The 288,358-nt window shown below is 37.5% G+C and overlaps 1 protein-coding gene across 1 annotated transcript; it reads right to left on the bottom strand.

Moving 5' to 3' along the window:
- Nucleotides 1–122,200: 122,200 nt before the first annotated feature.
- On the bottom strand, nt 122,201–240,288 carry ARAP2 (ArfGAP with RhoGAP domain, ankyrin repeat and PH domain 2). Its single transcript, XM_064712425.1, has 35 exons — nt 240,215–240,288; nt 237,938–238,142; nt 236,285–236,350; nt 230,439–231,472; nt 224,180–224,250; nt 223,173–223,252; nt 218,542–218,624; nt 217,398–217,754; nt 214,379–214,448; nt 208,422–208,542; nt 205,598–205,779; nt 179,540–179,655; nt 178,146–178,345; nt 177,307–177,392; nt 176,435–176,617; nt 174,570–174,744; nt 173,023–173,157; nt 169,300–169,444; nt 166,937–167,039; nt 166,094–166,292; nt 164,056–164,119; nt 156,350–156,513; nt 154,686–154,898; nt 152,984–153,089; nt 150,986–151,133; nt 150,213–150,281; nt 147,896–147,970; nt 146,763–146,880; nt 142,179–142,307; nt 136,703–136,842; nt 132,253–132,335; nt 130,831–130,866; nt 130,287–130,350; nt 125,612–125,743; nt 122,201–122,721 (listed from the first exon to the last, which is right to left on the bottom strand). Exons 4-35 carry the CDS (start codon nt 231,353–231,355, stop codon nt 122,371–122,373), a joined length of 5,115 nt encoding a protein of 1,704 aa, XP_064568495.1. The 5' UTR covers nt 231,356–231,472; nt 236,285–236,350; nt 237,938–238,142; nt 240,215–240,288; the 3' UTR covers nt 122,201–122,370.
- Between the last annotated feature and the right edge of the window lie 48,070 nt (nt 240,289–288,358).

The raw sequence follows: 288,358 nt of genomic DNA on the forward strand, positions 1-288,358 counted from the left end.
CGTCCTGATCCACACCTTCAGCCAAGATTAAGTCTGAAATAAAGAATTTATTGATAGTTTTAGTTATGGCCTTATCAACTGGCAAATACACTTTACACCAAGCATCCTCACCAATTCCCTATGTGGTTTCCTGCTTTTGATGTATTAAAAGTACTGTTTTGATGTCAATTTGATGATGCTTTGCAAAGTTTTAGTTCTGGCCTTTCTGGTTTAGGTCTCTAAGTCACCTCTTTACATTTGACCTGTTGTTTTTATATGTATTTATCTTTTCCCTCCTTGACCAAGCTCTCCAACTTTTTACAGGTCAAGCTATTACCTGCAACAGCCTCCTTAACCTTCCCAGGAAGATGTGCAATGAAGTTTTGGACCACTTTGGCTTCTTTTTGAATTATGGCACACAGTCTAACTGGTCTTGTAACAGGCTTATAGCAGCCTTCATGTTGCATGCAGGCATTTTGAACAACTTCATTCTGTCTTTGAAAATTTATCATTCTTTATAGCTTCATTTCTTGAAATCAAGTATCAATTTGTGTGATTTATCTCTCTCCCATTGCACTTTTAAAAATAATTGCACTGTGGTTTTATTAGAGACCAGCTCTCCCTCTGATTCTACTTGGCTCAGATCCTTTGCATCTCTCAGGTAAAAAATTCCAGATAGTCTTTTTTTTCTGTGAGCTCTAAGAATTGCTGTTGCAGTAATCATTTATTGAGTCTGATTTTTTAATCTCTGCATCACACCCTCATAATGCATAGATTGAGTCTTCTGAAATGGCTGCAGCCATCAGGACAAAGCACATCCATACAACCTCCACTAGTGGCTACTACCTGAGCAGGGTTATGGGAAATAAAGCTCCAGTTGCAGAGAAGGGCGCACTGTGTCAATCACTAGCATTTGGAAAAAAACCCAAATCAAATGTAAGTATAAAGAATTTTGTAAGCACTATAAAGTAAAATATAACAGTATACATTATGTGGATGAAAGGAACATGCAGGAACTTGTGAAGAACACTGCACATTCCAAAATTCTGCTGGAAGAATAAACTCTCAAATCAGAAAGTCAGTTTGTAAAATTTTCTCAGGAAGCATCAATAATTTCTGTAAGGTACTATCATTAACACTAACCTGATATTACAATAAAGTGAAATACTTTCAAAAGTGCTAAAAGACTTATCAGTAGCTATAAATTTGGTAAATTTTTCAATGCAATGAGATGTATTTTTAAGAAAATGTACACTCAGACCAATCCAGAAGTGGATTACATCCATATTTTTAAGATAATGTATATACATTAAAGGCAGATAGATGGGATAAGAATAGTGTTCACAGTCATATGCAGCTTGACCATTGCTGAGTTTTTCTCTTCTAATAGGTGAAGACATGCTTAATTATTAAAAGTAATGATTTTTAAGAAAATAAAAACTATAAAGATAATTTTTCAAGGTGTCTGGAAAAGTTTTGTCTTTTTTAAAGTCTGGATCAATATTGCCCTTCTCTTGTTGCCAACTTTATTACTCTTTTTCACTTTATAACTTCTATTTATACTGAGTCCTTTGGGTCCTAAACTTCTTTTTCTGCATGTCTAGCTGCTTGTTATAAAACCTTTCTCTTTCAGTACTTTGACAGCACATCAACCAACAAATCTCACTTGTGACAAACTCTAATGATTGAAGCCCATATCTTGATTCCTCTCAGTACCTCAACACATTTCTGATTCAATACAGACTTTACTGTTATTAGCTCATCTTGCCTTTTACTGTCTCTTTTCATCCATCAAGCATAAAATACGTGTCACTTCTACAATCATCAGATTGGAAAAGGTGGAGAGGAGGGTGCATGGGGCAAGAAGAGCAATGTTATCTTTAGTTTCTATCCTACCTTTTCAATATGCTGGCCAAGAAAGTAGTTTTTTTTTAAATTGGTCAGTCTTTCACCAGAAAATCTTTATGCTAATATTATTATTACTTGTGAAAACTATGAAATGAAAATTCTCTTGTAAAATGACCTACCATTAGACCTGTGTTTTAACCAAATATTGGAACAGCTAGCATAGCAATTCTGTACTGAGTGTCCTTATACACCTTTTCTGGTAGATTTTACAGCTGATTGGGGTCAGCATTTCTTTTACAGTACAGTTGCATCAAACATGACAGTTACAACAGCCCCAGCTTTAAAGAAGGTCATAAGCAGAATGATTTCAGTGCAAGCAATTACACTGGACATTTAGCCATTTTATTATTGGTTGGGGTTTTTTTCTTCTCTGTTTTAATATTATATTGACACTGAACTATATGCAGCCATGCCACTTCTGTTCTGTTCCTGCATATAAGCACTGAACTAACACTGAACATGATTTGAAGGGGCAGAATATTTCCATATGAATGTTTCAAGGAAGGAAGAGATGCTGAAGGATGTTTGACAGTTTAATCTTTTAATAGCTATTCTCAATGTCTATTTGATAGGAAGAGTTGAGCTGGACAAAAGTCCATGAGTCTACCAGGACAAACACAACAAACTATAAATATTTGTGTTAAAAACTGAAACCAAGAGAAAGAACAAAAGGCAAGGGACACATCATTCAGAGTTTTTGACTTAAAGACCAAGTGAGGACTGGATAGATGGTTGGAAACCATGATACACATCCCCAATTATATTAAAAAACTAATGAAGTTTGTACACTCATTCTCTGTAGATCAATTATTCACAGAAAATCCAAACTGAAAAATATGGATGTAATATCTAGAAACAAATAATTTCATTAAACTAGTTAAAAATTAACTTTGTCTTCTTCTATTTTTTTTTCAAAGTTAAAAAAATACAGTCTTCATTTGCACTTATAAATTTTGTCAACTATAGTGACTTTTTTTAACAGTATGGCCTTGTGGCAAAGAAGACCAACAGCCTCCCAGACTTCATCAGGAAAAGCAATGCCAGCTGGTGTTCCTGCCAGAAAGGTGGTCCTTCCCTCTAGTCAGCATTGCTGACACACAAGACTGAGCTAACAAAGCTGGAATTGTTTCATCTAGACAAGAGAAGGTTCAGGAGGATCTTCTCCTTGTTTATAAACAACTGAGCAAGCTGTCCTACCTGACGTGACTTCAAAGAGAAATGTTGGACTAAGTGATATCCAGGGATCCTCCCCAAACCCAACCATTGTATAGATATTATCTTCCAAATACAGTTGTTGAGTTAAAAATATATGTGCAATTGCTTTATATTGTGGACTTTAAGAAAGTTTTCTGTATACAGTGAGATGATAGTGAACATCCCAGAAATCTTTGAATATATTTCCCAAGAGACACAAAATATATTAATTGTATTTATGTGTATACATATATATATATGTGTGTGTGTGTGCAGATGTGTGTATGTGATTATAGATATGCAACTGGATGAGTAGAAAACAAAATATCAGCAGTGTTATTTGTCACCAGACCTCCTGTGTACAAAACAAATGGGCAGTCAGACAATGTTATTACCATTAAGCTTCACATTCAAAAGAAAAGCAAATTAAATAACATATTTTTAAGGCAGAGCAGGTCACTAAGACACCACAGATTAATTTTATTTTTTGCTTGCAAAGTTCAAGATCAACATCATAATTTATTTGTTTGACATCCCAATAGAGTTTTTGTTGGAGGAATTCTTCAAGATAATGCATTATGTGCACTCTAAAGCAATGTCTACAATACAGTTTTCTGAGACAGACCTTTGTATTCTTCAAAGTAATAATAATCCATTAACATCATGCAGAGTTCTACACTGAAGAATGAAATACTGGACTAGTGCTATGAGATTTCTTCAGTTTTTAGAGAAGACCCTGTGTATTTTGAATGTGGCCAATTTAATCTACTCTTCTGGAGACTAAAAACAACTTTAAGGATTTTTGGAGGAAAAAATATCTAAATCTTACTCTAAAACAGAAAGATATAGGGGAAATTTCTTTAATGAAACACTTAACTTATCTGATTGCAGAAGAATATAATCAACCCCAAATGCAGAAGTTCAGACTTCCTAAACATGGTAACTCTTGTTAAAAGTGGACTAAGCATCTTTATTTAGACTTTCTCTTTCTCTCTATTTATAAGCTAGTAGCAGATTAATCCTGTCTTGTGCATGTGCATGCTTTCTTTTATTTTATCATCTTTTATCATTGTGCCCCACATTAGCCTGCAAGCTGGGACTGGACCAGGGTGGTGGCATGAAATAATTTACAGATTCTTCCTAAGGTTTGGATACCTACTCTGAAAACCAAGTAGCTTATCCCATAAGACATTTTGTGTATTAAAAAGATATAATTTCTTTATCATCAGTGTATTGTTTTTATACACCATCATAGCCACGAATAAATTGCCAATAAATTAATGAAACTCATAAATTAACATAAATCAACATAAATTAATTTATGTTGACAAAAAAAAAAAAAGAAGAATACTCAGGAACAATATTGAATTAATTTCAAAACCAATACTCACACAATTTCTGCTTGGTAAAAGCCCATCAGTCAAATTTCTAATACAGTTGATACTTGCTAGAAATTTATCCTATTGTCTCCAGTTTATGTGTTTACAAGGTGTCTAGCTGCAAAAAGCTGCATTTCAAACTGGCTTCCACATTAGTTATAGCTAATTTGAAAAAACAGTTTTGGTCCCTTCAGGGTGAAGCTGCAACTTAATAAGTTTTTGGGGTTTTTTGGGTTTTAAGGTTTTTTTCCTGTTTATGACAACAGACCTTTGGGATTTGTAATTTAATATTCATTTAACAAAGTGTGTTAATGTATATTTCCCAAAGAGATTTGAATAATGTTGAAAAAGTTCCTACATTAAAATGTTCCAACATCTCAGGTATATATACATCTTAAAGCATTCCACTGAAGATTTACAAATTGCCTGTGAAAGGAGATTTGGAAGTATTGTATTTAAGTAAGATGAAAATTCTATCTCACACTGGAAAAACTAAAGATTGAGCTATGCTGCATGTCTAACTTATGTTGTAGAATAGATCTTTTGTTATTTTTTAATTATTCAAACTATGGATTAAGTATAATTTATTTTAAATGGCTTTTACTGATTCATACCCAAACCCTTAAAGCTGTTCATACATTTATAATACATGTGCAGAAGATTAGAAAGAGTTTAGAGCTTAGGTCCATGGGCTTTGTTGAATTAAAGAAGGAGAACATTTTATCTGTAACAAAATGGCAGTATACAGCAGTTTTAATTATTGCATTCTGCTTCAATGAACAAAAAAGTATTGATCTGCCTGGAAACAAACCACTGCTTCTTCTGCAGTTCACCTCTGACAGAACTGCCCAGCATTCAAATAGTCTTATTTTTTAATAATCAGTTTATCAAGGATCAGGCTGAAAACACATATAAAACACATATAAAAAAGCATGCATAATTTTTTTGTATCTACACCATGGAATGAATACTTTAGGACTAATGTTTCCTTCACATGGGAGGTTGACTGTCGAGAGCAAGCTTGGAGCAGAGCATGTTGTAAAAGAGGATTGAAATATGTCTGCAGTGAAGTTGCTCAAAATCTCCATCAAAATCAGAAAATTTCGAGGTTTGTGACATGAAATCGGTGCTTCCCAAGAGAAAGTAATGGACAAAGGCAAAAAGCAGATTAAGTTTACTCAGGAAGAAGCACATTGAGAAAGCCATTTCCACCGAGTCGCTGTGCATCCAAAAGCCACGTGCCAGAACACAGAGCCAAACATCAGCTGTGCAAAAAAGGGCCAGGAAAAATAATCTGTAATTAGTTCCCAAACACAATGCAGATCATAGTTAACCACTCCTGAAATCAACTGACTGTTCCACACTATTGCAAAAGGATTTTTGATGAAGATCTGAAACAAAAAAGACACAGACAGGTAGAAAGAAAGATTCTGATCTGTGGTAGCAGCTTGTATCATGAAGGTTATCTTAAACTGTAACAGAAAGTGGGACTTTGTCCTTTTTATTTGTTGCCCTGGATGCATTCGTCCCTGAGGGAAACAGGAAGACATTCATGCCAAATCTGAAGGCAAAGCATGCTTGTGCATAAAACATGAGCCAAACAATTCAACAAGAGGACAACCTTTTTGCCAGCTTTTTCAAGTCATGTTGGCAAGGTCAAGATCTGCAGAATGTAAGTTATTGCTTTTATTTTACTTTGTATTATTAATCTGTGAGTAGATTTAAAATATATACTTTCTCATATGTTTCATGCAAACAATTTTAAATTTAAAAAATGCACGAGTCTATTTTATTTGTGGTATCAACATTGTCATCTTTATCTTATTTTCTTTCCAATATAAATATAAGCTGTAAAAAGAAGTAGTTTTATTTTTTACATATCTACTGCTTGTGTTCTAATGCATCTCTCTGAGGCTTTTGTGCATAAGCTCTGAAATCATCAGAGAATACATAGATGTATCATTTAAAGAAATTTGCTCAAGAAGTAAGTTTGGTGAGGTGCTGGAGAGCAACAGAGGAGATTAATAATTTATTTTTATGCTATGAGATAATTTATTTTTATCATAGGGACATGTAGGTTTTCTTCAGTTTCCTGTAAATGATAACATTTTAAACAACATCTATATAGCTAAAACCTTTCATTATAAATAGAAAAGAAAGTGTTTATGTGTGTATTTATGTATGAATACATGGAAGAAAGATAGCTCATGCTTCTACTGAACTAAATGGAAATCAGTATGATCACCATGTCCCTTATTCACATAGGAAGCTTAATGATCTTGGAGCGTGCACCTTTACTAGATAAGAGGGAAAGAATGATCATATTGCTGCTGTTGTTTGCGTGGCTGTTTCAATGCATGGCCTAGAGCTCATTTGTTAATGACCATGCAAATATGCAGCACAATTGTAAAGAATTAAATTATTTTTCCTCATGCATATTTATGAATGAATGTGTATTTTGGAACTCATTAAAGCAGTTTACAAAAGATTCTGTAACAAGCATACCACTTTCAGCATTGTCCTGGAAATACATTTGGTAAGGGCAAAATTCAGGAATACTTCTACATTCCTGGCTTTAAACATCTAAACAATCACTTTCATTTCCCATCACACACCTGGAATAACATCCTCAAAATCAGACTTGGATTTAGGTGCATTTCTGGGTTCTTGCACAGAGAGAACCAAGTTCTACCACTTCATAAAACTGAAGCTTCATATTACAAAAATGAAGATAAAGCATTATGAGTTAACTCTTAGCTAAGCACCCACACTGCTGCTCACTCAACCACCACAACCCCAGTGGGATGGAGGACAAAACAAGAAGAGCAATCACAAAAAAAGTTTAGTTGAGACAAAAACAGATTAATAAGTGAAGGAGAGAGAAAAAAACCAAGTGATGCAAAGGCAAGCACTCACCACCTCATGCAGACTAATACCCTGCCAATCTCTGAAAAAGGGCCACCTTGGAAGCCAGAACTCCTCCGTCCTTATTCCTCTGTCCATTCTTGTTGCTGGTATATGTACACAGGGTGTGGTATATTCCTTCACCCAGCAGGAGTCAGCTGTCCCAGCTGTGTGTGTTCCCGGCTTCCTGCCTATCCCCAGCCTACTCACAATGGGGAAAATAGTGTGCAGAGGGGGAAAATGACACACATTAGTGCTGTCAACACTGCTCAGCCACAAACCCGAAGCAGAGCACCATGTAGGGCTACTGTGAAGATGATTAACTCCACTCCAGCCACAGCTAGTACTGAGAGTAACTGTCCGCATTTTACTTCTAAAAAAAGTTGGAGTATAAAAAACAATATCTGCATGCATTACTGTGAAAGAATTACTCATAAATACAGTGACAAACAGCTTGTGTGGGAAAGTATTTTACTTTCTCTGGTAAATTACTTCCTCTGAAAACAAGATTTTTCTGAGCTTTCTGAACCTTTTCACAGTAAAACCACCATTTTCTTGACTTACTTTACTCAGAAATAGGATAGAGTGGGTGGAACTTTTCATTTTTTATATCACTCACTCTGTAGTGAGTCTAGTGTAGTGAGCGTAGTGGTTGAAAAAACTGATGTCAAATGGAAAACAATAATGTAGGAGAAAATCAATTAGGAAATATTCCTGATATATAAACTAAATATGTAGTCCTTCCATGTCAGTTGTTTGAAGAGAGTAATATATTATTATATATTAATATATTATATATAATTATATCATATATATTAAGACATCACTATGAAATTCAGTGGGAACACAGCTCATGCTTCTGCAGAGTCTTCAGGCTAAGCTGGTGCTGTGAGACATCAGAGAGCTTTGCAGTTCATGTGTGTGTATCTGCTTGGCAATATCGTGTTACAGTGATGTACAAAAGATGGTTTCCACTAACTGCCAAGGAACAAAAAATACATTGTTTCCCCCAGCATGTTCCATCAGGTAAGTAAAATCCAATGCAGAAAGGAATTTCTTAGGTATTCTGTTAAAAAAAAATAATAAACTGAGTACAGAAGGAACTGCACCTATCCCATACTGCAGGAAAGAGTAAGCCATTGGGACATATCTGTCTCTTTTTTCTTTTCACAGACATTTTATAAAGTCAAGCATCTCATACAAAAGTGACAAGGAATTCAACAAGGGCAGGACAGTAACAAAGTGTGTGAAAGAGAAAGGATGTTGTTGGCACTGGAAAAATGGATGAAAGGTGGAGAAGAAAGTTGTGAAGATACCATCTGTTATTTTTTTAGCATAAGAAGCACTTTAGGGTATTCTCAATAGTTATAGCTCCTTCTCTGGGAACATAAAAAGGGTTGTTTTTTGTTTTTTGGAGGTTTTTTATTTTATTATTTGTTTTGTTTGTTTGTTTGTTTCCCTCCCCTCACCCCCACCATTCTTCTTCTGAAAAAATTAGTGGGAAATGAGTTCTCTGAAACTACCTCTGCTTCCCATCACTACATTTTTTAAATTCCATGTTAATGGTTTAATCAATCTGGACAAAGATCTTTTTCCATTATTCCAGTTCTTCAAATATATATTTAATATCTATTAATATATCAAATATCTATTTCTGAGACATATAGAATTTCTGAATAGCAGTCTCTGTCTTTATAAAAATACAATATAAAATAAGGGAGCAACATATATTCATAGTTACAATATCTGTAACATATATTCAGATTTAGAAAAGAAATATTAACATTAATTCTGCTATTATTCTTATTTGCGATTTAATCTTTCACAGTTATTGAATGTAGTATTAGTCAGGGTTGATGGAACACATAAAGGAAATTGTGAAATGCAAGAAATATTGAAGATGAAAAGTATTTTGGTATTTAGGCCTATATTCCTTTATGTGAATACAGAAGAATATTGTGGTCATAGATGAAAATTCCTAGTTTGGTATCTTAAAGGAAAGAAAAAGAGAAAAAAAATGAGAAAGTCTTGAGAAGAGCTGAAGAGAAAAGAAAGGCAAGAGAAATTATATAAAGTAATAGCTGAGAGGACTAAGATGCGTATAAAAATTCACTCCTTAAGAAACAAGCAACTTAAAAGCAAAGGATGCTAATGCAAACTGAGGAATGAAATGAGATATGAAATTTACATTGGGCAATGTCTCAGACACTGAATAGTGCTATGGAAGACCACATGACTAGCTCAAAAAATAAAGTGCTATGCTGCATGATCCACAGGCTAGTGATAAATTGCACATAAAAGACAGCACAGAAGAATTTAGTGCATTTCAAAGGTCAGCTTTCAGCACTATTCTCTACAAAGCCTTGCTAAAATACAGAAACATTTGCAGAGCAAGCTGTGTGATTTCCAGCAGCCTTAGGAAGAAATTCACACCGACCTTACATTTTATTCACAAAATATTTCAGAACCAAGGAATATCTACTAAAGCTGGATATCTGACACAGGGTCTCACAGAATCCACAGTAATACAATACTGTGAATACAGTTGAATCTCAACCCTTTTTCCAAAATGTTTTGTAAAAATTATAAAGTCTTAAGATGAATTACCTTTTGGTTCCTCAAATATGTAGTCCTTCACAGTAATTTTTGCAAAGATATTAACTGAAATTGTTTTTCACAAATTATGAATTAGAATGCCATTAGTGATGAGTTATAATGGTGCCTCAGCCACATGCTGATCAAAATATTTTCTTCTATTCTTTCCAAATCACCACCTGATTTAGAGCAGACATTTGTATTATTTTTGGTATAATGTAATACTTTATTTTCTATACTAATAATATTTGATTTCACTTATTTCTGTATAATATTCTTGCACATTAGTAGGACACCACACATTTTTGTGTCATCAACAGATTCATTGCCACATTCCTGCTTTTAATACAAATGTCACAATAGAAGGATTAATTCTCCACAGACGTTAAAATTTTATGGTGAATATTACATCCTACTTATTACTACTCTTTGTTTCTCATTTGCGATTCACTCTAGGTGTTTTTATCGATAGCATACAAAATCTTCTAAAAAATCATAATTCACTAAAGTCATCTAGTTATGCCATATTTATTTAAATGATGCTTTGTTACTACAAGTTTAAATAACTTTTAAAAAAGTATCTCTGCTACATTGCTTTTGAGACTTTCAAATTAATTTTGAAGATTAAAATAATATTTTGCATCATTATAAAAATTGAATTATGGGTTAAATGTTTCTCATTAGTCTAAATATTCTGAAAGGTTATTTCTAATGAAGTAATGTTAAAACATAAGAATGAAGAAAAAATGTTAATAGAAATAGCTAGGCTCTCTTAAGTTAGTGATAAATTCAAAAGAAACAAAAATACTTCTAATTGGTATTCAACTACTATTTAAGAAAAAAGCCAAATTGTGGTACAGCTAGTCTCTAAGGAGCAGCCTAACTTTCTTGCATTAATGCAGCTCTTTCACAAAAAGAAATGAAGTGAAATCAGCCTTTGTTGTTAACTTAGACAACTTCTTCCCTCAGCCTATTTAAATAAAAGTAATATACACAAAGAGAAAGATAATTAAGATAAACTACTCTAAAGTTAACAACACCATCCAGATATTTAAAACTTTCGATTACCTTTGAAACAAACAAGTTCATCGATCAGATCCTTTAGAACCTCCCTAATTTAAAGACTCTCATCAAATCTTACATATTCCCATTAACACTCATAGTAGCAAAGGGACCAGATAAAATATCACAGAATCACAGAGTGACGCAATGAGTCAGGTGCCATGCCAGAGCCCACGGCAAAGGATTGTGTCCAGATGGTTCTGGAATATCTCCAATGAGGGAGACTCCACGGCCTCTCTGCTCCAGTGCTTGGTCACCTGCACATTTAGGTAGCACTTCCTGTGCATCAGTTTCTGCCCATTGCCTCTCATCCTACTGCTTTGGTGCCCCTGAGCAGAGCCTGGCTCCAGCCTCCTGGCACCTCCCCTTCAGATACTGACAGGCATGGGACTTCCAGAGAAGTCCCCTTCCCCTTCCATGCCTTCCTGAGACTGAGCAGACTCACTTTTAATCTTTAAAGTTGTATTTTTATTTTGAAATGCCTTGTTATATTTCTTTCCTTTTCAACTCAGTTGGAAACATGGTTCAAAAACTACTGCAAAATTGAAGTACTGAATTTCTCTTTATAACAACAGATATGATAAAAGTGCCAAAATCATAAATGCACCACACTTCTCAGTAGTCTCACATTCAGTGTCAGTGTGATTGTGTTTTGTCTGACAGAAAGAAAGGCAGCTCAAATCTCATGTAATCTTCACTCTCCCAAATATCCCATGCTGAGCATCACTTCATTCAAGGCAAGCGCTGTTCCCTTAGATCAGTATTGCTCCTCTTGTTGACTTCTTGCTTCAGTTTATGCCTGTTGTGTTTCACCCTGACAACATTCACCAACATGAAGTGTCTTGCCTGAACTTGATGTAGTTCATAAGAATTTGCCATCTGTCAAAGGACCTAAAATAGATCCTTGTCACTAGATGAAGTTTTACTGAAGGCAAGGAACATTCGTTTCTCTGGACCTCCTACATGTGCTCCTGTTTTTACACATCAGGAGGTTGTTGGCCTGCTTTGCTGCCATGACAAGATGCTGTCTTATGCCCAGCTTGGCATCTACCAGCAGCCCTAAGTTCTTCTCAGCAGAGATGCCCCCCTCCCAGTCAGGGACCAGTCTGTCATTTGTAGAAATGTTTCAGTGCTGTGACCACATGCAGACCTCTAATTCTTGCTGTTTGTTTCCCAGGTGTGAAAGACTGGAGAAAATTATTACTGGCTCAAAACAGCAGAAGTGAGGGTTAGGGGTTGTGAGGGAAGGCAGTGCAGGTTCTGTGAGAAGTGGGATGTGCTCCACTCCCTGGAGCCTCCAGTGCAGCCAGGAATGGCTGTCACTCACTGGCACACCTGAAGCCCCACCTGGAGGGGAGGACCCGGGACACCAAAGCAGATAAAAGCAGTTGCACAAAGACACGCATGGTCATGGCCCATTGCTTTGGATTTTATAGGAGCTGAGAACAGGCTGGATTTCAAACAGGAGATAATAATTTTTGTCTGTATCTGCTGTGGTCAGTGCCAGGAGCCCTGCCCTGTGCCATATCACTTTCAGGGTTGAGCACCCTGCCTTTATCAGGGTTTCCAACCCTCTCCAGGCACCTGTTCTCCAGGCCTGTGCCTTTCTAACCTGCTCCCTACCACCAGCTCCCAGCCACTAGCAGGCATGAGCTGAAAGCAAAAGTTTGAAGCACCCTTTTTTCAGGAGTAGCTGAAAGTTGTCATTCAAAACTAGAATTTTAGAGAAGGAAAAGCCTGTGATATCTTCCCTTCTGCAGCAGCAGCAGGCAGCCCCCCTTACCCCCAAGTTTCCTACAAGAGCCATTCCCTATGTGCCTTGCCCTTGTGCAGGTTATATTGCTATGTGATTTTTTTTTTTAGGTGAATTTTTTCTTTTGCCCAGGTTTTAGGGTCTAAATACAGATTCTCTGATCTTTGCTTCTCTTTACTTGAAAGGAAACCTGCTGGGTGACAAAAACACTCACTGTAAAACAGAGTACAGTCCATCTGTGGTTAACATAGCCCCAGCAGGAATTTCACCACCAGAAATCTCACTGCACATGGTTTTGATGTGACTTTCACTGCAAACTGACATTTCCTATGAAAATAAATGCTTTTTTCTGATTGAATTAAGAAGTATAAATAAAAAAATACAATTATGCCAATTCTGTAGAAAATCAATACTTAAAAGACACCAAAAAATTACACTTAAGTCACATAGTAGTTTATTGAGGGGAAAAACAAAGTGACAGAGGTTCTTACCAAAACATTGCAACAGTACAATGCGTGGAGACTTTCACCAAAGAATCCCTAAACCTGTCTAGTCCTGTCTGTTTCATCATTTTGTAAACAAAAATCTGAACGATGTGGGGGAATTAGGCAGGAGGCCTCAGTGAAGCATAAATTACAGATTCCTTCCTAAATAGGAAGATCTAATTCCATTAAGTAACAGCACAGTTTTACATACTATCAGTGACCTGAAATGTGAGGTAGCACTTCATTTTGGGAAAGGCACTTCACAGAAATGTGTGCAATTGCAGGCAAGCAAAATATCAGGAACAACTATAAAACTGGGCAAAACAAAGGGTTTCAATGGAAAAATTAAACGCTCCACCAGAAGGGACTTAAAACTGTAAGAAACCACTGCAGAATACATTTACCTTATCAGAGTCTGAAAAATAAATGTAAGTTAATGAAGATACAAATTTTCACTATCTAACTAAGGAAAAAAATCAAAATTAATCAGCCATTGTGATAAGAAGTAATGCTTGAAATAATATAACAAGGACAATAAATATTAATTACTGTAATTCCAGAGAAAAGTGACTATAGAGAGATTTAAACCAAAATTAAATACCTAAGCTAAGACTGTCAGCCAACACACCATCAGAGGTATTCAGAAATACTCTGATAAAATCATGCATATTCTTTAAGATTGATACATTTGAGACTGGAAACTATGTTAGTCACACCAGGAAACTTTTATTTCTGATTAATTCAACACAGACACTGAGAAAACAAAATGCTAAATAAATAATTTATATTGTTGGTATAAGACTGGGATATGAAAGTCGTTAACAGATCCAAGAAAATTAAGAAAAAACAAAGTGTGTTCACATTTCTTTTCAGTAGTGCTCTATAGGCCTGTTTTGAAAAGAAATGCAATAAATATATCAGATAATATGCCCCATATCTGAAGACAGATATAAGCTTTGGATCCTAAAAAAATTAGGATGAAAGTTAAATTAAAGTCAAGGGAGTTTCTTTTCAACTAATTTAAGGATTTTTCAACTTATTTAAAGCCCTGATGTGATCTGCAGGGGATAAAAATATGCAAAGTTTCATTAAAAAGTATTCAGAACCTCATCAATAAAATAGTATAACATGATATAACAGGCAAAAATACATATTTTGGTATTAAAAAAGGAACTTAAAAAGTTCCAGTAGGCTATTCTCTTTCAAGAGTATTCCTCAGGAAATAGTTTTAGGGTATCATGCAGCTACACCACTTTTCAGAACAAATATTTAGGTAAAATCTAGTGGAAAAAATACACTTTATACTCATGGTCAGAATGTATTGAAGTTGCTGAGTGCATATACAAAACATTTGAGAAATAATGATCTTGATAAACACTTTTTTTTGCAAAATCTCAGTGGAACTAATTTTCAAAAGTAAATTTACTAAAATAAAATTTTCTCTAATTATTAAACCAAGCATTTATTTTCACCCATTCTATGATATTTTATTGAGAAAGTCAGAAGTGCTTAGTCATGATTACCCAGTATGAATTTTATACCTTATTTCTTTTTTAACTTATAATAATTTTAATAATGACTTCTAATAATGACTTATGCAGAAAAGTGCATGGTCCATTTATTGTATGAAATACTTCATTGCAGAGCAAGAAACAATGCCATAAAAGGAAATTTAAAAATACAATAAGAGCAGCAATTCAGAGAGGCTGGAATTGCAGTTTTACTTTTCAGTGTTCTTGATATAAGTCAATGGTTTTTTAAAGCATTTTTTTCCCCATGTCTTGAAGCAAGATTTTATGAGAAACCAAGCTTTATAAACAGCACATAACAGTGAGAATACATTTATTTCAGAGGATTATGGAATCATAATACTAACAACTTTTTAAGAAGACTTTTATTTAATGTTCTTGACTCTAATCAGTATTAAGTAATGAAATATTTTCAACATGGTACTGAAGCGTGTGTCCAGCTGAGTTGAACTCAAAAAACTTCACAGGGGTTCAGAAGTTCGTAAATCAAAATGTTGAGAAACTGATATTTAAATAGATTTGATTTTAATTTAGACTCATGGGAAAACTTTCAGTTTTGGCCAGCACAAAATCCAGGATAGAAGACATAAAGTGTAAGGTCTGGGACAATTTGTACTCACAATATTTCTCAGAGTTAAATCAGTGAAAAAAAATAATTATATGTATGTCTTCAAAAACAACAGGGTTTTTCCTCGTGAGAGACTCTTACAAGATAATGGTTTACTCAGAGTTTCATGAAGTTACACCTACACATTCAAACGGAAATGGAATCTAGGCTTAATAGATTGTATCTAGATTAAAGTTATTTCTTCCTTCTTTTTCAAAAAACGTTTTCTAATGTCTATAAACAAGAAGAAAAAAAATTCAAGTCATACAAATGAGGGAAAAGGTTCATGTATTTAATCATCTAAATTCAGTGTTTATCTAAACTTGGTATCTTTCCCTGTTCAAAAACCCTTGGGATAGAAAAGGAAAAATTACAATATCCTTTTAGCCAGATACCCAGCATATATATATTTACAGCACCATATTTATACTGTGTGCACATATTAGCAATCAGAAAAATAGTTCAATAATTGCAATGTATGGATTATTTTGCATAATAGCTGCATCATGACTATCTTGTTGTCCTCTTTTTTAAAAATCTGGTATTATAATTCATCATTAAGCTGAAAAATTCTTACTGTCTCAGGTTATATCTGGATATTTAAAAATGCCTTAAGCAGGTACTTTTTTATCCATTCTTATACCTGCACACAATTAAAAATAGGAATTTTCATCCTAATTCCACCCTGGAAGTGATAGCTGCCATTTGAGTTCAAATGTATATTTCAAAAAAACATCAAAAGGGTCTTGTTGCATTCTCATTCTCTAAAAGTAAGGGAAGCTTTGGGAGGTGCCTCTAAGGAAAAAAAAATGCTCTTCTTTTTTGTAGTTTAACCCTATTAAATAAATCCTCTGATGGTGACTTACTTTTATTCATGTTAGAATAAATCTAGTGTCACCTCAATTAAGTTGAACTGATATATACTAAATTTTTAAATGGATAAAAAGTAGGTTTTCACTTCTAGCATATCTAAAATAATAGTAGGTCTTTGTCTCCTATCTATTGAAGGTTTTCAATGAAATTATGTTCAAAACAGGTTTTCTCTATCAGGTTTAGTGTAGTTGTTAACTTAACTGAATTCAGTGTGGGATTAAAAATCAAGTGAAAATTAAGAATGTGAGTACATGCTTTGTAGGACAGAATTCAAATGGGGAATGATTAAATTCCCATGTGATTAAGCACTTTTTTCTTAAAAATAAGTAGAAAGTGTCAATAACCCCACCCATGCAGAATTATCTAGCCAAACTTGAAACTTTCAGTTCTGACCTTACAGTAAAGTCACTTCATTTGACAAAACTACAGATTTTAGAGGACCAAAGGCTTTCTTTTTCATGTTTAAAATACATGACCTTTTCACAAGACTCTACAGAGACATCACTAATTCCCTAAATGTTTTTATGACTCCTCAGGGCACAGGGGTGACTGGCAGATCCTAAAATCTGAAATATTATTATTAAAAATATTTTTTAAAACACCCTGATAATTAAAAAGACAAATTCATTTTTGTGAAAGAAATAGATTATTTGAGCTATGTCATCATTTTTCGTACAGCAGATACCTAAGAAAAAAATTGCAGTGACAGACAGCAGATATGTTGTATATTGCTCCTTCTTTGCTGTAAGACAGAAGAACCCCAGAAATAAAATTCCTGAAATATAGCACAGAACTTTGTCATTGTATCCATCAGAGGATAATTAATTCCCTAAAGGAGTCTGCCAAGTTTCCTAACAAAAATATCCATACAATTTATGCTTCAATCACGGCCAAATTCTTTCAATTATATGAAGACTAACTGGAACATCAGCAGCCTCTCCAGTGGGCTATTCCAATTTCATTACTTCTATGCCAGTAGATGACAGCTTGTTGTTGAAATTGATCTCTTTTATAAGGTTCATAACATACTCTTCAAATTACTGTGCATCTTCAGATGTTCTTCTTTTCTCAAAGGTCTTAAGAAAGGTTAATAACATCAACAATACAGTCTTGGTTAAAGTAGCACTGCTTAAAAGAATAGCTTTCCCTAAATTATGGTTTTGGTCTTATGCTATCAACTGGCAAGGTCAGATTCTGTCATCTTACGTTTCTGCTTATTTACCTACATGATCAGTGATTCCAATTATCTTTTAGGAACAACTCAAAAAACAAGATATTCCTTAGTTGTAAATAAGCCTGGCAAAACTCTGAACACCTGCATATCTAAATGGTCAGAACTTCTCAAGGTCTATCTGGTGCTGTGCTTGAACTGCTCTTGGTCCTTCAATTTCAGCCAATGATTAGTCCTTCAGCTAACAGACTTTAAATCTAATAAGGATTTTTCTACACTATAGCTGCAGTCACTAAAGATATACATCAAACATCTTAAAGTTCCTTTAAAATACACATACATATGCTTTCAAATGAAATCTGTTGGTTTATAAAACCTTGCTTAATATCTTGAGTGAATAGAATTTTTAAATGAAAAAAAACTGAATAATATAAACATAAATATAAACAATAAAGTTTCTGAAAAGCAGAATTCCCATCAGTACCATCTGGAAGCAAGCTAGTAGTCAAATTTATTTAGAATTCTTTTAAAGCTGCTTCAAACATTGCCAACTTTTGGCATTTGTGCTGGAATTTTTCATGATTGGTGTTGGCTTTGGGTGTGTGTTTTGGGAAAACTTCAGCGGAAATTGTTCAACTATCTTTGACATGTGAGTTAAGAAAAAAGGCATAATTTGGTCAATGTAATAAAGCTGGCAATCTTTTCCTTGTAAAACTTCAATGCCTCCAATATTCGGAGCAGAAGCTGATATTTGGAATGGTAGTTTCTATACTATTTATCTTTCTTCTTTTGTCTTCATGAACCTGACCAAACTATGGCCAAATTATAAGAAGCCAAACTACTAAAGACTGCACAGTCATGAGTTATTTCGTTGAATTTTTCTACTGTTGTGCGTACATGATCATTTAATATGTCCAAGCTTCTCACAGGTCACAGCACTGACTAAAATGTCATTTACTATACTGTTCCTCTACTTCCTTCAGAAGCCATTGGACATGCTCCAGCTCTAAACTGAGAGTACTAAGAATCTGAATTTGTTAAAGAGAACTTTAAATGCTCTGGCTTGGCACAAGGTCTGAGTCTGACACAAGGTCTGACACCTAATTAGTTTCTCTTCTTAATGAAGCAAAAGAAATTTCATAGTGACGCAGAGGAGTCAGACAGACATGAGGAACAAATTTTGGAGTGCATCAGCTAAGAGAGAATATGACAGTGAGAAACAAGATCCGTGTAAAGTAAGAAGATAGGATTAGGGAAACAAATGGGGACATGTTGGACAAGAAAAAAGAATTATGATCTGCTGGGATAAAGAGCACGAGCTAAGAAAAGCACTAAATCCAGACATAGATCAGCACAAGGCCTGTTTAAGAATGGCTGGGAAAAGGGAGAGGAACTATGAATACACTAAAAACACATTTATGATAACATCTGAATTTTCAACTGAGATGTAGAATGTAATCTTGTGTTAGTTCATATAATATGTAGGGATCTGAACACTTGCTTTTAAAGCCACAAATTTATATTTATCATTCTATTCTATTATTTTTTTTAATTAAAGTGGCCCTTTATCAACAAGTTATCTTATATGTAAGTGATTTCCAATCACACCAGCTTGGAAGAAGTTAATACAGATTTGCTGCCTTCATGGTTGCATCCTCTACTTTAGAGATCATGAAGTTATCCTTTGGCTAATTGCAGAATACCTTTGATGTTTTGCAGTTTCCTGTATTTGTTACCCAACAGATGTCCAGCTCATTGTAGTCACCCTTGAGCAAATTATCTTGTTGTCCTGAGTTTTAATACTTGCCCAGTAGTGTTTTTGTTTGTTTTCCTGTTGCTCTCTTCAGTCCTCAGGGTCTGCAGCAGATGCTTATTATAGTTTCTCTTTTGTCTTCACTATTATTCTGTCTGTATGTGAAATATTTTGCTGACATTTCACACTTTTGAAACTTTTGAAGAATTGTGGATGAAAAACATTAGGAAAAGAGATCTGGGAAAAAGTGGTCATTAACATCGGCACAGCTAGTGAAGATTAGAAAAGACACACAAACTGCCCTGAAGAGAAAGAATGTACTATTTCCTTCAGCTCAGAAGGCATCACTGGCACACTTTCCTCACCAGCCACTTTCTCTTTATTGTGGAATAATAGCCAATTCTTTAGAGTTTATTTTATACCTGATTCTTTTGTGTTTATACTTATCAACTACTAAAAAATAGCAGCATGCCCATAGTGACTATTAATCTATGGGGATGGTATCTGTGAAACTGCACACCTGCTGCTCAATAAATGAAAAGGTCTCACAAATAATACTCTTGAATATATCAAAACTCACCTGCAGTTTGAATAACTATAATGATAGGACAAGACTTTCCCTCTTGGGTCATTTTCAGTCCTTGGAAATGAGTTTTCCCTAATCTAGTTCCTGAAAAAAATCTAATTGTATTTATAACAATTTTATTGACCAACTTAACCAAGTAATGAGATGCTTCATTCTCCTAATGCTTAGTGTAACACATATCCTAGGAGACAACTCTTTCCATAATGAATCTTGTAACAGAAAAGGAGCCAAGCACAGCAGTAACTTCTCTTTCTCCCTGTTTTTGTGGGCATCCACTACCCAAAACTAATACAGACTTACTGCAGTCTCCCAGGTTTTATCTGAGAAAGGACAGATTGATCTTTTGGTATCAATAATAGGGAGCATGAATACAACATTCTTGTGTAGGTCTTCTGGCACTCTTAAACCCAGATCTCAGCAGGGATTTGCAAAAGAATGGAATAATGCTGAGCACATATATTGGACTAAATACTTTTGTTCATTTCTCAGTCCATACATCCCTTCATCAAAGAGATGAAGACAATATTCTAAATCTTGCAATTAAGTGAGAATACAGGTTGACAATGCTTTAATTTCTTCCTCAATCAAGGAACCTTAGTCGTCACACAAAGATCTTCTTGTACTACAAATGTAAAATATGCTTTCAGTCTGTCAGTGAAGATATGTAGTATAAAATGGTGCCAATTCAAAGTGCAATCCTCATTTCAGAATTATACATCTAGACTTCAGAATACCTTAGACATTTCATAATAGTGCAGAGGAGTGCAATATATTCTTTGCACATCCAGGTAGCTATGCTGGCCAGAAAACATGTGGTCATCATCTCATTATCTTTAATTTTTCTAAACCTCTCAAAACTGTTTCTCTTCAAAGAAGGAAGAGAGGCATGTCTGATAAAATAATTTAGTAATCTGCCTTATATTTAGAGGGGGCATAGATAAAGTAGTAAAAAAATCCTTAGTTCATCATGTTGGTGAACTATTAAGAAACTAAAATCTATTTACACCACCAGCTTCTCCTCAATATTTTGCCTTATTTTAATTTTTTTTTAAGTGGAAAGTTAAACTGCACCTTGAGGAATGATGCAAGCATTTTGGTCAAAGCAAATTTGACACAGCAGAACTGAAGAAGGTCCAGAAGTGGCCAAAAAACCATTGAACTGAGCTGGCAAGGTCACCCGCAGTGTTGACCATATAGCAAAGTTTATTCAGTATTAGTATTTCACACGCAGAAATTGTGGTTGTTCCTACACCCACAGCTTATATATGTTTTTACAAATCACAGAGCATTCAGTAACATTTGGGCTTTTCAGTACAGGGCTCAACTATGAGAACATGCCTTTGATTTCTGAATCACTAATGGGGGATTTATAGCATGTAACTTTAGCTATTTAGGAGTAAGACCTTTCACTTAGAGATGCAAAACTCAGCAGCAGGGAGACAGGCATGTCACAATGTAAATTAATTCCATTTATCAATCTTTTTCAAGATGGGTGATTACATAGTTGCCTGTTTCTCTTGACTTGTCATGAGATGACAATTTACTCTAGTCATCTACCTTCTAAATGGCTGGTTAGGATAAAAGCATCATCCCATCATCATAAGATTTCATAAACCCTATTTAAAACCTAAAATGTAACACACAGACTGTACATACTGGGAAATAGCTAGGCATGGTAGTATCTACACTTATTTTTTTTCTTAAACTCGGCTTTTTGAATGGTATCTCTTTTTACTCTCCTAGGAAAAACTATGCAAAGAAACTACTGTAAATACTGGTTTTGATGAACAAGCTTTTCCACTACAAAGACAAAAAAAGTAGGACCATATTTCACTCCTTGAAAAGGTTAGCAAACTCTTTCGTAAAGTGGTTTCCTTGGGGCTCTCCAAAACAACTGGGCCAGTTCTATGCAGAAACAATGCACAGAAGATATAAGGAGACTGGAATCTTTTGAACCAGCAGCTGTGCTACCTGCGGCTCTCCATAACAAGCCAACCAATTCCATGTGGAAACAGAATGAGCACAAGATATAAAAAGATCAAAATTGTTTGAACCAGCAGCTGTGCTACCTGCAGCAGTTAATCTTTTCTGGCAATCTGTTAGAGACACACATTCCTCAGGCTAAGAGGACTAAGAGGCTTTTGCTGACTGCTGTTCCTCTGAGAGAAGCTAAGTCCAATTTTCCCTTCGTATTACTGGAACAGTTAAATAGTGGACTCATATATGTATTAGGGGGAAAAAAGTCACTTTCATTTCCTTTCTTGGAAAGGACATTTTTGCTCAGTTGCTTTGAATAAGCAACTTTGAACTGGCAGCTCATTTCTTAAACCAATTTTACTTGAACTAAATGGTAAAATCTTTTCCTATGAAGAAGCTAAAATCATATAAGTTGAAAGGTATTTAATAATAGTCAGGCATGGGCAAAAGAATATGCTCTCTGTAGACCTAATATCTGCAGTGAAAACAAAATTCATTTTTGTACTATTACATATAAATTAAACCTTAAGTTTATCTGCCCTTTAAAATACTGTGATGTTCTTGGGCTTTTTTTCTTTTTTTCTTTTACTGTTAAGTACTGTCTCTCTTTAATTCTCATTGGATAAATAATTTAAATAAAACAGCCTTATGGCCCTACTATACTTGCCCTCTTTTATTCTAAGACTCTTATTGCTCCTATATATATAACATATTCTCTTATAAAGTTTAAGATGCATCTTTTTTCATTATGGATAATGATATAATGCTTCAGAATAGTTTCCACTTCTAGCTTTTCTTTATCACAGTTACATAATTTTATCAAACATTTTGTTGATTAGAAGAGGAATATTTTATTTTTGATTTACATTCCAGACATAATTTTTTTCTGTCGGGCCACATTTCTTTCAACAACTTTTGAAAAATAGAATAAGGGAAAAGAGACCCTTTCCTCCTAATGCTTAAAAAAAAAAATTGCATTTTTAATTTTCCAAACACAGACAAAAAAATCCAGACCTAGGGCTTTGGGAGCGAGCATAGAGTTAATTAACCTTATGATACATTTCTAGGCTTTCAATCTTCAGTCAGCCCTCAACTACTCTGGGAAAATATGCTGCTGCTTTCCTTTAATACTCCTCCCAAAAGAAGGGGAGTAAATGAGTCACAAAATAGTGTAACAGTAAGCAATGCATTTTTGTGTGTGCAAATTAAACATCCTGCCCATGTTTTGCACCTACCTTTATGCCTGATTCTGAACAACAGTAAGAACATAGAGATGTATTCATGCATCAGAAAGCCCATGTAAGATGTATTTTCAACTGCCTTATCAGGTTTCCTGTACTTTGGTCAGGCAGGAAGGCAAAAACAAAGATAAGGTTTTTGTTCTTCTTGCTTGATATTTCAAAATATGTGGAAGCTGTTCTGGAAAGGTAATGCTCAGGAAGAATGAAAAGGAGCAGCATATCCTATTCTAATCATTCTATGATTATGGCATATTAATTTACTTTCAGATTCAAAATCAGTTTTCTAAGAAACACATAGTTCTTCTTAAAAAGAATGACCTCCCTGCTCCTGCTGGCCACACTGTTCCTGACACAGGCCAGGATGCCCTTGGCCTTCTTGGCCCCCAGGGCTCCCTGCTGGCTCATGTTCAGCTGGCTGTCACCAGCACCCCCAGGGCCCTTTCTGCCTGAGCACTGTCCAGCCACACTGTCCCCAGCCTAGAGAACTGCAGGGGGTTGTTGTGGTCAAAATGCAGGACTGGGCACTTGGACTTATTAAACTTCATCTTATTGGACTCTGCCCATCCATCCAACCATTCCAGGTCTCTCTGCAGAGCCCTCCTACCTTCCAACAGATCAACACACACTCCCAGCTTAGTGCCATCTGCAAATTTACAATGAAAGACTCAGTCCTCTCATCCATGTAGTCAATAAAAATATTGAACTGAGCTGGCCCCAGCACAGACCCCTGAGGGACACTCCTGGTGGCTGGCCCCAGCTGGATGCAGCACCATTCACCACCACCCTCTGGGCCCGGCCATTCAGCCAGTTCCTAACTCTGTGTGTGTGTGAGTGCTCCTGTCCGAGCCATGGGCTGCAGCTTTTCCAGGAGTGTGCTGTGGGAGACAGTGTCAAAGGCCTTACTGAAATCCAGGTACATAACCCCCACAGCCTTTCCTGCATCCACCAGCCAGGTCACCTGGTCATAAAAGGAGATCAGGTTGTTCAAACACGGCCTACCCCTCCTAAACCCGTGCTGGCTGGGTCTGATACCCTGGCCATCCTGTAAGTGTTGTGTGATGACACTCAGTATAAACTGTTCCATTAACAGAGATCAGGCTAATGGGACTATAATCACCAGGATTCTCCTTCCCACCCTTTTTGTGAATGGGCATCACATTGGCCTGTTTCCAGTCATCTGAAACCTCACCAGTGAGCCAGGACTGTTGGCAAATAATGGAGGGCATGGGTTGGACTCAATGATCTTGAAGGTCTCTTCCAAGAAAGTGATTCTGTGTGTGACTCTTTGCAAGCTGATAGAAATAATTTGAGATATATATATATATATATAATTTTCTAAATACTTAAGTGAAGAAAACACTGAAGTTATAAGATAAAAGCCTGTCTAAACTTTGTTCAAGGAAGGTACATCATTAATGAATCCAAAGATTTCAGCCCTTTCAATCCAATAAAATCTGTGTCCATTTTGTCTTGACAGTGCTCTAAATTATGCTAGCCTAAATTAAACTATTACACAGCCTGTTTTTCCTGGAGCATGAAGCTCAGACATGCTCTATATACTGAATAAAGCCAGAAGAAATACTAGGGGGCTGTGCCATATGGAAGTATACCAAAGGCTGTTTCAGGTAATTTTTCTCTCTTGTGTTGAAAATAGAGATCTATATTTGGTATTTAGAAGTCAAGTTCTAGATGGATAATAACTTTCTCATTGAAGGACTTTTGGAATATTTTCACTGAGGCGGATTAAGGATAAAAATGGAAAAAAAGTTATTGGTAGGATTTGAAGAAACAATACATATTTTCAATTACCATCCAGTTCTCAAGAATTCAGATGAATCCTCACATCTTATGAAACATAGTAAAATTATCGCAGAATCTGAATCTTTTTCCAGAAGATCAAGTGCCCCATTTCTCAGTGCACATTAACATTCTCCTCAAATACACTAAGTCCACAGTAATTACATGTAGGGAAACCCAATCCTTCTCAAGACTAACAAACTAATATGTACCAAACTAATAGGGTATAATTCCTGTTTCAAATCAGTTGGCTAGTAAACATAGTTATTCTTCACTGAGAAGAAACAGACATTTTTATATCCAAGAACTTGGTTTAAAGCTCAAAAATAGCACTGTTTCTTGAAGAAACAAGCCATGAATGAAGATGTCCTAAATGTATTATTTATTCTGGACTTGAATAATGCTCTGAGCAATCTGATCAAGTTGAAGATGCCCCTTCAGGACAAGGGTGTTGGAATAGGTGATCTTTAAAAAGTTCTTTCTAACTCATACTATTATATGTCTTTATATTGCATTGTTTTATATTCTGTACAGGGGAAGGTTGAGTAATAATGTAGGATTCTTGAGTCTAAAGAGATGACTGGGACTTTAGGAGAGAGTGAGAAACATCTCTAAAATATAAACAGTTAAAACCTGACTCATTTGCTGTCTCATCAGTTTAAAAAGATATCCTGAATGAAATATGGCAGATTCAAAACAAAAACAACCAATAAGTAAAGTGACTCATACAGCTTCTAGCTCTATGCTTATGCTATCCACTCACAGCATACTGTGGATGATAAAACTTCAAATGCATTCAAAGCAAGACTAGTGGAAGGGAAATTCATTGAAGGTTACTAAACCTACAGGAAAACTAGAACACCAAGTTGTCTTGCTAAGAAATGGTTTCAGTCTTGAACAATGTATTTCTCAAAAATCCCCACCTCTAATAGCATCCTCAAACTGGTAAATTTTTAGTTTAACATAGAAGTGACTTTTTGGAAAGTCCTAGTTGTAACATTCAGTTTCTAGGGAAAAGTTCAGAATTCTTGTAAAAATATCAGAGTACAGGGTTGTAGAAGACGTGACAAAAATATTCAGTAGCACTGCTGTTCAGTACAGCTTGTGCTGTGCTCCCAACACAATTAGAACAAAAAGGCCCTGGGTATTCTAGAGGCTGAACATAAGCCAGCTGTGGGGTGTGGCAGAGGACAAAAAGCATTCTGGATGCATTAGGTAGAGCATTGTCAGCAGTTTAAAGAAGGTGACCCTTCATCTCTACTGAGCCCTGGTGAGACACATTTGGAGTACTGGGTCCAGACCTGGGGGCCCCAAGAAAGTGAGACATGGATTTACTAGAATAAGATCAGCAAAGTGCCATGATTAAGGAACTACAGAATCTGTCATATGAGGAGAGGCTGTGAGTGCTGGGAATGCTCAGTCTAGAGAAGAGAAAACACAGGAAGATCTGATTAATGGAAGGAGGCAAGGAAGATGAACTCAGAATTTTCTCAGTGGCTCCACTACAGAACAAGAGGAAATTGTCAAATTTTGAAACAGAGCCAATGGCTTCTGAACACAGGAAAGCACTGTTTTTACTGTGAACATGGTCAAGTTTTGTGAGACGTTGTTTGAAGTGGTTGTAAAATCTCAATCCCCATACATATTCAAATCACAGACAAAGACATGAGCAGATCTTGATCTGAGCACTGGGTTTGGACTAAACAATCTCCAGAGATCCCTTCCAAGCTCAACCATTCTGTGAATCTAGGACTGCAATCTATTAGTAAAAGCAAATCAGTTCTTAAGGAATTTCATTAACACACAGACACAAAATTCAAAAATATAGAATGAAAACATTAACAATCCTGTTGATTAATTGTTTTTTTTTTCTTTCTAATGATTTTACTGGTGCGATATGTACCACAATTTAGATACTATTTTGGTTCCTATAGAACAGAGGAAACAAATTAAGCCATCTGACACCAGACAATACATCTGGAAAGAAAGTCAACAACATGTGGGATAAATTATGATGATAATGCTGAGCTATTTTTTTCCTCCTTAGTGAAAAAAGATTACACAAGACTTACCTATGCAAACCAAATAAAAGTGAGAGAAATGACAAAAATATACAGATATATTTTGCAGACAAAAATTTATACACATCTTATGAGCATGCAAGACTGTTATATCTTGTATTTAATAAAAAGGTGTTGTATTAGGATAAAAAAATATCCAAACATTTGCAATTTTCCAGGTAAGTCTGACTGAAATTATTATTAAAAATTCATAGATCTAATCAAGTTCATTATTTCAGAGGAAAGATCAAACCTTAGTTCTGTCCACACACAACAAAAGGATGGTACTCACTCTGACAGATTTTTCCAGTCACATATTTTTTTCTGTTTCCCAAATGCCAAGAATGCTCAATATGCTCCTAACATGATATTTTGCCAATTTACAAGGCTCTGATCTTTGTGTTTTGGATCAGACATCAAACCAGCATTTAGATGAAACATTAGCCATTTTCTTAAGAAATCATAAGCATTTATTTTTTGTACTCACTGTCCTGGGTATGGAGACTGGTCTGTTTTGGAGTCAATTTTTGGTTTATATCAATGCAGCTTTGCAAGTTTAGCATGCTAAAAGAGCATGCTGTTATTTCTTTACAACAAAGTTAGCACCAATACTCCAGAGGAAGCTCAAAGTGAGAGTGTTCACTGAGCTCAGTGTTCTGTTCTATTTAATTAGAGAGTAACAGAATCACAGAATTGCTAAGGTAGGCACCTATGTAGGTCACCTCGCCCAACTGGCCTGCACAAGCAGGACCATGTAGAGCTGGTCACTCAGCACCAAATCCAGATGGCTTTTGAACACCTTCAAAGATGGAGACTCCATAACCTTCCTGAACAATCTGTTTCTGTGCTTTACTGCCCTAGAAGTAATTTCTTTCTTTAACTGAAATTTTATGCAATTCACTGGAATATCTTTACTACCACCCATCAGATATTTAAATACATTGAAAAATTCCCCTCAGCCTTCTCTTTTCCAGTATAAACAAGTCCAGCTCGCTCAGCCTATTCCCGTATGCTTCAAATCCATATCTGAAGTGTGAGAGATTTGCTCTACATTTATACCTACTAAGCTGAAACAATTGAAACAATTTTGCTCATGTTACCACATACCAAAATAATTAATGTAGGAATCAAAGATAGTGTGCTCTCACTGCCACCACTATCACTGAACACGTTACAAAGGCTGAGAGAGCTTTCTCCTCTGTTTGAAATAAGAGATAGACTCATCTACTCTGAGGAGATAATTTCAGGGCATTTTTCTGAGGCTGGCCAGGTAATTTCATCTAGATGAGAATTGTTTATCTAAGCATAAAGGGGCTTGAAATTTCAGGCAGACTTCTTTTTTAGGGTTTCTGGTGTTTAGTTCTTCATAGTCTGAAGAGCTAAATACTCACTCTACTCACACACTACAAGGAATACAATTTCTGCCATAAGAATTTGAATTCTGCTTTAGGGTTGAGACATCCAGAAGTTAAATACTGAATTAACCACTTAACAAATAATTAAGTCCTGAGCCTTCTAATATCATTACAGTCTAAAATATCTGAAGAAAAACGTGAAGTCACCATTTTACTGAAAAGATACACAATTGACCAGTAGATGAATTTGCAGAAAATAAGCAAGTATATTTACAATACTCCATGTTTAAAAGAAAACAAACACAACCCCTCACACCATGAAAGAGTTAAATGACATGTTATTACCTATAAATATTGACTGAAATAATAAATTTCATTTTTATTTGGGATAAATAAGATTGAATTTTCTTTACAGCCCATATGCAATATTTTCAGTGAAAAAATACATTTTTATGCAAGTTCTTTATCAATCTATATTCCTTTATACTAGGGGAGTATTTTATTAATCTGTTCGCAAAAGTCAGTCATTGCAATAGGAAGAATATATTAAGTTCAAAAGAATAAGCTTTCTTTAGTATGAGAAAAAAGCCTTCATCCTCACAGACTTAGAGATACTCACTAGAGATACATGCATTTGCTTCAGCATTTTGTTTGACAAAATCATGCTTCATCATTTGCATTAGATTCACTTAAAACTTTCAACACACTTCTCCTTTATCTTTCAGCTACTTTTATGTTTCCATTAGCTTTATATGCTATTATTTGGGATGGAGAATGGGAAGCAAAACACTTATGGGATGACACTCAGCAATCAGCTAAGCTGGGTCTTACATTTTTTCAGATAATCTCTTTATCTCTCACATACAGCAGCTACACTAAACTCTGCTTCTGCTTTTACCTTGTGCTGAACAAGATGCTGAAAGTTTTGAGACACAATGGAACTTGCTGTGAAAGAGGAGGGACGGGTTTTTACAGAAAATGTTCAAGGTTTTCTGTAAAAAAATGGAAAATCGAAAATTACTTTGAGGAAAAACTGAACCCCAGTACTTAGAAAAAGCTATTAAAAATATTTGTTTCAAAAAATTAACTTTATTTTCCCTTATTTCTTACTTCTAACTGTGATTAAAGGTGAAAGAGCAGAATTACATACAGTAACCAGTATGATTTTGACAATTTGAATAAAATAAATAGGTACTAAAATTACTATTGTTAAATTTAACTTCGTAAATATTTGTGGTGGTTTAACACCAACTATTAATTAAACTCCTGGTAAACTAAGCTCTGCCCCTTCCTGCAACAAGGACATTAGCCACCCCTTATATTTTACTATTTATATCATGCCCAGATCCTATACCTTTCAACTACTCACGTGCATATGGACACAGAGGTGTATGTGAGGCGCAGGGTGCAACTCCAATCACCCAGGGCTTGTTTCCACCACTACAAGCAAACAGCACTTGCCTTTGCAGGTTGGCAGCAGTGTGATGTAATGAATCTGCCAGGCCTCCCCATATTTATATTTCAGCCATTGCTCCCCATAACACAGCGACTTTGCCCACTTGTCCCTGCTTCTCATGGCACATGTTTCACGACCGTGGATAAGCATATATTCCTCTAGATAGTCCAAATCCACCAAAGCAAGTCATCTTCTATGATTCTATATGAATGACTGAACCTCTTCACTACCTTGGTTTATTGCTACCTTGCTCTCTCTTTCCTAAGAGATACTTTATTGTACACGAGGCAGTATTATAACTTTTGGAAAAAAATTGACAATTCAGTAGAAGAAAGGAATCAAACTGAAGTTCAGTGAAACTCAGACTCCATGGAGAAGAAAAGTCAGAGTGCAACGGATTATAAAGGCTTGAGTTATTACTTTGAGCAATTTAATTTCTGAAAGGCACTGCAGTGTTTTAAGAATCACTTAAAATCCTTTTAAAAAGGATTTAAGAATTACCCCATCGTTTATTTTGATTAATATTCATAACTTCCTTAGATGCTATCACTGAATTGCAACCATTAGTATTGAACTAAAACCTGGAATAATATATTTCATTTTATTATAATAAAATTATAACATTACTATTTCAAGAATGGAGCATTTTACTTTAGTTTTTAAAAATACTCATGTGGTTATGCTCATGCAGATTAAAAAAAATTATTTAATTTATACATAATTTCTTACACACAAAAACACTCCAGAAAACACAGTTACTTCTGTTTTACCAAATTTCTTTTTTCTAGTCCACAGTGCTACAAGATGAAACTGGAAAATATGCTAGGTTCTTTCAAATGTTTAGAGATATAGATATCTTATTTAAATCAGTGAAATTGGACATTTAAGTCACCTTCAGTTTTGGAATTCATAGTGCTACATAACCCATTTCTCATTTTCTACATAATTTTACCATAAGCAAATCCCATAGAAATGGATAGTTTTCATTATGGAAGCTCTCAGGCTGGGCCTACACTCGAAATCCAGTAACTGTGTGCATGGTGGGCAATTGCTGAGTTAAAGCAGAGGCATTCACTGGGGGAGGGAGCTATTTTACATCATCATTTAGAGTCACTTGAATGAAATTATGCCCTACCATTATCTCATCAGTAAAACCACGCCAACCTTTCAGATATTCTCACATTATAACTTTTAACTTTGCAGAGTTTTGAAATTGTATCTGTGACCAATAATGTGTGTTACAGAAGTAGCACAAATAAAAAATACAAAAGTAACGCAAGTAAGAAATACAAAACATATTTTCATAACAATAATTTAAGTGATAGCTTAAATATATTTACAGTGTTCTCTCTTTACTAATCAACTTCCAAATAAGGAATTAGCCATGCTTCTCTTGGCATTAACCAATTTTTGACTGAAACAGTAAAAATCTAATGCAACAGAAATTCTAGCCAGTAGTTTAAAATATATGTGCACAAAATAAGGAAAATAATAAAAAAAAATGTGTAAATAAAACTTAACTCATTTCCTGTAAATCTGAGACATAACGATGTACTCCTCAGCTTTGAGATATAATTATTCATATATAGATTTTTAGAGAAAAAACCTTTGGCCCATAACTTCAGTAGCCTCTCTTTTAGCTTTAAAATGTGCATTCTTTCATTTTGTTCTGTTTCACCTTCATGTGGCTGACAGCATGTATCAATGGGACACATCTGCAGTGATAAAAGCCCATTAGCCACAAGAAGAGGCAGATGGAATAGATACAATTATTATTAATGATATAAATGCCACCTAGAATTTCTAAGCATTGTTCACTTTCTAAATTAACAGTTTGAATTAATCTCTAGCTTATTAAAATATTGAATTTTTCTCTGAGCTGTCAATTTATCCCTGATTTTTCAATTAATCATGCTAATATGTAGCCTTCTCTAGATTTCTACAAGAAAAGGGGAGTGGGCAGGAAGACAGCTGAAGTTTCCAAAACCAGTTCAAAGTTGTTTGGTTGATGCTATTAGGAGTTTTTTTGCTTTTGGATTATTTTTTCTGTGCCATCGAATGTCATCAAGAGGCTTCTTAGGGTAGAATAAAACTATGTTCATTCTCATGTGAAAAAATACACAAGTACTGTACTAAAACACCAGTGTATTATGCTTTCTTTTTGACATGGTGAGACACGAAATAGTTGAGAGCATTAACCTCAGCAATGAGGCAAAGAATAAACTAAAGGACAACTGAGGGAAAAAAGTCCAAGGAAACAACAAAGGAAATTAAGGCATCTGTGCGGAGAAAAGAACACATACACTGTGAATGAAAAGTTCATTTTTGAAGGTAATTATCTAATTATCATATGGCATGTGGCAGGAGTTTAAAGTTGAGCAAGAGCACAAAGTATGTGTTATGAGATTGTCACTACCTATTATGTACCGTGGCATAACACATATAACATTCAATATAAAGGAAATGTTCATATGGTAAAACCATTTAAGTGTGAGCTGTTGCCTTTGTCACCACATAAAAGGATCAAATTTTTTTTGTTGTTTTGATTACAAAAAAGTAATTTTCCTTATGATTGAGGATGTGTTTCGTCTGTATTTCATTACAATTATCAGCCCAGAATAATCCAAACAGAAATAAAATAACAACCTTGATGTCGCAGCTATTGACATAGTAACTGTTTACAATTGAACCGCAGTAGAAGCAGAGAACAATGGCCAAAATTCAGAAAAACAGATGGCTTGTAAGAATTTTGCCATGCTCATAAGTATATTCAGAGACACAGCAACAGGAATCCATCTTATGACCAAATAAAGTGCCATTTATCGTATCCCTGGAACAGCAACACTGGTGGTTCCTTTTCTCTTTTCAGAAATTCCACAGTTATCTAAATCACTAGCAATCAATTTGCTACAAGCACATTACTAACAAAACTAGCATCTAACCTCTTTCTTTACCCAATGATTTAGGTATCTTAATTTTCTTTATTTTGCAAGCCATTATTTTCACAAATCACTTCTCGCAGCTGGCAATGACTGATTTGTAAGGTATTATTTAAACTGGAATAACATACTTTTGTCATATTCTGAAATATTTATTAATAAATTTATAAAACATGTAATAGCTCATCATCAGTAGCTTTCTGTTTTTCTCTTTGCTATATAAACCTAGAGGGGAGGATTTAATAGCAGGATCTGTTCATAAATTGTGCACTCCCATGTCCTAATATATCCTAAAATCAAGTCCAAATATCTACAAAACCTAGACAGGTTCTTCAGATCTGATCCAACTTTTACAGAACAGCTTCCTAAAAATTCAATGTGTAAACAGATATTCTACCTGGATCTTTTTATACATCTAGCACTATGTACAGAAGTGTCTGCAGAAGGTGACTGCAATGGTGGGCAGATGATTTCAGCTGACCTATCCTTATGAGAAAAACAAGTTAAAATGGATGATAGCTATCTACTGTTAAGCTCATTTTTCAGGCTGGCAGTCATCCTGTCCTGTTAAGAAAGATAAATTTTATTGCCTTTTTTCGAGATTATACCTGAAAAATATGATGACTGGTTTTGGTTCATTGAATTGTTTTAGACTCTGAAATCTCTTTTTGGTCATTTTATGTCACATACCTTGGTATTTACCTACACTTTTTTTATTACTGAAATACTTAAATAATCTAAATATTGTAAGTCCCATTATTGCAGGTACTGCACAAATATACTAAAAACCTGCCTTCCAAATTTCTGACACATGAAAAAAACATTAGGAGTCCTGAACATGCAGGGTAGGAGGAAGTAAAAAAAGATATGACAACAGACATAATGTTATAAACCTGAGGCAGAAACGAGTGGAAGTTTTTACCACATATTTTTTACATTAAAACATGTTAAACCTAGAATTGCCATCAGAACAAGATAGATTTAGGCCAATACAGAAACTCAGTAATTTTTATTTGGAAAAAATGGAATTAAAATTATAATCATTAAGCATTTCTGTAATATTTCAATGCAAAAGACATTTAAAAAATGACAGTTTTCCAAATAGCATTGCTCAGTACCAGTGGCCACAGTTCATTTTGTGCATGTAAGTGATTTGGCTGATTTTTCTGCATTTCATAATTGAAAAGCTGTCTGAAGCAGAAGAAGGTTGTCACAAGGATAAGGTATTAAAGATAAAGAAACCCAGGATAAGACTAAGGTCAGTTTCATTTACCAGAATGGTTCACAGAAATGTCCTTTCTGTATGATTGTATGATTGGATGAAAAGGGTACAGGTCAAATGTGTATGGCTCTGAAAGTAAAAAAAATAGTTATGGAATGGATGTCCTTAGTGTCAATTGTCTATTTTTCACTGTGTAAATAGGCAGGCAGCACAGTTCAATATAGAAAGCGATTTTGGCGCTTCCTTTTTTAACACAACACTTTTATACAATGTAGACAGTTTTAGACAAAAGGAAAAGACATACTGTCTGTTACTACTGCCACTGTATTTTGAAGTCACAGTCATAGTCTGAAAATTAAAAAAAATAGAGAGCAGCTGAGTCAATATTTACTTTCATCATTTTGTACTTTTAAAAATTTAATTAAGAGATCACATGTCTAAAAGTTATGTGACACTTTGAAAGCCTTCTTGGTTGTTTATAATTTTTATAGTCATGTAACTTAAATAATCAGGTAGAACCAGTTCTGTCTTGAAGGATCATAGAAATTTCCGATTAAAAATATCTAACAGAAAAAGGAGATAAAAGACAAGAAAAAATGTTTAGAATATGAGGAGCAACTGAGGGATCTGGGGCTGTTTAGTGGGGAGAAGGAGGCTCAGCGAACACCTGATCACTCCCTAAAACTACATGAAAGGAGGCTCTAGCCAGGGGGAGTCATCCTCTCCTCCCAGACAAGTGGGAGGGTGAGAAGACAGAGCCTCAAGCTGCACTCAGGGAAGTTCAGGCTAAACATCAGAAATTTCCTCATGGAAAGTTTTGTTAAACACTGGAATGGACTGCCCAAGGAGGTGATGCAGTTGCCATCCATAGAGGTGCTCAAGAAACAACTGGATGTGGGCCTTAGTTGCCAAGGTGGTGATCAGTCAAAAGTCGGACTTGACGTCAGAAATCTTTCACAAATTAAATGATTCTGTGATTCTGTGCTTCTTCTTGGTAGCTACAGACAGAAAAACCTTCAGAGAGAGAGTATCAGAAATAATAAAAAAAAAAGGAACTAAAAAAATAAAGCCAAGACAATCCTAAAAAATTACTAAAGGCAAATTTTTCTTTATTTAAAAGTAGCTTAAATATGACCATCTGAATCCTTACTAGCTGCAATATAAAAATAAGATCTATGAAGCCATAAAACTATGCCATCTCAAAAAGCAGAGAACAAGAGAGAAATTTTCTTCATTTATTTCCATTTGCAATGGACCAACTGCCAGACTTTCCAACTGCTACATTCCCTGAACTAGGAAAATAGTATCAGTGGAAATTATTGAATAGTGAAAATTCCAGAGGATCAAGAAAGACATCATGGTGCATACTTAGGAAAGAGAAAGCCCTAAAAATATATCACTACTTTCCTACACTATAGATTAAATCTAGGCTCATGTTAAAGCTTATCAAAGGTGAAATCAAGGAAAATAATGATTTCAAACAGTTTGAGAAATTGGTAAAAATGAAGTAAGTGGAGTTAGAATACTTATAATGTCCAACTGGCAAAAGAGAGTCTGACAGGGGGCTGTCACGCCATCTCTTGTCCAGTACAATCTCTTTCAACAATTCAACACAGAATTTGTCTTATTCTTGTCTCCAACACTATTATCCAAAGAAATTGAGTGTCATGAAAAATTCTAGTACAATGTCAGTGTCCCAAAAAAGGAAGCCATTAATAGCTCTTTAAGGAATTTCCAAAAATCATTCTAGTACAGAAACAATCAGGTATTTCAGATTACCATACAGAGGATGCAACTATTCTTAGATCTTCATAAGATGAATAAAACAGTCCACTTGGACACCTGAAAATTTCCTCCTAAATCAGTGGTGATGATGTTTAAAAGAGCTATCCCAAACCCTTATCTTACTAGACAGTTATAGAAACCTGTATGAACTTTTTATGCCTTCAACATTTAACCCTGAAAGAACATGGAGGAACACAACATCTTGCTAACAAAAATAGTAGCATAATAGAATTTTGTTCATACTGAAACAATTAAGAACCCTTTTTCCTACAGTATCACTGTGGCAGTATCTGACTTCTCTGATTAGGGATAAAACACTTTATCTAAATTATAAGAAAAATTATTTTAATATTCAATTTTAGTATTCATAACCACCTTATATCTATTCCTTCATGTATCAGCATTGCCCTTTGAGTCATTTATTTTGATAAAAACTGGAATGATATTGATACATGAATATTCTCTTTTCATTACTTCTAGGCATTTTGTAGAAGATTTGATCTGTGCTTATTCTGAATGCTAAAAAACCTCCCAAAACCTTGAATCCTATGATCTGTCATACTACCAAACTAACCTTCTTGTACTAAAACATTTTATTTTCCTGACTGTATGATCAAAAAGCCTTGAGGTGTGCCTCGCATGCCATCTTCCTTACAGAAAATTTCTTGGTAAATGAAACACAGAGTTCTTAGTTTCACTTGTGGTGTAATTTTTTCTTAAATCATGTAACATAAATTTATACTTGGTTTCTTTTCTCAATCAGTCAATCAATGTCATCAGTTATAAGGAGAGCTGTAGCGAATTCTATTTAGCAAAGTCTCTTTGAAGTTCAGATAAATTTTCTTATTGTATAAATGTAAATAATTAGTAAGAAAAAGGAAAGAAATCTATATAAGAATTCTTTTTGCTCAATTATCTTTTGGTGGATAATACCAAATACAGATATTTATTCCTCTGTGTTTTCATATGCAGACAAAAGAACTTCTAAGGGAAATATAAGACATGAGAAAGATGAATGAAACATTTTAAAAGCCCTCTCTTCTCACTGAAATAATTTAAAATATTGGCAAGTTTGAACACGAAGACTATAAAAATAGATGAGCAACATTTTTAACTTCAGAATATAAAACATAATGCAACATCTAGGTTGAACTATTAAGTTAGAACTTCTCTAATACAGAAGAGTACTTGGAAACACACAAAATAGAACACTTGCAAACACATTTCAAGTAGAAATATACAATATTTCACAACACAAATGTGCTGGAAATTCAAAGTTCATCTACAAATGCATTAAAGAAAATCTTCCATTAACGTCAGCCCAATAAATTCCATGAACAGCTAAGAATTGCTTAAGATACTGATTTGTGACAGGAATTGCAGAGTTCCTAAGGAAGAAAGAAATAATTCCAAAATCATCCTTGCTTTAGGGTTGTTTCTTTTATGTAAACTATATTCCTTAATAGACTCATGAATATAATTTATTTTAATACATAAAATTCAATCCAACATGCTTTATTAGTAGCAACAATAATTTACATAACACCACTTACATTATGAAATATATACATATAAAATAAAATTAAACACCATTCATTACAAAGTGAAAAGGTAACAAAATTTTAACAAGTTAATATTGTCCAATGTTTAATTGGCAAATCTCACCATTAATAATTGAATTGTTAGAGCTGTTTTCAGCATCCAACTGAAAATTACCTTAGTACTTATACATCTTATCAAAATACTTTAAAAATACTTTAAAATCAAGTTTATAGAAATTATGCGATGAAAAAGTGATTTTGAGGTTGTTTTCACTTTTTGTGATTATTCTGATAAAAATACAGACAATAGAAATCGTATATCCTTTTGATTGTATGCTATAGCACCACTCCATTAGGAGTTAAATTCAATACAATAGTTTGTTACAAAATTTCCAGGGCAAACTTCTCTATCTGACTGTATGCTTCACTTTTTTTCCCTATGCACTTGCTGTCTTATTTCACATCACTTCTTTCAATGTTTAAAGCTTAAATGATGAAAGTTAAAGAACACAGGAACTAGAGGAACACATTTGAAACCTAGAATGTTGCTTCATGCTTTCAAAGATCCCCATAACTGCAACTCTAGAAACCCAATGGAAAAAAACCACCCATGCCTAAAATTTTTCTACCAACAGAAATTATCTGAAATGTTATTATTGTCTTCTTAGGGTTTCAAAATCAAAGTACTTCAAAGGAAATAAAAAGAGAAAGAAGATTTAAACAGGCCATTGTTGCAGGAAAATAAATTAGAAATAAATAATCGTCATTTGTCTATTGAGGTTTTGTAAAAGAAATATAGTTTCACAGACATGAGTGTTGACAATTATGTCTTTGTATATGTCTTCTGTCTTTTGATAAAAACTAATTTTTGAAAAGCTATGAAAATAAAATTCTGATTCAAGCATTTGGGGAAATGTCATCCTAAGTAATAACTTTTTCTCTTTTTTTTAAGCGCAAAGTAGATGAAAAAGTGAGGTGAAACATTGAGTGAGCCTGTGATGGATGGAGAGCTGATGTGTAATTTTGTCTGTGAGACGCTTGTTGCACAAATTATTGAGCTAGTCTGAATAAAAACCCTAAGGAAAAATACACATGGAAAAAAGAGTCATGTGAGAGAACTCTTAGAAAATTTTTAATGTATGCTAAATGACAAATAGTCTTCCTGTAACAAAGTAGGTGAAGGGTCTGGAGCACAAGGCTTATGAGGAGTGGATGAGGAACATAAAGTTGTTTAATCTGGAGAAAAGGAGACTGAGCTGAGAACCTTATCCCTCTCTACAACTACCTGAAAGGAGATTGTAGATGGGTGGGAATCAATCTCTTCTCCTTAGTCTCAAGAAACACAATGTGAGGGAACAACCTCTAGTTGCAGCAGGAGATGCTGAGATCAGATATTGGGAAAAATTTCTGCACTGAAAAGACAGACAATTATTGGAACTGGCTGCCTAGGGAAAGTGGGCAGCTTAAAAAGTTTAAAAGATGTGCAGATGTGGTGCTTAGGGAAATGGTTTAGTGGAGGACTTGAGAGTACTGGGTTAACAGATGGACTTGATGACCTTGAAGGTCTTTTCCAGCCTAAGTTACTCCATGATTATGTGAACTTAAAACCTCTAGATACACCATGGAAAAGGCACATGTGCTGTTGTATACACACCAAACCAAAACTCACAAGTCTTGGTGATGTTATGAACAACTTGCAAGCAACGTGAAACAGTGATGTGTAACAGAGAAACAAATTATTACATTGGTCAGAACAACAGAACTACAATAGTATGTCAGCTGACAATTTTAATTCAGGACAAAGGACTGTACTAGATGGCAGCTTGAATTCCTTTCAATGTTGTTAAAAGATGGATCAAGGCCTTCCTGATTATCAATAATTAGAAGGCCCATAAGGCCCTTAGCAGCATATGCATGGGAGGAGAGGGTGGATACTTTGGAGATAGCACTGTATAGGAAATGATGGGGTGGCAAAATTTTATGTGATTATTGCAAAAGTAAAATTCATTTTCATCCTAAGATGTCAGGGCTTTACTCTATATTAGCAGCTAAGGAATCCTTGTAAGAGAAACCCAAAATATTTGAACTCGGATACAGTGAGTGAGGGTGGGAGAACTACAATTAAGCAAATGCCCAAAGCCTAGCAGCTAAATGAGAAAGGAGAAATACAGCAGTAGTGGGATGCAAATGAAAAAATTAAGATTAGATTTCATAATATAGATGGAATTCTGTTCCAAATGTTATAGAAAAGGAGTTCCATGGCTGAGACAGGAGAATGACAGCTACCTAATGGAAGTCAGTCGTGGGAAGATCTGGAAATATGAAGGACAACACAGGAAAAAGAGAAGAAAAAGGAGCTTGGATTTAACTATCAAGAAAAGCAATTATTCATAAGATTGAAAAATAAATAAAAAATGGGGTAAAAACAACTAATGGTAGCTGTGTGATAATTTTAGAGGTTAGCTTTTATACTGGTTGGAGGACAGATTAGGAATGCTACCAGACAGCTGTGAAGGAGACCTGTGTTATGCCTAGAGCAGCACAAAAGCATTGCCGGTTCACCAAGGCAGAAAAAAACATCTTCTGAAATTCTTTAAAGGAATAATCAGCAGTTTTCCAGCAGTGAAGATGTACAACAAATACAGACTCAGAGATAAAGAGAACTTGGAAAAAGGAGTATAAGAAAGACAGCACCTACACACAATAACTGGGATTGTAATAAAAAAAATTGCATACAACCTTATCTTTGAATTATAATATCACATTTATTTGCTTTCTCTCAGGTTCAGTGACTCTGTGGCACATATTTCTTATCTGAATAAGAGTTGAAATTCCCCAGGTTATTTCAAATACCTCTTACTACAATGGTGATATAGAATCAAAATTTATACCTCAAAATACCACAGCTATCAGGGTATGGTTTTTAAGTAATATTTTTCCTCTACAGGAAAACAGTGAGACCCATGTGTCACTTAAATTAAGAATTTATTACCTGATCTTCTCAAACTTACCACGGAGGGATTCTATACATATTTTCAGTTATGTTGAATTATGATGCCAAACAAATATCACTTCTTCACTGTTTGGACCCTTCAGATCCAAGGCTGGACAACTTTAGGGTCATCATAAGTTGTATGCAACAGCATCCATGCAAAGACCTGTGATTTTGTTTATTCCTCTTATCTTACTCACTTTAGAACTGGCCTTTTGAACCAAATGTTTATTGTTGCATGTGTAGAAGGATAAAGAGGTTGTGGAGGCACCAGAAACACAGAGCTTCTGCAAAAATTTTTTGTCTAAAATTTTATTTTAGATCTGATCTTCTCAAAGTGAAATTGCTAAACAAAAGACTTCTTCCTAATTCTCAGTTTCCAAGTGCTGCTTTCTATTAATAATGATTTTATCCCATTTACAAGCCTCACCTTTGTAAAGGATTTTGAAAGACAATATACCAGATTCCTGTTTTAAACTTTGTCCTATATATAGAACTGGATATGCTCAGTCATTTAAAAACTATGAAAACATAGGGACAAAAATTAACTATGCCAGGCTGCATTTAGGATTTTACACTCTTTACAGCAATAGTAAGTACAAGAAACTCTTGATTTACAGGTTTTTTGCATGAAATAGATAAACCATGATGACTGAAACTCTGTGAATAACATTTCTCCCTAACACATGCCAGTCACTGGAATGGATACAGTGAGGTGGATTTTAAAGGATTCACAGATCCAATTTGTAATCCTATGAAAATATGCTTCTGCTTTGCCACAGTTACACAGTTTACTCTTCATTTACAAATCTTAGATCTTCTTAAGTCTCCAAACCAATTTTACAAGCCAGGCCTAAGGGCAGAGTTCTCAGTACATTCATTAAGGTGATCCAGTAAAACTGGATGCTTTTGGAGATATTTGGTAAGTCTGTGACCAGATGAAACAATCCTCTTAAAGTGATTTTAGCAGTAAGAGCAGCATATTTGCTACAGGTTTTAAAATTATAAAGCATTCCATATATCTCTATCGTACTTCAGTGCTTAATCTCTGCTGATACTGATGTTGAAACAGCAGACCAGACCTCAGCCTCTTTCTCTTCAGCAATACACTCCTTTCACTTCTGATAATATTATTCTCAGTGGTTCTTTAACCTCCTATGTTCAAGAACCTTCTCCTATCCTTACTTACTCTTAAATCACAACTGTTTTCTGAATGTTTATTTATCAGTTTAGAACACTTTTTCTGAATGCTTCCTATTAAACTTGCAACTTATTCACATGGTATAACCTCTCAGTCATCAGATAAATTAATATTACAAATCCACTACAGACTACTTGATAAGCCAGTTTTTAAACATTGCAATTAAACTCAATAAAAATTGCAATTTTTCAATCCTGCATTAGTACTAAAAAATATTGTGGTGCAATAAATCCTAACACTCAAACAATAAGTGTTCAATTTTGAAATAAGAAAGACCAAGGGCACAGAACATCACTTAAACAGAGACACTCTGGGTTTCTGGATGTGTAGTCTTCTTTTTCCTGTTGTTTGTCTTCTTATTTGGAAACAATCCAACGTTAACTGCTACCTTTGTGGCTAAAATAGCACTTTCCCTTGATAAATTTTTGAACTAATCACATTAGCTCTTTTTCCTTGCCAATGTTTCTGGAATTATACTGCATAAGGGGGAAAGCTTCAATAGACAACACTGAATATAATCCCCCAAACCAGTCCTCACTAAATCATAGTTTAACTCTGAGAACATTTTTCTGTCTTCCCTATTCACTCACAAGTCTAGGGCTACAGGTTTGAATTCATGCTAGGAGAGCAGGGAACTAAAATTCAGTATAGGAAAAAGCTATATACTGTAGGCTATCACAGCAGAAATGTTGAAAGATAATTTAATGTGTTTTTAAGAAAAATTGCCTTTAATGAATTTCTGCTAGATAGAAATCAGGTCTTGTTGACCAAGATGGTTTCCAAATTACAGAAAGAGGAAAGTAGCCATAGTTCAGAGTGCTGACTAAAGCACCTAGGTAGCTAAGAAATAATAAAAAAAAAATAAGATACTATTCATTCTCAGTTTAGTTATTGGTTTAACAAAATACTGGTGGGACTGGCACATGACAGCATCAAAAGCAAACACAGGAGGATCGCATTTATGCAAAAATTCACCATTTCCTTAGCTACTGACACAACAAATATTACTGAAATGGATAGAAATATTTTTATCAAATTGCTACGCTATTGCATATCTGGAAATCAGCTGATCAACATTTTCCTTGCACCCAAAACTTGTTACAGGCTCCAGAAGTGATCTCACAGGTACAGTAAAGAGGAGGATAATGACTTTCCTGGATCTTTTAGTGCTGACCTGGATGTTCTTGGTCTTTTGTGCCAGGGCACACAGCGGGCTGATTCCCAGCTTTCCATCTATCAGCATCTCCCCAAGTTCTTCCCAGCAGTGCTGCTGAAAAGCCCCAGCCTACACCATTGCAGGAGTCCCTTCCTTCACAAGTGAAAGGCTTGGTATTTATCCTTGCTGAATTCCAGGAGGCTCCTGCTGGTCCATTTGCCCAGCCTCCTATGCCCTTCAGAATAGTTGCTATTGAGTGGTCCTTCCACTTTGGTGTCACCTGCAAACGTGATGAGAGTACACCCCATAAGCTGCTTCAGCTTCCTGCAGTCTGAGTTGAGGTGCCTTATTCCCTTCCCTGACCAAGCCAGACACTTAGATGATAAAGTTAAATATTTACAGTGAATAAACATTAGTTTATTTGTTGCTTATAGGACCTTTTGGGAGATGTTGCTTTGTTTTTTCTCTTCTTTAAAAACAGCCAAAAAACCAAACAAGAAGCCAAATCCGAGGGTGACCTTTCAATTAAGTACAAAATCTCCGTTTCTTATTATTTTCCAGTTTCTACCAGCAGCAGCAATACTCCTATTGTCATTTTAAATAGCAAAGAAGCCATCTGCTCTCCAAATGCACACAAACAAAGTAAACCCCAAGTTTTTTAAAAGTATAAATGGAGCAACAGAGATAATAATTGTTCTGCAGGTTTATAATGGTAATGAGCATAATCCATCAGATTTTAGAACACCTCTTCTTATACAAAGCAGAAAAAATAATATTATGAAGGGACTGTCCTTCTGTTACATTTCAAGGAGATTGTATTCACTTATTAAACTCAAAATTTTCCAAGTTTAAAATTATCCTGAAAACTCTTTTCACCCTGTTCCTGTTTAATCAAACCAGTTACTTTTAAAATATACCAATATATGCATATTTTAAAAAATCTATTGAGGGAGGGGGCAATAATTTGAGATTCCTTTTAATAAAGCATTTGTCAGGTTTGTGTCATGGTTCTGATAATGGCTAACCGATCTACTGAGCGCATGATAAACTCATATATATCCACCCACAATTTAACATTATTCAGACTACAATAATTGCAAATCAGTTCAAACAGCAGTAGTTACTTTTTGCATGAGACATAACCAACCACATGATCTAAAGCTTTAATCCATATTTGACCAACCACCTTAAGTCTCCTTAATTGTAACAACACTGCCTTGCCAACCATGCACCATAATTTACATAAACTAAGCATTGTTGCATGAAGCATAAGCACTTTCATTGGGTTGATTCTTCTGTTCTTGAAAGCCATGGCAAAACAATTAACTCAAATGAGAGTCTCAGTCCTTGATTATGAGTCTGAATACAATTCCAGTTTAATACATTCCTTGAGGTGTAGATCTGTTAATCTACCCTGGTTGCTTTACTGCATCGGACTAGTTATGAGAATAACTAAACAGAGAATTTATATCCAGATGTACAAACAAAGAGAACATCCCTGCATCACTGTTATACAACATTGCTATGGTCAGATAATTTTGAAATGTTTGTTACCTAAGATGAAGTGTGATAAGCCACAGTCTGCCTAATAAATTCTGACTCAGCAGTCTTGGTTTGAGATTCTTAGAATTCCTGCAGTAGTCCTATCAGAATTTAAAAACAAAACTAAAAAAAAGTCAAAAACAACCCCCAAAAAACAACAAAAAACCCCCCACAAACAAACAAACAAAAAAACAAAAACAAAAATCACAAAAAACTCACCAAAAAAACCTCCAAAGAAACCAAAACCAATACATAAAAAAATTACAAAACAAACAACCAAACAAAACTTCTTGGAAAATTAGTAGACATTTATATTCACAGAGGGCATAATATCTATTAGAAAAAAATGCATTCATTGCAATCTTTTATAATTTTCCAAAGAGGTGATAGAATCCTTAGCCTCTAGTCTTCCCTGTGTCCTTGATCTACTTTTAACATGGTTATGATTTTTCTGGAGTAGAGCTTGCTATGTCAATTTACTGGAGCAATTTACTGGTCCTTCTGTTTCCCTGTGAGATTTCTATACCTCAAAGCAATTTGTCCCCCAACTTATTGGGAAATCTCTCATTTTTCTACTACATTGTCATTGATTTGAGTTTCACGTTTCATGAAGAACCATTTGCTTTTTCTTGTAGGAGCTTATGTCTTTAGAGTTCTTTTGTACCTTTACTCTCCTGTCACATAGTTTAAAGTGTTTTCTTCTTCTCAAAGATAGAGTAGAAGAAATTCAGGTCCTCAGCTGATAAGATTTGGACAATCATCACATAACTACTTAAACTTCCCTACTGATGGTGTTCTGCTGAATCAGTATTTTACCTTATGTCTTACATCATCCTGAAATGCATTTATTTCAGAATTTGAAACCATGCTGTCTCTCTACTTTACTCAAAGTGATCATTAGATTGTTATTAGAATACACATACTTTCAAAATTTTAATTTTTTATATACCAGAAATTGAGACAATAACTACCTTAATCAATGGTGCCCAAATATGAATTACCATATCCCTAACAAAGTCTAAAATACTTCATTTTCATAGTCTTAGTTTTGCAGAATCAGGGATTGGGATTTTCAGTCATGGACAGCAATAAAAATATCATTTTCTCTACTTAGTTAAGTATCTAATAAAGGCATTTCAAATCAGTTTAAGAATGGGCAAAGTTTTTAGTTGTTCCCACTAGATCAGCTGAATATTTTTCCTAATTTTTAATTTCCTTTACTAAAAATGTAAGTTTCATGCCGCTTGTGAACCACTCATGAGAATCTTTTCTTTCACAAGTGACCCTTGAGCTGTCTTCAGCTGAGATCAGGAAGCAATTGCAGTTATGGTTTGTGATATTGAATGCCAAGTGAGATTACTGAATAGGCAACCAATTGGCCTTTGGGTCCTAGTCAGGGTGGTAGAAACTGAGGGAAGCAGATAAACAGTGGTGAGAATGGGAGCAGAGGAGGGGATCTCACTCACCAATCAACAGAAACGAGGTTAGATCCTCACCCCCAGTGCAGCTTTCCCAGCTTAAAAACAACATCCACCACCTTTTCAAGACAATTTCAGATTCTGTAAGCACAGTTTAGACAGAAAAAAATTGAAGATGGACACTGCTCTGATCCCACTATCATGATCGTTTAAATTTTATAGAAGAAAGGAGTTCTGAAAGCCAAAGCCCAAAGTCACAATGAAGCCAATAGTATTTCAGGCTTAGAGGAGAACAATGAATGGCTTTCTACAATTTACATTTTGCAAATGCCATGTAGCACTTGGGTAAAGTCAGCGGCAGTAACATCATAGCAAAGAGGAATTTTTAATGGGAAAATACTGCAAAAGATTATGAAATTCCTGTTAGCCTAAATGCAAATGGCACACAGCTTAATTTTCACTGGAGAAATGCTATTGTAGCAATATTTCTACTGAATATTACAAAATAATACAAGGCCAGAATTTGGAAGGTAAACAATTAAAATGCAGATCTGACTACAGACAGTGAATCTGTACTCAAAGACAGGGCATGTCTGGATACATCTAAGCTAGTGACAGACACTACTGAGGCACTTAAGTTGGATATACAGCTGTCCAAGTATTCTCTGTGGCTGCTGGGGAGATGTAAACATCCTCAGAGGGCACTTAGAAACTCCTGAGATTTAACTTTCAGAAAGGAAAGTTCCATTTCTTTGCAATGGAAATAGAAACAGCCTTTGGCAAAACAGCTCGTAATTTCATCATCATGATTGTCTGCCTAAAATAAGGAGATCCGTAATCAGTCAAAGACTGTATTTGTTAAAAAAATTCTGATGTAACTTGGGGGGAAAAAAAGCAATTTATACTACATTTTGTTAGGCACAGTCTTCTATTCCTGAGTGGTGTCTTGAGGAGAAAATAATCCAAATAATTGAGGAAGGAAGCAAAAAATGCTTTCTATGTGATGGAGTTATTCTTAACAATATGGTAAGAACCTCTTCTGCAGTGAAAGTGTAAGTTAAATAAACTTATATCAATCTGAGGAAAAAACAGGATGCCTACAATATTAGGTCTAAAATAAAAAAGTCTGATTTTCAACTTACATGAAAAGTATCCAAATCACATCAACAAAACCAAGTTTTTCCAAGTCTTAAAAAGGGAACATCTTTAGGTGATTGATAGACAGAAAAAAAACCTGTGTTCAATATATTTGTAAATACGAAAATTCTTAGAAAAATGGAGCAGATTTTTTTTTTTACATTTGTAGCATCAGTGTGTTTATTGTGCTGTGTTCAGTAATTCCAATAAAAATGGAAGAATATAAATTTGTTTTGAAACTGTGGAGGAGGAGTGTCAAAACTTCTTGAAGTGTATAAAGCAGGTCCTCACATTTCTTTGGCCACTGGACTTATGGAATTGGAGGTGTGGTGAATTTTACTCCCTGCAATCGTTTCCCTCAAAACAACTGACAAAGTCTGCAAACTGACACAGAGAGTGCTAAGATCTAATATCTATAGAGAAGTGATTTTGATCTACTGAAAGGCACTGGGATTATAACAGAGCTTCACAGAACAACAGCAGGTGGAAGGCATCCCTGGAGGTCATCAGGTCCAACCCACCCTGTTCATGCAGGGTCTCAGGGATTCAGTTGCTCAGGATCACAGATCATATCCAGACAGATTTTGAATATCTCTAAGGATGGAGACCAAAAACTCCTTGGGCAATTTCGTTAGTGCTTGGTCACCCTCAGAGTCAAAACTCTTTTCCTGATGGTCAGACAGAACCTCCACAGTTTAGTTTGTACCTATTATCTCTTGTTGCAGGTACAAACTCTCAAACATTAAACAAAAATCAGCAAGGTGAAGTCCACACACACCCACACCCACATATATATATGTATAGGCAAATTAGATTTAGTATTGTATTAATATTAGAAAGATAGAGAAAAGTAAAACTAGGTAAGGCTGTTAGTGAACTAGTAGAACTACTCCAGTGCAGTATTTCTGACTTAATACAAATGTTATCAAACCAAGTATTGCTTAAATCAATTAGAGGGTGATAAAGATTCACAGAAATATGTTTTAAAAGTAGTATTTAATTTATGGAATAAAAATAAAAAAGAACAACCCAGATATTTTAAATCCTTACCCAAAGTGGACAGTATCACTTTGAAATCTGAAACATAGTTTATCCCACGTCAGAAATGCAGACCAAATGAAGCACAAAAAACACACACGGAAGAGAGAACATTGTACCTTAGAGAATAGACCTCAGAGACAAAAAAATTGTTCCTCTTGGCTGGGAAAAAAATAATTGATAAAGCCTAGACTAGAATTTTCACTTCCTTAAACTAGCCTTTCTATAAAATAGTAAGATTTGTGTGTAATCTGTGCTGTCAAATCCATTTTCACCAGATATGGCATAACCATCAAGATAACATTTGACAGTAGAATGTAATTTCCTGCCCATTAGTTGTAAGAGTTGCGTTTTAAACACAACATAGATAGTGACAGAACACCAATCTCCTCAACCACTGTGTGGATAAAAACATCAAAGAGAAGGGCAGATTTGAAAAGGAGCAAAGCATAACTCTGATGCATATTTAAGATTACAACATTGTGAAAGAGCTCAGATAAAAAATGAGTTGCCACCTTCTGAAAATGTGTTTGCTGCAAATTAAACAATACTATCCTTTTAGAAAGGATGGACAGAGATGTAGATCCCTGCTTCACTGATTAGGGTATGTGGATATTACCACAAACACCTGAAATTATATAAATGTTTGCAATGGAAAGTTACAGATCCAGATAGGAGATTAGAATCATAGAATATTATGGGTCGGAGAAGATTTTTAAATGTCCAGACCCTGGGCCATGAACACAGACATCTTCCACAAGACAAAGTTGCTCAAAGCTCTGTCCATCTTGACCTTAAACATTTCCAGGAATGTTGGCATCTACAAATCATCTGGGCAACTTCTTCCAGTGTCTCACTGTGGGATTCACATTCTCTGAACAGAGAGACAATTCTCTCTCTCAGGTTCTTTCCTGGAAAAGCAGAGAAAAGAATGATCAAAACAATTCTTATCTCATTTGCTGCTCCTTTGTTTGTGCACAAGTGGAATACATTATGGAAGATTGTTTACCTGAAGGGATTTGGTATTGGATTCTGGTGTGTTTTGCTTTCTTGGCCAATCTCTGTAAGCTGTGTCCTGACAGTCGGTCAGGAGACAGTCAAGAGATTTTGTTCAGTTGAGTTCTTGCTCAGTTTTCAGTTTAGATGTAGGGTAATATAGTGTAATATAGTATAGAATAATATAGTATAATAAAGTAATTAATTAGCCTTCTGATATCATGGAGTCCTGCTCATCATTCTTCCGCCCATGGCACAAAAATTACACCTATATCTCCCCACACTCAATGTGTTCTTATATAAAAGAGAAATCTACTCTCTTTTAGTCTAAAACCATTACCTCTTGTTCTCTCAATACAGGCCATGAAAGTCTTCTTCTTTCCTTTAAATTCCATTTATTTATTGAAAGACTGCTGTAAGATCTGCTGTCCATAATCACCTCACTGTTTTTCATATGTCTCAGCATGTCTTTCTGAGGATCTGCTCCATGATTTTACCATGAAGAGACGTAAGACTGACTCTGGTTTCAAATGTTATGCCTTTTATAGAAGATCGCTTTGTTCTCACATGTGGCAACAGTTAATGTAAATAGCTCTGTGAAATAGTTCTGTAAAAATTCTGTAAAAGACCATGCAAGCTACTTACACTGAAAATAAAAACTCAGAAATCTCTGTAAAACATGGAGGGATTTCACTGAAAGATTTATCCTTCATCTGTTTCCTCGTAATATTAATTTGTAGTTTTACCTGGATTCTATATTCTGTGAAAGCATAGTCATTCTCTATTTGTAGAAGACTTGTAATGTCTAGGTGCAGAAGAAATTAAACAAAAAGTTGCTACACTAAAGTATAATTGTGGAATGGATGGTCTTTTTTGGCAGCTTTGGGAATGCTCTAAAAGTTTATTTATTCCATATGATTCAGAGTCTTGAGTGATGGCTTCTGTTTTGTGCTTCATCAATGCTTGGCTGAACTTAACAGTTTCAGAATGTTCAGTGCAACATTCAAAAGTAGCTTTGATGCAGTTTTGGGTAAGAAGTTTTGATGCTTGACTGTCAGGAGAAGATTCTCTCAAAGTTAAGTCATTATCATAAAACTTCACTAGAAAACCTTTAACAAAAAAAATTTAAAACTTTATATATATATATATAAAATTTACTATTTTTTATGATATATATATATGTGCACATTCTAGTGAATGATTTTTTTTCTTGATACAAAGAAACCATATATAACAAATAAATATGGATATAGAGAGGAACATACACACACATATCCATATATGCATGTGTGAATCAGAATTTGGGTCTACATGGAGAATGTTAACAGAGCTGAAGTGAAAATATTCATCAATGTACAATACGATTGAAATTATCATAAATAAATTTTGTCTCAATCTTACCTCTTGAGAAAAATAGTTATTCATACTCTTTGGCATAGTGAGGTTTGTAAGTACATAATGTTAACAAACTAACTCTATTCATAATTCAGTTTTGATATTTTTGATGATTTTATTTACGAAAATATCATTTCAAATAATGCAGTGTTTCTGTCATTGAGATTATTCTGGAATTCTCTTCATTATATTGATGCTTGAATGACAGGACCAAGTAGCATTCCTGCCAAAATAAATGGCCAATTTGGAGAATATACAAAGAGTTGGAAACTGTAGTCATACTCTAAAGTATAAATGAAGAAACTGAGGGAAGATTCCCTGAGTGAACTGTTACATTTAATGGCTAGTATTGTGCCTAAGTACCTTGCATTTCATAGCTGGCATCCTCTTAGCAATCCCGAGCCCATCAAATTCAATTACAGATTATTGAGCTCCAGTTAGTTTATATCTACACATATTTAAAGTGGATCTGGGGTGAGCAGGTAAAAGCACAAATGCAACAGATAATTTGGGGCAAAATCTGTTAAAATGTATACATGTTTCAGATAGCTCTAATTAGTGCAACATCATGGAGCATAAAATAAAGTATAATATTGCAAAGGGAAATTATTCCTGGCAAAAAACAAGGCATCAACTCTTATTTAATTGTGATCAAGGTATTATAAAAAAAGTTACTCTGATTAAAGAACAACAGAAAAAGAGGCAATGAAGAAATTATATTTTGGAATTAGTATGATATTTAGGCTGTAATTATCAGGTATAACAAATTTTCTAGTCTATCTCCTAAAAGCACAACCGAGCATTTAGTACAGAGAGTGACTGCAAGTGCAATAAAAGTAATCAAATCCCACTATTGCAAGTATTTAAAAAAACCAAACCAAACTAAAAAAAACAAAAGACAAAAGAACCCCAAAAATTAACATAAAAGGTTGCTATTGGAAGACCCATTAATGTCTTTAAATGCACATTTTCAATACCCCCTGTACCATAAGGCCCAACACCATATCCAGCTGTAATATGCTTCTTTTTACCCAGTGCTTCTAAAAAATCTAATTCATAAATCCAATTTGATTTGTGAAACAGTATCTGTTCATTTTTAAATATTTGTTTTCTGACAGTAGTGAAATAATTATATCATTCTAATTTGTGAGGGAGGATCATTGAACTGTTCTTTATGGTCAGCTATCATTTTTCCATGAATTTGTCATTCATTGTTCACAAATCAGTCTGTAAACTCTTCACCACCTGTAAAATGAATCTTCATTACACTGCTTTCTGGTCTCTCCAGATTATTTTAAGGTAAATCTGCTCCTGATAGTGTCCTTGAATGGTTCTGCCTTTAATCCTGTATTTTCACGGATGTTATGTTTGCTGTCCACCAAGTGAGTAAGTCTGTACCCACACTGGTTGTCTCACCTACCTGAAAGTATAGAAAACTCTCACTGTTGATGTTTTTGTGAAATGTTGATTATGTCTGTCTTTCCATTCACAAAGAGTGTCTCCATAATTGCGCACTCCGTACAATCTCTCCCAAATCTTGGTTGTTCCAGCTAATGACAACTTCTTTGGTTGCTTGGCAGACACCTATTTACTCACAATGCTTACCAACACTTCATCACATTTTAGTACATGTCTTCTCATCAAAAGTTGCAATGTTAGTTTTGAAACAAGAACAGCTACTGCAATGCATTTGTAACTGTGTCCCATGGACAAGAACCAAAGCTCGTGCTAAAAGCTGAGTTTTCAAAGTATTCCTTAACATAAGCCTTTTAATATGAGAGGCTTTCTCTGCTAATTAGTGATTAATAATTATTTGCTCATCTGAGATACAATGGAGGAATTTCTAATTCAACAAACTTCTGAGTACTGAGTTGAATTAGAAGAATTTCTAATTCAACAAACTTCTGTTACTTCTGAGTAAGGCATTAATCTCTTGCTCTTGCTGAAACATACACTGGTTTCATGTTGTGCCAGAATGCCAGTGAGAATTATTTTTTTGATGATTTCTAAAAAAAAACCTGTCTGATAATGCTTTGTTTGAGCCAGAAAAGCAAAAGCAAATTTAGAAAAATCCTTAATATATCAATATCTTTTAGGTAGCTATATAGCTGGATTTGATTTTTACCTTCCAATGAGTATTTTATCAAAAGAATAAATTATAATTAGGTTTGAAAAAAAATGTGGTTGGGAAACACGCTGCTACATCTTATCTGTAAAGGATATCACCTTATATCTTCAAACACTTCAAATACTTTTGCGTATATGATGCTTGTATGTCATTTCAAATATTGATTCTGTGCCATTATCTGACCCAGTAGATGAATCCTAGAGTACCCTGGATTAAAAACAGAAGTTTTTCAGGGGCCAAGCCTTTTATGTTGGTCTAGGACACACATAAAAAGCCTACTATTATTTTGATAAGTCTTCAGATATTCAATTTTCCAAATTATTTAGTAGTACTGTCTAATGAAAAACTTATACTATTTGACCTTTTATAATAAATTTATTTATTTTATAGAGAATTTTTAGACAACATGAACATGTTTATTAAATTCTGAAAGGCAGCTCTAAAAATCTTACTATGTGTACCATTCAAGTATTAATTTCAAAAGTTTTCCTGGAAAATTGGTGTACCATTTTTGTCTAAACCTTATCTCCCTAAAATAATGTACTAATTTATAAATTAGTATTAAACGTAGTTTAAGCTTCACATACTGTACTAAAATTGAATTATCCGTAGAGGACAATTTTTTAATAATTTACTAAACTAGAATATAGTAAGGTTTATTCAAAGCACATAAGATTTTCAGTAAATGACAGCCAATTAAAAAAATTTGGATGCATCAAAATGCAATAGTTTTCCTGTTGTCTGTAGGGAAAATTATTCCTACCAAAATTTTAGTTTTTTATGAATGGTACGTGTGGAATCTGCCAAATATGAATCAACTTTAGTTCCTCCAGCTTTTAATAGAATAAATAAACTGACCATTCCAACTCAAAGAAATTGAGAGACATTGGAATTGGGACCACAAGAATGGAAGAATTTGACATGACTCTTGTCCTTATCATGGTCTATTCCTTGATAATGGTATAGTATAATTATAGGACAATTCCCAACAACTTTTAACTTCATTTAACTTCATTAAATACTAATGCCTTCAGAGGCATTAGTATTTAATAATACCTCTGAAGGAGATTGGGTCAGATCACACATATCTATTCTTTTTAAATCCTTGAAACATATCCTGCCAAAACTCTAATTTCTGAAACATTCAGAGGACAATCCAAGTGCAATGTTTCAGGGCAAAGCAAACAAAAATTCTCAAAGGAAGTAAAACATATTTGTCACCCACAAGCAATATCAGAATGCCTAATGCATAATTTCACAATGTTTAATTCATGTTATGAATTTAATTTAGCATTATAAAGAAATAACTCCAGAACATTCTGTATAGGAAAAAAAAAACAACAACCAAAAAAAAAAAAACCACCAGAGAAAAGCTCTATTAGCTTAAAAGAAAGAAAAAAGAAAGAATGGCAGAGTTTTGTGATGAATCTAGAACCGACATTACTTCATAGGAAAATAGAAATGAGATTTTTTTCAAGAAAATTGAAGTGTTGATGTGGTCAAATACAGCTTATGTCTCTAGAAGGATCAGAAGGATCAGTTTCTAACTAGATAGGGTGGAAGTGCAAAACTTTCTTGTTATTCGTGAGAATATTGTCTGCTATGACCAGACGTACTTTTCTTATTCAAAATCATAAGTGCTTATAAAGCATATGCAAAATGTGGGTTTCTCAAATTAGAAGAATGAATCAGAATACAAAAAAAGTTGATGCTGCCCTCTGCAGACACACAGGCTTAGAAAATTCACAGAAAGTTCCATTTCCTGAGAAAACTGGAGTTTGGGGGTTTTTGTTTGGTTTTTCTTTAATTTTTGTTGTGTGGGTGGTTTGCGGATGGACCCTGGCTGGTTTGGGACTGTTAAGAGGCCTGAAATGACAAAGCACACAAACAAGCATCAGTATTAAAATGGAGCTGGTAACATAAAAAGAAACAGGAATAAATTGCCTTGAATGCACTGAACTGAAAAGAACTGTTGAGACACAATGTCATGGGAGTATACAAAAGCAAACTCATTTTCAGATAACAAATACAAACAAAATGCATTTTGCTATGAAGACCAGAGGCTAAAAATAACAAAGAGTGGGGTAAGTGCAGCGACGCCCCAATGGCAGTTAGCCCCATCAGGTGCATTGTCACTACATGGCCTTGGACCGTGACCCAGAGCACACAGACACGCTTGGGAGGCTTCTCATTCAAGGGTACAAAGAAGAGCTTCAGTCCACACAAAGGGCCAATAGGTCAGGAACAGATGCCCAGCAGAAAGTTGCTCAGCCAGAGAGGGAGAGGGGCACATAGCCTTGGGAAGTCTCTGGGAGCCATCCCAGACCCAAGCAGAGGCTTCTTGTCACAGACCCACTGCTCTGAAGACGACCACACAAAGGAGAGAGGGGACAGGGTGGTGTGCTCCTGCCACACCCAATGGCATGTCTATTCTGAAACACTTAACTATATCCTCAGCTTATAATTTATATTCTTAAATATATCTAAGACTCATTGTGTACAACCGGAAGTATTTTTTTTAGAGTTAAGGATATGCTCAAGTGTTTTGCTGAACTGAGGCCTAAAGAAGCAGAAAACTTTATTTTCCATGTTAATCCATATAACTAAAGGGAGAGAATACCTGCTGGGTGGAATTAATAACAGTAAATCTAACCCCATTTTTCCTTTGATGTTCTTGTGTCCAGAGTTTATTGTTCTGGGCACAAGCAAGAAATCCTTTCAGAAAGACCATTACCCGTTTTAACAAACTCCTATTGCAGTATTACATTCCCATCTGTTTCACTTTCTGTCCCCAGTAATTCCTTCCAGACACTCATTCTTTCATGTTGCCAATAGTTCTGATTTTCTCAAGTCTACCACTGTCCCCGTAAATCAATGCCTTAGCCAATTTTTCAGGACTGTATGGCAATGAGAAGTAGCTTTTTATTTTCATTTAATAACTGTTCTTCCTCAAGTCATCCTTCGAAACTTCCTCTAAATGGAGAGACTCTGGAGCCAGTTTGTGTCAAGACCTGGTAAGGCTGTGCCAAAAAGCCTGATGCTGGAATCACAGGATAGATGTTACATCAACAGTTGTGTTAGAAAGAGTATAATGAAAGCAACATCCTGGAATCGATAAAGAACTGTAGTTACAGAGATGTATGGTGAGAAGAGTTCTTGGGTGAGTCAAGAAGCAGCCTGGGATCAGTAGAAAAAAGAAATCATCAAGGAGAACATTAAAAGGACTTTTCCAGCCAACTGAGGTTGAAGGAGAGAGCAAATGGAAAAAGCAGTGATGGTTAAAAGAGAGAGATTGAGACAAAAAGCAAGTCAAGACAGGAAGGAAAATGCATTTCCAAAAGGTGTTAGGTTTCGGTTTGTGGATTTGGCCTTTTTTGTTGTCTTTTGTTTGTTGTTTAGCTTTGAAGGATCATTGAAATAATTTGTATGCATATAGGTGAATTAGATCTTCGCTCTGATACTTCTCTGAATCATAAAAAATATTACATATAGCCTAAAATCCATCAGCCTTTGTAACAAGAAGCAGTGGAAAAGGTAACCTCCTTTGAACAGATAGAGGCATAAAAGCCTTGTTAAAACATTTGAACTCATACCTCAACCAAAACCTCAGGGAGCCTCTTCTCATGGATGAGAAGGTTCTCTGTTCTTTAGGGAAATTTAAATGCTCTCCTAGAAAAGATTACCATTTCCTAGGTCCAGTCAGTTGCTAGTGTGCAGAATGTTTTATCTTCTGTGGTGAGTGCAGCTGTTGATCTGAAACAACTTTTCAAAGTAAGGAAGGTGGCATGTTGGAATCAAGGAGGTTTTTTTTTGTAGAAGACAAATGGAAAGAGACAGTAAAAGGTTCCTAGTATGAAGCTATAAAGTCTAATTCCTCCCTTTAGCGACTTGTACAAGTAAACAATTTGGAAATAAATTTTGATACAAATTCAAGATTAATTGTGAGACTGTATTGTCAGCATGCATCATTAGTATTTGTTGCTCATTGTGCAACTAAAATCCATCAGACTACATATTTCTGCAGTTTTTGCAAATCATTATCATACATTGGCTTTTTTTTTTAAATGGAGAAATCATGTAGTTTGAAGGGTTTCAAAGATAGTTCAGCTGTGAAAGTTACATACTTCACCTTAAACCAAATATTTTAAACTTTTATAATACAAGCTCTTAAGCAGAACAAGAGTCAAATAATAAATAGCATTAGTCAGATTTAGTGTGGATTGTAGTTCAGAGTGGCTATGCAGCTCATTATATAGTAAATAAGTTCTCTGCCCTATACACCTCTTAGAGACTTAATTTATCATTAAAGTTCCAAAATAAAACAAAGAGACAAACAAAAAGGAGAAAAAAAAAAAAAACAGAGAGAAACATACAAACCTAGAATAATTTACACAGTATTTGTCTGAAATATTGTACACATGACTTCTGGTTTTATCCTTTCATTTAAAGACATAAAGTGCATGCAATTTTGATTTTAAATTCCTGTAATGATCTTGCAGAAGAAGCATAAATATTTAACAGAAATTTCAGATTTTTCTGTGGCTCTGTTTGAAAAATTTAAGCAATGAAACAATGCCTACAAGCAATTCAAGGGTGTTATCTGCTGTATCCTACCTATGCTTTTGAGGACTGTCAATGAATAAATGTGGAGGAGCCCAGCTACTAGGAAAGTTAGCAACTTCTTAGTTACAGATGGTGTATGCTGACACAGTCATGTGAGCACCAGAAAAGAGAAAAATTGCCAAGGAATTATAAATATTGTTTTTCAGTACCACAGTTGCTAACTGCTCTGAATTTACTCTGATACACAGAATATTAACAACCTGTAATTACGAATAATTGTGTAATGCCTTCCATGAGAGGAAGTCATGGAAGATCCTCAAGGTTTTATTGTTCAATTGTTGTATACTTAAGATAGAATTACATGGAATTTTAATTACTGCATTCCTTGTTGAAAGCCCTAATAATGGGATCCAAAATAGTTGATAAACTTACCCATGTTCTGACAAAATTGTAAAGGGTTATTTTAAATTATAAAATATCTTCTAGCATTTTTTCTGCTGCCATCTAATGTGAATACTACAAACACTACCAGTATTCCATTTTCTAGATTAGCTTAATTCACCTGAAGGTATACAATTACACTCAGTTAAAATTCACATTCTTCAGACTATATTAACATGGAATACAGAATTTCAGATAAAATGACAATTTTAATCATTCTTGATGGCAGATTACTCTTGGTATCTTCCTGCTTGGAATCTGATCTATCGTGTTTTAATTCACAGGCTTCTGTGGAGAAGACAGCATATTTACATAGAAAATCCATTGCAGTCCTGAACCTGCCAATATTTCAAGTATCAAAGATTAATTAAGGTATGGTAGTGATTAGAAGCCTGCGTTGGAGATAAACACACATTACTAGAGATACAATTATAAAAAAGGGAGCTCATACTCCCCTACAGATTTCTAATCTTTTATTATGAGAGATCCAGATCAACATGTAGAAAAATATAAAGTGGCTTAATATGGGAAACAGCAGCAATGTATAACTTCCTGAAAATATCTCCAAATGGAGAATCTGGTAGGTTTGTTTGTTCATTTCCACTCCACACCCCCAACCCCCCATCCACTTCCTTTTTTTTTTTTTTTTAAGGATTTGGCACACTTCTCAGACTGTTTCTATTACAGAAGGAGAAATAAATGAAATGGTAGTAGTTACATAGAAGAATAAATGATTTTTAAAGTTTAAGTTAATGAGGGATCTTCAAGACTCAAAACAGAAAGAAAAGGGAGATACTTTAGCTTCAGAAAATAATGCCACATTTTTTAGCACTTTAAGCCAATACCTTCATGATGCCAAGAATAGACCTGGCCCCTGGTGATTTCTAACAATGAGGTACCCTCCCTCTTACTTAACCTTTGCTTTGTCAGAGAAACAGTGTTAAAAAACTGCAACCAAAAGGAACTATAACCTAACTTGTGTTTCCTAAAGTAAGTCCAAGAAACAGCTTGATTGTGATAATACACTTCATCACTTTTTTATTATTATGGAGTGTACATGGCATTTAGATCCCTTTTGCTTTAGCAATAGTTTATGAAGACTTTTAATTAGTCAAACTAAATTAATTTGATACTGATATGATATTTACTACAATAAAAAGATAATCTGAAATACTTTCTGAATGCTGTGCAATATCTTTTAAGTGGAGCCCACTGCTCTAAGTACCAGATTCAGAGGGCTGACTTCAGCCTTTGGGCAATATTCACAACAGGCTCAATAGCAACAAGGAAGGCTTGACCCTTTGTATTCAGTGCCATGAAAGCCAACACTTTTCTAGATTCAGTGTCTCATCAGTATTAGATAAGCATTAAAGAAAAAAAGAAAAATAATTTTTAAAAATTACCTTAGCTGTGTTTCCCTGAACTAACATTAAGGTTGTCAAAAGGGACAAACTCCCCAAAATGGAGATATCTTGAAAGAAATAAAATTGTGAATGAAAAGGGAGTGGGTAATATTTTTCTCTGATAGTCAGAAAAATAGCGATCATGACCCTGACAAAAGATTTCAGAATCATGACCCATTTCTCACTTACTGATATCTAACTGAGCTGCACCTTGATAGCATGTATTGCTCAACCTTTTTCCTGGAGCTGATCTGATACCTGAAACTGTATTGGTACTCATATATGTAGAAACATTTCATTACTGGTAGGCCTGAAACTAAACAATCTTCCAGCTGAATTCTGAGGAAAGTAATCTAGCAAAGGGTCTCAAAGTATGCCGGCCAGTTCCTGATACCTGGAAAACAAATTCCTAGAAAGTGACAAGAAGCTGTTATTCTCTCTGAATGCAGCCTGACAGTATGGGTAATGGGCTTTTTCCATAGTCCTGTGTTTTGTGGAGTCATGTGTGTTGTGGGAGACACAGATTTATCTGCTTTCACAAGGAAGATCAAATCCCTTAGCAGGAAAGAAATATGCTGCTTCTGGAAAGAAAGGAAAACATAGTTTCAACCTCTTCTACTACACATAAAAGAATTCTGAATTAGTTGACAGAGATGAGATTGAGAAGAAACACAGCTGAATGTCTGGAGCAGTTTCTTGGAAGATAAAGCCAACCAAACCATAAAGGACTTGTTTTGAAATGCACAAACAGATGCTAGAAATCCAGTCCTGCTTCTTGCAAAGTTAGCCAAGTTTTAACAATAAACTCAAAAGAGTGATTTCCTGACTGGGTTTTGGAATTTTGTCTTCTTGGTGAGGAAGAACCATGGAGTCAATCCTGACTCAGCAAAATGCCTGAACATTGGAGAAGGCAGACCTAGCTGTTACCTCAGTATTTTCTATTGGCCACAATTAGACAACCTACTTAGCTTTTTCCTTCTACCTTACGAAGACTCTCTGGTTTGATCCCAGTCTTAGGTATCCCAATCTTACCTCCCTATTCACACATTCTGTAGGAGACTCAAAGCATTTTATTTTTGAGATTTCATATGAACTAGCATCATTGCAATTTGATCATTTTATGAATACAAATATTCTGCAGGTTTTGCTTCTGTCTTCCTATTCTTGTTTTAAACAAATTTCAAAACAGTGACATAAAGGTAATTGGGATACACAATGAGATACCACTAAGTGACATAGAAAGCTGGTGTAAAAAGACTTTATTATGATTTCATTGATTATATTTAGGCTTGTGTATGCACTTTCAGCCTATATGTGAAAAAACACATAACCCATTTATTCTGTCCTTCCCAAGCAGATTTAGCAGTGTTTTACACTGCTCAATAGCCTGTGTAGCCCTGCAGCATTTGAACTGACCCAGTTCAGACTATCCCTAGTTATAGTCAGAAGCAATTCCTCGGCTGTGCTTTAGCTGTAGATAACAACCAAACAGTAAAAATATCTGAGAAAAACAGTTTCATTTTTTGTATTAATGCCTTAAATATGTAACAGCTGACAGAACAGGAACACAATCAAATTGTGACCAAATTCCTTCTCTGCCTTAAGGAGAAAATGATAATGAAAGGCCATGTAATAATCTCATAATCAGCGGCTTTACAACTTGATCCTGTCAACATAGGCATGACAAAAGTCATGACATCCCACTCCCCTTTCTACTCTTTTAATATATCCTGTGGAGATAAAAGGTACTTATCAGAATTCTCCTGTAGTGTCAAAGAGAGTGCTGATAACTCTGCAGAGCAAGAGCAACATTCTTAATACATTTTTTTAAATCCAGTATAACAGAAATTTTAAAAATAAACAATGCTTAATAAGCCTGTACTCTGCCTAAGTTAAGCTTATTTCTGGTGTTATGTTGTTTCTATTAACATCTAAACTTAAAATTCATGCAAAGATCAAAGAATTCTTGCCCACTGTTTTGACGCTGGGGACATGTCCACTGTTGATTGCAAGTTGATTATTTTCTCTATAGATACTCTCTAGATGTATCATCCAGCTATTGCAGGCGTTTGCAGGCAGCCTGCAAGTGTCTGTCAAACTATCCCCTCACCCTTCATGCACTTCTAAAGCTCAGTAAATGTCTTCCCTTATCACAGAAAAGAAATTCAATGCCATTGCATGACCTTGCCACAGACTGAATGGCCTTGACTGCTTTCGTGCTAAAAACAGCCTTGTAAGACTAGGTCCCCACATACTCACAGAATTCCTCTTTGTACATACTTGAGCACCTGCTTGTATGCAAGCTGAATTACTCCCAAGCTCACTGCTAGAAAAAGTGCATTGTAAAGGTATGATATAAATCAAGCACCTTCTTTTGGTCATGTCACAAATTGTTTGGAAGGAGGAAGGAAATAATTTTGAAAGTACTCATTCCCTATAGCAAGCTAGCAAATTTTAAAAGAAAATCAGCCAAAAGGAAAACTTACAAATGTCATGCCTTTCTTTTCAAGCTATAAAATCAAGTTTGTTAGTTTACCATTAAATTCTTTCAACCTGGTGAAGCCATGCTTCGTGTTGACTGTTCATATGGGACATAAACAGCCAAATTGTCTTTGCACAATCTTTTATTCTTTAATCCTCTTTATCCCAGCTTTGTCCCAGCTTTATCCCAGCTAAGCAGTCTTTCTTGTATTACTTTCACCAATAATAGCAGCAGCAGTTCCTAGCGAATACTTTCTAATAGAGTTGGAATTGCCAGGAGTCTTAGTCACAGATTCCTCAAGACTCAAAAAAAATCCCTGTTAGATTACATAACTTCATCTGATTATGCAGTGAAATGCTCACTCTGGGACTGCTTTCACCGGTGATGTTCCATCACCAAGCCAATACCAGCAGCCTCACTGCAGTCTACTACCATAACTACATCCCACCACCAAGCAGGCACCCAGTGTCCCGACTGTGGCCTTTTCTGGCAGACAGTGAAGATCTGTGCAACTGAACAATGAGCTTCACTGACAAACATAAGCCAATAAAACTGCATGTAGCCAACCATCTAGGTCAGTGGCTGCGCTCAATTCTGTCAAGTTGCTATCCAAGACAGGTAAAATAAATATAAACGGAGTTATTTGCGACTCAAGTGGAACCTCACTGTTATTTCTTGGTGGAAAAAATATGCTTAATGCATTGAAACTGCCACCTCCTTCTCTACCTGGGATTTTAGTTCAATGATGTTGTATTAAATAAATTACATTATTTTGCACTTCTGGTGTTGCTGCTGTGAAGAGATTTTTGATTGCTTCCAAATGAGTCAGTCTTTTTAAAACTTTCCTCTACCCATATATTCCCCATTTCTCTATATATTACTCACATATTGTGTTAAGTTTTGCATACTCCATGCATAGTTTATTACCATATGATTCAAGTGCATCAACTACTCTCTGTTTTTTTAAAGTAACAAGTTCTTACATTCTGTCTCTCTCTCTATAAACTCTCCCTTTTTACTGAAGTTACTGTTTTTATTTTTATATGGAAGGGCAAAATTTTTTGGCATCAAATTTAAATGGTAAAGTCACAGTACTGAAGAGGTGAAAATACAGTAAATGTTGCAATAACCCTCATAGCTAGATCTTCATGTAAATGAGGCATTTTCAGAAATTGAAGTCAAATTCAAGAGAGTGCCATTTGTTCTAACTTCCATGTTTAGGAACTGGCAAGGAATATATGAGGTTACTGCTTTTAAGCCAGACCATTAAAGACAGCCTAAGAGCTCCTTTCATCATTTCTGCATTTGACCTCTGTCTGGTGTTTCATAAGATCACTGCCAAAATTCAAGCAATATGAGAAGAAATATTTGTTCACAGCAGGAAAATGAGTTAAAGCTTCTCTAGTTAAACAAAATATTATGAAAGAGCAAACATTGAAAATTCATTGCTTTGGGACCCATTCACTAACTACCAGTGATATTTGTTTACAAATATTTATATTTGGAAGAAAAATATAAACATAAAAACCCTTGAAATAAACAAATTATTAACAAAAAAAAGAATTGAAGCACTTACTGCCTCTGGGGATATAATAAGAGGTGATAAGGACATTAGCCCTTCTTATTCTGAGTTTCCTGAACATAGTTCTGATTATTTCTTTTACTACACTGAAAGCTTTTGAAGTACATAACAATGAATTCCAATGAGTTGGAACCTACTGTTTCACCATTTTGTACTTCTTTTTTTCTTGTCTTCTACCACAGGGCCAGTATTTTCTGGCTTTGACAAAATATACAGTGTTCACTCATTTTCTATGACAAAGGCAACATTTCCATTACTTTGCTAATGCCAAAAAGCCACCAGTGAAAAAGAAAATAGTGTATGCACAGGTGCAGCATTAGAGACAAAAAAACCCCAAAACTCAAGCAGTGTGCAGATGTGTTCTGAATGTTAATAAATGGATTTGTTTGTGTGTGTCAAGACATCCATACAACCACTGCTGTTATGCAAATTGACAACTACAGAATGGAGAAAAGCCACTCCTGGTTGTGATTATGCACATCTTCATGTGGGTACACAAGGAAGAAAAATGTTGTTTTGCTTCAACATAAGGATTTTAAAAGTCTAACAGAAGTCTCCATTAAAAAGAAAAGTTAAAAGCAACAATCGTATATTCCAGATGCATTCCATGCAGTTCTCAACAGCCTGTAGCTTTCTTCTTCAAGTTCTTGTCCAAGTAATTGGAGATAGAGCAGAATACAAGACACGTGATATAATTATGTTGGCATTTGCTTCTACTTTGAGGTTTAAGCAACATTAATTTAGACTTGATAACTCAGTCCATGACAGAGCTCTTATTTTCTTACCTTATCTCCTTTTTCCATCTTTATGGTAGGAAATGATGTGTTACCCCTTCCTACAAGGATACTTTGGTATGAGAAGGAACATATTCCTTATGAGGCATTATTGACATGGGATTGCAGCGAAGAAATACTAGGCACACCATGCACCATTAAAATGGAACAGCCTCAGGATCTACTGAGAGTTTGGATTTCTAGAAACTATCATCATCTAAATACAGTATTTATTACCACGATTTTGGAGGATCTAATCTTTAAATGTAAAAACAGTAGCATTAAGAGACTTTAAAAACATTTTCCCAAGCCAAGCCTACTTTTTTGTCAAAATGATGGGATTTATCTCATCTATTGTTACGTGTCTGTATTCAAAGATTATTGTATTAGCCATCCTTTAGGCAAAGATGAATGTAGGCACACTTAGGGCATAAAGTCTCCAGCCTGTATTAGTCAAATAAACTATGCCTTGCAGTGCCTGCAGAAGTCTCCAGGATAAATAAATACAGAACAACTCCATTTCATCAGACAAAAACATCAAATGGGATTAAGCTAAATATAGTACTAGAAGCAGCAGATGCTAAAAAGTCTCTGGAAGGGATCCTATTCAGCTTCAGATTCCATAAGTAATCTGAAAGTTGGTCTCCTAAATTTCAGGATCAGTTCTCTGCTACTTGTTTCTTCCTTCACCTCAGGATTTTTAACTCCACAATTTCATGATTACCATAGCCAATGTTTCTATTATTTATTCTCTCTCTTATCCTTTCTTCCCTGTCTGAGAATAGCAGATCAACATGTGCATTGCCGCTTAGTCTATGCAGTACCTGTGTGGAGAACCTGACATTCACCAGAAATCTTCTGGGGTCCTTATATCTTGCTCTGTTGCCCTTCCATAAGACATCAGAATGAGCAGATGTCCCCTGTCTCCCCCATTCCTCCACCTCCCATTCCCCAAGAGTAAATGATTTCTGAGTTGTTTAAAGACTTCATCTGATTTTTCATTTTGGTCAAGTGGTGTGAAACAAACTTTCAGCACAATGTCAGCATTCATATCTTGACCCAAAAGAGAAGTATGCTTTATTAGGGAAAAGGTACAGCAATAATAATTCCCAACTAATGAGCTCAGCTTTTTGAAAAGGTTTGCTGTGATTTATTAGATGATATACAAGACTACACAGCAAAAAATCTGGACTCTCTGCCCCATTAGCAATTCACTTGCTGTTTGACCTTGAAAAGTTATTTCATGTACCTGTCTTTAACTTCATGATAAGAAGAACAACATTTCCTCTTTCTTTTCAATTTAAAACAGCACTCAGAAAATCTGACTTATTGTATTTGTTGAAATTCTATATGGAAGCAGCAGTCTTTCTGAAAATTTGAAGGAGCTGTGTTCAGTGAACATTTTAAAAGCTGTATTTTTAGAGTACATTTTGTTCTCTCTAAGCCTAAGTGATTACAAAATGTTTGCAAATTTGTGTTCCTGGAGTCTCTTTAGTAAATATACTTACATCTTTTCAGACCATAAAACTCCTTCTGGCTGCTAAATTAGCAGAATCCTAGAAGAGTACAGAAAAATATTTTCTTTCAAAGACTTACCTGGAGTTAATCAAATATACATTTTATTCCTCTGTAGGTGGCAAATTTAACAAATGCCAGTTTACTAACAGGTAGAATAATATGTATGGGAAATAGATGTTTCTTTGTGCTGTTATCTCATTAAATTCTGCATTAGGAAACAAATACAGGTATTTTCTACATATCCTCTTGCATTTACATATAGACATTTGGATCTTCATCATGAGTGAAGGTAAACAACAAAGCCTATGCATTAATGAAAGAAGCTGTAATCTCATTTCAACAATGCAATAGCAAGCAACAGCAAAAGCAAAATTCTACTTAGTACATGAAAAAAGATGAAAAATAAAGATTAGCCAATTTATGGCAGCAACAAGAAATTACAATTATTAAATGCAAATAATAAAGCTTTGTAATATACTGTAAAATGATAAACTATTCTACACACCATGTTACTGAAAAACAATATTTGAAATAATTACCTCTTGATAACCAAATGCCAGTATATGATGAAATTGTCACTTCATTTCCCTTTATTGTTCCTCTGCCCTTTGCACTTTTGTATATTCTCTAAGTTTTTGTGGTTTCTAATGGGTTTAAAGTAAATATCTGATCAGAAACCAAATATTATAATCTCTGATTACCTTTCTCCCTCCATTCAAAATTCTGTCTTGATGGGCTTAGTTCATTAACTTTAGAACCTGACTTCACATTTACTTCATGCATAGAACATATGGAAGAGATCTTTAAAAGTTAGATCTTTAAGTAGTGTGTTATTTGTGGAAGACTGTGAACATATTTTGAAAGATTCCTCTTTCACTCATCTGATAGTTAAAATCACTTTCATAAAGACATTATTAGCTTAGTCTTAAAGTCTCTCCTGAAATGCTGTCATTTTAATGAAGTTTTCTATTTCTCTAGAAAGTACATTAGGACAAAACTAAGTTTAAATACATAAATTTGTTCAGATCTGAGTGCTGAGGGAGCTGGCTGATTACATTGCGAAGTCACTCTTGATTGTTTTTGAAAATTTATGAGTGGGGAGGATCTTGAAGAGAGCAAATGCCCTTCCTATCTTCAAGAATGGCAAGGAGGCAGAACTGGAGAACTACAGACTGGTCAGCCTCGCCACTCTAACTGAGAAGGTGATGGACATAATCGTTCTGCAGCATTTCCAAAACATGAAGGACAAAGTGATCAGGAGTAGTCTTCATAGAATTATGAAGGCAAATCATGTTTAACCAAGACATTAGCCTTCTACAATGAGGTGACTAACTCTGAATGAGAGGAGAGTAGTGGGTGTCATTAACGCTACTAGGGCTTTTAACACTGTTTCACCTAACATTCTGTAGGACAAGGTGCTTCATCATGCCCTTGAGTGCACATGGAGTGATTGACTTTGGCTGAATGACTAAGCCTACTGGATTTTAACCAGTGGCACAAAATCCAGTTGGAAGAAAACTAGCAGCAGTGTACCCCAGGGGTTGATACTGGGGCCAATAATGCTCAGCTTCTTCACTAATGACCTGGGCAGTGGGACTGTGCATATCCTCAACAAGTTTGCAGATGGTTTAAAAAGGGGAAGAATCAGATGACTGTGGTGGATTAGCGTTGGCCAAACACACCCCTCCCCCTTTATTTTCCATGTCCCCAACCCCACCCCCAGTAGCACAGAGAAAGAAAACAGAAAGGAGAGGAACAAGCAAGTTCATGATTCAAGATAAAAACAGTGATTACTTCTTACCTGGAATATTGCATCCAGGCCTGGGGTCCTCAGCACAAGAAAGACTGATCTGTTGGAGAAGGGTTACAAAGATGGTCAGGGGGATGCAGCACCTCTCCAATGAAGACAGACTGAGAAAACTGGGGTGGTTCAACCTGGAGAAGAAAAGGTTGCAGGGAGATCACATTGCGGCCTTCCAGCACTTAAAGGGGACTTATAAAAATGAGGGAGGGATTTTGTACATAGGTGTTGTGATAGACAAAAGAGAATGGTTTTAAACTAAAATTTTAAAAAATTAGATTAGATGTTAGGAGGAAGTTATATACACAGAGGGTAGTGAGGAAGTGGAAAGATTGCCCATCCCTGGAAGTGTTCAAGATCAAGTTGGATGGGGCTCTGAGCAACTTGATCTAGTAGGTAGTGTCCCTGCCCATGGCTAGGGTGGGTTGCATCAAGATGATATTTAAAGTGCCTTCCAACCCAAGCCTTTCGATGATTCTATAATTTGTAGTGTAAAGGTCCCAAATACATACATCTAGACCTTTCTGTGCTACTGCATAAGGGTGCTTTTATGCTCTTTTGTGCACCTCCCATAAATTGTACTTCAATACCAAAACTAAATGGATCAAAATAATTGTTATTTAGCTATTTTCTGATGTCTCTTTTGAAGATCAAGTTGCCAGAATAAGGGTCCATAAGGACAAACTCATTCAGGAGCATGTCTTCACTTAAAAAAAAAAAAAAAATGAGGCCAATTTGTTCTACTCAGCATAAATAAGACCACCATGTATATCTGTATATTGATATTATACTATTCACATATTGTGAGTCCTGAACATAATAAGGCTGTCATCCCATAAAACATAAAACTGTGATAGAACTAATATATAGAACTAATATTCTCCTCTTATAGAAATGCTGGTATGCTGTACACCTATTGAGCTACACTTACAAAAGTAATGTTTCAGAGGTAGCATGTTTAGCCTTCATCTCATTTATATAATGGCCACTATCAAGTAATATTCAAACTATCTACCTCATTGGTCTTTTCTGCTTGATCTGCTTTTATGGTCTTATATATCAAAAAAAGAAAAATGGTAATAATATTGCAGCACTGGTAAACTCTTCCCTAGGTTCATAGTGATTTATTTCTAGAGGGAATGTTGTATTCATCTGGATAAATTACATAAAAATGCAATTTTAGATTCCTAGAATATTGAGAAGTTGTATTTTCAGATTCCTTAACAGCATTGTATTTTAGTTCCTTCATGGCCTGAATTTCATTATTCATTTTCTTACACTCAGTATGTATTGTTTATCTTGGTTTCTTCTGAGTCTTATCCCTTAGTTAATTTTGTTTCTTCATGTTACAAGGACTTTGCAGGGTTCTGAAGCAGTAATAGGTAAAATCAGGAGACTCATTCAGCTGGTAAGCTGTCAGTCTGTCATAACTTGAATATTGATTTTGGGGGGTTGGTGACATTCCCTAGATGTATGTGTCAAGTTTGTTGACAGAGAGCTCTATACTTAATTGAATGTGATGTCTGTATGTGAAGTGATGAAGTATGTCAGTGATGTACATTCTCTTCCTCCCCTTCAGCCTTCCCCCTCCTCCACTTCAGCCCCTTACAATACACTCAATGGAATGTTATGAAATTCCACACTGCTCTTACAAGGCTTTATTTAACTTCATAAATTGAAAAGTTGGGTCTGCTCTAACATGATTTCCTCACAGGTATGCCTTCATTGGCTTGTGAGACAACAAACAAGTCCTGCCCTTTTAAAGTCTCATTCAGTTCTCCTGAATGTTTATGTGAAAGATAAAGGTGACTCTCAGGTGGCATAAAACCCATAGGAAAAAAATGCACTCCTCGGTGTTCCTAAATCACAGATAATCATCTTACAAACCATTCCATACCTTGTCTATTTAAAGTATGAGAAAGGAATGAGAAGCCAGGGGACTTTCTCTCTTCAGGTATCATCATATTTGGTCCTGCAGAGCAATTTAAGTGGTTTTCAACAGTACTTTTTTCTGATTATTATTTTGAATCTTATTCATCTAAGTGGACTGTTGTTCTTAACCATGATAAGCAGGAAGAGAAGAGGATCTCATAAAGCTGGTGGAATATTCTGGCTTGTGTCTAGTCTTTCTTGCCTCAAATAATGAATAAATGCATATGTTTTTAAAACTAGGTTGTCAGGTTTCACTTCATCTTCCTGTTTATCAGAGTTGCCTCTCACAAATTTCAAAGATTAGATTTTTTGCAAAACAAACACTTGATGTCATATTTTAGAAAGCATAAATGTACATCTGCAGGTATATGCAAAGGGAAATTGTGATTCTACAATATCCCATTAAATAAGAGAATATATGTGTCAGAATAATATATCCCTATCTGAAAATGCAGAGTAGGCTCAGCAGGCAAGTGCATCTCATTGCTTTGGACAGCAATTAATATCCTTTCACCAGCCAGGAAAATGCATTCCTGTTCCATCAGAGAGGTGCTAGAAACAAGGAAAAAAGGGAACCAGCTGACTAACAGAGAGCAATGAAGGTAAGGAAAGGAATTATATTCCCATCACGCAAAAGGAGGAACAGGCCCCTGAACTCCAATGCCAGCCTTTTCCCTAGGAAACAAAACTCACCAGTCCAGGTTCCTGGTGTCAGTTTGCTGGAGGCGCTTGGCACTGTCAAAGAAGCCCGAGTTGGCACTGGTGACAGCTTGGGTCTGGGAGGCATGCTGCCCTGTGTGGAACCTCAGCAGGCAGCTGGGCGCTCAGGGCCACAGGTCCCTGAACCCCAATGCCAGCCTTTTCCCTAGGAAACGAAACTCACCAATTCAGGTTCCTCGTGTCAGTTTGCAGGAGGCGCTTTGGACTCTCAAAGCTGCCCAAGTTGGCGGTGGTGGCAGCTTGGGTCTGGGAGGTATCCTGCACCATGCAGAACCTCAGCAGGCAGCCGGGCGCTCAGGGCCACAGGCAAACAGACATCAGGATCCTGGGCTGGTGAGTTTGGTTTCCAAGGGAAAAGGCCGGCATTGGTGTTCAGGGGCCTGTGGCCCTGAGCAGGCTGCCATGGAGAAGGAGCCATGCTGCGGCAGTTCTGTGTTCTCCTTGGCATGGCATTTACACTGCAATGTGCTTGGAGCTCTGGGCTTTGTGGATTTCAGAACCCTAACCCTAGGTAGAGCAGTAAAAGCAGACTTGGGCTAAGGCTGGTTCAAAGGAGAAAGCTGTTGAGCAAACCATGTTGTGGGAGTTTTGTGTTCCCCTTGGGATGCCTTTTGCAGCTGCGGTGGGCCTGGAGCTCTGGGCTTTGTGGTTTTAGGAATCCTAACCCTAGGAGTGAGTGGTTTCACCCTGCTCCAACAGAGACCGTGTCAGCCCGAGTTAAAACTGGTGATTAGCAGCACGGTGAGTGGGGCTAGGAAAAGGAAGAGAATATGAGAACATCTCTAAATTAATAATAAAATTGTACAAGGTAGTGGAGCCACCTGGCTAACAACCTGTATTTCCATTGTCAAAGTACATATAGCTGTAATAGCCCATCAATATATTCATAAGAGAATATTTTATTTTATTGATAAATTTAAATGCGAAAGGACTCTTCCTGAAAAGAGGAAGAATTCACAATGTGGCTGGACCTAGCCAAAATACAGTACAAAAAGTAAAACAATAGCTCTTTAATTCTTTAATAATATTCTGGTATATGAAAGTATGTGTTTAATCCTCAAATCCAAATATCATTCTTTTCTCAAAATCTGCATTTAAGTCTAGGTTTTTTCAGCAAAGAAAGTTTGAGTCAGAGCCATTTTATATTAATGTGTTTTCCTTTTTCTGTCTCTACACTAAAATATTGGTATCTACACTAACATGAGAATTTTTAACTGGATGCTTAATAAACATGTGAATTTAACTTTCTGTGGAAAAACACCCTAACATTTAACATAGTGAGTAAAGAATAAACTTCAAGAATTCTTTATCTGATATGAGTTAGAAAAGACAAATCTTACCTTATTATATCCTTGCTGGCTGAAATTCTAAGGGATTACAACTGACAGGCAATAACACTGGCTGAAATTTCTGTGCTGGAGGCTGCACCAAGTCTCTGAAGAAAATGTACTGTTTAAAAAAAAGATAGTGATTGTACTAGGAATCTGAATAGGTTTTCTAACATCTCTCTGCTTTAAAGAGATTTTGACATTTAAAAATTGAACTCCTTTACAAAGTCACATATTTTCTGATGTGTTTAAGTACTTTATGTGTTCAGTAAATGTCATAATGCCATTAATTCTCTTTGCAGAGACATGCAATATTTTTTCTGTTATCAAGAGGGACCACACTGTTGTGCAACCAGTGGTATGTTTTGCTGAACACTGGAAATCTGGAGTAGATCGGCCTGTAAAAATTCAAAACTAATTGCTTGGAATTTAGGATTCAGTGAACGATTACACCTCACAAATTTTCAGGTTATACAAATCTTTTTACCTTAGTTTTGAAAAGCATATCACCCTTTTAAAAATAATTTTAATGTGGAATTTTTTGGCATCTTGGTATTTTTATCACATGACTAAACCAAGCAGGTTGCTAAGCAACTTTCTGCAGCCAGGGAAAAGCACAGGCAATCTGAACAGAAGATTTATGTTGGTGACTGTAATAATAAGAAAAAAATAACACAACATCTAAAGTCCTCCATCGCTTTTTAATCCTTTGAGCTAACAACCAGTAATTTATTCTTCCCAAATCAAGAGTCATTTGAGAAACTGCTGCAGCCACACAACTTGGTCAAAAACTTTCAGGAAAAATAAATGGCTAAATAATTTTTTATATCATGCTATTGCAGCCTTGAAGTATTTCTGTTCAGTGTTACTATGGTATTTACAGAAGCTGTTGAATATGAGGATCCCTCTCAGTTTAATAAGGGAGTAGGTAGATACCTACTTGCTTCTCCTTGTGGTGATAGCTGGCAAAAAGGAGGATGCGGCAGGGTCACCAGGGCTGCCTGGAGACAGCTGGCACCAGGCACAGCACCCTGTGTGCCCAGGCTGGCTGGGCAGGGAGGGCTGGCTGCAGACCCCGCAGCGCTGACCAGCTCCCAGAGAACAAGGTAACCTGGCACCAGTCCCCTTCTGCTGGCAAACAGCCTCCCTGCACAAACAGCTTCGCGGCAGCAGCTCAAGCATCCAAGCAATGGGATTTGTGACAGGACAAGGTTAGTTTAAATCTCCATTTAAACAGCTGTCCAGATCCATTCTCAAGTCCAAATTTACCCATCATAAACAATGCTAATACGCCACCACATATTCAGATGTGTGTCACTCATGGGCTGGAGCATGCTGGAGTAGGATCACTGGCTCATGGAGGCTGAATACCTTAAACAAACATTCCTGCCAATACAGCATCCAACCCTGGCCTGGAGGCAGGCTTTATCTGAGAACTGCCCTGTGCTTTGAATTAGAGCAGCCTACAAGAATTACTCATGGAAAACACGGCTCATGGGATCCAGGCTCTTTCATATTGCATCATCCACCAGCATACCACAGTGCAGATAACCAGACCCTGTGCAGGCTTGGACAGTGGGCTTCCTAGCACTCTAATAATATATGTTAATAGTAAGACCCTAGGTGGGTAATTAACTGAAATTCAATTTTACAATACTGAGAAAAACAGCAGAAGACAAAAACATTTGACAGTCAGTGAGTGTCGGAGACAGATAAACCAAGCTTGTGAAACAAGCCTGAATAGATTAAAGCCATTTGAAATTTTAAACAAAATAAATTTCTGCTGCTGTTTTTTGATTCTTGCTGTCTACAAAAAATCAAAAACAGGTACATTTTCATTGTACATGTACAGGTTTGCAACATTATTTTGTTATCTTACATGAAATAACTAACACACTACAAATTTTGGCAATGACTCAAAAACATAATCACATCTTGTTAATATTAGGTCTGTAGTTAATCTATGAGATCTATTATTTTTATGTTTCCATTATTTCCTTGAATTTGCATTGTATCTCTATTTGTTCTTAATTTGGTTGGGTTGGAAGGGACCTGAAATATCCGCTAGTTTCAACCTCCCTGTCATGGGTATGGACACATTTCACTAGACCACATTGCTTAGAGCCCCATCCCACCCTGGCCTTGAACACTGCCAGGGATGGCACATCCACAGCTTCTCTGGGAAACCTGTTCCAGGGCCTCACTATATTCACAGAAAAGAACTTTTTCCGAGCATCTAATCTAAACCTACACTCTTTCAGTTTGAAGCCATTATCTCTTGCCCTGTCACTACTTGTCCTTGTAAAAAGATCCTCTCCAACTTTCTAATTGGAAATAAGCCTTTATTTTCAATAATTCCCATTTTTTAAAATAAATTTCTGCAAATCTCTGATATAAATCAGAGTTTACCCAGCTCATGATTACTTTAAAAACAAAGCTGCGTTTCTCAGAAAGAGAGGTTATATTTACTGGGTCAGTTAATTTCTACCTATAACTTCTGAATTAACTTTAGAATACTTTGGATAAATCTGTAAAAGAGTGCTGATGACAAGTGAACCCTTGCCCTGCTTCTCACTTGTACTGCACCTTACCTCACAGGCCAGATTCTCCCATGAAGTACCTCTGCTTTGTGAAAGAGAAAACTACTTTCAATTTCAAGTAGATGAACGCCTAACAAAAGCTAATTAATTTGACCTCAGAAAACCATTGTTTGAGAGAGGAATGCCCCTGGAAGCTTCCACACAAAAAGAATGTGCTACTTTTTCAAGGTTGTTTGCAGAGTTGGTGACAAGGACAAGAGCTGCTACGTCTACATCTCCTGTTACTGCTGTCTCCAAGATCTGTCACTTCTCCTATACACCTCAGTGTTTCAGGCAGAACATGTTCTGTCACAGGTCTACCTGAGGTAACCTAAGAACTAGCAGTTATTTATATAAAGAAATATTATTCCCCTTCCACATGTTGGAGAAATTATTGGGGTGAATTAATTTGCTCAAGTTCACAAACGACCTCAGTGACTGAAAAGGATAAAACAAATTTTCTCTCCCCTTCTGCATCTAAATCCAGTACCCCACTCTCAGCCACAAAGCATAACTTGTTAAAATGGTATCAGATCTCTTCAAGGAAAAATCACCTGGAGGCATACACAGAGGCTTGTTTATAATCATCAGGGACTAGGAGGCAGATCACTAACCCAGCTTTGTACACAGAAACCTGAAAGATAAGAGAGACACAGACATCATATCTGTTCTCAAGGCCACTTGGTTCTTTAGAGACTTCATTTTGCAGACTGACAAGAGGACGTGTTGCAAGCTGGGGTCACTTCAACTTAGCTCCCAGCAGTGTGGTAAATCAGATCCTGTCTATGTACCACAATGCAACTTCTCATTTGGAAGAAAAATCTATGCTTAATAATCTATCAAGGTGAAGAAAACACTGCAGAGAGAAATGCAGGCTGTCGTGCCTGTGAGAGCTGACAGTTCAGCTGGCAGCAGAAGTAGATCTAGGAGTGAAGTACACAAGCCCTGCATTCATCTCCCTGAGTGATAATTCTAAAACCTATTTTGCCACCACTGAGTGTTATTTCTCTGCTGACTTCAGAATCACAGAAAAAAGGACGATACGACTGTAATAATCTGCAACTTGTTTCTTCCTGTAAGAGGCTGTGAGTGAACTTCAAGCAGAGTTTTTAATAATGCTTCCATTCTACTGAGTGAAATCCCAACTGCTCTTGCAACCATGAGTGTTCTTGCTGCTGAATTCAGTGGGGCTAAGATTTCATCCATGATTGTTTAATTGTGACAATGAGCACTAGTATGTGTGTTTTCAAGACTTCAGTTTATAGTGCTGTTTTTTTCTTAAAATATGGCACTTTGCTGCAATGCTTAAGGAGAAATCAACCCTTCAGAAAATATAGCTAAAATGGACCACAAAGTTCAAATTGATAAAAGCCTTCTGGCATTTAGATTTGCAATACATTAGATTAGATTGCAAACTACAGGGTTCAGGAGCTAAAAATGTCAGAGTAAATTCAGTGACAGCTATCTTGTACCCAGGGTCTTATATCTAATTTCTGTAAACAGTAATAAAGCATTAGAGTTTCTTACTTAACAGAGTTGTACATCTACAGGCCAGGGTCAGGATGCTCAATTCCCTGCTGATCTGAAGGGAAGCTGATCTATGCTGATCATCAAGGGAAGGCAATAAGTGTCAGGATTTCTGGCATGCAAAGCAGGGGTTACAATTAAAAAAGCAGCAGCATCAACAAATAATCATAAGTAATGTTCATAAACCTTTTAGGAAAGTTCTACTATGCAATGAATAACTGGTATTAGAAACAGACCCCTTATCTCTGGAAAACACATTTGTTAGGCTTATAAACAAGATATAAATTATGTATACCCTTGCTGCTGTGACAAAATACAACAAATACATTAAAAAAACATTTCATTAAATTTTAAATAAATTGCAGTTTTAACTCATGAGGAGATTGTTTCTTTCAAGAGGGTTTTTTTATATAACTTTGTTTTATTCTTATATGGCAAAAGTTGCTGCCAACTCCTTCAGCAAAAAATATTACCATTAATGCTGTAAAAAAGAAAAAATAATGACTCATATAGCCACCAGGAAAAATATTTTTTTTCCAGTGAACAAGATTAATGGCCCTCTACCCTGCCCATTACATGGTGTTAGAACAGCAAATTACAGTAGCAGTCACCAAAATTTTTGCCCACAAATTTGAAAAAAAGCCCCTACTTCTCAATAGCACACAAAGGCATTTCAGTCACCATGATTTTACAAAGAGGCTAGAAGGTTTTTGTTCCTCCAAAACACTTGATTTTTGCTAATTGCTGCTTTAGCTCTGCTAGCATAAGCACCTTACTTTCTGTGTCATTTCAATCTTATATGACAGGGATATTCAGACTGTATAATTTTTTTTTATTGACCTTTCTGTGCTTTCCCTTTTCTCCTCATGTTTATCACTTCTTTTTATACTCCATATTCTATACCACTCCCTCCAAATCAGACAATATTCTCTTCTCTTCCTCTCTTTTTAGGTAAACAAAGACTTAGGGGAGCATTACAAAAAATAGTAATGGCAAAATTTGCTCTCTAATGACAGTTTTTGCAAAGAAACCCCAGGTAGTATAATCTACAACATTGCTATTAATGTCTCCTACCTACAAAATCTGTTTAATTTAGGAGAAAAGAAGACATGAAGAGTATTTTGCATATTTTGCATGTTGAATCAGTTAATATATTTTCCTGACCACTTCGGTTCATTTGCAAAAGGTCAGAGGTTCAGGATTGCAGCAAACTGAGGCTCTGCTGTTCTGACAGATTCTATAGCAGCTGAAGAAAAGCAGGGTTACTAGTTTTGTTATAAAAAGTATAACTGATCCAAACCATGCTTCAAATACACAGCAGCTTTAGCCATTTAATCTTATTCACTCCAAAACAGAACCTTTTAAAGTAAGAAAAAAAAATGTAGGACCATTCAGTTGAGTCAAATGCTTCCTCTACATCAAAGTATAATAAATGTTTCATGCTTCTTGTTGTTTCAGTGGTCATTTGTACAACTGAGAAAGGCTAAATACAGTGTTTGAAGCAGCTCCTTTGTCACAAAGCTGGATGTATCAGGTGGAATGAAATTCCCTTCAAAAGAGATTTTCAAAGCCGCTAAGCATTGGCCTAACACTTTTTTAGCTGAAGCTAATAGAGACTGCAGCAGAGCTAAGGTGTGTGGTCTCTCTGACAGTTTAGGCTGATAGGCTGAAGAGAAGCCATAGGAGAATTAAGCACTTAGACTGCAGAAAAGTAGTCTCAAGAGATATACCAAAGAAATTCCCAATTAAATCAAATCAAATGCTTATGTGACAGAAGCAGGTCTCAGTACTGTTGATATAGTTAAAAGGAAAAGTTTTGACCAGGACGAGGGTTCCTGTGTGTTCCTATGTGAAAAATATGAGTTATGGCTAAAATAAGGTGTTCCCACAGTAACTGCAGAAATTCCTGGTGAGTTACAGGGAAGGGAGAATGAGACCCATTCTCTAAGATTGAGAGCATTGCCTTGTTTCAGAAATCAGTAAAAAAGTAATCTATTTCTATTTCTCAAAATAAACTTTAATATTGAGCTGAGGTAATTTGATACTTTAGGCATTTGCTTGGGTTTATTAAGAAAGAGGGACTACACTATGTCAATTGTTGAGTTTTAGATACTTCAGTTCAATGCTATTTTACTCTAATATTCAGAATAGCTACTCTAAAAGCTTTACTGCTGAAGGTAAGTGAAGGTTTTCTGGCACTTTTCTTGAAAGTAGAATTAGATTTTATACAAAAGGAAACTATTAATTTTAAGATTTTGAAGGCAGGAACATTTTAGAATTTTAGCACTATCTCTTTTGTAGAATAATAATTCCAACTTTTACTTTCAGCGGTGGTCTAAGAACCCTCATGCTTTAGGCCTTCATTTGTTTCACTTATAGTTAAAGAAAAATCATTTTCTCAGAATGACAAGGAATGTGGAATTCGCACCATTGTTGTCTCTCTAATAAACTGAAGTCCTATGGAACACTGAATGCTCCTTTTAATGTGAAACTCACATGAAAAAAAAAATCATTTTTCTCCTGACCTGAAAAAAAATTATAGAGCAGTTCTAATTTTACAGAGCACTTGAAATTTCTACCTGTGACAGTATTGAGAATGACCTCGCATCCCTCCGACAACCTTCAGGCATTAACAACTCTAACTAGAAAATCTAGTTTGAAATGACATTGTGCAGTTCTTCTACGCTGAAATGCAACACACTGGTTTTCACTGAAGCATTCTTGACTTAGAGTCATAACATGGAACAATGAATATTGCTTAAATTATTTATTTAGGACAAAAACATAAGGAGAAAACAGACTTTATACCAACAGCACAGAAAGAAACACTCAACCAAGTACACAACCAAAACCATAAAATGAGCCTAAAATATCTAAAGTGGATGCTTAGATCTCCTGCAAAGTCTCACGTAGTTTTCCTTGATTTAGAAAATTATAAACTTATTTCTGCATAAATGAGAGAAAGAGAGGGAGAGAGAACTCTCTGGAAACTTCCTTTTTGCTTATCCCTCATCCTCAAGTGTTGAATACTTTTAAAATTTTCTTGATGTAGCAATATTTTAGAAAATATTTTAGTATCATTGGAGTCAAAAAAGCATAATTGAGCAGCCTATATGTTCTTATCTTCAACCACCATGAATCTCTGCACCATGGGTCTTTAGCAGCATAGGCTTTTAACCACCTCAGTTTATAAAAGTTGGATCAATATTTTGTAAGGCATTAATTTTATTTTAAAAATGTGAAAATTTGCAGATTTTTAAGGTGACAACACAGTTAAACAGCAATTTTATATCATTCACAAGGGGAAGTAAAAGCTTCCTACAAAATTTCAGTTGTTATATATCAATTCTATTACCAATACTGTTTTAAGAAGACTCGCAGAAAAATTATTGAGTTGGCTGATTACTAATAGCAGAGCAGACCAGAGCAGAATGTTTACTTCTATTTGGAATGCATTTTAAAGTGACAATCAAGAGACCAACAGTGCACAAATAATTATTCAATGGTCCACTTATTAGTTCCATGTGCATCTCTTCTTTCCAATTAGAAAAATCCACATCTGTGCATAATAAAAACACAGAGAATATCAGTTTTTCAATTTTTTTTTTCCAAAAAGAGAGACTATTGGAATTTTCTAACCATTAGTAACTTGAATTAACTTGCAGAAACAGCAATTTTTCTTCTATTAATGGTGAGAAAAATATGTTTCCAGTGTGTGTTTCTATGTATTATTTTTTCAGATTCTATAAAACCTTCTTTCCTTCACATCAGGTGAGGTACAGACCTCATTTTTCATTAACAGATAATTTTTGGCAGTGGTCAGATTGAAACTGCAGCCTTTACTTATGCCAGAGCTTTTGTCTCTCCCCATTATCAATCTAGTTGCAGTGGTAAAATACTAAAATCTCACTTTGCTTTAAATCTAATTTCTTTCATCTTCTGAGTAATCTGTAGGTATTCAGACAGAACACATTTCTAGTTGTCAATTTTGAGGGTTCTAAAGTTTCTATATTTTTCTTAATTTTGGTTTGCTTCATATATTTTTTCTCAATTCTAGACCTTACCCTGCAATGCAAGTGAAGAGAGACAACTAGAAGAGTTTTGTCTGTCTATTAGACAAATAGAAGAGTATCATTTATCATTTGAAAAGAAGATAACCCAATAATATATTTGAACAGGATTGTCTGCTTGTAATTTTGGTAATTTTTTAGTATTAAGATTTGATTTTTCCTATTTCCAAAACCCTAATCAATTTAATATCTCCCCTAAGACCTTGTTCATGGGCATGAAGCATAAACTAAGAAACCACAAACTAATTAGAATCTCACAATCTCATTGCCAAATTCCAATCCACAGTCCAAACCCTGGTAAATTAGGTTCATATAAGATTCATAAGAATAATATTTCTAGTTATCTGTTATCTCTCTGATATATGAATTTTCCAAGGAGAATAAAACAACATTTCTGCCCATTTTACAGGTTGTTTAATTTCTTAAGAAATTAATTTAATTAGTTTAATTTCCTAAGATAAGGAAAATAGAGTATCATAGGACAGTTTGGTTTGGAAGAGAGCTTTAAAGATCATTTAGTTTCAACCCACTTGCCACAGGCAGGGACACTTTCCACCATACCAGGTTGCTCAAATCTCCATCCAACCTCAACTCAAACACATCAAGGGGTGGGCCATCCACTGCCTTGGGCAAACTCTCTCAGTGCTTGACCACAAAGAATTTCTTCCTAATATCTAATTTAAACCTACCCTTTTCCAGTTTAAAATTGTCACCCTTAGCAATACCTGAAAAAAAACCCCTCTGGATCCTTCCAGCAGGCCCCCTTTAGGTACTGGAAGGCTGCTAGAAAGTGTCTCCAGAGCCTTCTCTTCTCCAGCCCCAGCTCTCTCAGCCAGTCCTCAAAGGAGAGGCACTCCATCCCTCTGGTCATCCTCCTCACCCTCCTCTGGACTGGCTTGGACAGATCCCTGCCCTTCTCAGGGGCAATCCACAGAACTGGATGAAGAATTCCACAGGGATCACACAAGAGCTGGGGAGAGGGGAAGAATCACCTCTCTCAAACTGCTCACCACACTTCTGATGCAGTCCAGGATAGGACTGGCTTCCTGGGCTGCAAGTGCATATTGTGCACATTTCCAGTTCATTTTTAGGTTTTTATCTACCAACATCCCCAAGTCCTTTCTGCAGTGTTGCTTTCAATCCGCTCACTGACCAGCCTCTGTCCAAGTTTGAGCTTGCCCTGACCCAGGTGCAGGACCTTGCCTGAGTTGAACTTCGTGACGTTTGTATGGGCTCACCTCTCTCACCTGTCAATGTCCCTGTGGATGGCATCCCATCTCTACAAACCAGCTGAAAGTGCACTCAATCCCACTGCCTATATCCCTGACAAAGGTGTTAAACAACTCTGGTCCCAGCACTGACCTGTGAGGGAGATGATTATCACTGCTCTCTGCCTGGACATTGAGCCACTGACCACAACACTCTGAGTGTGACCACTCAGCCAATTCCTTATCCACATCTCTCCAGTTTAGAGACAAGGATGCCATACAGGACAGTGTCGAATGCTGGGACAGTGTCAAATGCTGTGCACAAGTCTATTATCCACCAATTCTGTAACCCTGCTGTAAAAGTCCATCAAGATTGCCAGGCATGGTTTGCCCGTTGGTGAAGCCATGTTGTTGTCAACAATCACCTGTCACTTTTCCATGTGCCTTAGCATAGTTTCCAGGAGGATCTTCTCTGTGATCTTGCAAGGAATAGAGGTGAGACTGACTAAACCTGTATTTCCCTGGATGTTCCCTTTTTACCTTTTTAAAATTGGGGGTTATGTTTTCTTTTCCAGTCACTGAGAAGTTCACCAGTCTGTCATGACTTTTTAAATGTGATGGATAGTGGTTTAGCAACTTCATCTATCACAAAAACAATGACAGGTTGTCGTTTGGAGTTCATGACCTGGGTGAATCAAACCACTCCTTTGGTTTCTCTCCTGTGCTGTGTCTATAGAGCAATTGCCATTGTAGACCTTATTAACTTGTTCTGGCAGATGTCAAGACCAGTTATTTAGAAAAGAATATAAAACTATTACACATAATCTAATATGCAATCATCTCATTCAATGAGGTTTCTCTGTGATCACATATTTCAAGATAGAAGAATATTGTTTAACACTTCCTGTTAAATCTTGTGTATCTTCTATATTTTTAACAGGCAGTGACAATGTTTGTGTTATCCTCACACTTATAAATGTATATGAATTACTACAAGCTAAGGGCAAGCCATTAATACTTGGTAATTTGTTCACTAAAAGAATTTCTTGAATTTCAGATATTTTTAATGACTTTAAAAAAGCAAGCTCACCTGTTTCTGGTAATTTTCTCAATCTGTATTGGTTTAAATATACTCTTTGTCTTCAGCCAAACAATACTGCAAGACTCAGTACAAATAATAAATTATATCCTGCAGGAAAATAATTTAATGTGCAATATATTCCACTTTCTGTTATTGTACAACATATAGCCAAAAGATAAAACTATATCTTAATTGCTCTGTGTTATTCATTACTCCACAAAGTTTCTTCTTATCTGAAAAGACACACCTGTGTGTATATTGCCCTCATCACCGAGGTACCTTGTAAATTTTGCAGCCAGAGACACTGAAACATACCAAAGATGAGACCTGCTCCAGTTCTCTCACAATGTTGTGGTACAGAACTTGAAATTCCCAATATAATAAAATTACTCTATAATAAACTTTTCCCTTTCTAGATATTCCTTCATAAATCTGTTTGGTCTTGTCTATTTCAAAAGAAAACTACACAACACATTTAGAAACTGAGGTAGTAATGAGCAAAATTGAGATGCCCTATGGTTTTCGAAGATCTGTAATTTCAGAAATATCCATCTCATATTGACTCAGGTCTCACCAGTAGTACTACACTTCTGTTAAATCACAACTAACTCTGAAATCATAACCTGTTTCCTGGAAATATGAGGCCCTTTTTTGAGTGCTACATTATCATAAATATAATGTCTCTTTGACTTATCAGCAGCAAAATTACATAGCTTCAATATTATTTTTTTTTTGTATTTCCCAAAAATCTGCTTAGTCACAGACAACATAGAGAAAGGACAGCTTCAGTAAAAGTTATCAGTTCATATTCACCTTTCTTTTAGCACGTTGGTACTGACTTCAAATCACTGTATTATTTCAAGCTTTTTCTGTGACAAAAATTCATTCACACCTTCCCAGTAATTTTAGGATTTTTTAATGTTCATATCTCTTTGAATTTTCTCACCAATAAATTAGTCTTCTTTTGAAACACTGTTAAACAAATTTGCTGCTTGAATTTTTTTTTATTTACCACTTTTGTTGTTTACTCTTGACCTTGATATGATATACTGCATTTTCATAGAGGATATATTGTTCATCCAAACAGAAAAAGCTATGCTGTGTACACAAAAATAAGTGCATGTCTTTTTGACACTTCACAAATACCTCTACATTTTTCAAGATATTTAAAAGACACAAAAAAAAAAAAAAAAAAAAAAAGGATCAATGAAAGGAAAAGGAGGCACTGAAGATTTGAACTGAAAGAAAATTTTGGCTACACCCTCGTTATACCCTAGAAATCCCTCTTGGTAATACTCTATACACTAACACTACTGAACAGACAAATCTTCAGTGAAAACCCTGGGGAAAGGTGGTGTTTGTGTGGCTGTGTCACTCTGTTGCACATTTTCTCTGAAAATTAGCTCACAAAAGGGAGGATGACATAGAAGCGGTCTGCCTTAGCTATGTAAGAGCTCACAGTCTCTTGTAAAGGTCTATCTATCATTATTCATTTGAAGTGGATTTGTATTTGATTATGCAGTGCTCGAGATATTATTGAAGGAAAAGAAAGAGATAGAAGGATAATGAAAGAGAGAAAGAGAAAGACCAAAAGAAATAAATGTTTTGGAGCAAAAGTCACATTCTGAATTGAATTAATGTCTTTTAAAAAGGACACAATGTAAAGCAATAATCTGGCATGCAGATCTAGACTAGGAAAAGGGAAAAGAAAAAGGATCCTGTTAGACTGGGAAAACTTGTGTTTCATTATTGTTTCCTCTTAACATTAAGAACGCTGTAAAAGAAATATAAGGGTTCATAAATGCCTTGTCTAGTTTAGTGCACTTTATAGTCCTGAAAGAAACAGAAAATTTATAAACAAATTGCTCCTTCAAAGAATTCATGTATACAGGTTTCTCAGATATTTCCTTTACAACTTTTAAAATATTTAGTAGTTATTTCATAAAAAATTTTCCCCTCTTTCCATATGCTCATAGTGTCTTTTTTAACTGTTTGAGCAAGAAGATAACTTGGTGAAAGCAAGGTAAGGTATAATTTTCTTGAATTGTTCCTAAAAGTCAAATTTGCTGTACAGCTATAGCATTGGTTTATTGACTTTCTAAACATTTGTCTTTCTTCTACTTCCCATGAATTCTGGGCTTATCTGGAAAAGATTGCATTTTGCCTTGGTAAGGATTTGAAATGGAAAGCCCAAAATAGAGTGAATGGCACTGAATATTCAGTTGCTTGCTGTGTATCCTTTTATGAATTTATGACATTTGAATTCCATAACAGAGCACTGAAACACAACCTTCTAGTTCATAGGAATATAAAAATCATTAATGTTTTGAGTTATTCTGAGGAGACAAAGAAAACATTTACTTGAAGAAGAAAACATTTACTTGAAGAAAAATATAATACCCAAACAATAAAAAAAATTCCAAGAAATCTGATTACTTAAAAAACATCAAACTCATTGACCACAGTCAAAATAGGAAGCATTTTGACATCGGCCACTGAAGTAACTTCATAGCATTCATTTTGCTATTTCTTCTGTTCTCAGTCTTATAAGGGAATAACTATAACTACTCATTCTGTTATAAAATCCAGGTGAGAAGGAAGAGTATGTTTCCCAATTTTTACACAGACTTCACAAAAGCAATATTATTTCATATACAGGCAAGTTTCTTATCATTTTCCTGCAATGCTTCTGTACATCTCACTCCAAACAGCAACAGAAAAAAATAAAAATCCTGGTAAAACTTAGCAAACACTCTTAGCATAGAAGTCTGTTTCCTTTATAGCTTTGACTCTACTAGATTTGAAATTCAGCAGATCACAATCCATGCAACCCTTAAACAAAGCATCAAGTAACCCCAGTTTCAACTTAGTTCCAGTTTTATTCTTGTACACATCTTCAGCGAGGCTAACTAATAACAGAGGTGGTGGATAGAGAGAATCTTTGTCAGAAAAATAAGGAGGAAATAAAAAAAAAGAGAAAGAAGAAAGCCTTTTCCTTAATCAGGCCCTCTTCTTCTCTGTAGGGATGTTCAAACAGTTAAGAGAGCACCTGCTGTTCATGGGGGAGAAGCATTTGTTCAGCCAAAGGAAGTATTTTGCATAAAGCCTCGTGGATCAAGAGTGGCACCCAGCGGCTGATGCTTTGCCACAGCAATGCAGTTCCAAAAGCTGCAGTCCCCTGACCTTCTGTCTGATGGGCTTTCTACAAGGAAGAAATAACTCTTAAACCAGTCTGGCTTAATAGGATTAAGCCAAATGATATTTGGTTGGTTTTTTATCTTTTACTAAAGTCTTTTAATATTCCAAACAACATGCAATGCATGATGTTTTCAAATACCAGTTCTATATAGGTTTTAGGCAGACTTTTACTAGTTAGGGCTAAAAATAGCATGCAGACAACGTGAAAGAAGAATGACAAAGTCAAGGTGAAAGAAAAATTTGGCAATTAATAAAAACAAAATGCCATCTTGGCAAAATACAGTGAAAGTCTGTAAGTTAAAGCAGTGATTACATGTAACAAAATTTTATACTAATTTTAATTAATAATATATTATAATAATAATATTAATAATGCATTAAGATTCCATTATCTAAAAGTAAGCACACACATTATTTCTGTAAGGAATTACCTATATGGTTGCACTCACATTGCTGCTTCTTAAGTCCTTATCGTGCCAGTGAATCAACACAAAAGACTGCAAATTCTTCCAGACACAACCTGTGTTTTAAGATTTGCAGGCAGGATTAACTGAAATGGAAGGAAAATAAAAAGGATCTATATTTAAATTTTGTGCTTTTCTCTCAAAGTGCTAAGGTACAGATAACTAAAGGGTGTTCCCTTATTGTTTGTGAGGGAACAAATAATACCAAAATTACTCATCTTTCGGGGTAATCATTATGAGGATTTTTTCCTGCCTGATGCTATGGATAGGAGTATTACTTGGTATGTGACAACACAGCCTATCTATTTCACTGTAGATGATTAATCACTTCTTCACCACAAAACATACAGATACACACACACATACACACACACACACAAATCACCACATAACTACATATATATTTATTATCCAAATAAGATGAACTATCCTGTTCAGACTGCTGAACAGCATTTGTTGAGTTACTGCCCTCATATGAAGCTAGTGTTACACTGATGGTAAAAACTGTAACTGAAAATCAGGACACAAATTTAGAACTTAGAACTTAAGGTGAAAAAACATATAAGACTGCTCCTGGAGGATACAAACTGCAGAGCAGGTGGCCTAATCTTCAGATAAATTAGGTTTCCTAAAAAATACAGGTGCATTTGAAAACTGAAAAAAAAATCCAAAAAAACCCAACCAATAAACAACTCCACTTTTTTTCTTCTAACTATATATTTGTTAATAAGCTGATGCTAAGGAAAGCTTTTCAATAGGTGCTCTAACATTTTCCTACAAAGATTCTCTTCCACTTGTATTTTCAAATTCAACCACACAGTTGTTTATTTGGGGTTTTTTTTTTATTTGGTTGGGTTTTTTTGAGCAAACTGTGTAGTACCCTGTTCTAGATGAAGTTTTCACTAGTTAAGACAACATTGTTTTGAAATGCCAGAAAAATGCTGTCTGCCTCTTGCAGTCTAGGTCTTGTCTCTCTCCAAAACAGCCAGTTTTGGAGGTATCACTGCTTTCTATGAAGCAGATTCCAGCGCTCTGGCTGAGAATCCTACAAAGTAGAGTTGCCTGTGTATTTTGTATTCCTTCTTTTCAGAAGAAGGAACACAAATACAGCTAGGCAGCCTAAAAAAAATCTCCAAATTCTTCCAACCAAAAATTACCTGCAAGAGCTCAAAATTCATTACTGCTTGACAGATGATAAGGACAGAATCCTATGGCATAAATATGAGACTGAATTCTACATGATTTGTTAATAAAAATTGCAAAAGTCTGTATGTATATCTATATATATATGTATTACAAAATAAAAAAAGGCTAGTTGCTTTCATGCTTAAAACTTTAAGAAACAAAAGGGTTTGTGGTGTCATCATTCCAAGGAGACATTCTCCTCCAAGCATTCTCTGCACTGCCCTTCTACCTGCCAAAGACAGTCTGATTAACACTTCCCTCTGGGAATCATTTCTGCTAGACCAACACTCTGCTTTATCAGCTCCTTTGTAGCTTAGTGAAACAGCATCCATGACCTTTTGAAACCTCCTTGACCTTATATTAGAGTTTTCCGTGGCTGAGAAATGTGATCACTTCTTCCAAAAGAATATTTGACAGCTATATTCAGTCACCCCAGAAACACTGTTGTCCCAGTTATCACTGGCAAATAAAAATCAAGCAGCTAGGTGGTATTTGATATAAACAAAGCACTCGCCCACAGCAAATTTCCTCTGCATACTAGAAAGAAGAAGTTTACATTTCAGCTCATAACCACTTACATTAGAAAAATTACACTTTGTACAAATATAAATGACAAACAATGAATGGGGCTCATTATTAGCTTTTAGAAGGAAGAAAGATGTAAAAGTAATAAACAACCACAACAGGATAGTTCAGGATGACTGGACTTATATTATGCTTGCTGTGTTTCAGCAAATGAAGGCCATCAGAGAATATTTGAGGATCAGAAGAAATTATTTTACTCCCTTTGGAAAGATGGTTCTTTACAACAAGGACATTGGGCATTTTAATAAACACTTATTTGTGCTGTGTCTATTACAGGCAAGATTTTAATGAACTGACATAGCTATTGCAATTAACACTGTTCCACACCAGCTACATGGGAGAAACTCACTGCTGGACCAAGGAATTGCATTTCACTGTCTCATTTTACAATCGCGATCAGTTAATGCAATTTTTAGGGAGGCATTATTATATACTGAGAGATCTTGGATTTCCCATCCCTCCCTTGACTAATCTTATTACTCAGAGTCCAGACATTTTACCACTACTATTAAGTATAATTTAACCATTCCAGTTTGATACAGGTGAGCAAATTTTATACCAGAATTAACCTCAGAATGGCATGTATTAAGTAAAAACTTGCCATTTTTAATTGAAAAGTCACATGGATCTTAACCTCACATCCTCTTTCAGTTTTCAACTCAAGTACACAGGTTATTTGTCCACTACCTTTGCTCATGGTAAAGGCAACTTATAGTCCTCGCCCAAAAGTCTCAGATCCTGTTGATTTTTTGCCAGATGACTGAGTCCTTCACAAGACATTATTTGAGTCTCTGCCTTTGAGGTGGTATCCCTGGGAGCAGGCACACTGCTGTTATGCAGAGCTGGGCCCCTTTCCCTGTGACCATCTCTCCCTTTGCCTGCCAGCCATGCAGCAGACCCCACCAGCCTGGTACTTGCATCACTGCAAAACACAGAGTTGTACACTAAACCTTCCTTCTGCACCAAAGGGAAGCAAGCATCAAAAAAGTGACTGCAGAGAACATTTCAGAACTCCAGGAATAACTATGTTTAGAGCAAGCAAATTCTCTCCCAGCTTTTTGGTGAGCCATATTTTTTCTCCAGCCCTCCAGCCAAGTTAATCCACATACGGTAGCTTATTCTATTGAGAAAAAAAAAAAAAAAAAAAAAAAGGTAAATTATGCCTGGAAATGAAGACTTAAATATTGTAAATATTGTTATGACATGCATGATTTTAAGGAAGTATTCAATGCTTGGAATGTGTTGTAATCATCATTAAATTCGAGGTGAGGTGAGATAGAAAAAGCAACACACACAGAATAATGAATTGTTGCTCCTATATAGTAGTCCTCATGCCCTGGTCACAAAACAACAAACTCAGGAGACTGAATGACCACCTGGCAAATCAATGATAACTCACAATTGCATTCTTTTACTCTTATCCCAGAAAACCAGTAGGCTCAATATTTTTCAGCTTTCATTACATTTCAGAATAAATTGGAAGAGAGAAATTTGATATTCTACATGGAACAATAACTTATTCAAGCATTCCAACACTTTGTTTCAACATAGAGCAAACTTTCCACAATAGCTTCTGCTCTGAATTTTTAATTTATATCTTTAATTTAGTTTTCTGTAGGCTCCTTTGCATTGCCACATTGTGATTCAGCTAAGCTCAAGTTCACAGTGTTGAATAAGCCTTCCAAGCAAGCTAAAGAATTTTTATGTCTTAGATCCAGTTGAATAGGTTGCTGCATTAAAACCATTGACGTGTGTGAACTAAACCTTACTCACTGTTAGTGTTGGGATAAAATATTCAAGACCATAAAATCTGCCCCCAGAAATTCTGGAACCTGCTTCAGCATTAAAGGTAGCATCAACACATACCATAAGATAAATGATGCTTGTCTATTATTACAATATATAAGTATACATATATATCACATATCAATTCCTTACTGAAACAAAAAATTACTGTGACAGTCTATATCAGCAACATAAAGGTAAAATCTTTGTTGTATTACCACACCAAATGAATATTTTTAATTGGCACACTGATACAAAAAGATGCTTTTAGAAAAATTGGAATATATATGAAATACCTAGAGCATATCCCAGCTGGTACACAATGTCATACTGTGGTTTCCTTACACTTCAGTAGAAACAATAACATAGAGGAAGTACCTGGCTTTACCAGTAGTAAAGTTTTTGCTTCAACTAATGGCCCGTATGCAGAAGGAAGACAAAAAAAAAAAAATATTTGAGCTCCCACAACAGCACCTTCATTCTCAAGTGTTCTGAAACCTATTCAGCACTGGTCCCAGAGGAGTGGAGAGATGTGCATTTGAAGTGCATGCTTCCCAATTCCCACCTGAGATATTTTGGCTTCATCCTTCTTCTACCACATATCAGAGATCTTCATCTGTATTTTGATGCCAATCAAGACAGCCATGATTCCAAGGACAATTTCAGAAGACAACTAAAATACCCAGGCTGGCAATGGGTCTTCCAGCTTATTTTCCTTCCTTCAGACAGCAAGGAGAAAACTTTGGAAGAGACAGCTGACTTTTCCTTTTCAAGTATTTCCTTTGAAAGATTCCGATTGCTGGGCCTGCTGAGTCTGCAGTTTTGGTTTTCTTACAGCAGGACAGCCATTGAAAGGATCAGAAAACTGTCAATTCCATGTTTTCTCGCTCAGGTGCAAACAGCTGAGCCAAACTGAAATTCTATTATTTGCAGATAAAGTGAAAACTGTGAGACGATCAGGATGTACCTGTCCTACACTGGTTTTTTTTCCCAATATACTTTGAGTTAAATATTAATTTTCAGGGAAAGGTAACCTGCACCATAAAACAGAGCTTAGAAATAAAAAAAAAAAACAAACCAAAAAAAAACAGAAGAAAAAAGGGGAAAAACAAGCTGTTATCAACTGTGACTGTGTGAAACTAAAGATCATGCCAGAGAGCCTAATAGCAGTGCAGTGGTCACAGAAGCCTGGTGTTTAAAAATTAATTTCCAGTTTGAAGCTGTTAGTGCCAGTGCCAAGAGCATACAAAGTACATTTGTTCATCACCAGAGCTAGTTTCAGAGTAGAAAATTCAAGAGAAAGACAATGAGGCCTCTCCAGTTTCTAAAATAGATCTGGGAAATGTTTAAAATCTCCAGGCAATGAAAAATAGATTTCCACAAAAGAATAGCTAAAGGGCAAATTAGAGAAATATCTTGTCACATTTTACATGCCTATAAACTTGTCTACTTCACAAATGATGGCCTCCTATTAATTAGATAAAAAGCTAATCAGATGTAATTTAGTTTTCTCTGAAATAGATATTTAGGGAACATATTCTGCTCTCTCCATTCCCACTTGAAAGAAAAGAGATATTTATTAGACCATTGACTTCCTGAAACAGAAACAAATATTATACCACTTTTCATGCTGTAAGTGAAAAGAGAAACAGATTTGCAAATTCAGTCACTGAGCTGTAAATACATTCCCGCAGCTACTCACAAGCATAGCAGAAAGATTTCATTGTACCCATCCAAGATGTCACCATGTGCACTGAGATCAAACAGTTTGTACTTTCATCTGTGAACACTGAGAACCTAAAATTCCTGAACAAGTCTGAGCACGCCTGACCAGCAGTTCTAATATTTTAAGAAAGGTATTGAGAATGTGTTTTATCTATGCAGGCACCATCACCTGCTCCACTTCCAGCACTTCAGTGAATGAAAGCAGTGACCTAATGAGATAACATTTCACACTGCAGGAGCACCAAAAGCAAGCACATTCTGAAATTACAAAAGCCAAGACTGTTCTAAAGACCAGCTTTTGATGGTTGATAGAATTCTTTCTGTATGAGAAGTGGATGAAAATAATTTTTGTTTTTAGAACAACAGGGAATTATTCACAGTAAACAAAATTTGTATTGAGATCTGTTCAGTAGACAAAGATTATTTATATGAAAATGCTTATTTTTCAGACCTACTAGACAGATAGACAAAAATGTCCTTAAACATTTTGTGGATTCAATTGTTTGCTACTCTCTATTCAGGGCATGTCAGTGGTCATCTAATACTTAGAGTTTGTTTCTCTTCCTTGATTGGTTGGTTAAGTGTTTTTAAATGGAAAAATATATTAATCTCTTTATTGCAGAAATACTTATTTGCATGCAAATACATGTCCCTGTAAGTAGAGTAGCTATTCTCCAAAAATCCATTGGAACAATAAGGCATTCACATGAATATTGTAAATAGTAAATAAAAAAGGGGCAGGAATATGGAGAAGCATGACAGCTGTTCAGAATTTATAGTTATGCTTGCCAGCATCTTGAAAAAAAAATTCAGTTGCTCTGATTACCCACTGCATGTTCTTTGCTGAGCCATGTCCCAGATGAGTGGCTGCAGTGAGTGACATTTCACGTGACTTTACAGCACAGTTAGAAATACCAGCTAAGAGTTTAATCTTAAAGCAGCAACAAAATATGAATGAAAGCAATAATGGAATGATAATGAGCTTTCAGCCTCGCAGCTGGCAATGTAACAAGTCCTATGGCTGGCAGCTGATGTTAGGCAAGCACAGCCTTTTAATCAGGTACGCATTTTTAACTGCGAGGGAAAGTAATTAGAACAGGTTATACAGGTTCCTCTTGGCAACTTAAAAATCAAGACAGTATTTTCTTTCATTGCAGGTGAAAAGTTGAGGATGTTCTACGGCCTATAGTCTGAAACTAAATCATCACACTGAATGTATCTGATCACTTATTCAGAAAGTCCTTCAACGAGATACTGGCTTTGCCATCTGCTAACTACCACAGATACTGAAGTTGTAATGCTACTGGAATTGACACAGCTTAAACAAGAGAAAGCAAGACTTAAAAGGAGACGAGATTTTTCTGAAAAGGTTAAGTGAAAAGGGGAAACAGGACTAAGGAGACAAGCAAGATTAAGGGAACATAAATTATTCTATAGGTTGAAACAGATACAATTCATCCTGGCATAGAGGTTAGGAATAGTCATTCTGTGCTTAATTTATTATGTTATTAATTTTTATTAACATATTTATTATGTTTGAAAGGAAAAAGGAGGTCAGTAACTGTAGAATAGATAAGATTTTGCCAAGAATGAGAAAAACAGAAAAGGAAATTATTCCATAGGTTATATTTCCCCTACTGTGCATGATGAGCACTCTGCAAACACCAAAATCCATTCCAAATGTGTTCTAAGTGTTCAGTAATGCCACAAATAAAGAAAATAAGCATCTTTTCTATTAATTATTTAGAAAGCAGTATCTTTAACTTGGTTCTAGCTGTACAACTTTAATAGAAAGGACAAAGCAGGACAAAGAAGTGCCAATTTTTTCTATACCCACTGCATCAAGGTTTAGTACACGGACTGAGGAGAACACATATACTTATTAAAGATGCTGACAGTGACATAAAAAGTAATTACAGTATTGTGCCTCCCTTTATAACAAACTATACTTCCCTATCTTAGTTTGAGGTGACTCAAAGCCTTAAATTAGCATTCTCAGGGTTTCCCACATAGGCAAACACTGCAGGATTTGAACAAGTGGATATGCTTACTGCTCATATTGCTTACTGCTAACTGTAATTATAGCATTTATGAATTTAAACCTTAATAAAAAAATGCAGTAGCTCCACTGCTTTTGTACTTGAGATGACACTTGTGGTTTTTCCTCAAATGCTGTATTAAAAATGGGGGGACATTCAGAAGGTAAAAGAGAGAATTTTTTTTCCCTTCCCTCTCTCCATTTTTCTCTTTTCAACTCAGGTACTGGGGTTCTTGGAGAGACTTCCATGCAACACACAGGAACCCTGATGCAAACCCTTAAATCTTTCCTGAAAATAAATTAATAAATGAAAACTAATTGCTTGCAGCAATACTTCCAGTCTCAAGATCTGAATGACATTTGAGGAAACCGGTATCTCTGCTAAAGGACAAGAATCTATAACCAAGAAGGGCTAGGAATTTGTGAAGAACAAGACTGTCTTACTAATTTCCTAGCACTCTGTGAGCATGTAATTAAATGCATGGATAAAGAGGATTCAGCGGACATAAAGTACTTGCCTCTTTCAGAAACACTTGAGAAGATTCAACACTAAAAGCTTAGACAGGAACAAAGCTGCCTCAAACATAGTCTTGGAAGGTGGGAAATATTTTATTAGATGAAAGCTGATGTAAAGATAGAAAACAAAGGTTTAAGACTTTCTGTCTGGGATAGAGAAGAACCCCAAGTGATGTCCCATGGGGATGGCTTTGGGGACTGTCTTGGTTGTCTAAGAGCTGAAACATGCAGGCTAGAGGGGTCACTGGTCTGCCTCAGTAGACTGGTGCCCTGTACAGCTCTCTGTCCTCTTCTAGCTGATTGTGTTTTTCCAGTACTTTGGGTTTATGCATTTACTGAAGAACAGAAAATGTGTGAGGAAAAAATTAGAAAGAATTTGCATGAAATGTTACAACAAAAATCCAGGTCTGGACCAACAATCTATCAGACCCCTATCTAAGCATGGGCATATGCTAGTTATGTGGCTTTTCAGAGGGCATGCCATGGTAGAGATAGCTCAGCCTACTTTAATTAGAATATCTCTGAGCAGTTTACAACATTATTCATAATCTCTGTTATTTTAAGTTGTCTAGGCTTTTGCTTTATTCCTAATATTGCATCTTAGAGAGAGGAATATCCATTTTCTGTTGGCTTTATTTTTGTGCTGTTGGCTTTGTTTTAAGCATCATGGCTTATCCACCAGCAGCAGTTTAATAAGACCTATTACATTTTGACAGTCTGAAACGTGTAGCTGTGACAATAAGGTGCTGCTGTAGTGAAAATAGCCATTTCTACCAAAGGAACAGCAGTATACTTGATAGTGAAAATGCAGTACAATAAATTTTTGCCCCTCTTTGGCTTCTGTGAAGGTTATCTCCTTTCTAATTGATTCCTTCTTACTCTTTTCATAATTTCACAGTACTGTAGGTGCCATTGAACAAGGTAACTCAAGCATGTGCATTGACCCTGAGAGCAGCCCCACACAGCAGCGCCATCAGCGAGGGATGACTGGATGAGATGTGGCACTACCTGAGGCAGTCCTCACAGAGGCAGCCTCAGTATTGGGAGCAGCAGATTCCACATGGTTTAGGTAGCTTAGGATCCTTAATGAAAGGATCCCTTGAACAGACTCATTTCCAGTTTGTCTGAGATTGTTACTCCAAGGACTGTACAAGTTCACGTGCTTAAAGTATTCATAAATCTCAGAGCTCTGAATCTCATAAACTTCCTTTATCTCCTATTCTGCTTCATCATTTACTTAGTTTTTTGGGGGGGAGAGAGAGCTTGCTAAACTCCTGTTTAGAAATATAACTAATATAGCTTAGAAATACAGCTTTTTTAATTTCAAAATAAGTACATAATGGTATTAGTATGAAGCAGAATTTTAAGAAGAAATTCTGTGAACATTTTCATTGGTCCTTCTGCAGAATTTCTTTGCCATTTGTTTCCACCTTTCCCTGCTCCATGTTTGCCCAGGTATCAGGGACAACTGTGGTCAGCCACCTTCAGCAGAGGGGACATGCAATGAGACCTTTTCCCTGCACCACTGAGAAATGATGTCCCATCAGAAGACTTCTGCTATTAAAATCAGTGAACACAGCACTGCAACCACAGCCTGAAGTCTGCAATGGATCTGAAGCAGCTCTTTAGAGTGGAGGTTGTCTGCCTGGTGATGTTATAGCCCTTACATAAATGTACTACCAGAAGTTTGGTAGTACTTTGATGGTTCTCACAGGAATATATTATCTGGTATATTCTCCATCTAGAATGAGCCTTTTCAGTTAAAAGAAATCTAAATTCCTAGAGATCTGAGATTGACATCCTAAAGCCCTAAATAGGAGCATCTTTTGTTCCTAAAAGCTCTGAGAAACACAAAGGTTATACACAGGTTATGAAAAATAAATAGAAACCCAGAATATTTATGAATATTTTAGATATATGATTTCTATATACATAATGTTTGAAAGAAAAAAAAATCAGGTATATGATTTATAAAGATAATTTTCCTGCAATTCTTAAAGAATTTTATAACTCTTTGTCTTTGTTTTGCACTTCAATAGATTACTTTTCTTTGTAATGAATATCAATGCATCAAAACTTTTGCTAAAGTATTTTAATTTAAATGGTTGTATTTACAGTTATTATATCATATTAATATTCCAGTAGGCATAAAATTTTCACTAAATAATATTGAATAATTAAGAAGAAATACATTATTGATCAGATAGGAATGGTTTCATACAATATAAAATGCTATTGTGCAAGGCTGTGTTTTTAATATCTTGAAACCTCAAGTTGATATTGGTAAATTACTTTCCACCATATAGACTAAGGAAATTTTAATTGCAAAACTACTATTGTAGAGATACAGAGGGCTTTATCTAGTTTTGTAAATATGGAAATGAATATAAGTCTTGCCTATTCCCCAATCCAAAATAAATAATGGGGGAGGGGTTTCAAGTACCTGAAGATAGTAAAGCTAACTTTTCTAACAATTGTACTTATTAGGAAGTTGTCTAGTTACTGTAGCATCTCACAATTCCCTTTACATGGCTGCCCAAAAGGATACCTTATCAAGTAATCCTTTATGTATAAATGCTCTGTTTTGTTACATGCCTTGTGATATTCTTCAGAAAAAGCCTGAAATAAGTATTATGGGGGACCCTGACAGTGATTACAAAAAGGAGATCATATTCTGAAATTAAAGTAATTGAGACTTTTCTCTGGCAAAAATAGTCTGTTGATGTAGAATTTCACAGTTTGAATTTTCTGTGGAGTCTCCTGGTTTCTCTTCATAAATGTTTAAGGAATAGTCTTTGAAAATGCTCTCACACAGAAACTTTTCAGCCCTACTTTTCTTTTTTGACCCTTTTCTTGACAATAAACCTTACAAATATCAAGCAAAGCTAATACAAAGGTGATGTTCCATCTATGTATTAACCTTGAATCTTCAGGAAATTAACTTCCTGTGATATCATGGTTTCTTTCCTTTCCCTCACGTGTGCAGACATTTTTGATCTTGTTTTCCAGGTCTGGCTCTGTTGACAGGGGAGTCTCAAAGGCTTTCTCTAAACTTGGGGACCTACATGCCTGAGCACAGCCCTGCTGGCCTCTCACTGGCCACAGGGATACAGCTGCACACCTTCCTCTTCCCAAGGGTGAAGGAAAACTCCTGTGTCCTGCTCTGTAAAGAGCAGCAAGTGACTGGTGATTCAGCGGGATGGGCCAAAAAACAGGAGCAGGATCTGGAGATAACAGCAGAGGGAATCAGTAGGGAGGTTAAAGATATTGTGGATCCAGAGAGAGACAGCTATATCATGAGGGGAGATGGAACACCTGCCATAAATGCACAAATAGCACACACGAAATTGATATTTGTACAGATTCTAATTATTCTCAAAATTTCAGCTAACATTCCTAACTGTCATAATCTGTGATGCACTCAAATGACAGAGAATTAGATGCCTGAAATAACATGAATGCCAGAGTCAGTGCAGGGTACTACCAGCAGTCCATCTCTAGGAGAATTCTAGGATCAAATCCCTGAGGTGCATACTAGAAATAGAGAAGCAGGCAGCATAAACCTGCTGAGGTCTCTTGACAAAGAAATAGAATGAAGCTGAGACTGGCAGCAGCTGGGCTTAGGAGATGGGGAATGGTTCTTTCTGCAGCAACATTCTGCCAACCCTTGGATGCTGCCATTGGAATCTAAAGTGGCTATACACATATAAAAAGTACTTCTTAAATTTAAAATGTTAGAAACAGCTGTTCATTGGAAATCCTAATGCTGTGTGTAACTCCAGCACCTCAAGGAAAGCAGCACAAAGGTATCTCAGTTGAGGTCTGGAAGAGTGATGATACAAATAATTTTACTTACCATTCATTTTTGCCTGAAAAGAGGATAATCCAGATTACTCTTCATGGTAGAGGGAGTCAAACCTTCTACCTAAAGGTAAACAACCCTGACAGCAATAACAAAAGTGCAGAGGTAATTATTACTCTGAATAATAATATAATATAATACTGAAAAGCATTTGAGTAAAGGTTTAAAATTGAAAGTGGACTTTGTGTGTTCTGAATTACACTAGTAGTGAGATAATTACTCTCTTGCACTAAAAAAAAAAAGAAAAATTTCATTAAGATGGGAGATGTTTTAGGGCTCCTTGATTTCTCTGCTTTGTAAATGATAGAATTCTATTTAAAATTCTAATTTTTTCTGTAAAGTATTTCATTAAGTATTTTCACACAGAAAATATGTACCTAAACAGCATAGAATAAAACATTCTTTATCTGTACCTCATTCAAAACTTGTTTGTCTTTTTTTTCAAGTCAGTTTAACCCATCATAAAATTCTGTTTTGAGACATACACTTTTACAACATTCTGTTTTGCGACTGCTGTTTAGAGCATAAAACTTCTTTAGCAGGCATTACAAACCTACATTAGGATTTATGTTACAGTATTTTAGCACTTACATTGTTGGATTGTGTCTATAGGGAAAGGGAATGACATTCATGAATATGTTTTTTTGTTTGAGTTGTGTATGTTTTATTCATTTCTCTTTGCTGTTTTACTTGATAGAAACCAGGAGACATTGTTTGTCTTGTATTTAAGGAAATATGAGTCAAATTTCTCAAAGTGGAATCAACGTATGAAAAGTAATTAAAGAATCATGCAAATGCTTGGACTATGATGGAAATAAATCTGATATAAACAATAACAAATGATTCAACTTGAGTTTAAATATCAATTAAATCTATAGATATTTAATTTTCATCTTAATTTTTATATTCATCTTAATTTTTATATGGCCACTGATCCATTAAATAAAACACACATAACCTTTTCAAAAACACAACAGTAGGTGCAAATACAGCAACAATCAAAATAAATATGCTCACTGCTATTGAAAGACATGCTTCTGTCGGTTAAATACAATTGGGAATATTATTTTCTGTCACAGCAAAAATATAATTTTACTTTAATCCCTACAGATACTTTAAAATTTACAGAAAGTCCAGGGCTGTATTGCCATACAAATGGGAATATTCTTGATAGATTGGGTTACAAAGTGTAAAATTGACTGCAGAGAAAATCCTGGAGATTTTTGCAGCAAGTGAGTCCTGGTGCAGGGGTGCGGGGGAATCATGAGAGTGTTTCTAATATGGCATTTGCAGGTGCTGAAATGTTATTACTAAGCTACCAACTGCTCTGAGGAGTCAGATGTGAAAAATTCATTCCTGGTATCAGAGGATCCACCACTGAAACAAGGTAAGAAAGAATTTGTATGCGAGTGGCTTCAGTTTCTGCAGAAATCTTTTGCACATCATGAAACCTGAAAGGCTCCTCATTAGGATTCATTTGTAGATAAATGAACATGCTTTGCATGAAATCCAAACAGAAACTCAAGTGAAAAAGCTGCTTTTTAAAAGCCTGGAAGCAATTTCACAGACATTGCAATGCAGCAGTTTCCAAATAATTTATTTAAATCTCTGACTGTAGGTCCCATTTTTTTCTAATTATGAATTGGAAGCACCAGTTTTCAGCATGTTCTGATAATGCTGTGCTGAACCTGTAAACCGTTCAATATGAAATTATCATGAAACAATAGAATACTGTTTAATACTGAGTAACATCTCAAATCAGTGGGAACAGAATCACCTCAGGTGTTGGAAAAGGGCTCCACAATCTTTCTCAAAGGCTACCTGCACTCAGCCATGTTTGCAACTTGGTGCTTCAGCATCTAGCGAAGGTTTGACGAGGGAACAAACGGTAAGTGCAGGAGGAATCATGCTGGTGAGGGCCATGGCAGCCCTCCTGCTGCTCCTAGCACCATATGGCATTGAGCAACAGGGGAAAAAATGGAGGACCCTATCCAGCAAAATAAATATATTTTAACATTAAATATTCAAGCAGACACAATGAAAAGAGATTACACAAGAATGAACCCTATTAATAAACTTACCTGTATGTTTACCTGTTCAACCTAGGGGCATCAAAGAAATAGAGTTTTGCCATTTCTGCATGTAAGATCAATGGGATACACTGATTTCTTCCAAGGAAGGACATTCTTGCTGGTGGTGGGACCTCAGCCTCGACCACAGGTGTCCATCAGCCTGGGTGAATTCAGCCATGCTTGCCTGGTGCTGGTGTCCAGGCACTGGCAGGAGGAGCTGTGGGATGGCTGGAAACTGCTGGCTCCAGCCAGTTCCAATGGACCCACCACAGGGCTGGTGGGGCTCCTCAACCAACATCTGAGAAAGGGCAAAGATGAATGGCAGCTGTGAGAGAGAGGAGTGACAGGAATCAGAAAGAGCCCTGTAGACACCTGGGTGGAGTCCGTGAAGAAGGAGGGCAAGAGATTCTCAAGGCACAGGAGCAGGGATTCCCCTCGGCCCATGGAGAACATGGATGTTTTATCCACAGGGGAGCAGATATCCTTCTCCATCCCCTGAGGATCCACCACTGGAGCACATGGGCTGCATCTCATGGAAGTGACCCATGCTTGAGCAGTCTGTGAAGAACTTAAGCCCATGGGAAGGAAATTGGAAAGGTTAGTGGAAGACTGCAGCCTGTGGGATGAACCCCATGCTGGAGCAAGGGAACAGCATGAGGCAAAACAAGTAGCAGGGAAAGTTTATTTTAGTTTCTCAGTATAAACCTGTGCTTACCTTGACATTTCCTTTTCTGCTTTGCCACTCTGCAGGAATATATGACACATGAAAAAAAACCTCTCCTTGCTCATAATAATAAAATTTCTAAAAGCAGGTTAGCCCATTTTGAAATCCTGAATTACCTTTATTTCAAATTATCATGTTTTCTTGCTGCTTTGAGGTAATACATGAAAAGATCATGCCCAAAAATCAGCAAGAAAGCAATAAAATTACTTTCTTTCCAATTCAATTTCAATTGTTTCAAATGAAATAAGTTTCAGTAAAAAAAAATTATGTTCTTTTTAAAGCATCTAAATACATATGAAAATATCTTCATATGCATTTTTATTGAATTAAATACAAAATTTCCTTATATTGCTACTCTTGGCCCATATAATCAAGTTTACAGCAGTATTAGTTAAGGACAGGTAATTTTACACATAAATAAAATAATCACGGAATAAAGCTTTGCCACGAACATTATGTTGAAAATTTCATTAATCATACCACAGATGGCGTGAAAATCATGCTGATTCTTAAAGTTAAGCAATATGATTCAAATTCTAGATAAAAAAAAATATATGACCTAGATATCCCAGGAAAGCAAGACAGAAGCTCTGGAATTTTGAACACTAAAAAAATGCTTACAAATTTTATCTCATTAATTATGTGTAAAATTTATTAAAGTAATCATTTTAAATAAAGGAAAAATAATACAATACTTTTTACAAAAAAATATATTGGTTTTATAAATTTATTTATTTTGCATCTGGTTTTGCTTGTGTTCTATACTTAAAGCTAATAATTTGCTTCAGCAATTCTCTTTCTTTACCTCATTCTTTTACAGTATTAAAAATAATATGGAAAGGAGCCAAAAGTCCAAGTAAATAGGCACCTGGTTTTTTGCTGCATGGATTTGAGCACCACTGAAGTCCTCTGTTCATCTTAAGGCCGTGGCATAATATAGCAACATTATCTCCATGCATGGCACATTATAGGAGCATTACCTCCACACAGGGCACCAGAATGGAGCTGGAAAGAAAACCTTGTGCCTCTCCAATGCAGGATCACTCTCAGCTACTTCATTCCCGGCAGATCATGTTAGTCATGTACTCAGAGGCTCCTTTAACTCCTTAGACAACATGCAGTGCCTCATGGGAATCTGTTAAATTTCCCGACCTCTGAACTGAATAATGGGTACCTCAGTTCAGCCCAATTTTTTTATTATTTTTCAGTAGCTGTGTTGGCATTTTGAGACAGTTAATGACTTGCTCTCCTGAAATTAAATAGTGCTTGTATTTTAAAATCTTTCTCACCAAAATGGAAAGTGACTCGACTAAAAACATGCCATAGAAAAGGATGGGGGAAAAACATTAGATCATAATCTTAATATTAAGTCAGTGTCACATTGTGGCAATGTAAAAGGGGGAAACACCATACTGAGATTTACAGTCCTTCCTTCTAGTCTTCACATCGCTCACTTGAAAGAATAATAGTAAATTTCTTTCCCTTTGCTTTCTTGGTCAATGCAATATGCATTTTCATCTCCTTACCAAGTGTATATGCTCAAAATAATTGTCTTGTTTTCAAAACCTGGAGATTAAAAAAGCCCTATATTTCCCTCAGATTAATATTATCCCACTTTAACATGAGTTTAAGAATGACAAAATAAGGAATTTAATTTTAAATTCTTTCATGAGGGGTGTCCTAGCGTGACACCATGCCAACATAACAATGTGCTTTGCTTTACAGAGGTAGCTTTGGCACCATAAGGGATTGTGCTTTCTCCTTGGTTTTGATTTGTTTGTTTGTTTGTGTTGTTGTTGTTGGTTGGTTGGCTTTTTTTTTAGCAGTGTGCACATACATATGTATGCATACCTATATAAATATGTATATATGTATGTATATGCATATACATTATGTAGAGTAAATAATTGCAAATGCATAATTGTGCTAATAAACTTTGAGTTTAATTAATTTTCTCATTATCAAGATTCAGTACTGTTGGCCAACTCCTTTGCTACACTCTTCATGTGGATATTGAAGAGGCTTCAGCAGAGCTTCACACATTCATGTAAATTCTATCTTCATTTTGTGCCATGGCATATCCTGCATTCATTCTTACCCTACTGATTAGTCCTTTCACACTTTCTTTCTACTTGTGGTTTATTCTAACTGTAGGAAATACAGCACACTTCCTGGTGGCACAGATTAAACTGAAACCATTTTTTTTACTCTCACCATATTCCTCCTGGATACAAAGTAGAAGTCAAAATGAGGTCCCTGGTTAGGCCAAGGTGTATACTTCTGCCACCTTCAGGGAAACCAGGGTTTCATGCCAAAGGAGCACATTCAGCCTTCAGTTGCCTTTCATCTCTGAAAACTAGCAAGTACCAAAAAAGGAAATTATTCTTTTTATTTAACTGTTTCTTGAGAGGAATGCAGGCAACACCTATATTTTCTCAGTCAGGTGTTTTGTCTGGACGGTTGATACAACATTGGTTACTACAAATATACAGGTCACACCTTGCAGGAAAACAAAAAATATTCCTAGTTTGCAGTAAATCACTGATTCTCAACCTTTCCACCTTCCCACAAACACCAATGCACTTGCATGGCAGCACAGGTATTCATTTTTTTGAAGCTGTAATTTGAAGGACCAGTTCACACTGCCCACTGACAACAGGGAGACTCAGTGCTAGGAAAGAGCAAGACCAGGCTTGAAAGCAATGATTTTGGAAACCTAAGAAAGCAGTTCCAGTAAGGATCATAATTTAACTCACCAGACTTTATAAAGAAAGTAAAACTACCGGTAAAGAACAACACATACAAAGGATAGGGGTATGTGTGAAATACTGCCTTTCTTGATGCTGATGATTTAAGGCTCAAGGGAAACCTTAAATTCACAGTTTAAAACTCTGTCATGGAGCAAGACATCCCCACTGATCATCACAAAGGAGCAGAAAGGTCTCAGATTTTGCTTTTAAGAAAATGACAAAAGAGGCTGAAGTTTAGATGCATATTCAAAAGGAGTCAGAAAAGAGGCAACAAAAGAGGATGAAATTTTAATGGAAAGTACACGAACAGGCATGAAAACATTTAATGAGAGATTTTAATTAATTTTAATCGCCACAAAAATGGTGGCAATCAAGAATAAAAAGTGAAGGGAGCGAAAGACAAAGCTCAGAAGAAACACATTGTTAGTGAAAAATATTTTAAGGAAAAATACTGGGGTCATAATTCTCTAAATAGCTCAGGAACCTTCTGGAGGTTTTCCTGCATGCAGTGCTTGTGCAAGCAGCACCACAACATGCACACAACCAAGGTTATGGTGCGTGCATATTCTACCAAGCATGACAATTCGGACAGACAGGTGTGCAATTGTTACATATCATTGAAAAAGCAACTGCATTGCAGTAAGAGATAAAAAATGCTGCTATTTGATAAACGTGCTGCTATTTGAGAAAAATATGCACATGTCAGAAAACTGGAAATACAAATTTGTTTTATTTCTGTTGCAGGGGCTAATTGATCTTAGTGGGTTTGGGTTTTTTGTTTGGCTGGGTTTTTAAAAAACAATGAAAAATATCACTTCTTGAATCTCTGATTTTATTTTTGTTTAGACAGTGTGCCATTTTTAGACTGTCTTAATGTCTGATAAGTGTGTTGGTTTCTGCAGATAGAATTTGACAGTGAATAAGCCAGCAGATGAAAATTCCTGATTCTTGTTTAGTTGTTCTGCCTCATCTGAGCTTCTTTGGAGAGCTCAAGGAGATATTTCAGAGTTTTCAGTACAGTTGAAAACTGCCAGGTTTATTTCCACAGATTTTTGCTTTAATTTTGTTTCAGAGATTACTTTATGCTTCTGAAATAGATTCTTCCTCCTTTGTCTCCAGATCCTGTGTTCTATAATTCACTTTTTGGTTGTCATGTTAATCATGTTAATCTTTTTGGTGATATCTGAGTGCTTAGGAAATGATCCATCAGATATTCAGGTTACCTCTGAGCTTGTATACCAGTTAATTTTTCCTAAGTATGATACTACACAAAATCCAGATTATAAAGTAGCCGATGTGTCAATGATTAAGAAAACAAGTGAATCACTATGACACTGTTTACTGTACTTTGTAAAAAATCCAAATTAAGCCCTCCTATATAATTCTAAAGACCTGAAATCTGGAAGAATCTTACACTGATCACAACATCTACCCTTCTACTGCTAAATGTGCCATAGCATATCAGGAAAAAAAAAGAAAAATGTGAGGAAGATATTGTACTCAACTGCATGGTGGAGTTCCTGTACTGCAGCAACGTTCAAAGGTCATACATCTTTCAGACCCTGCTGTCTCCTGTGGATTTAGTAATAAAAGAAGGAAGTTTCTTTGGGTTTACCTGCCAGATATATGATACACACTTATTCTACAGTGGTGGCTTCAGAAGGAATTATTATTTCTAATTCATCTGTCTTGTAGAGACAAGTCAGGAGTTCTAAAATGTAAAGCTCTTTTGTCAGCTGAACAGATGTACTAAACACTTGTCACTTGCATATGTTAAATGAGCAACTATAAAGAGATAATTGCTCCTAATACATGTCAAAGCAGAAGAATTCTTTTATTGTTCAGTAATTTCTTTGTGTGGTTTGATTGCTCTACACCAGGTGTGAACTTCTATCACTTCTCATATATGGAAGAATGACTAATGCATTGCTACACCTTTTTGAATTCCAGGAACCCTTCGCTGTAACACCTTTATTCTATCCTTCTATCAAAATGCAGAGTTTATGACCTCAGAATGGAGAAATACATGATAAAATATTCCTATAAAGTGCAAATGTTGAAGTTCTACCAAACCTTAAGTTAGAATTTCATTCGCTTTAATTTTTCTGAAATGGACATACTTTGCAACAAGAAAACAATTTTCTTCATAGACCATGCTTCTTTCCTTTTTCCAAAGATTTAACAGCCTTTAGAGGTATTGTTGTTATTGATGTTGCATTTTTACAAAAAGTGAAACTGGAAACTTTTCTTCAAAAATAAAGATAATATTTTCCATTTTATTAAAAAAGAAGGAAGATTAGTAGATTGTCACTGTTACCATAAAGAAATTAAATGTTTTCATCCTGTGGAAAAATAACATAAGTGATGATAATAATGTGACAATATAAAAACTATAAAGATATTCAAGAACTATCCTTGAATTTCCATATATAAATGATTCTTTTATTCTATTCTTTTACCTTACATCACCGGCAGGCTATTCTAATTCTTGGAGATGCACGTTACAATGGTGAATCCTGACTTGGCTTTGTTTCTATTGAAATACAGTAAGAAGGAAAACTACATCATGTAAACTAAGATGCCCAAAATATGTGAAGATATTTAAATCCTGAAAATAATAATAGTAGTTTTGCTTGAACAAAGAAACAATGTTGTACATTTTTCAAGCACTCTTCAGAATTCTGGTAGAAAGAGAGGAAGCTTATCAGCCAGAGCTGTTATAAACAAACTGCAGCTCAGGTTAAGACATCCTTCAAGAAGGAGTGCCTAACAAGACATTTCCTAGTGAAGCATTCGGTTAGTTAAAAGAGTGGGCATTAAAATAACTGATATTTTTAAATATTCCCTCTGAGAGTCAAAATTCAATCTCATATCCTGCTATCTTCAAGAAAAAATCAAGCACTGGTAACACAGTTTCAGTGTTCCACAATCTTGCACAGGCTGTCTTCCTTACCTGCTGCAGGCTGATAGTCCCAACTCTCTTCTGGAAAAGTAAGAAACAAAGGTGCCTGTGGATTTATCAAGATCTGTGTAAAAGAACAAAGAAAATATTAACAATGTTGGTGAATAATTAGCATTTGGCGCCCCAAATAAAACTGCAGCCTCTTCATTCCCAGCCTGGGTGAGCAGACCTTCTATCTTCTTATAGCCATTTAAAATATCAAATTAATAATAAATTTTAAAAACAAGTAAAAAGAAAAGTATCCAAATGTTACTTGCCACCTACAGAAAAGAAAAATAAAAAGACATTGAATAGGAAATTATTGCTAATCTCTGGACAAATACTGTAATGCATTATTCTCTTCTATTCCATCAATGAAATACAGTTCCTATAATTTGTATAATGAACTTCTGTCAGATCCATGAAAACAAAACCAAAGCTGTGCAAGCTGTACTTGCAGTGTGACCTCAAACCCCTGTTCCCACACTAATCTGCCCACAGATGTAAATTCCTGTACATGCATTTCTGAAATAAGAGAGGAAGGCTGAAATCACCCGAGGAAAGCTGTGCTGTCTCATTTATTTTTGCAGCATGAGGATTAATCTCTTTTCTGTGTAATGCCAGAAGCTAGCTGATTGCATTGCAGGAGGATTCCCCTCGTTTTCTTGCTCTCCTTCAAGAAAAAACTTCTTATGTAACACTAGAGATTGCCTATATCTGAAGACTGGTCACAATGCATGGTTATGCTGGGGACTTTAGAATTTCTTGGTCATTACTGAAATTTCTTGATAATTTAAAATTTTAGTCTGGTTTTTTTTCCTCTCTCTCAGAAAAAAAAGGATTTTAAAATCTGTCTTGGCCAAACGTGGCGCAATATACCTCCCACAGTCAGCTCAGCATGTGATCCCTTGGTAACACATTTCATTTTCTTTCTCTTCCCTGTTCCCATTATTGTGTACTTTGCTACTTTAGGTTAAGCAGCACTAGTCTTTGCTTTATCATTTAGTGTGGCCAGTGTGGGACCTCTATTGTGAGTGTCAGGGAAGATGAAGATTCTGTTTTGGATTTGGGGTTTTGTTTTGTAGGGTTTTTTTCTCAAGTAATTTTAGGAGGCTGGATACCGTTGCAGCAGGTCCCTTGCAGTTTTACAGCCCTGTGCTGAGGTATTTAAAAATCCCTAAGATTTAACTGGTTTAGGAATAGTAAAATTGCTGCATTTGACTTGAAGAGCACTCCTCCTACTAGAGAGCAACTGTAGCATTACTGTACTGCTGAATTCGCCTTTCAATATACATCATTACTGATTTTTCTGCCACCATCATCACCCCCGCCTCCATGCCATGCACTTCTGCATATTCCAGAACACTAAGACAAATTTCTGGGCAAAGCCACAATGAAAAGAACTCTTAAAAAAAAATATCCACTTCTAAATATAAAGGCTACTCATAGATAAAGTTTCAAAGTTAAACACTGAGTGTAAAAAGCAAATAACTGTGTAGTCCCAATGTCATAAAGTGAAAAGACTTACAGAGCATGGTTGTCTGTCTCAAAACACTATCAAAGCCAGAGAAGTAACTCGCCATAATTAAGCCACCACAGTGAGTACTTGAAATAAGAATAAGAGGAAGGTGCTAATTCCAGGCCTAGCAGAGGTAAGTTCTGGTTAAAACATCCTGGTTACTGCATCTGGACAAAAATCTCCACTTGGCAAACCATGGAAAAGGAAGTAACTGCTTATGCACATGCAACTTGAAATTATAACAAATAATTTGGGGTAGCATGTGTATAAACTACCCCAAATATTTGCAACCACTCTGTGGATCCTTGGAACCTGGATTGTATAAAGGTGATAACTGAAAAGAACTTAAAATCCATATTATTGATTTCAGCATATGGTTTCATTTGCACAATAATTTTAATAGAGACAGGTCTCACTGATCAGATTGTAATATATGGTCAATTGGAATAGATGGGAGAAGATAACCAAATTCTAATTCAAATCAAGTAAGTCAACACTACATTGAAGCATCTAATGCTGAGATGTTCTTTTTACAACCTATACAAAGTAAAACCATACTACTTGGGTACAGTTTTAAATTTATTTTCATTGGGTTTAACAGAATAAAAAGGGACAAATTTAAATATAACAAGTAGACAATCCATAAAGTACACTAGACTCATCAATTATTCACAAAAAATACTGGGAAACAGCCAACTTATTTAACTTTGCAGAAGAGCTGGTCAGCACTCACAATACTCAGAAACATTAATACTATGAATGTCTCACAAAAGCTCAGAATACTTTTATTTGGGTTAAAAGAAAGTAATTTGCAAAAGAAGTTCAGAAAGGAAAGCTGTTCAAAACATCTTTGAGAAGCTTCAACCCAGCTCTGATGGCTATACCTTGATTTCAGTTTTAATCTAATCCTAAATAAGAGAAATTTGTTTACTAGCTAATTTTCGGTGCAAATTCACGAAGTTAGTGTGTTGCTTGAAGTGTACTCCACTGTTAATATCACCATGTCTGCTGTCCCAGATCCATGAAAACAACCTCATCCACAAAGAGAAAACTACAATTCCAATATCACTTTTCTACCACTTTTGCATGTGTGTGTTTTGTCTTTTATGTTTTCCTTCAGTCCATTGTTATGGGATGAGGTTTTAAAAAAGGCTTAGCAGCATAACAAAACCTTGAGCTTTCAGCAGAGCTATAGGCTAAAATCCTTAACACCTCAACCAGCGCAGAGAGTAGGGAACTGGTTGTTGCAGGGTGCTGATAAACTAATTCTTGTATGTAGCAAAAGAGAGCCCTTGGTTCCAGGTTGATTCTGGGAAGGACAAATGGAGTCATTCTGCTTGCAATTCTGTCACTTTGATCAAGACTAGCAGAAGAGATGGGCAGAGCCATGTAAAATTAGCCATTTACACGTGGCAGGAACAGAGAGAAAATGTTACAGCAGATGATCTTGATTCTTCTTGAGCAGAGTCAGAATGTAGAGTGCAAGAAAGGCATTTAGCTGACAATCTGAGCCTGATCTCATGCTGGAGACTGAAAATCTGTGACATTTCTTAATCTTGATGCTGGAAAATACATTTTCCAGTAAAACCTCGAAAGAGTATCTATATATTTTTCTCCAAAGTAACTCAATTCTCTCACTTTTGAAAAAAAAAGAAAGTTCGCATAGTTCATAAAGCATCTATTTCTTCTAATATCTTCATTGGAGTCCATTCCTTCTGACAAACTTATTGTGCTGTTTTGAGAATTTTTCTTCCTTTTATAATTTCAAGGTTTACTGTGTTGTATTTCTATTGAAAGATCTACTTTTCATTCTGTGAAGTTCACCTTCTGTGCTGCCAGACCTCCAAAGGCAATAAAGCATCAGCTGCCACAGGAACTGGCTACCATTTGTGTGGGAAACTCTCATCTGAAGCTGTCAGTCTGCTGTGTAAACATGACTGATTTCTCATCACCAAAACTATGAAATATAAATCTTCACATATCAAGTTTACAAAAAAAGTGTTATCGTTCCTTTAGAAATTCTTTCCTTTTCTTTTTAACCTACTGAGCCAAGACTTCTCCATTTTTTTCTCTCATGCTTTTAAAATTCCTTTTAGGTCTGTTAATGAAGATTTTTTCCTCACTGCTAGCTAAGTAAGTATTAGCTTAGTGGAAAAGTTCACAACTGCATTTTGTAGCTGTTACCTTATTCACTCCAACATCTTCATATGTTGATATATGCTAATATTTTTGTCTTTTTGAGAAAGTGTGTATATAAAATTGAAGTTTATTATCCCTACTACAACACCAAAGACAGTTTGCTGGAATACATATGAATCATTCAATTTCCATATGACTCATCTCATATTTTTCCAAAACAGTGAACCTGAACTTACATTCATGTTCTATCATCTGCAGAATTCCTTCCCTTTTCCCATTGTCTCTGCCACTCAATTCAGAAGTAAACATATATAGCAGAGTGATCAGTGAAGAAAGTCAGGACAATTTTCAAAGACTTCTTTTCCACGACTGCTGGTCCTAAAGAGTTTTAGAGTGATAATATTTTATAAACGTCAAAATCCATATATATACACATACATACATACAGATATATGTATATATATATGGATTTTATATACATATGTTTATATATATACACACATATCTATATATATATTCATATGCATATATAATATATATGTATATATATATAATATATACACACACACACACACACATATATATATATATATATACACACACATATATATATGGATTATTTTCTTAACTCCACAGCACTAGGCAGGAAAAACATGGGCTGCATTCATAATGGACAGTACACTACATGGAAAAACTAGACTTCAATCTGAAATATTTTCTCTAATATCATTAAGTAGCTGGAAGCTGCTGCAGGCAAACTGCTGTCTGCATCCAGGAAATATATCTGGTTTTCTGCTCAGTAAACCTTTTTCTAAAAAAAAATGTTTTTAATTTTTAGCAAACATTAAAAAACAAAAATAGAATACCACATAGTATTGCAGGCTGTCCTGAAAAAAAAAGTGAACATGATTTTGGATTCTTTTGCTAGTCTCAAGGAAGAGCATTCAGCAGAGTCAGTCAATACAACCAAAATGTGCATTTATAAAACTACAAAAAAACTTCCATGTCCATGACAGGAGGTGATTCAACTAGCTGTCTGGCAGTAAAGGTTGTTTACCAGGTTTTGGATTCCTAATTGGGTGCCTAGCTTACTAAGTAGCAGCTGGTCTTTAATTAGTTGAAAAATTATTATCACTAAAAGTTGCCATAAAAAGAAAGAGAACAATATAATTAAAGTGTTAGAATCCATATGGTGGGATATGTATCTTCACTTGTCAATAGCTGTTTTTCCTCTTTTCCACTCAGCACTAATAAGGAAAAACTGTTCATTTGCCAAAAAGTTCTCATTTTCTAATTTGAATTGAAAGCAACATTGAATTGGAAGTGTGCTGAAATTCTGTACATAGTGTAATGTTTCTCTTTGCCTGTGAAGTTATCCAAGAAGCTATTTTCCACAGGGGTGAGCTAGGATTGATGAGTCACCCTTGCCAGCACACCTAATCATGGTAGGACATCATTATCTCGCCTTCATTCATTATTTATAAAGTAAAACTAGATGAAAACCTCTTTGCATGTAAGACTTAGCAAAACACAAATTTCATGCCTGTGATGTATTAAATATGACCATAGCCTGAATGCACATTACAACCTGCAGCTGGAAATTTGCACTATAATTGCCTCAAAATATTTTATACACCACTTTCTCTGGTGGTTTACAGACCTTCTCTGCACTTCAGGATTATATGCCTAATGCATGTGAAACGATGAGACTACATGTGAAGCAATAGGTGGTTACTATAAATAATGTCTAGGCATATTTTTTCCAAAATATTTTAAACATCTGTGCTATCAATTTTAATATTAGAGTATTACACTGTTTTTATACTTACTGTACTTACTGTTTTTGTCAAGGGGGAATGGAGTAGGATAATATTATTTAGTTTTGTAATAGCTGAATCGCCTCCAGTTCAAAACCTGGCAGAATCATCTTGTCCATTAACCATCCATTTTGTGGTGGAGAAATTAGGTAGTGGAGAAAGGTATTTCCTTGTAACAGTGGGGCAGTATTAAAGGAAAAAAAAATTATAAAAACAGAAAAAGAAAAAATACTAACTTTTAGTGTCCAGATTAGCTATGGAAAACAGATAAATTCTACATTGCTCATATTAGCAGTGGATGACCTCCACTTGTCTGCATCTGTTATTTAAATAAGAGCAGAGAAATCTAGGAAATAATCTTCTGCTGTACAGGAGCAGATCACCAGTATTCCAAGTCTACATGATCTTTCTTGGCTGAAGGTAAGATCAGGACATTCAGCATAAAAGAAAGGAATTTTTTGAAAGCTTAAGTTTCCAAGTGACTCAATTATCCTGAACTATCTGTTGAGAAAATATGTTTTAAAATAGCCCTTCACCATAAAATAGATTCCTGGCAGTAACTACATTCAGTGGAAACTGCCTTTTGTAACTTTCCATAAGCCTTTCTTTGAGGTTATGAATTTGCAGACAAAGTAGAAAATATACATCAGATAAGCAGCACAGAGGAACATGCATCAGCTTCAGCCCTCCACTGTAATGCCTTCCAAAAGCCAAGTCATTATTTTTTCCCTGCTGAAGTGGTCTTTTCTGTCTAGATTGCTCCACATTCAGACCTCACTCACATTAGGTCACAGCAAGGCACCACAAGAGGTCAATGTGCTGTAAAGCAACTATAACAGTGTAAAAAAATTGTATCGACATTCCATCTTCAAATACTTATCTCCAGGTCTCCAAATTACACTGCAGGGATTAAGAAAATAGGTTTATCTAGGAATTCCATTCCATTTTTCCCTTGACCTGATTTTAATAGGATGGTAGTAATTTTCTGTAAGTGAAGATACAAATTGGTTGTTTTGTTGAACTTGAATTTAACACTTATATCTATTTTAAAAATGTGATTTCACTTTGGTACATGATGCTGATACTGGACTTCCATTTAGATTAAAGGTTTGATCTGTGCCAATTAAAATATTTGAAGAAAATAGCTTGAAAGTGCAAAGTTTTAGCAAATTACTTACATTTTTTTCATTAAACTTTAAATAATTTATAATTTAATTTATAATTCAAAGACTACTGAAATAATGCTGTGTTCAACTACTGACTACTGATTAATTGTTCTTCTATAATACTTTAAGACAGGACTTAACACTCCTGGAGAATGGAGAAAAAATTTTTTACAATGTTTTGTAAACAATCACTGCTTTTTACAGACAGGGGAATTTGTGTGGGGGTTGTGGTGTTTCAGGTAATATATTTAGCTCCTCTCCACTACTGCATTAATGATGGTAAATCTTTTTTTTCTATCTCGCTGTCACCCACAAATCAACAAAAATCTCTACGGCCTGAAAAACATCAGTTGCATTCTTGACTCATTTTCTGGCAAAGAGCTTCAAGAAACTATAAAGCGAAGGCACTTTTCTCTCATCTCTGCACTGCTGTTTTAAAAACATCACTATTTTTTTGTGTTTGACACCCATAATGCTCCCACCAATGTTTTGGTAACTGAGGTGTGTGACCATTTCTCAGTCTGTGTAGAGCAGAGAGGTCCTAATTTAATCTGACACTAGAAATGTGTCAGTGGGACTGAAGGGAGCTCTCCCCCCATAATTCTAGGAAGCATGGGTAGGAGGAGCCTGAAGAAAGGGAAAAATGGAGCCAGAGTTGCAAAGGTCAGGTTGGCATTCCTGGACAACGCAATCCATTTGGCTTCAACAGCACACCTGCTGTCAGCTTAACCAAAAGGCAACGACAGCAGCTTCAAAATATATTGAATATACACATGCATAGCAACTCACAGCAGCAGAATAGGCATTAGCATTAGAGAAAAAAAAGATGAACTGCAAAGAGAAGTGCATGGCTAAATATTTTCATTCAAAATGTACACGTACAAGCACAAAACTGTATGTGTCCCCAGTCTGCTAAACAACCATTTTCTTCAAGTTTATAGCAGATATTCAATAGTGGACTGCCATTTATTTACAGTTGCAGACAGCTTTGTTGTAGTCAGGACCCTATAAGTTTTCCTCCAATTAAGCTGAATTCATACTTATTTAAGTTATTTTCTACTTTAAAATTCATTTTTATTTGAATCTGTATGGAAAAATGTATCAAAATAAGACATCCTAGCTGCCAGATTGCTGCATGGACCTAGATTCAACCTTCATGTAATTTCCAGGGGCAGGTGATAAATGAAGAGATGAAAAAAGAGAACTGGTACAGAATTCTGATGAGCAAGCCCTTTCTAACTTCAATCACAAAAAATGAAAACTCTATTTGATTTCCATGAAACAGACTGTATATTCTAAGCAGCAGCTGGAAAAGAGCTTATTAAAAACATAACCGTTAAAAGATGACACTTATGGTATCTATTTTCTGTGAGGGCTGAGACTCCCTGACCTGTCTCACTGAAAATTCTTTAAATTCACTAAAGCTTACAAGGGAAGCAGGATTAAATACAAAATAACAGCAGTAAAATAATAAAGTGAGAAAATCTTTATTTCTTTAATCACAGTTATCAAATACAATAATACTAAGCCAGCATTCTGCACTGCAGAGTAGAGACTGGCACAAAAGATTATAAAAAATAAAAAGAAATTTTTGATTCTCTAATCTAAATCAAATCTCTGCCTAGTGAACCTGATATTTAGTTTTCTGAAAAATCAGCCCATACTTAAAATTGGAAAAATAAAAATTCCACTTTGTAGAGTCCCTCAATATAATGTGAACAAGCTATAAAACTTAATGCTTGCACTTCATAATTTCACTAGATATTACAAGTGTGGACAACTTTTCTCTTGGTAAGTAGTCACAAAGACCATCTGCAAGACATTTAGATATTAAGAACATAATCAGTTTTGAGATGTATATTTGTAAAACAGTCTAATACATACCAGTTGAAAATCTTGCAATCTATTTTTCACTAAAATGGTTTAGTGTGGAAAAAGAAACAAAAAAAAAAACCAAAAAGAACCTACTTGATCTCTTTTCTCTGTAGAATATTTTCATTGTTTTTTGAGTTTTATGCTTCAATGACGTGAGATGCCTGGTAGATTTTTCCCTCACAGCTTCAAGTTAATGCAAAGTTGTGAGATCCAGAGACCACAAGGGGCAAAAATAAGCAATCTATAATAGCTTGCTTACATTATTCAGCATGTGGTATATAAGCACACATTATTTACAAGATTCATTTTACATGCACATTAATTATGGAAAATTAGAGACACCAAGAGAGAGTCATTAAGTGTCGATTAGACACTAAGAACAAGAATGCTGGCAGTGCTAGTAATGAGAAACCTAGATTACTTCCAAAGGGAAGGCAGTTCATTAATATCTTGCTTCTCAACAGTTCAATTATACCATGCCTAATGTGCTGGACATTAGCCTTTGGGGGCCTGAATCAAATTGTAGATCAGAGTGAGATCTTACTTGTTTCTTGAAGATGCAGATGCAGCTTCCTGGGGAACTTTTACTGCTGTCAAACCAGCTGATCGATCACCTTACTCTGAACCCTCTTCAAGCAACAAACCTCCTTCACCTGTAAATGTTTAGGGCAACACCAAATAAACTGATGAGAAATACTTCTCTTCTACTGGAAAATGGTGCTCCACAACTTAAAATAAAGTGGAAACAAATATCAGGGAACACAAGAACAAGCATTTGGTCTTAGAAAGGAACATAAAAAGTGGCAACATGTCTCTTTCTTCAGTTGTGTAAAATGTCTGGTGTGCTGAATGGGGGAGGTGTCAGCCTTCATGGGAAAGCTTTCTCATGGTTCAGTTAATTATCCACTAAGCTGAGTTAACTGATTGTGAAACAAATTGAAAAATACTTTTAACATATAAATCCAGTTTGTTTCTAGATATCCATGGCAAAAAGTTCTGACTCAGGGGAAAAAAAACCAGTTTCTAGTCTACATATTAGTTCAAAAGCTGTTACTGAAAGCAGATGGTGATGTGAACTCTAGCTTCTTCATAAATTACAGTTATTGTCTGAAAATGGAATATATAAATAGCAATGTTCATGAGACATTTTTTACTCAGAATAAAGCCTATATAATTTTGCTTGCATTCAGAATTTTTACTCCTGTTGGCCTACTAGACATTTTATCATCTTGATAATAAAAATATAGTGAGAGAAAGTAAGTAATTTTTTCAATCCAAGTAGCAAATAAACTGGCCTTCTGTTTAAGACCTAATCATAAATACAGCTACATTCTTTCACTGTGCAATTTCTTTTCACAGTTCATTAATTGCAAAGAGATAACTTGAATGGTGAGTTTACAATTTTATAATAAGGTCCTGTAAGGCCATGAGGGAAGGATCCACTTTTATGTGTTCATCTCACTAATGACACATTAGGGAATAGCAAAGTGAATATCAAGGGCTAAAGCTGAAAACATTTATAAAAAGAGGCAGTATACACCATACTGTACTTTTGGAAGCAACAGACTTGTCTTTCATTTTACTACTTATTTTTCATCTCCGAACAGCTGAGAACAGGCCAGGATAAAGATTCTCTTTGTAATAACAAGGAGCATGAGCGCACCAGAAAAAAAATTAAAGGTTTTGAAAATGAAGGTGTTAGGGTGAAATAAGGTATATACAACAACATTTCTTATCTATTCATTGCTTTTGCTCAGTGCAATCAGGAAAAAAATGATTGCTGTACCTGCTTAAAAAGCCCAAACAAAAATTTGAAAGTAAAACTTGAATGCATAATGTTAGTTGATTTGTAAAATATCTTTGAATCACTTTTTAAGTAAAATGAAAGCTTTAGTATGAAAACCAAAGTGATGTAAGAGCATCATCAAAAAAGGTTACCAACAGGTAACACATGGCATGATTTAACATTTTTGGGTTTGTTACACACCTTCTAACATACCAGGTTATGTCTACCAGAGATCCAATATCTGGCTGTATGACATGCGTGCTTTGCCAAAAAAACCAAATCACATCAAACCTCCAATACCTGTGAGGATTTAAGGTAAACATTCAAAATGAGATTTCAACACTGTTATAGTTAATGAAAATCTGCACAAAAATCTGGACAAAACACTTTGTCCATTTAAAACATTGCTGCTCATTTCAGAATATATTGAAAAAAAAAAATTAGGTTAGTTCCACAAAAAGATAACTATCTATTTGGCTATAGACTTCATTAGTCTCGCTCAAAAAGTCCAGAGTGACAATAAACCCACAAACTATAAGAAAACTTACTTACTAATACGATATGCTTTTGATATGGCTCGGGAGTGCAAGTCTCAGGAAAATGTTTGAATTTTTTTCATAACTCACATTAAAAAAGATCAATAATCATCACAAGATATGCATTTATCCCAGAAATACTATTCAGAGAGAACTAAACAAGTTAATGCTGCTATGATATAGCTAGCATAAAAGAAAGCAAACCTTTATACAAGGTCATTTTAAAAAATTACCTCTAGTACCTTTTTTGTATCAAGATTTATGTTTTGAAAAACACACTTTCTAAATTAGACTTGGTTACTAATACTGAAAATTCATAGAAAGTTCAAGCTAGTGAGAAATTTTCTCTAAAATCTGGAAGGAAGAAAACAGTGAAAATGCATTTGCTTTTTATTGAGTAAACCCAGAAACTTTCTGAAAGCAATGGTTAGATTTATTGCTATTTTAGAGATGTTTCATATCTGGTTTTCTGTTATCTAGTTCTTAGAACAGATCCTATGCAAATATTTTGAAAACTCATTTACCTGACCAAACTGCACTATATGAAATCATGAAGTGACAAAAGGGAACCAATCCTACTGTCTTCACATTATGGACAAAGTGTACTCTTGTTCTACTCAGTGATTTAACCAAGACTCAAAGACACATACTCCTACATCAAAATTCTGTTATCTCTCACGAAACCTGATTTCCTCTCGTTTCTATAAGGATTCTCACATGAAAAATGTTCTACCTGTAACAGCCTGGGAAGACCACAGAATTATCATATGCAGTTTAAAATATTTATCATCTAATGAGCTTTAACAGTCCCAATATGTAGGATGAATGAGTAAACAGTGGGAAAAAGAGGCAATCTGAAAGCAAATGTAAGTGCTGGACACAATAAACTAAAGGCTAATGGCTACAATCTCTTTGAAGAAATGAAATTTCAATCATGCTGTAATTTAAATAGATATATAAATCCAATATAGTCAAATACAAAGAAATTATTTGCTTTTAAATGAAACATATTTTAAATGTGGATGGGGAGAAAGCAATGTAATGAAACTCATACATAGAGGAAACCTCAACCTATTCTTAAACTGTCTGTAGTACTGGACAAACCAATGTTAATTAAATTCTGAAAGAAAACACTTTATGTAGCCAAAGGTATAACTTGCAAGAAACTATGTTATTACCAGGCACAAGCAATCATTATAGGATCATTAAGGAACTGAACTGAAATAATTTAAAAAGGCAAAGAGAGTACATTTACTCTAGTTTGCCTTCTGATTGGCTGAGGAATACAAATGTAGAAGATTTTCAGAGGCATTTATAGGAATGGGTCACAGAACTTTGAAATACCCATTAGCGAACATCTGAATCTCTTTCTCTCTCAGTTACTTCAGCGAAATCCATTTCTTTATGGTGGCACTGAGAACAGCTCTAACAGAACTTTAAAAAAAGGTTAAGGCAACCTTGACATGATGGTCTTGACCGTAAAGCACATACTATCTGCAAACAGAGGCAAAAAAGATATTCAGAGATGCCATGGGATCTAACCAGAGAGTTTGAACCATACATTAGACCAGAGTGGGAGTGTGTATATAAGATACCTTAAAGATTGGGATATTCCAGAGTCTAAGATGCAGAACAGGGTCTAGAGCAAAAATAGGCAGAGCTCAAGTAAGGTCAGGTAGACAAAGCAAAATTCTGAACTGCGTGAAAGTACAGGTAAGCAGGAAGATACAGTTGTCTGTTTGGCCATTAACATCCACATCCTCCTTCCTCATCAGTACAACAGATCATAATGGATTTGTAGCAAAAAATGAATGGCAAAGCATAATAGGAATATTCTCAAAGAAATTTCACCAAAGACAATAACTAAACCATTAAGTTGCAGCAGTGGTAAGAACTAAAAAAAGAGAGCAGGATTGGTTTTCCCCCTAACTGAGTTGCAGATGGATCCCATTTTCAGCAGAGCCACAAGTAAAGCAGTGTAATCTCCAAACTGACTGTGAATCACTGGTAAAATTTTGCAAGGTTTTCTGCCTTTCTACATAGAACAGTCTAATCTTAAGAAACAGTGAGTTTGACAAATACATCATTTTTTAACAGCACAGAGAATCTCTCTAGCAATTCAGAAGCAGGAATACTGTATTGGAGAATCCTTACTCTTCCCAGGCAATCTTGCCACATCTTCCTCAGTTTTGCAAGATAGTACATATTCTTGCAAACAATTCCTCTTGGAATACAATCCATCTATCAGGGTAGTCTGTTTCTATACAGTTCAGCCCCAATGTAACTTACTGAATACAAAAATTTCTCTTAAGTAGCCCAAATCAAAATATTTTAGAGCATTCTATGCTCCAAATGGGGACTTTGTTTGTTTGTTTGTTTCCATTTGGACTCCAGCAGAACTGAAGCTGTTCTAGTTCAAATTCAAGTAAAGTCTGATAGCTGATTCTCCCAATGAAACAGACTTCACTGGAAAGCAGGATATAAAAATCAGAGAGGTGACATAACAGGGTAGCCTATAACAAAGTGTCATAGCCAGTGAGAGATGCACCTCTTATTTCCTTACTCCTACAGGTACCAACCCCATCCCCAGCAGAGCATGTAAATTTTTTCTTAGACTTCTTAATCTGGAATTTGAACTGTGGAGAGGGTGGAAACCTGGCAGCACTCATAGGAACACAAACTGTGTCAGCACTGCATCAGGGGAGAAAAAAAATCATTGCAGTGAGATAAAATTCCTGTAACTTTTACTCTCAGATAAACCCTGTATCTCCAGAGCAGTCTAAAACTACCCCAGTACATGACAGCAAGAGGCACCTCAGGGGTGCCTCTGGCAGACAGAGCTGGAGGCATCCTAACAACTCGCCTTAGGCAGAACAGCCCAGAGCTCTTCCCAAGGAAGAAACAAAAATCAATGATATGGCCAAGCCTTCCCCATTAACTGAAGAAATCTTTGGGGATATCCTTTCCCCACTGGACAGATTCTCGGATAACATTTGCAAAACCTTTTAATGCAAAAATTGCATCTCAACCCCAGTAACACAGCAAAGCATGAATACACTCTGTAGATCCCAGCTGGTGAAACTGATCCCACACTGAGGCAGTCTCTGCTGAGGCACAAAACCTATTAGTCAAACTGCTCTTTTGAACTGGCATCCCAAAATAGTACCTCAGAAAGAGATCTGTTTTGAAGAAAAACTCTAAAATAGCAGACAATATCCAGCTCAGTAAAGAAAAAGAAAATGAAGAATCTAGCTCATATTTCTTGTTGGGTTTTCACTTGCTTCCCTCACCCATCCTAATAAATGTGAAAAAACACACACACAGAACACAGCCATTACATTAACAACAAAAACAATGGCTACATGTCAACTTTGCACCCACCTATCATGATTATAGAAGTTTAACAAGGCAATGATGAACCTGAGATTTACTAAGATTTATTAAGATATTAATCTTAGTCTTCTAACTGTTATAGGCTCATACATAAAATACCAGTCTCCCATTTAACTTCATTTTGCAGATGGAAAAGTAAGCTCTTACCACATTATTCAAGAGCTTTCATATCGGCAGACACAGATTATTTTTTTAAACATTCTTACTGCTTTTTTTTTTCTGAAAAAATAGATCACCTAGTTCTGAGAAATAGCATTTATTCAATTACAATTCTCTGAAAATTACACTTTACCAGTTCTAAACATGGCACAGGAACAACAAAAATTAGCAGCCACTAAGATATTGCAACAAAGCACATTTATTCTGCAGGTCTTAGATCAGTCTGAAATGTGTAGTGCAACAATAATGTGCTGGATGTTTTGTTCAACACTTTGATACTTATTTAAAATAATTAATTTAAAATTTAATTTCGACTTCCCCAAATAATCTTTACTTGTAACATTGTCATCATTCAGTGTGCCTCTGTGAATGTGCATAAATGTGTTTGTGTATGAATACATATGATGCCAAATTTAAACACATTTTATTTAACATCTTCCTGATTTTTATGGCCTGTTAGCAGCAGTTATACAGATATTTTACCTGTGACGTGGTTTTGAAATAGAACAAATGCTTCTGTAGTCCTTAGATCCAATAAAAATACACAAGCCATTTTCTTTGTGGATATATTCACTCCAATGCACAAACCCTTCCACTGCCCCATTTATCCCATTAGTCTAGTGGCTTAAATGATGCATGAAGCATCATTTCAGCAGTGAAGTGAATGTCATCCTTAAGGTCCCAATAAAAAGATGAACAATATAAGAACCATAACTCAATACTGAGAAATATCTGCAAATAAAAGTACAACTGTAAATAGTACATTCAAGTCCAACCTGACAGAAAATAAAGCAATTTCTCCTGCTGACATTAGTCTGCAGTTCAAATCAGCATTTAAGAATGTGTTTATTAACATTAAACACCAGCTTTAATCAATAAAATTTGAGTTCAGGCTGATATGCTTATTTGAGGCAGAGCCTCAATGATTAGAAAAGGTTCAATTACAAAGTGAAGGTAGCAAAACAGTCAAGAGTGCACTGGGAAAATTAAAATCTACAGACTTGTTTCAGTTTTAACAACCGGTCAAATAAGGTAGGTGCAAAGTCTGAAAGACTAGACTTGCTTTGTCAGTGCTACATTCTAGAGTAATAAATACTACTATAAAATATTTGAGTTTGATCTCATTTTCTCTGTGCTTCCTAGCAGAGTTTCCAGATACATTATTTGAGTCACTTGCATAATTTCTTCAATCAAACAAATTATTTTTCCAATTAAGCTGCTCAATGTAATCAGGAATAGAAGTAAATGATGTGAGAAATGTTAGGGCACCTGTGACTACCAAAAATAGAAGAGGGAGTAAATGAGCATACTGCTTCTGTGCTTTCTCTCTCCTACTCTAAGAGATCTGGCCAATTCCAATCAAACACTAAAGGCATCAGTAAGTTCTTAAAAGGCTGGTGAAAACCTGTGGCAGTCTGACTAGTCAGACAACAAAAGGGACAGCAGCAAAAACAAGCAGAAGCCCTTATTAATGGCTCCTTTGAAGCAAAGTGACTTGTGAGCTCATGAGAGTCATTCCTGCTGTTTAACCAGACAGCATCTATAACACCTGAAACAGCCTCAGCACAGCAGTGCCTTCTGCCCCTCCAGGTGCCATGGAACAAAGTCAGACCACCAGTCCCACAGGATAAGTGAAGATAAAATCTACAAAACAACTTAAAATAATTTCATTCCTTGAATAGGTTTCGTTTTGGAAAGCAATGCTGAATTTTATATTTAAGGAACTCTGGGGCTAAAATTGAAAGTAGCTGTAGTGTGCTACATGACTATCTTCAGGGACTGCTACCTACATACTCAGAAGGCAGCAAGGGAAGCTGTTCTCTCAACCCTGGGACCAGCCCTCGAACTCAGAAGAGCAGTGGTAAAGCTGTAGGGCAAGCATTTGCTAGTCCCTGCAAAAAGAATATTATTACCTTTGTCCTTACAGTAAAGAGAGGGGTAATTTGCTTCTTCTGTTTAGGATTTGGCCCTCCTTAACACTTGGTGTGTTGGTACTGTTCTGATTTGTTTTTGTGGGCACCATTTTTTCTTAAAGGAATTAACATCTCATTTAAATACTAAATATTTATGGGAGGTCAGCAACTTTGTTAGCACCAAGCAAGCTCTATCCAAAGAGCAATAGAATAGCCTGCCTTTGTTACCCTGAGCTGAGCAAGGCCTGTTTAGAAAAGTACTTCAGCCCACTGAGATAGTGCAATTCTTCCAATTCACATACCCATTATAAGTTGCTTGGAAAACTTTTTTTTGTCCTCCTTAATAGTCTCATTACTTAGATGTAAAAATCAGATGTACACCCTAGAGACATATTCAAAATACAAAAATTAATAGATTGTGTCATCTACTACATTTCTCTCTCTTTTGATTTCTTCACATGAGGCCTTGCCAGAGGACAATTCTGTGAAAGCAAATACTAATTTTCTCCTTAAAAACAAAACCACAAATTAAGAAAATCAAACCAAAAAAAAAAACCAACAAAAAAATTAATTTAAAATCAGAGTTACTAATTGTAGAGTGTTAGACAATTAAAAATATTGCAGGCCAATTCATAGCATGAATTTCAGAGTATATCTTGTCTTTTAAAATATCTCCCCAGTATTTACAAAGTGGTACAGAGTATAAACAGCAAAAGCTTTTGGCAGTCCTTAGAATCCTTGTATCAAACAAAATCTGAAACAAATAACAACAAAATAGACCAAAATCTGGTGTCTTTGCACTGCACAGAAAAACTTCCAAACTTCAGGAGTTTTACATAATCAGTTCTCCCAGTTCAGTCGTCAATTATAACATGGGGTATACACATATATAAAATCAATAGCTGCATATAAACAAATTATATTTCCTTATTTCCTCTGCACTGTACAAACTAGACACATCAAAGCAGACTATTTTGAACAGAAAATACACAAATATATATATATATACATGTATAACACAAGAATATACATATAAGTATTACACTTCGGGCTCAGGAAATCAGCTGGAGGCTTCATGAAGTGCTCTGTTCTTCTGCAGCACTGTATTTAGTTCTTGAATCACATCTGATGGCAATTTACTATCTAGTTCCAAAGTAGTTTTGTTTGTTTTTTTTTTATTTTTCCTCAATGTCTTATGTGGTATTTGGTGTAATTCAGTCATCCCTGAGCCTGCATCATCCACAGAAATCAAGTTTCGATGTGTTTTAGCATGATTTCGCCCTTTCTCCTCTTTTCTTTCCAAACACTGTGCCACAATAGATGCTTTTTCTTTCAAGTTTTGTCTTTCTTCCAGAAATTCATTATCATGATGTTCACCAAATCTTGATTTTCCAGCTTGTAGTTCTATATTCTTACCAAACAAGCAAAGAGAAATAAGTTCATTCACATCATATTAAAAAATGTTTAGACTGCAATTTTTGCTCATTAGCTTCACATAAGTTTTAAAGAAAAAAAATTAATTTTACCCAAGAGCTGAGACAGCAAAGTTAGTTTTAAATTACCACAATTGTCATATTATTATTTAGTAATCATTTTTAGTGAGCAAATTCTCAATTAGCTATACTTCTGAAATTTACATAAATCATGCACCATGCCAATAAGGACATGAAGATTTATTTTCATATAATCACAATTTGATTTTTCATTCTACCACAGTAGACTAAGTTTTAGCATTTTATAGCAGATCCCTACACTCTTAAAGACCTAGAATTGTTTGGTGGAATTAATACAACTGTGTATATTACAGTTTTAATAATATAATGACTGAGCATCACCAATATACAAGAGATAGTTTTCAACAATCAAATAAAAACTTTCAGCAGCTGTTAAATACTAACTGATATGTTATAAAGACTGGCTTCTTTTTCAATTGACATTGGTGGGCTGTTTTCAAGTTCTTAAGCTGTAGAAAATTAAAGGTAAACCAGATGCTGCATCTAAATTTGCTTTATTGTATTCTGGCTACTCAGGTGGTGCAGCAGTAGGTAGAACATTTCTTTTCTGAAAAACCCGGGTAGTTCTAAAGGAAAATTAGGTCCTGGAATACTTTTTTTCATGTGTGCATCATTCTTGACAACCAGAACGTGAAGAAAGCTGAGAGAGACTTTGGGTCTTTGTGTATTTCCTGTGTGGAACTTGTTCAGTTTGACTGCATTTTTTACGGAGTTATTCATCCACAGCATATGAGCAACTTGTTCTTTGGAATCTTAATACCTCCTAAATGTTAAAACAAACATTAAAAACTACTCAAACACTAGGGAGAAGCTAGTTTAGATACACAGAATTTAGAATGGTTTGGGCCTTTCTTGTATGACCTATTCTAAGTCAGTATGCTATCTGATCGTGCTTGAAAGAAAAGGTTTTTCCTCATTTCTCAGCCTTTTGTATTTTGAAATAAAATCAAATACTTACTGCAGATACACAGTAATATATTTCTATTTCAATTAAATAACTTTATATGAGAAATATGCATATTTCAAATGCACTGTCCACATGTGCAACAAGAGGTATAGAAATAACCAAAATGTTTTGGTTCTGTTTCTTATTAGGATTCCTTTCAAACCTGGTATTACACATTTGTCTTCCTAACCCTCAATAAAACTGCTTCCAATGATGAGGAAAAATCAGTCATTCAATATAGACATTTTAGTAAAAAATATTAATATTTAACTCAGTTTCTGGGTATCTTTGAGCTTATAGTGGTTTGGGTTTTTCTCCCTCTCAGTCATCTTTCTCTCTCAGATATCACTTTTTTCACTGTTTGGAAAACTGTCAGTCTCTTTTCCTGCCTGTATAAATTGATGACATTTCTACTACAAGTTTACACATTGATCTGTAAATAGACTTCCATTTTCCATAAACCAGCATATTTCAGAAAATGCTTGTTCATGATATTACTTTCTAATGCTTTAAAACTGAGATATTCTTGGAAGAGTACTCAAATTCATGGAAAGACTGAAGGCATGGTCTCCCAATGGTACATTTTTTTGAACTGACTCCACTGGGGTCAAATATTTCTTCTTAATAAACCGTATCATATATATACTTTCTACCACTATTCTACTGTTCATTCCAGTTTTAGCCTTCCATGTAAAAAAGCATTAGTTTTTATTTTTCATTATGCATTGTGTTAACCTGATTACTTTCATCAAACAGGTTTGAAAATACATGCATCAGAAAGAACTTATTAAAGATTGCAAAAATACTTTCTGAGAGAAGGTTAAAAAAGACAAATTTATAAAAAAATTTATAAACAAATAACAAAATACTTATATTCACATGGCTTTACACTCTTGTAGTTAGGCAGAGCAGAAATTCTTTCTGGAAGAAAGTGTAACACAAGATGGAGTTGTCTTTTACATAAAGCACTCTGCCTGCCTTTTGCTTTTGGCTTACTATGGAAATAGCCAACTTTACCATTCTGTACCTGAACCACCATCTCTGTTAGTGGTGATAACACATCCCATATTAGCCTCTCCTTTCAAAATGTTCTAAAATGTGCAAGAAATGATAGTACTGCAGTCAAAGGACCAAGGTGTTTTCTCAACAGTTATTCACTGCTGCAGTCAGGCTAGTTACCACTACTATTCCCAAGCAGAACAGTGCCTCCACTGCTTCATCTCAAGTTCTCCCCACAGGCATCAGTATCTCCATGTGGATACCAGAAAAGTAATGTCGAATTAATATGATAAGGTTCAGATACATCACTAGTGCATGTAATGTAGTAACAAAGCTCACTCTATTCAAAGAGTTGTAACTAAAGCTTCTCATTCTTCTTTGAGAATAATAATAGTATAACTTAAATGTATCAACATTAGTTCCATCTGAGCTTTTCCATTATATTCACAGAGTAGATAACTAAAACCACGCAGTTGTTTTAGACAGAGGAAAAAAATATTATAAAACCCATATTGCAATAAAATGCATAATATTTCCAGCGAAAAGTCTTATTTACCCCTAATGAACAATCTCTACTCAAAAAAAAAAAAAAAAACAAGCACAAATAAAAGTCCATTATGATTTACTGAACAGCCAGAGAGGTTATGCAACTTGAGACTACAATAGTTTTTTTACATTAAATTGTCCTAAATGTTCCTTTAATGACAAAATATTGGAAGAAGCATTGATAATAACAACATCTGCATTCTATATTTATCCAGCTCCAGGGAGTTCAATATTACTGGACTACTTATTACAGCATTGTGGTTAAAAGTTCTACATCAAGTTTAAATCCCACTTACCTCTGTATTCCCTCTGATTTTACAAGTGTTCTTCTCCTGATGAATGGGAATTAGTGGTAAGCCTCTGATCTTTGGACTTTTAGTTATGGATTGTTTTCTTGCTTTCCCAGCAGGTGGCCATATATCTGCATGCTGAATAAAAAAATTATTCCTTATTTTCCATGTACAATTTCATAAATACAAAAGATTCTTTAGTATGCGAAAGTCCCTTGGGAAAAGCTATATACTGCACAATACCATGCCCTCCTATTGTGGGAGAAAGGGAAAAACACTATGATGCTTAATACTATGTTAATTTTTCATAAGCGCTGCACAATGTTGAGTGAAAAGAACCAAAATGTCTCTGTATAATTGTCATGTATCAAACATCCTCCTTCCTAAATATCATTCTCATTATCCTCAAAAAAATAGAAAATATCATCAAACACGACATACATTTTGACTTGTTTCACAATTTCAAAATTTCACAGAAGCACACTTTCATGAGTCCCAACAAAAGTTTCAGAAATAAGATAAAATTACCTCAATGTGCAAGCGTTTCAAAATGTGTTTCTTGTTGAGGTTCAAGACCAAAGCGCAGGGTACAACACTTGGGCCACAACAAGCCCAGGCAGTGCTACAGGCTGGGGCAGAGTGGCTGGAAAAGGACCTGGGACTGCTGATCCACAGCTGCTGGAAATGAGCCGGCTGTGCCCAGGTGGCCAAGGAGGCCAATGGCATCCAGGCCTGTGTCAGCAACAGTGCAGGCAGCAGGAGCAGGGCAGGGATTGTCCCCCTGTACCCGGCACTGGGGAGGCCACACCTCAAATCCTGTGTCCAGTTCTGGGCCCCTGATTGCAAGAAAGACACTGAGGGGCTGGAGCATGTCCAGAGAAGGGACACGGAGCTGGGGAAGGGTCTGGAGCACAAGGCTTGTGGGGAGCAGCTGAGGGAGCTGGGGGTGCTCAGCTGGAGAAAAGGAGGCTCAGGGGGAACGGACCGGTCTCTGCAATTGCCTGAAAGGAGGCTGGAGCCAGGTGGGGATGGGCTTCTTCTCCCACGCAACCAGCGACAGGGTGAGAGGAAATAGCCTCAAACTGCACCAGGGGAGGTTTATATTGGATATTGGGAAGAGTTTCTTCCCAAAAAGGGTGATTAGACATTGGAATGTCACCAGTCAGCATGCCTGGAGATGTTTAAAGAAAACACTATGATTGTCACTCAGTGCCATGTCTGGTTGACAAGCTGGTGTTAGGTCATAGCTTTGACTCAATAATCTCAAAGATCTTTTCCAAACTAATTGATTCTGTGATTCTGTGAAAATTTGTATTAATAATTTAGAGAAAATAATTGCTTAACATATGATAACAACATGTGTTATCCAAAACACAATCTACAAATAGGCAGATCTGGTTTCAACAGTAGTCTTTGCTTTAGCTCAACTGAAATAGGTCAGTTTTGGGGAAAAATGTGAAGTTTCACTCTGAGTGAAAAACTAGACTGGGAAGAGAAGGAAAGTAAAAAACCATATATTACTGAACATTTCAAATTTTAGCACATGAGCTCATATTCCTCAAGTAATGCTAATAAAAACCATAAAGACAGATTTGAGGATAAGGTATTTCAAGATGATTTTACTGAAAAAATCATCAACATGAGATTCTGTGAACCAAAGAGAATAACCAAGGCCTACAGCTAAATCAGCAAAACTTCGAAGGAAACTGGCAAGCCAGGACTGCAAATCCATGAAGCAAGTCTCTTGAAGATCATATTTAAAAAAACAGTAGAGATCTATGAAGAGCTATGATCATACTTGCACATGGTCGGCAAGTAAAAAGAGGACTACCAATAAAACGCATCAGAATCAGTGATTACTGACTCATGATGGCTGACTAGAAATTGAAAGTCTTGCCCCAAATTTAGAAAAAGTATTTTATAGACTCATATCTAGATGGAGTAAAAAATTCTCACACATGGTGTGACTAGAGTGATGTAAAAGTCTGTGATGAGTTCTCTCCATTAAGAACATTTTCTTTCAATGAAATGAGAAATTATTATCTAAAAGAGCAGCTCTCGCCAACCAAAACAGTTTATTGTGGATCAAGATAAAACAAACACAATCCAGAAAGTGATGGAGAAACTTTAATCAGCTTCTGAAGAAAACTATCTGCCTTAAATCCCAGCAAGCCTAAGGAAACCATCACTGTCAGCTAAGCAGCCTGATTTCCCTTTTGTGCCTGTAACATTTCTTAAAATAGAACTGAGAAAGTATATCAGAAATACTAGCAACGTATTAGGCCACATAAAAAATGTATTTATTCATAGCTTTGACCCCTCTGTTCAACTGCACCTCATGGTAGTATAATGTGCCTCCAGCTGATCAAAGACAAGGAAACTGGAAGTAAACTATTGTGTCCATCTTCATACAAATTAATTACTTCCAACTGAATGCTATGCATGCTCTTAAGAGATTTTGTACAGAACTATTATAGAATTCAAGAATCTTGCTTTTCAGGATGGTTTTGCATAGAACTGAAAGAAACATTGGTCCTACTTCAAACACTTAGTATGTACCAGTTTGAAATGGAAGATTAATAACCGCTGGGTTAACTTGATGGCCTGTATCAAAGTACTCTTGTACCTAGATTACAGCGGTACATACACTTTGCTATTCATATACTCTGCACTATTTATACTACAGGAACAAACATTATCAGACACCAGGAAAAAAACAGTAATAGTGCTGTTATCTCACTGATATTAATTACTAATAAAACTTGAGTCTGCTCAAGCACTGAGGAATGCAGTAATATTGGTTTATGTCCCTCTTAATCGCACAAAATCATTAGATGTCAATGTCTTAACACTTCAAAACCAATTTTACAGTATTTTTCAATTTCTAGTCTAAGTTATTCCACTCACAAAGATGTGATGCCTGCAGTTTCTCTAACATGTATGTTCAAATACCATGACAACATATACAGTAAAAAAACAAGCTGACTTCCCTAAAGATGGTCTCAACTTGAAAATTCTAACTAGAAATAATCTCAGTTGACATTTACAGTTTTCTGGTTTAGAAATGGGATAATGTGGTAATAATTGTCTGCTGCTGTATGATACAAGACTTTTTAGAGATCTTACAGCAAATTTTACCAATATGAGGCATTGCATTCTTAAGGAAATTTTCTCTGTAATGAAGTAGTAGATTGCAGTAAGAACAATATACTAAATCTGCATCTGCATCATTAGCACGTAACTTCTCATGTAGTCTATAGACTGACAACTTTACTGATGTCCAGAACACTTGTAAAAAAAACCCCAAGAATTTTCACAAAAAATCAATCCAAACCAAAAAACCCTTTCAATGTAGTACTGCTAATTCATTGCACTGTTCATTCATTATAATAAAGTTTTTAAATTAACATTATGAATTCATAGCATGTTTTTAAATGTACATTAAGTGATTTTATCTTCTTTTCTGTTAGGAAAATTTATCCTGGACAGTGAGCAATGGCTCCCATTTTTTTATCCATATTGTCAAAGGAACATTGTACATCTGCCTGAGCAGAATTGTAAGACTGTCCTTCATTGTGATTTTATGTCAAAAGGACTTCAACAGTTACCAACCTTGCATGAGTTACTTCAAAGTTTCCTATATCAATAACCTCTGAGCCTATTTGCTGTGACACTGCTCATGTTATGCCCATGAGATGTATGCCAGCTGTTTCCATAGAAACAACAACTGTCATTTCAGTTAAGAGAGCTGAATAAGACAAGAATTTGTAAGTCTTACTTTCAAGGCATGCATTATACTTCTAGCACTACTATCTATGAAAGTCAGATTCTGTTTTAGGAAGTCACTAAGTCTGTATTTCAACAGTCTTGTGCTCAGCCTATTTTATGCAACACAAAGCTCCCAGGTAATCATAAATCTAGCAATGTTTATGCACAGTGATATCCTGCAAAGCTCCTTGAACATCATGGGAAAAAGAAAAATCTGACACAGACAAAATCCTGTTAAAACCTTAAACTATGTTCCACTCTCCTGTCAGGGTAAATTCTTCCCATCTCGCTTACTTCCACTTCCGCAATGCAAACATTAAAGTCCATTTCCAAGGATGTGTTGTATGCCACTCAAACATACACCTTTCTTACAATCTCATATCAAGCAGAAGAGTACTTAATTCAGGATAAAACCTACCCAACACAATGAATTGTCAGTGTTAACAAAACAAACTTGGATACCAGAGAAAAAAGCCATATTAGCACAGCTCTTCAACTGGGCTAGTTCACACCACTATGCTTTTAAGCATTACACCCCTCTTTCATCACTACTTTAGCAGCGTCCAAACTAGTGAGCAGAGAAATAGCACTTAGGTATTGTGGCACACAGACACACCCTTTATGTCAGTGGCCAAAATTTCACCCACAAGAGCTTTCTGGAAAAAAAATAATTGTCCTTCTTTACAAAGCTTCTCTGCAACACAGTAGGGTGGAATGCAGAGATGATGTCAGAATCTAATGTTATTACTCTCAGAGCACTCATAGTCTTCATGGAGTAAGACACATCTTTTGGCACTTTAATTACATGAAGTATTCCAGAAACTTTGACACTGAACCTTATATATAATACATACATATTTAATGGAATTTTTATAACAGCAGAATAAGATACATTTTCTGATCAGATTACTACCTGTGCCATAAAAATGCTGATCATCCACTCCATCTGCACATCTTGTCCATCACAACATATATACCTAGAACACAATACACAATTAATATTAAAAGCAATGGAGATGCCAGTTACAGTTACACATATTAAAGAACAGGCTTCAAAACTACATCAAATACTACTTAAATTCATTCATGTTATCTATATTTATTATTAACACTCCCAGAAAAAATAGGCATATATAAATACTTCAAATTATCACTTTATCTACTTTGATGACAATGCCTGTGCTTCATTTTAAGCATGTGCACAGGATTAAAATCTCTCATTCTAACTTTATCACTATTGTTTGCTCTCTGGTCACAGAAGGAAGTCAGACATTTAAACCCAAAACATGAACCAAACATACCGACTAAGAAAGTTTCTTTACTTAAAAAAAAACCAAAAATTGACATGAAAGCAAAATAATGCCCATTAGTTTCAAATACTCTTATTTTGCAATTCAATATTTCAACAAATATTAGACAGAGAAATTAAACCCAGTGTGCGTTTCATGTTTACCTACCACTGGTGTTTTTCAGAAAATACTGCAAGTCCCCAGCTGAAAGAAAGAAGATTTTCAAAAGTTACTTCCATAAACAGGGACATATTCCTCAAACAGCAGAGATTAATTACCTTTATACAGTCCTCTTAATTAAAAAAAAAAAAAAAAAAAAAAAAGTTGCAAAGTCTAAATGTGTACTGCAAATCCACAATAAAGTTGTGGGTTTGAGGATGGATTTTGCTAATTTTCTTACAACAGTTAATGACCTTTCTGTTTTAGACAAAGGGTTATAGCAAAACACTCCAGATGACAGCTGACTAGTTGCCACATTTTTTGCTGTGGCTGTGCTTTTTAAAAGGAGCTGGAAATAAAACTGTCAGGTAAAGAGTCCACTACAGTGTAGAAGTCACAGAGAGAAAAGAGCTATGCTTGTACAGTAAACAAAAGGAATCACATGATTTTATAGGGATTTAATAATTACTAGGAAAATGAAAAGGGAGTGGGTGCACAATGAAGCCTCTGAGGTGAAACAAACAGACACTTCTGGAGATCCAGAAGAGACTAGGTAAACTCTTCTTTTGAAAGCAGACTAAAAATAAACTTCAAGGTAAAAAAATCCTGCGAAGACACATTTACATAATCTTTTTACTCCTATTTTGGACTAATCTCCTACTCATTCTGCACTTGAATTAAAAAAAAAAAACATACTAAAAAACCACAAACCCACCAACGATTTCTGTAACATGGCTAAGCTTTGAAATTCACAGACTTTTTTGGGGTGTTTTCATTTGCCAACTGTAAAGGAAAAGTTCAAGCAGATCTGTTTAAAGGCAACAGCCAACATAGACTCCCTCCGGGATAAGATCCTATGTGCATTGTCTCAGTATCTCAAAGCTTTGACCGAACAAGAACTGGAAACATCTGAGAAAAACAGGTGTTATTTCCCAATGCTCTTTTCCTGAGAGATAGTCACTGATGTTTGTAAAGGGCACTGTAGTCTTCAGCTAGCAGAAACATCAAAATAACAAAGATCCTGAAAAAGGAAAATCCTCTGCTGAACAGGAACTGCCAGTAAGGGCCATGACTAACTGGTTTTCTCTTCTCTCTTTTTACTTGGTGCAAGGAAAGTGTGTCCACCAATGACATGCAGGACACATAGCACAAAACTAAGTGAGCCAGGAGCGACCATATCCACAAGAGACAACAAATGCACTTTAGATTACAAAGAGCTAATCAATAAAGTAATTTACTAGCACAGATTAGTTAACATGGAACATGAAAACAAATACAGGAAAAGAACAAATAATATTACAGGGGATAATTTAATTCAGTATACTGCTATAGGCTTCTTGACTTTTCTTTGCTCCACAATGTTCTATGCTACCCTTTATTGATGATACTACAATACTTTTTACACTGTGTTATTTTCTTTTCTATTCTTACTTTGTTGGTGGCTTCATTTTCTTTTTCACTCCAAGATAAAGCTTCAGAGAACTGACAGGCAACACTTTTTCAGGTTTGCTAGCCTGCAAATAAAGTAAGATTCTAATTATTGTATCAGGAATGTGCCAAAGAGAAAATGCCACATGACTGATTTCACAGTTCGGTTTCTTTCATGGAGTGCACCCCTCTTTTCTAGCAAATCATTAAAATATTTTATCTCTTTCTTTGCCACTAACAAAGTGTACCAGTCACTTTTACCGGAAGCAGACTGATTAAGAATTTAAAGTTCACAAGAAATCACAAAACTGTAACATAATCAGAAAAATGAAGATGTGGTGCTTTATATGAACACAAACTCTTCCAAGAGACAGGAAGATGGGAAATGGGATTGCTCTCTGTTAAATAACCTCTTCTATGGAATGGTGAAAATTTTCTTCAAATCAGAGAATGGTTTGGGTTGGAATGGACTTTAAAGACTAATACTCAATCTAAACCTACTCTCAGTTTGAAGGCATTACTGTTTTTCTTCTGCATTACACTCTTCTAAAATATCTGTCTCTATCTTTCTTCTAGGCTCCTTTCAGGTACTAGAAGGCCACAAGTAGGTCTCTTTTCCAAAGGTCTTTCAGCCTTCCTTCACAGACAAGGTGCTCCATATCCCTCTGATTGACCTGGTAGCCTCCCAGGTCCATGTCCTTCCTGCGCTGTGCCCCCAGAGCTGGCTGCAGCCCTGCAGGTGGGGTCTCACCAGGGCAGAGCAGAGCAGAGGGGCAGAATCCCCTCCCTCCCCTGCTGCCCACGGGGCTCTGGGTGCAGCCCAGGACACCTTTGGCTCTCTGGGCTGTGAGTGCCCATGGCTGGGTCGTGTCCAGCCTCTCACCCACCAGCATCACCAAATCCTCCCTGGCAGGGCTGCTCTGGGTCTGTTCATCCCCCAGACTGGGCTGATATCATGAGTTGACCCAAACAAGGTGCAACACCTTGCACTTGATCATGTTAAACCTGCAGAGATTCCCATGGGCTTACTTTTCATGCTTGTCCAGGCCCTTCTAGATGGCATCCTGTTCCCCAGGTGTATCAACCACACCCCCAGTTTGGTGTCATCTGCTGAAGAAGCACTCAATTCCCCTTTCTGTGTCACTAATGAATATATTAAGTAGCACTAATCCCAGCAAGGACTTCTAAATGACACCACATGTCACTGATGTCCATCAGGACTCTGAGTCATTGATCACTACCCTCTGGATGTGACCATCCAACCACTTTCTTATCCATCTAACAGTCCACTCCATCAATTCCATCCCTCTCCAGTTTAGAGAAAAGAATATTTCTCTAAATATTCTTTTCTCTAAATGGAGGGACCATGTCAAAGGCCTTACAGAATTTCAGACAAATGGCACCTGCAACTCTTCCCTTGTCCACTGACATAGTCAATTTATCATAGAAGACCACTAAGTTGGTCAGGCAGGACTTGCCCTTGGTGAAGCTTTGCTGACTGACTCAAGCTCACAATCCCTGTTTTAGACAGTGCCACTGGGGCACTGTCCATTAGGCCATTCATCCATTAGGCCACTAGGGCTGCTAAATCAAGATGAAAAAAAAAGCAAATCATGTCTTTGAACAACAAGAAGTCTCTGGATAACATATCCTGACTTTTGTGGGACAGGGGATGGGAGGGCAGGGCTTTGTTCCTCCTTGTCTCTTCAGGAAGGGCAGCCCAGTGAGATAGAAGGAATCCACCTGGTTTCTGGAGAACACCAGTATTGGGACTTTCACAGGACAAAGAAATGGAACAACAGGAATCTCATTAAATTTAACAATGATAAACGCAAACTCTTGCACAGGTGAAGGAACAAACTCTTTGAATGACAGAGAGGAGGAGGCAGTTCAGCTGATAGGGACCAGAGCGTGCTGGCAGGTGCCAAGCTGGGCATAAACCAGCAGAGTATCCTAACAGCAAAGGTGGTCTCGCTTTCCTGAGCTAGCAGAAGCACAGTGACGAGGTGGAGGAGAGTGATTCTCCTCCTTTCCTTATTATTTGTGTGACTGCATCTTTTGGATCCTTGAGACAAAAAAGAGAATCAGTAATCTGGAGAGGGCTCAGCAGGGGCCCACCAGGCCATCTGGGGGCTGGAGCACTTGCCCTGGAGGAGAGGCTGAACTAAGAGCAGACCCCCAGCACCTACAGGGAAATTTTGAAGCAGACTGAGTGAGGTATTTTGTATTGTGAGAAGACTACATCTAAGCAGAGACAAACTTTCCCCCATGAGGACAGTCAGGTACTGCAACAGGAAGCCCAGAAAGGTTGTGCTATCTGTCCTCAGGGTTTTCGAAGACTTTAACAGATTAAAGCCATGCACAACATGTCCTGACCTCAGCTGCTATCCCTGCTGTGCACAGGAAGATGGACAAGGATCTCCTGAGGTTCCTTGCTTGCTCCTTCTTGAACTACCTCTAGTCAATCTACAGAAGACATAGACCCACAGGTGTGAGAACTGAATGTTACTGGAAGATGAAGTGCTGAAAGGAAACAATAGATGCACACTATTACAGAGAAAAATATTTAACACAACACAAAAGCATTCCTTTAGTACTTTTAGGTCAAGTGGTTTAGCTTTCAATGTAGAAAAAACTGCACCAAACAACAAATCTTATAATCCCAGTACACAAAGCTACTCCCTACTGTTTACTGTCCCTCGATTCTCAATTTCCCATTCTATAGCTTTCAATTTCTAACACTCCAATGTGGGAAAAAAGAGGCACTTAAGAGAACTTAAAAAACAACAAAACACACAACAGTTTTATGGTTGGTATTCTTGTGTAACTTCCTGCTCAAAAGAAGGGTACTGCCAGGATAAAAAAATACCCCTGCAGAACATACTATTAACTTAAACAACTGCATCCTTCTCAAAATAATGCACCTTAAGGGAGCCATTTTTTTTGTCTGTGAGCTTATCTCTTAGCAACAGAACATTAAAGGGGTAAATTATTTCAGTCAATTAACACAATATAGCAATTTAGCATACAGTATTCATGGAAACTTTCAATGTTTTTGATAATTGCTCTTGAACAAGAGAAACACTGAACAGAATGTATCTCCACCTGCATATACAAATTTAATTTGCCATTAATGAGAATTTATAAATTAATTAGCACGTGTGGCCTTATTAACTACAATTTTCCATCTGCAATGTCAAGCGTTCCTACTATTCATTCCTAAATATGACTAAAATTAAACCAAGATTATTCACGGTAGATTAATATCTCTCAAAAAATGTAAAACAAACTCATATACTATTTGATCAGAATGGTATTGCCATTTGCATTTAGAAAAAATAATTTAAAAATAAGTGTTCAAAGCACCTCCTGAGTTGGGGAATTAAAGTTTTTTATAAATTAGAATGGCTTAAAAGAGGAGATTATAAAGTGGTAAAACAATCCTGTCATAAATTCTTTCCAAGATACTAATTAAGGTTTTATGGGCATATTAATTTATTCTCACATATGTGCCAATTTGAGTTTTAGCACTAAATTGTAAGACATTATTTGTGACATTCTGGGGTCATTCTAATTAAGATTGTATCCACAGCTTCACAAGAAGACACAGTGCATTAGCTTACGTGAGCAAGGGATATGTCTTTAAAAAAGTACTTTAGGAAGGTCAGCAATATACATCTGTATTTTTTGGATGGGAAAAAAACAGCAGTCAGCAAAAATAAAACCACTTGAAACTTTGTTTTTTTTTTTTAACCAGAAATAATTGGAACTAAAACACAGTTCTTTATTAATATTATTTGGCTTTATACTTAAACACAAGCTGCATACACTCAAATCCACTATTTTAAGAAAAATCCCATGAAATATTTAAAACTGAACCCTTCCTGCTATTAATCATGACTAAATTCACTTCTATGGAATTCTGAAGTATACATAACCTAATTATCCATACTAGTTTTTAGAGGACTGAGAATACATCTGAAAAATGTTGTTGGGAAGCAGGGAAATATTTTCCTAGTGTATTGAGAGTTATTGTTTCCTATAATCTCTTCTATCATGAGACGTGTCTGCATAAGAACCCTGTTGTTTGAATTTTTAAGGGCTTTGTGTGAAATAACAAGAAAAAAATGGCATGCACTCCTTTAAGTTCCATATTACTTCTGCTGCAGCTTTCAACAGCAGGTTTTCAAATAATTTAATGTCAGCACAAAGCACCCAAAAATTGTTCTCTTTTTAATTTTTAAGCTTATAGTAATGCATAACTACAATAGCTAAACGATGAACCCACAGAAACTCCTTATACTAAGACATCTGTGAAACAGCAAGACAAAAATCTTAGACGTCAACCCAGATTCTAGAAGTTGCCATTTCATATGAGAAATGTTGATCTGTTTGTTGATATTTTCTTGCTCAAACAAAGAAGAAAGCTTAATGCAAAGTTTGTCTGCTGTACCTTCATATCCTTATAGAGAAACAAGTTTCCTTCCCGCAACACAAAGTAACGGTCTTGGAATTTGTTTCCAGACAGTAGTTTTGATGGCTCTTCCTTGTACTTCAGATTGCCTGCTTTCACAGTACCTTTCTCATTTTTCTCTACCAAGAAAAAAAAAAAGCATTTTGTTAGAGGATTTTACAACAGTAGAAGCTTCTAGTTTTTAAGTATTACTGCATATCAAAAAACTAAAATTACATTGGTAAAATTGATTTAGTATTATGCTATACATATACATAAATAATTGTATTAATTATATTATATTAATACACACACATACATATACAATAAATATTACATTTCAATACATATTGCACATTAATGTATTCTACATTCATAAATTGTACATTCATCCTTAAATATTCACATCATTATTATTTTAATTACTGGTGGGAAAAAAGTCTTCTCTGTTTCACTTGTATGATAACATGCAAAGAATCTACCAACAAACTCTAATTCAAAGAATATTTTCAGCATATAACGTGTACTTAATACCAAGAGTATGGCATGGATACTTTTAATCTCTGTGCTTGAGAGGCAAAACATTTCCATAAAAATTAGATTTAGGTATTTTCAGGTTTCCTGTTCTGCTCAATATCCATACATTTTTCCATTTTGTCAGCTTTTCCCAGTAAGTACCCTTCCCCAGCAAAAACTTCTGAACAATAATTACAGTCATTGCCATGCTGCTATGACTCATGCACATGAAGTGAAACTCAAACTAAAATGGCACTTTAATAGTTAAAGTGAGGAAAAACAAAGGAAAATACAGTAATTCCTACTGTCTTAATAACAGAACACAGAATTCAGCAGAATTCTGAAGTATGCTTTTCTCCCTGAGGTAAACAGTGCTGGAGGCAGACTGCAGACATGAGAAGAGAGCAGGTGGGCAGATGCAGCCTTCTCCTCCATCCCACTCAACACCTTTTCACCTTGAAGAGGGAGCCAGATTAGCAGGGCTAATAATTACCCCCAAACACTAAAAGCATACCACTTATGCCATATTTTGGCTTTCACCACCTATTATCTTTAGCTAAGTGTAGGTACCTCCTGTACCTACCTTAGGAAATACTGAACCAACTTGTTTAGGAGTCACAGAATAATACCACTAGCTTTTGTGCTACATTATTTTCAGGATAAGAAATAAAACTGTGATGTAAAAGGGGTGTAATGTGTATTGAAAAGCTCATTCTTACCTCAGTACTCAATTGGCTTTTTTCATTAAAATACCACTTAGACTTTGAGCATCTGATATCAAAACTCTATTATTAAGAAGCAGTACATGGTAAAACATCAAAAAATAAGAATCTAAACCTAGAATCAATACACTCCAACAATTAAAATCAGAAATTACTTAGAAGTCCTCAGTTATAAGTGCAAATATATGTGCACAGTTAAAAAAACCTGATTCTCTTTTTGCCAATAAGAATATTTATTTCACATTCAGAATAGAATATGAATCCTTATCCACACAATCATAACCACTTTTTTCTATTTTTTAATTGTTTTTTTTTAAACTATACAAAATGAGAGTAGCAGAGTACTTAGTGAGAGTAGCAGGATACTTCCACATCTTTACCAAGCTGGAAGACTTTACATTTCTGCACACAGCTTGCAACATGACAAAAACTCATTCTAAACTTCACAGCATTCCTATGGCAGCAAATCTGTCAAACACTTGATACTTACAAAGATATTAGAATAGCCTGAAGGAGGAAGAAAATAATTCTCTAAACTGATGATATTCGATATACTTTAGAAGCCAGCATTTCATTAAATAAAACTAAGACAATAGGGATGTGTCCTAATCAGAATGTATTTTTCAGACACAAACTTTACAAAATATGCTAAACTTGACAGAACTTTGCAGCCAGGAAGTAGGTACACTTAATCCATGGAGGATCGATCCACCTATGGTTTAGAAGCTTGCATTTCAAAGAATATCTCTGAATAATAGCCCCTGTTCTCAGAAATCAATACTTACCACTCCCATTATACAACACTGTACTGAGAAAATTTCAAGGACCTATATACACAGAATTGATAGTAAATTTAACAAATAAAAAATATCTGGTTTTCTAACAAATAAAACTTTAATATGAGAAATTTTTACATAAGGAGAAGGGGTCTTGAAATAGAATTAAGCTGTCCTTGAGTATCTATTATACCAAAATACAGTGCACATCTTGCCCTACTGAGTAGCACTTGAAAGAGTGCTCCTACAGCAAGCATGAAAAGCTATGGAATTAATCGTCAGGAACTAGCAACTAAAAACTGCAATAAAATCGAAAACTCACCACAAATTTGCTGAAACATATCAATACAAATAAACTAACTATTTTTTCCCTGAAAAGGAAAATTGGTTTCTATACAAGAGAAAACAAACACCTAGACCTCAGTGTAAGGTTTGGATTATAGAATCACAGAATAGCCTGAGTTGGGAGGGACCCACCAGGATCACAGAATCCAGCTCATGGGTGAATGCCCTACCCAGGGATCCAACCCACAACCTTGGTATTATTAGCACCCTGCTCTGAACAACTGAGCTCATCTCAGTTGCAGAACATGAGAAAATAGTTTTAAATGGACAAGATGAGAATAAGTATCAAAATCAGGAATGAACTTTTCCCATGCTCTATAAGGAGCATGGGAAAAGTTGTACTGACAGAGAAGACTGTGATGAGCTGCCAAAATGAAAGGAGGCTGAAAGAGCTGCTTCTTATGCTCACTATTGAACCAACATTATTTCAAACAACATTATAGACTCAGGAAGAAAAGGGAGAAAACTGCTGAGAATGAAAATCTCTCAAGTAATATTAACAGGAAAAAAATAGTCCAGAATATAATAATTAGTCTTTAAGATTATTGCGTAAATCAGGAAAGCAAGGAATATTCATGGAATTAAATTATAAGCAATAAATTATCAAAGTCCTATTAATTTTACTGCCAAGTAGGAGGACATCCCTCCACTCAGTTGCCCATTCGTATGGGCTGAATCCACTCTTAAAAACATACTTCAAATCATAGTGGTTGGACATCTGGCCCCAGCCCTATTATTCAGTGACAAGGAGTTATCCACATATAGAGTGTAAGAGACAGAAAAGATTGAGGTCTCCCCTTCTTCCTTCGAGCCAGCAGTTATTTCCAGCACACTTGAGATGGAGAGCCCCACCATAACCTTAAGTACCTTGTACCCTAAACACTGGGAACATCTCTTCCCCAGTAACTTCATTGTGCATATTTTCTCATTCTGACACTATGTAGTGATGGATTCACAAGACTACTCGGCCACATGGAGTTTGCAGACATCAACACTGTAAGCCTGCAATATGGCAGAAATTTTCCTTTTCAAGCCACTGAGAAAACCAACATAATTCATTTGGTAAAGTTTTAATTATTTTAAAACAAACATTAAAAAAATCACTAAATATAAACAGTCAAAAGACAGTGTGTCTACAGTAACATCAAACTGAATGGAATTGATGCAAACCATTACTGTAATAAGCTGGGGGAACAAATGGATGCAAAATCTAGGAGATACGAAGGAGTGCAAATAGCAGCAGATCTCTCCTTTATTACATTTTATAAACTGACACCAGCCTAATCTTTATGTGTTTCTTAGAGCAGTGATTCACACAACCCTTATGACCCATTCCCTCTCCTGATTTCAACACATATCTAGTGACATGATGGGAGTTCATATATCAAGCTTTTAATGAAGTAGGCCATTTCTCTCCATTCATGATCTGCTATCACACATTTATTGACAGTGAAACCCAACCATAAAAGTCATGAACAGCACACTTGTTCAGGTTCGTTCACATTTGTGAAATATACTTTTACAGGAATAAAGCATGGAGGAAGAAGCCATTATTTTCAGAAGAATATGCACATTAGCATAAATTTTACTTCTTGAAATAAAGACGAGATATATAGAATGGAAAGATTAACATTTCCATATATGAGAAAGAGAGGAAAAGATAGATATATTTGAATGAGTCGTTAGATAAAATAAGACAAAGATTAAACCAGCCATCATGTGTTACCATCACACATTATACAGTCATAGCACACAGGATTTCAACTGCTTGAAAACAGGATATAATTTTCGAACTCCCAAACTTCCACTTCTCACAAAGCAGATAATACATACTACACAGGGGACTTAAAGCCAGGTGTTATATGGAAAAAAAATAGACTGGGGCAATGTTTAAACTGTATATTTTCACTATATACTTCATCTGTATTTTAAGTGTTAGGTCCCTTCTAAAGGCCACATACCCTCCAAATTATTCAGTTGCTTGAGTATGTCATTCAAATGAGTACGTCACCTGGGATGGGGCAACCCTGGATGTACAGACAGACTGGGGAATGAGATGTTGGAAAGCAGTGCCATGGAAAGGGACCTCGGGGTCCTGGTCAACAGAAAGCTGAATGTGAGTCAGCAGCCAGGTGTGCCAACCCTGTCCTGGCTGGGGTGCATCAGGCACAGCAGCACCAGCTGGGCAAGGGAGGGGATTGTCCTGCTCTGCTCTGCACTGGGGCGGCCTCACCTCAAGTGCTGGGGGCAGTTTTGGGCACCACAATATAAGAAGGCTATAAAGCTATTAGGGAGTGTCTAAAGGAGGGCAACAAAGATGGTGAAGGGCCTTGAGGGGAAGCCCTCAAGTATAAAGAGTGGCTGAGGTCACTTGGTCTGCTCAGCCTGGAGGAGACTGAGGGGAGGCCTCATTGCAGTCAAAAGCTTCTCTGTGAGGGGAAGCAGCGGGGCAGACACTGATCTCTTCTCTGTGGTGACCAGTGTCAGGATAACAGAATGATCTTAAGTTCCACAATGGAAGCTCGGGTTGGATATCAGGAAAGCTTCCCCCAGAGGGTGGCGGGGCAATGGAAAAGGCTCCGCAGGGAAGTGGTCACAGCACCAGACTGAGAGTTCAAGAAGTGTCTGAACAACACTCTCAGGCACAGGTGTTATTCATGGGGCTGTCCTGTGTAAGGCAAGGAGCCGGACTTTGATGATCCTTCTGGGCTTCTTCCAACTCAGAATATTCTGATTCCGTGAAATTAGCTTTGTAGTTTGGAGGCATCAAATTAGCTAATAGAAATTTCTATTAGCATACCATAGTTATATAAATATATTCCCACAGTATGACCTAGATAAGAGCAGTTTCAAGCTTCACAGCAGAAGCTCACAAAGTGTGAACTGAGTGCAGAATTTCTGTACACTTTTATATTTCAATGGGAGAGCTTATAGTTTGTAGAAACAAACATCCATATTCTCTGTGTTTCCATAGGGAGTCACCACAACCCTCTGTAAATCTGCAATTTTAATGAAGTAGCAGTAATTCAGTTGTACTGGGACACTTTGCTCCAATGAAAACAATTGCCATCCTCATATTTCCATGTAAAATAACTAAATTTTAAAAAAATTACATACCACTGTAGAGATTCACCATGTCTGTTGTTAGAAATCTCTTTATTATTAGATATGCAGCGCCAGGCTCTGGTAGTGAACTCCAGTGAAGAACTTGTTCTAGTACATTCTCTGTATAATGCAGAGGACGTTCTGAAAAATGCCAAAGAAACAAAACACAAAAAACTAGAATTAAAATAAAAGAGAAAACCCAACAATATTGGAGGCCCTCACAAGTTACATTTGTCTGTAAACAACAAGGTCTCACTGACTTTGAACTATAGAAGAAAAATACTGCTTTCAAAAATAAGACAATTAGGCACTTTACTGACAATACCTTTGCTGGCAGTGTTTGCACAGGTAATGAATATAAAACTAAACAAACAGTAGCCAAATGTTCAGTGACTCTTTTGTAATGTTTATTTTTTAATGTAAAGACACTAAAGCACTGCTTTCAAACTAAATACAAAAGTTAAGACCAATTACAGGACATGCCTAAATATGATCAAACAGAACTGAGACCTCCAGCTATACTGTGCCTTACTGGCCTATGCTCAGTATGAAAATGAAACATCATAACTACCGATTCTCTGCATTCAAAGAACCAAAGAATTTGGAGTGATCACAGTGAAAAAAAAATGCCTCCAATTGGTATGGATTATACTGTCTGTTATTGATCAAAGCAGACTGAAACAGATTCCTGGTTTCATTAGATTCTTTTTACTAGAGGAGAAAAGCATGTGGTCTTACTAGATCTCCCTGTTGCAGTGGCTAGGGAATATCCAAACTTGCACCTGTGTATTTCAATCTTGTACAAAAAGTACTGCAAGATTAAACTACCACTGAAGGCATGACTAGACTGTATGTGTGCACTGCAAAACTTCAGATGCTCAAACACACATTTTTGATAGGCATCATCCATCCTAGAAGAGAAACTCTGAGACCTACACAGAATTGAAAAACTGCAGTGATAAGAAAGCCCAGCCAGCACTCCATACAAACCCCAGTTCACCTACCAAATGAAGGCAGAAAAGATCTTGCAAATGGTCCCTAAATCTGCATTACCAGATCCAGCAGAAATCTGAGTGTCACATGAACAGCACAGCCTGATGCAACACTGATGTGAGTGGGAGAAGACACACTCACATCCCTGAAGGCTTTCACCTGCTCAGCAGCAAGCACCTGCTGTAATTCATGAACCCACAAAAGCCTTAACAATGGCTTTGTGGGTTCAAATGTCATTTTATCTCCAAAGAGAGATTTTTCCAATAGATCTGTGTTCCCATTTGCATACCAATTTATCTGGGTCAGGTCTTGAGAAGAGATGGGTATGGCTCCTGAAAAGTCACACCCCTATGACACTGTCATGTTGGGTCACACAGTCTAGCCATGTCCCTTGAGTACTGAAGGGCAAAGTATGCAGCCATAATCTCATTTCTCATTCCTGCTACGGTAGATGAATATGAAATGTCAACAGCTGCTTGGGGACTCTCCAGCACTACAGTCTAGCAGAAGGCATTTTCTAGAACACCTGAACACTAGAGCCTCAGAAAGCAGAAGCCACAAATAACACACTTTCACGGCAGAAAAAAACACTGCTGTTTCGGGATGCAAAATCACCTACGCTACCTGTAAAGCTGTGACACCACCCATACAAATATTTCATTATTCAGATATGACACCAAAGCAGCCTAACAAGAACACCATTTGGTAGATAGCAGCTCAACCCCTATTTCATTATCACTACTTCTTCTGGCCCTTTTGTTTTAAATGGTAAAACTTCTGAATTTTTGGGAAACTTTGGACTCTAACGTGATAAAGATTAAACACTTGATGCCTTTGTACAAGAGAGAAAATCCATTTTAAGAAGAACTTTAAAATCAGAGGCAAGAGACTGGCAAATCACCACATCTTCCCAGAACACCAGCACTCTCACAGTAAACACCTACTGTTTTATTTATAGTTACATTTAAGACCATCTGTCATCATGGATTACATGGTACATAAATCATCATGCTGAAAACCATTAACTATTTTACTGGTAACACACCTCATTTACAAACTATCCATCAATCACTTATTATTAAAAAAAATTATATACACCCTATTTTGTCAAAGCATATGGTATTAAATATTTTGCATTAGGCTTGATAAAATCTTCAATTATTGCAACTTTTCTATATGCAAATAATTTAGATGATTTTTAATACTGCAATTCTAGTATTTTGAACAGCAAGCAGTCAACACATACATTTGATTACCCTTTCTTTCACTTAGGTCATCATATGCTAGTAAATGTTCTAAACCAGTCATTTTCACTTTAAACAACATTAACTATTATTAGAAACTGACTTTCTATAAAATATTATTCTAATTTTCTTGCTTTCTCAGGGGTTGTTTTCCTGACAGTATATATTAAAAAAATAAAATAAAAACTTAAAAAGTAAAAAAAATTCAGGGTTCAGTGTAGCAAGCAGAATACCACCATGCACTGGACAGGTAGCAGACCGCACCAGGAAAAAATGCAGATGCAGAAAATTAACTTTTATCAGCAAGACACCAAGATTACTGATGTACATTTGAAAGATTTATGCAAACTTTTTTCTTTCATTATGTGTCACCATCTGAACTAATTTGTAAATGCCTCATGGTGTTTGTCAAATGACACTAGTAGAATCAACCTGCAGGAGCAAAGACTCAAGTAGTCTTTTAGTTCTTCAGTGTCACATTCGGACCAAATATTTTCTAGAAGTAATTTTCTCTGTGCTCTCCCCCTCTGCAAACCTGTTAGGTTCAGCCATAGGATCAAAGGAGTCTACCTGAGTGTCTCTTTACTACAAAATTATTTTTATTTTGAAACAGTAATTCACTATTTTGATGCACTGATTCTTCCAGAAAGGGATCCATGAAGAAAACATTTCATCAACACAGTCTCTACTGACAGGAGTCACGTGATGAATTAGGACTTAATTTAGTTTGCTTTTTGGTTGGTTGTTTTGGATTTAAAACACTGGTGTGCCATTTCACTTTGTGTTGGAAACTCTTCTTTCAGTAGGATACACTCTAATGTCCTGCCCATATTTACTGTGTTATGTAGGGCCCTATGTCTCACTCTCAGCTTAGTTTTGTTTTTCTTCTATAGTCATTAGTTCAGACAACATTTCCATACCCCACTGAAACATTAGTTGTTGCACCTAAATGCATGAAGAAGCTGTTGTGGGGTCTATCTGTTTATTTACTTTAATGTTCTCTTGGCCATATCTAGTTTGGTTTGCATGTTCCTGTGTCGATATATCAAGTTTAAGAAAATAAAATTCAAATGTTTTTCTGTTATTCCATCTAAAGGAATATGATTTGTACTGCACTTGCAGGAATTATCAGGACTCTTCTAAAGATAAGAGATGCTAGCATTCTTTGTCAGTTGTCACCCACATCTATGAATCTGGAAACAAACTCTGTATTACATCTCTGTACAGCATCACCAGCAGACTGTAAGATGTGAAGAAGGCTCAGGATAACTGATTTTCAGTTGAAAGGGAGAATAAACTTCCATCCTAGTTTTTATACTGCCAGGGTCAAGACTGAGGACATAAGTAGTATTAGTAAAACTGAAAGAATTATTGTAAGCACATCTGAAAATCAAATACAACAAAACAAACAAAAAATATTAGAACAATATTTAGTAATCTTATTTTGTCCACTTTCTTATTTTTTTTCTTGACTTGAAAACAGGTATCTTCACTATAGAAATAAACAAGTTCACAGTCCTCCTCTGCAACATGGAAATAGCTAAGACCAGAAACTTACTAGGAAATGCAAATAGATGTTGCATATTTCTGTCTCCATGTAGTCTTAAAAAATTCCATAAGATTACCTCAGGGAATATTCATCAAAATGTGTTTAAATTACCAAAATTCCTACTACTTTACATTATTTTAGTTATCTCTATCAAGAAAATTCTCCAGCGTTTTAAACACGCTCCAGCCTCTTTATCATTCATGAATATTGTGGCCATGTGACATTTGCTTTTGTTGGCAACAGAACCATATTTCAAACAAATTATTCAAGATTCTGCTACATACACCATAATGCCGCTTGCCAAAAACACACTTTAAAGTGTGTAAAGAGTTACATACTTTATGCCTCCTTTATTCACCTATGTACATTAAACATTTGAATTAGCAAAATAGAAAAGATCCTTTCCCCTAAGTATGACATGTATTTTCTCACTTAATTTTTTGGAAAGCATTATTGCTTATAAAATCAAGTGCTGACATTCTTAAGAAAATAGGGTTTTCCAATATGACTTACTGGTAAGACCTACTTTTCTGTAGCTGATGATTAATGAACTGCAAAGCACTGTAATATGAAGAACACCTTCTCAGCCCTTAACTTATAAGTAGTTTAAAACAATTCATCACATCATTTCTGGCAAAGTGAAGAAAGAAGTCATGCAGATGCCACAACAACCAAATGTAAAACATTGGCATGAAGGCTATTTTTCATTTGTTTTCATAAAGTCTTTAACTAAACTTTTGATGATATTAAGTATTGAAAAACTAAAATAACAAAAGCTGATTGACACACATACATTTAAGAGTCACTAACCTAATTCTCCATTTTCAAGTACTTCAAAAGCAGCCCAGATATCATCTTTGCTGGGAATAATGTTTTTGATTCCTAAAACATCATTAGTTAATTCCTCTGCTTCCATCAAAGGTGATACCTGTAATACAAAGTGAGTCAGTTTACAATACATTTCAATTACTGATTTCTGATACATTTTTTCAAAGTCTTCCTCCCTGCAATTTCCCTAAGGGAAAACAAAAAAGGGGGAAAAAAATTGAGCTGGAAACCCACAAAATACCCATCAGATTCCAGCAGGCTTTCCTTATTCTTTTCCATGAGATAGAAGTTATATTTTTAAGATGACTATTAACTTGGTAGCTTTAAATTCATTTTCTCTATCCCAGAAAAAACTGGAAAAAAAAAAAAAAGCTTTCATATATTTTCCTGGGTGTGGGAAGATACATATTAGGGAAGAACCATTTTTTTTATCTTAGCAATGCGTATTCCTATTTTTATTCCTATTTTAAAAAGCATTTTTTATCTGTATATGTCCATCTATGTATATCACATACCCCATATATGTACAAACAAAAGTGCCATATGCTGAGCAGAACAAAAAGGAAACAAAACCAGAGAGGTGTAATAAAAATAACAGAACACCACTACATGGAGAGGCAGGTGTTTAAATACACTATTATATAGAAAGCTCAAAAATCTCTATTATAGCTAGTAACAAGCTTTAGTTTCTTAACACTCAAAGAAAGAAGAAAGCCACAGACAAAAAGAAAGGTGGAATGTCACTTTAATGCTAGTAACTTCTAAATAGAGCCAACATTCATTGTGTATTTGTTAATGCTCTCATGTGTTGCACATGTAGGAGCTGGGAGAATTTACACTGTTGCATACCACAGCAAAACTAAAGCAGGACACCTCTGCTTTAAAATTGTATCATTTTTCTCAAAATTTCTCTCAAAAATGCAAAAATGCATAATAATCAGTCTTTACATAATTAAGGCAACACACCAAATTCTTAAAATGTTTAAAAGAACAGTGATAAACATAAGTTCATACTTCCATTGTGTACTTATACAAAAACTTGTATTAAAATAAATGTGATATTCTTCAAGAAAAAGTGTGTCATAAAAATTACTGTATCATTTTTATACACTAACCCTGATTATAATACTGCAGTCTGGCTCCTTTCTTTCCACATAAACTTCAATAAGCAAATCTCCAGCCTGGGAAACCTAAAAAGAAAGAATTAAAAAATTTGATTGTTAAAAATAAACATTTTAAGCGAGGAGAATACAATTATTTAACTAGTGTAAGGAAAAAAATACCGATTCACAGATTCAGGAGAAAAATCCAAACCCTGAATAAATCCAACTGAATCATATCAAACAAAATTAACATTAATTTACAAATATGCATCCAAGTGCAGGAAAACTAAGGGCAACATGGCATAAGTGGAAATTTTAAATTTACATTTAAGACTACAAAGTCTAAGACATGAGTGTATCTCAGTATCTTAAACTGCCACACCCATAACTCTGATTTGGAGGTTAGTCAGGTTCACTTCAGAATCAAAACAGATTAACAGAATTTAAAACACTGAAAAAAGACTGTAACCCCAAAATTACTTAGTTAAAAGTGAGATGAAAAATTACAAAGACTATTTCAGCCATGCAGCCATATGTACATATCAAAAAAATAAAAATCCATTACTACAAATAGTGTATTTATGGTTCTTAATCACAATGAAAACTTGTCATTACCTAATTAAAGAAGAAATTAAAACAAATGCTCCTCATATCAACCACTGTTAAATATAGCTCTTCAAATTTGTTGGAAAAAAGGCTAGACTGTGCACACAATGCTAACGTGGAATAATCAGATAAAGCAAATTTATAACATATATAAATTTCATATGCTCAAGACTAACAAATGTTATTTAAGAATGTCTAACAACAAAAAGTTCAGAACGAAATTAGAAAGGCAGTAAATCCAACATTTTATGATCACGACAAAAAGAATGATTTATGAGAAGGGATATGTAGCATTTTCCATTGTAACTAGGTTTGCTCATCTATGGCAATAAAATTATTTTCATGGATGAGAAATTACTTTATTTTTCTAAAGTTAAAAATGTCTCACATTTTGCCTGCTCTAATTCCCTTTTAGTATAGTCATAAGCATCTTCAAAAGATTGCAATTCATCTCAGTCCAGCACCAAAAAATATTTCCTAAAAAATAAGTGATGATCAGAGCACAGGAAGAAAAATTAAGGCAGAAACAGGAACTACCACAAGGTGTACCATTCTATTAATAGGCAAATACAAAGAATTCATAATCAAACACTAAGACAACAATTTTTGTCTTCCTTTGTGAGAATGGTATTGATAGTGATGCTACTTATTTATATACTACTACAAACAAAGGAAAAGATAAAGAAAAATATATCGAAACATACATATATTGACACACAGATATATAAATATATATATATATAAACAGTTCAGCTTTGGGATACATTTTGACCAATTTACAGAAGCTAAGATTACATTTCTATAGAAAAAATAACTGGGAGTGCTGAATTTTAAAGAACATTCACATTCTGAAATCCAGCAACTTTTAAGTTAGTTTAGTCTTTGAGAATAGAAAACTAATGGAAACATTTGTGAGGAAAAGCATTACAAAGCTACTTTGAAGAAAGCTGCCTAATTATAGTGGCACAGACTCAAAAAGGCTCATTTAGTTATAAAATTTGCTTTTCAGATGATATTACAGAAAAAGGTTGGAAATAAGAATGAAGCTGACACATGATTTCCACTGGGCTCACATAAACAACCGTATGGAGAGAAAATGTGATGTAAATTACTGCAACAGCTGGCATAAGTATATGGTGGACAGAAAATGAAAAGCGACTAATGAAGTGCCACCTGGAACAGAACTTCAGTGACATTTCAGACACGTGAACTTTGAGGAATCCAGCAGAAATTCAGTTCCGTTGTTCTCTGAACACTCTGCATAACCAGAGATAATAGTACTGAGGCAGCCTGTATATTCCAAAGTATTAAGTATCTACATCACTGATTTTCCCACTTATATGCACACATTTTGATGCAATGATGTCAGACTCTCAGTCATTAAATGTAAAGAATTCTTATAATTCTTAATTGTAGCTGCTTGAGGCCTAAGTTTCCAATTACCCATGACACTTACATGATTACAGCGCTGTTGTTACATCACTCAATTGCACCACATCATTACTTTTAACCCTAACTGGAAGCCTGTGGCAAACTGCTGGGGAGAACTGATGGGGAGAGCAAGAAGGTGAGCTGAGCCTCTTTATCTCACACCTGGTTCAAGCGTGACTTTGCATCTGTGCAGTGCCTGGGGTGATGCTGTCTCAGTGATGAACAGAAGAGCAGCCACACCTATGTACAGAGATGTTAGGGCCTCACTCCCTTTTATCCATGCCTAACTTACCTGAGTGTCTTTCCATTTGGTAATAAAACTGTTTTCTATGTCCATTTGTTTGACTTGGTCTTCATTTATCTGTATAAATAAATAATTTTGGAGTGATTAATAACAGTTATGGCAACAATTGCCAATACCATCAATCATGTTCTCATAGAAGCAGGCATGCAAAATATTCTATCAGTCAGAAACAGCTCTTCATTGATGGAACTCATTATTATAAACTTCATGGAATACATATTGAAATAGAGAGGAATCAATGAAAAACTGCAGAACAATGTTATAGCGGCACAGTCAACTCCAAATCAAAATGGCTAATATGAATTGCTGCTAGTAGTAGCTTTTCTATCCAATTGGATTTAACATTATTTCTGGGTCTAAGGAACAAAACAAATTATAATCACAGCTCAGAGACTAAGAACACAAAATCCTTCTATGCTTCAGTTCTGATCAGGCCTATAAAATCTGAATAGAAGCAGTATTTTTAATAGTCATAATTTAAAAAAATCCTAAATTTAGTAAGCTTTTGCCAGCAAGGAGGATGAGCATCATTTTGGAAAACAGTAGCTCACAGCATCCCATAAATAGTCCTTCCTACACAGGTTAAACTAATTGGGAAATAAAATTTAAAGCAGGACAAGAAAAACATCCAGTGAATTAGAGTTCAAAAACCCTGTAAATTCTCAGATTGTTGAACTAGTAGGAAGACCATTTTAAAGCAGATTTTTATATTTTTGAATCTCTAACATCTGAGCAGTTAGGATGCATATAAAGATACGTACATGAAAAAGTTGCACATAATTTTTAATTAGATCTTCAATTACATTGACTTCTTCACTGGTTTGGCCTTTAGTTTGAAATAAGCATGAGGAAAACACCACGGCTAAATTCTGAGGGTTCATGTGGTTAATTTCAGAACACTTCTGCACTCTGTTGAAGGAAAAATAAACATATCTAGATAGTTTCATTGTTCCTTTGATTGTCTGAGGCTCCTTTACAGAATATGGAGAGCACTTAAAAAAAAGGTTACTACATTAAATACAATGAAAACATGTACTGTTATTTATTTAATATTTTTATACTCTTTATTTCTCATTACAGAAATGAAAACTTTCTAGCTGCATTTCAAGTGATATCAAAACTACTTAGAATAGAAAACAATAAAGCCAGAATAGAATACCTGAGTTAGAATACCTGATCATCTAGTCCAACTGCTGGATTGCTTAAGGGCTGACCAAAAGCTAAAGCATGTTGCTACGGGCACTGTCCAACTGCACTGACAGGCTTGGGTCAACCACCATCCCTCTAAAAAGCCTGTTACAATGTTTGACCACCCTTTTAGTAAGAAATCCTCCCTAACGACAAGTTGGTACCTCTCTGGATGCAGTTTTGAATCATTTCCATGATTCACCCTACCACCAGATACCAGGGAGAAGAGATCAGCACCTCCCTCTCCCCTTCCCCTCCTCAGGAAGCTGCACAGAGCAATGAGGCCACACCTCAGCTCCTTTTCTCTCAAGCAGAAAAGCCCAGAGTCCTCAGCCACTCCCCACAGGTGATTCCTCCCAGCCCTCTGACCAGCATTGCTGCCTTCCTTCCTCTGGACACATTCAAACGCCTTAACATCCCTTAACTGCAGACCCCAGAACTGCACACAGAGCTCCAGGCGAGGCCAAATCAACGCCAAACCAGTTTCACTGTATTATGTAATATAAGTATATCCTACAAACTTGAGATCAAAGATCAAAAAAAAAGTGGAAAGAAATTAGGTCCTTCTTAGTTCCTATCCCTATAGTAAAGTTTTCATATTACTCCTGCTGTTCACATAACATGTCTTTTTTTAGAGGCAAACACTTTAAACTAGCACAGAATTTTGGCCATTAAATGCATGAATTCATACTACTTTCAGAACAGATGCACCATCATATTAGTATCTCTAATTGGACATGCTTAGAAACTTCTTAAACACAATATGTAGCACAGTCTTTATCCAAATAATGGCACCAATCAATTTCATAATCACATAAATATTTTTAAATTACATTGGCAATGTACCTGGCTATGTACCATAATTTCTAAACACAATATTCTGTAAAGAGAAGTTTCTGCCTATTCTATACTCATTGCAATTCACCAAAAATATAATTTGACTTGTTCAATAGATGATATAACATAGACCAGTACTATCTAACCCTGACACCTCAGAATCATCCTGTCAAATAGTTTTTACAAATTTTCTGCCCCTTATTTGATCTAGGAATAAGTCATGACCTTTGGTGCTTAAACGAGTTTGTATTTTGGATATCCTCTACTGCTACCTCAGTTAAATGAAGCACTGATGAAAAACAGGAAGGGTAGGTAATTCTCAAAGTTATTATGTGCAAAACAGATTGTGGAGAAGGACATTTTCACTGAAAAAAATATTTTAATTTCAAGAACCATTTGCAACAATTCTCTGGAAGACTAGTAGACTGGAGTAAAATGAAATTGCATAAAGAAGCTACATCAAAAATTACCCTACTTGGACACATACACTGGCAGCCCTCTCTCCCTGTAAGGCTGCTCCAATCCATTGATTTTTATAGATACCTACAGCTAAAAATACAACCAAAGAAAAAACACATTATCAATTAAAGGAATTCAAATGCAATTAACTGCTGCAACTAGATAAGCTTTTGTGATTACTGGTGAATGAAACAAGCCACATTTCATATATTGTAGAGTTATACTGAGAACACATCACAATAATTTCTCTGCTACAATGCTTTATTTGCAATGACCTGTAAAGATGTTCAATTAAAGCAGCCAAAGTTGCTCTATTGATTGGCGGAAGACTCTGAATAAAAGCTCTGTACTTCCTCACACGCTCCTTTTCATTCTGCGTATCTGCCAGGAAATAATAATCATTGAGCATTAATAACAATGCACACTAAAAACCAACAGCAGTTCTCATTAACTATATCAGCAGCATCTAGTCTTTTAAAATTACTATTTACCAAATCAACCTCTTCTTCATAAAGGCAATGCTGAAAATATACTATTAAAAATGTCTACTATTGTACACCAGTTCAGGGAAATACCAACAAAGAGAGGCAGTTCTACATTCAAGCACCATTTGCCACTGTTTAAGATTAAGGCCAGAACAGCAATTGCATTTTCTCTCCAAGTATATTTAATCTGTAGGATGTACATGTGTGAGTGCAACTCCATATGCACAAGTGCAAATGTATTTATAAGAGTTCCTAGCAAAGAGAAAGGAAAAGACTTATTTGTATTTTAAATATTTACTGGAAAAGTGTCTGAGAGCACAAAGTAGTTTAAGGATCTAAGCATATATAAGACTGATTAGAGGAGAACAAGGGGAAAGGGCTGGTAAATAAGTTACATATAGCTGAACAATGGCAAGGCCAATGGCAGGAATTCCAGTTTTGGGAATGACAGTGTCTGAAACACAACTACAGTTTTCTACCTTAAATCTGCCTTCCTCTGCTGCCCCCTTATGCTCAGGGCATATACAAAGTTAATGTAGAGTGCATTTAATTAGTTAGCTTTTCCCTCTCAGTCCCTTGCTTCTCTCAAGTTTCTGAAAAGAAAGCACAGAAATCTTCTAACTGATTGATGGTGCTCTTCACTAACTACTGACTGTGTTTTGATTTCTTTGCTAATTGGCAGAAAAAGTAAATAACGAAACAACAGTTTAAAGGCCTTCTTCTCCATTTTCTTAAATATTTTAGTCTTCCAAGAAGTACCTTCTGTATCACTTAACAGGACAGGATTTTCTGTTGTAAAGTTGAAGTAGAATTTTAGCCATGTGTACAGATCAGGAAGGGGAATCACTGTAACACCATTAAAAAGAGCTGACAAATCTAAACTGCCTCAGAACTTCTGTTTTCTGATGAAATTAATCATGTGGTAAGTGAATAAACTCTTAATACTTTTTCCTCTAGTCTTTGAAATTGAGTTTAAAGGTCGAAAATGTCTAATATTGATAACATTTTAATTTCTTGAAAGTCTAGTGGCTCGTATTAAAGCAACATCCATATATTTGAACTTACATAAAATCAAAGAGGAATATGCTTTAATATCTCTTTATAAAGACAAAATGTGCCACACAGAAATATGCCTATGTGACTCCTATGCATTCAGATAGAAACTAACGTTCTGTCAGCATTTCCCATGCATCTCTTACTGCTGTGCCTGCAATTTTATAGCACAGTTTGGCAGGGAAAAAACTTGTTTCTTGCAGTTTGCAAATACTGCAATATAGAAACTAACATTTTAAAGGACATTCTAAAAATCATCTCTTATTAACATGTGTCTATTGCAGCCATGCCCCAAATATTTTTTTCCTCACTACCTTGTTTTGCCAGTTATGAAATAACATGGGTTGACACAGGGTAAGTAAATTAACAAGTCCCTCAAACTTGATACTGAAAATGTACATATAACCTTTATTGTATGGAATATTATTAAATACCTTACCTAATGCAGAGATCCAGAATGGATAAAGTTCTTTAGTCAGAAGTGCATCATCTATTTGAGAAAGAAAACTTTTCAGTACATCTGTCACATCTTCAAGTTGATGTTTTCCTGCTCTTAGTTTAACACTTCTTGCATCTTTTTTGAAGCTTTCCAGCAGTTCAGCCACATTGGACGAATCACCATTCTTAAGATAGATTTGTTTGCTACCTAAACCTAAGGCACAAAAATACAGGAGAGAAAAATAAATGAACGTAAAATTAAGTATTCTTTCAAAAATTCCAGACATGATTATGTAAAAATTATATGTGGATGCCAAACAATTATATGTGGTTGCATTTCCTAACAGTATCTTTCTGATCTTTCACTCATACTCCCTTTCTTAGTGAAAACACTGCCAAGTCTTCTTCTACCCAACTAGACCTCTTTGCAAGAATACTCATCATAATAGTAAGCAAGTCTGGGATCACTATTTCAAGAGTATTCTACAGGCATTTCAAATCCCCAAATCCCTTCAGGGCTTCCTAAAACAGCACTTTCAAAAGGCACAGTAAATAGAAGAATTTTTGATGATAGATATTATATTGCACATAAAACACAGCTGCTTTCATGAGAAAACTCCTTTTATTTTATTACTCTATGGATGAACTCATCTTAAGACTCAAAGTATTACTGCATTCATCCAACCTGAAATATTTTATTCTTAAAAGCCTCAAGTAGCAGAAAATACCCTTTTTTCTGATTTTTCTCATGTTTTTGAAGACATCAGTCAGCTACTATTCTTACATGTAAAAAACCCACCCACTAAAGTAAAATTAAAAAGAAAACATACAGCTTAAAATGAAGTCATGACTACCTTTAATCACTGCATATGTTACTGCAGTAAAAAATTTTCTTTTTCAAAACTTGAGTTCTGTTGCTAATAATTAAAAATAATTTAGCAAAAGCTTTTTTCCTTACTTTTAGGCACTAGGTGCAACCCCAATACAACTATTTACAATAGAGCAGTGTGCCCTATCCAAAGGTTATTTAGTTAAAATTCAATGACTCAAATAGAAATTAAGTGCTCTCATACTGACAGAGGTTACAGACAGATTTATACCTAAGACAGGGTTGATATGCATGTAGCAATCTCACCAGAAAACTCATGTATTTGCAGTAGTAAAGGGACACAAACAACATCTGCACATAACCTAACATCAGGGAAACTTATCCTGGCAAAATTTACTTAAATAAACGGTAACCTACTAATCCTCAGGTTATTTCACTGAAAAAACAGAACCCTAAGACTGAACTCAACTCCACAGTTAATGCCAGCTTCCAAGATGTGTTCAGATCACAGCTCTTCCAGGTTTGCAGAGTTTATTTTCTGGTCTGAGTTGTCTGCACTGGGGCAGTGGACCCAGAGGCTAAGTTTCATAAGGCAAACAATGCAATATTTAAAATAGAAAAGTGTCCATAAAGGGCATTTACCAAGCTCTATTTCCCCAAAATGGCCATTCTCAGCTGTGTGGTAGTATATTGCACCATCTCATTAAAGAATGTCAGGGCTAATGAGGGGCACTTTACTTTAAGTAATATATAAACTCATTCAATAGGACCTGATGCTGGGGGCGCTTCTGTATTATACAAATGATCTTAGCTTGAATAAAATCCACTCTACTTACCATACTGTGTAACAAACGCTATGCAGCTGTTCACTATAATAGGGACATCATTTTTGCTGAGCTGCTGATCTTGTAGTGCATTACCATCTGTACCTGCTGCTTTTTCAATTGCAGTATACCAGACCATGAAATCCTGCTTTGTATGGCCATGGATGTATAGTGTTCTGAAAATTATAAAAATATTTTGAGTTCAGGAAAGAAATGAAAAAATGATGTTATTGCACCATGGCAACAAAGCAGATGTTCAGAAAAGGAAAAAAAATAGATATACTTGGAGTAAGACATCAAGGCACCTTTCACCATATAAAGCTGTGATCATGGTCTATTGTTACAGCATCTTTTTTTTTCTTCCAAATTCATTTGTATTACCAGTGCTATAAAAAATGAAAGAAGATCCACAAACACTGTCACAAGCCCTTTGAAAGCACCTGCCAACATTTTAATTACTCTTCTTCAGACTTGTTCCTACCTTATGCATTCATACGTCCAAGCCACGGCTAAGAAGGAAACAAATTTAGAGACAACTTTCAACACTGTAAGAAGCTTTCCTTCTTTTGTATTCACACCCCAGACACCCACCAACCACTTCTATAGAGTAGCTGAGACATACTGAACTTCCCTCCTTACACAAGTATCAAAATGATCACCCACTACCACAAAGCTCAGGAACATGTATGAAAAAGCTACGAGTTGAGGTGGAATAAGTTAATGCAACACTTTGCCTGTATCTCAAAGCTCAGCCTTGTTCTTTTATTTAAGCAAGCGACATTAATCTCCTGTGTGCCACCCTGACAAGATAGCTTCTAAGAGCAAATATCAAAATTGAAAAGTTTAAGGGGGTATGTCCAACCATATGCATGTGTGTAATAAGCAGCTGTTTAAAGTGTTAAAACAGTAAGCAAACTTTTGTACATATGTTGTCTTATGTCCTACTAAAGACATTTAAGGAATCAATTTTCTCTAATGACCATTTATTTGCAAATTAGGATAAGTCAAAATGCTCTACTGAACTTCTATAAAAACAGTTTCATGTAAATAGAAAATACATTTATTTTGATTATTTCATTTTTGGAGGGGGGAGCATCTTATATGATGAAGGAATACTTAATTTCATTTCTTTTTGTTAATATATTTCAATTTTCCTTTTATAAATGTTTCCATTCTAGCACTCCTGTCTTGGTAGGAAGTGGGGATGCAGTCAATGTATTACACAGCCAGGATCCTAACTTTTGTCAGGATCCACCATACAGACCGAGTCTTACAGCAGCAGAGTAGATGACGCTAAAATATTTCATTCCACTGAACCACTTCTCTAGGAAGTCTTTACTTCATGACTTCAAAAGTCATACTAACTACCACATATGCCTGTATAGCAGAAGCACAGCCTCTCTCTTCCACTGAGGAAAAAAAAAAGATTTTCAAAAACCTCTCCTATTTTTGCAGCAAAATGAGTGAGCCTAATTCAGTGCTGTCCAAAGTTTCCTTAAGACTTGTCAAAACAGGTATTTCTCAATCAATGCCTTGTAAAGAATACATCATCACATTTTCTGGTATTGCTGCTGCCACACATACATAGGGAAAGTAAAAGGTTAGGAGTAGAAAAAAGTTTGACAGTGCAAGATACTCTACTCATTTCCTACTATTATTCACAGATCAGAAGAGGTTAGGACAATGATTTATAAAAGATTTACGGTGCTTTCCAACAGAAGAAATGTACACATATATGCATATTACTGGGTGTTTATTTCCCCTGCAGAACAGCAGGACTCACATTACCATATTATGCAAAAGGATAAATGGAAGTCTCAACAGATTTTTCTTTATCCAAAGAATTATGATCTATACAGGAAGCACATACTGTAAAGTGAAAATATTATTACTTCAAAACAAGAAAAGGGCAACTCTGCTGCATATCAATGAATTGATACCAGAGGAGGAGAGAAAAAATACCATACTCAACTTCAAAGGTCACATGAACTTATCAGCATTTTTCATAGAGATACGAAAGTCTAATCATGTGCCTGTCAATCAATTGTTGTGATATATGAAATACCTAAACTATGTGGAAAAGATCACCTTGTATTTTATGTATCTTTCCATCTTCCCCTCAATGCATCACATTAGAAAAAAGATTTCAGAAGTACAAAGTGATGATGTTCTCATTGTTTTCTAAAATTTCAGAAGCTGTTGAGCTCAATTCAGTTACAGAGGAAGAGGGCACTTAATAATTAGCAAAGAAAAGGTTGTTTCTGTTTAAGTTGTAGTCCCAAGGGACCAAAACAGGCATGAAAGAGAAGTTGCTGGTAAGAAATACAAATATGAAAAACATACTGCTATCATGGAACCTGGACTGTTCATAGAAGGTAACTAATTATTTTTGAAAAAATTATACTTGCCCAGTCAAAAATCTCCAGAGTGGCGGCATCAAAAGTAAGATAAATCAGAGACACATTTTCACTACAATACCACAAGAGCAAAGAAGGGAAAAAATATTAAACTAGTGCCAGACACTTTTCAGAACTCAGTCAATTTCCCATGGAAGTGGCTTTAAAAGCTCATCTCAAACCTCAATAATTTTTGGCTGAGAGAACACACCTGGAATAAATTTAAATCAGAAAAACACAAAATAATTTAGAAATAAGATGCTTAAAGCAGTCCTTCTCAGTTTAGTCCTTCGGGGAAAATGTATTTTTTTTTCCCTAATTGGAAATGATTTTTTTACCTCCTTGAACCTGGAAGTAATAAAAAAGAAAGGGGAAATAATTTCCAGCAGAAGAGCAGAACTCTCCTCAAGAACAGCAGAATTCTTCTACAGAAGTTCATGAAACAATGGTGATAACTTTGCAGATTGAACCTCTGTGTTCATCTCTTTCACAGAGTTTTCAGACAGAATTAATAACAAATACATGCATTTTTCACTGAACTAATTGTCATTATCAAAATATAAAGTAATATTAAATCCAAGGCTTAAGACTAAGCATAAACACAGGCTGAAATATAGTGATGTCCCATGTAGCACAAAACTGAGGAATTTAAAGAGTTTATAGAAGTATTAATGTTTGAGAGAATTTATACTATAATGTTTATGAAGATCTACCATGCAGATTACCAACTATTTTCCACAGACTCAAGCTAAATGCATTCCTTCAATACAAATGCACTGCCTTCTATAGTATGTTTACACATGTGCTATTTTTCAATTCTAAAAATTGATAAAGATCTCACATTTCATAACAAATAGTTAGCAAAAATCACAATATGATGAAAAATGGCAGAATTTTTGCTATGTTGTGTGAAGCACATACAGTCCATAGCCAAGAAATTAATAATTTAAGTACTCGAACAAGCAAGGCAGCCTGCCAATGTAGATTTCTGCCCTAGTGAATTGAGAGAATTGAATTGGCACAAGGACTGCAGCAGATCAATGAGTCTCAACGTTAAGGAAGCTACCATTACCTACACAGCTTTATTGTTGACTACCAGCACATCGTTCTGCCCCGGCAGTCAGACAAACAAATGTGACCACACTCCATCCACAAGAGTGCAAAGGCTTCTCTTTAACCCATCCTGCAAAGTCCCCTAGCTTCAGCTATGCCTATGAGCGTTGCACAGCTGTGCAATGGGAACGCAGTGCTAATAGGAGATTTTGGGTAAGGTGGGCAGGGAGAGTGTGAAACAGATATTGGCACAACTTAGTGCCCTCTAGCAATTCCCACAACAGTCTAATAATTTACCTGTCTGAAAACACAGGTACTAAGAAAGTAAATATTGATATGAAATTGTTTGGCAAAATCAAGCTGCAACTGAAGCACAGATATTCCATTAAAATGTTTTTTTTCAAGCAATATTTGATCAAGGGACCCTTCAAAAAGTCTTACATCCAGCACACCATACTGGAAGCACAAGTCCTTTCATCTGACTCTTAAGTTTATATTAATTCTGGATTTTAGAATTTTTTGGCCATAACTGCATTTTATGAGAAAACTTACTGCTATCATCAAAGGGTTAAGAAGAAAGCATTGAATGAACCATCAGCCTAAAGAAATTGTGCCAGTATGTAGGGCAGGTTTATTATCCATAATAAGAAAGAGCTAACTACATCACAAGCATAACAGGGGAAAAAAAAAGCACCATCTGGATTACATTATGGTCTGAAAACATTCACTGACACCTAAGAGAGAGCTTAAACTATTTCAGAAAAATGTAAGAAATGTTTGAAAGTGAACTACCTGTATAACTGCTTCTTTAAAACTTAGCATAAGAGATTTTGCATTAAATTCTACATATAGAAGATATATTTAAAAACTACTGTATACAGATGTTTTCAAACAACTTCCTTCTTTTCATCATGCAGATCCCTCTGTTGGGCTCTGCTGAACTACACAGGAGTAGCTGCTTCACTACTATGCCATGCAACTTCTGTTTGGACAGCATATTATTGATAGCAACAGGAGGTCAAGTATCACCAGGCACTACAAGCATTTTAAAAATACAGAGATCAGGGGAAAAAATCCAGACTGAATATAGATCAAATGAGAGGACACCTCTCTGACAAAGGGAACCCTCAAACACAGAAAACCTTAAAATGGTTTGCCACTTCTAGCAAGAAGTCAAGAAGCATTTCAACTACGAAACTGGAATATTTCAGCTATGAATGTGAAAGCAAGAAGAGACAAATGGCCATCTGATTAGGGTGTAAAACTATACACCACAGCACTGTGAGAAGTCAAGATTTCCAGCTGAGTTAGATACCGTTCTAGCAGTCTAGACAATATGCTCCAATAGAGACTAAAATGTAATAAAATTCCAGTAGGTGTTAAAAAAAGTGTGTTCTGTAATTTACTTTAGTGAAGATACACAAACACAAGCATTAACATGTATAAGAGCTGGAAAAAAAATAACATAAAATTAAGTAATCTAGAATTATCGTGAAAATTTCCATTGAGCTTCAAAAAAGACAAGATACTTCAAAAGAGAAGCAGTCTTGTGGTTTCAGAAATCTTTTAGTGTGGTTCAGCCTCTGATGATATGCTATTACCTGGTATGATTGCCACCTCTTATTTCTGAGCTGATAGACATCATCAGCTGAACATGCCATACAGAGAATAAATGAACAGCAGGGTGCCAAGCAGAAAGCAGCATAAAGGAAGAGGCAGCAAAAAAAATAAAAGGTAGAGTGGATTGTATTAATATCTAAGACATTTTGGGAAACTCTCACATGCCTTTTTTGGTAGTATTGTCTCTGAATTCTTGTATTTTATACAAGCTCTAAAGTACTATGTACGTTATGCCCCAAAATTAATTGTAAATTCTTCTTCTGAGTAGATATGTATCAGATTAATGTTACATTTTTTTTATCCCAAATTTATTATCTTTTTAAGAATCAAGAATTCCTAGATTTATTACATGGTAATAATTTTAGCAATAAGACTTGAAGTTTTTATAATTTCTGAAAATGTTTACTTGCATATGCAATCATTCCTAAGTGAGAAGTCCATTTGTAACAACTGAAGTAATTCTTTTACCTACAGTAATTAAAAGAAAAGGTGTGAAACAGAAAGATATAATACATGTAAATGTGTGACTTTCCCTAATTAATGAGTCCAAAGATTGAGACTTGAAACAAAGGGCATAAGTATTTGTAAGAAATGGAAAGTCAGTAGAAAAATACCTCAAGGAATTTTCATAAAATTTTCTAGTAAAATTTAACAAGACACTTTAAGAAATTCACCACATTTATTTTTTTATGCAAAGGATGGTTGCTTTTTTGGTTTGGTTTATGGTTTTTGGGTTGTTTCTTTCTCCTAAGCTTTTCCTGATTCTGGAAAAATCTTACTTGTTTAACTTAATTCTTTCAATACTACTCTTTATTTATTTTATAATTTATCCTGCATTTAAGTGACTAACAAATTAACAAGAAAGTCATCAGCTACACAGAATCTCTTCCAAGCGATCAATCCGTGCCAAAGGTGACATTATACGAGCACTGATACAAAATAACAGACAGAATAGGAAAATCTAGAGACATTTCATTTAGCTGATGCTGATGACATCTCAAGGATATTAATTTATCTAGAGCTTGAAGGAGCACAAAGAGGATTAGCAGCCTTATTTCCGTTTACAGTAATTGAGTCTAAAGACAAAGGTGATTTTATATTTAATCATCTTCCACACACACATTAAATTGCTTATCACTTTAAGATGCCATCTCATACAACTGCACTGCACACTTGGATAGTTTTGAAGCAATATCCTAAAAAACAATCACCATAGCCTATACACCCATATAGCTTTCAATGTTTAAGATAATGTGAAGACTGTGCATTTAAATTTTTAGGGCAGACTTCAGTGAAGAAAAAATAAATATATTCATGTCCACCTTAAATCAGCCAGTGTCCCTGTTGAAATTATTTTCAAATAGTCCAGAATTTCCCTTAAACTACTAGAGTAGTTCAGGGAAAACCTACGCTCACTTGAAGGAAATAATCTAATGAAATAAATAATAAACCCTGACTTGGAGCTAAGTTTAGCTCAGCATTAATACCTATGAAATTATACGCATGGTTTATATCCATCTTTAGACTGCACCTTGACTAGGATACCTCAGGTTGCCTGTTTGGTGTATATAGCTTAGTTAACGCTGCATCTTTCAATATGCTTTTTTGAAAAAAAACCCAAACAAACACAAACCAAAACAAATCAAATCAACAAACAAGCAAACAAAACCCCAACTCAAAACAGAACTCCCCCAAAAAAACAAGAAAAAGTGTTGCCTTCTAACCTGCGTACCCCTACTCAGTTCTGAAACTTATACCATATCCTAGAAAGAGTTAAAATTCTAACACACAAGTTACAATGCATTTCTGACAAGCTATTCCAACTCTGAATAGATGTCAAAGGTATCTATGAAGTTTTTTTGTTTGCCAAAGAAAGAAACACCCTCCATTTATCAACCTATTATTGGCTGTTCAAAAGCCTGTATAAAAACTGCACCACTTAAGACAGACTCCTGCCCAATAACCTATCATGGAAATTAAAAAAGCCTCAAGCTACTAAAAAATAAGAATTACCTTCCACAATTTGTACTTTCATCTTTGAATTTGTACACATATTTGAGGCAGAAATACATACCTCACCTCAAGTTCCAACCTCCTCTATCACTATAAATATGACACAGTCATCTCTGCCAAATATTACCTCCTTGGAAGCAGATATGGATCGTGTTTGCTTTGTAAGTATGCTTTCTCCTAGACAGTATATTGTTAACAGATCAGATATTACAATAAGATTAACCAGAGGACCCATTCATATCCTCTCAAACCTGATCCAGGCAGCTTGAGATACAGAATTCTGAGACATAAGAATGACTAAAAAAATCAAGTAGTTTACAGTAAAAGCTCCGAAGAGGTACTCCTTTTTTACAAGGTAAAAAGAGTTAGATCCTTTTGAAGAAATCATTATTGGCAGACTAATCTGGGAATAATTTTCTCAGTGGGAAAACAGTTTTTAATTAAGTAGTGCTTGTTAACATTTTGTGACAGACATAAAATGTAATTAATGCACAAAGATATTCCCTCCTTTAAAAACTCTGCAAATTTACTCTCTTACTAGCAACCCTAAGTGAAAAAACTCCAGAACTTATCAACAATAATTCTAAGATATGACTATAAAAACGGATTAAATATTTTTTCAGATCGGAACTTTACCTTCCTTTTTCAACGAGCAGCAGGACATCTATTCTCTCTCCATTTTGCATCACACTGCTGGTTGCTGAAAACAGAACACATAGACATTCATATGACCTTCACAGACACATATTTATAGACAAACACATACATGCATGCACATACAGACAGACCTTTTTTTCAAAATGATCTCCAGTGGCAAAAGGAGCATGGAATTCCTAAACTTTGCAAATAAAGAATGCTGCTGCTAATAGTAACAAAACGCCACAAAATACCACACCACATTTACATTTAAAAGAAAAACTAACACAAAACATTATCAAGAAAGTTTAAACATACTTTTTAATGTGAAAATATGCTACAGTGTTTTATTGTACTCAACTTGCAAATACAAGTTGTAGAAGACATAATGATTCAGAAGTAAGCTGGATTTTGGAATTCATTAACTTGAAGATCATTTCCACCCTTCTTTATGCCTTATGTTATCCCTGCTAAAAAAAGCACCCTGTAAAACACTCACATTGTACATAACACATCAAATACATCTGGATAGCTTTCAGTTGCACTGCTTAAAAACTATACTGTGCACTATACTAAAACCAGTTAATTAAATGTAACCTGCTTACTAATTTGAAATTCTGAAAACTTAATTTCTCAAAGTGCGTGTCATATGTAATGCACACCTTATTTGAACTAATTCCCAGAGAGAGTAAAGTCCTAAATACCAATTAATTAAAACCAATAAACACATTGCATGTTATATGATGTTTTTGTGTCACACAAACTCCTAGCTTCGTCTATATTTACTGAATCAAATATCAAGAAGGTAAGTCACTATACTTCCAAAAATGATTCATTAGTTTTCAAATTTCATTTCACAAATCAGTATTATCAGTATTAACAGTGGAGCAGATATATTCTGGAGAGAGAAGAAATCAAAGAAAAGAGTGTGGATATATAATATTTCCTAGAAATACAACTAATATTAAAAACCCCAAGCGAAACAAATTCTCAACTGCAAGTCAAAAGTCTTTCATTTTTATACATGAGATATAATATACACAGATTTTGCACGCTCTTATGATTCTGGCAGAGGCAATTACAGTTGCATCATCAAAAAAAATATCAGGAACAGTTCTCCTTATGCCTAATCTTTTAATTCTGAATTAGGATCAAAAGTATTCACAAGTTGAAAGACACCTAGAGGCATAAAAACATTGCTGATTAAAAACCACCTTCATGGTGTTATTTACACCAAATATAAGGTGGCAGTAAATAAACAGTGGAAAACCCAATGGCATTTAGGCAAGCTCCTGCAAAACAGTCCACAATCTGTCAGCATTCATAAAGGGTATCATCAATAAAGAGCTAAACTATCTTCTCTATGCTACTTCATTAGAAACCCCAAATTATATGTATTTTTCTATGCAACATATTGCCTTGTGCAATATAAAAACAAGTAGGGCAGATATGCTTAAAAGAGGATTCAGAGCATAACTACAAACGATTATATAAAATTGGTCATAGAAGACCATGTATACAAACATTCTTATCTCATCACATCATGATATTGAGCAAATAATATTTTTAGTATTGGAAAAAAGTCTATTAGTCTGTGAAGTAGTTTTCCAAGAGAATTATAATTTTCCAGTATGTTTGAGTATTTTAAAACTAGACCTGTCAATCATCTCAAGAATGTGTTCTGCAGTGAGTATTTCTGCCCTGTCAAAAATATGAGACAATAATCCCAAAAGGTTATATATTATTATTCAATTCTGTACTCTTGTAAGAAAGATACTGCTGCAACTGGAACGAAAACTGTCATCGTTCATTTTAAAGCTGTGAAAAATTTCTCTGGCATGTGCCAAAAAGTAGAAAAAAAAAACCCAAGACAGAAATTAACCAACCCCATATTTAGATAAGAGTTGGAAGAACATCTGACTCATGTGAAGGAATAGTTACTGAGCTTCCCAATATTTATTACTTTGAAATGTAATAGAAATGTCCTTAACAGTGAATTAATCCCACAGAACATTTTCTGAATACTAGATGTTCTTACTTAGTTCTTGCAACCTCCTTAGATATATGGAATCTTCTTCAGCATCCTCCATTTCAAGACAAAAATAAAGGCTCGACTTCTCTATAGCAAACCAGCCTTTTCTCCACTGATCCAGGCTGTGGCAATCTTTGTAGTACAGCTGCCCGATAAGGTCACAGTCCCGCTCTAACAATGATTCTGCCACCGGGGGAACAAAATGCTACCAAAGAAAATGGGGTGAGTCAGATGAAGAAAAAAACCCTCTGCCCCTAAAAAACAAAATCAAAATATTGCAAATCTACAGGACTCCAGGATTAAGGTCACAGTAAAAAAAACCTCAAACTCTGAGATGTAAAACCCACACTCATATGCCCATAGGTACACTAAATTTCAAATGCAAAATCAAGTTTAACATTTTCTCCATTCATGCTCTACAATTCAAACATGTTTGCTTTTAAACTACCATTGATTTAATTAGTAATGTGATTATTAACATTTGGAACAGTATAAAATATGGTATTGCCTTATGAATTTCATTTCAGCAAATAAATTTAATAGAATTGCAACCATAAAAAACTTAGCTGAAATATACTCATACAGTATATGTCTTTATATTAGAGCACGTTTAATATATTCTTAAGGTCGGCATTTAAATGCTGCTTCAATTCCTTTCACATTTTATTACCTTGTTTCAAACATTAAATCACAAAAGTTATTTCTTCCTGCTGCACAAGAAACCTTTACACGCAGGAGAGATCAGTATTCATCAATAATGGCTTCTCAAAGGTTTTAAGCTAACAATGGCACTTTATTATTTGTGCAAAGGCTCCTGGCCTAACTGAAAAAGATAATTATCAGTATTACCTTAGCTATTGCTGAAGTCCATTTTCTTTGTGAATGTGCAGTTTCAGCTCCAAACAGAAAAACACGCTCTGACAGTAAGTGTATTTCAAATGTAAAGATGTCCCTAAAGGAAGTAAGAGAAGAAACACAGTTGTATTTAGTCTCCAAAAGAGCAGACATACTAGTGTCAATTTATTTCACTATTTTTTCATTCTTTCATACATATGGAATGGAATCCATCTGCATTTCTCCTCCAATATTACAAGCAGCTAATAATAAAGCACTTCACAATACATCAGGATCAAAGTACTTTGCAGGTCAATAATTCAGGTTTAAAGACTATGGTGTAACAATTTTTTTAATAATTCCAAAATGCATAAAAATGTTTACATATAGTCATTAAAAATGCATAGGGAATTTTTTGCTTTCGCAAGCTCATGTTATTTGATCAAGCACATTTTTGTGATGCATTCAAAAGATATTTTTGTATGTTTAATATAAGCTGAACAACCAGTTGAATGGGAAGTTGTAAACAAGTTGAAATGTTGTTTCATAGGGACTTTTAGATGTCATTTGATCTCATCTCGTGAGAGGGATTTGCCCTCTTTGAAGAGGGATTAGCACAATGAGAAGCCTTGAAAACAGCCAAGGATGGAGATTATTATCCTTGTCACCAACCTGTTCCTGCCCTTCACCTGCCCTTTTAACTGAGGAGGCTTTTCCTGTCAGGCAGCCTGAACCTGCTGGGGTGAAATGCATGGTCACTGTGTATCCCTGCCATCACCAAGAGTAGGAATACTTTGAAGTTGCTGTAGCTCAAGAAACTCTTAAAAGTTTCCTTAAGGGAGCTTCTTGGGTATCTTTCCTTTTAAAAATTATACCACTATTTCAGCAGATGAACCCTGTTTACTCAATTTTTAATGGACAAATAAGAAGAAAACGCAAATCAGTTTAAATTGGTGTGGAATTTGGAAAGTAAATATGGTGCTGAATTTTGGGTCGGTCACTCTTTAACTCAAAAATTATGGTTCAGCAATTTATAGTATGATTTTGCCTGTGACCTCTTGTAAGATGCCAAATAGATGGAGTATGTTTTTTCCTTTCAATGCTGAAGACTGAGATTTGTCTAAATGTGGAGAACTGAGCATGAGTCACTACTATAATTTTCAATAGCCACTTGGAAAATTATATAAACACTTAGTTCTGACTAACAGAATAGGCATTTTTAAGGACCCGCTGTTTCACTACATGAAATGTCAAATCTAAGTAAAGTTTCTCATAAAACTCCTCAATCACAAGTAAAGCACAACAGGAACTTAGTTATTTCCAAACAGTGAAGTATTCAGCCAACATGTTTTTTAATTTAGTTATTAACCTAAAATTGAACCATCTGGAAATGCAATAAACAATAGGTTAGATTTGAACACAGAAGAAAAAAGTGATTTTTTTTTTCTTTTGTCTGGGTGCCACAGAGCTACTGCAGAATAGTGAAGGTCACTTCTCTGTATTTGATGGCATATTGAGACATCACCATGTTTCAGGATCTCTCTCCCCTGTAGCAGTCTACGTCCTTTATTCCCATTATCTTTTTCAGGAGCTTCCTGAATACACTATGCCTTCTTTGCAGACAATTTTGTTTTGTAACTAACAGCACTGCAGTATTATACTATAGAAAGTTTTTTTTTTTTTTTAGGTGCATACACACAGATGCAAAAACAAAGTGTTATAAAATCTGTTAGACAAATACAAAGCATATTTTAAACAAAAATGTTGCCCTAAAGAAATTGAGTATCACTGTAATCAGATTTAGGTCACTCCCTATGTGATGTTTTTCATGAACAAATGGGATGCGAGAGAGTTATAAAAGAATAAACAAGACCTTCCCCACCCCAACCCCCAAAATAAAAAGGAAAGAAAAGCTGGTTTCTTCCAGTTAAAAATGTTCATCAGTTCCACTGCTGTCCTCAGCTACAGAACTAAGAATAGATTTCAAAAACCAATGCCTCTGTGACCAAATCCAGAAGCATTGTGGAGAGCTCTAGTCTGCTGCATTACAAGGAAGAAGCAAAGCGAGAATTTTGGCTTGAAGCAGAGGTCAATACCAGAAAGAAAAATGAGTATTAATTGTTCAATTTATCATCATGTAACCTTTCAAGCATTGAGAATATTCATTACAAATTTAAGAAGAAACATACACATCTAATTTAAGCTGCCGTTTTAAATTACCCTAATATTTTCATTCTATCACTATAAAAATTCCCTAAATATGACATAGCACTAATTTCTTGAAGTCAGAAAAAACCAGCTTTTTTTCGAAATTGCCTACTCAAAATTCAGGAAAAAATGAACAGTTTGTTTACTGAGATATGAATTCAGGAGCTTACCCTCTGTTTAAAAAGAAGTCTGACTTGTGTACTACAAGACAGATAACTTCATTGACGTCAATCATACCATTAGGAGTGGTAGTTTTATCATTTTCATAGTAGCTCAGAAAGCCACTTTCCAAAGTGCACCATCTTTTGTTGCAATCTGTGATTAAAAAAAAAATAGAAAGGTCAGATTTTCTTCATTAAGTTTTTTTTTTTTTAATAGGTAAATACAAGATGCAGAAAAAAGGCTGCAGAGCAACTTCACTGAATTATTTGGTATATTTAATTACAACTAAATGTTTACTTCCTCTTATGTCCTAAAATATGAATACAACACATGACATAACATAGTAATGTCTATTTGCTACTGAAAATAGTCATAAATTCATTCTAGCTTATGTCTATTTCTTAGAACAAAATCTGAGGTCCATCTGTTTCCACTGCTGCAGAGAAGTAGATCATAAAAGAAAATACTTTTCTTATTTTCCACTGTCTAAAAATTCCTATACAGCTGGCAAAGTACTTCTGAGAATTTGGTAAAACAGATCAGGCAAAAAAACCCCAGAAAAATCAAACAACAAAACCCAGTTGTAATCTGAAAATATTAACTATGTTATCTGATATTTCATGCTTTTTCTGTTGTTTTCTATATGGTTTATATAAGTTTTATAAATATTTTGTACTATTTGTTAATATTTGTTTATATCATGCTATTTGTTACCTAGTGCTATCTATATTCTGTCTAAATACAAATGTTAAGTACTAAAATAACCATAAGATAAATGGCTTGGTAATGTATTCGTTTATGAGAGCTGAGCACCAAATTTTAAGGTTTTGAATGTTCAGGGTTTTTTGTCCCCTGGCTTTTCCCCCCTCATCTTCCAAAACCTATTCTGCAAAACAGCTCACTACTTCAATATTCATTAAACTATTAAACTCTCAAGGACAATTTTGGAATATCGAAGCTTTTTAAAGGGATCCATAAAACCTTTTACACACTAGAAACAAAAGCAAAAATCAAACTTGAGCCCCTAAACCTCTAAGCTTCACTTTTTGATCCACTCCATCAGAATAGCACCAACATTTGAGCTCTCTTCCCGCTGATATCAACAGCTGTTAATTAACAATAACTCTCCTCAAAATGCACGCACCCCTGCTGAAAACACTGACGCTGCTCTAATGAGAAGTACACAAAGAGTTGGCTCTCTCCTGTACTGAGACACACATAATGAAAAACGAGGCTGTATTTCCAGGTGTTCCACCTGGCTGGGACAAAACCTTGGTTAATTCACAGCACTTGAATTTATTGCTTTATTGCATCACAAGACTGATTTCTTCAGTGTCCCTTTACCATTAGGGCCAAGTCTACAAAGGGGCAACAGTTTTCTGTGACAAGAAAGCACTTAAATTTTCAGCCCTTGATGCTGAAGACAAGACTGTCACCTGCCTCAGAGATTCCTAACACTGAAGAAGAACTTAATTCTAATGATTAAACAGCTTCCCAGGATTCTGATTTGGAGCCCTATCCACACACAGCAGTAACAAAAAAAAAAAAAAGGCCCCAAATTTGTCTAAATGCTGGGAGAAAATGGTGCTCCCCTATGGCCTGCAGAGGCCTCAATTAGTTCATGGCAAGTCAGAACTGCTTCAGCAGGAGTTCTCTTCTCTACAACTAGATAGTTAGGTGAGATTTTTCAGGTAACATGACCTTATTTGAATATCTACAGGCAGAGGAAGGAACTGAAAATTTGTCCCCCATATTACTACTCTAACCCTCAAATTTCTTCCTGAAGAGAATGAAAAATAGTATGTCCACTTATTCACAATAATTTGCAATATGAGTATTACTTCATGTTAGTGAGATTAAGAAACAGTTCTGGATGTAGTGAAAGAAGAGAAAAAGAAAGATTATATATTTTGTATTTTGAGTAGCAAGAAGTACTTATGTCATACTGCTTTTTAAACATGGCAGAGATAGATTAGAGCCCTAAGGTAAGAGCAGTTTCTCATTCAAAGTTGCAGGGTTTTTTTGTTTTTTAAAGTATGTCATTACATCTCCCTCCCTTGTGTCTCGTTGAACAAATGGTCAGGGAAACTATCTCCTATGTATCTGTAAAGAGCCCATCCCAGAAATACCAGTCCTGACAAACCCATGGGTAATTGAACAGCAATACAAAAACAAAGCAAACAAATGCCCACGCCCAAAAAAGCAAACAGTAGAACATCTACCATCTTCAAGACACAATCACAATTTCAGAGAACAAAACCTGACCTCAGAGAAATCTGGTTCCTTTGCATTTATTGTATGCTCCCTCAAGTAGTAAGTGCAATGGTAAGTAACAGACTACAAACTTTCAAAGCAGCTTCATTTCTGTCCACTAAAGACTTGAATGGAAGACAGTCAAAATTTCTTGTCTGGGGGCTTTCCTTATAAATTTTAAGCAATCCTACTAACAATGCTCAGTCGCAGTACATCTCGCCCCCAAAATGCTACAAGAAGCCATTCTGTGAGCACTTTCAGCCAAATCTTCAATCTATACAGGTATTTAGAAATATGCCACCTCTAATATGGCATTGTGTCAGAAGAGATTGCCTTGTATCTGCTCTCCACTTGGCTAAGCACTGACTTCTGGATTTTTTTAATAAACTTCTTTATGAATATATACAGATATCCACAGCACAGAAGATCAGGCTCGAACTTGGAGCAAGTAGCAATGAGTTTTTCAGTTAATACATTGTTTCCCAAATAAGCTCCATGCAATTTCAGAGCAATCCCAGATAAAGTCCTATCCAGCAGCAGTCCTCTGTCAAAACAGGCCTGTTTGTTAAGAATTGCAAAGTTGCTAGGACATGCCTGTGATCAGGCATTAGAACAGTCATCACCCAATGCTTTCAAGAATTTGGAGCCACGTTAACATACAGATTCTTCAAAAGCATATTTAAACAGGAGTTATAAGCTTTAGCATACTTTTAATATCCATTAATAATATTAAAGGCATATGCCATGAGAAAATGGACACAATCATACAAAAATGCGTATACACCAGCACAGGATGGCATGTACGGATTTTAGAAGCAATAAATTCAATAATAAATCACAACAGATTTTAAAAATCTATCTTATTTGTTTAGATGGAAGAAAAATATAGGAAGACAAATGGGAAGAAAAGGGAAAAATTATCTGATAACACCTCCTCTCAGAAAAAAAAGAAAAACAGTAGACTGATATGCACAGGGGGCCGTGTATATCTACTGTGATATACATGCATTATCCCTCCCACAAAGCTCAAGTTGTCATAGAGTCATTGTAGATGCTCATTTCCACTTGGAAGATTTTGTAAATTCGTGAGCTTGAGAAACACCCTACTAAAAATTCAGTGCTACTTGTAAATGACTCCAGTAATAGAACAATTTTAGATGAAAATTAATTCTTGGCACTAATCTAAATATAATTAAAGCAAGAAGTGTTTTTGTGTGTTTCTTATTTATCAATTACTGTGTTTATTGAACAATTTTTCAGAACTTCAGTTTTCTTCCTCTGTCAACTACTGAAAGAAGAGATCAAGACAAACAGTATTTTCTTTATCTGAAAGAGGTCTACTGAATCAAAAGAGGACATTTCTTATCAAAGACATTTAATCTCAAAAAAAAGTAGTGCAAGAAGTTAAAAAGAATAAAATTAATCCAAATCATACATATTCATGTGTTATTCAAATACATAAATTGAAAGTTAAATACCTTCTTTTAATTTCTTCTCTGAAGGAAGCTTAGCCGCATTAGAAGAAACTTGGTACAAGAATTCACAAAGAAAGGTGGAATGTGAAGAATCTTCAGAGAAGCCACTTTCACAACAAGGATCACAGTTTGGGAAATCTGCTCAAAGACAAAGGAGTAAAAACCATACAGGTCTTCATTTATATCAGTTAAAGCCATTTTTCCACATGTCTAAATGCATGTCTGCAAATATGCAGTTGATCTGCAGTATCTTTACTACAACACTGATAAAACTTCCTGGTTTTATTTTTATAATTAGAAAACAGGTTCATAAAAAAACCTGGTTCAAAGTTGTTACAATGTCGCCATTGTCATCCACTGCTTGCCAAGGTAATATAAAAAACTGTTTCCTGATGTTCTGAACTTTGATTTTCATCCCTTGTGTAACATACTTCAACAGAAGGAGATTGCTTCTCTTGAGGGATTATATAGAGTTTACCAGCAACTCCGGCAGCAGACAGACAATTCTGGGAATCATCATCAACACACACTGTCTCCCCTCCCCTAAAGATAAGAACATGATGGTGCTACCTTGGCTGGAGAAAAAAAAAAGTAGAAAAGACAAGTAAACTTCTCTCTCCATAGCCTTAGGACCACTTGAGACCATAGGTAGCAAAGAAATCACCCTAGCTACATGTCTGCACCTGACTGAGCTCCACATCCTATGACCCAGTGCATGGCACTGGCCTGAGCAATACTCAGGCAGAAATTTAGACACTGTGTCTGCCCTTGGAAGCTTTAATTCATTCCTGTGTTTCCCACTAATCCTTTTTTTGCTCAGCCTGAATGTGAATAGATCAGTATGTGAACTTTCAGCCCCTGATGGTTTCAGACACTGCCCAGCGCTTTTAAAAGAAAAGCTCAGTTACATCCATGCACCTCAATACATACACTGTTAAGAGCAGCTTTCTGTTTTCAAGTGCCTCATAGCAGCCACACACTGCAAACAGAACTGTTCACTTCCAAGCCAAAGTTTATCATTTGCTCCAAGCTGCAACAGAAGCTGTGATGGGAAAAGGAGGTTTCTAGGATAGATCTTATTGCAGGTTCAAGAGCTGAGTTTTATTTTGGGAAGAGAGATTGTGAAAAAAACCAGCTAGGTCTGTGTGCAATAGGAGTGGATATCAATTTAAATATTCTTTAAGGAAAAGAAAAAGATTAATAGATTAACTAGATTAATTCTTCAGACATATGTTTGTGTACCCTTTTTTTTTTCTGGTGAAAGACTGTTAATATTGGCAAGAAGATGATGGGTTTTTTCTGTGGTATAACTAAGGGTATGAGATCTGTGACTTATCACTGTGTTGTCTAAGTCCTAAACATGATGTCTGAGCAAAACAGCAAAACTGCACACAAGTGAAATTGTGCTCTAATAAAATATAGTTAATGCCATCACAACTGCTTCTCTGATATACCACTATTCTTCAAAGCAAAGCCAATTCTGCTTCTAAATTATTTCCTTCTCTTTGTCATAATAAAAAATTAGATCAAAGGAACAAAATGCATCATACCTGAGAACTTATTATGGTACAGGAATTCCATCTGCAGTCTTTGCCCAGCTTTCTTGGCCAGTAAGTATGGGGTGCTGTTAACAGGGTCTCCAGTGGCACACATGGCATCAGCCCCACTGAAGAGCAACATCAGAGTTTCGAGCACATCTTGCTTGACTACAGCAGCACACAGGGCCTTATCAGAGAGAGGGGAAACAGGAAGTCTGTTTAAATTAGAAAGTTACTGTCAACAAATATGTGCAACCTAGACTCAAATCATCTCAACTCTGATATAGCTGTACCATGAACATTGAGAAGTACCAGAAACCGTGAAGTATTGGCTGAATCTAGAAGAATTCAGCAACAAAAATATCCCAAAATATCAACCCAAACCCAGCAAAACGTTGCTTTCACAAATTGCACTTTGGAAAGATAACATGAGTAAATACAATTGGAGGGGAAGCTTGCTGTTTATTTACACCAAACTGCTAAAGAAAAACTCTTACTATTTCAGACCTCAGAAGTTCAACAAAAGAGATGAGATTAGATTCTTAAACTCTGTTGCTGGGACTCATATTGAAATTCCTAGGTAGATTTTAAAACCCCCATCAGTCAATAAGGTAAACTACCCTTTTTATTAAGATGTATTATAAGATACATTAAGTTAATTAATATACATTAAGTTTTTTTCACTCTTTTTATTAACCTGTATCTTAATACCTGTTCATCTTCCTTGAAATTTAAACATCTCACCACATCCTAAATCATGAGTCTCCTTTTATTTTTTGAATACACAGACAAACATTATAAACTTTAACTTTTTTTTTTAATAAGATTTGTCCAAAACCTTAAAATCAAAAACAGTTACACAATTAGAGCAACCTATTCCATTAAAATTTATATGACTTAATATTTATTTAAGTTATTTAGTTAATGAATGAGTTTTTCTTAAATGATTAAGGCAAAAGTCACTCAAAATAGGAAGATTACTCCTATAAAATTTAGCTGTTCTAATAAACACATAAACACCCAGGACGCACAAGATAACAAAGACAGTTCAGTAAAAGTTCTAGAATTACTTGGCAATTAATGCCTTATTACATGGTAATTTCATGTCTCTACAGAGAAGTTGATAACTTTTCCCAGTATTTAAATGATTATTTGACATATATCCTTCCCCACAAAAAACAAACCCCACAATCTCTGTATATTCTTTGAGACAATTTGATTCATGCAATTGAGTGCACTGAATTGCAGAATGCATTAAAACTCTTCTGTATTCAGTAACCCTGAAAAATCATGACTCAAGCCATCAGATCTTAGAAATCAGTCAAATGGACATCAAATTTTACAGAGACATTGAAAATTGAAGTTCTCTATTTTACAACTCTAAAGAACTTGCTATTTTTGTAAAAGTAGAGAACATACATTTTCCATCATTAATTTAAGATTTTTCATTTCCAATAAGCTACAAGCTACTATGTAAGTGTGTATCTGTTATTTTCACCATTAATGACAATGAATCATCTACTATATTTGAATGTTAGATGTCAGACAAAACACATAAGGAAGTAATCTAAAGAAGTGAAGTGGAAATTTGCATCCCTAGACTATGGTTACATTAAAATAAAGATCCATATTTTGATGGCTCAGGAAAACATAGGAAGAACTACAATAACCTTCATCAAATAAACCAACAGGAAAAATAATAAACTAGGTAGTTATGCAATGACTACTGCAAAGGCTCCGAAATAACCCTTTTCAACTGTGTCAGAATGTCATTCAGGACACGGAATTAATTTCTTACCAGTTTAACAAGATGACCAAATTGCAGACAGACACAATACAATCCAAAACATGGTATTGGCTTAACCACGCTGTATTACCTTATTCAACTGTTCCTTGGTTTTGTAGTGGAAGGGTGTTTTCCTGAATTTTCCCTCTTTGTATTTTTGTGTAATGAATGCTAATCTTTTTTCTGCAGGGTCATCAATATGCAATTCTTCATCTGGAGGAAGATTTCCAGCCCAAAAACTGTTTGCCCTCTTATTTCCAATGACGATAAAGATCTGGATGAGATGCAGGGAATAAATTAGCGAATTAGTACGAAGGATATGAAGCTATCCTCTGAACAGTTCTCAGCTGCTAAAATTTGAAGAAGAAAGTTATTAAAGAAAAGAAAATTTCCTTCAGGAGACAGCAGCCTCTCTCAGTCACTGGTCATCTACAAATGAATAATACAGCCAGCAGCCATCATTTACCATCAATAGCAGCCAAGCTTTAAAAGGTTAATCAGTTACAATACTTCATTATATATTAGAAAATATTAGTTCAAGTTCAGAAAAGAGTAGCATGTGTTTTAAAGAAAACTGATGGCTCCAACCCTCTCTGTCAGGACCACTGTTTACCACCACCCCTTTTTAACATCCCAAGCAGCAAAACTGGTAGTGACAAGTTTCCTCTTTTCCCCTTTCTTCATCTTGAGTGCTCTCCAAAACCATTTGATTTCTTTTTCCCCCGAAATATTAGGTACTTGGAGAAATACTAAGAGAAACTACATTTTGTTAGCAAAACAAATATTTGGAATTCCTGAGAGCTACATGATGCACAGTAACATCAAAAGCATCAAGTCTACAGTAACAGCACCATACTGTTTAGCAGCTGTATGTTCAGTTTTCTTAAGAGTAAAGCAGCAAATACCTCCCTTTCATACAGTAGGCTTCAAGATGGAAAAAAGAGTTAGAATATCACAACATACCTCAATAAGTTCATTGCTCCAAATGCTTGCATCCATTTTTAGACTCCGGACCTTGGAATCTCTTGGTCCTAAAGACCTGTGTTGTCCTGAAAATCCAACAGCATTACTTAACTAAGGCACTTAAACAGGGTTTCTCTTCTGCTTAGATTTAAAAAAAGTGATGAAAGCAGATTTATTCTACTTGCTGTTTTTAAAAAAGGTTGAGTTTGACATTTGAATAATTTAAATAAAAAAATATATTTAAAAAAAAAAGTTAATTTCATTTGATAGTAATGAATAAAAAAATAGGCTGTCTCATGTAGACTGTTTCTGGGATAGCTTGGTTTGAAAGAAAGCCTAGAATTATAAATTATTTCCTTGAATCTACAGCTTAAGCATTTCAATATAAAACATGACAACTGTATTTTGAGCAGTATCTGAAAAAGCTATCCCTATTGGCAGCAAAATATGTGCAGATGTAAAAAAATTAATACCCAAAATTTATACACTGAAAATTGTTATTCTTTGGCATCTAGCCTTGCGAAAGCCATTCCTTTACTCATGAAGTGTTAGCGTGTCTTAATTTCCACTGATTGTGAAGGATGATTCACCTGAGAGAATTCAATCACTACAGACATGTCATTTATGCATGGAAGTGCTTTAGAATAAGGCTGACCATGGTACTAAAAAGAAAAGTTATGCTCACATTTTGTTTCTCAAAACTTCTATCAGAATAACACTGCAAAAATTAAAAAAAAAAAAAAAAACAAACCAAAAAGTAATGCCAATTCAAGGACATACATAGATATGCAAATGTGACATTTTGTGGAACCCACATAGCTTGCCATTAATTACTCTACCTGCACACTTCTTACAAATGACAACACAGAGATTGATGGATGCCCAGTCAGGACCGGGAGCTTTACAGTCAGCGCAGCTCCTGTTGGACTCATTGAACCAAATCTTCTCAGCTACTTCATAATCAGATAGAGTTTCTGCTATTGATTGCTGGAGTGCTTCAATCCAGTCTTGTTTCTCTCTTTCTGACTCTGCTGTAAAGCTGAAACAATTGACTTTTCTGTGTTATTGATCTTTATTTTAAAGCCCAATTAAACATGGTCTGTAGCCTCCTTATTTATTATATTTACACCCGAAATCACAGTCAAAAATCTTCCTCCACACAGATATAAATCCTAGGATAGAATGTATAATTTTGTATTTTTGAATTCAATGAAACTTGCTCTGTTTTAGCATTGTTTTCAACAAAACCACTACTCGTATAAGGTATGTAGCTTTTGTAACATTCATGTAACATGCCTGAGTTAATTTCAATCTTTTTATTTTACCCATTACCAAACTTAAACACTGAACTTTAACAAAAGCATAGAATGACATAAGGAAACATGGATAATTAAATGAGAATTAAAAAAAGACTGGGAATTGAAAAAACTACTGAGAATTAAAAAAAATTACTGAGAATTAAAAAATACTTGCTTTTCATTTAAATTTATCTTTATAAAAATTAAATAATAAAAAAATCAACAAAGTCTTATCTTAAGAAAAAAATCAAAGAACTAGCTATCTACCAACTAGCAACAGATTCAAACTGCTGATCAAGACTAATTTACCTGCTAGCTGACTGAGAGTGAAAGTATTTCCTAACATTTAACAATCCCAGGAGAACAAAGAAATTTCCTCCTTCATTACAACATTTCAGTTAAGAAACACTACAACACTTAACAAAAGGCTTTTATTAGCATGTACTTTCATTTCCTTAAAAATCATTACAAGTCTCAGCAATCAGTCAAAGTAAAACGTTCAACTACTTTCAGCCTAGGATTTCTACAAGGGATAGCAAATGAAAGCTTCTTTTCAAATAAAATGCATACGACTAAATGGATGCAGCATTATTTCACTATTGAAGTTTATCACTCTTTAGGATGAAGTCAATTTGTGAAAGTGGAGGAATTAATTTCTCTTTTTTTTCCTTTTGCCCTTGCAGAGAATGAACAATGAAGGCTACATAAAAGTACAAACCTGTGGACATAATATGCCTAGTCAGGAACTAAGAGATGAAGCACACAACTAAACAAATCAAAGAACATCCTCCAATTTTTCTAAACACTGCTGAACATCCTTAATAAAAACATTACCTTTTCATCCAACCTAGCTACAGCACTGCAGTACGAAATCAGTTTTTCTTTAGTGCCTTAGTTAATTGCATATTTTGTAAAGTAAATACTCAACTTCTTACCTAAAGCTTTTATAAGGAGTAATTATTTCAAAAGATTGCTTTGCAGCCCGATCCACTTGTTTTACATTTGCCACATTCATAGGGATTAAAGTGATACCAAATCCTGTCTTAAAGTCCTAGAAAAAAGATAATAAATGTTTAGAAGGTTATCAATCAAGAATAAAACATGTAAAGAAAAATTATTTCGTCATGGTCCAAACAAAATGAGATCAGTATCAGACATCTTTGCCATAGCATATAAGCCACTTGTAATTTTTTAATGGATAAACAAACCTCCACTAAATTTTGTCCAACCAAAAAGTTTCCAACTGCTATAATGACCTTACTTGGTTGTTGGTAAGAGTAAAAATGCATGATCAAACTATTAATAAAGGAAAGAATAAAAAAAAAGGTTAAACACTAGATTGCATTATAAGGTAAGTGCAAAATTCTGGAAGGATCCAGCTTAAATCATGCTTTAGTGTCTACATAAACTTTAGAAATCTAAATCCTTCTAACTGACTGCAGCTTTTCTTGCTTTAAGACTGAGCTCTTTAACAAACTAAATGTGTATAAAATTCTTTCTTAAACCACTGATTCCTCATGTTTCTGATGTAGAACACGAACTAAACATGTCTTTGAAAAAAGATCCTATGCAGCAGCTAAAATAGACAAAGAGCTAGTTGTGATTCAATAATAAGAAAGTATTTTTATCTTAAGTGAACAAGTGAAACAAGTGAAATTGTTTGGGGGTTTTTTTATACATGGAAAAATGTACTAAAAAATAACTTTTGTATTGGCAGAACTGGGAAATAAAATGTGAGCTCACACTGAGCTCCTGTGAGGGTCTCTCAAAATGTATGGATTCTGGAAAATCAGATGAATGCATACATTATTTCTTATCTATTTGGAGTACCATCTGCATTTCCTTCTTTAAATTTATTTACATGTTGATCTCAAGGCAGTCACTTCCACAAGTGTAATTTCTGGAAATATTAGCATACTTCTTCAGAATAGTAAATAAATCAGAACTAAAACCAAGCTGTATCACCCAAGCAAAGAGCCAAATTCATATCTCTTACCATCTGCATGTTCACTGTTACCTCTCACATAACAAGTAGTTGGGTACAGACTAATAAAAATAAAAGCACTGAAGGGTAAAAGCCTCAGAGCTGCCTGCCTCTGAAGAGAGGATTGTTTTTCTAGTCAATACATATTTAAACCTGCATCACTCACAAGTCTCTGTTTGTAAGATTCACAAATTTTTGAGCACTAAGAAGTATGGAGAACTTACTTCACAAAACTCTTCTAATTTTATTTCCCTATTTCAGGTATGAGCAAATAAAACTATCATTGTAGCCAGAATTGCTAAGGTTAAATCCAAGAAAAGCCACATACATGTGTGTGTCTATGCACAAGCAGAAGTATCAATTGTATCACACGAGGCATTGAATAGAATAATGCCCCAAAAAGCATAATAACATCAACTAAAAGATGAGATTTTTAGAATGACAGAATTCCTACAATTTAAATATACTGTGAGATACGTTAGCTAATGTTTCCTCGCCAGACTTCTAATTAAGAATTTTTGGGTGTTTTTTTACATGCCATTATCTTTGACAGTAGCAGTGGGGAACCAGGTGTGAATTTCAACACAAATCTTTATAAAACGTAGAAGTGTTTCAATAAGTAATCTGTGTTAGCCACTCCTCAAATAATTTATTTTAGAAAATAGACAAAAAATAGAAATTATTTTAAATATTTCCCCTTTTCTTCCACCCTCCTATTCTGTAACTTAGGCATTTTTATTCTCTCCCCTCATCTTCAGCCCCCACTCTCTTTGTGTATAAATCAAGGGGTTTCATACTGACACACCTGCCTCAGAAGAGAGCAGAGACTTCTGTTAAGCCTACACAGTCCCTGATTCACCCTGTATGGGGAAAGAGTGGGCAGAAAAACCTCCTTTGAGTGTGAACTTGACAGCATCCTCTGTAGCAGTGAAGCATTCTTAACTTCACATCACCAGTGAGAAAAAGAGGAGCATGAAATAGTGAAAAAGAAAAGGCTGAGGAAAGAAAAATACAAAACTTGAATTTCTATCAGTGAAATGAAAAAAAAAAAAAGAAACCTTACCAAAACAACCCAAAACCATTACCTCTGTAGAATTAAACGGTTTATGCTTCTGAGATGTAAACTGGTTGCAATTTTCATTTGTGGATTCAAGTATTTCAAATTACTTAAAATAATTTGCCTTAAGAAGTCCTGATTTTTTAATGAGAGGTAATAAGCCCATCCTTGAACCTGCACAGTGCAATGCATTCTTTGTTTATTAAATAACAGCTGAAAAACCACCAGAAGCCATGGTTAAAAGGTGTTCAATACACTTCTAGGTCCAGAATAAAGTTCACTGAAGGTAAATTATTAACAAAGACAACCAAAATTATAACTATGTTACTAAGACAGATCAAAGTTCCCCTGTAGAATAGCTTCCCTTTAGGCACTTCCTACTGGTGATAGTCATAAAAATAATGCAAACAAAAAAATGTATATGCTCATCTTCCCAAAAATGCTTCCAGCAATCTATGCACTTAAAAGTCCCTAAACAAACAGCTGCAGCAAAGAAAATTATATTTACTAGCCACTGACCTACACATCCTCAAAGAATTAAAAGCCCAACAACAACAACATGCTTTGAGGTCTCTGTAGGATTTTACTTCATAAATTTCCCAAATAGTGGCTGTAAAAAAAGGAAGTCCTTTTGTATATGAATATTATATATTATTAATATTATGATAACTGAGAATTTTCAATTTTTTGCCTGACAACTGAGAATTTCATTACATAACATAAAAGGAAAGAAATGCTAACTAAATTTCATTAACTTCTTATCCCATAATGTTCCTTCTTGAAAATATTTATTCTATATTCCTTTCAGACTGTTTCTTATGCCTTCAAACAGCTGGTTGCACCTCCTTTCCTTGGAGCAAAACAGAGCAAGCTGCATGGAAGCAACCTGCCACATGAAAATCACACAAATATTTATGTCTGTGAAAACAGACACCAAAATTTGTAGTACTTCATTTAATAATAGAGAACCAAGAAAGCACTCTAGAAACAAAGTACATTAATTTGAAAGCCTTTACCTTTAGGTGCAGCACAAACCTGTCAAAATTTGCACAAGTGGCCAGTGTCTGAACAACCCCATTAAAGAAAGAATAACTCATTATGCTTTACATTCAGCAAGGGCATGAGAACTTACAATACTGAATTCCAGTGTGAGGAATGTCAGAAATGTTAAGAAACTTGAATCTACTTTTCAGAACAGAATATGGTGGCAAATTAAGCAACTTCATTGGTGCATTAGAGTGAAGTTATTTCCATAATGGTCCAAACAAACTCCTTAGGGTAACTGCACAACACTTGGCATAAACCTGGCTTTGTGAGTGACAGGTACAGCAGAATTTAATTTCAGCGCTCAGAATTGTATGCTTTCAGGAGTGCAGTCTTCTTCTCTACTTCAGAAACAGAAGTGGGAATTGGTACAGAGAAGAAAGAAGTGCTCCACTTTGAAAGATGAATTCATTCACTTTGAGTGCACAGAAGGACAATTGGGCTATTCAAGAACTATACAAAAAATATCGACAGCAAAAGCAAGCAGTATCTTTTCAGAATAAGAATTGTCTTGCTTCTACCCACCGAAAGCTCATTGTTTCAGATACACTGAACTGCACTATGATTTCTGACAAAGGCAGAAAAGTTTAAGATTCAAAAATGCACAGAGAAAGATGAGGGTTGGGTTTTTTGGGTTTTTTAAAATTTAAATATAGATACAACTTAAATGTCTATAGTCATACTATCTGTATGAATTCTAAGAAAAGTTGAAAAATGAGTTCACAGTAAAAGCTTTAAAAAAAACCCAAAAATTCTCCATAGATATAATAATAGAACCAAAGTATTCACTAAACAGCACAGTTAACTGAAAGCTAAAAATACTAAGGTGAGTACTGGCTTTCTGATTAGCTGGTGTTTCTTCCTGAAGGGTGTATTATTATAATATGGAATTGTTGCTGTCATTATCATCCCTGTCTGAAAAAGACATAACCTATGAAAACCTGTCATCTGTATATAAATAATGAAATTATTTAACTTTTATTTTTAAACATACCTTTAACATGTATCTATAAAGTGCCTCTCAGTGTACAAAACTGTCCTCTTTATTATGCATTATCTTTTCATAGGCAAAAGCTGTCCCATGACAGGCTTTGCTAACATTTCCTCAATTCTATTTTGGATGAAATTCATGAAGATTCAAAATTAGTCTCATACCTTTTCTAACATACCACCACTATCTTACCGACACAGAAATAAATACCAAGGCTAAGGAACACTAAAGTATATATGTATAAAATCATGCAACTATATCTGAACAAGTGAAATTTTCAGAGCTGCTGGATGCCTAACTTTCAGTATGTTGTCCTAAAAAGACAGACTTGGGCACCTTTCTGCCTGCAAGTCATAAATAAATTTGTAATCAGAGCCTGAACCTTGTGACTCTCAGCGAACACACTTTCTCCAAAAAATGGCACTTCTAAAAATTCTCTACTGCTACCTATAAAGGAAAATTATTTTTCTTTCTATTTTTTCCCTTCCACTTGGTTTTGCTCCAGTACACTAGGGCTGGCATTCTTATTGGTTTAGTCAGACCAAAATTCATCTGAACACAGGAGTTCTATGTCTTTGCACGCACTGTCTTTCATGGATCTAACATTAGCTCCCCAATGTATGAAGTTGATTTAAAAAAATCTTTGCATCAGGAAAACATCTCAGGGAAATTAAACCAAAAAAATGCAGCCACAATTATAACCTTACCCATACTCCTAACATAAAAATAAAAAGTTAACTAACTTAAAATACTGAAATAAAATAAATACCGAAAATAAAAGGTTAGCTAACTACTACTTTCATATTAGAAATATCAATCCATATTTTTATCTCCTTTTCTGGCACAGGACTAACTGGATAACAGCAACAGCAGAGAAAAAGGAAAATTGCTGACACGAGTTCAAGAGACTATGTTCCTACACACTCACACATACAAATACATACATAAGTATATATCCTAATATATAAATGCATGTTTGTAGCTTATTTTGAAATAAAAAAATACAGAAGTACAGAACTCTGAAGTACAGAAATAGCACTGATAGATGTTGGGAACACAACACTTTTGGAAATTCTACATCAACTGAGTATTCTCACTGCACATCAGTTTCCTTCCTGTGTACTATGAAATCAAGGTACATTTGCTTTTTTTGTCTTTGGCTGTCAGATCTTGAGGACATGCAATATTTAAGAGGGTGCATGCAGATAGACAGATAGATATCCAACAGTGATAAGAGGTAACAAATCAAGAACATTATATTGCATATAAAGATATATTCACACACACAAACGTGTATGTATGTGTTTATAAATGCACATTTTTTTGTTTCCTTTTTAACAGCTATCTTTCATACCACCCTAATTCTAATTTATAAAAAGACTATTCATATTTCTAAAACTACTCTTGTCCTCCTGCCCATACTCAGAACAATCTTGACCTTTAATCACAATATCTCTGATCAGAGTTCCAAAACAGGACCTTAAATGGTTCCTTGAATTTACCACTTAATTTGCAACAGCTCTTTAGATTTACCCTGGGGAAGTTACCACGAAGTTTGTGACAACTACACTACTCCTGCAAGATCTGAAAATTCCCTTAACAATTTAGCAATTTAGATTTAGTCTTTTCCTTCATTCTTACCCCATGGTATTTGATTTCTTCCAAACAACCAAATTATTCCAGAGAGAGTGAAAGCCAGAACTAGAATCATTCAAATGAAGTATGCATAGTTTCTTTCCTCTCCTCATTATTTGGAGGCATTACACTTCAGCCTTTCCAGCTATTAAGGAGGGCTAATTTCTGCAACAGAAATACGGGAAAAAACTGGCTTCCATATTAATAAAAAAATTAAGACCTTTTTATATATTAAAGAGTTTAATAAAGAGTGACTAGTAATGCAAATTGCTTTGATGATATTAAGTTTACACAAGTTTATATTGATTTCCTCTTCTTATATATGTACTGAGCTTAGAGGCCCCATTTATTTTTCATCAGGCTTCTCTACGTCCCTCATCACAGCCCAAAACCTTTTCGTATAGATTTCCAGTGACAGTTACACATTGTGGATTGTAATACAAAACCCATGTAGGTACTCTGTCTTACAGTCTTCTAATGAGGTCCCAAAATACAACCACAGTGAAGCACACAGTATATAATTACACACTCAACACATAATGTTAAAAGAACATGAAGGTTGCTAACTCAAGCCCTGATGAGCAAGGAGATGCTAAAATTCCAGTGTTCTGTGCATGTTAGCTCTGTAGCTGGGTGCTCATGTGTTATGCTACGTGAGGTAGTCACATCATCAGTTTTAAGTTCTTCACTTAACTATAAAATTCTTTTCCCCATTAGAAAATAAAAATAACGATTCAAGCTACTTTTGAAAACAAAAGTGGTAATGACAACCTGGCATCCAAAATTTTAGTGGTTACAAAGAAGGAAGACAGCAAATGACAAGAAGGGCCACTTAGACTAGCTCTAGTCAGTGCCACGTAGTAAGCTTGCCTGCAGTATTTTGAATATACTGCTGGAATACATCCCTCTCTGTATCATTCCACATCATTATTTTATTAAAAAATGTAATACCTGCACTTTGAGATGGCTCTATGATGAAAGCCAGTACATAAGAAGTGGGAATAACTAAGAGATTACTTTAAAAAACGCATTCCTGATGAACACTCTAAGGTAGTTACAACCTTAGATGGTACTTCTCATTTAAGTTAGAGATCTCTCTATTCACTTACTACAGAAGCAATTCAGAATCCTCACTTCAGCAGTTATATGTATGTATTTTGCAATATCAATACAATTTTATATTGCTTGATTATGCACCATCAGGCCCATGCCTCGTTTGTTGTATGGGATGGATCTAGGACACATGAAGATGAAAGCTCCCTTCCTTTATGGGCTGCAAAATACAAAAAAAAGATGAGGAGGATCACATAATTGAAGTGACTGAATACTATATTGGAGAGTTAGCTCTTATCTTTGCCTTTTCCAGTTCCTACTCAGTGTAAATCAAAGCCTTAGCATACAGTCATTTCACTGTACGTTTTTCATTTCCTAGTATCTGACTTTATGCTCTAGGGTTTGATTTGCAGAACTGCTGAGCAATTGGAACTCCAGCCAAGACCTATGAAAGCAGTATTTTGAGCAGGTATAGTTTGACAGAGAACTATTCCCTCCCAATCACCCATAAAAGACTAGAAAAACAGAAATGCTAAATATATGGATATTTGAATCCTTCATTCTGTTTCTCAGAACTGTGTGGTCACATGGAGGAGACAATCATCTTCCTTTAACTTACAGGAACTGATGAAAAATAAAATCCTCACTGCTCCTCAAAGAACATTCCTTTATCAGTGAAGGAATAATTTTAATGTAAGCACTTTTCAACAAGATCAACAGTGTGCTACAAAAAAGGCATGGGCTTATACCATGAAAAGAAATTGAAATTATCAAACAATTACTAAATAGACAATGCACTGAAATAGGCAGTGATCCTGTGGAAGGAAATAGCACATTATAGTATCTACTACACAATATTATAATGAGGTGAAATTAAGGTCTTAGAAATAAGAACAGTTTTCCCATGATTAGAGGGGGACAAAAGTTTGTAACTGAGGTAATGTTACCAAAGGTTTTCGGCTGAGTTCTTAAAAAAAATTAGGTTTAAATAACACAGGAGCATTTGTCTCCCCATGTAACCCCAAGTAAGCTTTTACTCTAGAAAGATCCTTGGCTTCGATCAATTTCAACATAATAGCAGCCAATGAATCTTCAGGTCTTAGCAAGACTTAAGGAAAATAGCTCAGAACAGAGAACATAGAGTCCACATTTCCCCACATCTTTACTACCCAGTCCCATAAGAAAAGGCTTTACAGTATGGTCACAGTGAATTGAGGCAAGATGATGCAATCTGTAAGGGGATGTGCAAAGTCACCAGCCACAAACACAAATATATCAATTAAAAGCTTCTATTTCTTAATCCTCAAAAACAAAGAGAGAATAAGACAACAGAGAGTAAAGATCATAATTCCAAATATATATGCGTTTCTCACTTGTGCTGAAACATGCTAAAAGGGAAGAAACAATCCATGCTTCAACCATGCCATTACAAATAATTTGTATGTATGCAAATTATGTACTTCAGAAACAACATATGCAAGTTCAGTATAAGAACCTGAATTCTACATAAAGATGTACATTTTGACACAAAGCAGTTTAAAGTTATTAGTGGAAAGTAGATTTCTTGACTTAAAGATCATTCACATTCCTGCTTTAGAAATATGCTAAAGGACCTGAATTCTTCAACTATTCCACAATTCAGAGCTCAGCTTTCACTTTCACACAGAAAGTGTGATTCAGACCATATTCCATTCTTCAGACATACGCTTTCTTTTTCTTGTCAGTCAACATACTAGGAAAGCAAAATCTCACATCTGAGGCACACAAAACCAAGCATCAAAAGCAAGCTGGTAATACTGCACACAAAACCTTCCTTGCCATCTTCCCAAATACCCTGACAGGTAGCCAAGCACGGCAGACAAACCTGCTTCCTGTGTTATGTCCCCCTCTCCCCCACCACACACTCATAAGAGAAGTGCAGGCAAAGTTCCAGTTTGAACAACTACAGTAACTCCCTTCCAGCAGGGCTCCTCTGCAGCTTGGAGCTCACTCAGAAATCAGCACCTTGTTAGCTACAGAGGCTGACACCACTGCAGCTGCCTGGGCTATGATCTTTACTTTTGCTGCTTCATGAAAAATAATGAGATGACATAAAGATGGTACAGCTAAATAAACATGTAAATAGAAGTCAAAGCCTGTCAGGAGCAAGTACAGCCTACATTCAAGGCTTTCACCTTTACTTTAATTCCAATAGCTATACATAACATCGTCTCTTCTTTAAAGAGGCAATCATGTTCCTTAAGATGCAAAACTTCTGACACACAGAAACTCATTCCATTTTAGAGCCCATTTCTTGCTACTCAATTCACATCTTTTTCATCCCAAAGGGATACCAGTTTAATATATGCAAATTCTAAAATTATGTGGAAATGCCTCAATTTTCCTCAATTTTAGTATTTGAGCCCTTCCAACTTTTTTTTTCCATTCAGCTGAAACAGCTATCCCTATAGTCACCATCTCAAATTCACACACTATTTTAAACACTTCCCTGCAATAGGCACCCAGAGAAACTCCTGTTCATACAAAGACATTTTTAAACATAGATATTACTATTACAGTTTTAAGTAGCCATCTGGACTCTTCTTTGGAAGCGCTTCACAAATGGAAGCCTTCTTAGATTTAGCAAGACTGTTCTCTGGAGACCAGAAGGATCTGTGAATTTTAAGATACCACATATAGCTGTAATTTTCTGAATTCATATCTACATAATCTTCTTGCCAAAGCTTTACATACACTCCAAAGATCTTGTTGGGTATTCATAACCCGGAAAAACTGATGAAAAAGTGTTTGAAGTCTTACAGGATGGACAGATCGTGACCATTTTTGCAATACCTTAAAATCTACAATCACTGTCATGCAAAAATGACAAACTTTTTGACTGGTCTTTTAGTACAGTAGTCACTAGACAAGGGAGAAAACTATTATGACATCCCCACTGGCAAAATTCCCCTAATAAACCAAAAAAGCCTCCAAATAATGGAGAGTCTGCTTTCCTCCAAAATTTGCCCATGGTGATAAACAAATTTGATATTAACAAAAAAAGTATCAATGACCAAGCACAGTGCTTTTACTGACTATAAACAGCAAGGTGTTAAGACAAACGGTCCTCACAGTAAATATCAAGACTTCTTATTTATTTACTACCTTTCTTCAATAAACTGAAATTTAATTCTATGATGTGATATTTCACAAGTAAAAATAATTAATAACTAACATAATTCATAATATCTCGATAACCACAAACAAAAATAGCATTTCCTGATGGAGAAATTTTCCAAAGCTTTATTTTGACTCACAAACCTTTTTAATTTCCAAGTAATCTGTCTGGCTCAAAATAATAACAAAGGAAAATTAATTTTTTTTAAAAGTTTCAAAAGTTTTTAGAGCACCATACAAAGAGCACTGATTAGTATAGACATTTTCACTTCTAAGAAAAAATTATTTATGGCTATCTGAATAGAATCCAAACATGCCCCAATTTATCATGACTGGATCCCTATGGGACTTTCCAGCTGATATTGATAATATGAGCAGTTTAAATTTCTGATCCCATCAAACTGAATTTCTCTTCTGAGATGGTGTATATTGAACACACACACGCATACCCACACACATTATAGGAATAAATGAATGAATTACATGAAACATCCAGAGCTCTGGACTGTGCTAAACACTTTTTCCAGCTTGGGAGATTTTAGACACCTTCTGCTTAGAAAGCCATGAAGAAAAATGTTTCACTTTAACAGCTGACATTATGATCTTAAATTTAAAAGGCAAGAATAAGCCAAGGAAGGTACAGACCCTCACAAAAGCTCTGGCCACACACCATAAACTCTCATCTATTTATTTCTCACCTTTGCAGGAAAGAAACATCAAATGCCATTAAATTTCAGATTTGTTTAAAATTTGAAATTCAGACATTTTTGGACTACTTGAACCAAAAAGATAATGTTTTTCCTTCTGAAATACAGAAATAAATATTTAGTAGAAGATCTATTTTGAGAGTGCGCACACATATTCATTAATTTGAAGAATGTGTCAGACTTCATGGAGGTTCAAACTTTTTCTAGAAGCCAAAGTAAAGTATAAACTTACCATTAATGGCTAGAAACAGCAACCTAAGGAGACCATATTATGATTTGTGAATTCTTCCCACTTCTGTAACGCTTACTCTAAAACAGTGAAGGGACAGCAGCACCAACAGTTCTGCCACACATTCTTCTGTGCCTGGACCTAGAGAGGGCTGATGCCATGACAACAGCAACGCTGCACCACAGCTTTCTGTAAGCTGACTCCTTCCTAACTCACTCAGTCATTTCAGCATTATGCCTCCTGCTTAGATGGCCTCCTTGCATTTGGTTCAGCCAAAAACAGAGCGGGGTGGGCTTGGAGGTTTGTTTCTTTGAGGGATTGGTTTCGTTGCTTTTGTTTATAAATATTTTCTTCTGCTGGCTACAGATTCACTCATACTAATTTGTTTCTATGTGACAAACAAAGATGAAAATAGCAGATAAATGCAGAGAAACTGTTTTGAATTTTTGTAAAGCAAAATCACTTGGACACACATACAGCTATTCACTTTCATACTTACCTAGGCTTTATGCCATGAAGGTAGTGATGTCGCATAAAAAATATAAAAGCAAATATTTAAAAGAGAGTTTCAAGAATTAGTACAGTTTACAAATAAGCAGTCTACTTCTCACTACTTAAATACTGAAGTGGCTAAAGTGCTAAATATGTATAGAGACTACTGAATTCCTAGTAAATCCATTGTAAATAAGTTTTATTATGAGTCCATGTAAAAGCCACTGCCATTTGATTTTAGTGATTATTTTTTTTAATTTTGATTTTACAATTATCAAAGCTAAGATGGGCAACTATGACAGCTAAAGAAGGATCTAGCTCCAAAATATCTGCACTATACTCATGTTTCAGGACTGTGTGTAGAATTAATATACCCTTCCAAACGAACACAATGCCTTTGTCATAATGAATGGAATCTAATTTTTTAATGAATATCACCTCCCATCACAAATTTTTAGTTAAAAGCACCTTATTTAAAAATAAAGTAAATTCAAGCTTTCAATGAAATTATTTTCTTCATAATGAGGAGCAAAGGCTAATATCTAACAGAAAAGGACCAACTATTGTAAAAATATGGAACAACCATTCTCTACAAAAATGTACTTCAACAGATTAGAAGTTAGAAAGCAACCAAAATCCTTAAAAAAGAGCCCTCCACATACATCTTTCAAATAAACTTTACACTCTGCATTACTATCTAGACAGCTAGTTAATAGAAAGAACACTAAATATTAAAATTTTAACAAATTATCTCCATTTACACACTTCTGCTTGTTTCAGTAAACTTCCTGTTGCCACCCACTGAAAAATACTGGAAGGTCTTTAAGGATCTACAATAAGCTACAGACACATGGCTCCTTTGTAGCATACTGATTCCACCTGTCTTCTACATTCATTTCACTTCTCCAGTCTCTCACTCATGCCCAAATCCTTACAAGCAAGAAATAAATCTCACTCACCTGAATTTAATGAGAAACTGAAAAAACAAAACTTGTCAACAGCAATGTTAACCCGTGCCTCAGAGCACATTCTTGGGTAGGGGCAACAGGCCTAGACTACAACTTCTTTCTTTCTGTGCTAGAATAACCTTCAAAATCACACAGTGATAAAAAAATAATAATTTCTGAAACACATACTGCTATGTTCAGATTAGTCAAGATGCCTTTTACAAATCAGTGGTTAGTGAAGAGCAGCACCTGTAGTGGCAATTTATTAATGGAAAGTGACCAAAGCAAACAAGGAAGCGCTGATTTACAGGCTGATCATACAGCAACATCCTGACCTAGAGAGCAGCAACCTGAACCCACTTCATGCCATGGGGAAGCACGGTGATAAAAATGCTGTTCTGGCTCAGAACTAAAACCATGCAGATGCATCTCAGCACACAAAAGTTGCATTAAAATTGCAATGACTCGATCAAGATAACATATAAAGAGAATGTCACAAACAGTAAAAATAGAACTAAAATTACAAAATCACTCCAATTTAGGATATTCAGAAACCCAGCAGCAGCATTTTGTACCATTTGTGGGTGAGGAGGGTTGTAACATGCTACAATGATTTTTAAGAACAGGAAATTTACCAAAAAACCCTTCTGTATTAGTAGGAATGGGCAGCTGCAATCTGGAAACACACTGAACTTACAAGGAGGTATATTTTCTCAGCATGAACGTGTCATTTAAGAAACCAGGATGAAGAAGAATTCAGGAATGAAACAAAATACTGCACTAAAGTGAAAAACTGGCAATTGACATGAATGGCAAAGCTCCAACTGACATTCAAAGAGATGGAAATTCACCCCAGGTATCTGTGTATAGATCCTACAAGAAACAGCTTTCCTGATACAGCCCCATAAATACTAAAAATGCAATGCATCTTTAACTTTTCTATTTAAAAAGACAAGCAGCTACAACAAAATCTGCACATGCCTCTTCAGGTTCATTTTAAAATAGATCTACATGCACTAAAGGAGAATGAAATTTAGGTGTGAGGATAAAAGACCTGCACAAATAGAAGACCTGAAGAGCGCCACAGAATCAGACAGAACTGTGATAACATCCTCTGGTTTTGTATCTACAGTGCACTCTATTAACCTTTACTTTTTCTTCTCCCTGTAAAATTCCCCTACATCCCCACTTGTATGTATTAAGAAATATGTTTCTGATATTCCATACCACATCAATGAGAGATGGATGAAGAAACAGTTTACATCTACACAGTGTGTGCAGATGTAACCCTTTCATTCCTACATGTCATACTACCATTTCTACATTAGCATTTATTGCTGAGAACACCAATAAAGACACATGTTTCACATTGCTAATTGTACGTATTTACCACAAGCAAGTACCTAAGGATCACTGTTGTCAACATCAACACATTGCTGTTAAATTAAACAAGTTGTAGGTCATCTGTGCCCTTTTAGCTGCAGCACACATGAAAAACTAAATTATGCACTTATTAAGGCTGAAATCAACCCTTTCTAGCAAAGTCCTATAAAGAGGTTCCTGCCTTCTGCTCTGTGGTTGGTTTGTTTTGTATAAAATAAGACGAAAGATTGTAGAATCAACCTCGCCTTTCTTTGTGAAAAAAAAAAAAAAAAGAAGTGCAAGATGAAACAAACCAACCTGGAAGTCAGGATCCACCTCCCACATGGGCATTGGTGATGACCAGTCACAGCACTGTCTCCTTCTCCTCTCTTACAGCTACTCAGGACTAATGAATTTTGCCTTGATCGGTTTCTCAACTTTTGTTATGACCCCCATCTCCCGTCTCATCAGTTTTCTTGCAGCCCACTAAACTGGCAGCTGCTCAGTTCCTTCAGGGGAAAGAAGCGACAGCCAATTATAATAATGGGCTGCAATTACTCCTGTGTTGCAGGAACTGAGCTGCTGTTGCTGACTGCTGTCATTTTATCTGCCTTTGAACTTCTTTATGACCCCATGGCAAGGAATAACAGCCCTTGGCTGGAAAAAGCATCATACATACAACATCCTGCAGAGCCTCTCGAGTAAGTGCCAGACAGGCTGATTGTGAACCAGGAAGCAGGACACAAAGCCATATTTATTATACCAATGCAGCCACTCTGCTTCAAATCTTTTTTAAACCTCACTCTCATATCTCTAACACAGGTCTGCATCCTGGTCTTAAACCACAGACAAGGATAAATGTGGGCAAATGAAGTGGATATAGATTCCCCTCTGCCTGCAGAGCATAGAACCCTCTACGGTTTGGAAACTTTGGCTGGTACAAGACAAACAATTTTGTGATAACTGAAATAGAGACATATCCACAGACAGCAGCAGGAGATTTTTTTTTTTTTACTATTTTTTAATAGCCTAACCTACCTTAAACAAAAAATGGACATAAAATCTATGTAATGTAATAATTAAATACTGCATACCAGAATCCCCAAAAGGATAAGCAAAGTCAACATTGAAAGTGTTTATCTCCCTGATTAAAACACACTCATCACCCATTGTATTATTTGGGTCAGCTTTTTCTTCAAAGTAATTTTATTGAGAATGCCACAGAGGTACAATAAATAGGTCTACCAAGAGGAAAAAGAGAACCAAGAAAAACAAGGCAAACCAAATAAAAGTTGCTTGAAAACAAAACATACTAGTGTACATCACTAGGCATGACTCACAATATAAGCAAGATTATTTCTACATTTATTTCCTGAATCATAGCTTTCCATGTATTTTGCTCAATATATTTTTCTTTCAACCATTGTCCAGGCCTGTTTAAATGGTTTGCTGGATGCCCACAGCCAAGTGTTTTGACAACCTTCCATCCTAAGTGAAGGTAACAACTCCTCAGTGCATGTAAGATTTTTCACCAGCATTAGATATCAATCAATCGTTCTGATGGATCTCTGAGAGGTCCTGACCCACATGCTGAGATGGAAGTAACTTTTGAGTGAAGTTTTTTGGAAATATATCTAAGATATTGTTTTTAATGAATGAGATTTAAACATGCCATCCCTAAAAAGATGTTACTTTGTATGCAAAATATCTAAGAGAGAATTTAATTTAATAACCACGGCATTGAAGTGTTTCATGTAGTAAGAATTCAGTCTGAGTTGATTAAGTTCAAATTTGTTGGCCTAGCAATTTATTAACTAGGGACAGTAATTATTGCTGAGAAGGCACACTGGGGTATTCCCCACATTCACACTAAGCTGTAAATCATAAATTCTCTTCCTTTGCTATAAGGATGGTTCATTTATTTAGAAGAAAATTTGTAGATAAAAAATAGTAGAGTATCAAAAATAATGTTTATTACCTAAACAATACCACACTGCACCAAACGACATAAAGAAATCAGCACAGACAAAGAAAAATAAAATATTTATGGCCCCAAAAAAATTAAAATGTCACTTGAGCTACAATGATATTAAGGATCTTAGTATTTTAAGGATCACCTCTATAATTCTTATTTTAAACCATTCACTTTGCATAACTAATAAAAACTCCAATGGCCTAATTATTTTAGTAGTCCAATAGCAACTCTAACCTACTCTCTCTGCACTGCCATGAAAGCTACTGTTCTCATTTCAAGCCCACGTTGTGAAGAATAGAACAGTTTTGGAGCAAGTGTCTATTGTTGAATTAAGCATTTTGTACAAAAAGGGTGGAAGCTGAAAAAGTATGAAGAGGAAAAAAGGGAGGGGGTACTACAAATTCTGGGTATTTTCAAAAGGTTATAATAGTTCTTACTCTGATGATCTCCAACAGAGATTGAAGTAAAACCACCCAATCTCGAAAATCACCACTGAATAACTACAGAAATCCATGAATGCCAAAATTGCTTTCTTTATGAACACTCTGCATTTCCTGCATGATCAGCTATTGCAAGCTAAATGCATTATGATCAATCACTTGTTTTTAAGTGCTCGGAGTTCTAAACATTACAGTGCCAGCTACAAGGCTTATTAATGAATTGCAGACATGTACTTTGGTCTCCTGCAGGTGCACACTAATCCATTTTTATTCAGATTTGCAACCAAGGAGGAAACTTTAATCATCATAGAGTGACTGCCAACGCTCATCTGATGATACTTGTCATAGATTAGGCAAATCCTGGTCTTCAGCAATATTTGTTTTCCCCTTCAGTCTGGACAAAATAACCCCACCTGTTACCTTGAACAGAAGGATATCCATACAACTTAGTTCATGTTAGGCAACGTACCAAAAAAGAGAAACATCCTTCTGTGACATTACTTGTCTGACCTCTGCCACAGGAAGTATAGACTGAATTCAGAAACCACATCTACTTGACTTGTAACGGATTTCAAACCTGGAAAATTTGTAACAGAATTTATATACTAAACAAAAATTTGCAATAGTATATTATGGTATTTTTCACTAATTATGGCATCGAATTCACATATGCTATCAAGGAAGTCTGGTGACAACAGATGAGGAGAAGATTGAGACTTGAGACAGCCAGCTTGCCTTCCTCAAGGGAAAGTCTTGCCTAAGTAACCTAGTGGTGTTCCATGATGGAATGACTACATTGGTGGACACGAGAAATGTCACAGATGTCATTTTTCTGAGTTTCTGTAAAGCCTTTGATACAGTCCCCCCCCACAAAATCTCTTCTCTAAACTGCAGAGACCCTGATTTGATGAGCGGACTGTTCAGCGGATAAGGAATTGGTTGGAAAGTCACATTGAGAGGGAACTGGTCAATGGCTGAGACACCCACCAGACATCAGTGATAAGTGGTGCCCCTCAGGGGTCTGCACTGGGACCAGTGATATTTAATATCTTCATTATTGACACAGATTAGGGGATCAAATTTGAGGATGACATCAAGTTGAGTGGTGCAGTTGACACTCCCAAGAGACAGGAGTGTCTCCAGAGGGGTCTGGACAAACTTGAGAAGTGGGCATATGGTAATCTTATGAGGTCAATGAGATCAAGTGCAGGGTGCTACACCTGGGTCAGGACAACCCCCAGTATCCACAGAGGCTGGGGGATGAACAGACCCAGAGCAGCCCTGCCAGGGAGGATTTGGTGATGCTGCTGGGTGAGAGGCTGGACACGACCCAGCCATGGGCACTCACAGCCCAGAGAGCCAAAGGTGTCCTGGGCTGCACCCAGAGCCCCGTGGGCAGCAGGGGAGGGAGGGGATTCTGCCCCTCTGCTCTGCTCTGCCCTGGTGAGACCCCACCTGCAGGGCTGCAGCCAGCTCTGGGGGCACAGCGCAGGAAGGACATGGACCTGTTAGAGGAGGGCCACCAAGCTGGTTAGAGAGATGGAGCACCTCTCCTATGAGGAAAGGCTGAGAGAATTGAGTTTGTTCAGCCTGAAGAAGGCTGTAGGGTGACACTATCTGCAGCCTGAAAAGGGATGGAGAAGGACAATTTACAATGCCATGTAGTAACAGAACAAGGGGGAATGGATCCAAACTGAAAGAGAGTAGGTTTACATTAGATATTAGAAAGAAATTCTTTATTGTGAAAGTGGTGAGGTGCTGGAACAGGTTTCCCAGAGAAGCTGTGGATGCTCCATCCCTGGAAGCCTTCAAGGCTGTGTTGGTTGGTTGGGTCTAGAGGGTGGCATCCCTGTCCATGGCAGGGAGGCTGGAACTAGATTACCCTTGAGGTCCCTTCCAACATAACCCATTTTATGATGATTCTAGGAGGATCTTACCAGATGTTTGCACCTAAGTTTGTGGAACAAATATTTCTGTGAAGGTATGTTCTCTACACTGCCTCAGAAATGCTCTGGTGTTCGCTGCTGTAACAGCCATGTAATTTTATGTATTTAGTATTTTAGCTATCTTAATTAGTTTAATATTTGAAATAAAGTATAGGAAAAAAAAAAGGCTGAGGAAAGAAAAGTAATCAGTAAATTAAACCAAATGCGGCAAATGCATAGAAATAATAGAGGAATGGGGAAAATTTTTTACATTGCCTTCAATTTAAAAGAGAAATGCAAAGCAAAGCTACTGACTAGTTTTTCAGTATGTTTCCTATGAGAGCTGACTAATATGTTTACAATTAAACAGAAATCAAATAGTGTTCTAGCTGCATTTAATTCAACAGTATATCAAACTACTGAGAGAAGAGAGATCCAAATGTTCTTGAAAAACACTTTCAGTTTCATTGTCACCTCAAACCTTCTTGAACACACATACAAAAAAGAAGACTTTGTTATTTAAGTGTGTATATATACAGATATATGCTGATTATACAACCTTTTGGATTAAGTGAATGCAGAAATAACTTTCTCATCTGATTTAAAATAAAAAGATAAATACAAAGCCAGTCTACAATTATAAAAGGAAGTTCCCATAACCATGCTCTGGTTCCTCTGTTTAGGGCTTTTGACCCAATACTTTCTTTTACCTTGGGAGTTGAAGCCAAGCTAGCAGTTCTTAAAAACAAGCAACATATCTAGTGATGGACAATGATCTTAGGAAATTTCAGTACTCTTAGAAGTAAATGGATTTCCCCAACATTGCATTAATTGTGTAACAGCCTTATGGCAAGTAGACCTGAAATGTTCTTCTACTGCTTATGGGTGTGCTCTGCCACTATCTAAAATCTTCATGATATTCAAACAAACCCCACTTTTATTCACTGTTAATTTCTAAGTGATTAAGGTAGCTGGCTATATATGTATTAGTCATCCATAAAGCTTGATGGAGCATTACTGGAAACTGACAACTTCACTCCAAATCAGACTTTCAGGAAGCTTTTTTCAATTGTGGAAGCATTACACTTTTTACCATGTTTCATGACTACTTTAGGTGTACTTACATCTCAACAAGATCTAGCATAAAAAAAAATGAGCAGGAAAAATCCTCAGAGCCAAAGTTTAGCTGCACGTAGAAGAACTTAACACTAACTCTTACTTTTTTTTTATAGAAGTCCTGTTTATGCCCTTCTCTGTGTTCTCTAATATCCACAACCTAGAACAACATCACAAAAAATTATTTTTGAATGTAAAACGCAGATCTTCCCTATAAAGGTGGTCATTGACACATTTGTCTTCTCTGACTGGGCCACTTCAGCAGCATATTATTTTAAAAATCTACTTTTTAATCTTTTTTGAAGTAGGGGGGCAATTAGTTTAAAACTGAAGAATTTTCATAAAAACAACAAACCTTTTCCCCACTCAACATGATTTCTTGTAATCATTAATTTTGTATTATAACAAACAAGAAAAAAAAGATTTAAAGCTTTTTTACACCATTCAAGTTATTTCCTGTTCAGTTGTTTCTTATGTCATGCACAGCAATTGATCGTTGCTATATTTTTGAGTGTGGAAAATCAGAAAGAATTTTTTGCAAGGAAATGCTAGAAAATTAGGGATGTGACCTTAATCTATCATTCCAACTACAGCTTGATGCAAATAACTATATTTAAAAGACGCTGGATCATTCAATTCCACTACAAGTCACCAAGGTATCAGTGTATTTTGCCTTAAAATACTTCTTCATATTACTCTTTCCCCCTCCAATGTACTTGGTATATTTTTGCATTGTTCTGTTTTTGCTTTTTAACATTTGCTACAGATTTGTATTGTTATGAAGAAGAGCGAAGCTGGAACGAATCAAAAAACAAATAGCAAATGTTCCTTTGTTTTTCAGTTACCTCCACCTATTTAAGGTGTTACAGGCAAGCTCAGTTGTAACCATGTTTGTAGCCATGTCTGATCATGGTCTGCACTAGCAATCAAGTACATCACAGTTTCTTTAGAGTTTCTCAGTTATTACAAACAGCAGTTTTTCATCATAAAATCTCTAAAAGCACAGATGCTCTTGGGGCAAGGGTGATGGGGATGTGGGATGAGAATGGGAAACAGGAGAAACACAATTACAAGGATTGCACTTCTTGTTGTCTTATTCTCAGTAATTCCTCCTTCCACTGCCACACCCCATACACACCAGGCACTTCTCCCTCCTTCTCTATCAGCCATCCAAATGGTCTCGTTCCTCCTCCTGCTTCCTTTTGCTGCCTTTACTCCCCTATCTTTCTCCCTAGCATCCTTTTCAGAACTCAGTTGCTTTTCTCAGGGTTCCTCATTAGATGTCAAAACTTGTAAGTATTTTCCTTGCTGCTCAACTTGCATACAACTCCTCTCCTCAATTTTTTCTTGTATTGCTGTTTCCATCACCTTGTACTCATTATATTCAGAAATATAACCATGATGATACACCAAAGAATCTACATACATTGAAAAGAATTTCTCATTATGCTTTAGCATGACAACCAATCATTATTGCTCATCTTCAGGACTTCTTTTAAGTGTTCTTCTTTGGTAACCTTCCATTGTTAAACACTTTTGACTGTTCTTTAGCGATACTTTTTTTTTAAAAGGATTTCTCTCTCACTCATCATGTGCTTGATTATTAATCAGGATACCATTTTCTCCAAGTAAAACCAGAACATTTTCCAATAAACAATTCCTTTTGCACAGTATCATTATAAATTCCCATTGTTGTACACCAAAAGACTGTTGGAGAATTTTGCTCAGACATGGCTTGAAGGAAAGAGGCCATGAAAATATACAGCTGATGGAAAATTAAAAGGCAGCTCTAAGCAGCAATTCTCAAGCCTGTTTCCCAGGCATGTTTCTGTAAACAGCAAGAGTTCTCAAGCCTGTCTCCAATAACAAGTAAATACCTTGTCCTTGGATAAAGTATGGGAAAGCAAAGTGACAAACATGGAGGCCTTGAGAATCTTTCATATCAGGGTGAGAACACAAATCTTGGTTTCAATAACAAACCACAGGTATTGAAAACAAAAGGAGGGGTTGGTCTTTAATCTGTGACCTATGACGAGCTCGGATTTTGCAATATGTAGGAGCTTAATTAACACTGCTATAAAATATGCCTGGTGAATCAATAAATCGGAGTTCGATGCTGATCAATTAGGATGGGTCAACTCCCTTCACTTCAATAAAAGACTTCCAAGTCTGCCCCTGAACCTCAACCACAATGTCTCTGGGATTGTATGTATGTATGTCTATATGTATTTCACAGTATCACAGAATAGTTTGGGTAAGAGGGGACCTTTATAGATTATCTAATGCAATCCCCCCGAAACAGGGGCATCTTTTTCACTAGATCAGGTTGCTCAAAAATGCTCCCCTTTAAGCCTGTATTTCTTAAGAGACAAGGACATATCTCTGCTCTTATGCAGACAGAGATTCATGCACACATCCCTTCTGCTTCCTTCCACTGACATTCACATCACTTCCTCTCTTCCAAGATGCCAATCTCAAGCATCAGCTTTGGCTTGTCCTTTCAGTTATCTTTGTATAGGTCTCTACATTATCCCTCCCTCCCTTTGCCATTTTCTGCCTATTTAATATCCTTTCTCCTAATACATCCTTTGGTATTGTCCAGTTTTGCTTTAAGTGCACCATTAGCATTACAGAAGAAATTAAAATTACTAGGCACCCTTACTGGTTCATTCAACATGAATAAACATTTCCATCTGCCACAGAGCACATCATTTAAATCTTTCTCAAAACAAAACACCCTCTGAAATCAATAGGAACATTGAGCCAAAATGAAACAAGTGGTTTTTAATAAGTAATGCATATTATTGCTTATACATAACAGAGAGAATACTCATCACCACTATAGCTTGAACTTGGAGTAGGCACAGAGAAAACATGTCACAAATTATTACGGCACAGAGACATACCAGCCCCCTATCTTTTTATTTGGCTAAGTTTCCTCAAATATCCCAGCTAAATACATCTAATCACCCAAAGCAGTAAGAAGATTATCCTGATTTCTCTTTTCAAAGCCAAATTCTAGCACAAACACTATGATACCTAGGCCCTCCTTGATGTTAGATACCAATAAATCTTAAATATAGCCTTACAAAGCAGATATATTCAAGCAGACCAGACAAGCATTTGTCAGACTCCTTCTGATGGTAACCAAGGGAAGATTGGCACTGCCACTGCAGACTGACATTTCCAGCCAATGTTTGAACTGCCATGAATGATCAGATTTCATTTTTTTATTTAAGCACGAATGAAACAGAAATGGGAATTTCAGCAAGCTGCAGGTTGAACAAATTGATCCAGTACGATTTACTTTTCACTTCTGCTCAAGAGAGGAAGTTTAAGAAATTTACACTACATGAGTCAAAGAAATTGATGGTTTCGTACTAGCACTATATCACTGCCACAAGTTCAAGCTAAACCAATCACTTTTTAACTAGAAAGAGGCCTGAGACATGATGTTCTGATCTCAATCTGAACTTCACAAAGTTCATGGCGGTAAAGTTACAATTTGGCATTTGGCTTAGGATCTTCTCCACTTTTAACACTGAAAATTTTTTTTTTTAAAGTAACAGCAGACTCTCCTCTATCAAGTTTATTAGAAATCAATGAATAAGCTCGATCCAATCTCATTTCAACATTGTAAGAAGTCTAAATAGGTGTCTTTTAGCACTGCAGTTATAATAAACCCCTCTAAGGCTCTCCAGGAGCCTAGTATGGATGTGAATTCCAATATGAACAGGATTTGAGGACATCCCTGGACAGATTTGCCTAATAATTACCGGCTCAACTGCAAACTTGAGGCAGGGAAGGATTTCTGGATCAACAGCGCCCTCTAATGGATCAGTGCTGTATTGTGACAGTTTTCTTCAGTACTGCAGTAAAAATCATTCTGTTTTCCAACTTGAAATTAAAACACCAGAGGTAGTCAAAAAATTGCAGACTTTGAAAGCCCAAAGACAGAATGTATTTCTTTTGATTCACAAGCATCCAGAAACTGCATGAAGAAAGGATACTGTTCAAATGCAGAATCTGCAAAGAAATATCTTAGGATCATTTTAATTTTCTGAGGGTTAGATAAGTCGGCTTTGGGAAGAAGATAGTTTTGCACTATTATTTACAATATTCATACACACAGGAGGAGTTAACAGGCTGGCAGCACTTCTAACCATTCTGTTTCAGGGCTTGATTTTGGTTTGCCTTCTGCTGCACTGCAATCAGTGATCTTTGCAGAGCATCCATGTATTAGAAGGGAATATATAACTAGGAAAAGGGCTGTATAAGGATGTGCTTTCATGATCAGATGAAGTAATTCTGAAATGCATGATGTTGAAAGGGCAGAGCAGATACAATCTGCCACACAACAGCACAAGCAATAGAACCAACACACATGCACACACACACACAAAAATATTTTAAAAATCTGTAGAAACAGATTTGGGGGAGAGGAGCAGTCTTAGGGTATCTGAATCATATAATGTGCACTCTGAAAATGCAGAAAAGGGCAATCAAGAACCCTTCAGGAGTAAATGGCTCTGTTTTGTATCAACGTATAGTCAGAAAAACTGACTCAGCACAGTAGGCAGAGCTGGGAATGACCCATGTAAACAGAGGAAGTTCAAAGCACAACTGGAGGCAAGAGAGATGCTCCCAACAGTTACATTCAAGCAGAGTAAGAACAAAGGGAAAAAGCAAAAATTTGATGCCTGGTACTGCAGTACTCAAGAGGGACATAACTAATTTCAAATGACCTATCACTCTGGAGGAGAAATTCCTTCACAAGTCTAAATATCTTTACTCCTCAATCAATAAAGCTCAGAACATTCACAGGGACCACTCAAAAATATTCAGGGGCATAAGATTCAAAAAGCATTAAGTCCTGAAAAGAAAAGTGCCTTGTTAACAATGAACATCTACAAAAAGATTTTCATGGATGAGAATGCTTTCCATGGACCCTCACAGATAAAATACCTGGAAGTGCCACGACAGAGGACTAACACTGAGCACTCTCATGGTGTGAGTCCCACAAGCAACAACTATGAAGTCAGTCAACTTCATTCGAAGTGCAAGAGCACTTCAGTAAATATAGGATCTCAGAAAGGAAGGGTGGTGTTTGCATCTTGGTTTTGCTCCTCCTTAAACATGAGCTGTGAACTTAAATAAACTGACAGGTCACCTATTCATTACAATAATCAGGCCTAAAGATTTCAGTCTACATAAAGAGTACTGTGTTCAGCTATGAAGACCAATTTTTCTCCCTGATGATCATTCAGCAAAACACATGCTGTGGGTTTAAATTCAAAAGACACACAGCAAATACACTTTTGGTATCGCATTACATATCTAAATAATTTATGGAGGTTTTATATAGTTACAGAACAGCAGAAATTCATAAACTGTATCATGTTTGTGGTGGGTTGATGCCCATCAAAGTTTCTCTATCACTCCCCCTCTCCCTCAACTGGACGGGAGAGAGAAAATGTAAGAGAAGTATTGAGGGACAATGTAAGGACAAGGTGAGATCACTCACCAATTACTGTCACTGGCAAAGCAGATTCAATTTGGGCAAATTAGTTTCATTTTTATTTTCTATTATCCATCCAACCAGAGCAGGATAGTGAGAAATAAAATGAAATCTTAAAATACCTTTCCCTCACCCCTCCCTTCTTAATGGTCTTAACTTTGCTCCTGATTTTCGCTACCTCCTCCCCACTCAGCACCTTAGGGGGATGGGGAATGGGGGGTTGTAGCCAGTTCATCACACTTTGTCTCTGCTGCTCTTCCCTCCTCAGGTTTGCCATGCAAACCCAATTACAACATTCTTGATTTGTTGGCAGTTGACTGACCTCAAAGAATGTACCTAACAACTAAAACTTCCTTGAAGTACAGGAAGTAGAAAGAAAAACAGGTCTTCCTCAGTCTCTAATTTCCTGCCATAGCCTGGGAAAGAATGATAAGATTTTGTATCAAACATTAAGTGGACCCTCAAGCACACCTAAATAACTTCACAGAGAGAGTAACAGGAGAGGAAGTGAGATCAACTCCAAGAGAGACAGTTGAGACAGGGATTTGCCTATAGACAACTTTGAAAAAACAAGGCAAGAATGTAAAAACACCTCCCCCAGTGCCATCCCAGGTTCCAGCTACTTGAGGGTAGTGAATTGCCTCACAAAAAAAACAGCACCTGCCATTTAACGTCAATAGATCTTTCTTCCACTAGTTCACACAATTATTCATTGAACCCAACTATCCTCATTTATTCCCTGCCTACGGCACCCTAGAGAATTCCACTTTATATTATCATATAGTCATGCTCAAAACAAAACTAAAAGCCCTAGATTTTGGAAGTTGAAAAGACAGGCCTACTTCACATTTTTAATACTGAATTTGTTTAAAGTATTGCAGTGCACAACAGAATCTGGCCAGTCTCTATTCTTGGAAACAAAAAGAACATCATTTCTGAACATTTCCCTGAAGTATCAGTTAAATACCACGAGGTATTCAGTGTTTTATAGTACACTTTCCAGGGCAGTGTATTATAAAACACTGAAACCACTGCACAAAATAAGCCTTGTGATTGAGTGCTTATGGCCCACATTTTGAGAGTGAATTAATCCCAGCCCTGACACTAACATGTTTTGACACTCAGAGCTTTTCACTTTACCTCACTATATATTCTTTTTCTTTTCTATTGTACAACAGACATAATGATTCTTTGCCTGCTTTGTGAAGCCTTCTGAGAATTTCAGCAATAAAGCACTACATATAAGGAGATATGCATTTATATTGAAATGCACCTATTCACAAAGAGCCATCAATTTCCAACTCACTAGTTAAAACCATTTTTATAAGCTTTCATTCACAAAAAAGCACATGAAAAATTTACCTGCTCATTTTTGCAGATCCATACAGTACTCCCCTGAAGTAGAATAAAGATTTTGGTTTTGTATCCTTTCAGCTCAAGATATCCACTTTTCTCAGGGGTGACAGAAGTTCGAGACTGAGAGTTATTATCAGACATCAATTTCAAGGCATCGAGCATCGTATTAACCCAGTCATTTCTTTCTTCTAAACAAGAAAAAAAAGTCAGTCAAAGACAGTTAGTTAAGCAGTAGTTTCATTCTTCTCTGCACCCTGGTTTTCCCAACATTGTTGCTATGTTGGTTGATGGTACAGCCATGCCAAATAAGAGAGAACGCCCACGTTGACAAGGAGGTGTAAATAAAAATAATGAGAATCTGTATCAGTGGAGGTGTTAGAAGGACAGACATCCAATTAACTCCCAACAACCAATCCAAACAAACCAATGATCAAGATTGCTAAAATCATGACTGCTAGTTCTGAGATACTTTATTCCAGACAGCTTGAAGACTGAGGTGACAGACAGGTGGCATGATCTGGCACCTTCTGGAAGCCAGATCAATGGGAAAGAATTACAGCATTACAAGTTGTGTAAGCAGAAACCAGAGCCTAAATATGATCTGTCACTGAAGAGACAAATCATCACTGCTATTCCATGCTTGACCATGCTTTCAAGAAAAACTGCTTGGTGACTTACAATCTATTCCATTAAGGTGTGGTGTTTAAGCTTGACATTGTCAAGGGTACTGAGTAATTAAGAAAATGTGTGTTTGAGCATCTTTGCATGCATTATTAATGTAACATCTTACAAATACATGAACACAAGGAGGTGAAGTAATAAAGTTTCTCTCAGTCTCATTCACTGTGTTCAGACATTTGACTGGACTAAGATCAATATACTTTAATGCTGAGTAGTCCAAATGAATTAGGTTTGCCTTATGCAATTGGAATATCATGAATATTTCAACTGTTTGCTCTGAAAGAGCCAGATCACAAAATATATTGGGGGCAGGGGAGATGTAGAGGGGGGAAGGGAGGGATTGGAAGTTCTATTCACAGTATGTATGAAGATGGCAAAATTAGCTTGGAAGACTGTAGGGAGCACCACTGAAATAATAACCTGCTTACTTCATAAATGGTATATGTGCAACATACAGCAACAAATACACAAATTTAGGTGTCATAAAATACTGTGTAGAAAAGGAAGACAGCAGCCTGACAAATTAGCTAGCACAGGGAATGTGATCCAAGTGTTCCTGTAAAAAATTTGGTTTAAAATACATACATGCTGTCTTAAAATACTCCAGTAATATTTTCAAAGTACTTTAGTATAGCTAAGGGCATCAAATCACTCTAGAAGTGTCTTTTTTTAATGGTATTTCACTGTGGTGAAACAAAATCTCACTGCATCTGAGCAAGTTATACTCTAATTCACTGCTATCCCTTTTGCCCCCAAAAGCCCCTAAACTTTCCAAACCATTACATATACTGCTTTTTCCTCTAGATATTTAAATCCATCCAAAAGTAATGCATTTCTGATATCAAAATACATGTAAAGGTCTCAAATTCAAAATCTTTGAAAGAAGTTAAGTACCCTTTGAATAGTCCCAGAGCAATGCCTAAACACAAATCCACAGAAGTAATAGCATCAAGTAACAGTTTTGTTTTTAGCACATAACAAAAATCAAGGAGGGTTATTTATATATTTTACTGGGAATACATCATCCAGTTCTGGACCACATTCCTTACACAATAGGCATTTCTAACCTTAAGTGAACAGCTTTACAGACATCTTACTATGTCCAAAGATGGTTATACACTGTATGAAAATGGAATTCCATGTATAACAAGTGGTCGCTCTGAATATATTTTACAAGTCAGCATAAGTTTTTAACACTTCTATAGTATCCAAGGCAAAGTCCTAGAAAAAAAATTGCAGACCCCCAAAACATATTGCACCAAGATGGCTATATTATATTTTATGAAAAAAAAATTAAAATAAATATAGAAGAGAAATGCAAAAATAATAAAGAAATATATATTTTTAAACTCAGCTAAGAGCATAAAAATGACTAAAATTATTTGAGCCAAACCTGATAAGAAGGATTTGTTCATTGATGCTGCACGCCAGTTACAGCCTGCAGCAAATGTTTACTACCAACTATAACCCATAAAAATGGGATTTGATAATGGAAATGCTGAGAGGCCCCAGAGCTATAATGGCTCTGGCATGTACTGCTGTAAATACATATTGCACAACTCCTTTTTTCTAGGCATTCCCTTTTATTTGACTGGTTCCATAAATAAATCATACATGCACTGATATTGATTCCACATATTACAGCTGTAGGTTGATAAAGCATTCAATTAGAAGGCATACTAACCTCCTTGCTACAATTTACATTTGTAATCTCTATCAATACCTGGCTGAAAATACTGTTTAAGACAGAAAACTTTGGATTTCCTTCGATCACAGCAACACATCCCAGGCATCATTCATTGTCTCTTTGTCAATTTCTTATCAAGTGGTAACTCAGAGATGTCTGAGAGTGCACAGGCTGTAAGAGCTGTTAGTGAGACTTGAGAAATGTTCAGACAAATTAATCTTTGGGAAGGATGGGGGAGGAGGCAGGAAAACAGTCTTCTCATTTTGATATTTGAAAAAGCCATTGCCCAGCAATTTTCACTGTTCTAACAAAGTTCAGAGTTCTCTCCAGTTTCACTCCATGAGCTTAAACCAACTCTGGAAATATTTCTCATAATAAAACAAGCTACATTTCACAAACAGAATTTATCAACAGTGATTACATGGCTTTTCGGCAATTTCTAGAAACACATTTTCTACTTACCTTCCTTATCCACACGGAAAACAAAAGTCCTATGGGATGTGACAACTTCAAACTTATTCTCCCCATGAGCTCTTACTGTTGCTATTGCAGAGAGCAGTATTATTCCTTTTGAGAACACTTCCTGTAATAAAAAGGCAGTCAAAATATTTCATTCTCAGAGAATTTTAAATTCCTCTAACACTACTTGTCATGATGTTTAGGGAGTTCACCACACTTCATATAACTGAGTAAGTGAACACCTTCACTACTACTTACCTATCACCAGCTTCACTGTTCTGGATCTATGCACATCTACTACCTTCTAAAATAGAATAAAATCCCATGATGAGATAGATTGTGCATATCTAAGATTCAGCTTCATAAATTATCTCATTACATTAATATTGCAAAACATAACACTTTAATTTACAATTTTATGCCAAAGTAAATTACATTTACTATCTCAAAGAAAAATGATTTGAAAACATATAATTATTATACTTGTATGATAGAATCAGACATGGGAAAAATATTATACTTCCTCCAGGCAGATAATTCCAAACAGTCTTGCTGCTCCCCCCCACACCTTGCCACTTCAGTGGGTAGCCAACAAGAAACATAAATTCACTGATTTTATCCCTAAATTTGAACACAAACAAGGGCACCACACTGGAAAAATACACTGTCCTGTCAGTGCTAACAAGAATGCTCTAGCTTGGGTCAGGTATATGCTTTCTGCTATATGTGTGGGCTGGTTTTGGCTGGGATACAGCTAATTCCCTTCAGAGTAGCTAGCATGGAGCTGTGCTTGACGATAGAAATAGGGTTCACAACAACACGGGGATGTTTCAGCTGTTGCTGGGCAGTGCTGAGACAGAATCAAAGCCTTTTCTGCTCCTCAGCCCACCCCAGCCCTGAGGAGGCTGGAGGAGCACAAGAAGATGGGAGGTGATACGGCCTGGACAGCTGAGCCCAGCAGACCTGAGGGACATCCACAGCACATGGCAGCACGTTCAGGACACAAAGCTGGGGGATGTTCACAGTGATGGAGTTTGTCTTCTCAAGTAACCATTAAGCAGAACAGAGTCCTGCTCTCCTGGGGATGGCCAAACACCTTCCTGCCCATGGAAGTGGTGGATGAACTCCTTGGTTTGCTTGTGCACAGCTTTTGCTTTACCTCCTAAAGTGTGTGTATCTCAACCCACAAGTTCTCATGTTTATTCCTCTGATTATCTCCCCATCCTAGCTGTGAGAAAAGTGAGTGTGGGGCATGATTGTTGGCTGAGGTTAAACCATAATAATTCGGGGTCAGCACAAATTTTCTCAGTCTTTTTAGATTACCAACTAGGTATTTGGACAACTGAATGGAACACAAATGCAAGATGGGAGAAAGGGACTGCTACAAGTACTTCCTTCAATTAGCTCACCTTTTAAACTAATTACCCTAAGGGTTTGGGGTGGGGGTTGACAGGAAGGAAAGCTGAAGCAGACGTGCACTTCAGAAATACATCTGCATTATTTCTGGATTCCAGAGTTAATGCTGCTCTTGTCTCCACTACACTTTCATAAATTCATTTTCTGACCAAGACAAGTCAGATATCCTGATAAAATTTATGTTTCAGATGCAGTAATAGTCAGAGTCAGCTTCCCATAAAGAAATTGCTCTGTAATAACTTCCCTCCCAAAGTATAAATTATTATAACAGACTTCATACAAGCACCCGAGGAACATTGTAAATGTGAAGCAGAAAGGATACACTGGATCATTTTTTGTTTACTGAGTTTAATATACTAATGTTGTTTCACTTTGTGATACTAATACATGTCAGCAAAGGTAGTTTAGTGATAAATAAATAGAAATATTGAAACATAGCAGAAGCAAGTATGTTACTACAGTTACACACAAGGAATACTCAGAATGACAATAGATAGAATTGCATAGCTATTTTCATTATGGCTATATTTGTTAAAAGAGTGATTTTAATACATTTTAATGAGGTTGGATATTAAGTTAACTACTGATCCTTCCATGGTAAAACAAAATTTTTACATCTACTGTTTCTGTAGGAGTTCAGTTATAAATATGTTATGGTGTTTGCAGGCATCTACTGGCTGTATTCGGTACTACTGCGAGAGAATAACAGACTGCTGGAAGTTACAACTATTTTATTTCATTTGCTAAAAAAAAGTCAATTTCCTTTTAAACTGAGCATAGTTTTGCTTTGCTATTTAAACAATCATCCATTATCCTTTTGAAAGCTTTGTTCTCCAAGGCATACATATTTTCAAATACAGTTTAAACCATAATAATTTATCAATCTATTTTTCTTGTGCAGCAGCTTTTCTTTCATGTGCAAAAATAATGCCTGTTAAAAAGCTCTTGTAGATCAAGATACAATAACTCTCTTTGAAATACTCCAGACTAGAAATTAGGTGAATTATTTAAGAATATAGAAAACAAACCAAAACAAACACAGCCAAGAACTTCACAGCTATTTATTCTGTTACTGAGTGGTGTAAACTAGCTTTAAAGCTGCTAAGAGTTCTCTGACAAAAAAATTTCCAGCAGGGAAAAGCAAAATGTTTGGGTTTTTTGTATCACCTGTTTGGCAGAAAATTTAATTTTCAAATAAAGCCTCACCATATCACTCCTTGATGGTCGTGATTCAGAGATGAGCTAACGGATCATGGAAAATTCCATTTTTGACTACTTTGGTTTTACTTCTACAACAGAAGCATTTCAAGAATGACAGTGATTCATCTGTTTTGCAGTGAATTTTGCTCTTTGTAATGTTCACTTGGACTGTGACACAACAAAATGTTGAAGTTCTCCACTTGAAGTCTGAAATCTTTTTCCTAAATCACTAATATAATTGTCAGGGATGGTAAGCTGTTTTAAATAAAAACTTTCAACGTAACCAGAAGTTTCTGCCTTACTATAAAGTGTGTGGTAAAACACCAGATTTCTGCCTAAAGTAGGAAGAAATTTGAAGCAAAACTTGTGCATGTAGGGTAGCTGAAAAAACAACTCAAATTCTACCCTCCCCTCCTCAGTTAACCACACTCTTTTGAGACAAAGCCACATGGGATGTTGCTCTGATTGCATCAGCTTTCTCAGGACCAGGAACACAGAAGAAATGAGAGCAACACAGACTCAACCCAAAACTTTCCCTAGGTCAGATGCTGTTTGTTAAAAGCTGAATCATTTTTTTCATGTATGCAGATACAAAGTATACAAAGTAAAAAAGAGATCTCTATCAAGCAGAAGTTGAAAGACAATTAAAACAAGGTCAGAAAAATATGTATAAAATTGGTGTTTAAATCATTCAAAGAAGTATTCATATGGGCATTTTCAGGAATAATATTCTCTGTGTCTTCCCCCTATAGTCTCTGGTTATTTCACTCTTCATTAGCCATGTAGTACACTTCCCCTTCTTGAGAACCTCACTCTAGCTCCTAATTTGAATGACAAATAGCGCTATTTAATATCAGTAGTGCTTCTGGGTAAAATAAACAGTTCCATTCCACTGAGCCTAACCTTCTCTGCTTGTAATAAGAAGAAAAATATCAAGTATGGATTGGTTTCCTTCTGAGAACTACTTTTAATTGATATATGAAACCAAACGTATAATTTCTTTATAACACGAATTTCTTCTATACACATGAAAACGAAAGTATAATTTCTTGTCTGTGTAGCAACGTCCTAAGACAAACACAGACTAGAATAGACAGAACTTGCCATTAAGTTCTAAAATTAAAACAACAACTTCCCCACTTAAATATATAAATGGCCAGCTATGTAGTAGGAAGGGAGACATGCAAGACCTTGCAAGGGGCTCAAGCTGCACACAGGTCTTGATGGGTCTGCAAATAATTGTTTATAATGTCAAGGTAACAACACACAAGCAACAGCAGCAAAATGCTGATATCCATCTTACATGAAATATGAACACCCTAGGTGTGGAGACAGTGATCCAGCAGAGACCACTACACCAAAAACTCATTTTCTTGAGTGACACCACTGCTCGTTCAGCACAATCCCATTGGGCGCTAAGAAATACTGGTACCCAACTATGTTTTCCTCCTACCTGCAAACTATTTTGAGTTTCACCAAATCCTCAGTTCCCAGAATTTTGCTTCAGGCTTTGCAGTTCTCAGATATAACATTTCTTCACGTATGTGACTCACCAAGTCAGCAAGTCAGACACCCAAATGTGGTCAAACTATACACAGAGACCAAGCAGCCTCTCCTTCAATACCCAGAGTGAGGCTTGGACTCAGATTCCAGAAAAAGTGAGACAAAGGGGCTTCCACACAAGTGTTTGCCAAGCTGCTGATAGCCTAACCTACCACACAGACCTTTTAAACAGAGGATGCAGAGTTGGTGGCTTCCTACGCATCATGCGACACACTAAACATTCGATTCAGCAGAAGGGAATACTTCAGGAATCTCTTATGACAAACAGACATATAACAAATGCCATTGTAGCATAACTGACCTCCAAGTAACACTTTCAGTGACTTTCAAAAGGAAGAAAAAAAATAAAAATAAATTCCCAGAGCAGATAAAAGACTAAGTTCTTTATTAGCATTTCTTTCCCTAATTATGCTACAGACAGCATTAGGCAAATCCCATTTCTCTATTTTTTTCAAGTCTTTCTTCACGATCAACCCTGCCTTTCTGCTCCTCTGAAGTTGTGGGATCAATACTGCATAGGGGTACCATTTTTTGTCACTGGAATGTAAACATTATTCTCCTTATTCTATTGTTCCCTTCACCTACAAAATCAAGTCTTCTATTGTAAGTGAAGCAAAGTAAGCAAGTAAAAACAGATTGTTTCAAATTTGCAATCAGTAAGCAAAAAGACTGATGTAAGTATTTTTGAGCTTTTTCTTAGTTCCCCAGCCCCTCAGAAAATAAACAGTCTCATCCTACTTCAGTTCTCACATCCTCACCCCATCTTAAGGCATCTATAGATCTCTTACCACCAATCAGCACACTGTTTCAGAACTTTTACCTGAAACTGTATTTTCTTCCTAATCTAATATGCATCTTCAACAGGAAATGGCCTTTAAATACAGTAACACACATGCACAGGGAAGGGAACCGCAACTTCCCTTAACATGCATATTGTAAAATCATCTATCACTTTTAAGTCTAAGAAGGTCTTCACTACTTCCAAGAGGAAATATTAATTATTAAATCACAGAGCAAAAGAAAAAGGATTTTGTAGTGCTCTGAAGGGTAATCCCATGGAATTCTAAGAGAATTACAAGGAATACACTCTGCTGAAAACTATAATTTACAAATGCATTTTTGTAGCACATATAAGACGCGAACTACTTTAATCAAAGCAGCTCACGTGTCTGCAAACGTTCCAGCAGGATTCAATCCTCAGTACAGAAACAAAACCAGTCATATACATTGTAGAACTGGTTTTGAACATTCCCATTCAAACCTAACCTAGTTCCATGACATGCAATTTTGCACAGAAGACAAATAGAAAAAAGACATTTTTAATCAAAGAGTCAACAAGTGTATAGGTTTGGGTTGGTTTTGTTTAAATGGTCTTCCATGCTACTTTTAATGGTGCTCTCACAATCTCCAGCATGCTAGGCTCCCATGACAAAACACTCTTCAAAAACCATCAAATAACATCTCTCTTGAAAGTGTTTAGCATGATCCCGTTCTGTTCCAAAAATAGCAGCAGTGTCAGTCTCTCACTAAAGTAAAAACAAATCTGATGATATCTACCTGGAAAGGTGAGTAATACAAGCCCTTCTAGAAAATACAAGGATGAACAATACATGAAGACATGGACACCTTAAAATACTTAATTACATCTCACCCTAGTATTTTAGAATTGAAAATTAACCTAGGATGGCTATTCATTTCTAATTCCTCAGATTCTAATTACAGTACTTTGTGTATTACACAGATGCATTTTGTTCCAAACATGACCAAAAGGTATCTCTTACCTTTTCATTGTTGTAATAAGAAATGCTCTCTCCATCAAATTTAACCCAGCGCTTCTGAAACACACGTTTGCTGCAAATCAAAAATTAACACAATTAATATACAGCTAACACTGGTTTTAAGAATGTCTCAATCACAATTATAGAGAGGTCATATTTCGGTTCAAATGAATATTCGGAACATAGAGCATAACTTTAGTCACCACAAGCTCTATTAAGATACTTTCCAAAAATGAAAGCTGAGAACCTCAAATGACCATCTCACTGTTGTGCTTATGACATCTCTGTTTGCTGGTATGGTACCTCCAGCCATTCCACGTCAACACAGCTCCCCAGGACTCTGTTTTCTGGCCAATGAATGGATAGCAGCACACCACATCTCCCAACAAGTACAACGTGAAATTTAATTTTCAATGTGTTATCAACTGGACATATTAATGGGAAACTTTCAGTGTGCCATTAACTCATACTCTATAGAGACCTCCTAAAAATATATTTTTACATTAACCTGAAGTAGTCCATTACAGTCACTAGAAATGTTGACAGCTTGTTAGTTATCATCTAAAAACGTCTCCATTCTAAAATCTATTAAACAAGTTAATTAGGCAAGAACAAGACCCCACTAATGTATTTTCCCAACATTATTTCCTTTTCTTTTAAATGAGTGCTCGCTTTAGGATTAGTAGACTGTGATAGCTTATCAAAACTTTAATCAAATAGCAGCTCTGGCTTAATTAACTTGCATTATATGACTACAATAAATCATCATTTTTCATAACCTGGAAAGGCCAATGTACCATCTATTTTGCATTAAAATGTCAATAAACTTCAAGATTATACAGGCACGAGTGAACCTAAGTACCACATACAATGTGAGCAAACTGAAAGACTGCAGAATTTATAGTGAATTAACTAAAAAAAGAGAGCCCATACTTTAATTGCATGATTTCTATAAATTTAAGAAAACAGTATATATTCTTTTTCCCAAGGAATCACAAACTTCTGGGTGTAAATTGGAGCTTTACAAAAAGAATGAGAATAAAATAAGACAGCGCTTCAATAGTTTGAAAAAAAATTCTTTTAGAATTCGGCTGAGTTTTTTTAATTCTTCGGATACTTGAGAAATGGTATTGTAAGTAAAAGAAACAAAAGTGTATCATTCACTGAACCACCCCTGAGACAAAGTCCTTGAAATGTAGCTGTGGACTGTCACTGCATCAAGGCTAATGACCATGCAACTCTTCTACTCAGTACTAATCACTACTAATTTTGTGGTTAACTCATTATGTTTTCCAAATAATAAATTTTTCCCATGGCACTTTCTTGAAGTTTTCATAACTTGTTCTCAACTCTATCCCTTCAAATGGAGCAAGACAAGCCAGCTGGAATCAAAAATTATACTTTTCATGATTCTGCTAGCTAACTGCCAAAAGTGTTAAAAATATCCTGTAAATAAAATAGAACAAGAGTTACAGCTAACTGCAGCTTTCCAAGAGTTCAATATCCCAATAATTCTGAAAAAAAAAAAAAATAAATGTGGAAACACTCTGTGGGTAATTATTCTTTGAGTCTTTAGTAAAGGTGAACAATGGCAATACATAAATGTGGACAAAACTTTCAAAATAATTTAAAAAGGAAAGAAAACAGTTTTGAGCACACTGAAATTCTGTGATGGTAAAAAAGTTTTATTAAACCTTTTATTCCATCTTAGTAGTCACCTTCAACAATGTATCAAGTGCATCAACACAAAAAAATTAAAAAATTATATAATATCAAATCAATTCCCTAGAAAGGAACACAAAAAAAATGGAAATTGCTATACAACAGAGCTTCTTCCTGTGAGTTCAAATAATGTTTTATTCCAAAGCAATAACATAATAACATAAATTTCTCACTTAAAAAATTATATATTATATATACTGAATTATATTGCTGATGATTATTATGGCAAAAAACAATCAAAGGAAAGGCCAAAAACTTTAATACCTTTCAGCACAGCTCAGTATACTGTCCTAATAACAAGGAATGCAGATCTATTAAGGCTTGAATAGAAGTGCAGTAGATGTATTTTAGCACTAACAAGTACAACAGGTTTAATTTCTAGATGCTAAGTCCTAGTGAAGATCAGAAACAGACTTAAAAAGTAAAATTGTGCCACTTTCGATTCTAAAAAAGGATTCATAGAATTCATAGGAACATAGGTTATAAGAAAAATAGAAACTGAAAATCACAATTTAAAAGGAGGAAGTCAGAACAACTTATGAGAGTTAGCAAGTATTTATGATGGAAGATCTGCTAACAAAGCATTCTTTAGTGAAAAACAGTCTAATGATAGCTGGAGTTTAAAATCAGCTTCAATAAAACAAAGAACTTATAACAGAAATCAAATATATGTTGTTGTTGTTATTGTTGTTGTCATCTAACTCCCAAATGTGACAGAGAGAATTTATTTTCTATTGTGGTCCCTTCTCTTCATTACTTGTAATCTTGAGAATTGAGCTCAAATTTCTACCATCAAATTTTAGGCAAAAAAATTAAATTAAATAGAAGGAATTCAGCCCAGTTGAATTCTAAACTCAAAGCTCAAAGAACACAGACAGAAAGCAACAGAGCTTCCAGTCACACTAATTATTAAATTATAATCCACAGCTAAATTAGTAAAGTAGTATTTCAGAATCAGAGTTTTCTTTCACTTACTTTGTGGACCACAAAAGATCAGCAAAAATTTAGTAACTGGAAATACTGGCACAACTTCATTCTGTATTTTTCCACTATAGCCCATGAGTAGAGATCAACAATTTTAAGAAAAATATCTTCCCTCAGTACATCTTGTAAAAAAACTTTAGAATAGGTAACTTCACTAAAAACTTTTAAATTCACAAAAGCTTGGTGCTCTTTCAATGAAAACAATTCCCTTTCCCCTTCCACTACAAACATTAAGCAGTGACTAAAGACAAACTTAATATCTCTCATGCAAGCATACACTGTCACAGTTACACAATAACTACTGCAAATACCGTACCCTTGAGGGGATAATTTATCCAGCCATCCTGCTTTAACCTTCTTTACTGATGGTCCATAAAAGCAAGCATACGGTGTTATTGATTCATTTCCAATCAAAGTCTGATCTCCACCGAATTGCCAAGAATTCATTTGCTCACTGGCCAAGCGATCAGAATCTCCACTTTGTATCTTACTGCAAGATGCTGAGTGTGTTTTGGTTTTATTTTTCCTTCTTTTTAAAGACAAAGTATGTTGTTCCACAGTAGAATATACAGATTCACTTTCAGATTCTTCTGGTGTTAATGATGGGTCTTCCTGAGACAAGGATTCATTTTTTGCAATTTCTTTTGTCCTCTCCTTCTGATTACTCAAGTAACTGGAAAGAAAAAGTGAATTTTACTCTTAAATTGTGTTACTACAATGCACAAGCATATAAAATTAGTAATTAGAACAAATACTGGTAAAGTATATTATGTTTATAACTTGTATAATCACAGTGAACCACAGACCTGCTAAACACAACGTATCTTATAACTATGACCACCCTGAATCCTATTTTCTCCATTCGACAGGCATAGTGCCAAGATAACACTCCTTTGGGAAGCCTGAACAGAAATTTAAAAGTAAATTCTCCTTCCTCAGAAAACTAGCTTTGCTCTTCTGAATACTTTTGACAACTTTCAGTATCACCTCTCTCTTCCCTCTCCCAGCTCAACAGGAGCCTGGTGCAGACTGGATAACTGAGAAGCACATTAGTTCCCACTGCATCAAGCCACTGGCCACCATCTCAGGACAGGAGTGGTGAATGTGTTTCAGTTTTGTGCTTGTTTGGATGAGTTGGTTTTTCTCTAATGACAAAGTAAATTATGCGAGCAGTCAGACACAACTAGCTATGAGACATACAAAAATGCAACTTGGTCTTCCTTATTCTGACTGGGGAAAACAGGGACACTCTCCAAATTCACAAGAGATTCTGAAACCTAGTTTAAATAGTCTCAGAAAAGCCACAGTGCCCAGATTTGCCTTATATAGGATGGGGTAAAGCCTCAAACAGAAGAAAAAAATATATAGTCATGGTTGTGCCCACAAGATCAACTTGTGACATCAGTAAATAGCATTTTCTTCTTTACACTTTGAGTTTCTCAGTAATTCTTATTTAATACCATAGATTCTTAGAAGAATATTCTTCATTCATTCCTAGATCCAATTTATTTTCACAAGCCAGGAAATCATTTCCATGAAGTTCCTAGAAAAGAAATATATTGTAACAAACATTTGTAACTGAAAAAGTGATATTTAAATTACTGTAGATACAAATCACACAAACAGCCTAGCTAGCAGCACTGTTCTTTCCCCCATTTTCAAACAGGCACTTGAAAGCTGATTTTTGTATTCTAAGAAATGTTATTTCCAACATTTAAGCATGGCCCAAAAAACCTGATACAAACAAATCAGATAAAGAGATTCAGTGTATAGAAATACCACTGCTCTGATTTTTCTCAAGGCTGGTTTTGGCAGGGATAGAGTTTATTTTCTCACACATAGCAACGTTTTGCATTTGAGAATGAGAATAATGTTGATAACACACTGATGTTGCTGGGTACAGCTTACTCTAAGTCAAGGACTTCAGTTTCCCATGCTCTGCCACTGAGCACAGGAACAGGAAGCCAGGAGGGTGCATGGCCAGGCCAGCTGAGCCAAACTGGCCAAAGGGATGTTCCACAGCACGCAGCCTCATGCTCTCTCCTTTCCACTAGAGTTACTATCAGCATTAGTATTATAATTACATTTTGCTTTGTAGTAATTATTAAGCTGGCCTTATTCCACCATCTAAGAGGTCACTTGTTTTCCAGGTCTCCACACTGCAGTGGGAGCAAGCAAGCAGCTGTGTTCTAATTCTAGCTGGGGTTAAACCACAACAACTGAATATTTTTTAAGCTCAAGAGTCACAAGTTACATGCAGCTTAAGTACCATTTATAATTTGCCACTGCTAGCCTATCTTTCATAACAATATTTCTTCTTGGGAATAAATGAACAGCCTTCACAGAACACTTAATGGCAAAATCAAAATCCTAAAGCAAAACTGAACACAGACACACTGAATATATGTCATTAGGGGTTTTTTTGGGTTATTTCTTGCCAAGAACTTCTTCCTAAAAGGCTCATCTATTAACTTTTGCTTAGAAATCTTTATCACACTGCTTTGTAAACTGCTTGCAGTGTACAAAATGTCAAGGTTAACACTGCTCGTGAACACTACATTTCACACTTCCTAAACTTAATCTGACAATCATATTGCACTACTAGGCTTTTCAGTATGTCTTTCTTCCTTAAAAAAACCCTAAACTGAACATCTTCATGCTTTCTGGAAGACGTGTTTTAATCAACTCATTTAAGCTTTTATGTGTATGTAATGAAGCTGAACAATGGCAGAAACAAAGTGGATAAGCCTTCACAACATTGCCATTTGTTTTCTGAGTAGCAGAAAGTAATCTTGCACTTGAGGACTGCACCTTGGTAACATGGAAAGGCAAGACTAAAAAAAGACAGTTCAAAGCAGAGGAAGAGTGCAGCAAAAGTGCAGAAATCAGTCTGATGCTAGGATAAATCTAGGTGAATGTCTGTCTTCCTCTGCCAACCAGACCCGTTATAAAAAGAAAACCCCACTAAAACCTAACCACCCACACATCGCAGTACTGCGCTGTAGCTAAAGGGGCTAAAAAAAAAAAAAAGAAAAACCAACAAAAAAAACAACACAAACTCCCCAAAACATCAATAAAAGCAACCAAACAAACCCTATAAAAAACTAAGCAAAAAGCATCAATGTACTTTGTAGACAAATTAAATAGAAAACTCAAAAGCAATTATCAACTGTTTATCAAGTATTTCCATTGCCTGGAATCTCCCAAAAGAAGGGGAAAGGGCCACACTTCTGCACAATAGTTAAGAGGCTAATATAATGGTGCATGAAACATCCTCAGAGTAAAAATAGTCAGTGTCCTTTATCTTCATTTGTTTATGAGGATACAATTGAAATCCATACCCACTGAAGCTACATGATAATACCTCTTCCTGCCTGTCAAGAACCACTACAGTAACAGTTTGATGTCCTGCTTCTGCTCACTCCATAATCTTCAGTGCCTGAGCAAGTGAATTCAGACAGTCAGATAATTTCCAAGAAATAACTAAGAAATGCATTTCTATTGTCAGTAGAATTTAAAATGTAAAAGTCCACAAATGAAGACAAGTTGTGGGTAAAGGAAGTTCTATTTGCTCACAAAAATCTATTTCAAACAAATGAAAACCCAAGCATTTGCATTGTCCTGTTTGCAGAAATATCCTACAAGATGCTCAGGCTCAATACAAGATAAAATTCCCACCTCCTTCAAGTGTCTGAGGTATTACACAAAGCATTTTCTCATGAAATGCAAGGCAGCCAGCCTTCCACAGTATCCCAATACTCAGCTCACACAATTTACTGAGCTCAGATTGCATGTTTAATTTAGTCTGTCTACAGCAAGACATAAAGCCAGTATGTCACCCATGAGGCCTAAACTCGTTAGAATTCAGTCTTCCTCTGGAGGAATCCTAATATACTTGACTCCTTTAGCTAGACACAACAACAAAATGTTGCTAAAACACTTGAATTTTTGTGTTGTTTTTAAATCAGCATTTTAAAAAACCCAGTTTCTTCTTCAGGTTGCCTTTCAGAAGTTTCTCTTTACACTTATCTTTCTTCCTGACCCAAACCAAATGGATATTTTCTTTATAACCTTCATTCCCCTCTTCTCTCATGCTCACTTGCTTTCAGTCGGTAGTGACTCATTACCTATTTATACAGTCACTCCCTTCACAAAAGCCTACAGAAGTCTTTTCTTTACACCAGTGAAAGAGAAGGAAGGGTGATGGCCACCTTACAAGGCCTCAGAACAAATTTCAGTCTTAAGTATAATAGCTTGGCACCTTTTATTCATATGGGCAAACTATACTCTCATGACTTAACATGAAGCAGCAGCAACAAGCTCTAAAATCTCAGACACTTTACAGTGTTATCTAAATATCCTTAAGTGTTCCTAGGATATTTGCTTCTGCTGAAAAAAATCTGAAAGGGAAATGTATCTCAAGATGCTTGTTACATAGTTCTTCTTTATGACCTTTGCCACAATTAAGGGCTAATGGAACTAAAATCAGCTATGAAGTTTCCAACAGGCATGTGATAAACATAATGTAAGAAACTGTTCACATACATGGAAGTGATATTAAAATCCAAATCTTCAGCTCAGGTAAAGGACGTCATAATACACTGCATTAATCATGATTCTAGAACCAGCAAAATAGCAATTTAGTTTCAAGCAGTTAACCCAGTTTAACAGCATGGTATTTTTGTACTTTGTGCCTTTGTAAGATAAGAAAGAGTGCCGACAAGCTTTCTGGATATGCTTTTTCATAAACGACCCTTTCAATGAAATGTACAGAAAAATGCTAATAAGTAACAAGAGACCTAGGAAACTGCTACAAAATCAGCTTAGACGATTGAAACAATTACAAAAGGTAAATTTTGAATTTTTAAAGACATTAGTACAGACAACAACTAGCACAGACAAGGCATTGCATTCAAGGAAACAAAATGAACGCTCAAAGGTCAGCTTTGCGTGCGCATAACAAGAACAAGTAGGAAAGGCGAGGTATGATTTTATGTGTACTGTGATAAAAGGTCAACAAGAACAAAAAAAGCATAGTATACATCCAAAAAAAAGTATGCATCAAAAAGAGATTACTTTTATTCCTATAAAAGTAACAGGAAATTCAAATTTTGTCTTCCTACTCTCATTGGAAGACAAAATTTGAACCGTTTACTTTTATTGATCAATTCTAAAGAAATTAGAATGGAAGAAAAATCCTAGACATCCATTTGAGTAGTTTTTATTTTAGTCAACAGTTTACAATAGTTTACAAATGAACCATGAGACTGAAGACCAGGGCAGGAGAATTTTCTGTTATCTTTAATTCTGTGGCTTGAGACTGGCTGGAGAAAGTATAAGCAATCACAGAATCAACAATTTCTGGTCTGCCTCCTGCTGAGACAGAAGCAGGAGCTGGAAACTAATGGCATTGGGCAGATGCCTCACTAAGCTAGTTTACCTCCCATATCTCCCTGCACGTGATTCAGAAGTCTGTCCACATGTCATCTGTGGCATTCACACCAACTACCGACCCCAGCAAAAACATTCACTTCAGAGAATCTTAAAAGAAAAGTGACTTTTGGGGTATACAGCAAGTTTGGGAGATGCATGAAAAACATCACGCAAGAACCTACAAGTCCTGAGAATTTCATATATAGGAACTGAAACAGGGCATGGCCAAATGTGACCATCATATCACCTAACCTAATGTGCAAGCTGCTTTCACAGGATATGCAAAAGTCTGTGCAGAGACACCCAGTCTCGATCTGCAATTCTCAGATGAGAAGAAAAGCCACTTTTAGCATTCTTAGTAAATTCTAACAGTTTCAAATTTCAACAACTTAACCTCAATTATGAACCAAGAAACAACCAAAACACAGACTACAGCTTCTTATTACTACTAAACATCCAAAGTGTTTCTTGGGATTAACAAAACTCATTACATTAGTCCTCATATATTTACATCATAAACCCTTTCCATATACCTAAAATGACAAAAATCAAGGACTAGCAACTAAAAGAGCACCAAAAAAAATTAAGCCAGTATGCAATACCCAGCATGAAGATTAAAGTGAAGACAGACTATATACATTCAGGCTTCTCAACTTACTTTAGCATCTTTAGCGTTGTCACAAATGAAGGTTTCCCCATATGGAGAGATAATGGGTGGCTTTTCTTCCATGGAAGTATCTTAAAGCAAATCAATAAATAATAAATAAATAGATACAGTCACACAGTGCTCTACTGTCAGTCACAAACGCTCTGCTAAAGTCATAATGAAATCAACAAGGGAAACAGATTGTGAAGCTTGCAATTTCTCTGTCCTTCCCAGAAAAAACTTTGAGGAACAAGTTTTCAATCAAGTATTTCTACATCAACTCCAGATACCTTCTTTTCAGCATAGATATTAACATTATTATGTAATTTGAATATAGCTGGCATACAGGGATTTTCTTCTTTCCTACCCTGCATCAAGTTACAATAAAAAAACCTTCAATGGTCTACTCTAAGAAGCAATAGCTCCAAAGCTCTTTATTCTGACTTTTAAAAAATACCAAAAATAAACCACCACACAACTCTTCTGTGCACCATCTTCATTTTGTCACCAAGTATTTCTTAAAATAAACACATAACTTCAAAAAAGATATTTTTTAAATATGAAAGAAGTTTCCAGCTGACTGCACAAGACTTCAAAACACTTCAGCAAACTATTTCATACAATAAATTTCCTGTTCTTTCCAGGAGCTATGAGCGCTTATAAACAACTTAGGCAGCATTAGTCAGGAATACACTTCTTATATCTTTCAAGAAATTAACTCTGCTTAAAAAAAATCTGGATCTAATATTAGAAACTTAAACACTCGTCTAAATATATATATTAAAATAAATGGGGCTTAAAGAGAAGATTTTCTATTTTTTTTTATTTTGACATATTCAAAAAGTAAGTAAAAATGGAGAACTGATTCAATCCTCTCCTATCACATAAATCAGTTCTTCTAGACCTTTGAGATGCCCAATACTTCTTAAAATATGTACGTAATAATTATTTCAGACAACCAGTTCAAGGTTTATTTTTCTTTACTATTCAAGACATAAATATCAGCATGCTTAACTCACTGTTTTGTGAAATTTGCCTCCCAGTGCAAGAAATATTTACAAGGCCCATATTTCTTCTTCTCTGAAGGGAACTTGAACAAAACAAAGCACAGAAAGAAAACATTAATTGAAATTCCCCAGAAAATAAGCAGAATCATCTCATGCAGTTAAACAATTAAAATTTTATACAAATATAGAAACAATAAGTTTTAAATCTCGGGAAATTTTCTGATTTTTTTTAAAGTCACACAACATGTTTTCCTCCCCTTATGACATTAAATACTTCTCTGATCTTAGCAGACATCCCAAATTCAGGCGTTTTTTTTTGTTCTGAATTGATGTTAAAAACATTCAGATTGCATGAAGAATGGAGATCCCAGAGTTTTCCTCAACATTTTCCTTCCCTTCCCCTTCACAATAAATACCAATGGCTGTATTTAAAAAAGGATGTACCATGAAAATTTACTTTAACATTAAACTCATAAAAGGCCTGAGAACCCAGCCAGAACACGCTCCAAAAAACTGAAAAAAAAATTGCTGTAAAGTTTAGATTTCCTTAAGAGAATTATTTCCCCGTACAAAGTTTTAAAACCAAGAGGTAAGTGGCATTGCATTGCAATTGCCAGTGACAACTCCTACACATTTTGCACATGGGTAAGAAGGCATCTCCACTCACAGCAGAAAATTTATTTTATTAGTGGCGTGCTGGTCCCACGTATTTCAGTAATTTCAAGTACAGTGCAATAGTGTTGCTACTATTTATATTTCAGGCCAAGACAGCTTTATTATCAGAACACAGGAAGAAAAAAGTGTGAATTAGAAAATTTCTAATCCACTTCACTTGTCCAGTGCTCGGTATTACAGGTCTTTTCAGTCAAGCTCTGAATTCTCCCATTAACTTAATTATCAATTTTTCCTCTTACTTTCATTTTCTCTGCTTAAAGTAAGAGTACTGAAGGTTCTTATGCATCCTTATAGAATATTCTGAGGCTTATAAATGCCATGTAAGATCCTTATTGGTTTTCCTAACAGTTTGTGGGTCCTCCATCATTTAAAGCCAAAGGCAATTATCTTCTACTAAAACTATCAATCTCCTAACTTTTGTTTCCCCTTTTAACATACTGAGAAATTTTAGTATTTTAAGATAAGCTACATTTAGCACTTTAGACCTACTGTCTCATGAAGTCCAACTTGAATTACTCCTAACTGCAAAATGATATTTCTTTGTGACAGAAGGCAGGCGTTCATGAACTACTATTTCACATAATTTTTACTCCACACCTAAATCTGCCTCAAAAATTTTATTAGATTAAATTCAAGATGGAAGCCACACCTTATAAAGTTACTTGACATTTCAAATGTTATCCAGGTTACATAAGCTAAGTTCCCCAATGATTACTTTATAAAATCCTGGGTTTAGAAAACACAGAGTGAGTTGGGCCAGTAAAAGCAGATCATAGCCCAGTTCCCATATATAATTGCCTACTCTCCTGAGTCATAATTACAATAAATACATAGCAAATACTTAAAAAGTCTGCTTCATCATACATTTTACTAAAATTCATCTAGTTACACCTTTTGAAGCTCCATCAGCAAACTAACTTCATGTGTTTGTGTGCACTTAATATGCTTAAAAAACACCCAAAACCTAACCTAGTGTATTTCAACACAGATTAGATTTTTTGTTGATAGGTTGATATCTTTTGAAGTGTACTAGCAGCATTAAACTAAATTAAGACTTAAAGACAGACAGCTTTGACTTGAAGAGCCTTTAAAATTATGGAGGCTTCCCTTATGTAAAACAGTGAGTCATTTGCTTAGTTTCAGGGTGGATGGATAAATTCACCAGGTAATAAAAAATAAGTCAGCTTAAACAACAAACAAAACAAAAGTCACACACACAAAATAATCCACATTTTTTTTAAATCCATATACTTTTTAGAACTTGTGTATTCTTTTCAATCATGCACCTACATTTATGTATACATGGCACAAAATCCTGCTGAAAAAACAACCATAATCTTTTTTCCAGCATTCAAAAATACACCTCCTTGTCATTCTTGGAAAGCAAATTTCAAACTCATGTAAATTAAAAACTATCTATCTGAAGATATAAAATGAACGAAATGAGCTCACTTTGAGTATCTGCTTGAACGATTATGTGTCATAAAAACCCAACAGTGCAAGCTACAAAATGATAATTTGTGAATGCTTAATAGAAAAGCAAGCTAGTTGTTGTACAGATTAAATACCCGGATTTAAAGAGAGAAAAATACTGAAGGCATCTGTTGGAGGAAAAAAAATTGAAAAAAAAATCTTATAACTGTATCAATTCATGACTTTTTCTTAGCCATTTCAGAAAGCAAACACCTCTTCTCTTGAATTTTTTCAATTCAAAAATTGAGTACCTCAACCAAAATTGATGATATTCTTTATTTTGCTCTTTAATGGAAGGTTAACGCAAGCAGTCTGCCAACCACAAACTGTGCACATTTTTCAAAGATACACTAATAATGTAAGTTATCATTCAATGTTGCCTTTGTTCCAGCTGTGGCGATTGGGACTCCTTGTTTTCATACATTAAGAGGTACCGGATGCAGCTCAGGCTGCACACACGTCTCTAGCACCCCGTATTACGTATAAACAGGATGAAAGATGCGATGAGGCAGTGACTGGTCTTGCTAAATGCTGAAAGGCTGGAAAGCTAAAACTTTGCACCAAGCTGGTTTATTCAATATACTCCTGTCACCTTGCAAAAATGTGAGGGAAGGAGGTCAGTGCAAGCAGTCAGTGCCTCAAAGTCTTGACTTGGCATTCATCTGCTGAGTGTTTTAAATGAAAGAAGCTTTTGTTTCCAAACTCATTCAAGACGTGTTTTCTTTTCTATCTATCTCAAGACCTAACCCTCCCATAATGCAAACACATCAAAACTGCTCTAGCATGCTGTGTTAAAGCTTTGGGGTTCATAGACTGCCAGCAGAGGTAAAGTAATAATGACACCTTCCCACAGGAAAAGAGAGGGAGCAGCTTCTCTTTTCTAGAAAATTTATTTTGTGTGGCAGAACACAGTAGAGATACACAGCAACACCAGCATGGAACCTCATTAGCAATCTTGAGCACTTGTATGCTAAGAAATGGAGTCTAAAGGATATCAGCACCAAGCAAGAAATTCCAACTACAGCATCTGCCAACTGCAGAAAACAAATGGTGCCTGCTCATCCAAGCACCATTATCTATTTTACTTATTTATATCTCCCCCCATAAGCAGGATATTACTCTGAATTTTGGTCTAGCTTTTCTTCTTTCTCTTAAGGAATAAGAACAACTCCACTACTGCACAACAAGTAACAAAGATGGGTGCCACGAAAACATCTAAAAAATTATGTAATTCATCAGTCTGAAATTTTATCTGCATATTATTCTGTAAAAAAATCAGATCTACCATGTTATAAATCTGCTTCAGCTTTTTGTTTGAACAAATTCCTTCCCAGAATAACGCAAGGGTAACTATTTCACAGCAGAGTGACTGTTAGTTGACATTATCCAAAGTATCCAAAGCATCTAAAACTATTTCAAAACTAATTATGTTTAATCTTGTCCTAAAGACACATTTGTGTTTAGTTCCATCCATTGCAATACTTTCATTATTTTGTATTTTTCACTTTGTGGTTTTAAACACCTTTTGACCAACTTAACAATTCTCCAACAAGAGCGAGCACATAGTGATACAATAAGGAAAAGCACACATTAAAATAATCTCTCATAACTACACATCAATACTGAGCAACAAAAACCAGTACTACAACCCGCACAATAACCCAACTATTTACAAAAAAAGTGTAATTGTCACTTTTTTCTTTTTTTTTAATTCTGCACCCCTCCAATGTTACAGTGCTGCCACACTGTAGGGCCAAATTCAAAAAAAAAAGAAATAAACCTAAAGTATTTTCAACTTCTAAAATGCTATGGTGTCTTTCCAGATGCCAGCATGCTTTGCGACAGGCAAGAGTCAGGAGCAGAAGAGAAGCACAGGGAAGCAGATAAAATTGGAAGGGAGGTAAGTGCATTATTAGTAATAAAAAATGACACGGTTACAGCTCTACTATGGGGCACAAGGAGACCCACTGTAAGAACTTCTTGTGCTAAAGGTACACAGGAGGCAATGAGAAAAGTATTCCGTGCATAAAAATTTAATGACTTATATCCATGAATGACTAGAAGGAAATGCTGAGCTTCCCAGATTTCAGCAGGATTTCTCTGCCTCTATGGTACAGCTTTTATACAATGCATTAAGGATGAAACCAGCATCTGTCAATAAGGCCAGTTGGAGGCTGTTTGCCGATGCAATTCTGTGACAAAGATACAACCTTTCCTGAGGTTAAAGATGTTTGCACAATGCCATTTTAAAGTTCTCTGTATTAGTATTAGTTCTCTGCCCCTATGAAAAGGTGGTCAGAAAGGTTATCAAGAGAGTTTCTGCCATGTTTAAGTTCTGCTGTGAAGTTCTTGCTTAGCCTCGATCTTTGGCAGACAGACTGGTCCCTCAGGACTTCCATATTATTACAACTAGAGCATAAAGACCAAAAACGATACTGGATCTCACAAGCCAAAATGGTGAGTAATGAAGTTAGTGACCCAGTCACGTATCACTCACTAACAGACTGGGAATTGGAGGATTTACTCCAGCCATGGGAAGACTACTATATATTCTCTCAACTGGATGACTGTTTCTCAAAATCAGCAAGAATATAATAATCTTTTAGTATGTAGTTATGTTTTAGGTTAAGAATCCCATTTTGTCTCCGCATGAATAGCTTTATTACATATAGTAGGTATAATCATTCTACAAAAGCTATCATAAATCTGCGCCTCACTGGAGCAGTATACCTTACTGGATAGGTATACTTAATTTTCAATGAGGACATTTTTTTTGTCATTTAGAAGACACCAATGAAGTAGTTTTTAAGGCACACCAAAAAAAAAACAATCACTAATTGTTGCAAAGAAACTCTGCCTCTCCACCTGTTCAAACAACTGCATTACAAGATTAATTTTGACATTGCTCAGTAATCTAAAAACTAATAAATGCTGGGAAATCCCTGCATTTAGAGCATGTATAAACTAGATGATGCTTCTAACTGCTGAGATATGCAGATGAAAAACTCAAGATAAATAAAAAACATTCTTAGACATGTCCCCTCCAGGCACAGCTTGTGGTTCAAAGAAAAATTGAAAAAAAAAAAATGCAACCTCATGATACAGTTACACCAAAAAAAAACTTTGCATATGCCTCTGCATCAATTTTTCTTCTGTTTAAGACACTTAGCCAGCATGACAACTAAAACTTACTTAATAGATCCAACTATATTACAAATTAACCTGTGTGGAGGTATTTTTTTGCTTAAAGACTGCAATATTGTATTGTGATTGACTACATATTAAATGCCTATTATTTTTAACATTCCAACAATTATACCTTTGTCAAGATAGGTCTTGAATTAAGTCCCAACAGCAGATATTTTTCGTAACATGCTATCATATTTTTCCAAGACAAGCTATAACAACTAATGCTTATTCAAGAAATAAGTGCCACTCAGTGATTTTTGATTTCAAATTATGAACTCAACCGTTCTGAAGGAAGAAAAAGACACAGTCACATCACCTGAATACTCAGAAACAAATTAAAAGATGGCATAAACTCTGAAAAACCATCCACAGCTATCGTCTTCTTTTTTCCTCCTTTTTCTACTGTTGTTTTCCCCTGCTGGAATGTCTCAGAAATATTTTTATCGTAGAAACATCATTAAAAGCTAAGGTTTTGTTGTTATGAGACCACCAGCAAAAGCCAACACATAATATGAATAAATGGTTGCCTTCATTCTCCGAAGTTAACAATCAAATGACTATCAGTTCAGAAATTAACCCAAAAGCCATCTTGAAGTTCTTGCTTATGTTTTATAGTTTATAAGAGTTATACCTAAATCAATAAAGATTGCTTTATCTGTGAATATGTAGATGCAGAGAAAATTGAGGAGGTTATAAGGACACACTGTTCCAAAATTTCCCTTTACACTCTCATTTTTGTTTTAGAAGTACATTGAAGCTTAATCCTTCTTCACTTAATTCAGCAACATTCATATCAAATCCAGTGTATTTACAGTGCATATTTAAAAAATTCACACAAAAAAAAAAATAGAGATAAGGAAATAAAACTCAAGAAACCCCAAACTGTAAGTTCTACCAAGACAGTAATTTCTCATTAGTACTGAAGAGCAATTACCTTGATGAAGGTTGAACTTTACTTGACTCGGGAATTTCTGGTACAGGTCGATGCCTTAAGATAAAAGATCGGGTTGCTCTTGGAAATACTTTCATGCAGTTCAGCGCACAGGAATCATATAAGTCATTGTCTATCATTTTTCCTTTAAACTTATAGAATGAAGAACCTGGTTTTCTATTAGATAAATCACCCTCATCTGCAAACCTCTGCTGTTTGTTTTCCTTGCATTTTGTCTCACATGAACGAACAAATGAAGGAGGATCACGGAAGACCAAAGGGCCAATCAAGGGCTCATCAGCTTGGTATGCAGCAGCTTCTGTCAGTGATGCATCCTGCTGATTATTCATGTCAGGATTTCTATTTTGACTGACAGCTTTTAGTATGCTGTCTGAATTCTGGTATAAACTAGAAAAATCCAAATCTGTAAAGTTATCATCATTTGTCTCCATTGAGTTTTGCTCTGCAAGTTCAAACTTTTCCTTATTGATGTAAGATTTTTTAAGGAGTTGTTCTGATGATGTTACAGATTTCAAGCCAGTCTGATCTACACCTGAATTGCTTACAGGAGACTCCTGATCAGATGATGAATATTGCTTCTCTTCCAAACCTTTCAAGTCTTTGAGTTTTAAATTTTCATGGAAAAAAGAATTTCCTTGCATTTCCAAAAGATTGTCTAACTGCTTAAGAATTCTTCTGCGATGTCCTGTAGGCAACACTCCCATTTGCTGAAGCACACTGTTATTGATTCCCACGCAATCTGTCACTGTGGTGTAGCCATATTTTTTAAAGTTAGGAAGATACTGTGCAAGGTTAATGGTGACCAAAAATTCTTCAATATCAGAGCCATTGCCTGTGGATGACATGACTTCATTCCATATATTGCCCCACACAGTCAAGTAGAAATAGTCAGGTTGCATGCATGTTCACTAGCAAGAAAAGTCTTGAATTTGGTGTCCACCAGCAAGCAGAAAATATTTGTTTCCTCACAACACCTCTTCAAGTTTCTTCAGTTCAAACTGATGTTTTTTTAAAGACTGCAAACATACGGAAAAGAAAAAGAACATTAAAAACAATTCTCACCTGAACCTCAGAATTACCTTGAATAAAATTGTGAAAGACTCCTGTCAGATGAACACTAATATTTTTAATTGTTTGTATACAATAATTTCAACAAGGGTAAACCCATCCTTTTACCTTAGCCTATACAAAGAAAATAGCAAAATCAAAGTCTAAGCACAAGTAATACAGACTTAAAACACATACTCCTAGTAGTTAAACATTAAGATGAACAGTTAAAGAGATGAATCACTTACCTACACACACACTCCTATTACACAGTACTTGGCTATCAGGGAGAGTTATCCAAGACCATAGCTGGAGCCTAAAACTTTCCTATTTCCACACTAACCCAAATTAATTATGGAATAGGGCTTCTACTCCCTTGTCTTCCAATATCAAAATCCTTTTAACATAAAAACACACTGCAATGGAACAAAGGAAAAATGACCACCTAGAGCATTCCATGTGAACTGCGCATTCAAGCCCTCTCCACCTGAGAATCCAACTGAACAAGTACAATCCTCAATAACATGGTTTTCAACAGCAGAGCCAGCCCTTCAAACAAACTGTCGGCAGGAATACAGGAAACAGGTAACCACCAGCATCTCAACTCTGCCAAGGAAGCTTTCCCTTGGCCACAAAGAGAACAGGCATGACCCCATTGGCAGGTTCTGACTGTTCATGAGTTTTTCCTTAGTATTTTCCAACTCAGCTCTTACACTGCAGATTTCATCTGTTTGAATTATTCTTTCTTTCAGGGCCATATCTAAATTCACAATTTACAAAATCCAGATGCTACTGTTCTGAAGGTGTTTGAAACAACCCGAAATAATATTTCTTCAAAGAAGGTTTAAGATCAGCAACACTCAACAGGTTTTTCACCTCTCTCTTTCTGTATAAAGAGTAATTTGGCCTTGGGGAAATCTGCTGACTGTAACAGCTGTCCTGGCATGCAGGTACTAGCCTTAAGCAGCCTGGAAAAGAAAGAACAGCTTCAGTGGAAGAGCATTAAGATTTAAGTAGCATTTAGAAAGAGGAGAAATCTTAAGACCAGAATTTGTCTTTGGTAGTAGGCATCAATATCTAATTCTTCAAAGTATTTCACGACAAAAAATGCAGAACTTATGATCTAGAATTTAACCTTAAAGCATTGCCTACATTTTTACTGTACCAATTGCTATAAATGTTCTTTTATTTAAAATAAATAATTGGATTCTCTCTAGTCTTCAGCTTCATTTTTCTGGATATATTTTTATCAGCTTCGATCACTACCCACAATTCTCAGAAGTGACTTATCTTGAATAATAAATTGATACAATTAAAACCTTTTAGACAGACAACTCTATAGGTCAATCAGATACCAGCCTCTCAAGAGAGATTAACTTCATTTCAGAGTTAACCCTCAATTAAAGATTCCCAGGTCATTTAAATTCAAAAAGCCTTGGACTGATCTGAACAGATTAACAATCCACTTTTGTATTTACCTTTTTCCCATCCTAACCCGCATGCTTATATAAACTTCCATCATTCCTTTAAAAATTTGAAAACTCAGCATTTCCTCAAAATTTTTATGGCAGCCTCTAGTCATAAGGGACAAAATTCAACAGTATGGCCTCCCCCCATCTCTAAACTCTGAAAAATGTAAATGTATATCCTCTTAACTAGATGAGTATATATTCTCAGATTCTGAGTACAGAATGAATAAAAAGATAGTACAGAAATTAATTATCAAGAAAAAAAATATCAGACAGGTACTGTGTGGGACAGAAAATAGTCCTTCAGATAACCAGTAATTAAAAAACACAATCAAACAGACTACAAACAAAAGGGGGGAAAAAAAGAAAAAACCAAACAAAAACACAAAAAAAACAACAACCAAAGCACACACATATTCAAGTATATAAAATCCCTATAGCACTAGCATATCAGTCTAAGACATGTAAAGTTGCAGTTGCAGCTGGTTATGTCAGCCATTTCCACCTTCCTTGACAGTTCTGGGTTTCATGATCGCATTTGGCTACTTTCTCCCTAAGGTGTTAGTGTTCATTTTCAGACAGTAGCATCTTCTCAATCCCTCCATCTTTCATAATAACAAAAAGTGCATCTGGGAGACTAGCTTTAGCTATATATTTATAAATAAGTATATATCTGTTATAGATAAACAAAAATATTTATATCCACATTCTCTCCTCTCTATCATAATACTGTTTTTTCTACATGCAATAGCTTTCCTACACCTTATTCCAGAACACCTGCACTGTTGTTACTTCAGGAACTCAAATAGCCATGTGCTATCAGCTGTTTGGACTCCAACCCATCTTTGTATAAACCACATACCAATGCTAAGGGATACCTAGCAGAGAACAAGCTGTGTCTAAATCTGTAAGAATGATTACGTTTTACTGTGTATTTCATGAACAAAGCATGTAGCAGAGGAAGGAAGGAACTGCTTGCTGAGAAGACATTTTGACCACAAAATGCCAACAGCGATGCAAGATAAAGCCCAATCTACTTTCTGTTTCTGTAGTTGTCTGTGGCAGAAGCTATCAGTGCATCCATCAAGATTTCTGAAGACATGCTATAGATCTGGCCTAGCTATGCCACTCGTTAAATCTCCGTTCTCGGCCTGTTGTCTCTGCCCGCTTAGGCGCAGAATGGCCTTGGGACAGCCCGCGCTCCAAAGGACGAGCACACTCTTCAGATTTTTTGGTCTTCAATATTGTTTATTATTTCTTATCTACAAAGTCGTCTCCCAGCCTGACAGAGGTCTGACCAGCAAGACAGCCATGGGCACACTGACCTCCCACTGGGCGGTCATCTATTTTTATACTAAAAACTACGTATAAGATATTCACCTTTACCTTCCAATACCTTTTACCCTTATTAACAAGTGCACATATAATGTGAACCAATCCCAAAGTGCCAACATCATCACCAAAGATGGATGACAAGAAGAAGAAGAGAAGGACAAAGCACACCCTAATTCCTCCATCTTGCCTCCTAAAAACCCCCCCGTACCAAAATCCCAAAACCTGTATTTTCACCCTGTGAATAATCAATTCCTTCACCACTTATCCCCAAGTGATCCTCTTGCCCTCATACAGGTGGCACATCCCGTGCAGGGTCAAAATCCAACCACTTCTGGCAACATTCCAGGATTTCTGAGCCCCCCAAGGGTTGTCTCGGCAACTGTGGACATCAGGAGTGATGTGCTGAGTTCCCACAGTTAAATACCACTAAGATTACATATTATTTTGTGGGCCTAAGCAAAGGGTTATACTGACAACTGGTTTGGTTTCACTACTTACACAAAGATTAATGTAACAAACAGCTAAACAAATCTGCACACACTGGTGTTTCACAGGCCAGAACATAAATATGTAATCATTTCTTAAAACATTTTATAAGGTTTGAACTCAAGAATGCAGAACTCAAGGACCCCCTTATTGAATACATTACTCTATTTTGATATGATTGGTATCAATTTAAAAAAAAACGTAATCTCCTCCTTAGGTTTGATTGCAAAGTAATTTATAATAAACCCTAAAGAATGTACAGTATTAGAAATGGAGTGGCACATACACAATTGTACAAATACATTCATTCTCTTTCACATCCATATTTATACCAACACAAATTCAGCATTTGTAAACAACATTAGTGCACATGGCTGCATACACTCCATAAAACAAATCTTCTCTCAGAAACAAGGCAAAACAGATTTTTCTTACTTATAAATAAATAGAAAAAAAAATCAACCCAAAAAAAACAACAAAAAAACAAAACAAATGCAAGGGGAAACTGAACTTGCTTAAATAAAATTGATTCTTGTAATATATTAAGTAGCGTAAGTAAGACAAAAATCACCATTCTCAGCGTGGTTACTAAAAATAGGAAAATGCTATAATGGCTATTAAAAAAAAAGAAAAACATCAAACTTCTTGGAAGACACCTGACTATTCCATTTTATCAAAACAGGGACAAAACACCTAAACGGCTAAGTGAAAAAAGCAACACCAGGAAAATAATTTGGGCTTTTCTTCTAAGAAAAAAGTTTCAGCAGCAGATGAATTGCAATGTGTGTCGCACATCTTAAGCCTTTCACAGAATCATAAAACTTTCTTTCACAGAAGATGTTTTTCACACTTACGTACAAACTGATTGTTAATTTCTTCCTTTTCCCATCTTATGGAACAGACTTAGGCAAGGAGTGGCAAAAAAACTCAAGAGTGACCTAACAGGTCTTTTCTTTTACTAAAACTGACAGCTGAATAGCTATCAAATAAAAATGGCATTTCTAATTCTCAGAACCCTTCCTCACATGGAGGGTAAGCACCTGTGTGTCTAGCATTCTGGAAAGCTCTATCTACTAATTTTAAAATTCTTTAATTCTGATTTTTCAAGTTGAAAAGTCTTGAAGACAAAATTGCCTGGGAGATAGACAAATCTTTGTTGAGGCAAGCAAGCAACTAAAATTTTAATAATTAAATGTGTGAACAGTAGGTTATAGGTGAACACAGAAACACTCAAGTGGGACTAGGCTTTTTTTCCTTTTCTTAATATCAATACAGACACAAGCCTGAAGAAACTGTCAAACCTCTAAAAGTACAAGGCAATATAATCACACTGTGAGCAATCAGTTCAACAGACACAAGCAAGTTCAGGCTTGCTCCCAACTTCTGCTAAACAACATAGTAGATGAAGATCCTAATAAATACATTTAAAAAAAGAAATCACAAAAAAAAAAAAAAAAAAAAAGCCCCAACAAACAGTGCAACAGGTCTTACCATGGAGCGGAACAAAATGTGCAAGTAGTAAATTTCATCTTCGCGTTGCAATTGGCTCCACAAAAACTGACAAGATTAACATAGAAAACATTGTAGATTAAAGGTCTTTCCCAAAACCGACATTATACAATCAGCATATAGATTGCTTAAAAAAAAATACTGATTGCAGCAATTGCGATAGAGCTACTGCCTCTACCAATACAAGGAAGTTACTAAGCATAGGTCAACCTAGAGGATAATTACAAAATAACTTTAATCGCATCCTCTGTCAAACTGTTTCTTTGTTTGTCTTTCTTTTCTTGTTTTAATTTCAGAGCACTTGCCTTCTAGAAATAGGTTCAGCAACTTTCGTTACCTCGGAGTCAAACCTCATACTGCAAGAAATTCCAGTGGAACAACTTGCAGAGTCGCTGGAGTAAGGAACGGCATGCCATGAATAAGCAAACTCGGGGTGAAATTGGAACTTTGGGAAGTTGCAGTGGGAACACGAGGGTGCTGTACCCTTCATTCGTATTCTCCATCCATACATATTACAGCTTCTTTGACTTTAAGTTTTCTGATAAAACTTGCAGGTATATAATGGCAGCTAACATGAGGTCTACTCACGTCTGCCTTCAGAAAAACGATTCATAGAGTCAATAAACACACTACACTAAAGCTCTGCTCTTTAGCATGACATTTACATACAAATAGTTGAAACAATTGAAGGTACAAAGAAAACAGAGAGCAATACACGCCTTACTTTCTACCTGCCTACAACTATTTCCATTCCGATCCCAGCTTCAGTTCGTGTCGCTCATGTGGGACATGCTCCGTCCCAGACACCGGGCACGCTCCGGCAGCTTTCCAGGGCGGGCGCAGCAGCAGCAGCGCGGGGCTCGCTGCCGGCGGCCCCGGAGCGGCAGCATCACTCCCGGCAGCGGCCGGCCCGGCAGCGGCCAGAGCCCGCCCAAACCCCGCACCCGCCGACCCCGCCTTACCTCCGCCAAAAGCCAGCAGCCCACAGGCACAGGGAGGCAGAAGAAGGAAGCGCAGGGCTTTAGAGTCCTTCAACTTTCAGTTCTCCCTCCGGTTCCCCGCTCGCTCACTTTCTTGCTGGCTTTCCCTCCTTCCTTCCTGCCTGGCTGGCTCCACACCCCACCCCCGCACTGCTCCCCGGCAGGCCGCGCCCGCGAAGCTCCTTCCCTCCCTCCGTCCCTCCCTGCCGCAGGAGGGGCCGCACCTGGGCGCGGCGGCGGGGCCCGCCGCCCTCCGCGACCGGCTCCGGGCGTTCTGGCCGGGCCGCATATTTCCGGAGGAGTCACTCGGAAACCCGCAGGCAGGCTTCGGCCCCGGGGTGCTCGCCGGGTGCTCCCGGCGCATCGCTTCACAGGCCTCCCGTGCTGCCCAGCCCGGGCCGGGCAGGCGGCGAGTGTCCCTTCCCGGCCCGGGCAGTGAGCGAAGGGCGGGCCGGCGCCACCTCTGTCACCGCGCTGAGGGCCAGCGCTCCGGCTGCTGCGTGCAAATTGGACAGCCTGCCAGTAGTGACACAGCTGCGAGCACTTGCTGGGGGGGAAAAATAAAAAACCAACCAAAAAAAAACCCCACAAAACAAACCCTAAAGGTGCTAAGCTTGCAGTAATTTCCAGGAATTCCCCAATTCTTGGAACTCACCCAGTCTGTGAAAAACTGTCACTTAGATGAAACCAGCATTTTATTACACTGAATGATACAGAAAGTACTTTAATGTAGTTCATTGGCGAGCATACACATCCTCTTGACACTTTAATTGACACTTCAGTTCTCGTCTTGTCTAAATCCAAGGAGGTTTCAGAGGGTTTGCAGTGTTGCAGCTGAAGTCTGAAGTCTGCCGTTCACCCTACCAAAGCAAAACAGAAGCAAAGACATACAGAGATAAAGAGGCCAATTATACAGGTGCTAATTTAGGAGCAAGTAAACCTGGGTTCTTTAAAAGACTGCTTCCTACACACTAAATACAGCCTTACTAGTAGGGGGACTGTTGAAAACTGTTGGTGCCATGGTACTAAAGTGAGGTTTCAGGATCACAATTTTGAATGCAAATAACTTTTTCACTCTCCAAAACTTCCAGATTAGAAGTTTGCATTTCAGTATTACAGCACCAATCCCACCAGTGCCCAAGCACTTTTAAACATCCAGCTGCAAGTGCTAATTATTAGATACGTAATTATCTGTGTACAAAAAATAAATAAATAACCCAGTTAATTTTACCTCCTACATTTTTAATATGCAAGAAATTTTTGGATTTGCCTTTTTTAACAATCAAAAGAAATTTATTGTGATCTTGCTTGTCCTTTTATTAATGCTTTTGCAGCATCTATCTCAGACAAGGAATTGTCATTCTCAATTATTTGCTAAGGGGTTGATATGTTTCCAAACCATAGATGTGCACAGATGTGATTCAGGTAAGTATACTAACACCCTTTTTTGTCATAGCCTTTCTGGATTGTAACCTAATGACTCACAGAGTCATCTGATCACAAATTTGCCTAACATTTCCAGCTAAGCCTAGCTTCCTTTTAGAACAGTAGGAATGCCAATGAACACTGACTTTGAAAAGGAATTTTAACCACAGTAACTTAAACTATTTGAAAGAGTCAGGCCCTGTAAACAACAAAAGATTGGCCTCCTTTGCAAGGCTTACCTCACCATGCAAAAATTCAGTTAATTAGCAGTTTGTGGTGGGCTAGAATTTCTTTCTCCTCAAGTCTAAGGGTATGGCCATTGATTAGTACCCTTGAGCTCACCTCTCTTCTCTGTCAAGAAGTTCTCAAGTCCTTCCATAAAGCCCACTTTTCTTCCTCTTCCAGGGACCCATGTGATTTACCCATGTCACTGGGCCAGTGGCAGAGACTATAAATATCAGTCTGCTCAGCATTTGTCTTTAAAAATTGGGTGTCCGAGTCTTACATGGAACTTACTGGAAGAGATTGCCCTCAGCACATTTATTTATTCCTGTATAGTAGTGGTATCTTCCCTCAGAGCTCAGCATGACTCTGCACCCTGACACACTGCGTCTCAGCCAGAGTTTTACTGACTTAGTTTCCTTGACCACAATACTGGATCACATCACATCATTATCACTGAGGTCATTTTTTTCAGTGCATTTTTCAGGAACAGGCAAGGAATGGGAGAAATGAGCACTAAACATATACCTAGTTGTGCTTACTTCTTTTTGTTTGCATTACGTCCAGAAAAATTGCAATATACACAATATCATTTTAAGTCATGCTGTGCCCTATTAGAGGTTTAGGGGCTTTTCTTGGCACGTTTCATATGTCTAAATTATGTTATTGGTACCACACAAACCCATATAGTGTTTTTTTCCTTTGTTAGAAATAAAGTAGTATAATTTGATATATGATGTTTTACTCTGTTAGTAATGAAGTAGGATAACATATAATCTTTTAAGAAAGCTCTCAAGTCTCTAATTTATCTACAACATATAGTTCTATGATAAGCATGGAATGGCAGCTTTCTACGACTACAGTAAAAAAGAAGTCTTACAAAAATCTAGCAGGAAGTTGCATTTACTAATTTTGGTGTAACTCAGATATGACATAAGGCAGAGTACTACTCTAAGACTTGTTGATAAGAAAGACTGAGTTTTGAAAAATCTGCTGATAGGCCTGGAAACTGCAGAGGTTTTGTTATCTGATGTTAATTTCCTCTTCCTTTAAGCTTCTATGTTGCTGTCATGCATAAGTCATAGGTAGGCAGGTGTTTTAGTAGATCAAGACAAAATTTCAGTCTATAAACTAACTGTAAATAGGAGCTGCATGACTTCCACTAAATTCTCTAAAAGATATTAGGGCTTTTGAATCCTAAAATACAAATACCATATCAAAATGTCATTCATAGTAAACTGTTGTCATTACATTGCAAGGCTTCCATATTGCTCGAGTTTCCTACCTCCTTGATGTTTCTTGCAGGCATCTCCTCCAAGCACTGACTCTTCCTCCTCCTCACAGCAGCCAGCTGAGTTCAGTTCCCCTCAACCAACCAATCCACACTTTTATAACACTCTGCTTATGGGCTACAGCTCTGGCCTGGTAAAGTCAGGCCTGCTCCTAATCGTTAATAATTAGCTGAGCTGCAACTCTTTAGGGGGTAAGATTACATTCTATACTACCTTTATTTACTTATATTCTATCCCCCTACATAAGTATGCTAAGAATACCTTCCAGCTCATACTTATCATTACAAAGCCCGTTTAAAAGCTTGTTTTCCAGTGATTGATAATGGCCTGATTTGTTTTGTTTTTACATCAGTCTATAAGGATAACCCTGAAAATCTATGTTTAAGCAAAGATGGGATAATATCATCAAACTGTACAGGAGCTAATCCTTTGGATATAAATATATCCCAGATTTCCACACTCTGTGTGGTTTATCAAACATCAGAATAGATCTTTGCCACATTTCTAATTGTTCATTAAGCTTATAATGAAACTGATTCAAATTACTCATCAGACATTTTCCAAATTCAAATATTGTAACTTTTAGGTGTGTATATTTTTAAAACTAGAGATCAATTCTACTTGCTGCCTGTTCATTTTATTTAAGAACTCCAAATCCAGCTGTACAAACTGCCAATTGGTAATATAAAATAGGGGAAACAACTGCTACTCCTTCCTTTATGGATGGCTTACAAATAGCTCTGATATTTACATGAAGTTTGTCTACCAAAAAGCTACCAAAAAATGCATAGGAGACCTGAGTTTATTTGTGAGAGTTTATTCCTTTTAATGAGACTATTTCACTTTTTCCGGGGAAAAAAAAAACAAACAATGCACATATTCTTATTGAACGCAGTCCAAGCAAGGTCTAAGTTCTGAACTTGGTCTTCTGTGATTTGCTCAGTCTCGTTTGCTCCTCTTCAAAGGAGAGGTAATAAAATTCATCTACCAATCTCCTCAAGGTGTTGAGAAGGTTAAATATTTAGATTTTGGAGTTTATGAAGCATTATAAGAAATGAAATGTTAGCTATACCTCAATCAATCAGCAGGTGAGTATCTAGGCCTTTTATGATTTGAACCTCACTAGTATTGTTATAGTATAACATTGATATTATTGTTGATAAAATATCAGGAAAAATAACCTTGGAAATTAAATAATGCATTACACTTTTCATAGGCAGAGTTCTATCATGAGGTAACATATTTCACTCAGGGTAAAACAAAATGACACAAAGCTTCAGAAAAATTATAGGACTGCAGATAGAATAAGCACTAGAGTTAAATTCAGTTTTTGCATTTTTATCAATTGTTTATGTGTCCTTGGGATTCCTCTCAGCCACTTACTCAATGTATTATAAGTCAGTTATTTTTGTATGTCATACTGAATAGTAGCCGCCATTTTTACTCTGGCCTGTGAGTCAGTTCGACCCATACCCCATATTTTAATGTAATTAATAGTCAGTTTGATTTCCAGGAAGCTTTGTAAGATAGTTCCCTGTACCATATCATAGATTTTGAGACTATCATTTTATAAGCTATTAATGTAATTTTATACAGGTATGATAACACAATGATATTCAGTTTTGCTATCTTCTTTTGATAGCTGTAAGTTTTTGTTAAAATTGCTGGTGGACTCATGAAGTAGTCCCTTTAGCTATTTTGATATTGATTTATCACTTTTGAAACAAATGTATAAAAGTGATCCCACATAGTACTGTTTAATAATTACTTTTACAATGTATTGATGTTTTTCTTTCCTGTACCAATTCTGGTGATAATGAAGTCCGAATGAATTTTGGCTTACATATTGTATTCAACGCTCAACTGCACATGCAAAATTCTCTCAAGAAGTTATTAGAATAATTGACATACTCTTAATTATCACAAAGCTACTTGTAAACCAACAGTACAGTTAAAGTAATTTGCACAGTACAGTAAAATTAGTACAGTAAAATTTAGTACAGTAAAATTAATTAGCAACCTCTCATATAGTGGTGATGGGTGAATTAGAAACATTGAACTTGACTTGACTTTCAACACAAGTCTGCAAAGATAGAAATTCAAAATACATTCCCTGGGACAACATGAGGTTCCAGGAAGTTAAGAAGCCTCTATCTGCTGTCTTTTGTCACAGCACACAATACTGGATAGACACTTGCCTGGACTAACCCATTCCAAGGCCTATCCTAGGCCTGCACCCAAACCTCTGGATACAGCCTTATGGGCATGTAATCCCCCATTTCCCTAGGAATTGGTACATGTTTTAACCTACAGACAAGCTGAGAATCTTTTCTGCAGTACTGCTTTATTGAATTAACAAGCCTAGAAATGAAAGCAGACAATTTATTCTAGCAGTGCAAGTGAGTTAAGCTCCTGCTGTAAATGAAAGGTTTCTAGTTGCTGACTAGGGTTTATCCAAGAAATCTGTCATGAGAAAATCTAAATCTAGTGGCTTTAATACTTTTTCTTAGAGTACCTGTGTTACAAGTGGGACCTTATTCTAGCTCTTCTGTCTCTCATTTATATTTAAAAGTTTTCAAGTTGTTTTTGAATACAAATGCACTTCAACGTATGTGGCATGTTCAGAGGTTTTTTTATTTCTTTGCTATTGCTCTCATTTAGGAGATTTGGTTACATTGATATAGCTTTCTGTCATGTTTGAGAAGTTTAATGGAGCATTCTTTAACTTATTTAAAAATAAATCCCTTTGAGAAAATTTCCTGCATAGCAAAGTGCTAATTTTTTTTCCATATTTATCTTTTGCACAGTTCATTGAATTGTAATGAATCACACATCATTAAGATTTTATCTCCACAGCACTGGCTTATTTGAGCTCAACAAAAACCACATTTGACACTTTTAACTATGCTGCTAGATTTAAAGGTCACCATTTCAGGCACTTGCTTCTCTCTTTCATTTTACTTGTTGCTTAAGCAAATTTGTCATGGAAAGTAATGAAATATAATAGACATCACAGGACTATTTATAGAGGAAAAAATATTCCATAGTACAATCACAATTGAAGTTGTTTGTAGTTAAATAAAATTTCACACCGTTATTTAGGTATGATTAAACACATGATGGCAGAATCACTAAATTGTAGAATGGTCTGAGTTGGAAGGGACTTCAAAGATCATCTAGTCCTAACCCCTTGCCATGGAACAGGAACAGCTTTCACTAGACCAGGTTGCTGAGAGCTCCATCCAAACTGGACTTGAACATTTCCAGGGATAGTGTTCTCTGGAGTAACTTCTCTGGACAACCTGTTCTCTCCTGTCTTCTCTCCCCTTTTCCTCACTGCTCTCTGCCCAACCAAAGAAAGCAACTCATTATGGCTGACTCACTTCCTAGTGTTCTGATGCTATCAAAGGTGCTAAACTGGAAGCTTACTGTATATACAAATAACACTTGAATAAAAAACTCAAAGTGAAGATACCCTATCTGTCTATAAATAATTTCTTGTAAAGTTACTAGGTTAAGTTAGAAGCTCAGTCTTGGATGTTTTACTGTATACATCCAATTTCACAAACAGTTTCCTTGGTTTTCTGTCTCTTTTTGCAATAGCAAATTGAGCTACTGTGGCAGCCTGAACATATGTTGTATTGTAAGATCTGTGTGTGTCCATGTGGGGGCCTGAATATATGTTGTATTGTAAGACCTGTGTGGGTCCGAGTTGCTCCAAACGAGCTGCAGCTGCAGGGTCCTTAGTTGGGCAGCAGCTGTAGCTCGTGAAGGTAACTGAAATAAATAGGGGTGGGTTGAGAGCCCAAGAGAAGACAGGAAGGACTGTGCTGCAGAGAATGGAGAAGAGCCCCAGCAGAGAGGCAAGAACAACACTGCAGCGAAGATTACAACAACTGGTGGCCCTGTGTGAGGAAGAACACGCAGCCAAACATCGAAGGAAGGTATGGAATCCCCTGGGCAGCCGAGAGCTGGGACTGTAGAATATAATATGGCCTTTGAATTAAGGAGCTGTAGCGGCAGAAAGCTGTAAGAATATGGCCTTTAAGGAAAAGAGCCTTGGAAGATCTAAAGACAGCTGAGAGCTGTGGCAGCCTGAGAGCTGGGACTGTATAGGGATATGTATATATTCTATGTATGTATCTAAGACAGCCGAGAGCTGTGGCAACCTGAGAGCTGGGACTGTATGCATATTGTAATTGTATAGTTGTTAAAAGAAAAGGGGGGAAATGTGGGGGCCTGAATATATGTTGTATTGGGAGATCTGTGTGGGTCCGAGTTGCTCCAAACGAGCTGCAGGGTCCTTAGTTGGGCAGCAGCTGTAGCTCGTGAAGGTAACTGAAATAAATAGGGGTGGGTCGAGAGCCCAGGAGGAGCCCCTGAGAAGACAGGAGGGACTGTGCTGCAGAGAATGGAGAAGAGCCCCATCAGAGAGGCAAGAACAACACTGCAGGGAAGATTACAACAAGCTACAGCCTCAAAGGCAAAATGCCAGCTGTTTAAAGTAGACAAACTACCTCGGTAGTACCAGGTGGTACTGAAACTACCAGTAACCTTTGTTATTTTAGATAAACAAATGATGCCATAAGTATGCTGCCTACAATTTTGAATTAGATTGACATTTAGGAAATCTCATTCAAATACTCAGTTTCTGCCACAAAGTCTACTGATTGTTGGCACAACATTCTATATCTAGATAGTTCTATCTTTTTCACTTTATTCTGTACAGGAAATGTCATACTTCCTTCAAACATTTCTTTACACCAAAGATATCTCTTAAGGGTTATGAAGGTCTAACTCTAGTATTGAGGACAGCACTATAATGGACTGGGACTTTCTCATTAAAGAAAGAAACACTGTCAAGTAAAAACGATACTTTCATGTAATGTTTCAACAGCCTCTCCCTTTCTGAAATTTAATTAATATTGCAATTAAAGTATTATTTCAATATTGGGTAGAAAAGCCTACAGTTTTCCTGTGTTTAATAACTACAAAATACTATTGCTGATCACATGAAAAAGGCATTTTTCTTTCAAGAATTAGTTTTTCCTAAAGCTTTTAATTAGGATATTACTTATGCATTTTACAGTTCAAGAAGGATTTCAGGCAGAGTAGATTTTCAAATGGATTTCCAAGATTCTTCCCTGTAGAAGACTGTAAATAGGATAATGCAGTTTATGGATTTGAGAGTATGTACTGATATTTTTATCTTCTCCTTCATTCTCACTATACTTCGTAGGTAGCTCAGATTTCCTTCTCTTCTCAACTCTAGAGTTTTGCTTTTCCTAATATGAGTCTGTTCAACACCTAATTTGTAGTTAAGATTGCTTAAAGTCAAGTCCTGTGACTGCACTCAAAGAGAGATACCTTTTTTAATTACTTCATAGTTATGTATTTCAAAAGGATTATGTTAGTGGCCAGTATTGGTCACTGTAATAGAATGCTAAATTAAGTATTTATGTGAACATCTGATAAAAATTCTATGGCACAGTGCATCTGTAGCATTTTCTTAGTTTTTCTTATATTACTATTGCTTTTTAACTTGAGCCTTAGAATACCAGAGATGGGAAGAATAACGATTGCACCTATGTTCAAATTTGAATAGATCAATAAACACACCAAAATACATTCATTGTCACATACTGAACTTTGAATTATATGCAGAGTATTTAGGCAGAACTTATTGGATCTGCACCATACACTCTAATATCTTTTCCTAGCAGAACAAAGTCCACTTCCTTTGTTATCAGCTATGCAGCACTTCTAAGGTACTTGGAAAAGAACATGAATATCTGCTAAAGGGTAATTTAATTTGAATGTATGGTTTGATCCTTATTTTTCTAAATTTGATATTTTGTTCTTCCTGTATCCAAGGCTATTATGTAATATGGATGAAAAAGGTCTTTTTAAAAAGGACTTCTTAAATACTTAGAGTATATAGTTAAATGTGAATGTAACCCAGGAATAGGAATTGTTTTAAAACAAAATCAAGCACAGAGCTAATTTTTCCAATTTGTGTTTGGTTTTTTTTTTCCTGCTGATGAAGCTTTGCTGAAGATCACTCTTTAAAAAATGAAATTTCAGTGGATAACTAAACTTTGAGAATGAGTGCACAGGTCTTTTGTTATTAGTTCTTTCACATGAAATAAATAGATACATAAATAAATAACATCACAAGACCTGAAAGAAACAAAAACTAGTAATAATTCTATATTTATCACAATTGATTTCGCACTATGATTTCTTACATATATGATATTCAAATGTTATTCCTTTTCTTCATTTTGCATTACATTACACCCTGGACGTAAATCCCTACTGTAAAAATAGGGTTGCTGGACACCCGTGTCTCTTTTCTTGTGAGTTTGTTGTTTTAATAGTAATTAACTCCTGTCCATGGGCAGTGGATAACATGACAGCTTGTGTCTTCATCCTACCACTATGGGCCTGATTCTTTCTCCATTAAAGGATGTATTTCAGGCAGGGATTTCCAGCAAGGCTGAGATCCGGCAGTGGCCAAATCTTAGAGAGATAGTTCTGATCAGATATCCCTGGACTGGTTTCATGTGTCTCTTTGTACCTGTGTCTTTTTTTCCTCTGCTCAGATTTTCTGCAGTAAAGGCTGAAAGAGCAAACTATAGTTTCACTGTTAAACCTGACTACTGGAGAATTGAGTAATACTGTGCTTATCAAGTCTGCTTATTCCTCAACGTCCTCATTGTAACTGGTGAGCTGCACAGTACACCATCTCAGTCACTAATCCAGGCTAAATTAACTTCACAAAAGTACAAGATTAAAGTGACTCCAGCATTTACTGTATGATAGAATTTTATTCTATCTAAATGACCTTTATACTAAATTCTTTATCATATTACATTAAATTCACATGTGATATTACAATATTATTTTCTTGAGTGTACTCTATACTATCTATTATAGGCAGTCATCTATTTTCAGAGGATATACACTGTAGTACGTCTGAATAATTTGTGTTGCCTACTTTATTGACCCTTCCTGTCTTCCAATTATAGTATACTAATTGCAGCAACATATTCTTTCGCAATCTGTAGTGTTCAGAAAACTTCAAAGTATATCATAACTAATCACATGCACTCACCAGGTACGGCTGATCTAGACCATGAAACCCCATGGGGACATGCAGAGCCCTGAAAGCTACTACTGCACCAGCTGTATCTCTTTGGGCAAGAGTTAATGTCAAATAAAAACCACATGACTGTTCCCAAAGACTATAGTTACATAATCGAATACCTCTCAATATGGTACATAAACATGAGCGTTAAATTATAAGATTACTCAGTGAACAGCATCAAAGATTAAGAAATTACATCGACATAATTTATTCAGAGTGTTTGCAAGATTTTCTTTTCGGAAATTTCCTTTCGGGAAGGGAAACGGAATCTTGCGATTTCAATGGGGACTAATAGGGGAATCTTTGGTGCATGTCCCTGCACTTGATGGCATGCCATGCCTTTGCATGGCTTTGACTTTGCGAAAATTTTTTTTTCTTTTTTTGACTATGCAGAGCATGTCCCTCATATCTTCCCCTCCAAGCTGAGTCTTCCTCCTTGACGTTTTCCCCTGCTTTTGCAGCATCTGCAAACTTGTTTTTTGCCTGTTTTGCTCCTTTGCACTGCGCTGGTGTGGTGGTTTGACCAGGAAGGAGTGGGAATTCTGGGAAGCTGTGGTCAAACCAATGAAGGTTTTGGGTTTGAGACTGGCACCTGGTGTAGCCAGTGGGGTTTGGACACACCTCCGAGAATACACAGGGGTTAAAAAGCAGGGCACTGCCCTTGGCACTCTCTCTCTTGGGACGTCGCAGCGCAGAGGTCAGATCTCTCCCTCGTCCAGCCGCTGCTGCTGGGCGGGGGGAGGGGCAGCCATGTGGTAGGCCCTGGGCCTGGACAGAGATGGGGGTGAGGGGGCTTCGAGGATGGAAGGGTGGCGGAGCCCCAAGAGACATTGGGCAGTCATTTCCCCCCCCGGAGGGAGAGAGAGGAGAGCCGGCGTCTGAATGTGATAGCAGCCAGCCCGGGAGGAGAAAGGGGGGGGAAGAGTGCAGCCTGGCCGGCGGAGCAGCAGCACCTGTGGGAGTACCAGCATTCTGAGATAGACAGAGACTGAAACTTTTAACCCTTTCTTTCATGATTGGGGCCTTGCAAAAATGCTAATCCTCCTCGAAGCTGAATAAGAAGGGAGATAAGAGATGAGATGAGACAAGGACCTGGCCCGAAGAACGTGGAGATGATTGAATGGGAAGAGATGATTTGGAGTGGCCTTTTGGCTGGACTTTTCTTGTGGCCATGGACTCAGTTGTTCCTGTGACACAGACTGCACTTAGGGGGAAGCAGTGGCTCAGAAACCAGGAGGGTTCATTCGTGAGGACCCCCCGGCCCCAGGGGGTTGGAAAAATATGGGGGGGACAGATGTCCCAAAGCAGAGACTGTGCCTTTTTGGAGTGAGACAAGGCATCCTTGAAAGACAACCCTAAAAGCAGCTCTGGTCCATGCGTCAGTGGTGAGAGCACTGGGCATGGAAGGAAGATGTCACAAGCGGCAAAAGGACTTTTTTTTCCGGGCGGTGCCGAAGTGACAGAGAAGCACACGAGGTTTCAGTGTGTTTCCAGGAGAAGCCTATGGAACAAGAAGGACTCCTTTCCTCTTCATGAACTGAAGTTTGAGTATACTAAAGTGTGGGGCCAAGGCTGGGCAGTTGATGATTTGGGAGAATGTATCGGATTGGGAAAGTCAGGTAGTGGGGAGGAGGAAAGTGGTTTTTGTAAGGTTTTCAATTTTTTTTTCTTTTCCTTATAGTCTTTCCCTATTTTCCTGTAGTTTAGGTAATAAAGTGTTCTTTATGTTTAAGCTAAAGCCTGTTTTGCTTATTCCTGGTCACATCTCACAGCAGACACCAGGGTGAGGGCATTTTCATGGGGGGCACTGGCTCTGTGCCAGGCTCAAACCATGACAGCTGGATAGAATCCCGGTCCATTTCCTTGAAGTTACAAAATTTCCAAAATTTTTTTTTTCTCCTCCAATTGCAGTTCCTTTGATGGTATCCCCCTTCCAGAGCGTTTGTAAGTCCTTCTTTTCTGTTTTGGCCTTCAGCGGGGATCAATTTGGGCAAGCTTTGGTGCATGTGCCTGCACTTGATGGCATATGGCCTGCCTTTTTTGGGCTTGACTTTGGGAAATTTTTTTGGTTTTTTTTTTTTTTTTTTAAGTATCCATGCCATGTCCCTCATATCTTCCCCTCCAAGTTGTGTCTTCCTCCTCGACTTTTTCCCCTGCTTTTGCAACTTCTGTGAGCTTCGTTTGGGCATGTCTTGGTCCTTTGCACTGCAACTCACTTGCTCACAGACCATTTTTTGAAGCCACTAAATCTGCCCATTTTCTGGGATTTTTCAATTGCATTTCATTTGATCCTATCTCCTTTGCAGAGTGTTTGCAAGACTTTCTTTTCGGGGTCGCAAGACTCTGTTTCCTTTCCCGAAAGGAAATGAAATTTTTTCTTTGTGTCTAAATAAATAAATTCCAAACCCCTCCTTCTTTTAAATGACATTGTAGTTTTTTAATTTATCAGCTGTATAATTGCATTCAGATTTGTATTTATTGTGGCTTTTGATGGTGTATAGTAATCATTATATGTAATATACATAAAATTCTAAAATATATTTAAATAATTTTTGAAGTATGTACCATATCTACCACTATAAGTCATTTTTCTTATATTTGTATTTTTTATATATCTGTTCATATTTATGACATATTTGTATACCTTAATTTCTACCTTAATATTGTTGTATTTATTTTTTTTATAATCAAACATTTGTATTTTGGGAAATACATAATTCACTTTATTTAATTATTTTGAAATATATAATGATTTTTCATTTTCATATGTATGTTTACAATTGGTAAATGTTATATGATAACATATTGATGCACTCTATTTATAAATATTCTATACATATTTCCTATAATATATTATAACACTATATATATAGTATGGCTTGTATTATGTATTGTATCAAGTTTTTTTTTCTATATTCATAAATATTTCCTATTTTTATATATGGCTGTATGTATTTGTCATACATTTCTATATTTATATTTTGATTGGGATTTCGTTTCTATTTACAGTCTATATTTATATATAGATCTAAACATATATAATACTTTGTATTAAATAATATTATACCTTATTATAACATATAATGATTTATGTTACTTGGAATTTTTTAATGTATTCGGTCGATATTTCAATTAATAGTTTTTTATTCCCATTTCTATACATATAATTGTTTCGTGTAATTATCGTTATAGGTATAATTTTACATTTAAAATAGGATTCTTAAATAAAATGACAAAACAAACATCTTGGAATTCCCACCAATATCTTCCAAAAACATCAAGATACCTCCACCAGCCAATCAACTGCCAGCGAAAAAACACACAACACTCTTTTCACTTGCAGTTCTCATCACATTTTCATTGGAAAAATGAAACCAAAATAAAAGAAAACCCTATAGAAACACACACGGCAAATCACAACAACCCATAAAAAAAAGTCAAACCAACGTACTAAACTCCAAACAGTGCCACTGACCCTGAACTTTATTAAAAAAAATAACCAAAATTCTGCCTCTACACTAACTCAAAGAACAACCAATACTCTGTACAACTAACTTTAGAAACCGAACTAATTAACGAAATGGAAAAAAATCTCAACCACAAAAAAATGAAGTTCCTACCCAAATAAAAAACTACTTTAAAAGACCCGCCATATAAATACTCATGTTCCCAAAAATAAAACTAATAAAGAACAACCAAATACATCAACGACACACAAAATAAAAAAACAAATAAACTTAAATTTACAACAAAAAATTTATGCCTAACTGAATAAACCCATAGTGCCTCAATCTATCAAAATAAAAATACCACCTAGAAACCAACACAAAGCCTAAAGAAAAACGTAACCATAAAGAATGTCTCCCAAATGATCCGTAACCTTAAGACATACACTACAGGCAAACAATCCAAATAAATAGAATCCCTGGAAGACGATAAACACAAATGCAATTATAAAGATTAAAAACCTGATGCTATTAACGACACGATGCTACCTCAAGCCCACCAAAACAAACACTACACACTCACGCTAATAAAACCCACCACAACAGAATTAAAATCCGAACCATTACTTCACGCTCCGACCCGTGAAAACCATTGCACGCCTCTCTAAAACATAATACCCCGGCAAACCAAATATCCGACTACAAAACTCACTCCAAAGCAAACCTTCATCATCCCCACCTGCACCGAGAACCGTACCAGTCAGGAAGAAAACCGTATCCCTCAACGTACACCAACTGCAAACAGAACAAAACTATGCAATAAATGCCTACAAAGCGCCTCCGAACCACGACACCGCGAACTTTGAGCAGGCGAACCCCGCGCTCGCTGCCGGTCCCGGACGGAGCGCGGCTCCCGGCAGGAAAGCGGCTCCTCCGGCGGCTCCTCCGGCACGCGGGGCCGGCGCCGCCCCAGAGAGCCCCGCCCGCTCCCCCTGCCCGGCGGGGCCGGCACCGGGCCCGGGGGCCCCGGCGGCGCCCGAGCCCCGCGCCCAGAGCGGACGGAGCGGCCGGAGCGGCCGGCACCGCCCGGGCCGGCGCAGCAGCGCCCGCGCCGCCTCTGCCGCCCTTGGCCGGCACGGCACGGCTCGCACCGGCGCGGCTCCTCCACTGCCACGCCAAATTCCCCATGCGCCCCGGTAGCTGCCCAGGCCGTGCCAGCAGCGCTCCCGAGCGGGAACGTTCCGGGCCGGGCCACGGGCACAAGAAGCGCCCTCGAATGCAGCGGCACAGCCCCATTGCAGCCCTGCAAACGCTGCCAGAGCTGCGGCTTCCTGCAACTGAACCCCGAAACTGACACCGCAAGCGGGGCTCACCTCACTTCAACAAGGGCAAAGAAATGTGTTCTCCCGTTCAATTTCATCCCCTAGGAGAGCAGAAAAGAAAGGGTGCTCCTCAAATGAAAGCCTTCAGCTGATGGGAAAGGGGGATTTCGACCTCCATTCAAACCCTTGAAAAGGAGGGACACCAGGGCTGCCCCCTCAATTTAAACGTTAGGATGATGAAAATGGGGTGGCTACCTTCAAATCAAACCCATAATACCACAACAATACTTTTCCCATTCCCCTTAAAATAGAACGCAGGGATTCCCTGTCACCCCTGTGATACCCCTAACAGCCTGGAAAAGGCAGGTTTTCCTGAAATCAACATCCTTAAAACCACAAGCGAAGAGGGATCCCCTCAGTTCAAACACGGACAATAATCGAAGAGAAGCTGCTTCCCTCTCCTTAATTCCTTTTGTCCTCATAAGCTCCACTTTTGTTCCTGAGGATCCAGGGAGGAACTGGCAAGATGAAATTCTTCATCTTTGATGAAAACCATCAAAAAAAAAAAAAAGCCAAACAATATTAAAAGTAGTAACAATTTTAATTGAATAGTTACTATAAAAAAATATAAAATTGGATACAATATGATTCGATTAAAATAAGGGATAATTTGGTTCCAATAATAGTGCATAAGCAAAAGATAACCGCGGGGTACGGAGGGCAGAGTTCTGTAACCCTTGCCACTTCACGTACCAGCTTGCCAAATGAAAATCACCCCTTATATGCCATGTGTCAATGCCATCTCCTCCCATTTTTGGTTCATCATATCTCTACCTCCACCTTCATTACCACCCTTATCACACACGCGCCACCACTCGGTTTGGTGGTCGCACAAGTCTTTGGGGGTCGTTTTGGATGAAGACTCTCCTCTTCCTCTTTGTCCTTTAATTCACCTTTGGGTTACACATGCGCACCAAGCCAGTACAATGTAAGCCAAGACTAACGAATCACTGCATCTACATATCAAGGCAATAAATCCCTTATAACTAGCATTTTCTGGGACTCAACCAGGTTCTTGTTCATTTTTAGCAACTGTATCTTCCAGCTTCTTTCCTATGGTCCTTGAAAACATCTGCTGGGAAGGGGGGGTAGAGCCCCTCCTGTCCCTCTCTTCTTTGGCATTACAACATTTAACTATTTATTATTCTCAAATATTAATTACTGTATCAATATCAATTACTGTTTCAATTTTTATCAGCACGAATCATACCTATTTATCACAAGGGGAAGGACAAAAGTCCCCACTCCAAATCCACACGGGCTCACCTGTTCGGCTGCTGCTCCCCAGCACAAAGATTCGTCCCTTGGCACCTCCTTTAAGCGATGTTCCACGTATCCAAGCGTGAATCCAGGTGTTCCCCCAGGCCCTGTGAGAAGCTCTCACAGTCCTTCCATGAGACAGCCCCAGGAGCCCCCCATAAACCTCTCCACTCAGCAGCTCCACGCAAAAGGGAACTGAGGCAAAGCCTCCCCACGGCAGGAGCTGGCCCCTCATCATCCTCACACTCAGACCTGGGCTGCTCCGAGCCCCCATCAGCCTCACAGCTCACACCTGGCACTGCTCCGAGCCGTCCTCATCCTCACAGCTCACACCTGGGGCTGCTCTGGGTTTCTTTCCATACGAATTTAGGGACAAATTCCTATTCTTTACCAATAGCTATAAAAACGAATACCTGGACAGGTTTTAGCATTCTACACCCACCCTTCCCTGTGAATTTGGTGGCAGCTTTGGGTCCCTCTGGGGGACGGCCCCCAGCGTGACCCCTCGCCCACCACCCCCACCTGCTCCTGCACCGCAGTGGGGCTCCTGCTCCTGGGGACCTCGGGGTGCCCCCAATGGCATCAGAGCCCCGAGTCTTCACCCCCTATTCCTGACCCCCCAAAGAAGGCACAGAACGAGTCCGATTGCCCTCGACAGCAGCGCAGCGCTTCCTCCAAGCCCTTTCCACACGTCCATCCCCCCAGAAAGGGATTCTGCTGCAACAAGAAAGGGGGGGCAGGCCCCAGAAGGGTTGAGGCTCCTCCCCAGCCTCACTGTTATGGGCCAGGGGCAGCAAGAGGGAGCGGAAGCAGAGAGGACACAGGAAGAAAAGGAAGAACAGGATGCAGGATGAAATTGAAAAACACCCGAACAAACAAAAAAACCCCAAACAAAACCCCTCAAACAAACAAACAAAAAAAACCCCAAACTGGGATGAGCAGCACAACAGAGAGGCATTAAAAAAGAACACAAACAGGGAATGGAACGCAAGGATCCTCTGAGGAACAATGGCATGGGCAGCACCACAGAGAATAAAAAGGAACATGAGCGAAGCATGGAGAAGAAGAGAGAAAAAGACAGAGTGCCAAACACACAGTAAGGACAGAGGCATATAGACGTGGGGCAAGATGCTTCTCCTCCAACCACTACACAAGCGCAGCTTCCCTGCAATTCCATGCTCAGTCTCTCCTCCAAGCTGCACAGGTGAAGAAACAGGTACTCGCAACATTTCCTTCCCTTAGGCAGCACAGACCCACCGGGAAAACCTGGAATCCAAGGGTGGATCTAAACATGGGAGGTCTCACTTGCTACTCTCTCCACCTTTTCTCCAGCTTAGCCCTGGGCTGAGAAACAAAAGACAACAAACATTGAGGTGTCTTGAGGATGCCCAGGCCTGGGAGGAAGCCCTTCCCAGCAGACTCTTGGCCTTTCCCCACTCTGAGGGACTGTGGAAATGCACATCCAGACCCAGGGAGGACAGCCTGGGATGTTTTCTGCACAACAAACACCACAGCCCCGAGCACCAGAAGCCTGAAGATGCTCTGGGATTGCAATTCACAGCCTCAGTGGATTCTACATGGGCCAAGTAATTTGTGCCCAGAGGAAATACAAGTCAGCATTTTTAATAGTTAAAATACCCGTGGAAGTTACTGCCTGCTTATGGCAGTGAGCTTCATATTGTGAAAAACGCCAATCACTTGTTTTTAAAATTTTAAAAGTTTAATAGTAATAAAATGGTTATTAAAAATAGTAATACAATTAGAGTAATAATAATTTGGACAAATTGAATTAGGACAATATGAGACAATAAAGACAAAGAGTTATGGACGTCGGGGTACCTTTTTCTGGGCATCAGGAGCACGGAAAAGTACACACGTTAACAAAGGATTAACCCTTAAAGGCAACAGCCTGTTGCATATTCATACACCTCATACATGATGCATAAATTCCATTCAAACACAGGATTCTGTCTGGTCATCATGAACTTCTTCCTCAGAATCCTAACAGCACCTTCGAGGCAGGAAGAAGTTCGTTTCTTCTGATAAGAGGGCCATAAATTCTTTTTCTCTGAAAGATTCAGGTGTCCTGTGGCTGCTATCTCGCTGCAAGTCCTTTCTTTAAAAAAGTATCCTACATGGCATAGTTTCTATTTTAACATTTTTTATAACCTAAAACTATATTTAACTCAATACTTAAGAGAATTAATACAGCATTATTTTCTAACACAACACATATAATATTCATTTTAATATTTGTGAAAAGCCAATCATAAAATAAATGCATTTTTCACAGTATGGCCTCCCATACTTAGGGATTTATCAGAAGAAGCAGTTTCAGGTTCCTTCCTTTTGGAGCCCAGCTCCAAACAGGAAACTTTTCACGACTGCTCCTGAGAGAATCAAGTGGAACTTCAGGAGCTCAGGAAAGCGACTCCCCCCTCTGAGTCGCGTCTCACCTGCCCAGCAGCCACAGTGCTTTTGTACCACCTCTCTCCCTGCTTTCCACGTTCCTTTAAAAGCGACAAGCCTGCAAGCTCTGTCTCCAGCCGCATCCTCCCTGCGCCCCGGCCCCTCCCCTGAACCGCCTAGCACCGCCCCGGCACCGCCCAGCACCACCCAGCACGGCCCTGGCCCCGCCCAGCACCGCCCTGGCCCCGCCCCTGCACCGCCCCGGTACCGCCCAGCACCACCCAGCACGGCACTGGCCCCGCCTAGCACCGCCCCGGCACCGCCCAGCACCGTCCTGGCCCCGCCCCAGCACACCGCCCAGCACCGCCCAGGCACCGCCCCGGCACCGGCCCAGCACTGCACAACACCGCCCAGCTCCGCCCCAGCACCGCCCCGGCCCCGCCCTGCACCGCCCAGGCACCGCCCCGGCACCACCCCGGCACCGGTCCAGCACTGCACAACACCGCCCCGGCCCAGCACTGCGCAGCACCGCCCCAGATGCTCCGGGGCGGCTCCCCCCTGGCTACAGGGCTGGGGAAGCTGCAGGTTTCGTTTCCCAGGAAAAACCCAGGGTTTGTTTCGCAGGAAAACCCAGGTTTTGTGTCCCAAGAAAAACCCCAAATTTTATTTCCCAGGAAAACGCAGGTTTTGTGTCCCAGGAAAAGCCCAGGTTTTGTTTCGCAGGAAAAAAACAGGTTTTATTTCCCAGGAAAACCCTAGGGTTTGTGTCCCAGGGAAAGCTCTGCCCGGCGGCCCCGGCTCCGCGCCAGGCACGTCACTGTGCATGCGCCTCCCATTCCACAGCACCACGCATGCTCACGGGGGTTTCCTTTTCGCCCGGAATTCCCACGTCCAAAGAGCCTCCGCTGGCAAACACGCATGCGCGCTGTTCCACTGCCGTACTGCTGCGCGCCACCGGGTGTCAGGTGCGAGCCACTGCCCGCGCCGCGCATGTGTCACTGCGGCGCCGCGTTCCAGGCCCCGCTCGGCCCCCACACGGGAAGCGCCGAGCTTCGGGACACTGAGAGGGCAAATGCCGATCAGAATAAATCATTAACAAGCTGCACGACTTCCAAGTTTCTCTCCAACCATTCTTACGTGGAAGTCCATGGTTTTCCCGCCTCCTTCTGGAAAAATGAAATTATTCCTCAGCTCTGGAGTGGTCCCAGTCCAGTCCAAGCACTCGAGGAACAATCATCTGCTCCCTGTGTGCCAGCAAGAGCTTTCTATGTGAAAGAACTGAAAAGGACTTGGCAGTGCATTTTTCCTGGAATAAGAGCCCAGGCAGATGCGGCTTGTCAGCACTCACAGCACTCCCTTCTCCTAAAACAATTCTGGGCTACTTTGCAAACTGCCTCTGCCATGTGGTTTTCTCCAGGAGGAACGAAAGAAATTTTCACGGCAGTTTCGAAATTATGTTATCACAAATGAAAGAAAGTAAAGAAGAAATATTCCCTGCAAGAGCCTTTGGGACCATCTAGGCTGAATTGGGAAGGGGACATTAATTCCTTGCATTGTGAATACACAACAGCCTCCAACACGCAGCACAGACTGTCAAGTGGGGTCTGACAGCACCACTCTGACAAACCTCGTTGTCATTCTCCCTTTCAGTGACTTTTGCAATCAAAGTCTGTAGCTGAAAAGCCCAAAAGCTCTGTCCAACTGCCCAGGAACAAAAGGATACTCCCAGGGATGAGACACATTCCCAGCAAACACTTCTAACACAGCAGAGAGGCAGCACTGGAATTCGTGTGGGGCTGGCAAGGGCTGCCAGGAGGGCACAGCCCCCAGGTGGGGTGGCAGTGGCAGCAGCAAACTGCCATGGTCTGATGGCACAACAGAGAGACAGTCCAGCAATGCCCACGGGAGGTGCAGGCTTAATTCTGCTCCCTGTGCTGCCACATCCCAGCAGAGGCAGGGATATAAACTCTCGTGATACAACAAAATGCAGCACCTGTTACCCTGATCCAGTTTAAACTCAGCGTCTGGGGCCAAAGCCCACACCTACAGTGAACACTGACCTGATCTGACCTGGATCAGTCTCACCTCCAACATGATCCAAGAGGTTTCTTGCCCAGGGCTGGGGGAAATCTGACATAATGCTGATAAATAAACTTTGCTGAGAGCAGTCACCATCCCAGTCCTTCAGGCTTTGCAAGATTTTGTAATGAATGAATTCAGCTCCTCATCCTTAATCTAAATTTCTAACAGGTTTTGTTAGAAAGATACTGGACAGTAAATCAGACAACAGAATTAAAAGTCTGCACAAGGAATAACAGAAGGTTTCCCATGAATAGCAGAAGGTCCTTTTTTTCCCTCATCACAGTGGGATCATGCTGTGTAAGCACTGCACAGTATCTCCTTCATGTTTTTGGCTGAAAAGCGGGCCAGGAGCAGCAAAAGGCTGCCTTTGCCCAGCCGAGGCAGCCCCACTGTCAGCTCTCCTCGCACCTCCAGACAGGTGTTTGTGCCAAACTTTGTCTTTGCGCACGGCGTCTGCGGCAAACACCACCAAGGCCAGAGCTGCGCACGGCAAAGGCTGACCCGGCGGCGCTTCTCGTGCCCGGCCAGACACGGCCACCCGCTCCTGAGGGACCCCTGCCCTGCTCGGGGCTCTCCGTGCCCCCCTCCTCAGGCGGAGCCGCCGGGCTGATCGCTACCCGGGGAAGGGGCCGGGGCCACCGGCCAGCCCCGCCGGGCACGGGCAGCGAGCGGCCCACAGCGAGGGAGCCGAGCCCCGCAGCCCCGGAGCCCTCCCGCAGCCCCGAGCCGGCCCCCGAGCCCCGGAGCCCTCCCGCAGCCCTCACGCAGCCCCGAGCCCCGAGCTGGCCCCCCAGACCTCCAGAAGCCCTGAGCCCCCGCAGCCCTCCCTGAGCCCCGAGCCGGCCCCGCAGCCCCGAGCCCCGAGCCGGCCCCGTAGCCCTCCCTGAGCCCCGAGCCGCCCCCGCAGCCCTCCCGAGCCCCGCAGCCCTCCCGAGCCCCGCAGCCCTCCCACAGCCCCGCAGCCCTCCCGAGCCCTGCAGCCCTCCCGCCCGAGCGGCGGGGCGGCGACAGCTGATACCCACTCTTTACGGGAACAAGTTTAACTAGTTCTGAGGCTTCCAACAATTCAATGAACATTTTCCTTGCAGAGCTTTTGAAAGAAGTCCCTGATTTGTCTCTCATAAGTGCTTGAGTGCTTTGACAATGCACTGATTTTTTCCCGTGTATTTTAGAGTAAGTTTGAGTTTATAATATGAAATAAATATGAGTACTTACTGAAAACTCTGGAAAGTAGAGACAGAAGAGAAAGAAAAGCTTTATTTGATAGTGAAATACTTAATTGCTTTAAATGAGCAATACCTCAGCTGATGTCACAGTGTAATGTCCATTAATGCATTTAGTTATATGAGCAAATGCTACAGAGATTTACAAGGATTTGACTTACCAAACACTCTCTACAACCACAAATGCACAACTACAAGGACTCTGTGTGTCCACTGGAATTGCACACATATGCAAGTTGTGAATCATGACCCTTGAGAGTGAGTAGTGGTTAAGAAAAGAGTTCATCAGGTCATAAATAATTTGAGAGACATTTAATTTTTTGTGGAATAAGATTAATTAAATTTTTCAGAGAAGCAGCATTGCAGATGTTAATATCAGCAAATCAACTATTGAGAGTTCTAAATATTTTGAAGGAAATGAACAAAAAATCTGCTAGTTGCAGCATTTTGTTTTGTTTTATTTAATTTCATTTTGTTTCATTTAATTTCATTCCAGGAAAATTAATTTAATTTCATCTCATTTTTAGAATCTCATTTCACTCCATAAAATTTCATAGAATTTCATTTCAGTAAATTTAATTTCATTAAATTTTAAAATTTAATTTCATTTAATTCTATAGAATTTCTTTTCTTTTCATTTTACTTCATTCCAGCAAGTTTCATTTCCTTTAATGAAATTAAACAAAATCACAGATCCGCTACTAAATTGTGATTTTTTGAAATGCAGTTCAGGGCATGACAGCAAGACAGCAAGAATAGGGGAACATAAATAATGCTGTGCCCTATAAATAATCCTGTGGAAGCCCAGCTTCCCTACACCCATGGGGAGTGCAGAGCGGGTACCTGCCCTGTCAGCATGAATCAAACCAGACACCCCGAGAAACAAACAGGTCTGCCCAGTGCAGAGACTGGCTTGTGGTCCAGCAGATGCCAACCCCGGTGATCATCCCAGCAGATTTGGATACAAGGTGGGTTTGGGTGGGCAGGGAGTGCACAGCAGGTACAGGGCTAAACCCACAGCTGCTCTTCCCCCTCCCGGGACATTACGGGGTGTGTCTTCAGGACAGCCAGGTGGCTCTTGGGGAAAGCAAGGGCTAGAAACTTCCCAATGGAGTTTGACTTCCAACCACGTTGATTGGAGCAACAGGAAATATAAAACAAATGAGAAGTCTCTGAACTTTCAAGTAAATGTCTGGGATATTCAGTTGATGGCATGAGTTTTTCTTCAGCCCTCTCTGTTTTGGTTGAGTCTCTCACTCATTCTTTGATGGAGGTCTGCCACATTTACCTTTGGCTTCCTGGAGGGTGCTGAAGCCCAGGGGAGAGAGAGCTGGTTCCAGCAGACTGTACTGGGGAGCCCTTCCCTGGGACCTCCAAGACACGAGGCAGAAAGGTGCACCCCAGTCTTCTGCTGCAGTGCCCATAGAGGCTGAGAGAGTTGGGGATGTTCAGCGTGGAGAAGCAAAGGCTCTGGGGAGACCTTAAAACACCTGTCAGAGCCCAAAGGGGCTGCAGGAGAACTGGAGAGGGACTTTGGACAAGAGAGGGAGTTGACAGGACAAAGGGGAATGGCTTTACAACAGTAGCTTGAGATGCAATGTTAGGGAGAAATTCTTACCTGTGAGGTTGATGAAGCCCTGGCACAGGTTGCCCAGAAAAGCTGTGACTGCCTCTGGATCCCTGGGAGTGTTCCAGACCAGACTGGATGGGGCTTGGACCAGCCCAGGACAGTGGAAGGTGTCCCTCTCCCTGGCAAGGGGATGGAAGAAGATGATCTTTAAAGTCCTTTTCATTCTGTGATTCTGTGTTAGCCCTTACTCACCACTTAGCTGAATTTTCACAGCCTTTATTGCATGTCTCCATGTATTCACTCCTTACACATGGGATTTTCTTTGTCCAAATGCAGCAGCATCACCTTCAATTCCTTTATTTGACCTTTATGTACCAGAGGTCTCCAACCACCTCCCCAGCCCTACTTCTGAGGTGCCTCCTCACAACTGGTTTTTCCATGATCATCATGATCAAAGATTCCTGCCTTTTTTTCCCCAAGAAGTCATGCCTCCCAAAAATTAACTGTGCCTCTACTTTTATTTGGATCAGGTCCACAGATTCTGTTTTATCCTAGAGCTCAATATCCAGATGTCTGAGTGATTATTGTGGCTTTATGAATCTACAGCTGGAGGTCACCTCCAGGCTTGTTCGTAAGAATCATAAAATGTTATCAGTTATCTAGTGTCAACAGTGTGATAAGTGCAACATAAGGCAATTTCACTGTGGCAGCCAACCTCCAATCTGTTTTCTTCCTCCTGGTTTTGTATCCAGCTAAATGGAGCACTCTGTGCAATTGCTCAACTGCTCTGAGAAGGGAGATTTGAACGTCTTGCAGTCTGTAGGGTCTTGCTGTTGATTTCCAGCCCATCCAAGATTTATCCCTCGTGTCTTATCTCCAATGGTAATGGGCTGGGAGAACCTTTGCAATTTCATTTCCCCCCCTTCAGCGCTTCAGCCTGAATCCTACTGTCTGCAGTTATCCGATGGCCAACTTTCCTGGCTCATAGACCATCCTGCTGCATCTGTGAGGATGTGTTGGGGATGAGAATGAGGCTGGAAATAGCTTGAGACGGGGAAAGTATTTCTATTTCTGACCAATCTGTCAAGAAATGAAGGCTCCAGGCAGCTTCTTGCCTCCAGCACTGTTTGGGAATGTCTAAACCCTCTGAGCCCATGAAGGCATTGGAGTAGCCCTGGAGAGTCAGGGCGCAGAAGAGCGTTTTGCTCCTGCTGCATCATGGATGTCAGGGCAAATAGACACTCCAATTAGGCAGAGTCTCAGCTGGCCAATTAGACACTTCCAAGGAATTTTTCCTAGTTATTTCCACTGCTGGGACAGTCTCTTGTGAGAGATAACAGCAGCAGTTTGGTTATTTTAATGGCTTCATTTAGTCTGTGTAAATATTGTCAGAAAGTGACCTTTAGCATCTACCAGCATGAGGTGAAGTCCCTTGCTGCCCAAAAACTGGTTTCCAGAGCCTCTGAACCATTTACCATATATTTAACTCACCCAGGAGGTGTTTCACTCTACAAACTGGAAACTCTGAAATAACTCACGATGAAACATGACTTAATGAAGAGGTGGCTGTGCATCTCCTCCAGGATGGGCTTACACCAAGAAAGGATGAAACCAAAGAGCAGCTGAAGTCCCCATTTAATGACTTTATAGCACTTTCCAATGCCTAAAGGTGCTCCAAGAGAGCTGGAGAGGGGCTTTGGACAAGGATGTGGAGGGACAGGACAAGGGGAAAGGGCTTCACACCAACAATAGCTGTAGATCAGATATTAAGAAGAAATTCTTCCCTGTAAGGATGGTGAGGCCCTAGCACAAGTTGTCCAGGGCAGCTGTGGCTGATCCTGGCTCCCTGGCAGTGTCCAAGACCAGGTTGGATGGGGCTTGGAGCAAGCTTCTGGTGGAAGGTGTTCTAGTGGAAGGTGTCCCTGCCCATGGCAAGAGTCAGAACTGGGGGATTTTTAAGGCCCTTTCAACATAAATCATTCTGTGATTCTATAATTCTGTTTACTGAGGCAGATCAAAGAGTTGAGCTTCCTGAAGACTAAAGATTTAGTTAAAGCACAGCTTGAAAAGAAAAAAAATCTAAAGGGCTCACAAGTATTCTAAAGCTATCAAACCAAAATATTTTAACATTTTAAGTTTAAGAGTGAGGCCTTTTCATTTTTCATTTTAGAAGGGCTTCTTACTTCAGTCTCTTGTGTACTGGAAAAGAAAACAGTCAAAATAGAAAAAGAACCCTTTGATGGACCAGAACTTTTGAGGGATATTCAGTGTTTCTCTCCAGCAGAAGTTGTAATGTTCTCTCTGAGTCAGAACAAGGACCTGCTTTGGAATTGTGGATTAGTTTCATGATGAAGTAAGTGGGTTGTCGCTGTAACTCACTAATGATTAGAGATTATTTACATACTGGGTTTGAGTGAAGCATGGTGAGGAACAACATGCATTCATTTAAGGCAGGAAATAGGGTATTTTATTTCATCTTTCTGTGACCAGTGACAGGACCCGAGGGAATGGCTGGAGCTGTGTTGGGGCAGGTTTAGGTGGAGATCAGGAGAGGCTCATCCATCCCCCAGAGGGTGCTCAGGCAGTGCCCAGGCTCCCCAGGGAGTGGCCGTGGTGCCAGGGCTGCCAGAGCTCCAGCAGCGCTGGGGCAATGAGCTCAGGCTCAGGTGGGATTGTTGGGGTGTCCTGTGCAGAGCCAGGAGCTGGACTCAGTGATCCTGATGGATTCCTTCCAGCTCAGGACATTCTGTTCTTCTATGATTGATTTTATCTAATCACGGCAATAATAGGCTGGAACATTTGACTTCTCATCATCTCCAGCTTTCAGAAACAATGTGGAGATCTGTGGAGTCAACACTGTCAAGGCCTAGAGTAATTATAAAATCACGGAATGTTTTAGGTTGGAATGACCTTAAAGATCATCTCATTACACCCCCTGCCATGGACAGAGACACCTTCCAGTAGGCCAGGTTTCTCCAAGCCCCAGTGTCCAACCTGACCTTGGACATTTCCAGGGATAGGGCAGCTACAGCTGCTCTGGGCAACCTGTGCCAAGGTCTCACTACCCTCACAGGGAATAATCTCCTCTCAATATTCAATCTAATCTTGCCCTCTCTCACTTTAAACCAAGCTTTAAACTGAAAGTTGAAACTGAGCCCTCTGCAGTGCAGCCCACAGTGTTCCCTAAGAAAACGCTGAAGCGATGGATGTACAAGCTTGGGGGATATGGTTAAATAAATATGGTGTCCCAGACTTGGTTCGTGGGGCAATGAATTTCCTCCCCTCTTTGTTTTACTCACCTACTTCTTGGGATCTTGGCCATGATGTGGTCCTCATGTATTTTCTTCCTGTAAAACTGAGTAAGAAAGAAAAGCAATTCAACAGCCCTGATTTTTTTTCTCCTTTCGAACAATCTCAATGCCACCTGCACTGCAGGTCTGCAAGTTAATCTCATGGATGCTTGTGCACACACAGGATCAGTATGATTGCAATCTGCGCATGAAAACCAATTCAGTGCAGACAGGAGGGAGGCTCAGGGGGGAAACACAGCCAGAAATCAATTGACTCGTCTGTGTATCAAAAGCACTGGAGAGAATCCCATCAATAAGATATAAACCACAAAACACCTTTACCTCCCTCCCTCCTGAAGCATTTGATAAGTGAATATAAAATACATGAAGGTCACGAGAAAGGGAGTTGGCACCTCTGTGTTGCTGTTAACGAGGAAAAGAGGCAGAGAAAGAAGCAGCAGGAGAAGAAAACAGGGATATTAAAGGAACTTTGGAGAGAATCACAGAATCACAGATTTTCTAAGGTTGGAAAAGCCCTCTGAGATCACCAAGCCCAATTGCTACCCCAGCATTGCCAAGGCCACCACTAACCCACATCTCCAAGTGCCACACCCACACAGCTTTTAAATCTCTCCAGGGATGGGGACTGGGGACTCCACTGCTGCCCTGGGCAGCTGTGCCAGGGCTGGGCAGCCTTTCCAGGAAGGCATTTTCCCTAATACCCAGCCTGCAACTTCTCTGGAGCAACTTGAGGCTGTTTCCTCCAGAGGGGATAAAAGAGATAGTGAAGGATTGTGGTTCACACTTGCAGGGACGAATACCTGTGGATGTGAGTAGGCACCTTTGACACTCCTGCTCCAGCTTTGTGCCTCCTGCTCTCCAGGAAAATGGTCTTTTCAAAATGTGGGATGCCACAAGGAATCCACAAATCTGGGGGGTGTGAAGTACAGGAGGGCAGGGAAGGAAAAAGCTGAAGTACAGCAAGTGAGCATTTTCCCAACCTCCTCTTCTTGATCTCCCTAGAAAGAAAAGTTGGGTTGAAATCTCCATGTGGAATTTGCCTCTGGAGCTGGATGCAGCCAATGTGAATTAAGATTCAGTTACTTTGATGAGCACAGCATTCAGCAGGGACAGCAAAAAGACATGAGAATCTTTAAGCCTCTTGCCTCGTCATCAGCACTACCAGGAGGGTTTCAGTCATGGACATGACTGCTTGGATTAGGTTTAATGTGGAGGAGAGCCCTTGGATAGCACGAACAATATTCACATCAATGAAGACCGGGAAAGGAATGATCTGAGGAGTGACAGGTGGCAAAGAATGAGTGCTGAAAGTTTTGGTTGTGTAAGATGCAAAAGAAATATCAGATAACAAAGAAACAAGCATATAAGAAAGAAAAATCAGATAAACAAAGAAACAAAAAGCTGAGATCTAGGTGCTATATTTGGGTGAAAACCACCACAACAATCCCCGTCTGTCCATCAGATACTTTCTAGGTGAGAAAAAGCAGGCTGAAATGGAACCTGAACCAAGGAATTGCATGTTTTATCTCCTCTTTTCATCCTTATTCATTTAAAAAAGGACCAAAAAGCAATAATAACCTCCTTTGTCTTATCCTGGAAAATACTTTGCCTTCCCAAATCCTTGAAAATGCAATTAATTTTTCTCTTACAGTTCTCTACCAGCTATTTTGTCTCCTGTGCAAGAGAGGATTGAGTACAATGACATAGAGATGCTTATATCTCTTAAAAGCAAATAAAGGTGCTACACAGAGAGAAAGCCACCCCACACCCTGTCCGTTGCACATGGCTCCTTGGCCACATCCAGGGGTTGCATCCCTGCTGCCATGCTTGGGGCCAGAGAAGCAAGGAGGCCATGGGGACCTCATCCTCTCTCCCTGACCCCTCTCCATCCTCCCCCTCCTTGGGCCACAAGAGCTCCTATCTTGGCCAGTGGCCCTGAGATGCTCTAGAATCCTCCTCATGTCCCAGCTGGATGGGCATTCAGCTTGCAGCCTTCATTAGAGGTTTTCAAAAGAGGAGCATCAGGAAATTGCCAAAATAACCCACCATGAAAATAAGTTAAGAAAAGATTTTTACCCTTCCTATACCAGCACAGTTAATACTAAGGAAATTTACAGATCTGGACAAAATAAAAGAAGGTTTAGACTGAGGAGAAGTAACCTAAATTTTAACGAAAAGGCTTCAGAGATGCTGCAGAATCAGACTAGTTAATCAAACTAATTAAATGATTGCGAGATACACTAGTAGCATGGCTCAGTGAAATGAAGAGAAAGAGAAGAGACTAGAAATTCTCTGTTCTCTTTCTAGAAATATGCTGAATTTTGTTTCCCCTGCAGGTCCAGCCAGGCAGGTTTTAGTTGCTTAGAAATCCTTGTTGTTGTACAGACACAGAAGCCTGTCTTTATTTACCCAGGAATTCCTATAATACACAAGCTCTTCAGGCAAACCCTTCTTCAGCATTTAAGTGGTATTTTTAAGGGGCATTTGAATGAGAGCTGGCACCATGATTTTGCTTCTCTTGTGGAAACAAGCAAGGCAGTGCATCATAAATTAGTTAATTTTCCTTCACAAAGAGGACACTTACTATTTACTGTCCCTGTTAGTATCTTGGACTGCCTGGTAATGAAATATTTAATGCCAAGGTATTTATGTCACCTGCCAACTTGCCAAGAGCACAGGGTTGTGAATGAGGGTGTTAATTACTGCAGGAGAAAGGAACCGCTTGTAGAGGTCAGAGAACAGCCTATGGTGGAGCCCAGGAGTAGCAACAGCAAAACATTTGTGATGAACATGCTATTTCCATGGAAAACAGGGAACAGTTTCATACCCTGGCTTAAGGGGCAGCTGCTTGCCTTGCTGGGCCAGGAGGATGTGCTGAGGATCACAGAATCATGGAATGGTTTGGGCTGGAAGGGACCTCAAAGACCATCTAATTCCACCTTCTTCCATGGGCAGGGACACCTTCTACTATCCCAGGTTTCTCCAACTTGGCCTGGAACACTTCCAGGGATGGGGCAGCCAGTTCTGTTGGCAACCTGTTCCAGAGGCTCACCACCCTCACAGCCAGGAATTCCCTCCCAATATCCTATCTAACCCTGCCCTCTGGCAGTGGGAAGCCATTCCCCCTGGTCCTGCAAGGCAATCAACACCTTTGTCCAAAGTCCTTCTCCAGCTCCCTTGGAGCCTCTTTAGGCACTGGAGGCTTCTCAAAGGTCTCCCCTCTCTTCTCCAGGCAGAACCACCCGAGCTCTCAAGGGTGAATGCAGGCAGAATGTGACCTAGCACGCTGTGGGTCAGGGTGTTGGGAGCAGTCCATTAAATGGTGGCTGCAGTCCCCCTGGAGTGCTGGATGTGTTTCTGTCGAAGCGATGATCCTGTAGAAGGGTCTGGTCCTTCTCTGAAGGTCCAGTGGTGGTTATGGAGGTCTTGTCCTCTGGGAATCCAGTGGGTAGTGCTGCTGATGGTGTCCCAGACCTCAGCTGATATCCAGGTAGGAGTGCTTGGTTCCTCCCCCTGGGTGGATCATCCTACAGTGGGGTGATGTAATTTTGAGTCATGCGGGGAGCCCTTGATGGCCCATTAGCAGAAGATATCACCAGGAGGGAGCTCTGGGGGATGAGTCATGGAGAAGATAAAGAACACTGCCCCTCCTACCTCAACAGCTTATGAAGATGGTAATAGAATACATATTTTTGGTTACATCTTACACTGTAACCTAAGAGACAAAGGATGTGCAGCTGTCTTGCAAAGGAGAGTCCTGAAATGCTGCATTTTGGGCTTTATTTCAGGGAATCCCTTAAGTGCATAGCTAATTTTAAGGACATACTTAACTCCTTCCCCTGAGCAGGTTTTCTTTCCCAGCCAGAACCAAGGCAAACACTGTCTTTTATTTCCAGGGCATTCATCTGGAATTTTTCACAAGCCTTGAACTCAATAACAGTACTTCTAATTTCTTACCAGAAAACAAGTTTCTGTGGTTAGTAAAAAATGACTCCACCTAGAAGGAAGCAAGACATCCTTTGATTGGTGTTCCTTGAGTTGTCCTTGAAGAGGAGTGGTGGAAGGGGACAGAATAACTTTATACAGCTGCTGGCAATAAATTATTAAAAGCTTTATGAATACAGCATATTATCTGTCCATGTGCCTTCAGGCATTTTCTGTTCCTTTTCTGCTTTTAAAGCAATTAATCTTGCAACTGCTCATAATTTTCAGAGTCAGTCTTACAACTCTGGAGAATGTGTGAAAATTGGAGAAACTGGAGCAAGCCAGTGGCAGAGGAGCTGAGGATTCCCACCATGCTTCCCACCAGTGGGGGCTTGCAGAATGGAACCATCCTTAGTGGGATGTTTTCTGGGGTATTTTATTGGAAATTGAAAGTTCCCATGCTGGGACTCTCATCCCTTTCTTGGAGAGCTGCTCCTGGCTGTTAGAAAATGCATTTTCCATGTCAGTCTGTTCTTCCTTATATTAATTCCATTACTCTCAGCTCTCTCTTCTATGCCGTCCCTGAATCACTTATTTCTTGCTTGCAGCCCTAGTCTACTTCCTAAGCGCCAAACAGAAAATTGTGCTGCTTTTTTCTTTCTTGTCAAAGTACTCTAAAAATCAAAATTTTCATTTACTTCTAGGCTTCACAGCAATGTTTCACCTAATATGAAACTACTTGGGCCCCTATAAATCATAAAAAGAGTTCAGGTCTTCATAGCCTTCTCACTTTTATGTCTGCCAGTAGGAGATATGGACCAGGATGCTGCCTTAGAGGCCTGTCCAGGGGATCCCAGACTCACAGACAGAGGCTGGAGTTGGGGGAGCGCTCTTCTCCTTCTCTCTGCCCACATCGGGGCAATTTTGTATGAGTAATGAAAGAGAAAAAGAGAAGGGTTCTTCATTTTTTTCTCTGTTCTGAGTGAATGTTCTGCACTGTCAGCTCGAGCTGTTCCCAGCGTCACCTTAGTGATTACTTAAGTGCTTCATACTCAGCTGAACAGCTTGATCAGGACACCACAGAGCCCTGAACCATGTCAGGATACCAGCCAGCCTTGTTGCTATGGCAGGGAAGAAGTGGTTCAAGTTTAAGCAGCGGTGCATGGATTTTAAGGACCCCCAGATTGTCCCAGTGGGCTGCAGCTTGGGGTTGAAGGTATCCTGTGGGCCCACAGCAGCAGGATGGTGCAGCCACTGACATTTCCAGTAAAACAGGGTTTCACCAGTTCCTCCAGCAATCCTTCTGCCCAGATGCTGCAGGACTTTTGCCTGGTAAAAATAATTTGGCTTGAATTTGTAAATAGTCTGGGATCTTGATTCTGGCAAATTTATCCTTGCTGAGAAAGCTTCTCCTCACTCCAGTACAGATTGTGGAAGCTGGGCTGCTCCAAATGCTGTCATGAGGAGTTGCAAAGCCTCCTCTGGACAGTGTGGAAAGGAGAGCCCCGTGGCTCAGATGGGACTTCTCACCATGGGGAGGTTGGAGCCAAATCACTTTGAGTGCTGAAATCTGTTCAGCTGGAAGGTGCTACAGATCCAACCTGATGAGTGATACACAGAGTGATTACATCCAAAAGGAACCTCAGAGGGGGTTGATGTGGAGCAACCGAGAAAGCCCCTGGGCTGTGCCAGCTTTGGGGTGGCAGCAGGGCCAGGGCAGTGCCACAGTGTCCCTGTGCTGGCACTGCTTGGGCACCTCCAGGGCTGGGGCAGCTCTGGAGAGTCCTGGAGGGGCTGGAGCATGGCCAGGGCAGGAACAGAGCTGCCTGGGAAGAGGCTGCAGAATCCCTGAGGGAGCTGGGCAGGGGCTGCAGAATCCCTGAGGGAGCTGGGCAGGGGCTCAGCCTGGAGCAAAGGAGGCTCAGGGGGCCCTTGTGGCTCTGCACAGCTCCTGCCAGGAGGGCACAGCCAGGGGGATTTGGGATCTTATCCTAGAGAACAGGGACAGGAGCAGAGGGAACGGCCTCAGGTTGCACCAGGGTGGGCATTGGGGAATTAGGGAAAGGGTTGTCCAGCCCTGGTACAGCTGCCCAGGGCAGTGGTCCCCATGCCTGGGGGGGATTTCAAAGCCCTGTGGATGTGGCACTTGGGGACATGGGGCAGAGGTGGTCCTGGCAGTGATGAGGTTGCAGTTGGACTCAATGGTCTTGGAGAGGTTTTGTGGCCTAAATGAGTCTAAGTGTTGTTCTGGGTTTGTGACAGGAGCACATCCTTGGGAAATCCCTGGCATTTGGGATGTCGTTTCACAGCTCTTTGGGAAAAGGACTTGCTGCATGGAGAGGTCTGTGGGAGGGAGCAGAGGGGGTGTTGGCAGCAGTGCCTGCCAGCAGCAGGGTGGTGGCAGCCGGGCTTGCAGAGCAGCCAGGAGATGGAGCCCACATACAAGACACCACAGATTCCAACCTCCTGCCACAGTCCCAGGGTGCTCCAAGCCCCATCCAACCTGGCCTTGAACACTGCCAGGGATGAGGCGGTCACAGCTTCTCTTGGCAACCTGTGCCAGGGCCTCCCCACCTTCACAGGGAACAATTCCTTCCCCATATCCCATCCATCCCTGCTGTCTGGCAGTGGGAAGCCATTCCCTGTGTCCTGTCCCTCTATCCCTTGTCCCCAGTCCTTCTCCAACGTTCTTGTAAGCCCCCTTTTAGGCATGCAGCCTGATCTCACTTCTGCCAGTCCCTGTTGAATGCAGACTTTCAGCCTGGTGTGGGAGTGCTCTGGTGAGGGGCAGCTCTGGGCATCCCCACCTTAGGGGTTTGCAGGATGGCTCATCCCACCTTTCCCACCTTCTCAAGGGCAAAGAGCCCTGATGGCCTTTTCTCAACACCCCTGACTGTCACATGCATCCAGTGACCCAACTGCAGCCCCCTTGCACAGGGGGCATAGGCTGGATTCTGGGTGGGCTCAGCTCACACATCTGGCCTGAGTAAAGGGACACATGTGCAGCTCTTGTGACCACACAGAGCGTCCTCTGCTGTGTGATCACATCCCCCACCTGTGACAAGAGGGCTGGCTTTGGGGCAGACCCTGTCACAAAACCAGTGGAAGAAGGAGGGAGAGCACCATTCCCCAGAGTCCACATGTGGTTTGTGGCCTCAGCCCGCAGAGTTTGTGGTCCAGCACAGCTGGAATATTCCTTGCTACTGTCACCTCCATAAAATACACCCAGGGTTGCATTTGCCTGATTTTTCTCTGCCTCTGCTCTGTTTGTAGAAGCACAGTCCTGGCTGGGACTCTCACACAAACCAATTTCCTCCTCCTGAAAGGCTGGTTTGCTCTTACCACACACAAGATGATGCGTCCTTCTGCTGTGACAAGCACATTGGAAGAATTTGGGAGCTTCCATATCATTGCCTCCTGGCTCAACAAGATACCCTGAGCTACAGAAACAGAAAATCATCCCTTATTTTTAGATCACCCTTCCTGAGGAAGGCTGTAGGTACCTCTTGCTGTGGCTGGGCACTCAGCTGCCTTGTCTCAGCATCTCAAGGCAAGGCGGTCCTTGGGCCACAGAACCAACAAAAGGAAGACACCTCCCCTACAAGTGTGAGACCATGCTCATAAGCTCAAGATGAAGTAATCTTTGTTTTATCATCCGTAACACACTCATGCTCCCTCCAGAAAGTGCTTTTTCTTGGCTGTTAGGTCTTCCTCATGATGCCAAGTGTCCAAAGGCAAGGAAAACCCTTTCCAGAACCACTTGGGCTTGTGGTCTGATCACTAATATCCCATTAAGCAAAAAGGACTGGATTTCAGCAGTTGTTATTTTATATTTTCACAAGAAGACAGGATTTTCTTGGTCTGGGACATCTGTCCAGTGCTATCAGATGCTCTGCAGCAGAGCAGCAGGACCAAGACCCAAACTCAACCCCCATTCCAGCTGTACTTATGATGAGCATCAATGAAGCTTTTCAAGTCAGATCATCCACATCTCTTGCTCAGCTTCCCAAAGAGCTTCTCTCTTCACTGTGAAGATGCTCTGTGCAGGAAGGTGGGAGCAACGGGCCTATCCCCAGCACACGAGAGCCTGGTACACCAGCTCCAGCACAAAGCATCTCCTAGAGATTGGTGCTTCCCACAGCTCCCTCTGGGGAGGATCGCCCCGGCACATCCCACCCGCCCGTGGGGCCCCCTGCTCATAATGCCCCTTTATGAGGCTTCACAAAGGCCTTCTTGGTTCATCTCCAGGCTGCTCCGAAAGGTTGCCAAGGGTGTCTTTGCAAACAATAAGGGGCCTGTGTTTGTAAGGCGGCTGCAGTCACAAATGCCTTTTTTGTGACCTGCAAATGAAAATAGCTCCTTCTTTCCCAGCAGATCTTCTGCTGTGTCTTCAAGTCACTTCTGAGGGCTGGAGTGGTGTGGCAGCCATGGGGCTTCTGGGGGGAGCAAGGTCTCTTCCCTTGCTGACATCCTTCCAGCTGAGTCCTGTCATGAGCTTTTTCTTGCTTGTGCAGTCCAAGAGGCTCAAAGAGAACTTGGCATCACCTGGAAATGGTCTTCATGATGTAATTTTGTCAAGTAATTTAGCAAACTGGATGGAAATCCTGCTGGACTCCTTGGGATGTGGGTCTTCCCTAACCATGCCACAAAACCAGGCTTTTAGTGCCAGGAGACATCCCAGTGAAAGGATCTCAGAGGGTGCTTGAATACATCTCCCAGCTGAGGCCAGAGCTGCACAGGCACGTGGCACACTGCATTTCCGCTCTGAAAGTCATTAACTCACTGAGCTGGGGAAAAGCAGTGCCACCAAAAGAATTTGGGGTGTCCAAGGTTCTGCAGTACTGGGAGGTGTCAAAAGGACCTTGCACGGAGTGTATTTATTGTGCAAATGAATTTTAATTATATAAAAGAAATGAAATATTAGCAATGAAGTTCTTTCCTGTGAGGGTGGTGAGGCCCTGGCACAGGCTGTCCAGAGAAGCTATGGCTGCCCCATCCCTGGAATTGTTCAAGGCCAGGTTGGACACTGGGGCTTGGAGCACCCTGGGCTTGTGGAAGGTGTCCCTGCCCATGGCAGGGGAATTGAAACTGGATAACCTTTAAATTCCCTTCCAACACCAATCATTCTGGGATTCTATGATTTCCTGGGCTCAGCCTCCCAGAAGCCAGAAGAAAAAAGGTTTTATGAAAGTCACGTTTCTCCTTCCAACTTAAGCAGTTGTATGTGTGGCAAATTTGGAAAGCTCAGCATTATTTAATTTTTGAAGCCACCTGGGGTAGCACAGGCAGGGGTGTTTAACTAGACTTAGAAACCCTCATATCATAGCCAGGCCAGCTTGGTAGCAGAGAGCCAGGGCAGACCTGCCCAGCCTCAGATTCTTCTCTAACTCTGGCCTGCTCGGAGACTTCCTTCCATCCCAAATCAATGCCCTTTATTGAAGGTGATTGTGAAAAAATATTAAAAACCTTCACAGAGGCAGGTAGCTGAGAACAGAGCTCAAAGCACCCAGACATGTGTCCCTTGGAAGCAGAGGTCTACATGTGTCCACCAAGGTAGTGATACAAGTGGTCTGGGGCAGGAGCAGGCAGAAAATGGAAGGATATATGGCTCCATTGAGAAGCTGAAGGACATGGGAACAGTTTGTGTGACTCAGCTTGGTGTCAAGGCTAAGATAATGCCTGATGAGTGCAACCCCTCTCAGGCATCCTCAGGATGGAGAGAGGAGAGCACAGAGCAGCCCAGGCAGAGAGTGAGAAGCTCATGCACACAAAGCATGCTGTGGCTTCCTCGACTTCCAGGAGTCCAAATAAACCCCACATCCTGGGATGTGGCAACAGAGTGGAGGAATGGGGCTAAATACTCAAAAGGAATTTAAAGAAAAGAGTTGCAAGATGGTTGCTATAGAACAAAGCCCTGTCAAAGGTTGTATAGATGGATAGTTCTTCAGGACAAACCTGGTCCTGTATTGTGCTCCTTCCCAGAATCCAGCTCAGCTCTTCTGTTTCCCCAGGCATTCCTACATGGCCAGTGAAACAATTCCATATTTTCAGCTCTCCAGATTGCAGGTGAGCTTAGGAAGCTAGGAATATTTAAAAGAGAACTTGTCAAGAACTGGCTGTATACAAATAAATTTTAAAGTGGTCTTGTAAAGCCTTTTACTATTTCGACAGTGGGAGGATGACAGAGAGGACAGACAGAGGAGAGACAAGACTTCCTACACATTCACAGTAAAGGGACGAGGTGCAATTTGCAGGAAAAAGAAACCCAACTGGATATAAGGAAGGAAAAATGCATCATGAGGGTAACTGAAGAGAGGAAGAGGAACACGCATTTTAGGAATCTGCATAATGAGGTGAAACCACTGATCAGTGATTTCAAGGCAGGTGTATGAAGGCTTGACCAACCCTCATCAGCACCCTGTCTTGAACTGATATTTGTACTGCATAGGTAGAAGTGTTGGGTTAATGGTTGGACTCAATGACCTTGGACCTCTTTTCCAACCTAAGTGATTCTGTGATTCTGAACCTGACTGTATTATAACATATGTGATCACCAAACCAGCAGAAAAAAGCCTGACCAAGAAGCTTTGCAGCTTCTTGAAGCCACCTACAGCTGGAGCAACACTTAATGTTCATTTGCTAAATTAACAAGATCTCTAGATAATTTCCTCCCTGGCTGCAGAGGACCTTCCCATCAGAGCCTCTCCTCCATGCTGCCTTTTCCCCGTGGTCCATCAGAGGCCATTCCAGAGGACAGAGCCACAACCTCTGGTGCATGGGCAAATGTGGAGACAACAGACAATGCCCCAACCCCGACAGATGAACCATGCTGCAGCCAGAATGGTTTTCCTGAGAAAAGGGAAGAGTTTCACCTTGTGCTTTGAGGGAACAGCATTAAGGCTGTTCAGACATGGAAAAGGCATTGCCTGGAGCTAGAAAATGTCCAGCCATATCTGGATCAACTTTCTGCCAGCACATGATTTCATGTGGTGGATTTGTGATCAACGAAGGAAACCAGAACTAAGTTTACGTGCTAAAGCATGGAAAAGTGGAGAACTCCACTCTAAGGGCAGAGAGATGTAAAATTCATGAGAAAATATTGCTGCACACTCCTCTGCCCAACCCACTATATGTTTTCCCTCTCTTGCTCCCTGAAGAGCAACATCATCTATTAATGATCCTAAATGGCTGAGCACACGCTTGTCTCTTAGTGAACGACAAACAAAACCAGATGACCCATGAATGAAAAATAAGGTGGTGACATGCTCTGAGCAACATTGTTCGATGATAAAGAGATACTGTCATGGCAGGATGGGTTGTCCTACAGTAAAAAAATCAGTCCCAAGAGTGATGGACTTGGCTTGCTTGCAGACTGAGCTCTTGAGCAGCCCTGATATGGGCTTAAATAAATCACTGCAAAAAATCATCTGGGCTGGAACAGACAAGAATCCACAACGGCTGTGTGGTGACTGAGCATGGTTCCCACCATGTGCTCATCAGCTTGCTGTGATGAGTTTAGTGGCCTCCCTGGGCTAGACAAGCTACTTCAGCAAAGCTGTTGGGAGTAATTGCCTCTTTCCCTGGTAATATCAGGAGGATTTGGGCATGGAGACCAAACCCCTCCCTTCCTATAGAGTGCATGATAGGAACTGCTCAGACAGAGAATTGTTCTGCTGGCAAGTCCTCCAGGACTTAATTTATATATACTATAAACTCATTTACATAGGGAATATTCCCTCCTGACTCACAGCAAGGGGTGACCGGGTTTTGGCATGGAGAAAAGCAGTGAGGCACAGTAGCTTCTGGCTCGCTGAGCTCAGATGTGCCATCAGTCTGTAACCATCTCCCTCGGGGTGATGTGGCACAGAGAACTCAAAGAGAAATTGGAAAAATTTGTCTTCACATTGTGCTGAATCCATAATTTTACTCCATTGCTTTGTTAGTTGTAGTACCTGAGGATTGGGGAAGAAAAAAGAGAATCAGTGGATTTACATTCCAGCCCTACTTGTAGGACTTTCTTTTCTCCAGAATTACTGAGATAGGAATATTTTGCTCAGGATTCAAGTTATGCCTTTGATGGATAGTCAGCAGGGGAGGGACTAGGGTGATATGACTTCTTGGCCTGAATTTAGAGCCATCTCAGACCCAACCTGGGAGGTCATCACTGATCACAGTGACCCAAAAAATGCAGCTTGCCTTATCAGCCCCATGGTATGGATGTCCTTTTCAGAGTGGCATGACCAGTACATCCTTTGTGGTTGTAACTTCAGATGCTGCTGCAAAACCAGGTAATATTATTATTAATCATTGAATGGCTGGAAAGGACCTTAAAGACCATTCCAGCCCTTGCCATGGGCAGGGACACCTTCCACTAGACCAGAGTGCTCCAAGCCCTGTCCATCCTGGCCTGGGACAGTTCCTGGGATGGGGCCGCCACAGCCTCTCCAGGCAGCCTGTGCCAGGCCTGACCACCCTCACAGGGAAGATTCTGTCTCCAATATCCCATCTAACCCTGTCCTCTGCAGTGTGAAGCCATTCCCTTGTCCAAAGTCCCTCTCCAGCTCTCTTGAAGCCACTTTAGGCACTAGAAGGGGTAGTAAGGTCTCCCTGAAGCCTTCTTTTCTCCAAGCTGAACTCCCCCAGCTCTGTCAGCCTACTATTAATAATTTAGTTATTATAGTTACTCACTAATAACTAGTAAGAGAGATCAGGCTGTTCTCACAGAGAGAAATGCCTACTTCCACAGTAAGTATTCTCCTCCAGGGAACTTTACAACCACTTCCTTTCAAGGTGACCATCTCCTCCACCCAAATCACTAATGGGAAGTGTCTTTATTAACTCCCTAAAAATCTCAGCCCCTGACTCACAAATTATTCTTTGCAGCACGGTCCTAAATCTGGGCTCATCAAAGCCCTGACAGTCAGTGCAGCCCAGCTGGGAGACAGAATAAATATCCCATCATTTCTATCACATTTTGTAGCTCCCACGGCTGAGACTGGGCTATTAGGAGATGCTTCTCAGAGAGGGGAAGCATGAGGAAAAATTGCTGCCTTAGGGAGATACAGGGAATAATGAGGGAAGATAGCAGCACAGGGTCCTGCTGGCATTGCCAGCCTGAACATAGGCACAGATAACAGCCCTGTGCATGCAGGAGATAAATCCCATCTGTGGCTGCCTGAATGTGAGATGGGATGTAGAACACAGATGTAAGGACAGGAGACAGGAATTGTATCCTTTTAGCTGTGCTAGGATGTTGGGCTAAACACAAGGTGCAGGAACATTTCCAGTGAGATGCTCTAGGAGGTTTCCCAGCATGTACCAGGGATGGTGTGGCCAGCAGGAGCAGGTAGGTCACTGTTACCCTGTACACTGGTGTGGCCACACCTTGAGTGCTGTGGCCAGTTCTGGCCCCTTGGCTTAGGAATGACCTTGAGAAGGGCAGTGAGGCTGGTGAAGGGCCTGGAACACAAGCCCTGTGCAGAGCAGCTGAGCGAGCTGGGAGCATTTAGCCTGGCGAGGAGGAGGCTCAGGGGAGACCTCATCACTGTCTGCAACTGCCCAAAGGGAAGCTGTGGCCTGCTGGGGGTCAGTATCTTGTCCCAGGAACAGTGACAGGATGAGAGCTCACAGCCTCAAGCTGTGCCAGGGAAAATTTAGGCTTGGTATTAGATGATAAAAATTCTTCACAGAAAGAGTGGTTTGGCATTGGACTGGGCTGCCCAGGGAGGTGGTGGAGTCACCATCCCTGGAGGTGTTTAAAAAAAGACTTGATGAGGCACACTCAGTGCCAGGGTTTAGCTGATAAGGTAATGTTAGGTCACAGGTTGGACTCGATGATCTCAAAGGTTTTTTCCAACATAGTTTATTCTGTGATTCTGTGATAATCCTTCATATCCTCCCTGGAAGTGTTCAAGGCCAGGTGGGATGGGGCTTGGAGCAACCTGGGATAGTGGAAGGTGTCCCTGCCCATGGCAGGGAGGGTGGAACAAGATGGTCCTTTCCAACTCAACCCATCCTATGATTGCCTGATCATTCGATGATTCTGGTGGTCAAGAAGGCCAAGGGGGGTGTGGGAGCTGGAGATGTGGAGATGGATCACCAGCACTTGCAGACAGGGCTGGGAGAAACACATTAAGAAGATCTTCAAGAAAAATAATTTAAAAAATGCAAATGCCAAGCCTTGTATTAATTATATATTATAATTCCAAGTCTTGTATTAATCCTGCATTGAGCTTCTGAAATTCCTGACACCAGGTTAGGAGAGGGTTAAGAGAAGCTCTGAGCTCTCTGACTGCATGAGATGCTCCCAAGGATGAGCTGAAATCTCCCTGAAAGGCGTCCTACCCTTTTGACCAGACTCAAAACAGAATGTCTCTCATCATTAAAGTCAATTCTTCCAGGATGACAAGGAGGGGCATTTTCATGGCTGATTAGCTCTGCAGAGCTCAGGCCAATTCAGCTGCTGTGGGCAGATATATTGTGCTCCTGCCTTGCAGCAGCCAGCCTGTGTGCTGGAGTGGGAAATCGCTTGGAGCAGAAGACACTGCACCAAAAATCCTGCACTGGGGACTGAAGAATGACAAAGCTGCAAAGCCATAGCTCAAAGCCTGAAGTTTCTTGTTTGTTGTCCTGACTGCTTATGTGTCAGATCGTAGAAGAATACAGCCACAGGATGGTTTGGGTTAGAAGGGACCTTAAAAATCATCCAGTTCTGATGCCCTGTCATGGGCAGGAACACTTTTGACTATCCCAAGGTGTTCCAAGCCCTGTCCAACCTGGCCTTGGACAATTCCAGGGATGGGGCAGCCACAGCTCATCTGGGCACCCTGTGCCAGGGCCTCACCACCTTCACAGGAAAGAATCTGTCTGCATTCAACTAGAGCTGAGCCACGAGCTGAGCTGGCTGAGTGCTGGGAGTGGGGCAGGGAGGTGAGGCACTCAGATGCTCTGCTCTGGAAAGTCAAGTCTGATGTCACAAGCTTTTTTCTTGATTCCCTTCTTCTCTTCCGACTATGCCAGAAAGAAACCAAATCCTGTGCAACCTTTTTTACCTTGCCTCCCTATAGCAGCTCCCATTCAGAAGCAGCTGGGGTGCATTTTGGGGAAGCCAAGGGCTGCCAGAAGCTGTGAGGCTGTGAATGTGGTAAGAGCTGATGCCTTCTCAAGGGCATTTCCTTGAGGAAAAGGCTTTGTTCACAGTAGTTCATGCACTTGCTTTAAATGTTGCACAAAAATCCTGCAAAGAGGAACTGCTGGAACTTGTCTGTGGCTGGGGTCAGCTGGGGAAGGGTGAGTGCATGGCCCAGAGAGGATGGTCTCTCATCCAGAAATGGGGAGTTTCTGGATACCTGAGGTGCTCTGGCCTGGCTTTTGCAAGCTGGAAAGGAAATCAGGTTGCTGGGGCTGTAGGCAGCTGGTGCTAGCTGGAGTGGACTGCAGTGTGTTCCCACTAGCACCAGGGAGCTGGGATATGTCAGGGGCAATGAGGAGGAGATGGGAAAGTGCAGGACTTTATCCTGTGTCTGCAGATATCTGTCATCTGAGAGCTGGACACCAAAAGCAGATTTATAAGATAAGTGATGGGACTGACTGTGATGCATTGTGCCAAGGGCAAGTGAGCTGCAGCCTCCATAAAATCATGGAATGATTTGAGTTCCAAAGGACCTTAAAGACCATCCAGTTCTGATGCCCTGCCATGGGCAGGGACACCTTCCACTGTTCCAGGCTGCTCCAAGCCCCATCCAGCCTGGCCTTGGACAGTCCCAGGGATGGGGCAGCCACAGCTTGTCTACAAACCCTGTCTAGAGAAGGGCCTCACCATCCTTATAGCAAAGAACTTCTTCCTAATATGTAACCTGGAAAGGCTACTTGTGGGTTTGATCCAGGCATTTGGTGCAGGAACTAGAGATGCCAGTGGGATGGACAAGTCCTCTGCATAATTACCGAAGATGTGAGGGACAGAGAAGATGTCTGGGAGCGTCTGTGATTTCTGGGTGCTGACAGAACTCTGGGGATGCTCTCTGTGAATTTGCTCTCATGTAGCTTAGTTTAACTCAGCAGTGAAGAAGCTGGAAAGCAGAGGACTTGACAGGCCAATTTCTATCCATCTGCAGGTTCTTAGTCCTGATTCTGTCACCCTGTAGTGGAGACAGGAGAAGGCGAAGGTGACCTGAACTGTCTGGGATGAGCTGTTCCATCTTGGTGGCCTGGTACAGTGGCTTAAGGCAGCATACACACAAGTCAGAGCACCCCAGGGGTGAGGTTCTCCAGACTCACATATTATAAACAGGTTCTCTGATTTTCAGACCTGTTGAGGAACACCACTGGCACTGTGAAGAAATTTTCCAGTTAATATCTTGAGCCTTCCGAACAAGGTTTTGCATGGCCCCATCCCTTGCAGTGTTCAAGGCTGGATGTGGCCCTGAGCAACCTGATCTAGTGAGTGGTATCCCTGCCCATGGGAGGGGGTTAAAATAGAAATTCTTTAAGTCCCTTCCAACCCAAACCATCCTGTGATTGTGTGATTCTAAGTGGTTGTCACTCCCGCACCTGGTCATCTCCACTGATGCTGGTTCAGTGGTTTCTCCACCCATCTGATGTCAGTTTCCCTCTGGAGACAAGAGGTGGCCACTGATCCATGAAATCCCATGGCTTCACCCCATGTGAAGTGCCCACCATCTCCTAAGTGGAGTTTGAGCTCATGTAACAGATCTCAGTCCTGGATGACAGAGGCTAAAGCAAGTTAGTGATCTCAGTGTCTACAAAGAGAGTTCATTTCCCTGAGAGTGCCTTGCTCCTGAGTCACCCTCATCCACCCTCCTGCCTTGCCTGTTCATCAGCTATCAGCACTTCCTAGGTAGACAGGTGATTTTTATAGGATCACCTCCCACAAGGCAAATCCTCTAAAAACAGACAGCGGAGCATTTAATCACCATCTTCACAGTGGTTCTCATCCAAACACAAGACCAGTTACCCCCTCTAAGCCTTTTTAATCCTTTTCCTCTAATATGAGCTGCCAGGCTGAGGAAAGTAACACCAGCAGTCCCAATTCTTGGATGAGGTGCTCCTCAGAAGTTTCTGCCACTTTTCTAGCCACCAGCCAGGAGTTTGTCATGCTCTGTGAGACTGGGCAGAAGAAGGTGGAGATATTTTCACACCAGGAAAAGTAATATAGAAACGAGAATTTCTTGCCCTAAACCAGAACAAAATGATATATTAACATCCCTCACAAAACAGCTTTAGAAGAAGTCGAGGGCCCTGAGCAGCCTGATCTAGTGAGCAGCATCCCTGCCCAGGACAGGGGTTTGGAACTAGGTGATCTAAAAGCCCCATTCCATGATTTTGTCAAATAACTCTTCTCCAGGGCAGGGGACTCCCTAAAATGGTGTCAGGAAGCACAGATTGCAGCATGGTACCTGTAGGCAAATTAGGGAGTTTGGGGTGTTAAAGCAGTGGCAAATTATGCAGAAAACAGGTTTGCCTCTGGATATTTGCGGTAAAATACTTCCTCTTCACCTTTATTCTGACATTTTTATAAGACAATGTAAAAATGTTCATATTCAACAATGCTGTTCTGTTTATTTAAGTAACAACAAATGAGCTTGCAGGCATTTCCTGGAGAAAGCCTTCTGGTGAGGAGCTTTCATGTTTTAACTACTCATTCATCTTCCTGTGAACATCCTGGTTTGACACCATGGGTATTGAGGTTGCTACACGACCACTGTTGAGACTATAATGCGATCACTTCATGGTAGGCTGTTATTTCTTAGCACTTAATTATGGCAAGGTGCTTGTTGTGTGCCGTTAAAATTATTCCAGCACGAAAATTCCCATTCTTTACCCCCTGATTCCCACTCATAATTCCTCTCATCACAAGGTGAATTATTTTCCCCTCATGCTCCTCACTCTTTACCTTGAGATCTGTGTGCAGGTGAATCACCTCTTTCTTGCTATTTTGCCCCAAAGGTAATCCATTAATTTCTAAGCAAAGAGAGAGTGCAAGAGTAATAAAAGTAAAATGGAGCTTGTTGTGAAAAATAAGCACTTTATGTGGTGATGAGGTTTCTGTGTGAGCCGAAGGGTTGAGAGGGGGTCTGAGGAGTTGGGTTACCTGTGACACTCTCTGAGAGCATGTTGGTACTCCCCCATTGCTGCTGGGACCACCTTCCCAGATCATCTCTCAAACACATTGCTCTTGTGACTCCATCCTTCCCCTGCCTCACAGTCTGAGCCTGCACCAAACAAAGCACCTTCTTTTCACCTCTGTTCTCCATAGAGCTGCAGCCTTTTGCAGCCCCCAGAATCTGACATCTTTGCATGCTTTTTCTTTAAGTTGCTCCTCAATCTCGCCAGTGCACTGTCCTCCACCGTGCCTAGAAGGTCACCTCTTGCTGAAGTCTGCAAAAATTACAGCTCTTCAGTTCTGTGCTCACCATTCCTCTCACCTTCTTTGTTTGTAGCCCATGCAACACTTCTGGCCTGGAGCAAGGATGGCATTGGAGGCTCCAGCAAAGCCCTCACCTCTTACTCATTGCTGGAGCACAGTTCAGCCAAGGAATGCATTTTCCTGCCTCTCACTGACTGGTCAGCACTTAACCATAACGACTTCCTATTGCCAATCTCTGCACATCGTTAGCAAACCTGTTGGCCATATCAGCAGCTGAGGCTGTTCCTTCAAGGTGGCTATTATTCCATGTGCTTATTAGAATATTTATCTGCCAGTACCGAACACAAGCTGACTCACAGATTCCCAGATAATGCTTCTATCCAATGTTATTTCTAAAACACACAATCCTGTTATAAAGACACCCCTGGGGCGTGTCTCATTGCGGAAGAGCCCGCTGTTTTCAGTCTGCATTCTCAAACACAGCAGCAGCCAGCTTTGTGTGCTCAAGGTAGATCCTTTCAGCAGAGTCTGCACAAGACAGTTCCGCTCTTTCTAAACCAGCATTTCTTGTTTTGGCAGGTGTCTCGTCATCTCCCAATAGTTGTGAACTTGCTTTGCACTTGTAGTTGTGCTGAATTGAGGGTTTTTTTCCCCTATTCCTTTGCCTCCCACCTTTTGTCCTCGTCCGTCTTTGCTCAGGCTGGACACTCACATGATCATGCTGAGGAGAACTCAAAGCAGTGCAAGAAATGTCAAAAATCTTTTCCATCTTTATTTCATAGATCACAACATTTTACATTTAAGCCACACTTATTTAAACTGGAAAAAAAAAATTAAATCCAACCCTCCAGACCTTTCTGGATTATAATGAAAGCCTGTTTCCTGCCAAGGGATTCCACAGCAATCTCCTTCTTGAGCCAAATGTTCTGCTTCCTTGAACAGCTGCACAGAGCTCAAACTGTAGTAGCCATCACCCCAAATTGTGCCACAGAGCTGAGCTTTTCCAGCACAACCGAGAGCCCAGAGATGTGAGACCCTCTGGGACTGTGAATGGGGTAGGAGTACAGTCTGCACCCAAGGCAACAGGATGGAACCAAACCACAGGAAGTCAGCCTCCATCAGCTGATGGTCCCTTCTTGCCTCTGACTCCGTGAACTGTCATAAATCCCACACAAAACAGTTGTATCGTGGCATCTATTTTCTACTCTGTTCACTTCTCTCTCCCTTTTCTCGTGACCCCTCTACCCAGATTTTGCAATGACTCACCTTGTGGGGCAAAGGCTGCTGCAGGTCTGCTCCAAGCAGTGATTCCTCCCCTCTGTGCCACCCAAACCCCATGCCCTGGTGGTACTCCTCCTGATGGAGTCACACTGTCTCTCCCAAGCGAGGAACGAAGATGCTTCCAAGGTTCTTTTACTCCTAAAATTGGTTTAATCCCCCTGTTAAGTCCTGTTAATATGTAGGCATCTGCAGCTGTACTGCAGTTAAGTTGCATGAAACTATTAATCTTGATTTAGTGCTCAGAGGTGCTGGCTAGTTATGCATCTTCAGGCCCCAAATATTTCTCCAAGGTGGTTTGAGGTGCTTGGTGAAAGAGGAGAGGAGTGGAACGGGAGATTTCTTCCAACTTCAATTTTTCTGCTATTCCACAGTTCTGCTTACTTCATCCATAAGAATTCACCCCTGTATTTTGTGTGTTCTCTGTATGTCCATCCCCCTCTTTTAGGCATTTCCTACTCTCCAGTGCTATTCATGCAACCTCTAGCAAAATACCTGCTTCAACTCTGTTATTATCCTGGGCTCTATTATCCCAATTATTCTTTGCCCAACTATTTTGGAGAGGTGTTTGGAGAACTGGTTTCAATGTAAAATCTGTATCTCTTTACTGGTTTGGCCTGTCACGATAGGAGGAAGCAAAATGTGTTGATATAATCTAAACCCCAAGTTCCTTGTGTGCTGTTTCAACAGGCCACAGACCAGCCCATGGGGAAGTTCCCCTCTTCTTCAGCCGCAGGCACCAGTTTAACTACACATCCATCCCCTCCCACAAAGTCAGCCAGACCAGTCATTCTCTTAATCATGAGCCCATGTATAAAAGTTTGGATAAAGTGTAGTTTCATAAACTTTCTATAAATGCGAGGCTCTGTATCCCAGAGATTCCATGGCTAAGGAAACTAATTTAGCCCGAGGAGGCTGAACAACAGGGTTTGCATATGTTCTGCCAACACAGTCCCCAGCCAGTTATTAAGTTGATTTAAACCAGCAAGCAAGCAGCCTGCCCAGGTCACTGCTGAATGCTGCTGCTCCAGTACTAATTTCACTTATAGAATCACAGAATGGTTTGGATTGGAAGGACCCTTAAAGACCATCTCATTCCACCTTCTCCCATGGCCAGGAACACCTTCCACTAGACCAGGTTGCTCCAAGCCCCATCCAACCTGGCCTTGGACCATTCCAGGTATGAGGCACCAAAAGCTTCTGTAGGTAATTTCTTCCTAATATCCCATCTAACCTGCTCTATTGTAGAGGGATAGAATGTAAGAAAATAAAGATGGTGCAGAAGGTAGTCTCACACCTAAGGAGTTGCAGCTGCACTAATCACCAAAGACTAGGAACAGGCCTGCTCTTAATAGGCCACAGCTGTGCCCAATAGGAAGACGAGTGCTACAAAAGAGTGGGTTAGCTGGGTGAGGAGAGTTGGAGTTTGTTGGCTGTGCTATGAAGGAGTCTGTGCTGTGAGGAGGTGCCCATGAGAAATCACTGAGATGGTATGGAACTTTTGCAATAAGATGACAACACTCTGTGACAGTGGGAATCTGTTTGCCCTTTTCTGTCACTCCAGGCCATTTTTCAGAGTCCCACTCCAGGTCTTTTGGAGCTACTTTATTCATAGAGTGTTTAGAACTGGTCAGGTTGGAAGCAATCACAGTGGGTCATCTGGTCCAACTTCCCTGCCCAAAAAGGGTCATCCAAGAGTACATGGAACAGGGTTGCATCCAGATGGTTCTTCAGTATCTCCAAGCACTGGAGGTGCCTCAAAGGTCTCCCTGGAGCTTTTTTATCTCCAGGCTGAACAATCCCAACTCTTGCAGCCTGTCTCCAGAGCAGAGGGCCAATACTGTACCATGAAAAGGAGCAGCTCTCCTATAGCTGATGGTATTTGACTGGTATGAAGCTGGAGCTTCCTTCAGGCAAGAAGCAGAAATTTTTGACACGGAGTCACTAAAACAGCCCTGGAGCCCAAGGTTGGTGTCTCCTGCCATTGCTGTTACCTTGGCTGTAGCCAGGGAAGGTGGTTAAGACTTCAAGCATCTGTGAAAATGCAGCTCAGTATCTTCTCCCAGAGATTGAATACCATTCCAGGATCTGTCCCAAGAGCTGGAAGGACGCAACTTGATATGTTGATATGTGAGCCAGAGGGAGAGGGAACTGGTGGCGGAAATGCACCCAGCAGAGGATGGGTATTGTACAGGGTCTGTCTGTGCTGCAGCTGGAAACCCACCTGCATCCCCAGAGCAGTGCCTGACCTCCCCATGGTCCCTCTGATGGGGCCATGCCTGTTCCCAGGAAGCAAAAAATGCCGAGGGAATGGCAGTACCAGGGCCTGACTGGGGAAGGTGTTTCCACCCCAGAGATGTGAGTCAGCTAGTGCTAGGCTGCAAGGCAAGGGCAGCAATCACGTTTCCTTGTAGCTGTGTCGGAGAGGGTTGGGCAGCACTGCTCAGCTCCCAACAGAAAGGGCTGAGACAAGGAAGTGTTGTGCTTCTGAAGACTCTGCAAATGAGATGGGGAAGAGGAGAGGATGGGGAGGCACTAATCCAATAGCATGTCATTTCATTCCTCTGCTTCCTCGTCAGTAAATCCCTCTAGGGGAGGTGAGACCTCCTCAGACATATGTGGCACCGTGTGCCTGCCTGTCTGCACCCTCGGCATGGTGTTAGCAGGGTGAGTCTTGCACCCATTGTCGGGCTGCCAGGGCTCTTACTCTACCAAACCACCACGGGCACCACTGCCCCCGCAGCCCCAACGCCAGAGCAGGGGTCACTGAGATCAGACACAGCAGAGATGCTTCTCCGTGAGAAATGCAGAATTCCAGCGGCCCTGAACAATGTGCAGCCTGTCTTTGCTGTTTTGTCTGGGGTTTGGTTTTGAATATACAAAACTATCTTGCCTCCCTTTCTTCCTCCTAAGAATGCCCTGAATAATGCTGGCCTCTCCACTCTTTTCAGCCCCTTCCCTGAGCTGAATGTGTGGAGGGTCACATTGTGACTCTGAATGCCTTTTGATATCCTCTTGCTGGGCTTGGAAGGAACGGGGGAGACATAGCTATTTGTACGGCATTCAGGCTCTCCCTGACTGCATCTAACTTGCTATTGTTGGTCAATGATCTTTTAATTACTTGCTACACTTGGGACTTTGCTCCATGGTTGAAAAAAAGCCAGATGTAGTTAACGTGCTCCTTCCAGAGAGCAGGCTGAACCTGGATGATTCCTCTGAGCAGAAGAGATGCTTGCAAACACAGCCTTTCTTTTTATAGATGTTGTGGTTTGAGCATGTAGTTGGCTTTTTCCTTACAGCAAATTTACTATTCAGTATTATTTTCAAAAAAATATATGCCAGAGATAGCTCGCTGAAGTGATTTTTCTGTTCCCAAGACACACGTGTCTTTTGAGTGTTTTTTTCCCTTTTCCTGCTTTGTTCTTTATACAATACTTTGATTTTCATTGTTAAGGTGGCGCTTATCTCAAAATATGCCAGTACTTTGGAGGAGGGGTTTTACAGAGGTTATGGCTCTGGGCTCCCAGCCCCACTTCTTCCCAGGTCTGGCCCTAACTTTAGTACCTGGTCTATATAAATCAGCATTTTCCCAAATAGATACCTTGGTTTCATAGTTACCCAACTTGAGGCCATTAAATGCTGCTCTTCAGAGCCCTTCTCCTTAAAATCAGATGGAGATAAATGAATTCCGTGAATTGCTGTCAAAACATGACCACAAAATAGGAAATCTACAAGAAGGAGACAGAGCAGATATACTGCAAATAACTTGGCTGCTGAGATAGTTTTTGCTGAACCTGGATGGATCCAGCAGCCTTCCTGATTCTACATTTGATCTTTAATGTCCCTTCCAAGTTAAAACATTCTATGACCCTATGAAATACAATTTATTTTGAATTATATAGAAAACCAAACACCTGACTTTTGTAATCATTAGAGTTCTTCCAGGGCCCTGCACATAACCCAAGTCCCCGTGATGTTTTCACAGTCTCACTAACCACCGTGCCCTCAACAGCTTTGGAAGAGTGCACTGTTCTTCATTTTCTCTCCCAGTTTCTGTGCTTCAACAAAGTTTTATTAATAGCTTTCCCCTATCCTAAAATTCTAAAGCAACTGTGCAGATGTGGTTATTATTCTGCTACTCATCATTAATGTGCCTGCAAATCTCTCAGACCTTTGTTCCCGGCAGCACTTGAGTTACTGTATTTTTGCCCTTATTAAGCACTTTTTCAAAGGGCTTTTGGCCATCCAAATCTAAATAAAGGAAAAAGAGAGATCAAACTAGACCTCTAGCAAACTCTGAATTTATACCTAAATGTGCTTAATAACTGGATTTGTATAGTCAAACATGCTCATAGCAGGATTTCCAGATGGATGGTTAGAAAATAGAAGATTTCTGTGCTTACTCCTGCTGTTCTGACATTTGTATCAGCTCGGGAACTTGGGTGGAAAAGTTCTTTGGTATGAGGGGGAATTGTGCCAGTGTGAGGTCTGGGACAGGATCAAGGGAACCAAAACAAAGGTGAGTTGTTTGCAGGAAATCTGGAGAGTAAAAAAAAAATTAAACAAGTCCTTCAAATGACCCAGTGAGTGTTTTGAAGGAAGAATTGGGGCTGTTCAGCCTGGAGAAGAGAAGGCTTCAGGGAGACCTTTGAGCACCTTCCAGTGTCCAAAGGGGTTACCAGAGAGCTGGAGAGAAACCTTGAACAAGGGCCTGAA

Source organism: Zonotrichia leucophrys, chromosome 4 (assembly GCF_028769735.1).
Source record: "Zonotrichia leucophrys gambelii isolate GWCS_2022_RI chromosome 4, RI_Zleu_2.0, whole genome shotgun sequence".
In the NCBI taxonomy this organism is placed as follows: Eukaryota; Metazoa; Chordata; class Aves; order Passeriformes; family Passerellidae; genus Zonotrichia; species Zonotrichia leucophrys.

Coding starts and splice junctions, on each gene's coding strand:
- ARAP2 (XM_064712425.1), bottom strand. CDS start 231,355: ATGCAACCTGACTATTTCTACTTGACTGTGTGGGGCAATATATGGAAT. Junction 176,618..177,306: donor GGAGCAATGAACTTATTGAG/GTATGTTGTGAT, acceptor CATCTCATCCAG/ATCTTTATCGTCATTGGAAA. Junction 147,971..150,212: donor CCAAATGGAAAGACACTCAG/GTAAGTTAGGCA, acceptor CTTTCTTTTTAG/GTTTCCCAGGCTGGAGATTT.